We start from the raw sequence: 288,358 nt of genomic DNA, 5'->3' as shown, positions 1-288,358 counted from the left end.
TAGACATGAATGGAGGGGGCATGGCGTAATGTCACTAGGGGGAGTGGCCGTGATGTAACATCCCCGTCTCGGAGGCAGCACCCTGCACAGAATGCCGGTGGCTGCACCGAGATTGCGGGCGTCCCCAGCAGCGGGACCCCTTTGGATAGGGGATCAGATGTATACAGCTGGAATACCCCTTTAAATTCCAATAGGTTAGATAACAGCTTTCCTACAGCCCGTGTAATGGCTGAATCATATATTTGCATGAAGACTTCATTGTTTTAGGAGGCAGGAAGCTTTAGAAAAAGAGATCAAGCAGATCTCGAAACGCGTCTAGCCCCCTCTCATCTTATACAGCAATCTATAACAGCTTCAAACTGAAGCAAAGATACAGCTACAATCAACTTTATCCACTCCTGGTGCGCACAGCGCACAAAGCAATTTACCGACACGCCGGCCAGCAGACCTCTCCCTCCCCTGGCTCCCCTGACTCGCTAAACCCAGGAAGCGACAAGGTGTCTGTTACGCCGAGCGCTCCGGGTCCCCGCTCCTCCCCGGAGCGCTCACGGCGTCTCTCTCCCTGCAGCGCCCCGGTCAGTCCCGCTGACCGGGAGCGCTGCACTGACATGGCCGTCGGGGATGCGATTCGCACAGCGGGACGCGCCCGCTCGCGAGTCGCATCCCAAGTCACTTACCCGTCCCGGTCCCCTGCTGTCATGTGCTGGCGCGCGCGGCTCCGCTCTCTAGGGCGCGCGCGCGCCAGCTCTCTGAGACTTAAAGCTTAATTGGCTTCCACCTGCTCCCTGGCTATATCACATCACTTCCCCTGCACTCCCTCGCCGGATCTTGTTGCCTTGTGCCAGTGAAAGCGTTTAGTGTTGTCCAAAGCCTGTGTTACCTGAACTCCTGCTATCCATCTTGACTACGAACCTTGCCGCCTGCCCCGAACTTCTGCTACGTCTGACCTTGCCTCTGCCTAGTCCTTCTGTCCCACGCCTTCTCAGCAGTCAGCGAGGTTGAGCCGTTGCTAGTGGATACGACCTGGTTGCTACTGCCGCAGCAAGACCATCCCGCTTTGCGGCGGGCTCTGGTGAACACCAGTAGCCTCTTAGAACCGGTCCACCAGCACGGTCCACGCCAATCCCTCGCTGACACAGTGGATCCACAACCTGTAAGCCGAATCGTGACAGTGTCCAGGCTGGAAGCCACAGGTAAGTAGAGGGCTCCATGGGACCACGCCAGGACGGGTGAGACAATCTGTCCTAAACTATTACAACTAGTTATCTAGTGACTTCACAGACTACAAGTATTTCTATAGTTACATAGTAGCTACTACACGGACAATAAGCTCTCCACTGTTATATACCAACATAGACTTGTATGCTACGGACACTTTACATTGCTCATCGCATGCAATGTGTGCACATTGGCTGCACACTATCTCTCTATAGAGGCTGAACAATATAGATTGCATAATACGTACTTTTACATCAAGATTTTATTGCATTTTATCCTTTCATATCTATCAGCATTTCTGAAAGAGCCCTGCAGATAATGACATATATATTTATATTTTTATAATAAATAATACCTTTTTCTTATCTAAATAGCTTCTTAATATTTTTTTTTATCCGACTGTGAACATTCAATATCATAATACTGCTTATGTTCCTATAAGTGAGCTTATGAAAGACCAGATTTGAGGAAAGTGTCCCTCTCTTTTTATTGTATATTTTGCTCTACAGGTTGCATAGGGTACGCAACTTTATACACTAGTACTCATCTGGCATATTTATTTATATCATCAATATTTCTCTAAAAAAAAAAAAAACAATATTGCATGGTATACTTTTTTTTTTTTTTTTACAAGATCCAGCTCAATGGAAAAGCATAGAGGTCTGTGCTATTCCATCCAGCAGACCCCGACACATACATCCTGAGTGGTGGCCAAAATGACACATCTCAGGTAAACTATGGATTGGTTTACCGCATGATTCTGGGCCTGTCCTGGTATTTGTATTTAAGAGATTTGGTTGTATACTGTCTAACGCAGCATGAAAGCCTTACACTTTATATCTGCAATCATGCAGTTAGGTGCACCATGCAGGTTTCTGCTGTCTATAAAAGCTCTACAATGGCTTCCATTCATTCTGCTTGGGCTCTTAGTGTTGATTTAATGCCATTCCTGACTTCAGATATAACCTTTATTATTATCCTGTGTACTTATCTATGACCTCAGTGTAGAGCGTACCTTTAATGAAACACTTAAAAACCTCTTAGGATATGAACTTCAGTGTATAAATTCAAGTCTCTCATCTAGTATTAAAAAAATATATATTGTGTCCTTTTTATTAGTTTCTTTTGCTTATAGCATAATTTCTTTTCAATAAGGGCCAGACTTGAATTACTACAGGCCACTGCTTCTACTTTACTGATATAAGTACCTGTCACGATGCCGGCTGGCAGGTAGTGGATCCTCTGTGCCAGAGAGGGATTGGCGTGGACCGTGCTAGTGGATCGGTTCTAAGTCACTACTGGTTTTCACCAGAGCCCGCCGCAAAGCGGGATGGTCTTGCTGCGGCGGTAGTGACCAGGTCGTATCCACTAGCAACGGCTCAACCTCTCTGACTGCTGAAGATAGGCGCGGTACAAGGGAGTAGACAGAAGCAAGGTCGGACGTAGCAGAAGGTCGGGGCAGGTAGCAAGGATCGTAGTCGGGGGCAACGGCAGGAGGTCTGGAACACAGGCTAGGAACACACAAGGAAACGCTTTCACTGGCACAATGGCAACAAGATCCGGCGAGGGAGTGAAGGGGAGGTGAGGTATAAATAGGGAGTGCACAGGTGAACACACTAAATGGAACCACTGCGCCAATCAGCGGCGCAGTGGCCCTTTAAATCGCAGAGACCCGGCGCGCGCGCGCCCTAGGGAGCGGGGCCGCGCGCGCCGGGACAGGACAGACGGAGAGCGAGTCAGGTACGGGAGCCGGGATGCGCATCGCGAGCGGGCGCCACCCGCATCGCGAATCGCATCCCGGCTGGAGACGGTATCGCAGCGCACCGGGTCAGTGGAGCTGCCCGGAGCGCTGCGGTAGCGAGAGTGAAGCGAGCGCTCCGGGGAGGAGCGGGGACCCGGAGCGCTCGGCGTAACAGTACCCCCCCCCCCCTTGGGTCTCCCCCTCTTCTTAGAGCCTGAGAACCTGAGGAGCAGACTTTTGTCTAGGATGTTGTCCTCAGGTTCCCAGGATCTCTCTTCAGGTCCACAGCCCTCCCAATCCACCAAAAAGAACCTTTTTCCTCTGACCGTCTTGGAGGCCAGTATCTCTTTCACTGAGAAGACGTCAGAAGAACCGGAGACAGGAGTGGGAGAAACTAACTTGGGAGAGAAACGGTTGATGATGAGTGGTTTAAGAAGAGAGACATGAAAGGCATTAGGAATACGGAGAGAAGGAGGAAGAAGAAGTTTGTAAGAGACAGGATTAATTTGGCACAAGACTTTGAAAGGACCAAGATAGCGTGGACCCAGTTTGTAACTGGGGACACGAAAGCGGACATATTTAGCGGAGAGCCATACCTTGTCTCCGGGAGCAAAAATGGGGGGAGCTCTTCTTTTCTTATCGGCAAACTTTTTCATGCGAGATGAAGCCTGTAAAAGAGAATTTTGGGTCTCTTTCCATATGGTGGAAAGATCACGAGTCACTTCATCTACAGCGGGCAAACCAGAGGGCAAGGGAGTAGGGAGGGGGGGGAAGAGGGTGACGGCCGTACACCACGAAAAATGGGGATTTGGAGGAAGATTCAGAGACTCTAAAGTTATACGAGAATTCGGCCCATGGTAGAAGATCTGCCCAATCATCCTGGCGGGAGGAAACAAAATGTCGTAAATAATCACCCAAGACCTGGTTAATTCTTTCTACTTGTCCATTGGATTGAGGATGATATGCAGAAGAAAACTTTAATTTAATCTTGAGTTGTTTACAGAGAGCCCTCCAGAATTTTGACACGAATTGGACGCCTCTATCCGAGACTATCTGTGTGGGCAACCCGTGAAGACGAAAAATGTGTACAAAAAATTGTTTAGCCAACTGAGGCGCTGAAGGAAGACCAGGAAGAGGGATGAAATGTGCCATTTTGGAGAATCGATCAACGACCACCCAAACAACAGTGTTGCCACGGGATGGGGGTAGGTCTGTAATAAAATCCATACCAATCAGAGACCAAGGCTGTTCGGGGACAGGCAGAGGATGAAGAAAACCAGCGGGCTTCTGGCGAGGAGTCTTATCCCGGGCACAGACAGTGCAGGCTCGCACAAAGTCCACGACATCCGTCTCCAGAGTCGGCCACCAATAGAAGCGAGAGATGAGTTGCACAGATTTCTTGATGCCTGCATGACCTGCGAGATGGGAGGAGTGACCCCATTTGAGGATTCCGAGGCGTTGGCGTGGAGAGACGAAGGTCTTTCCTGGAGGAGTTTGCCTGATGGAGGCTGGAGAAGTGGAAATCAGGCAGTCAGGAGGAATGATGTGTTGCGGAGAGAGTTCAACTTCCGAGGCATCAGAGGAACGAGAGAGAGCATCGGCCCTAATGTTCTTATCGGCAGGCCGAAAGTGAATTTCAAAATTAAATCGGGCAAAGAACAGAGACCACCTGGCCTGGCGAGGATTCAGCCGTTGGGCAGACTGGAGATAGGAGAGGTTCTTGTGATCGGTGTAAATAATAACTGGAAATCTTGATCCCTCCAGCAGATGCCTCCATTCCTCAAGTGCTAATTTAATGGCTAGAAGCTCTCGATCCCCGATGGAGTAGTTCCTCTCCGCCGGAGAGAAGGTCCTAGAAAAAAAACCACAAGTAACAGCATGCCCGGAAGAATTTTTTTGTAGAAGGACCGCTCCAGCTCCTACAGAGGAGGCATCAACCTCCAATAGGAAGGGTTTAGATGGGTCAGGTCTGGAGAGCACGGGAGCCGAAGAAAAGGCAGACTTGAGCCGTTTAAAGGCGTCTTCCGCTTGAGGAGGCCAAGACTTGGGATTGGCATTTTTTTTGGTTAAAGCCACGATAGGAGCCACAACGGTAGAAAAATGTGGAATAAATTGCCTGTAATAATTGGCGAACCCCAAAAAACGTTGGATAGCACGGAGTCCGGAGGGGCGTGGCCAATCTAAGACGGCAGAGAGTTTGTCTGGATCCATTTGTAGTCCCTGGCCAGAGACCAAGTATCCTAGGAAAGGAAGAGATTGGCATTCAAACAGACATTTCTCTATCTTGGCATAAAGTTGATTGTCACGAAGTCTCTGAAGAACCATACGGACATGCTGGCGGTGTTCTTCTAGATTGGCAGAAAAAATCAGGATATTGTCCAGATATACAACAACACAGGAGTATAAGAGATCACGAAAAATTTCATTAACAAAGTCTTGGAAGACGGCAGGGGCGTTGCACAGGCCAAAGGGCATGACCAGATACTCAAAGTGTCCATCTCTAGTGTTAAATGCCGTTTTCCATTCATCCCCCTCTCTGATGCGGATGAGATTATAAGCACCTCTTAAGTCCAGTTTGGTAAAGATGTGGGCACCTTGGAGGCGATCAAAGAGTTCAGAGATGAGGGGTAGGGGGTAGCGGTTCTTTACCGTGATTTTATTAAGACCGCGGTAGTCAATGCAAGGACGTAGAGAGCCATCTTTTTTGGACACAAAGAAAAATCCGGCTCCGGCAGGAGAGGAGGATTTACGGATAAAGCCCTTTTTTAAATTTTCCTGGATGTACTCAGACATAGCAAGAGTCTCTAGGGCGGACAGAGGATAAATTCTGCCCCGGGGTGGAGTAGTGCCCGGGAGGAGGTCAATAGGACAATCATAAGGCCTGTGAGGAGGTAGAGTCTCAGCTTGTTTTTTGCAAAAAACATCCGCAAAGTCCATATAGGCCTTAGGGAGACCGGTTACAGGGGGAACCACAGAGTCACGGCAAGGGGTACTGGGAACCGGTTTTAGGCAGTCCTTGAAACAAGAGGGCCCCCAACTCTTGATCTCCCCAGTGGACCAATCCAGGGTTGGGGAATGGAGTTGAAGCCAGGGTAGTCCAAGGAGAATTTCGGAAGTGCAATTGGGGAGGACCAAAAATTCAATCTTCTCGTGATGAGGTCCGATGCACATTAGAAGGGGCTCCGTGCGGAAACGTATGGTACAGTCCAATCTTTCATTGTTTACACAATTGATGTAGAGGGGTCTGGCGAGACTGGTCACCGGGATGTTGAACCTGTTGACGAGAGAGGCCAAAATAAAATTTCCTGCAGATCCGGAATCCAAGAAGGCCATAGTAGAGAAGGAGAAGGCAGAGGCAGATATCCGCACAGGCACAGTAAGACGTGGAGAAGCAGAGTAGACATCAAGGACTGTCTCACCTTTGTGCGGAGTCAGCGTACGTCTTTCCAGGCGGGGAGGACGGATAGGACAATCCTTCAGGAAGTGTTCGGTACTGGCACAGTACAGGCAGAGATTCTCCATGCGGCGTCGTGTCCTCTCTTGAGGTGTCAGGCGAGACCGGTCGACCTGCATAGCCTCCACGGCGGGAGGCACAGGAACGGATTGCAGGGGACCAGAGGAGAGAGGAGCCGGGGAGAAAAAACGCCTTGTGCGAACAAAGTCCATATCCTGGCGGAGCTCCTGACGCCTTTCGGAAAAACGCATGTCAATGCGAGTGGCTAGATGAATGAGTTCATGTAGATTAGCAGGGATTTCTCGTGCGGCCAGAACATCTTTAATGTTGCTGGATAGGCCTTTTTTAAAGGTCGCGCAGAGGGCCTCATTATTCCAGGATAATTCTGAATCAAGAGTACGGAATTGTACGGCGTACTCGCCAACGGAAGAATTACCCTGGACCAGGTTCAACAGGGCAGTCTCAGCAGAAGAGGCTCGGGCAGGTTCCTCAAAGACACTTCGAATTTCCGAGAAGAAGGAGTGTATAGAGGCAGTGACGGGGTCATTGCGGTCCCAGAGCGGTGTGGCCCATGACAGAGCTTTTCCAGACAGAAGGCTGACTACGAAAGCCACCTTAGACCTTTCAGTAGGAAACTGGTCCGACATCATCTCCAAGTGCAGGGAACATTGGGAAAGAAAGCCACGGCAGAATTTAGAGTCCCCATCAAATTTATCCGGCAAGGATAGTCGTAGACCAGAAGCGGCCACTCGCTGCGGAGGAGGTGCAGGAGCTGGCGGAGGAGATGATTGCTGAAGCTGTGGTAGTAGCTGCTGTAGCATCACGGTCAGTTGAGACAGCTGTTGGCCTTGTTGCGCTATCTGTTGTGACTGCTGGGCGACCACCGTGGTGAGGTCGGCGACAACTGGCAGAGGAACTTCAGCGGGATCCATGGCCGGATCTACTGTCACGATGCCGGCTGGCAGGTAGTGGATCCTCTGTGCCAGAGAGGGATTGGCGTGGACCGTGCTAGTGGATCGGTTCTAAGTCACTACTGGTTTTCACCAGAGCCCGCCGCAAAGCGGGATGGTCTTGCTGCGGCGGTAGTGACCAGGTCGTATCCACTAGCAACGGCTCAACCTCTCTGACTGCTGAAGATAGGCGCGGTACAAGGGAGTAGACAGAAGCAAGGTCGGACGTAGCAGAAGGTCGGGGCAGGCAGCAAGGATCGTAGTCGGGGGCAACGGCAGGAGGTCTGGAACACAGGCTAGGAACACACAAGGAAACGCTTTCACTGGCACAATGGCAACAAGATCCGGCGAGGGAGTGAAGGGGAAGTGAGGTATAAATAGGGAGTGCACAGGTGAACACACTAAATGGAACCACTGCGCCAATCAGCGGCGCAGTGGCCCTTTAAATCGCAGAGACCCGGCGCGCGCGCGCCCTAGGGAGCGGGGCCGCGCGCGCCGGGACAGGACAGACGGAGAGCGAGTCAGGTACGGGAGCCGGGATGCGCATCGCGAGCGGGCGCCACCCGCATCGCGAATCGCATCCCGGCTGGAGACGGTATCGCAGCGCACCGGGTCAGTGGAGCTGCCCGGAGCGCTGCGGTAGCGAGAGTGAAGCGAGCGCTCCGGGGAGGAGCGGGGACCCGGAGCGCTCGGCGTAACAGTACCTGGAGTAGATAGATAGATAGATATGAGATAGATAGATAAATAGATAGATAGACAAATCGATAGCTAGATAGATAGATAGATAGACACAGATAAATAAATAGATAGAAAATGGAAAGGAGCAGCACTCAGTGGCGCTTTTTAATAAACTGAGGGTGCAAGAGGGCCAGACCCCAACTAAGGCTTCACTAGATACACATGTAGAAAAACACAGCACTCCAAGACTTTAGCCCCCTTAAAGGATTACTTCTTTAAGAAAACTTATCCTTAAAGGAGTCATCATTTTTGGCCAAAAGGATTATAGGCCACACTTCATGCCTGCAAAGGGTTTTAGCTGCCAGAGCCATACAGAACCCCTACAAGTGACCCCATTTTGGAAACTACATCACCTAAAGTATTCATTTAGACCAAAAGTGAGTAGTTTGAGTCCTTTTTGTGTGGCTGGAATGGTTACAAAGTCAGTGGAAAAAAAATGCCATTTGGATTTCAGAACATCATTATAAAAACTATAGGTCCCATTCCATGCCTGCAAAGGATTGAAGTTGGCATAACCATACAGAACCCCCCCCATTTTTAAAAACTAACCCTCCCCCCAATGTATTCACTTGGGTTAATAGGGTGTTCTTTTGGGCCTTTTTGTGTTGATGGTATTAGCATAAGCCAGTGTAAAATATTTAAATTTGTGGGATACATTTTTTAAAAATAGCTTCTGAAATTAATGAAATGCACCCTAAATTTGATTATGTTGCTTGATCTATGTTAGGGAGTAACCCCACGTAGGCCATATTTGGTTGCATGTCCACATGGTAGGATCCAAAAGGAGAGGAGTGCCATTTGGCTTTCAGGACATCATCATACAATTGTAGGCCGCACTTCATCTTGCAAAGCATTCTAGCTGTCAGAACAATACCGCACCCCCAGAAGTGATGCCATTTTCGAAATTACACCCCATAAAGTACTGTGGGGCAAAAAAGTAGTTAGTCAGTCACCAATTGTGCAAGTTCTCCCACTTAAAAAGATAAGAGAGGCCTGTAATTTTCATCATAGGTATACCTCAACTATGAGAGACATAATGAGAAAAAAAATCCATAAAATCACATTGTCTGATTTTTAAATAATTTATTTGTAAATTATGGTGGAAAATAAGTATTTGGTCAATAACAAAAGTTAATCTCAATACTTTGTTATATAACCTTTGTTGGCAATGACAGAGGTCAAACGTTTTTTGTAAGTCTTCAGAAGGTTTCCACACACTGTTGCTGGTATTTTGGCCCATTTTTCCATGCAGATCTCCTCTAGAGCAGTGATATTTTGGGGCTGTCGCTGGGCAACACAGACTTTCAACTCCCTCCAAACGTTTTCTATGGGGTTGAGATCTGGAGACTGGCTAGGCCACTCCAGGACCTTGAAATGCTTCTTATGAAGCCACTCCTTCATTGCTCGGGTGGTGTGTTTGGGATCATTGTCATGCTGAAAGACCCAGTCACGTTACATCTTCAATGCCCTTGCTGATGGAAGTAGGTTTTCAATCAAAATGTCCCGGTACACGGCCCCATTCATTCTTTCCTTTACACGGATCATTCGTCCTGGTCCTTTAGCAGAAAAACAGCCCCAAAGCATGATGTTTCCACCCCATTGCTTCACAGTAGGTATGGTGTTCTTTGGATGCAACTCAGCATTCTTTCTCCTCCAAATACGACAAGTTGAGTTTTTACCAGAAAGTTCTACTTTGGTTTCACCTAACCATATGAAATTCTCCCAATACTCTCCTGGATCATCCAAATGCTCTCTAGCAAACTTCAGATGGGCTCGGACATGTACTGGCTTAAGCAGGGGGACACATCTGGCACTGCATGATTTGAGTCCTTGGCGGCGTAGTGTGTTACTGATGGTAATGTGCAAGTGTGGGAGCTCTACGTAAAATATTAGAGACCTAAACCAAGGATACTGATTTAAAAATGGAAAAATAGCAGTCCCACTAGGCTAGGAAGAAAATTTATAATAAGGCAGAATAAATTGAGATAAATAAGAAAGAAAGGAAGTGTCTGATAATAAGATATAAAATATAATTACTAGGGAAGCACCGATATATCAGCGGCCGATACATATCGGCCGAAAATGGCTGTTTCGGGGAAATGCCGAAACAACAAAAAATGTGCCGATAATGACCCACCTCCCCTGCCTGCCCACAGCACAAGTTGCAAACACTGCCAGTGGCAGAGGCACTCGTGAGGGGTGCAGGGGGGGCCGGCCGCAACATCTGGGGGGGCGCTCTCTCCGGGATAGGAATTCTTCTTTTTATGTGCCCGGGCCGGCTCCCATGTGTGGCTACAGGCGGGGGCCGGCCAGCGCATATGAAACCTAATACTGTATACTAAAAACCAGGGGGCCTCCTGCTGTTGTGAAACTACAACTTCCAGCATGCCCGGACCGGCAAAGTCTGTCCGGGCCTAATATTGTGGGGGAACTGCCTACTATTGTGGGGGAAATGCTGACCTAATGTGGGGGAGCTGCCTACTATTGTGGGGGAGCTGCCTACTATTGTGGGGGAAATACTGACCTAATGTGGGGGAGCTGCCTACTATTGTGGGGGAGCTGCCTACTATTGTGGGGGAGCTGCCTATTAATGTGGGGGAACTCCTGACCTAATGTGGGGGAGCTGGCAATCTAATGTGGGGGAATCTGATGAGCGGAGCGCTGCATTTTACCAGAAGACGGGGAGAAGTCATTTTCGGTTTCGGTATCGGTTTCGGCCGGACATTTTTTTTTTATTTCGGTTTCGTTTCGGTTCTGAAATTTCCATTTCGGTGCACCTCTAAAATTACATTTATTGAATAATACTGTGAGGTCTGGGGCAGGGCCCTTGCCACAGACAGCTCACTAAAATAGAATGGTAAAAGTAGTTCTAAACATTTATAACATGACGTTAAAATAGTATTGCACTTAAAAGGTGGGACAATGGTGGGGGTTTATAGTCCAATGTATGTAATAGGATATGTCCAATAAACAGTTTTTGCAGCGCTGGAGGCTCGCAGTTACGAGCCCACTGAGTATATTTGTATGCGCAATAGTGCTAAAGATCTATCCTCTATACCCCGACGGCATGGGACAAAGTACAAGAGGGAAAATAGATCAAAATCAGGCACTTAGTTTCTCTTACCGGCTCTGGTGAAAGCAGTTATATGCGCATAGCAGCGCTTAACGATAATCCGAATTGATGCCTCTCAGCCCTGGCAGCACGGGGAAGGTGTGGGAGAGGAGAAGATGTCTGGTACAGATAGTTATTGCGTAGTCCACTGGAAAAGGTAATGTTGGTTTGTAGCGTATGGCAGCGCTGGAGGTCTTTGGTGTGGGATCCCTCTCTACCCCGATGGCGCGGGGAGAAGCTGAGAGGGCAGTAAAAGACCAATAGTGGTGGACAAATACTCCAAATAGTCCCCACTTCTTGTGCAAAGGCAGTATTGGACCAGACATGTTTCGGGAAGCAGCGTCCCCTTTTTCAATGGTGGATAGGCAAAGACTGTGGATATGCAAGACGATAACTATCTGATGGATATATCCGTCATGGTAAACTCTGACACATCTGATGTCATAATATGTTATATGTTACATTTCTTATGTTTATAAAATTCAATAAAAACATTGTGAAACATGATATAGGAATAAGCACCCGCTCATGGCGAATATATCCATCATTGGGTGTTAAAAAAATAAATAAATAATTGTGAAAAAACTGTGGTAGTCCCCATTCATACTGCATTTCTGCAGTATGTTAGAGGTGTCCGTTGGAGTGATGTCATTAAAGGCATGCCAATGTATGCTGTAGCAGTCTCATTCGGCATTGCTTTTTGATGTGATGCTGATGGATACCTCTAACATACTGCAGAAAAAAATATTTAATAAGGGTAGGGTCACATGGAGCGTACTTCACACTGCGGATGCCCTGCCGGCAGTCACAATAGCGAGCTCACGTACTGCAGATGGATAGCTCAGTGTGTCCGCTGATGACTTTGCTGCTATGAGTGGATACAGAGCTACCTAGCCACAGCAAGGAGCTCACTATTGTGACTGCCTGCGGGGCACCCGTAGCATTTAATATGCTGCGGATGCACTCCGTGTGAACCTTAACATTATGGGGGAGATTTATCAAAACCTGTCCTAAGGAAAAGTTGCCCAGTTGCCCATAGCAACCAATCAGATCGCTTCTTTCATTTTGCAGAGGCCTTGATAAGAATGAAAGAAGTGATCTGATTGGTTGCTATGGGTAACTTTTCCTCCAGACAGATGTTGATAAATCTCCCCCTATGTATTTTTATTTTTACATTTTTTTTTACACTTTTTTATTTTACACTCATTTTTTTTTTCAACAATGTTTTTTATTTTTATTTTTTACACTTTTGTTTAATGCTTTGGAATACTTAGTATTCCAAAGCATTGCAGTAATATGTCAGTTTTAAACTGGCAGGCAGATATCAGGACTTGCCTAAGAGGCAGTTACCAAGGCAGACCTGGGGGTCTTTGTCAGTGCGGCAGGGTCCCAGTTGTGTGTTACAGCTGAGTCCCTGCTGCAACCTCATGGGTACACTGGGCAGTACCCATGAGATCCATGGATGTGTACACATGTCCTTGTGCGGGAACATGCATTCCGCCTGGATGTGTATACACGTCCATGGTCCTTAACGCGTTAAAGGGGTACTACCGTGCTGACAACTTATCCCCTATCTAAAGGATAGGGGATAAGTTGCCTGATCGCGCGGGTTCCTGCCGCTGGGGACCCCCGCGAATTTGCACGCAGCACCCCGCTCTCATCAGGCCCCAGAGCGAACATCCGCTCCGGGTCTGATGACGGGGCCGGTGATCGTGAGGTCACAGCTGCACCCCGTGTGATGTCACGCTCCGCCCCTCAATGCAAGTCTATGGCAGGGGGCGAGAACATCCGCTCCGGGTCTGATGACTGCCGATCATGGGGCCAGAGTATCGTGACATCACGGCTCCGCCCCCAGGTGAAGTCACACTCGCCCCCTGCTGCCTCGCCCCCTGCCATAGACTTGCATTGAGGGGCGGAGCGTGACATCACACGGGGCGGAGCTGTGACCTCACGGTCACCGGCCCCGTCATCAGACCCGGAGCGGATGTTCGCTCTGGGGCCTGATGAGAGCGGGGTGCTGTGTGTGAGATTGCGGGGGTCCCCAGCGGCGGGACCCCACGCAATCAGGCAACTTATCCCCTATGCTTTAGATAGGGGATAAGTTGTCAGCACGGTAGTACCCCTTTAAACAAATGGTGTGTTTATTTCCCCATGTGAGAATAACATTTCACTACTGAGTCTTTTTTAAGCAGGGCAGATAAGTATGGTTCCTTTTTCATTTTATAAGCACCTGGAGCCCACTCTAAGACCTTTTGTATCACCAGAATATCTTTTTAACCCCTTAAAGGGGTACTCCAGTGCTTAAACATCTTATCCCCTATCCAAAGGATAGGGGATAAGATGCCTGATCGCGGGAGTCCCGCAGCTGGGGACCCCCGGAATCATGCACGGGGCACCCCGTTTGTAATCAGACCCAGAGCGTGTTTGCTCCGGGTCTGATTATGGTCGACCGAAGGGCGGGCAGCGTGTAACGTCATGCCTCCGCCCCGTGTGAAGTCACGCTTCGCCCCTCAATGCACGCCCCCTCCCGTAGGCTTGCATTGAGGGGCGGAGGCGTGACGTCACACGCCGCCGGCCCTGCGGTCGCCGGTAATCAGTCCCGGTGCGAACACGCTCTGGGCACTGATTACAAACGGGGTGCCGCGTGCATGATCCCCGGGGGTCCCCAGCGGCAGGACTCCCACTATCAGGCATCATCCAAAGGATAGGGGATAAGATGTTTAAGCACCGGAGTACCCCTTTAAGGACTGAGTGTTTTTCGTTTTTTGCATTTTCATTTTTTTCCTCCTCACCTTTTAAAAATCATAACCCTTTCAATTTTGCACCTAAAAATCCATATGATGGCTTCTTTTTTGCGCCACCAATTCTACTTTGCAGTGACATCAGTAATTTTACCCAAAAATCTACAGCGAAAAAAAAATCATTGTGCAACGAAATTGAAGAAAAAACGCCATTTTGTAAATTTTGGGGGCTTTCGTTTCTACGCAGTACATTTTTCAGTAAAAATGACACCTTATCTTTTTTCTGTTGGTCCATACGATTAAAATGATACCCTACTTAAATAGGTTTGATTTAGTCATACTTCTAGAAAAAATCATAACTACATGCACGGAAATTTATATGTTTAAAATTGTCATCTTTTGACCCATATAACTTTTTTATTTTTCTGCGTATGGGGTGGTATTAGGGCTCATTTTTTGTGCCGTGATCTGAGGTTTTTAGTGGTACTATTTTTGTATTGATCGGACTTTTTGATCGCTTTTTATTCATTTTTTCATGATATAAAAAGTGACCAAAAATAAATAATTTTTGAATTTTTTTGCGGGTACGCCATTGACCGTGGGGTTTAATTAATAATATATTTTTATAGTTTGGACATTTATGCACACGGCGATACCACATACGTTTATATAAATTTTTATTTACATGGTGTTTTTTTATATGGGAAAAGGGGGGTGATTTGAACTTTTATTAAGGAAAGGGTTAAATCACATTTATTAACTTCTTTTTTACACTTTTTTTTTGCAGTATTATAGCTCCCATAGGGACCTATAACACTGCACACACTGATTGCATGCACTGTTCACTTCAAAACCATAGCTTTGCAGTGATCAGTGTTATCGGCGGTTGATTGCTCAAGCCTGCATCTCAGGCTTGGAGTAATCAATCGCCGAAGGGACACGCCGGAGGCAGGTAAGACGACCTCCACTCGTGTCCCAGCTGATCAGGACACCGCATTTTCACTGCGGTGGTCCCGATCAGCCCCACTGAGCAACCGGGCAGCTTTCACTTTCATTTTAGACGCTGCGTTCAACTTTGAACGCCGCGTCTAAAGGGTTAATAGTGCGCGGCACCGCGATCGCTGCTGCACGCTATTAGCCCCGGGTCCCGGCTTAAGATACATGCCGGGACCGACCCGATATGACGTGGGGTCACCGCGTGACCCCGCGTTATATCGTGGGAGCCGGCCAAGGACGTAAATATTTGTCCTTGGTCGTTAAGGGGTTAAAGTAGATGTAAGTACAGTGACTTAGTGGTTAGTATTGTTGCCTTGCTACACTGGGTTAGCGTTAGACTATGGACAACATTCACATGCAGTTTATGTTTTCCCCATGTTTCTGTTGATTTTCTCTGTGTATTCTGATTTTCTCCTACATGTCAAATTGGCAACTACCTACAACTGAAATTTTAATCATTTTAAGTCCAACATTGTATGCTGATAATTTCATAATATGCCATTATATCTATAGCGCTATAATATTCTGATACAGAGTGAAACGTGCTGCAGTGAACTTCACTGTGTTATAACTGAGCCCCGTGCCACCTAAACATTTGACATATCTGGATGACATGTCAAAAGTTTGTCCATATGACAGGAACACTTTAAAATATATGAATTTGCAAAATGTAACAAAAATCCACCTAGATTTCAGACTTAGGTTCTGCATGTTACCAAAGGCTTGATTTTCAGCCTCTTTATTTGCGGTCTAAGTCGATGCACTATGAAGATATATTACAAAATTGGCTTGCACAGAACTATGGAACTATTTAGAGTCCAAGGGTGGATAGCCACTTTAAAGCTATTTTTCTACTACACATTACATTGACATGATTCATTCTATTCTTGTCTATTGCAAAGTAAAAGCGCTGGCATTAATATGCATTGGTTTCCATAAATCCCTTGTCCTTTTTACAATGACTCCACTCAATGACATAACGCACAATTTGTGGCTTTCTCGTCTTCTTTCCCAACCATAAGCTACTTTGGACTTTGATGGTATATTCTTGAATCAACACTTTCAAAGTGATCTAGTTGAAGGACTTCACAGGAATACATTTTGATCAAGGCAAGCCAGTCGTTTGTTGACCTTTCTTTCTCTTTATACATTATCTTGAAAGAGACTTCAATATGTTTTAGAGGAAAAATGAATGTAAAGAGGCAGTATTTTAAAGAAATGTGATATTGTCAAGCTGAGTAATATCCAGCTTTTCAGACGCCTTTTGATTAACATTAAAATGTCTTATTTTAATGCTAGTCTTTTTGTATTATATAATGTCCTTTAATAGACTTAAATACTTACCTGACTAAATTCTTAACCCAGTCTCACAGTTCTGTCCTTACAGTGGGGCTTATATAGTCTTGTAGTTTACTTGGTTGTTGGACCTGCATGTGCAAAACTGATATGTGACAACTTCCTGCATGTTAGTATGTAAAAAAAAACTATTACCTAATATTACATAAAATAATTATTTATTTGGAAGAAGTAGAGGCTCTAACTTGCAATATTTGTATAGCTTTGCATAATGTTTTTGGGATTTTGAGAAAGACATTAGGTACAGCTTACATACTTAATGGGTAAAGTAAATTCAGTAGATTTCGAAAATATAGTGCCTAACTGAGGTGAAATTTGACCCAAGGAACCATATTCAGCAAGTTGTGTTTCCTGGTTGTAAGAGGTGTACCCCACGGTTCAATGTTGGGAACACTTGTGCTGCTTACTTGTCAATAATATAGAAAATGGCATAATAGTGTTAGTTCTAATTTTGCCTATGATATCAACCTATATATTAGAATCAATCTATGGAGAATAATCATAAACAAAAAAATATAAAAGTGCCTACACAACACTATATAACCCTCAACTAACGCTAATAAAACTTAGGTTTTATTGAATGACAATTAAAAGGTGATGTGTATCATTAAAATTACTTAAATTGTCACAGTGTAAAGTATGAGTACAAATGGGAACCAGCGCTTATCATGGAGAGTAACAGTGTAGTCCTCCACCCCACTGAGACGGGTCACAATGGGTAGAGCACCCAAACAGGGATGGTATGATTGCCACAGGCTGCCATCTTGAGTTTTACATAATTAACAATTTACACTATATGGCAACAAAGAATTTTAAAAGACAGTCACAGCCCGCCTGATATGTTTTGTTCTCAACAAGCTTCCTCTGGGTCAACACTGACAGTGTTGCTCAGCCAATCATCTGCCACAGCAGTGTCCAGCCCGCCCCCCCCCCCCCCCCCCACGATCTCTGTCCCAGCGCCCTGGTGTCCTGAAGCTTTGTTTTCAGAACACTGGCTCTTCTCTCGCTTGGAGAGGCCATGGTTGACATGCCCCCCTCCAAGTATTTCTATGTGAGAACCAGAGATACAGCGCTCATGTATCTCTGACTCTTCCATAGAATTAGTTGGAGGTCGCTGTGTTCTATACATGAAGAGAGCCAGGGCGCCGGGCAGGAGATAGCCTGGGGTCTCAGCGGTCTGACATCCTGCGATTAAACACTTACCCCCTATCCTGTGGATAGGGGATAAGATATAAGATTTCTATGTGCAACGCCAGGGCAGTCGCTTATGCGCCACATTTATTAAGATGTTTGTGCTCATAGATCCAGCTAATCTAATGGCAGCAAGATTTTACTCAAGACTGGTCTAAGAAAGTTATTTTCTAATAACATTTCACAAAATGCTTCAATGAAGGACAGAAACTAATAAACTAAGGAAATTAAGTATTTCTGAAAAAACAGTATTTATTGAATATTTCAAACCTATAACATTGCAGAGCTAGGGGCTATACATTAATAGAAAATAACACAAATGTAAGAACACTGGTCTTCTCTCCCAAAATAATAATCAAAATTCTTCTGAAAAAAGTTTTAAAAAAAAGATTTTCATCATCATATGTACTAATTTTTTACAAATAGAAAATGAAATTACAAATTGCAAGTTTCATGGCAGAATGCTGATGTATATATTCTGCACAAAATATTTTTATACTTTTTTAATGTTGCCATAATTCACATAAACATTTCATGCACAGCATAAATGTTTTCCATCATGAAAAATGACCTGTTTCCTATTGGATATGCCCCCAAGTGTTTATGGTTGTGACCATTATTTTACATTTTAGTCTTATCTTATATTGTATTGGCAACTCTACCATGCAGCTCATTTTTGTTCTAGTGTCTCCTTATTGTGCTTGTTGAAACAGCCACTCGACTTTGTTTCACAGAAACAGATTTTCATATACAGTATAAATAATTTCTTTGTCTACTTGACCATGGCTTGGTATTATCAAAACCCATAACTTTTTACTTTTTGGTGTTTTCAAATCTCTGGATATATTTTTATATCTTGTATATCCTTTTTCTTATTTATAAAATTAAACTGCACCTATGTAAAGAAGAAAAATTGATAACCATAAAACTTCACTTTTATTTAGATCCAAGTAAAAAGAACAGTGAAAAAAAGGATAGAATGTCCAGCGCAGACTCTTATGCAAAGGAACTTCTTTATTAGTTATAATTCATGGTTGCCATGGTATACAACAAAGGATTCTTGCAGTGTGACGCGTTTCAGCCCGCAGGGCCTTAGTCATACACATACAACATTTTATGTGAGTCTGCTTATATATGCAAGGTGGAAGTGACGACACATCAGGTGACGCCTCTACTAAACCTGCATGCATAATTAACATCACAATCTAGTGTTAGATACACACACTAAAAATGAAGCATAATATATTCATAATACATTTAGCTCTACATGACCACCCAGGATTTAGCAAATATAGACAAAGTAAAGAAACATTTCATTGTCCAATGATAAGTGGTCACAAATAGAGGAGAATCAGAAACATGATAAAAGCAGACATTATAATATCGATAAAATTGATGGGAGAACCTGGAAGATGTAATAATAGATCGACTTGAATAATCTCAATGACCATACACAAGATATAGAAAATGAATAAACATGAATGAGAAATATTATGAAAAGACGCGGGGGAGGAACATAGAGATGTTTACGGACTTCTGCATCATATAAATACATATATTAGTGGAGATAGAGCATATAAATAATATAGAAAAAATACAAAAGCACTTGATCCTACCACTAATAATGCAATATGGGGTCCAACCTTCTGTTCAGACCTTGCGGCATGCGTGTTTGGAGCGTAAAAATCCAAAAAAATCTCTCTATCAAGGACCTTTTGCCTAATATTACCTCCCCGTAGTGCTTTGTCCACTCTTTCTATTGCTTGCAACATGAAACTGGAGGTGTTCCCTTCATGCACATCTACACAATGCTTCATTACCATGGACACATGCCACGTTTGAAAATGGGCTACATCTGCTAGGTGTTTATGTATTGGTACCTTAAGGGGATTGATAGTACACCCAACATATTGCATATTGCAAACGCAGCATGTGAACAGGTAAACTACTCCGACAGTTTTACAGTTCATATATTGCTAGATATTGTATGTATGGTTATTGCTGGATGATGTAAACGATGTGGAGTTGTGCATGTATCTACAGCATATACATCTCTGGGACCCACATTTGTAGGATCCAGGGTGGTTGAGCCATGTTAGTTTTTTACGAGGAAGCTCCAAGTACAAGCTCGGTGACAGTTTTTGAACGAGAGTGGGGGCTTTCCGCGAGTCACACATATAGCCATCACGGAGAGCTTCCCTGAATTCTGGGTCAGTATAGACGATAGGCATATTCTTGTCAATGATATTTTTAATAGCTGTAAAATCAGTACTGTACTGTGTTGAAAAAACCACAGAAGGGGACTTTTTACTTGTAGACTTGTGTGAAAAAATAAGGTCCTTACGATCACGACCTTCGGCAGAACAGATATACAAAAAGTGGTCACAAAATAAGATAAGGCTTTACGCTTTTCAGGGAGTTGTCCCTTAATCATAAGCACTGGTGAATGCCATCCATGTTTCCCTTATTTAAAAAAAAAGAAAAAACTAAATGTCTAAAAGTTTTTATTTTTATTTTGTAACCACTTTTTGTAAGTCTGTGCTTTTTACTTAGATCTAAATAAAAGCAAAGTTTTATGCTTATCCATGAAATGCTGGACATATTTCTTCTTTATTTGGGCGTATTTATTTGTACCACTATGAGATGTCCAGGCGTTCCTGAGAATAGACGCACAGAGGGTAAACTGGCGTGTTTTTTGACCACTCTCTTTACTGATCCTTTTACAGTTTGGCTAGGTTTATACTGAGGAATTTCCAAGCGTAATTCCACTTAGAAATAACACTCAGAAATTTCTGTCAATGAGATTCCGCTGCACAGGGCTCACACTGAAATTTCAGCAGTGGAGCTTCTGTCTGAGCAATATTCCTTCCAATATTCCCTCAACCTACACCCAAATAAAAAATCCCAAAAGTCAACTTTTTTTTTTTTACTAACAAAAGGGCATGTATACTTTTGATCAGGGCGAGTTGTATAATTAAATGTTATCTAACCAGCTTCTATAAGGAGGTAGGTTCTTTAGATGCATTTGATATGCTGTTTCTGTTTTATACTGTTTCACATAACAGGTTGATAAATAAAATAATCATGCTTGGACCAGGAAAATGTAAGTAATTGGTCTAATAAAAACAGAGTCTAATATGATACCTGGTCAGCATTACAATGACAGGCATAGTATATTGTAATACAGAATTAATACATTATTTTGTTTACCTACTCACTGCTTTGCATTCTACAAAGCAGCCCCCTTAACAGCGGTGTTCCTTTAACATCTTATCCTCTATGATGGCGGGGCTCCCGCCGCTGGGGACCCCTGCGATCTCCCTGCTGGCATTCATTTAGAGCATTGGGTGCAGCTCCGGAGGCTCGTGATGTCACGGTCACGCCCGCTCATGAAGTCACGGTCACGCCCCTTCAATGCAAGTCTATGGAAGGGGGCGTAACGGCCTCCCATAGAATTGCATTGAGGGGACGTGGCCTTGATGTCACGAACGGGGTGTGACCGTGATGTTTTGAGCCTCCGCCCAGCATTGGGATTGGCACTGGATGTCTGGGGTGCCACAGCCAAGATCGCCGTTTGGGACCCCCACGATCAGACATCTTATCTTATGGGGGATAAGATGTCTAGGGGCGGAGTACCCCTTTAATCCTTTAGATTGTAATGTTCTCTAGCCGAACATGAGGTGCAGCTGTGAAGGAAGTTTTTACAGAAGTGGGGATTGAATGCAATGTCTTTACTGTGGCTGAAGCAATCTCTGGCTTAGTAACATAATTGACTCCTTTTTTTTTGCTTATTATAACATTCTAGAGACAGATGAAAGGTAAATTGAGCTATATTTCTTAATTTTGGCACTGACTTTAACCACAGATGTTGAGACTCTACTAAAAAAAAGTTTGAGTATGTCTCAAACATCACCGAATACATGCAAGTTTTTATACAACACAACATGTTTCTCCTATGACTGTATTGTAAACCCCCCCATAGTGTAAACCTGGCACATGTTTTCACTTCAGACACTGAAGAATTCGATTAGTGACTTTAGGCTGGAGCGGCACATAAATGTTCCTCATTTACTAACAAACTCTTCTAAAACCTACCAAGTACTGGTAAATCGGAGGACATCTCTGTCAAACAATGAAAACAACATTTGTCTTCATGGTTTAGGATTACGCTTAACACGGTTTTAATGTACACTTCTTGTTATAAACATGTAAAGAAGTTGCTTGTTCCCAAAACTTTAAACACTGTCCTTGTGTCTCCTCTTGTTTCCATTCATTTTCTGCCAAAGGAGCTTTGTTACATCTCACAGCAGTAACTTGTCAACCAAGACAGAGCCAGTAAATTGGAAAACACTTTCCTCCCTCTGTACAGTTGTTTTTGAAAGGAAGCTGGTATGCAGACTTTTACTGGCGCATGGTGTACATGTCTGACTCCTGTGGTATGTGCATACAAAGAAGACTGTCAACAGACAGCTTGGAGGCTTTGTATCTTCGTTCGGTGAGAACCTACCACTGTATGAGTAACAAATACTTTCCCCTCTCACTTGCACCTTAATACAGGGCTTTTCACGAAATTATCAGGCTGCAAATCTGTTGAATACTACAACTCAATAACGCCATACAAGAGCAGTTATATAGTCTCCATATGAGTGTGTCCACTGGGAAACCACATTACTACACCTACAAAGAGGTAACTCATGAGAATAAATGCAGAAGGAGCCTATGTCACTGTACAACAAAAACTGACATAATGCTGCATGTATAAAAGCTTCATTTACACAGTTGTAGTACAGATTCAAAGCCTAAATTTGCGTCTGAGTACACTTCACGATACACATTTTATGGGCTGCACTTCCTTTTTTCTGACACAGCAAATCTCCTGCTTTATTTTATACAGTCATTTTAAGTTAAATTCTACAATTTTGGTTCCCTACAGCCACTGCTAGAGGGGAATTACTACATAGAGGCTTACTTATAATTCCCAATGAGTTAAATGAAATTTATACAAATCCATATGCAGTAAGCCCCCCTAGTGGTGGTTGTGAGTATTGTGTTGCATTCACATATAACTATGCCGTCCAAATCATTTTAATTAGACATGACTGATATAAATCAAAGAAAAAATAATAGTTTAATATGAATATAAAAATGCATGTTTATTATTTACATTTTTATGTTATCTATGTATCATAGGCACACACACACACATATATATATATATATATATATATATATATATTCAATGGAGGAAAAGCTAGTTTAGTTAATACGCATTTAACCAAAATAAAAGTTAGTGTCCTCCTTTTGTATTGATTTTCAGTGATTTTTATGTCTTTCCAATATTTATACAGGAGAAACTCGAAAAATTAGAATATCGTGCAAAGTTCATTTATTTCAGTAATGCAACTTAAAAGGTGAAACTGAAACAAATATATGAGAGAAACTGATTACATGCAAAGCAAGATAGTTCAAGCTGTGATTTGTCATAATTGTCATGATTATGGCTTACAGCTCCTGAAAACCACAAAGCCCCCTCCCCCTGCAATTACTATGATTTGGGGAGCCATGTCATCTGCTGGTGTTGGTCCACTGCGCTTCATTAAAGAGGTACTCCACTGGAAATCAATTGGTGCCAGAAAGTTAAACAGATTTGTAAATTACTTCTATTAAAAAAATCGTAATCCGTCCAGTACTTATCAGCTGCTGTATGATCCACAGGAAGTTCTTTATTTTTGAATTTCCTTTCTGCCTGACCACAGTGCTCTCTGCTGACACCTCTGTCCATTTTAGGAACTGACCAGAGTAGGAGCAAATCCCTATAGCAAATCTATCCTGCTCTGGACAGTTCCTGACATGGACAGAGGTGTCAGCAGAGAGCACTGTGGTCAGGCAGAAAGGAAATTCAAAAAGAAAAGAACCTCCTGTGGATCATAACACTTCATGCTTCCTTGCCTTTTAAGTTGCATTAATGAAATACAATGAACTTTTGCACAATATACTAATTGTTCGAGTTTCCCCTGTATACATATACATTACTTTCTAATGATTTAATATTTTTAATTTTTATAAAATAAAGAAACTGACATCATCAATGTTAATAACAGATCTTCTGACATCTAAGATATAAGTAGGTATTGCAGTACCCACAAGAAGGTATTATTAGCACTTATTAAAGTGGAAACTCTTAACTCCAATAAACTCTCAACAGTTTAAGGAAGAGAGAGAGAGTGAAAGAGAAATAAATAAAAGGGGAGACTCAGGAGGTAAAGCAAATAGCCTTTAAGAGTGACCAGCCACTTGACCTTCCACAAAAGACAATTCCATAGATTCTAGAAGGTGTAGAACTACTAAAAAGTACCCCACAGATTGGATATATTGTAGCACGCCGTGGGGGAGATTTATTAAAAGTGGAGCAGTTGCTCATAGCAATCAATCAGATCACTCCTTTAATTTTTATATGGGCTTTAAAAAAAATTAAGAAATCTGATTAGTTGCTATGGGCAACTGCTCCACTTCTCTTCTGCACAAGTTTTAATACCCCTGTGTGTTGGAATGGTCGGGCCACATCTTCAATTTGTGTCTTGAAGTAAGGAGCAATCAGGAAAGTTTTCCATTTCATAAAAAATTATTTGCGTTCCTCTCCATGTGGCCCTCTGTATCCAATCCGCTGGGACCCCCTGTGATCTCCGGTCCAGCACCACACCGTTCTGAACACAGAAGCCCCCCACTCAGGAAAGTATGGTATCGACCAACATTTCTGAAGCAGTCAAGAACCATCCTGAACCAGTCCCATGAAGAATAGTGGTGTTTTCCCTGACTGAGTAAGGTTCTCTATCCGATCTAGAATTGTGAGGACCTTGCATATGTTTACAACAGCAGACCGGTTCTGCGTGAAGCCTGTTATGTCAGGCAATGATACTTAAAGCCTTGAGGTTGTCCACAGCTTCCATCCGTGCCTTCTTGACGATCTGCCCTAAGCAACCAATCCCCAACTAGACGTTAGTCCCTATACTGGATAAGTGCAGGGTGTAGCAATGTGAAAATAATAAAGTAAAAAAAAACAGTACAGCAGTCAGGTTACAGGTCAGGACACAAAGGGTTAACCAATGAACAGACCAAAGAAACCTAGAATGTGTTGGTATACTATAGATACTATAGATAGTCCCTGACTCTACCTTATGTTCACTGTATTTGCAGCTACCACTTCTACAGGAAGGCTATTTCATGTATTTACTACTCTCTTAGGCTGCATTCACACCTCGTTTTCACGCTACGGGTGCTGGATCCGGCTGGGGGAGGGGAAAGCCAGGTGCTCCCGTACCCCAGCCAGACCAGCGCTGAAATCCATTTACTTTTATGAGCCGACCGGAGTCAGACGGCATCGGATCCTGCACCCGTAGTGTGAAAACGAGGTGTGAATGCAGCCTTAGTAAAGTAATTCCTTCTGATATTACTTTTAAACCTTTGCCCAGGAAACACAAAACAAGTATACAGCAAATTGACAGACAGATAAAGCAGAGTCAGCCAGGCCAGAGTCAAAACCAGAATGAAGCAAAGGAACAAACACATAGGGCAAAGGCAATATTAGAAAACAGTCAATAGGTCTAATGGAACCTATACAGCGGTATAGTACAAAATCCCGAGACAGAAGAATGATCAAAGTACAGGAAAAGGGTCAGAAAGGTACAAAGGTAATCAAAATGAAAGCAAAAGTCAGACCAGACGAACAACAAGGTAAAGAAGGGAAGAGAGGAGAGTAGTCAGGAAGCAGGCCAAAAGGTCAGAACACAGTCCTTATGACAGAAGAAGGGGGACTAAACCCCCGAAATGTGTTATTGTTTTATTATTATACTCAATAAACGTATGTCATAGGCATTGGAATACCTTCAACGGATTCAACTTTCTTATTGGAGCAAAGCAGCGCCTGATATAGAGGCTTTTTACTTTCATCTCATTTAAATGGGAAGGATAGCCCTCATCTCCTGTAAGCTCATGGGCTGAGCAGCTTTCTCTTCTTCAACCTGCAACCCCACTAGTTGGGGCAATAGAATCTTTCTTGGGTCAGTGTGAGAGGCCATCTTGACTACCTAAGCTCCATCTGTGACCCTCAAACAGGGTCAGTAACATTGAGGGTAAAACACGAGGTGATTCCCTTTTGTCTTTTTTTTTTTCTTCTTCTTTATAGAACACAGACAAAGCAGCAAAGGTAACAGGAGTACAAGAGCTGGTAACACAAAAAGACTGCAAAAAACGAGGAGCGCTGGGACACAGTGCAGGGATTAAAATATTGTGCCCACGGCTGCTGATTGCAATGCTTACCACTGTCTGAAGCAACCCGTCAGAGGATGATCAGCAATCCTGACTCAAAGGACCAATGCCACAGCTACCTGAGGTGCCGCCCAGCATCAGCTGAGGCAGAAGAGACAACGCCGAAGCTCAAACAGGTGAGCTTCTTGCAAAAGTCGACTTGGAAGGGCCAATATGAGAAGGCAATAGCCTACCATGAGTTTAGAAGTGATCTTGATATCCTAATTTATCAGGGATATTGGTCTATATGTTCCAGGCAACAGGAGATCTTTATCAGGTTTAATGGTCCCCTTGTTAGAATAAGAAGGAAAGGAAACCACATGGAGATTATTTAAGGAGAGCGTTAAAGGAGTAGTGTAGAGAAAAGTATCCTCAGTCCATTGTGCCCAGGTTGAAAAAAAAAAAAGAAAAGAAACTTTAACTCACCTTCCCCCGTAGCGTTTTGGTCCAGTCTTCTTCCGTGTGCATGGATCGATACACTGTGCTTAGCCTATCACTGGCCGAGGTGGGACATCGCTGCGGCCGGTGATAGGCTGAGCACCATGTGATGATCTGTGCACACGGAAGAAGACTGGACCAGAGGACCGAACAGCTGTAGCAGCATTACGGGGGAATGCAGGAAGGTGAGTTAAACTTTCTTATTTTTTTTTCAGCCCGTGCACAACGGACTGGGAATTTTTTTCTCTACACTACTCCTTTAAAGGAGTAGAGACTTTTCCCCCAAGTGCTTTATAAAATTCTACAAGAAAAAATTGGGGCTCAGGGTAAATGATTTATGGACACAACTGGCTAAATAGGTTAAATGATGATGTTTATTATTTATAATTTATAGTAATCAAATTATTAGTAAGACGTGGTAAGTACCGTGACTTACAGGGTCCTTGTAGAGCCACGGCACTCCCACTTAGGGAGTGCCGTGGCTCTACAAGGGCCCTGTAAGTCACGGTACTTACCACGTCTTACTGATAATTTGATTACTATAAATTATAAATAATAAACATCATCATTTAACCTATTTAGCCAGTTGTGTCCATACATCATTTACCCTGAGCCCCAATTTTTTCTTGTAAAATATTACCATTTTCATTCACCTTGGGTATAGGTGATTCTTTTGGGTAGCCCGGGTTGCTGTTGGTTACGGTGAGGACAAAGAGCCACTCCAAATCCCCCTTTTTAAGCTTTATAAAATTCACCTAAAAACTTATGGTGCTTTGGTATTATGAAGGTGTTCGATGGTGTTTCTCACCTTCACTTTAGAAAAATCAGAGTTTAGAGCTTCCTGTTGCTTCTCTGCAGGTCCCACTTGCTGCATCTTTGATGGGCGATAAGTTTTGTTTTTCTCTCCTACCCTTAGCCAGGTGAGCAAGAAGACAACAAGAAGTGGGTTCAGCCCAAAGATCAAATGTGATATTTCCCATTTTCCACACCTGGCAAGCAGCAGGTAAAGGATTAAATAAATATGCAGTGTAGGTGTCTCACAACTTCTAATTAGCTTACTTAAAGAGTACCTATCATCAAACCATATTTTCTAAACTAACACAGCTTATGTTCACTAACTACTCCTAACACCCCTCCTGCCCTAAACACAATTTCTGAGGTTTTATAATCTGTGTATCAAACCTTTCCTCTTGCTCACATTGTGTGAGCTCCCGGCAGGAGTAAGTGGGCGTTTCCCAGCAGGCACCATGTCACTGAAGCCAGCAAGAGTTGTGACTTGCCATGTCCAGCATGCACTTCCTGAATTTGGACTTCTGCAAGTCCGGGTGGAGACCAAATAAACTGGAACAGAACAGAGCCACCTATTGGCTGTTTTTTTCAATCACATTAAAAACTTAAATTTAAAGGTTGAGAATTTTAACAGTAAAAGTAAATAGCAAAGTGTCTTATAATTACATAGGGGAACAAGTAGCCTTGGAGGACGGACTTTGCTGTTTCCCAATATTGCAGGGCATATGAATTGTGCTCTTGGCTCTGCCAGGAACATTCTTTCTACGTTCAGGGCCTCTACAAAATTGTCATATTTCACCATGTACGCTGGGAAGCACCACTGGAATTCCCTACCTCTAGTATAAACATCTGATATTGTAAAGGACATCGGAGAGTGGTCCACAATGACCATTTCAATGGATATCAGAGTCTGTGGCATGACACAGACACTTGTCCAGCTCACCAAAACCCCTCTGTGGCATGACGTAGTATTTCTGTAGAAACAAAAACAATACAGGATCAAGACAAGGGGTAAAAGGAGAAAAAGCCCCACAAAAATTGTAACACATTTGCTCCTGAGTACGCAAATACCCCATATGTGGCCCTAAACTGTTTCCTTGAAATACGACAGGGCTCCAAAGTGAGAGAGCGCCATGCCCATTTGAGGACTAAATTAGGGATTGCATAGGGGTGGACATAGGGGTATTCTACACCAGTGACTCCCTAAAAGGATGCCTCCAGCTGTTGCTAAACTCCCAGCACGCCTGGACAGTCAGTGGCTGTCCAGGCTGTCAGTGGCTGCTGGGAGTTGTTGTTTTGCAACAGCTGGAGGCTCCGTTATGTAACACTGCCGTACAATACGTTTTTCATTTTTATTGGGGGGGAGGACAGTGTAAGGGGGTGTATATGTAGTGTTTTACCCTTTATTTTGTGTTAGTGTAGCGTAGTATTTTTAGGGTACATTAGGGTACCGAAATACCCCATATGTGGGCATAAAAGGCTCAGGAGTGAGAGCACACTATGTACAATTGGTGATTTGCACAGGGGTGAATGAATTTACAGCGGTTCTTAAACGCAAAAAAAAAAAAAAAAATACCAACATGTGACCCCACTTTGGAAACTACACCCCTCACGGAACGTAACAAGGGGCATAGTGGGGCATAGTGAGCCTTAACAAATTTTCATTAAAGTTGGATGGGAAAGTGAAAAAAAAAATGTTTTAAAGGGGTATTCTAGGCCAAAACTTTTTTTTATATATCAACTGGCTCCGGAAAGATAAACAGATTTGTAAATGACTTCTATTAAAAAATCTTAATCCTTCCAATAGTTATTAGCTTCTGAAGTTGAGTTGTTGTTTTCTGTCTAACTGCTCTCTGATGACTCACGTCACGGGAGCTGTGCAGTTCCTATGGGGATATTCTCTCATCATGCACAGCTCCCGGGACGTGACATCATCATTGAGCAGTTAGACAGAAAACGTCAGAAGCTAATAACTATTGGAAGGATTAAGATTTTTTAATAGAAGTAATTTGCAAATCTGTTTAACTTTCCAGAGCCAGTTCATATATATAAAAAAAGGTTTTGCCTGGAATACCTCTTTAACTAAAATGCTGGGGTTACCCTAAATTTTTCATTTTCACAAGGGAAAATAGGAAAAAAAAGCCCCCAAGAATTTGTAACCCCATTTCTTCTGAGTAAGAAAATACACCATATGTAGATGTGAAGTGCTCTGCTGGCGCACTACAATGCTCAGAAGAGAAGGAGTGCCATTGGGCTTTTGGAGAGAAAATTTGTCCAGAATTGAAGGCCATGTGTGTTTACTAAGCCCGCATAGTGCCAGAACAATGGACTCCCCCCACATGTGACCCCATTTTGGAAACTACACCCCTCACGTAATGTCATAAGGGGTGCAGTGAGCATTTACACCCCACAGGTGTATGATGACAGATTTTTGAACAGTGGAACAGTGGTCCGTGAAAATGAAAAATGTAATTGTTCATTTGCACATCCCACTGTTCTAAAGATCTGTCAAACGCCAGTGGGGTGTAAATACTCACAGAATTTAATAAGGGGTGCAGTTTCCAAAATGGGGTCACATGTGGGGGGGGTCCACAGTTCTGGCACCACAGGGGGCTTTGTAAACGCATATGGCCCCCAACTTCTATTCCAACCAAATTCTCTCTCCAAAAGCTCAATGGCGCTTCTCCTCTTCTGAAAATTGTAGTGCACCAGCAGAGCACTTGGCATCCACACATGGGGTATTTCCATACTCAGAAGAGATGGGGTTACAAATTTTGGGGGGACATTTTCTCCTATTACCCCTTGTAAAAATTTAACATTTGGGGAAAAACCAGCATGTTAGTGAAAAAAAAAAACTATTTAATTTACACCCCCCCCCCCCAAAAAAAAAACATTTCAGAAAAACTCACTCTCCAAAATCCCATTGTCGCTCCTTCCCTTCTGAGCCCACTAGTGCACCCACAGAGCACTTGACATACACATATGAGATATTTCCTTACTCGAGAGAAATTGGGTTAAACATTTTAGGGGGATTTCTCTCCTTTTTCCCCCTTGTAAAAATTCAAAAACTGGGTCTAAAAGAACATGCGAGTGTAAAAATTTGAAGACTTTGAATTTTCTCCTTCACTTTGCTGCTATTCCTGTGAAATACCTAAAGGGTTAACACACTTACTGAATGTCAGTTTGAATACTTTGAGGGGTGCAGTTTTTATAATGGGGTAATTAATGGGGTATTTCTAATATGAAGGCCCCTCAAATCCACTTCAAAACTGAACAGGTCTCTGAAAAATTCCTATTTTTAAAATTTAGTGAAAAATTGGAAAATTGCTTCTGAACTTTGAAGCCCTCTGATGTCTTCCAAAAGTAAAAACATGTCAACTTTATGATGGAAACATAAATTAGACATATTGTATATGTGAATCAATATATAATTTATTTGGGATGTCCATTTTCCTTATAAGCAGAGTTTCAAACTGGCATTTTTGATTTAAAAAAAATAAAAAAGTTTTCCACCTGAGTACCCCTTTAATGCTTATATGGGTACTCTGGTGGAAATTATATATATATTTTTTTTAATCAACTGGTGCCAGAAAGTTAAACAGAATTGTAAATTACTTCAATTAAAAAATCTTAATTCTTCCAGTACTTATTAGCTGCTGAATACTAGAGGAAAATATTTCCTTTTTGGAACACAGAGCTCTCTGCTGACATCTCTGTCCATTTTAGGAACTGGTCAGAGCAGCATATGTTTGCTATGGGGATTTTCTCTTACTCTGCACAGTTCTTAAAATGGACAGAGATGTCAGCAGAGAACACTGTACTCATGATTTCAGCAGAGAGCACTGTGGGAACAGACGCTGTGCCTATAAAGTCCTTGAATATAAGATATAGGGGACTTTCTATTACATAACTTAAAAGGGTACTCTGCCCCTAGACATATTATCCCCTATCCAAAGGATAGGGGATAAGATATCTGATCGCGGGGCCCTGCCACTGGGAACCACTGCAATATCTCCTGCAGCACCGTGTCATTGGCTGCACGGTGCAAACTTCGCTCCATGCCTGATGTGCGAGCCCGAAACCCTGGATTTCACTATAGAAAAAGATTTTGTATTTTTACTATTTTAATAAAGGTGAGAATTGCACTGCAATATCATCTGCAGAGTAAGGATCGTGACCTACTCTACGAGCCCTTTTAACCCTGCAGTAATAGTTGAGGCAAAAGACTTTGGGTGACTCAGCCTTACAGAGCTGATGGAGATTATTCCTCATATTGTTCTGTCTGATGCAATTCTCCAAGTTGTCCTATCCCAAGTGAGTGTTTTCCTTCCGTAGATCGGTAATAGTTGTATCAGTCTGCTCCTGCTACACAGTTAATGTTACGTTATGCACTCCGGCCGCACACGCTGGCCATGAGCGCATGGTCCTGTTACCGGCTGCTGCCGGCGGGGCTGTGACTCGCATCGCGGGACGCACCCGCATGCGAGCCCCAGTCCGTCACTCACCTGGTGCTTCTCCTGCCCCAGCCTCTGCCTCTCTGCTCTGGCGTGAGTAACCCCGTCCCCTAGGGCGCACGCATGCCGGAGCTTTAATATTTAAAGGGCCAGTGCGCTCATTAGTGTAATTCACCTGTGGCTCATTGATAAATTGCTCCACCCTCCTCACTTCCCTGCTGGATCTTTGTTGCCTTGTGCCTAAGAGAAAGCATTCCTGAGAGTTGCCTTACCATGTATCAGATCCTTTGCTCTGTGACTTGACCTTGCTCCTCTGCCGCCTGCCTACTGACCTCCTGCTACATTCTGACTACACTGTGGTGCCACCTGCCTTGACCTTCTGCTATCCTGACTATGAGCTGCCTTATCCCTCCTGTGCCTCACATCTCCCCAGCTGCCTGTGTGGTCGAGCCGTGTCAGGGCTAGCGACCTGGGTGCTGCCTGCCGCAGCAAGTCCATCCCGCTCTGCGGCGCGCTCTGGTGAAAACCAGTGGCACCTTAGACTCTGCTCCCTGGTACGGTCCGAGTCATCTGCCACACAGGTTTAGCGGATCCACATCCACCGGAGTTCCTGTCTTCTGAAACGTGTTACAGTTGATATAGTGTTGCGAATGTTCTTCTGCCGCTGTGAGGGAAAGGTTAGTGCCTAGTTTGGCAAAGGAGGTCTTTAGCATGGCTTCAAGGGTCTGCTGGAGCGATCCTGACTGTGATCTCTGCCACCAGGCTTCTCTAGTCTATTCCTGAACTGATCCATACTGGGAGGGTGTCCAGACCTCAGACATTTCAGTTCAGCAGGTACTGGTGAGCAGGTTAGGAGGCGGGTATGTGCGGGAGCCGACTTAGCAGCATAAGAACAGGAAGTCTTGACATATCAATTTATTTACTGAATAGCTAGTGTGGTCTATACATGTTCAATAAACACTAGGATGATATTCTCTTGCATTGATCATGAATGGTTGTTTTTAATTAGAAACATTATTATTATTTTTTATAAAAAACATGAGATCCATATTGCAGATCTATACATAGCAGATGTTAGTTTGTATTGGCAAAGCACAGATAATTTGGGATATTTGTCATCAGGGTGCAATATTTTGCAAACAGAAAAAAAGATCAATTAGTCTGAGTTAACGTCAGATGTCATTTTGCTCAGTCAGACATGACTGCACATATTCTTGCTGACATGTTACTGCACAATTCCAGCTTGTATGGATTCCTTTCATGTATTGAAAATCCACAGACAGAATAGTAGAATATAAAAAGCATATCCGGTTACCTAATGATGTTCTCAGCTGTAGATCTCCCTTTTTTAAGATATTATTGACTTGGAGAGCCATTGAAATAATGACCTTAGATGCATATGCCTAAAGGGACAAGCACTGCACTGTAGATAGTAACTCTATAAGGTAAATTGAACATCCTAAAAAATGTATATATGAAAACTGGAAACCGCATTGTTTACTTTGAGATATAATGGGAAATAGGTCAGTGACTGGGTAGCTATGGTTACTATTGTTGAAAAAGTGAAACTGACACCTTTGCTTATTTATGTGTTTAGTGCTTACCCCCTGTATGCCATAAGAGGGGGGGGGGGGGGGGGATACACCAGTCTATAAAACCACAAATACTGACATATTATACACTTAGAACAATGGCTTATTTTTACAGGAAATGAATAATTAATTTTTATTTGGTTAATAATGTGGCCAAACATAAATTTAAGTTGGCCATGTACATTTGGTCCAGGCTCATACATTATATTTCTTACAAATTTGGTAATTTAAATCTGGAAAAGACAACATTGTATTACATTTCAATGGGGTTCTTAAAGGGGTACTCTGCTGCTCAGCGTTTGGAACAAACTGTTCCGAATGCAGGAGTCGGCGACGGGAGCTCGTGGCATCATAGTTCCGCCCCCTCATGATGTCACGCCTCGCCCCCTCAATGCAAGTCTATGGGAGGGGGCATGACATCCGTCACGCCCCCTCCCATAGACTTGCATTGACGGAGCGGGGCATGACATCATGAGGGAGCGGGGCTATGACGCCACGAGTTCCCGGCGCTGACTCCAGCGTTCGGAACAGTATGTGCCAAACGCTGAGCTGTGGAATACCCCTTTAAAACTCAAAGTCCACAGCATGTCTAATGTCACATGGAACATTTTCATGATTGCTGAAGTTACGGTTAGGCTTTGTTCACACACAGTATTTTGGACCTTTGCTTGAGCTGTAAAACAGCAGTTTAATGGCTCTTTCAACATCTTGAAAAATTGCCTTTTTCAGGCTTTCATTTCTTCAGTTCTTATAAATTCAAGGGAACAAGGGAAAATGGCTGGTAATTCACATTCAGTAAAAATTTTTACGGCCATAATTTAAAAAAAATTTTACCCTGCTTACGCCTCAAAAAACATCAGCTTTTGGGGCCAATTTTTCATGTTTTTTGGCCTGTTTTCATTCAATAATTGGCTGTTTGCGAACTGCATAATTATTTGCTGAAGCAAAAATGAGGAAAATCCGGCTCCCAGGACTGGATAAAAATAGTAGCTTTAATGAATCATATTAAAATCCAAAGTAGAAAAAAAAGAATGGGGTAAAAGCACAAACGAAACGCACCAATGCGTTTCGACTTGTTAACAAGTCTTAATCAAGTCTCGACCATGATTAAGACTTGTTAACAAGTCGAAACGCGTTGGTGCGTTTCGTTTGTGCTTTTACCCCATTCTTTTTTTTCTACTTTGGATTTTAATATGATTCATTAAAGCTACTATTTTTATCCAGTCCTGGGAGCCGGATTTTCCTCATTTTTGCTTCATCCTTTGTACCTGGGAACACGGCCCTTGCTCATTCCGTGGCTTCCGCTGGAAGGTGTGCTGAGTTCATTGTGATCTGGGTCTGCATGCTGCTTATGGTGAGCTGAACCTTTACCTATACTTTTTTGGATAATTATTTGCTGCAGTTAAAATAAATGTAAAAAATTACAAAAAAAAAAAAAATTTTTTTAAATTACCAACTGCACACTTCACCTCACCATGCATTTTTTTTTTGCTGCAATTTTAAAGAAAAATACACAGGGAATCTGCAGGTATCAATCGATAGGTGTGGATTTTGCTGAATATGTACTAGAAGTGCGGAGTATGCCACGTTATAACAAGCTTTTATTTTACACCAGTTAATATACTTTTCATAATAGTATGAAGCAAAAGTGATAATGTAACTGTGACATTCTCATCATTATGGTAGGGAGAATGGATACAATATGGTCTTTCAGCTACTTACACTCCAGCTGGATGAATCATAAAAACTGGGGGGGGGGGGAACATGCAAAAGCTCTTGAACATATGGTCACTTATTACCTACCAGCATAATTAACAGAAGCATGTGGATCGGCATTTTCCTGCTATATTCTTATTGTTGCCCTTCAGCCTTTCTGGGTGATATTTGCTGATCTACAACAGGCGCATCAAGTACTGGACTGAAGCTCTGTATGTAGACATGATAAATAGCGCTAATCACATCAGGCCCCGCTACATAGCACTGTACTTCCCTGTTTGTTAGATTGTATCTACTATATTGCCATGGTGCTTAGTTAAATTACATTGATGTAACAATAATAAAGGAGCACAGAATGCTCCATGTACTGGGGTCATTGCTTTCCTAATTAGCTAAACAAAATGAAGATTACTGCAGTGTTCTGATAAATAATATCTACCGATCCAGCATTATGAATGACTATCCGTAATGAACATTTATTAAAAATAGCAGCAGTAATAATAATATCACACACAGAGGCAGTAATCAGATTATTAGCCATGACATTACCATCAACCATCCATGAATACATAAACACATACACAGATTCCACGTCTAGGCCAGCTTTACATAGTGCCATTTTTAATGCTATTGATATACCCACAACCAGGACTGGATCCTACAGGCATTAAATGTATGGAGAAAAAACTTATAATTCTAATCCACTTTTGACATTGCACAAAAAAAAATGAAATAAAATACTGTGTTGAAAATACATGTTACAGTATTCTTTAAAGGTAAGTATAATCACAGATCCCATATTACTACGTTGATTGCAAGTGATTGTGCATGACATTGTGTTAACACTACCAAAAATAACCGATAAACTGAAATGAATGTAGGTTTGTATAAATTAATTTTATGACCGAACAATGAACATCAAAACAATTCTTACCTTTTGCATACATTAGCATATTGAATTATGTATAGTGGAAAAGTATGTCTATGGAGCAATCATTATAGACTCAAATATATTCTACACCAGGGGTAGGCAACCTTTTGGTAGTGCTGTGCCCAAAATTTTTTGAAGTCACTTGATGTGTCGGAAATATATGTGTGGCTTTATTATGGGTGTGGCTTACTGTGGGTGGGGTTTGTGGGGTGATACAATGAGAGGGGAATGCTCACAACAGCCAATACAGTATTTGTTTAGCATGGATAAGCATTTTAATTCAGACCCCAGAATCAGACCCCACCATAATACAGACCCCAAAATCAGACCCAGTATCACGGCTGTGCATAATACAGACCCCAGAATCAGACTCCAGTATCATCACCCTGCATAATACAGACCCCAGAATCAGACTCCAGTATCATCACCCTGCATAATACAGACCCCACCATAATACAGACACCAGAATCAGGCCCCACCATAATACAGACCCCACAAACACCACCCACCATAATACAGACCCCAGACTCAGACCCCACCATAATACAGACACCAGAATCAGATCCCACCATAATACAGACCCCAGAATCACCACCCCCATAAAACAGAACCCAGAAACACTACCCACCATAATACAGCCACCAGACTCAGACCCCACCATAATACAGACCCCAGAACCACCAACCACCATAATACAGACCTCAGAATCACCCCCCCCCCCATAACACAGACCTCAGAATCACCCCCCCCATAACACAGACCTCAGAATCCCCCCCCGCCCATAATACAGAACCCAGAATCACCACCCCCCATAATACAGACCCCAGAATCACCAACGAATCACCACCCCAATAATAAAGATCCCAGAAACACCACCCCCATAATAAAGAGCCCAGAATCATCACCCACCATAATACAGACCCCAGAATCATCACCCACCATAATACAGACCCCAGAATCATCACCCACCATAATACAGACCCCAGAATCAGACCCTACCATAATACAGGCTCCAGAATCACCACCCACATAATACAGACCCCAAAATCATCAATCACCATAATACAGACCCCAGAATCAGATCCCACCATAATACAGACACCAGAATCAGATCCCACCATAATACAGACCCCAGAATCACCACCCCCCATAAAACAGAACCCAGAAACACCACCCACCATAATACAGACACCAGACTCAGACCCCACCATAATACAGACCCCAGAACCCCCAACCACCATAATACAGACCTCAGAATCACCCCCCCATAATACAGACCTCAGAATCCCCCCCCCCCCGCCCATAATACAGAACCCAGAATCACCACCCCCCATAATACAGACCCCAGAATCACCAACGAATCACCACCCCCATAATAAAGATCCCAGAAACACCACCCCCATAATAAAGATCCCAGAATCATCACCCACCATAATACAGACCCCAGAATCATCACCCACCATAATACAGACCCCAGAATCATCACCCACCATAATACAGACCCCAGAATCAGACCCTACCATAATACAGACCCCAGAATCACCACCCACATAATACAGACCCCAAAATCATCAATCACCATAATACAGACCCCAGAATCAGTCTCCACCATAATACAGACCCCAGAATCAGACCCCACCATAATACAGACCCCAGAATCAGACCCAGTATCACGGCTCTGCATAATACAGACCCCAGTATCACCGCCCTGCATAATACAGACCCCAGTATCACCACCCTGCAAATTACAGACCAGAGAATCAGACCCCAGTATCACCGCCCTGCATAATACAGACCCCAGAATCAGACCCCTCCATAATACAGACCCCAGAATCAAACCCCTCCATAATACAGACCCCAGAATCAAACCCCACCACAATACAGACCCCAGAATCAGTACCCACCATAATACACACCCCAGAATCACCACCCACCATAATACAGACCACAGAATCACCACCCACCATAATACAGACCCCAGAATCCCATCATAATATAGACCCCAGAATCAGTCCCCATCATAATACAGAGCCCAGTCAGACCCCACCATAATACAGACCCCAGAATCAGACCCCACCATAATACAGACCCCAGAATCAGACCTCACCATAATACAGACCCCACCATAATACAGACCCCAGAATCAAACCCCGCCATAATACAGACCCCAGAATCACCACCCACCATAACACATACCCCAGAATCAGTCTCTACTATAACACAGACCCCAGAATCAGTCCCCACCATAATACAGACCCCAGAATCAGACGCCACCATAAAACAGACCCCAGAATCAGACCTCATCATAATAGAGACCCCAGAATCACTCCCCACCATAATACAGACCCCAGAATCAGACTCCACCATAATACAGACCCCAGAATCAGACCTCACCATAATACAGACCCCACCATAATACAGACCCCAGAATCAAACCCCGCCATAATACAGACCCCAGAATCACCACCCACCATAACACATACCCCAGAATCAGTCTCTACTATAACACAGACCCCAGAATCAGTCCCCACCATAATACAGACCCCAGAATCAGACGCCACCATAATACAGACCCCAGAATCAGACCTCATCATAATAAAGACCCCAGAATCACTCCCCACTATAATACAGACCCCCCTTCATAATACAGACCCCAGAATTAGACCATCCATAATACAGACCCCAGAATCAGACCCCTCCATAATACAGACCCCAGAATCAGACTTCACCATAATACAGACCCCAGAATCAGACCTCACCATAATACAGACCCCAGAATCAGACCTCACCATAATACAGACCCCAGAATTACCACCCACCATAATACAGACCCCAGAATCAGACCGCTCCATAATACAGAACCCAGAATCAGACCCCACCATAATACAGACCCCAGAATCAGACCCCACCATAATACAGACCCCAGAATTACCACCCACCATAATACAGACCCCAGAATCAGACCGCTCCATAATACAGAACCCAGAATCAGACCCCACCATAATACAGACCCCAGAATCAGACCCCTCCATAATACAGACCCCATAATCACTCCCCACCATAATACAGACCCCAGAATCCCCACCCACCATAATACAGACCCCAGAATCACTCCCCACCATAATACAGACCCAGAATCAGACCCCACCATAATACCCCAGAATTAGACCTCACCATAATACAGACCCCATAATCACTCCCCACCATAATATAGACCCCAGAATCAGCCTCCACCATAATACAGACCCCAGAATCAGACCCCTCCATAATACAGACCCAAGAATCAGACCTCACCATAATACAGACCTCAGAATCAGACCCCACCATAATACAGATCCCAGAATCAGTCCCCACTATAATATAGACCTCCCTTCATAATACAGACCCCAAAATTAGACCCTCCATAATCCAGACCCCAGAATCAGACCCCTCCATAATACAGACCCCAGAATCAGTCCCCATTTTAATACAGACCCCAGAATCAGACATCCATATATAATACAGACCCCAGAATCAGTCCCCACCATAATACAGACCCCAGAATCAGTCCCCACCATAATACAGACCTCCAGAATCAGTCCCCACCATAATACAGACCCCAGAATCAGTCCCCACCATATAACAGACCCCGGAATCAGTCCCCATCATAATACAGACCCCAGAATCAGACCCCTCCATAATACAGACCCCAGAATCAGACCTCACCATAATACAGACCCCCACCCTTTATAATACAGATCCCAGAATCAGACCCCTCCATAATACAGACACCAGAATCAGACCTCACCACAATACAGACCCCAGAATCAGACCCCACCATAATACAGACCCCAGAATCAGAGCTCACCATAATACAGACCCCCACCCTTTATAATACAGATCCCAGAATCAGACCCTTCCATAATACAGACCCCAGAATCAGATGTCCATACATAATACAGACCCCAGAATCAGATGTCCATGCATAATACAGACCCCAGAATCAGATGTCCATGCATAATACAGACCCCAGAATAAGACACCACCATAATACAGACCCCAGAATCAGCCTCCACCATAATACAGACCCCAGAATCAGACCCCTCCATAATACAGACCCAAGAATCAGACCTCACCATAATACAGACCTCAGAATCAGACCCCTCCATAATACAGATCCCAGAATCAGTCCCCACTATAATATAGACCTCCCTTCATAATACAGACCCCAAAATTAGACCCTCCATAATCCAGACCCCAGAATCAGACCCCTCCATAATACAGACCCCAGAATCAGTCCCCATTTTAATACAGACCCCAGAATCAGACATCCATATATAATACAGACCCCCGAATCAGTCCCCACCATAATACAGACCTCCAGAATCAGTCCCCACCATAATACAGACCCCAGAATCAGACATCCATATATAATACAGACCCCCGAATCAGTCCCCACCATAATACAGACCTCCAGAATCAGTCCCCACCATAATACAGACCCCAGAATCAGACATCCATATATAATACAGACCCCAGAATCAGTCCCCACCATAATACAGACCCCAGAACCAGACCCCACCATATAACAGACCCCGGAATCAGTCCCCATCATAATACAGACCCCAGAATCAGACCCCTCCATAATACAGACCCCAGAATCAGACCCCAGAATCAGACCTCACCATAATACAGACCCCCACCCTTTATAATACAGATCCCAGAATCAGACCCCTCCATAATACAGACACCAGAATCAGACCTCACCATAATACAGACCCCAGAATCAGACCCCGCCATAATACAGACCCCAGAATCAGAGCTCACCATAATACATACCCCCACCCTTTATAATACAGACCCCAGAATCAGATGTCCATACATAATACAGACCCCAGAATCAGATGTCCATGCATAATACAGACCCCAGAATCAGATGTCCATGCATAATACAGACCCCAGAATCAGATGTCCATGCATAATACAGACCCCAGAATAAGACACCACCATAATACAGATCCCAGAATCAGTCCCCACCATAATACAGACCCCAGAATAAGACACCACCATAATACAGACTCCAGAATCACCACCCACCATAATACAGACCCCAGAATCAGACCCCACTTATGGGGGATTTGTAGATTACACACTTTTGGGGGAACTGTGAATGACACACTTATGGGGGATCTGTGAATTACACACTTATGGGAGATCTGTGAATGACACACTTATGGGGGATCTGAAAATGACACCCTTATGGGGGAGCTGTAAATTACACACTTATGGGGGATCTGTGAATTACACACTTATGAGGGATCTGTGAATGACATACTTATGGGGGATCTGTAAATGACACCCTTATGGGGAGCTTCAAATGACACACTTATGGGGGAACTGTGAATGACACAATTATGGGGGCTCTGTAAATGACATACTTATGGGGGATCTGTGAATGACACACTTATGTGGAGCTGTGAATGACACACTTATGGGGGAACTGTGAATGACACGCTTATGGGGGAGCTGTAGATAACACAGTTATTGGGATCTATAGATTGACAGAGACCATCTCTGGGGCAGGAAAGCTGCTGTCAGAGCCAGAAGCCACAGTTTGTATATATGGTGTATATTAAAAGATGTGTTATGCCTTTAACCCCTTAAGGACTGAGCGATTTCACGTTTTTGCATTTTCATTTTTTCCTCCTTGCCTTTAAAAAATCATAACCCTTTAAATTTTGCACCTAAAAATCTGTATTATGGCTTATTTTTTGCGCCACCAATTCTACTTTACAGTGACATTAGTCATTTTACCGAAAAATCCACGGCTAAACGGAAAAAAAATTCATTGTGCAACAAACTTGAAGAAAAAATGCCATTTTGTGACTTTTGGGGGCTTGAATTTCTACGTAGTACATTTTTCGGTAAAAATCACACCTTATCTTTATTCTGTAGGTCCATACGGTTAAAAAGATACCCTACTTGTATAGGTTTGATTTTGTATTACTTCAGAAAAAAATCATAAATACATGCAGGAAAATTTATATGTTTAAAATTGTCATTTTCTGAGCCCTTTAACTTTTTTATTTTTCTGTGTTTATTTTTGTTCTGATCAGACTTTTTGATCACTTTTTTGTGGTATAAAAAGTGATCAAAAATGCGCTATTTTGGACTTTTGAATTTTTTTGCGCGTACGCCATTGAACGTGCGGTTTTAAAAGCGGTATATTTTTATAATTCGGACATTTCCGCACGCGGTGATACCACATATGTTTATTTTTATTTACACTGTTTTATTTTGTTACTAGGAAATGCCGGGTGATTTAACCCCTTAAGGACCAAGGACGTACCGGTACGTCCTTGGTCCTGCTCTTCTGATATAACGCGGGGTTACACAGTAACCCCGCGTCATATCATGGCGGGCCCGGCGTCATAGTGAAGCCGGGACCCGCCTCTAATAGCGCGCAGCGCCGATCGCGGCGCTGCGCGCTATTAACCCTTTAGCCGCGCGCTCAAAGCTGAGCCGCGCGGCTAAAAGTGAAAGTGAAAGTTCCCGGCTAGCTCAGTCGGGCTGTTCGGGATAGCCGCGGCTAATCGCGGCATCCCGAACAGCTGACAGGACAGCGGGAGGGCCCCTTCCTGCCTCCTCGCTGTCCGATCGCCGAATGACTGCTCAGTGCCTGAGATCCAGGCATGAGCAGTCATCCGGCAGAATCGTTGATCACTGGTTTCTTATGAGAAACCAGTGATCAGCATAGAAGATCAGTGTGTGCAGTGTTATAGGTCCCTGTGGGACCTATAACACTGCACAAAAAAAGTGAAAAAAAAAAGTGAATAAAGATCATTTAACTCCTCCCCTATTAAAAGTTTGAATCACCCCCCTTTTCCAATAAAAAAAAAAACACAGTGTAAATAAAAATTAAAATAAACATATGTGGTATCACCGCGTGCGGAAATGTCCGAATTATAAAAATATATCATTAATTAAACCGCTCGATCAATGGCGTGCGCGCAAAAAAATTCCAAAGTCCAAAATAGTGCATTTTTGGTCACTTTTTATATCATTTAAAAATGAATAAAAAGTGATCAATAAGTCCTATCAATGCAAAAATGGTACCGTTAAAAACTTCAGATCACGGCGCAAAAAATGAGCCCTCATACCGCCCCATACACGGAAAAATAAAAAAGTTATAGGGGTCAGAAGATGACAATTTTAAACGTATTAATTTTCCTGCATGTAGTTATGATTTTTTCCAGAAGTCCGACAAAATCAAACCTATATAAGTAGGGTATCATTTTAATCGTATGGACCTACAGAATACATATCAGGTGTCATTTTTACCAAAAAATGTACTACGTAGAAACGGAAGCCCCCAAAAGGTACAAAACAGCGTTTTTTTTTTCAATTTTGTCGCACAATGATTTTTGGACATAGATTTTTGGGCAAAATGACTGACGTCATTACAAAGTAGAATTGGTGGCGCAAAAAATAAGCCATCATATGGATTTTTAGGTGTAAATTTGAAAGAGTTATGATTTTTTAAAGGCAAGGAGCAAAAAACGAAAATGCAAAAACGGAAAAACCTCCGGTCCTTAAGGGGTTAAAATTTTTATTCAGAAGGGAATACCTGAAAGGGTTAACTTTTTTTTACACTTTTTTTTGCGAGCTCATAGCTCCTATAGGGACCTATGAGCTTGCAATGGCTGATTGCATACACAGATTGTTGCCTTGCCATTGCATGGCAACAAGCTGTGTAATCGGTGGTTGATTGCTCCAGCCTGTAACTCTGGCATGGAGCAATCAATCAGAGCCGGGACGCCGACGGAAGAAGGTAGGGACCTTCTTCTCTCCGGGTAGCTGATCAGGGCATCGCGATTTTATCGCGATGACCCCAATTAGCCCGACTGAGTCGGGAAGAATTTACTTTCACTTTCGATGCGGCGCTCAGCTTTGAGCGCTGCATTGGAAGGGTTAATAGCACGTGGCCGAACAATCGCAGCTGCGTGCTGCGTGAATAGGCGCCGGGACCCCGCGTTATAGACAGGGACCGGACTTAGGACGTACTCATACGTCCTAAGTCCTTAAGGGGTTAATAAAATGTACCATGTGATTGTTACCCAGGAGGTACCAGTGACCAACTGACCCCAAAGGTGACCTATGTTCTCCCTGCTAGTCTCCCCCATATAAGCCCTGGGTGGAGCTAGCTTCTCTGTTTGAGCTCTGCTCTTGCTTCCTGCTGAGGTCCAGTAAAGTCGTGCCTAGTGTGTGTGTCCGGAGTAGGGGAGGCCTCAAGTCAAATCCTGCAGCCACAAGTCAAGTGCAAGTAAGCTAAAGTCACCGTCCTGTCAGTCACAAGTCAGTGAAGTCAAGTCATCTGTCTACCCAGCGTGGCCTGCACTAAATTCTACCGTTTAACTACAAGTTCCATCAAACCTGCGAGGTCTCTGAGTCACTGGTCACCTCCTTGGACCCTGGCTGTACTGCATAGACTGTTCCAACTGTCTACCCTCAGTAAAGCTACCATTATCCATAACTTGGCGTCGGTGTCTTCATTGCCCCTGTGACTAGCCCAGGATTCAGTGGTATACCTTCGAGTGGTTAAGGCTAAACCACGCCCTGGCATCATGAACACAAGGGGTTAATACCATCTGGCCCTAGCGTAACAACATCTGCCCTGCACCACACACCCCGCCATACCACATTTAGCCCTCTTAGGCTACGTTGACATGACAGAATGTCCACCCAGAAAATTTCCGGTCAGATATTACGCAGACAGCGGGCCCTGGCAGGACATTCCAACGCTTTGACTGCTCGCAAATGTGCTGTCTCTATAGACGGTGGTGCATTTCCTAGTGGTATCGGCATAAGAATTGACATGTCTTCGGGTATGTTCACGCAGCAGAATGTTTGTGCAGAATTCCGCATGAATATTCCGCATCGACATTTTGCAGCAGCAGAGTTCAATTGATTTCAATGGGATTCTGCTGCTCTTTTCCCATGGCAGATGCTGCTGCCGCGTAAATCCTGATTCCAGCATCCGCAAAAAAATGTAACCTGTTCAATGTTTTTGCGGATTTTGCTCGGAAATTCATTGCTATCTTTAAGACTGGGCATTTCCGAGTGGTCCTCCGTTGCTTATGGAATGTTCGCACGGAAATTTTCTGTGTGGACATACCACCGTGTGAACATGGCCTAAGACTTCAATAATGGCAAAAAGAGAAACTGACTGAATTCATAACATATGGCTACAGATAGTATTCCCTTAAAGGGGTACTCCGGTGGAAAACATTTTTTAAGTCAATTGGCTCCAGAAAATTAAACAGATTTGTAAATGACTTCTATACATTTTTTTTATCCATTCAGTACTTATTAGCAGCTGTATACTACAGAGGAAATTATTTTCTTTTTGGATTTCTTTTCTGCTTGTCCACAGTGCTCTCTGCTGAAACCTCTGTCCATGTCAGGAACTGTCGAGAGCAGGAGAAAAATCCCCATAGCAAACCTATCCTTCTCTGGAAAGTCCCTGACACGGACAGAGGTGTCAACAGAGAGCACTGTGGACTGACAGAAAAGGAATTAAAAAAGAAAAGAATTTCCTCTGTAGTATACAGCTGGTAATAAGTACTGGAAGGATTAAAATGTTTTAATAGAAGTAATTTACAAATCTGTTTAACTTTCTGGCACCAATTCCGATAAAAAATAAAATAAAAAATCTACCGGAGTACCCCTTTAAGCGCACTCCGGTTTAGGCATTTTAATTTTTTCCTCCTCGGCATCTAACAACTGTCAATTTCACTCCTACAGACCAATATAATTTCTTTTTCTGTGTCACCAATTGTACTTTGTAATTACATTTTTTACCACAAAATCTACAGTGAAACAATGAAAAAATAATTTGTGGGGTGAAATTGAAAAAACTTGCTGCAATTTGGAAACTTTGGGGAAGGGCGGGGGGTGTTGTTTCCATGCAGTGAACTTTTTGGTAAAAACATTATCATTATTCTCTAGGTAAAGACAATTAAAACAAAGTACCATATTTTTCGCCCTATAGGACGCTCCAGCATATAAGACGCACCCAATTTTAAATGAGGAAAATCTAGAATACAATGTAAAGTATAGGTCACAGTGATCTTCAACCAGCGGACCTCCAGATGTTGCAAAACTACAATTCCCAGCATGCCCGGACAGCCGCTGGCTGGAGGTCCGCAAGTTGAAGACCACTGGTATAGGAGGTAATACTCACGTGTCCCCGCCGCTCCGGACCCGTCGCCGCTGCCCTGGATGTCGCCCTCCATCGCTGTCGCCGCGTCCCCCGGGTGTCCCCGTCGCTCCGGAATGTCTCTGCTGCCAGGTATACTCGCTCTCTGTCGCTGCCATCACGTCGCTACGCACGGCGCTCCTATTGGATGACGGGGCGGCGTGGGTGATGACGACGAAGGAGAGCGCCGGCCATGCAGGGGATCCCGGCACGGAGCAGACACCGAGGAGTCAGGTAAGGTCCCTCCCGGAGCAGCCGGGTTAGTGTCACTTTCCCTTCAGACGTGGCGGTCAGCTTTGATCGCCGCGTATGAAGGGTTAATACTGGGCATCACCTTGATCGGTGATGTCCTGTATTAGACGTGGGTCCCGGCCGTTGATGGCCGCAGGGACCGCCGTGATAGGTGTGTTTTCACCATATAAGACGCACCAACTCCCCCCCCCCCCCAGTTTGGAAGAAAAAGTGCGTCTTATACGGTGAAATATACGGTAATACCTATGTAATATATGTTTTGTTTTATTTTACAACTGTTAAAAAATGTATAACTTTTTGTAAGAAAATAAGTATGCTTAAAATCCTCCGTTTCTGCTGCCTATAACACTTTTATTTTTCTGGTATATGAAGTTGACCAGTAATCAGCAATTATGGACTTTTTTTTGTGTGTGTTTACTGTGTGGTTTCATTAACATTATATTTTATTATACCGATACCAAATATGCAAATATGTTTTTTTTGTTTACATTATTTTATTAGATAAATGGAAAATGGTGGGAGATTTAAACTTTTATTAGAGGAGGGACTTATTCACATTTATTAACACTCTTTAAAAAAAAAAATTTTTTTTAGATTGACTATTACATTGAATCTTTAGTTTTCAAAGAGGTTCTGTTGCACTGTGCACATGGCGGAATTTCCGGGCAGATGTCTCTTGACATCCATTATTCCATTTTGCCCTAAATTTAGGTAGTTTACACTGGCATTTACAGTATGGATTGGTGCAAAGAGCTGCACTATTCCATAAAGCAATGTACAATAAAAAAACAAAACATGACAATGTGTGGTGAGAGCCATTGAGTGGCATCCCTTATGGTTACACATCGGGCAAAAGGGCCTGTTGTATACCTCAGGTTAGTTAATATGAGATGTTTTCTTTTATCTAGAGGGGAACTTTTTTTTATATTATAATATAATATTGTATATTAGAAATATTGCTCATTAATGTATTTTTAGACATAAAAATCCACACGTACCTAAATAGTCTCATTAAAGGGGTACTCCAGTGAAAAACTTTTTTTTTTAAATCAACTGGTGCCAGAAAGTTAAACAGATTTGTAAATTACTTCTATAAAAAAAATCTTAATCCTTCCTGTACTTATTAGCTGCTGAATACTACAGCAGAAATTATTTTCTTTTTGAAACACAGAGCTATCTGCTGACATCATGCGCACAGTGCTCTCTGCTGACATCTCTGTTCCTTTTAGGAACTGTCCAGAACAGCATATGTTTGCTATGGGGATTTCCTTTTACTCTGGACAGTTCCTAAAATGGACAGAGATGTCAGCAGAGAGCACTGTGCTCATGATGTCAGCAGAGAGCTCTGTGTTTCAAACGGAAAAGAATTTCCACTGTTGTATTCAGCAGCTAATAAGTACAGGAAGGATTAGGATTTTTTAATAGAAGTAATTTACAAATCTGTTTAACTTTCGGGCAACAGTTGATTTAAAAAAAAAAGTTTTTCACCGGAGTACCCCTTTAATTTATATTTTATATGCTGAAAATTCTTAGTACAGTACTCTACCAGTATTTCTTTCACATGCAGCAGAAAAAGATCTGTACTAAATCTACCACATGACAATTTATGTTGCTGATCTTCTGTGGATTCCACTGCAATAACTCTATAGTGAGAAAATGCAACAAAATCCAAACAGAACATATCTTTTCTTCTCTTACATTTAATTAATATGTATTTATTTCCATGTGGCAAATGTGCATGTTTTGGATCGGATTTTCATGTAAAAAGGCCAAGATCCCATAGGCATATCAAAATCAATAAACTATGCATAGTGTCCTTTTTTTTTTCCGCTTACAAAAAGTTGAACATGCGCCTAATCACTTTTTTATGCTACATTTGTGGGTAGGTATAAAGTTGCAATAGCTTTACCTAAGCAACTTTCAGTTTTTACTTTGCAGTGGTTGCAAATTTATGATGTGCGAATGTCGCACGAAGGCAAAAAAAAATAAAAATGTTGCAAAGTCTCAAGCCAACTCCAGGTCTGACCTGGCTTACAAAACTGCCTGTGATAAGTACTAAAAAGTGGCAAAAAAGTATCAACTGAGAATTTGGCGTTTTGCTTATGTGCTCCAAATTTATAAACCCCCTTGTGTTAGTATGATAAATATGCAGCACATAAGAAAAACTAAAGCAAAGAAAAAAGCCTTCAGTACTCGCTTACCAAAGACAGAAAAGATAAATGTCCCCAACAATCATTCTGTTTGGATTGAGTGTAATGTGGTGGTCACCTAGCTAGGGGGAGCATAACTTTGGATATAGGCACATACAATACAATACAGATCTCTCTCCACATGTGTAGAGAAAAAGGCTGCAGTCTTCCTTTCACACAGATAAATGAAAATGAAGGCAGAAAGAAAAAACATGCCTGCTGGGCACAGAGATTGAAAGAGGAATATTTCAGAAAATAATTGATTTTTACTATAAATAAGAACAGGGATTGCATATCAACATAACTGTTTACTGGCACAATTCTGGGGGGATGGAATTTTTCCTTTAATATATTACAACTCTTTTTGCAAGATGAATATCAAGTAATGCTCCTAATATTGGGGAGAATATGAAGAAGAAAATAAAGCTTTTGCAAGGAAGAATCTGTGTATTATGGTGACCTCTTGTGGGTTTTCTATCAATTAAAAACTTCAATGAAACAATGAGCTTTCCAGATATATATCTCTTCACCCAGCAATCTAGAGAAAATTCTTGGCAAATCCGCTTCCGATGTGTCCGCATAATATGTACCATTAATGTCTTACTTTTGACAAACAGGATGTAAATCGTCTTTATGTCTCCTCAGGGTGACATATAATAAAAATGTCATGGTAGGAGATGTATTTATTAAAAATGGCACACTATTTAGGCAATATATTAATGGAAAAAAAGTTAAATAACGTTATGATGTTCATTAAATTATTATTAAGTCAAGAGTTTGATTTGCTGATATTCTATATGCCGCTACTACTACAGCGTTATACAAGCTCGAATGAAATTGATGTGGAGCCCATCGGAATAGTCTGCAAAATTGCGATATGCATTTCATATAGGAAGATCAAATTGAATAAGTAATCACTTTCTATGTTGGCAATTCTAATATAGACTCTTTAAGGAACCACACACGGACTCCTGGATTCCATACACATTTTCCACCTTCAAACATTATACAATTCATTTACAATAGTTATGATCAACGAGGGCCGGACAGTTCAGATCTCCACCGACCAGGAGAACAAGCTGGGAGAAGATTGTGCTCAGTAACTACTCTACCAACTCAGTGATCGAGATGGTCTCATAATGGAAGTCTATCACGTGCAGCTGATCCAGCAAGAAAATAAGCTCTCATACCTGAATGTTGTATATCCGACTCTCCTATAGAGATACATGCTTCATGCGGTGTCGACATGCTCCTTTGCTGTGGAGAGCCAGGTGCTGTGCAGGAGATCGTGAAGGTCCCAACAGACAGACCCCCCACGATCAGACACGTATACCCTATCCTTTGGATAGGGGCTAAGTGTTTCAGCACAGTAGTATTGCGGTGTGTCTGTATTTACCTTTTAAGGACGCAGGGTGTAACTGTACGCCCTGCGCATGGTATATAACGCAGAGTCACACCATGACTCTGCGTCATAGCGGGTCGGTCCCAGTGGATAATGAAAGCCGGGACCCTGGGCTAATAGCGTGCGGCACCTATTGTTGTGCTGCGTGGTGATAACCCTTTAGACACGGCGATCAAAGTTGATAGCCACGTCTAAAGTTGAAAAAATTGCATGCCGGCAACTCAGTCAGGCTTATCGGGACCATATCGGTGAGATCATGATGTCCCGATCAGCTTGGACAGGAGCGGAGGGTCAGTAACCTGCATCCGGCGATTGACTTCCCCATGCCTGACATTTAGGCAGGAGAAGTCAAGCTCCGATAAAACTGATCATCCGCACAGTTCTATGTTGATGATCAGTGTTAGGAATCAATGTAATGCATATGATAGCCACTAGAGGGGGCTATAACATAGTAAAAAAAAAAAAAGTAGAAAAAAAAATTACTAATGAGGAATTAACCCCTTCCCTAATAAAAGTAAGAATCACCCCCCTTTTCCCATTTTCAAAAATAAACTGTGTAAATAAAAAGAAACATATGTGGTATCGCCACGTGCGAAAATCTCTGCACTATAAAAATATAACATTAATTAAACTGCACGGTCAATAGCGTACACGCAAAAAAAAAAAAAAAAAAAGAAGACAAAATAGCGTATATTTGGTCACTTTTTATAGCACCAAAAAATATATGAAAAGCGATCAAAAAGTCCAATCAAAACAAAAATGGTACTGATAAAAACTTCAGATCACAGCGCAAAAAATGAGTCCTCAAACCGCCCCGTACGCAGAAAAATAAAAAAGTTATAGGGGTCAGAAGAGGACATTTTTAAACATATATATTTTCCTGCAGGTAGTTATGATTTTTTCCAGAAGTACGACACAATCAAACCTATATAAGTAGGATATAATTTTAACCGTATGGATCTACAGAATAAATCTAAAGTGTAATTTTTACCGAAAAATGCACTGCGTAGAAATGAAAGCCCACAAAAGTTACAAAATGGCGTTTTTTCTTACATTTTGTGACACTGATTTTTTTTTCTGTTTCGCTGTGGATTTTTGGGTACAATGACTAATGTCACTGCAAAGTAGAATTGATGGTGCAACAAATAAGCCATAATATGGATTTTTAGGTGGAAAATTTTAAGGGTTATGATTTTTAAAAGGTAAGGAGGAAAAAAACGAAAATGCAAAAACTGAAAAATGCTGAATCCTGAAGAGGTTAAGGGGTGAAAAATTATTCTAATGAAGTTAAATAAATCCATGTTTTGCATTGGTATTTTTGAGTGCTGTGCTGTTTTGAGTGTAGACATTCTTTACTAGTGGCTAAGTAGAGCTGCATATTTACTTTGGTTTTATTATATTTATATATATATATATATATATATATATATATATATATAAATATTGTAAGGATTTCACTCTAGGGATAGCTCTGGGATCTTCCTTGACACAGCCAAAGGACACGTTTCTACTTCATTCACCAGGCAAACCACAGTTCTTTATGTAGTCTGGCTCCTCGCCAGCTTTATTAAATAGATTGCATAAAAACATAACACAGGAACAAACAAAAACCCTAGACCATCCAGTCACTGACTACACAACCCAGCATGCCCTGACTGATAACTGGTGGACTTTTCCCTGACAGTTAAACTTATTCCTCCTGCTACTCACTGTTAACACACAGCATTTGCAACCTCTGCTGTGTGTCTTGTCCACACTTCACTGTTGGGGCCACTCACAGCTTGGGCTGTGTGTTCCTCACCAGGACCACTGCCTCCCCCCACAGCCACCTTACTGTCTTCTGGGGAGAGCCCCAACTATATACTGTATATAATATATATACTGATAAAAACTTCAGATCATGGTGCAAAAAATTAGCCCTCATACCGGCCCGTACGCAGAAAAAAAAACGCAGAAAAAAAAAAAAGTTATAGGGGTCAGAAGATGACAATTTTAAACGTATACATTTTCCTGCATGTATTTATGATTTTTTTCAGAAGTAATACAAAATCAAACCTATATAAGTAGGGTATCATTTTAACCATTAGTACCTACAGAATAAAGATAAGGTGTCATTTTTACCGAAAAATTTACTGCATAGAAACGGAAGCCCCCAAAATTTACAAAATGGCATTTTTTCTTCAATTTTGTCGCACAATGTATTTTTTTTCTATTTCGCCGTGGATTTTTGGGTTAAAATGACTAATGTCCCTGCAAGGTATTGGTTGCGCAAAATATATGCCATGATATGGAATTTTAGGTGCAAAATTGAAAGCTTTAGGATTTTTAGAAGGTGATGAGGAAAAAATGAAAATGCCAAAACAGAAAAACGCTGCATCCTTAAGGGGTTAAAACTTGTAAAATAAATAAATTAATGTTTTGCTTTTTAAATATATAGAAAACCAATGACAGCATGCTAGGGTGTAAAATAATAAAATACACTATATTCACCTTGCTTAGTCAATTGCCTCAGCTTTAGTCCACACTGGGGCCTTTGTGTACTTGATAACACGCAGAACCCACTGCAGCCTCAGCAGACATAACTTTTCTCAGCAACAAACGATGGTTCACTTTAAAATGAAGGTAGTATTGGTTAAGATAACCCTTTCATTAGAAATAATGGCCCAGATTTATAATTTCTTGTCTTGTGGATTGCGGTGCGTGTTTTTGATGCAGTTTTTTTTTATGAGTGGCTGCGCTAAATGTATTAAAGGGGTATTCCAGGCAAAACCTTTTTTTTATATATCAACTGGCTCCGGAAAGTTAAACAGATTTGTAAATGACTTCTATTAAAAAATCTTAATCCTTCCAATAGTTATTAGCTTCTGAACTTTTCTGTCTAACTGCTCAATGATGATGTCACGTCAAGGGAGCTGTGCATGATGGGAGAATATCCCTTGCATGATGGGAGAATATCCCCATAGGAGCTGGACAGCTCCCGGAAGGTGAGTCATCAGAAAGCAGTTAGCCAGAAAACAGCAACTCAACTTCAGAAGCTAATAACTATTGGAAGGATTAAGATTTTTTAATAGAAGTAATTTAGAAATCTGTTTAACTTTCCGGAGCCAGTTGATATATAAAAAAAAGTTTTTGCCTGGAATACCCCTTTAACCCCTTAACGACGCATGACGTATATTTACGTCCTGCGCCAGCTCCCGCGATATGAAGGGGGATCGCTACGCGATCCCACATCATATCGCGTCGGTCCCGGCACTCATCAACGGCCAGGACCCGCGGCTAATACCACACATCGCCCATCGCGGCGATGTGCGGTATTAACCCTTTAGAAGCGTCTGTCAAAGCTGACTGCTGCTTCCAAAATGAAAGTGAAAGTGATCCGGCTGCTCAGTCTGGCTGTTCGGGACCGCCGCGGTGAAATCGCGGCATCCCGAACAGCTTACAGGACAGCGGGAGGGCCCTTACCTGCCTCCTCGGTGTCTGATCGGCGAATGACTGCTCCGTGCCTGAGATCCAGGCAGGAGCAGTCAAGCGCCGATAACACTGATCACAGGCGTGTTAATACACGCCAGGGATCTTTGCAAGAGATCAGTGTGTGCAGTGTTATAGGTCCCTATGGGACCTATAACACTGCAAAAAAAAAGTAAAATAAAGTGTTAATAAAGGTTATTTAACCCCTTCCCTAATAAAAGTTTGAATCACCCCCCTTTTCCCATAAAAAATAAATAAAACAGTGTCAAAAAAAAAATAAACATATGTCGTATCGCCGCGTCCGTAAATGTCTGAACTATAAAAATATATCCTTAATTAAACCGCACGGTCAATGGCGTACGCGCAAAAAAATTCCAAAGCCAAAAAAAGCAAATTTTTGGTCACTTTTTATACCATTAAAAAATGAATAAAAAGTAATAAAAAAGTCCGATCAAAACAAAAATCCTACCGATAAAAACTTCAGATCACGGTGCAAAAAATGAGTCCTCATACCATCCTTTACGTGGAAAAATAAAAAAAGTTATAGGGGTCAGAAGATGACATTTTTAAACGTATAAATTTTCCTGCATGTAGTTATGATTTTTTCCAGAAGTGCGACAAAATCAAACCTAAATAAGTAGTGTATCATTTTAACCGTATGGACCTACAGAATAATGATAAGGTGTAATTTTTACCGAAATATGCACTGCGTAGAAACGGAACCCCCCAAAAGTTACAAAATGGTGTTTTTTCTTCGATTTTGTCGCACAATGATTTTTTTTTCCATTTCGCCGTGAATTTTTGGGTAAAATGACTAATGTCATTGCAAAGTAGAATTGGTGATGCAAAAAATAAGCCATAATATGGATTTTTAGGTGGAAAATTGAAAGGGTTATGATTTTTAAAAAGTAAGGAGGAAAAAACGAAAGTGCAAAAACGGAAAAACCCTGAGTCCTTAAGGGGTTAAATATGTCCATGTGATAAATTAGGTGCAAGGTAAAAAATGCACCAAGTACAGCAGTGATCTTTCCCCACAGGTCACTTAGAGAAAGAAAAGGGTGCACCTGGTGAAACTAAGGCATTTAACTACATATAAATATATTGGTAAATTTGACCAATAAATAATAAATGGTTGAAAACTGTTAAAAAAAAAATTACATTACATTTGTAAAAACTAACCACATTTTTTGTTAAAAAAAAAAAACACAAAGAACATGCAAACAAACATATAGACTGTGTTTAACCCCTTGGGGACCATTTTGATCCTAAGGACCAGAGCATTTTTTTAAATTTGATTCCGAGATAGTTTTTTCGTGACATATTCTACATTATGTTAGTGGTAAATTTTCATCGATACTTGCATAATTTCTTGATGAAAAATTCCAAAATTTTATGAAAAATTTGAAAACTTAGCATTGTTATAACTTTGAAGTTCTCTGCTTGTAAAGAAAATGGATATACCAAATACATTATATATTGATTCACATATACAATATGTCTACTTTATGTTTGCATCATAAAGTTGATATGTTTTTACTTTTTGAAGGCATCAAAGTTCTGCAACAATTTTCAAATTTTTCAAGTAAATTTCAAAATCTGAATTTTTCAGGGACCAGTTTAGTTTTTAAGTGAATTTGAGGGTCTTTATGTTAGAAATACCCCAAAATGGACCCCATTATGAAAACTGCACCCCTAAACGTATTCAAAATGAAAAGACATTCAGAAAGTTTTTTTTATCTCTTTAGGTGTTTCACAGGAATAGCGGCAAAGTGGAGGCGAAAATTCAAAATCTTAATTTTTTACACTAACGTTCTTGTGGACCCATATTTTTTTATTTTTACAACGGGTAAAAGGAGAAAAAGCCCCCCAAAATATGTAACCTCATTTCTTTCAAGTAAGGAAATACCTCATATGTGGATGTAAAGTGCTTTGTGGGTGCACTAGAGGGCTCAGAAAGGAAGGAGTGACAATGGGATTTTGGAGAGCAAATTTTGCTGAAATGGTTTTTGGGGGGCATGACGCATTTAGGAAGCCCCTATGGTGCCAGAACAGCAAAAAACACCCCACATGGTATACTATTTGGGAAACTACACCCCTCAAGGAACATAACAAGTGGTACAGCGAGCCTTTACACCCCACAGGTGTTTGACAATTTTCAATAAAGTTGGACGTGAAAATGAAAAAAGAAATGTTTTCACTAAAATGCTGAGGTTACCTCAAAGGGGTAATAGGTGAAAATGTCCCCCAAAATTTGAAACCCCATTTCTCTCAAGTAAGAAAATACCTCATATGTGGATGTAAAGTGATCTGCCGGTGCACTAGAGGGCTCAGAAGGGAAGGAGCGACATTGAGCTTTTGGAAAGCGAATTCTGCTAAAATGGTTTTTGGGGGGCATGTCTCATTTAGGAAGCCCCTATGGTGTGAGAACAGCAAAAAAAAAAAAACACATGGCATACTATTTGGGAAACTACACCCCTCAAGGAATGTAACAAGGGGTTTAGTGAGCATTTACACCTGTCACGATTCGGCTGGCAGGTGGTGGATCCTCTGTGCCAGAGAGGGATTGGCGTGGACCGTGCTGGTGGACCGGTTCTAAGTTGCTACTGGTATTCACCAGAGCCCGCCGCAAAGCGGGATGGTCTTGCAGCGGCGGTAGCAACCAGGTCGTATCCACCAGCAACGGCTCAACCTCTCTGACTGCTGAAGATAGGCGCGGTACAAGGGAGTAGACAAGAGCAAGGTCGGACGTAGCAGAAGGTCGGGGCAGGCAGCAAGGATCGTAGTCAGGGGCAACGGCAGGAGGTCTGGAACACAGGCTAGGAACACACAAGGAAACGCTTTCACTGGCACGATGGCAACAAGATCCGGCGAGGGAGTGCAGGGGAAGTGAGGTATAAATAGGGAGTGCACAGGTGAACACACTAATTAGGCTAACTGCGCCAATCAGTGGCGCAGTGGCCCTTTAAATTGCAGAGACCCGGCGCGCGCGCGCCCTAGGGAGCGGGGCCGCGCGCGCCGGGACAAGACCGACGGAGAGCGAGTCAGGTACGGGAGCCGGGATGCGCATCGCGAGCGGGCGCCTCCCGCATCGCGAATCGCATCCCGGCTGGGAGAGGTATCGCAGCGCACCCGGTCAGCGGGTCTGACCGGGGCGCTGCAATTGCGAGGATGTAGCGAGCGCTCCGGGGAGGAGCGGGGACCCGGAGCGCTCGGCGTAACAGTACCCCCCCCTTGGGTCTCCCCCTCTTCTTGGAGCCTGAGAACCTGAGGACAAGACTTTTGTCTAGGATGTTGTCCTCAGGTTCCCAGGATCTCTCTTCTGGACCACAGCCTTCCCAATCCACCAAGAAGAATTTTTTCCCTCTGACCGTTTTGGAGGCCAGAATCTCCTTCACGGAGAAGACGTCAGAAGAGCCGGAAACAGGAGTGGGAGAAACAAGTTTGGGAGAGAAGCGGTTAATGATGAGTGGTTTAAGGAGAGAGACATGGAAGGCATTGGGAATACGGAGAGAAGGAGGAAGAAGGAGTTTGTAAGAGACAGGATTAATCTGGCACAAGACTTTGAAAGGACCAAGATAGCGTGGTCCCAGTTTGTAACTGGGGACACGAAAGCGGACATATTTAGCGGAGAGCCATACCTTGTCTCAGGGCGCAAAAATGGGGGGAGTTCTTCTTTTCTTATCGGCAAACCTTTTCATGCGGGATGAAGCCTGTAAAAGAGAATTTTGGGTCTCTTTCCATATGGTGGAAAGATCACGAGTCACTTCATCCACAGTGGGCAAACCAGAGGGCAAGGGAGTAGGGAGGGGGGGAAGAGGGTGACGGCCGTACACCACGAAAAATGGGGACTTAGCAGAAGATTCTGAGACTCTGAAGTTGTATGAGAATTCGGCCCATGGTAGAAGATCTGCCCAGTCATCCTGGCGGGAGGAAACAAAATGCCGTAAATAGTCACCCAGGACCTGGTTAATTCTTTCTACTTGCCCATTGGATTGGGGATGATAAGAAGAAGAGAAGTTTAATTTAATCTTGAGCTGTTTACAGAGGGCCCTCCAGAATTTAGACACGAATTGGACGCCTCTATCCGAGACGATCTGCGTGGGCAAACCGTGAAGACGAAAAATGTGTACAAAAAATTGTTTTGCCAACTGAGGCGCTGAAGGAAGACCAGGAAGAGGAATAAAATGTGCCATCTTGGAAAATCGATCAACGACCACCCAAACAACAGTGTTGCCACGGGATGGGGGTAAGTCTGTAATAAAGTCCATACCAATCAGTGACCAAGGCTGTTCGGGGACAGGCAGAGGATGAAGGAGACCAGCAGGTTTCTGGCGAGGAGTCTTATCCCGGGCACAGACAGTACAGGCCCGCACAAAATCAACAACATCCGTCTCCAGAGTCGGCCACCAATAGAAACGAGAGATGAGTTGCAAGGATTTTTTGATGCCCGCATGGCCTGCGAGGTGGGAGGAGTGTCCCCATTTGAGAATCCCGAGACGTTGGCGTGGAGAAACGAAGGTCTTCCCTGGAGGAGTTTGCCTGATGGAGGCTGGAGAAGTGGAGATCAGACAGTCAGGAGGAATGATGTGTTGCGGAGAGACCTCTACTTCCGAGGCATCCGAGGAACGAGAGAGGGCATCGGCCCTAATGTTCTTGTCGGCAGGGCGAAAGTGAATTTCAAAGTTAAAACGGGCAAAGAACAACGACCACCTGGCCTGGCGAGGGTTCAGCCGTTGGGCAGACTGGAGATAGGAGAGATTTTTGTGATCGGTGTATATGATAACAGGAAATTTTGATCCCTCCAGCAGATGCCTCCATTCCTCAAGCGCCAATTTAATGGCCAGTAATTCTCGATCCCCGATGGAGTAGTTCCTCTCCGCCGGAGAGAAGGTCCTAGAAAAAAAACCACAAGTAACAGCATGCCCGGAAGGATTTTTTTGTAGAAGGACAGCTCCAGCTCCCACTGAGGAGGCATCTACCTCCAATAGGAAGGGTTTAGATGGGTCAGGTCTGGAGAGCACGGGAGCAGAAGAAAAGGCAGACTTGAGTAGTTTAAATGCGTCTTCCGCTTGGGGAGACCAGGACTTGGGATTGGCATTTTTCTTGGTTAAAGCCACGATAGGAGCCACAATAGTGGAAAAGTGTGGAATAAATTGTCTGTAATAATTGGCGAACCCCAAAAAACGTTGGATAGCACGGAGTCCGGAGGGGCGTGGCCAATCTAAGACGGCAGAGAGTTTATCTGGGTCCATTTGTAATCCCTGGCCAGAGACCAAGTATCCTAGGAAAGGAAGAGATTGGCATTCAAACAGACATTTCTCCATCTTGGCATAAAGTTGATTGTCTCGAAGTCTCTGTAGAACCATGCGGACATGTTGGCGGTGTTCTTCTAAGTTGGCAGAAAAAATCAGAATATCGTCCAGATAAACCATATGGTGGAAAGATCACGAGTCACTTCATCCACAGTGGGCAAACCAGAGGGCAAGCGAGTAGGGAGGGGGGGAAGAGGGTGACGGCCGTACACCACGAAAAATGGGGACTTAGCAGAAGATTCTGAGACTCTGAAGTTGTATGAGAATTCGGCCCATGGTAGAAGATCTGCCCAGTCATCCTGGCGGGAGGAAACAAAATGCCGTAAATAGTCACCCAGGACCTGGTTAATTCTTTCTACTTGCCCATTGGATTGGGGATGATAAGAAGAAGAGAAGTTTAATTTAATCTTGAGCTGTTTACAGAGGGCCCTCCAGAATTTAGACACGAATTGGACGCCTCTATCCGAGACGATCTGCGTGGGCAAACCGTGAAGACGAAAAATGTGTACAAAAAATTGTTTTGCCAACTGAGGCGCTGAAGGAAGACCAGGAAGAGGAATAAAATGTGCCATCTTGGAAAATCGATCAACGACCACCCAAACAACAGTGTTGCCACGGGATGGGGGTAAGTCTGTAATAAAGTCCATACCAATCAGTGACCAAGGCTGTTCGGGGACAGGCAGAGGATGAAGGAGACCAGCAGGTTTCTGGCGAGGAGTCTTATCCCGGGCACAGACAGTACAGGCCCGCACAAAATCAACAACATCCGTCTCCAGAGTCGGCCACCAATAGAAACGAGAGATGAGTTGCAAGGATTTTTTGATGCCCGCATGGCCTGCGAGGTGGGAGGAGTGTCCCCATTTGAGAATCCCGAGACGTTGGCGTGGAGAAACGAAGGTCTTCCCTGGAGGAGTTTGCCTGATGGAGGCTGGAGAAGTGGAGATCAGACAGTCAGGAGGAATGATGTGTTGCGGAGAGACCTCTACTTCCGAGGCATCCGAGGAACGAGAGAGGGCATCGGCCCTAATGTTCTTGTCGGCAGGGCGAAAGTGAATTTCAAAGTTAAAACGGGCAAAGAACAACGACCACCTGGCCTGGCGAGGGTTCAGCCGTTGGGCAGACTGGAGATAGGAGAGATTCTTGTGATCGGTGTATATGATAACAGGAAATTTTGATCCCTCCAGCAGATGCCTCCATTCCTCAAGCGCCAATTTAATGGCCAGTAATTCTCGATCCCCGATGGAATAGTTCCTCTCCGCCGGAGAGAAGGTCCTAGAAAAAAAACCACAAGTAACAGCATGCCCGGAAGGATTTTTTTGTAGAAGGACAGCTCCAGCTCCCACTGAGGAGGCATCTACCTCCAATAGGAAGGGTTTAGATGGGTCAGGTCTGGAGAGCACGGGAGCAGAAGAAAAGGCAGACTTGAGTAGTTTAAATGCGTCTTCCGCTTGGGGAGACCAGGACTTGGGATTGGCATTTTTCTTGGTTAAAGCCACGATAGGAGCCACAATAGTGGAAAAGTGTGGAATAAATTGTCTGTAATAATTGGCGAACCCCAAAAAACGTTGGATAGCACGGAGTCCGGAGGGGCGTGGCCAATCTAAGACGGCAGAGAGTTTATCTGGGTCCATTTGTAATCCCTGGCCAGAGACCAAGTATCCTAGGAAAGGAAGAGATTGGCATTCAAACAGACATTTCTCCATTTTGGCATAAAGTTGATTGTCTCGAAGTCTCTGTAGAACCATGCGGACATGTTGGCGGTGTTCTTCTAAGTTGGCAGAAAAAATCAGAATATCGTCCAGATAAACCACAACACAGGAATATAAGAGATCACGAAAAATTTCATTAACAAAGTCTTGGAAGACGGCAGGGGCGTTGCACAGGCCAAAGGGCATGACCAGATACTCAAAGTGTCCATCTCTGGTGTTAAATGCAGTCTTCCATTCGTTCCCCTCCCTGATGCGGATGAGATTATAAGCACCTCTTAAGTCCAGTTTGGTAAAGATGTGGGCACCTTGAAGGCGATCAAAGAGTTCTGAGATAAGAGGTAGGGGGTAGCGGTTCTTTACCGTGATTTTATTAAGTCCGCGGTAATCAATGCAAGGACGTAGGGAGCCATCTTTTTTGGACACAAAGAAAAATCCAGCTCCGGCAGGAGAGGAGGATTTGCGGATAAACCCCCTTTTTAAATTTTCCTGGATGTATTCAGACATAGCAAGAGTCTCTGGAGCAGACAGAGGATAAATTCTGCCCCGGGGTGGAGTAGTACCCGGGAGGAGGTCAATAGGACAGTCATAAGGCCTGTGAGGAGGTAAAGTCTCAGCTTGCTTTTTGCAAAACACGTCAGCATAGTCCATATAAGCCTTAGGAAGACCGGTTACAGGGGGAACCACAGGGTCACGGCAGGGAGTACAGGGAACCGGTTTAAGACAGTCCTTGAAACAAGAGGTACCCCAGCTCTTGATTTCTCCTGTGGACCAATCAAGGGTTGGGGAATGGCGTTGAAGCCACGGTAATCCAAGAAGAATTTCGGAAGTGCAGTTGGAGAGGACCAAAAACTCAATTTTTTTCGTGATGAGGTCCGATGCACATTAGGAGAGGTTCAGTACAGTCCAATCTTACAGTCCAATCTTTCATTGTTAACACAATTGATGTAGAGGGGTCTGGCGAGACTGGTCACTGGGATGTTGAACCTGTTGATGAGAGAGGCCAAAATAAAATTTCCTGCAGATCCGGAATCCAAGAAGGCCATAGCAGAGAAGGAGAAGGTAGAGGAAGATATTCGCACAGGCACAGTAAGGCGTGGAGAAGCAGAGTTGACATCAAGAACTGCCTCACCTTTGTGCGGAGTCAGCGTACGTCTTTCCAGGCGGGGAGGACGGATAGGACAATCCTTCAGGAAGTGTTCGGTACCGGCACAGTACAGGCACAGATTCTCCATGTGGCGTCGTGTCCTCTCTTGAGGTGTCAAGCGAGACCGGTCAACTTGCATAGCCTCCACGGCGGGAGGCACAGGAACGGATTGCAGAGGACCAGAGGAGAGAGGAGCCGGGGAGAAAAAACGCCTTGAGCGAACAAAGTCCATATCCTGGCGGAGCTCCTGACGCCTTTCGGAAAAACGCATGTCAATGCGGGTGGCCAGATGAATAAGTTCATGTAGGTTAGCAGGAATTTCTCGTGTGGCCAGAACATCTTTAATGTTGCTGGATAGGCCTTTTTTAAAGGTCGCGCAGAGGGCCTCATTATTCCAGGATAATTCGGAGGCAAGAGTACGGAATTGGATGGCGTACTCGCCAACAGAAGAATTACCCTGGACCAGGTTCAGCAGGGCAGTCTCAGCAGAAGAGGCTCGGGCAGGTTCCTCAAAGACACTTCGAATCTCCGTGAAGAAGGAGTGTACAGAGGCAGTGACGGGGTCATTGCGGTCCCAGAGCGGTGTGGCCCATGACAGAGCTTTCCCAGACAGAAGGCTGACTACGAAAGCCACCTTAGACCTTTCAGTAGGAAACTGGTCCGACATCATCTCCAAGTGCAGGGAACATTGCGAAAGAAAGCCACGGCAAAACTTAGAGTCCCCATCAAATTTATCCGGCAAGGATAATCGTAGGCCGGAAGTGGCCACTCGCTGCGGAGGAGGTGCAGGAGCTGGCGGAGGAGATGATTGCTGAAGCTGTGGTAGTAGCTGCTGTAGCATCACGGTCAGTTGAGACAGCTGGTGGCCTTGTTGCGCTATCTGTTGCGACTGCTGGGCGACCACCGTGGTGAGGTCGGCGACAACTTGCAGTGGGACTTCAGCGGGATCCATGGCCGGATCTACTGTCACGATTCGGCTGGCAGGTGGTGAATCCTCTGTGCCAGAGAGGGATTGGCGTGGACCGTGCTGGTGGACCGGTTCTAAGTTGCTACTGGTATTCACCAGAGCCCGCCGCAAAGCGGGATGGTCTTGCAGCGGCGGTAGCAACCAGGTCGTATCCACCAGCAACGGCTCAACCTCTCTGACTGCTGAAGATAGGCGCGGTACAAGGGAGTAGACAAGAGCAAGGTCGGACGTAGCAGAAGGTCAGGGCAGGCAGCAAGGATCGTAGTCAGGGGCAACGGCAGGAGGTCTGGAACACAGGCTAGGAACACACAAGGAAACGCTTTCACTGGCACGATGGCAACAAGATCCGGCGAGGGAGTGCAGGGGAAGTGAGGTATAAATAGGGAGTGCACAGGTGAACACACTAATTAGGCTAACTGCGCCAATCAGTGGCGCAGTGGCCCTTTAAATTGCAGAGACCCGGCGCGCGCGCGCCCTAGGGAGCGGGGCCGCGCGCGCCGGGACAAGACCGACGGAGAGCGAGTCAGGTACGGGAGCCGGGATGCGCATCGCGAGCGGGCGTCTCCCGCATCGCGAATCGCATCCCGGCTGGGAGAAGTATCGCAGCGCACCCGGTCAGCGGGTGTGACCGGGGCGCTGCAATTGCGAGGTTGTAGCGAGCGCTCCGGGGAGGAGCGGGGACCCGGAGCGCTCGGCGTAACAACACCCCACTGGAGTTTGACAGATCTTTGTAACAGTGGGCTGTGCAAATGAAAAATTACATATTTCATTTTCACGGACCACTGTTTCAAAAATCTGTCAGTCACCTGTGGGGTGTTAAGGCTCTCTATACCACTATACCTCTCTATATACATAGTGCACTCTCACTCCTGAGCCTTGGTGAGCGCCTGCAGAGCATTTTACATCCACATATGGGGTATTTCCATACTTGGGAGAAATTGTGTTACAAATGTGGTCTTTATTTCCTTTTATCTCTTATGAAAATAAAGCATGTTAGTGTAAAAAATTTTAAAAAAGTTACACTAACATGCTGGTGTAGACCCCCAACTTTACCTTTTCATAAGGGGTAAAAGGAGAAAAAGTCCCCCAAAATTTGTAGCGCAATTTCTCTCGAGTACGGATATACCCCATATGTGGCCCTAAACTGTTGCCTTGAAATACGACAGGGCTCCGAAGTGAGAGAGCGCCATGTGCATTTGAGGCCTAAGTTAGGGATTTTCATAGGGGTGTACCCGAATGCAAGTGTTACACTTGCCTCCTCCACTAAATATACTGTACATCAGTTTCCCCAAACTGTTTCCCCAAACAGCCTCCAGCTGTTGGAAAACTCCCAACATGCCTGGATAGTCAATGGCTGTGCTGTCCAGCAATACTGGGAGTTATTTAGCTTTTTTTTTTGTTACATTTTTATGGGGGGGGGGGGGGGCGACAGTGTAAGGGTGTAGTGTATATTTTGTGTTTTACTCTTTATTTAGGGTTAGTGTAGCGTAGTGTTTTTAGGGTACATTCACACGGGCGGGGGTTTACAGTCAGTTTCCTGCTTCAACAGAAAATTTGCCGCATCTCAAGTAGGAAACTTGCTGTAAATCCCCACCCATGTGAATGTACTCTGTACATTCACGTGGGGGGGTGGGGGGAAAACTGCAACGCCCAGCATGGACTGACAGACCATGCATGCTGGGAGTTGTAGTTATGCAACAGCTAGAGGCACACTGGTTGGGATTGGGAAACAGTGAGTTAGGTAACAGACTACTGCAGTGTTTCTGCACCCATGTCTGTTTCCTAACTCAGTGTTTCCCAACCCATGTGCCTTCAGTTGTTGCAATACTACAACTCCCAGCATGCCCAGACAGCCGAAGGGCATGTTGGGAGTTGTAGTTATGCAACAACTGGAGGAGAACAGTTTGGACACCACTGTGTAGTGGTCTCAAAACTGTAGCCCTCCAGATGTTGCAAGGCTTCAGCTCCAAGCATGCCCAGACTGCCCAGGCATGCTGGGAGTTGTAGCTCGGCAACATCTGATAGGCCAGATGTTGCCGAACTACAACTCTCAGTATGCCTGGACAGTCTCAGCATGCTTTGAATTGACATCTGGAGCGCCACAGTTTGGAGACCACTGTCCTTCCAGATGTTGCAAAACTACAACTCCCAGCATGCTGAGATTGTCCAGGCATGCTGGAGGTTGTAGTTCGGCAACATCTGAAGGGCCAGATGTTACAGAACTGCAACTCCTAGCATGCCTGGACTGTCTTGGCATGCTGAGAGTTGTAGTTTTGCAACATCTGGAAGGACAGTGGTCTCCAAACTGTGGCCCTTCAGATGTTGCAAAACTACAACTCCCAGCATGCCCAGACAGTCAAAGGCTGTCTGGGCATGCTGAGAGTTGTAGTTTTGAAACTCCTAGAAGCAGCAGTGGAGATCACTTTATGGCAATCTTAACTGCTGCATCTGGGACACCGCCACCTCCAGTCAGCCGCTGGTCCCCGCGTGAACCCAAGTAACTGCCGCCGGTGGTCCCCGCCACATCCACGGCCCCCTCACATCAATGCCATCTTCCCCCGCTCTGCCCCGACATTCAGTCTTGATCGGCCAATCTCAGGGGATAGGAGGAGGTGGCACCCTGCCACCTCACTCCTATCCTTCAGGATGGTCGGAGCTGTCTCTGATCAGCCCGGAATCGCGACTAATCGCCGATCTGAATTGATCGTCGATTTGTGGCGATCACAGACATGGGGGGGTCTCAGGCATTTGCAAGGGATGCCTGCTGAATGATTTCAGCAGGCATCTCGTTCCGATCCCCTTCTGCCTAGCGGTGGAGATTGAAATTCCCACGGGCGTACAGGTACGCCCTTGATCCTAAAGTACCAGGGCGCAAGGGTGTACCCATAGGGCTGTGGACCACAACAGGTTAAACCTGTATATTAGGGTTTTAAAGGAGATATGTATTGGTAATTTTTTAGACTCCCCTGTGCCCAGGCTGCAAAAAGTAGAAACAAACTTTAACTCACCTTCCAATGTTCCCCTGTTGGGCTGATATAGGGTGCCGATCTTCTTCGTGCTTCCTGTGGACGATGAGTCATACTGAGCTTAGCTTATCGCTGGCCGCAGCAATGTACGCCTCAGCCGGTGATACACTAAGCTACCCAGGCTCGTTAGATGAAACTGAGCTGTGCCTATCACCGGTTGAGGCGGACGTCGCTGTAGATGGCGATACACTGAGCGCAGTATGACTCACCATCCCCAGGAAGAAGACCAGTAGCGGAGGATCGGGACACCGATAACGGCGCAAAGGAACATTGGAAGGTGAGTCCAAGTTTGTTTTGTTACTTTTTGCAGCACGGGCACAGGTTATTCTGAAAAATTACCACTATATATCTCCTTTAACCAAGTCTGGAAGTGATCATAAGGTATATGTTCGGAGATTGTTAATGTAAATAAATATTTTGCATCCAAAAAATTATGATTAAAGGGGTACTCCCGTGGAAAACTTTTTTTTTTTTTTTTTTTAATCAACTGGTGCCAGAAAGTTAAACAGATTTGTAAATCACTTCTATTAAAAATCTTAATCCTTCCAGTAATTTTTAGGGGCTGTATACTAAAGAGAAATCCAAAAAAGAAATGCATTTCCTCTGATGTCATGACCACAGTGCTCTCTGCTGACCTCTGCTGTCCATTTTAGGAACTGTCCAGAGCAGCATATGTTTGCAATGGGGATTTTCTCCAACTCTGGACAGTTCCTAAAATGGACAGCAGAGAGCACTGTGGTCATGACATCAGAGGAAATGCATTTATTTTTTTGATTTCTCTTTAGTATACAGCCCCTAAAAAGTACTGGAAGGATTAAGATTTTTTAATAGAAGTGATTTACAAATCTGTTTAACTTTCTGGCACCAGTTGATTTTAGAGCTGGGCGGTATGACCAAAAATGTGTATCACGGTATTTTTTAAAATTATCGCGGTATCACGGTATTTAACGGTATATTGGGGGGGGGGCTTGTTAAAGTGTCAGAACATCAGGGTTTCATATTATGCTATTATGTGCCACGGCCACTTTAGAACAGTGAGCAGCAGCGGCGCAGTTCACTTGCGTTGTGTGAGGGGGCCCGCCGCTCCGGGAAACATTAGAGCCAGGGGATGCAGTTTCTGCGCTTTTCCCTGGCTCTGATTGCAGAGAGGAGCCATCCTGAACCTGCAGGGGGAGCGGGGATGAGGAGTCTCATCCTGCTCTCCCCTGACAGAGCGGAGCCGTGGGCTCTGTAATTCATTCATGAGCGGGGGGAGGGGTATAACGGTATGGGGCAAAATTCATACCGTCGGAGAAAAAATAAACGGTATCCCGTATGAACCGGTATATTGCCCAGCCCTAGTTGATTTAAAAAAAAAAAAAAAAAAGGTTTCCATGGGAGTACCCATTTAAGACTATTTATTATAAAAACATATACACACTGTGTACACTGCAGTACACCTAATCATATTGGTTAAGGTCAGTTGTCAATATATTTCCCTTGCTTGAGTAAAAGTGGTGTGAGATGTTAATTTTTGTAAGCATGGTCCATTGGTGGTGTAGGTTAGAAGTGTTTTTTTTAGGTGCCACGTGCATATTTTTCAACTTTTATGAATGGTTACACAGAATAAATTCATAACCACTTTATACCTACATGTAAAACATGTTCATAACGGACTTTTTTTCCCCCATAGTGGCAGAAATAAAAAGGTACATAGAAATGGGAAAAAACTAAAAAACTAAGTTGAATTTGGTATATATGAAGAAATTTAATTAGGCTTAAAGGAGATCTGCAGCCATAGACAATTATCCCTTATCTGCAGGTGGCTGGGGAGACCACAGTAGTGCTTGTACTACTACCCCCATCATGGAACAGAGTCTGTTTCATGTTGGAGGTAGCAGTACAGGGGCTAAGGGATTGATCGCTATTAACCAGGGAAGCAGGCATCATGCTCCACTCCCCTGCAATTTATATTTGTCCCACACTTTAATTTTTAAATCCCCCACCAGAGCCCTGAATGGCCGGCACAGAGTGGCCATTCACGGCTCTTGGCTGGATCTTTAAGCTTATACTGGGAGCAGTAGTAGGAGGGATTGCTCCTGCCGGGAAAGCGGGTGGCATTGCACTGCGTTCCCCAGCCGGCCAGCTCTCTGAATCAAGATCCACACAGTAAGAGTTTAGAAACCCTGCCGAGAACCATAAATAGCCACTCGGTGCCAGCCATTCAGGGCTCTGGTGGGGGATTTGAAAATGAAAGTACAAAACACACTATATACATTGCAGGAGAGTGGAGCATCCCCTGGTTAATGTAGCTATGGTATGTTGATGGGAGAAATGGATCAGATGGTTGGCTGGGTGGGGGCTCAAGATAGAGGAATTGTCGGAAATTGTTTATGACAATTTCAAAGGAAGGGGGGTGGCAGAATGGGGGTGTTTTTTTCTTCTCTCCTACTACTTGAGTGAGTGTATTGATATGGAATGTGAGGGGGTTGGCGGATAGGGTGAGGCGGACGGCCGTCTATAAAGTTATAGATAAACATTTACCAGATATTATTTGTCCATTGGAGACACATTTAACAAAGGACAAAACCCAGATTTTACAGAGAAAATGGATTGCAAAGCAATTTCACTCAACACACACTTGTTACTCTAGAGGGGTGTATTAATACATCAAGGGATCAAGGCAGAAGTGTTAAATTCAAAAGTAGATAAAGAAGGAAGATATATGTTTCTGGTATTGAATTAGGAGGGAAGAAGACTGCTGCTCGCGTTCGTCTATGTGCCACCCCCCTTCTCATCTGGAGTATTTAAGGAATTAGGTGGGTATGCCAACGATAAAAGAGGTATTCCAATCATGGTAATGGGTGACATTAATGCAGTAATGAATGAAGGAAAAGATAGGCTATGGTTAGGGAGACAGAGTCTGAAAGGTGGAATAACAGGATTTAAAAAAAATTGTTGTGGAATTAGGATGGGTGGATTACTGGAGAGAGCGAAATCCAGACTCGAGAGCATATTCATGTTATAACAAATCCAAGAAAACACTATCCCGCATAGATATGATTGTTGGGGATAAGGAGATCATGCCATGGATAGAAGATATAAAATATGAACCCTGGAGTACAACTGTTAATGCTTCAAATGGCAACTAAAAAGATCCGGCAGATAAACACGAGAATAGATCCATTCTGGATAGTAGTATAGGGAGAAGATAGGTGATAAAATACAAGCATATTTCGAGATTAACGATGGAACAGCCTCAGAGGGGATTGTCTGGGATGACTTTGATGGGGTGTTGCGAGGCATCTGCAAGGGAAAAAATTTCGAGGATGAAGAAAAAAAGCAAAGCTAGAAGAAGAAGAGGTTATAAGGGAAGCAGAGGAAGCAGAACAGCATTTTATAGAAACTGGATTAGAAAAATATAGAAGAGAGTGGGAGGAGGCAATAGGGAGGTATAAAGAGCTACTAGCATCAAAGGCTAAAAAAGTAATAAATAATCCAGTCTGAGCAGAAGAGATATCTAGAGGGTGGAAAGCCGGGAAGATGGTTGGCCAAGTTTATAAAAGAAGAAAAAGACAAAACGGTGATAGCAGCTGTTGAAGATAAAGGGGGACAGATAGTAAGAGAACAGGAAGAAATTACTAAGGTTTTCTTAGATTTCTATAAGGAGTTATATATACCTCACAACTGACAGTAGAACAAGATGATATACAAAGATATGTTGATGAATGTGAATTATCAAAATTAGCAAAGGAAGATGTTGAGATATTGAAGGGTGAAATTCTAGAAAGTGAGGTGAGGAAGGTGGTAAAAGAATCACCTAGATCAAGAGCCCCAGGCCCAGATGGGTTACGATACGAATTGTATAAAAAATATGGTAGTATCCTTGTCCCCAGATTAGTGAAACTATTTAGAGGGATATTTAGGAGTGGAATTCTACCCCCTCAATGAAAGAGGCAGTGAAAACGCTCATTTTGAAGCCTGGGAAACATGAACATGAACCTGATGCGTATAGGCCAATATCGCTGCTAAATACTGATATGAAGATATTGCCAAAGACCTTAGCAGTGAGATTGGCAAAGGTAATGCCTTCTCTAATATCGAATGATCAATGTGGATTTATGACCGATAGAACAACGGCGGACAATGTGACAAGATTGTTCGGAAATCTGCAGATGGAAGGGAAGGAGGGGGACCGCTCCATCCTGTCATTGGACACAGTTAAGGCCTTTGACAGGGTGGAGTGGTCCTTCTTTTGGACTGTAATGAGGGGATATGGGTTCAGAGAAGGGTTTATGAAGTGGATGGGAATTTTGTATGGCTCCCCAAGGGCAGTAGTTTTGGAAAATGGGACTCAGCCAGAAGGATTTCAGTTAATTGGGGAGCTAGACAGGGCTGCCCCCTGTCCCCCCACATCCTTGCCCTTTATATTGAACCATTAGCAACAAGAAATACGGAAACGGTGGAGGAGTTTGGATGTCGTGGGACAGAATATCACTCTTTGCAGATTACATCTTGTTATACATTCGGAATAAGCAGGTGTTAGAGGGTATTATAGAGAAAATAGAGGAGTTTGGGGAAAAATTGGGCTTCAGCATAAATTGGAATAAAACTGATACCATTGGATAAACAATTATCTCATAAGAGACGGAAGATAATAGGAAAAGGAAGAAACATTTAAGTATTTGGGGATAACTGTCGGAAGGGATGTAAAAAATATCCGGAACTAAATGTCTGGCCTATTGTAAGAAAGATAAAAACTAAAATAAAAATTTGGTTAGGTTTGCCACTTAGTATGGCAGATAGGACATTAAAGATGATTCTGTTTGTGCTGTCTAATAGTCCGGTATGGTTTGGAGAACAAATTTTTTAAGAAATTGAAGCCTTGGAAAGAGAATTGGTCTGGAAAGGTAAACAAACAAGAATTAAACTAGGTTATTTATGTAAGGAACTGAAGAAAGGAGGACTGGCTGTTCCAGATTTTAAATTGTATTACCGTATTTATCGGGGTATACCACGCACCGGCCTATAACACGCACCCTCATTTTACCAAGGATATTTGGGTAAAAAAAGTTTTTTACCCAAATATCCATGGTAAAATGAGGGTGCGTGTGTGCGCGTGTATACCCCGATACACCCCCAGGAAAGGCAGGGGGAGAGAGGCCGTCGCTGCCCGCTTCTCTCCCACTGCCTTTCCTGGGGTCTAGAGCCCTGCTGCTGGCCCTTCTCTCCCCCTGGTTATCGGCGCCGCTGCCCGTTCTGTCCCCCTGACTATCGGTGCCGGCGCCCCATTGCGCCGACAGCCAGGGGGAGAGAAGGGGCAGTGGCACCCATTGCTGGCACCGCTGCCCCGTTGCCTCCCCCCATCCCCGGTGGCATAATTACCTGTTGCCGGGGTCGGGCCCGCGCTGCTGCAGGCCTCTGGCGTGCGTCCCCTTCGTCGTTGCTATGCACGGGCGGCGCATGACATCATGCGCCACGCCGTGCAGCGCATAGCAACGACGCAGGGGACGCACGCCGGAGGCCTGCAGCAGCGCGGACCCGACCCCGGAAACAGGTAATTATGCCACCGGGGATGGGGGGAGGCAACGGGGCAGCGGCGCTGGCACCCCCTGGCTGTCGGCGCCGCTTCTCTCCCCCTTGCTATCGGCGCCGGCAATGGGGCGCCGGCACCGATAGTCAGGGGGACAGAACGGGCAGCGGCGCCGATAGCCAGGGGGAGAGAAGGGCCGCCAGCAGGGCTCTAAACCCCAGGAAAGGCAGGGGGAGAGAAGCGGGCAGCGACGGCCTCTCTCCCCCTGCCTTTCCTGGGGGGTGTATCGGCATATAACACGCACATAGACTTTAGGCTAAAAATTTTAGCCTAAAAAGTGCATGTTATACGCCGATAAATACGGTATATAGCAGCACAATTGAGGTATGTAAAGAAATGGAAGGAAATGGATTCCTTTGTGAATATGGTAAAGGGAAAAAAGGGAGGTGTGTGAGGATATGGGAGAATTTCTAGAATCCAGGTTGAGTGGCAAGGAGTCTATAGCAGAGATGGAGGGTAGAGTGCGGACACAAATGAAAAAAGTTATAAAGGTGTAGAGCTGGGCGGTATGACCAAAAATGTGTATCGCAGTATTTTTGTAAATTATGGCGGTGCCACGCTATTTAACGGTATTTCCCCCCCCATCATGTGACCCATGGGCGCTGCTTCTCTCCCTTCCCCCCATCATGTGACCTGTGGGCGCTGCTTCTCCCCGCCCATCATGTGACTTGTGGGCGCTGCTTCTACCCTCCCCCCCGGTTTAACAGCACAGCGCTGCACTGTCCCCCACATCGGGGAACTAAATATATGTGACCCGCGAGCGCTGATTCTCCCCCCCCCCCCCCAAAAAAAAATTTTTATTATCAGCCGCTGCGCTGTACTGTACTATCCTGTGCCCGGGCTGCAAAAATAAACTAAATAAACTTTAACTCACCTTCCTAAGTTCCCCCGTTGCTCCGGTACCGGCCTCAGGGTCCAGCGATGCAAGCCTCATGCTGCTTCCTGGGGATGGGAACATCACAGAGCCGTCAGCGTATGACCGCCCGCAGAAATGTCCCGCCTCGGCCGGTGATAGGCTGAGCGCACTGTCATGTAAGGAGCCGGCCGGATAGTACAGTACATCGCAGCAGCTGACAATTACTCTTGGGGGGCAGGGGGTAGAGAAGCAGCGCTCGCGGTTCACATATGATTAGTTCCCCAATGTGGGGGACAGTGCAGCGCTGGGCTGATAAACTGGAGGGGGGTGGGGGGAGCAGTGCTGGACTGATAATTCATTGGGGGGGGGGGGGGGGAGAGAAGCAGAAAAGCGCCCGCGGATCACATACGATTAGTTCCCCGATGTGGGGGACAGCGCGCTGCGGCTGATAATTCATTCAATCAAGTGGGGGGGGGGGGGCACCCAACCATTGTTGCGGTATGGGAAAAATTCATATCGTGCAGGAAAGAAATTTCGGCATTTGGTATGAACCGGCACTATGAAGGTGGATTAGATTGCACTAGATTATTTAACAATATGAAATTTAAAGAAATTAAGCAGGCATCCCGGCACATCGCCGAGGGGGTCCTGAGACCCCCCATGTTGGCGATTGCAGAAAATTGCATGTCAATTCAGACATGCGATTTTCCGCAATTCCGGGCTGATCGGGTCTCTAGTGACCCGATCATCCGGAAGATAGGGATGATCGGAGCTGTCAGGTGAGGGCTAGGAGTGAGGTGGCAGTGCTGCGATCTCCTCCTATCCCCTGCCATTGGTCAGAACTGATTCTGACCAATGGCAGGGCAGGACAGTGGGTTGCCATGGCAACCCCCATTCTGCCCCCCCCCCCCTGGATGTCGAGGGGAAGATGGAGAGAAGATGGAGGGCATTACCTGGAGGAGAAGATGCCTGGGGAGCCACGATCGTCGCTGGAGACTGCTGGATTCTGGCTCAGGTAGGGAAACTACGATGGTGGTGGTGGGGGGGTAATGAAAGTGAAAGTAATGTGATCTTTACTGTGGCAACCACTATGAATGCCAAACTGCAACTCCCCGCATGCCCAGACAGCCAAAGGCTATCTGGGCATGCTGGAAGTTGTAGTCTTGCAACATCTGGAGGGTCACAGTTTGGAGACCACTTTTACAGTAGTGCCCAAACGGTAGCCCTCCAGATGTTGCCAAACTACAACTCTCAGCATGCCTAGACTGCCCAGGCATGCTGGGAGTTGTAGTCCTGTAACATCTGTCCCTTCAGATTTTGCAATTTTCATGAAATTTTAGAAAATTGCTGCTCTACTTTGAAGCCCTCTAATTTTTTCAAAAAGCAAAAATAGGATGCAAGTAACGCCGAAAATTTACCACCAAAATAAAGTAGAATATGTCACGAAAAAACAATCAGAATATTCAGTAAAAGCGTTTTGGAGTTATTAATTCGTAAAGTGACGGTGGTCAGAATTGCGAAAAAGGGCTCAGTCCTTAAGGTGAAAAAGGGCTGTGTCCTTAAATGGTACCTCTCATCAAATAAACTTTTGATATATTTTAGATTAATGAATGTTGAATAACTTTCCAATAGCATGTTAATGAAAAATATGCTCCTTTCTATTGTATTTTTCCCGATCAGTCCTGTCAGCAAGCATTTCTGACTCATGCTGGAGTCCTAAACACTCAGAGCTGCCAGCCTGCTTTGTTCACAGCCAAACAGGCTGTGAACAAAGCAGGCTGGCAGCTCTGAGTGTTCTCCTTTGTGAACAAAGCAGACTGGCAGCTCATAGTGTTTAGGACTCCAGCATGAGTCTGAAATGCTTGCTGCCAGGACTGGTAGGGAGACCCCTAGTGGTCATTTCTTCAAAGTGGAAAATTAAATAGAAAGAAGCATATTTTTTAATAACATGCAATTGAAAAGTTATTCTGCATACATTAATCTATAATATAACAAAAGTTTTTTTGATGAGAGGTACGCTTTAAGGGGTTAAGCATAAAGGAAAGGGAAAAGGATACAGGAAAAGTAAAAGAGAAGGAATGGAGGGAAATTTTGGAAGAGAGTTCGAACACTATTAAAAATGGTTCACACAGGATTACACAATTTTTTTTATAACACATAGGTTTATCAAAATCTGTCGAGAGGAAAAGTTGCTGAGTTGCCCATAGCAACCAATCAGATTGCTTCTTTCATTTCTCAAAGGCCTTTTCAAAAATGAAAGAAGCTAACTGATTGGTTGCTATGGGCAACTCAGCAACTTTTTGTCAGGATAGGTTTTGATAAATCTCCCCCATAGGTTATAATATACGCCGCAATTTATGGCAAAAATAGGCAAATCAAAAACATATAAGTGTCCAAAATGTGACAATGAAGGAATGGGGTTCTTCCATATGTATTTTGAGTGTCCAATGCTCAAGGAATTCTGGTTGAAGGTGATAAGGATGATGGAGGGAAGGTAAGAGTTAGAGGAGGGAGAGAAATTAATAATCTGGCTAATAGGTGGAGGAAGAACGGAAGGAAGAAGGATGGATAAGGTTTTAAGAGGAAAAGTGCAATTTGTATCCAGACTTTTAGTGGGGAGAAAATGGATATCTAAAGAAGTCCCAAATATTGACAAATTCAATGCTACAGTACGTAAGATGATACATTTTGAGTTTGGATGGGCAGTTAAGGCCGGGTGCTTGTCAAAATTCCATGCAATCTGGGATAATTGGATTAAAGGTATGACGGAGAGAGATTATGTTTAGTAGAGAATCTTAGATAAGTTGTGATATTAAAATGTTTTCTTTTATAGGGTGGGTGGTGGTTTGGGGAAGGGTGGGTAGGTGAGTATTGTTTTGTAATGGGAGGTGCTCTGTCCAACCAAAGATAAACCATAGAATATAGTGGAATGTAGAAACTGTAAGATTCCCCTCCCCCCTTTCTTTCCGATGTCCATCATGACCCGCAGATTTCAGCTGCTGATAGCAGTGAACATCTCCCGGTCATAACGCGGACCCGACCCATGATGTACATGTATGTCATAGGTCGGGAAGGGGTTAATAGTTTGGACATGTGGCGATACCAAATGTTTATTTTTGTTTGCATTATTGTATTTCAAAAATGGGAAAAGGGGGGGGGGGGGGTTCAAACTTTTTTTTTTTTTTTACATTTTATTAACTATTTTATGTCCCCATAAGTAACTATTACATGCAAACAGATATACATGCTGAAAGACGTTTTTTTTTTATTGATTTAATGTATTTAGATATTATACACACTTTGATACATTTTCAGTGTTGTTCCATTAACTTTGGCAGGAGTGCCAGGAGTAAACATGGCCGCCGTGTATTAGAAGCCGCGCTATGATATCTGTAACTAGAGGGACTACAATTCCCAGAAATCCCTACCAGCCGGGTTTATGTAACATTTCGAGCCTGTCCTACTTTCAGTATCCTCCCTGTGTCGGGTGAGAAATTACCTGCCGCCAGGAATACCGGGTTCTCACCCCACACAGCGGCCCGTACGTGACGTCACGCCCAAAATCCCGCCCCACTCCGCTTCCTCCGCCGCGGACGCGTCTTCTTCCTTCTCCTCCCTTCTGTGTATACTGCTGCTTCCGCCGCCGTTGTGAAAAAAGAGGAAGAAGCGACATTAACCTGAAAGGAAAAATAATCCGAGACAAATGCCGCGGGGCCGACCCCCAAAATCACGGGCCGGGGATGGATCAGGCTCAGGTAAAAAAATACTTTGTGCAGGAACATGGAGAACGGCGGCAGCTGGGAGGAGGAGAGGTTGGCCGTAGCGCTTGTTACTTGTGTGTATAGGAGCGGATATAGTCCCCGGATATGGAGGAGAGGCCGCCCTGTGAGTGTGAGACGTCTTCGCCCGGAGACAGGGCGGAATGATACGGGAGGGGACTCAGCACCCGGACTACAGGCTGCGGCAGATGAAAGAGGAGCAGCGTGCGGCTGGTGGGAAGGTGTGAGGTTCCCGCTGTGTGCTGCTGCGTGACGTCACCAACTGCCGCACATAGGGTTAATAATAAAGAGCCTCTGAATATAATGAGGAATAGGCTGGAACTACAGGGGGCGCTGAACACACTGACTGCAGGGGAGAGATTGGCAAATAGTTATATGGGCACATAACATCATTGGATCCTGTCATTGCCTGTCTGTAGAATACTCCATAACCATGTGATGCCCTTATGGGTGCTCTGTAGTGTTGGCTCTGAAACCCCGTAGTTACAGGTGTTGGCCCCCAGACAAAGCGTCTATGGCCTTCATGATCATATATCATAAATGGACCAGATTTGTGTGGTGGATTTTCCGTGCCCTATAAGATGTGCATAGTGACCGTTTTCACCAGTCACTTGTCCTTACATATTATGACGGTCCCAAGCCCAGGTTTACATCACAGTTGTGCTATCCGAGTCACATATACGTCAGCTGACTGCCAAAATGGGCACAGACAGGCTGTTGTTAAAGGGCTTTTCTGGGCATTAAAGGAGCTCTCCGGTGAAAAATAACTCAACCCATATCCATAGGATAGGGGATAAGTAGCTGGGAGGGGGGAGGGGGGGGGGGTCCGACCACTGTGACCTCCTGCAATCACGGGACGGGACCCCAGTTCTCTCAGTTAGGAGCGCGAGTCATCTACTGGTAGACTGCACGCGCTCCATTCCTTCCTGTGGGAGCGCCGAAAGACCCGAGTACAGCTCTCGGGCATCATTGGTGCTCCCATAGAAGTAAATGGAACGCGTGCAGTCTACCAGTAGATGACTTGTGCTCCTAACTGAGTGCTCTGGGGTCCCGTCCTGGTGATTGCAGGGGGCCTAAGTGGTCGGACCCCCCACAATTTTTTTTTTTATCGCCGCATTAGTCCTTTAAACATTTTTAATAAATAGCTCAGTGTGGCATAAAAATAAAAGAAGCTACAACCAGTGCCTACATTTGGGTAATTTCCTGCATGTATACATGTTTTGACTTGGACTCAGTCCACTCAGTCCACCTGACCCAAATGTAGGAACCAGCTGACTACATTTAAAGGGATATTCTACTGGCCAGCGTGGAACTAAATGTTCCAAATGCTGTTTTTGCGCTGTGGTGGTCGACCATGCCCCCCTGTGATGTCATGGCCATGCCCCCTCCCATAAACTTGCATTGAGGCGAGCATGGCAGTGATGTCATGAGGGAGCGTGGCCAACCCCCACAGCGCAAAAACAGTGTTCGGAACATTTAGTTCCACGCTGGCCAGTGGAGTACCACTTTAAGTCATGAAAGGGGTTATCCAGGATAGAACTTTTCTTTAAAATCCTGCCCAGGCTGCCAGCATTTAAAATAGAATCCTGGACTTACCTCCTGCCACTCCCTTGGTGCCTCCAGTATCCTTCTCCTATCATCCCGTCCTCTTCTTGGCTGCATAGTGTTGACGCACCCTACTGCAGCACAGCTAATCTCCCACTGCAGGGATGTCCCTCCTCAAACTGTGATTGGCTAAGCAGCAATCTGATGTATTACATCCCGGGGCTTCGAACATCACACTGCTGCTCATCCAATCACTGGCCAGGGCAGGACACCTCTCTATCATGTACACCATGCAAGTATGGGACTGGATCCTATTTAGGATTCTGAACTTCCTTTATTCTTCGTGGAATAAAAAGTGTTCCTCAGAGTTTTTGGTCCACATGGACATAATGGTCTCACACAGTTGCTTGAGATTTGTCGGCTGCAAATCTATGATGTGAATCTCCCGTTCCACCACATCCCAGAGTGCTCTATTGGGTTGGGATCTTATGACTGTGGAGACCATTGGAGTAAAATAATTCAGTTTGAGATGATGTGAGCTATGTGGCATGGTTCTTTATAGTGCTGGGCGGGATACTGGTTCATACCGATTACCGATTTTTTTTTTCCCTGCACGATATGAATTTTTCCCATACCGCAATACCGGTTAGACCCCTCCCCCCTCGAATGAATGAATTATCATCTGCAGCGTGCTGTCCTCTAACCATATGTGACCCACGAGCGCTCCTTCTCTACCCCCCCATCATATGTGACCCGTGAGCGCTCCTTCTCAACTCTTCCCCCCCCCCCAATCATATGTGACCCGTGAGCGCTTCTTCTCCCCCAATGAATTATCTGCGCTGTACTGTACTCTGTATTCCTGTGCCCGGGCTGCAAATATTTAAAAACAAACTTTCACTCACCTTCACCTACGTTCCCCCGTTGCTTCGGTAACGGCCTCACGCTCTTCCTGGGGATGGGAACGGCCGGCCGGCTTCTTTCATGACAGTGCGCTCAGCCTATCACCGGCCGAGGCCAGACATCGCTGCGGCCGGTGATAGGCTGACGGCTCTGAGACGTTCCCATCCCCAGAAAGCAGCAAGAGGATCGCAGCGGAGGACCGTGAGGCCGCTACCGAAGCAACGGGGGAACATAGGAAGAAGGTGAGTTAAAGTTTGTTTTTTAATATTTGCAGCCCGGGCACAGGAATACAGAGTACAGTACAGTACAGTGCAGCGGCTAATAATTCATTGGGGGAGGGGGAGCGCTCGCGGATCACATATGATTGGGGGGGGGGGTAGAGGAGAGCTCGCGGGTCACATATGATTTTGAGGGGGGATACAGTTAAATACCGTGGAACCGCCATAACTTACAAAAATACCGTAATTCACATTTTCGTTCATACCGCCCAGCACTAGTTCTTTATCCTGCTGGAAGTAGCCATCAGAAGATGGGGGCACTGTGGTCATAAAGGGATAGACAAGGTCAGCAACAACTCTCGGGTAGACTCACATTTAAACAATGCTCAGTTGGTACTAAGGAGTCCAAAGTGTGGCAAGAAAATTTCCCCCACATCCTTACACCACCAGCCGGAATCTTTAATACAAGGCAGGATAGATGATTTTGTGTTGTTTACGCCAAATTTTACCCTGGTATCTAAATGTCACAGCAGAAATCATGACTCCTCTAACCAGGCAACGTTCTTTCAGTCTTCCATTGTCCATTTTTGATGAGCCTGTGCGAATTGTACCCTGAGTTTCCTGTTCTTAGCTGACAGCAGTGGCACCTGGTGTAGTCTTCTGCTGCTGCAGCCCATCTGCTGCAAGGTTCAACATGTTGTGCATTGAGAGATTATGCACCTTTTACCTTGATTGTAGCAAACTGTTATTTGAACTACGGTTACCTTTCTGCCATCTCAAACCATTCACAGCATTGTTCAGTGTATGCAAACAAAACATTGAATGGAAAAGTCCCCTATGGGGGCTAAAAAATTGTGAATAAAATGTTACAAAAAGTGTTAAGCCCTTTCCCTAATAAAAGTTTGAATCCCCCCCCCCCTTTTACATTAATTACAAAATAAAATAATTTGAATAAAAATAAACATGTGATATTGCCACGTGCGGAAATGTCCAAACTATTAAAATATCATGTTAAAGGGGTACTGAAACCGCATGGTCAATGGCATACATGTAAAAAAATAAATAAATATATATATATATATATATATATATATATATATATATATATATATATATATATATATATATATATATATATATGAAGGTGGTGGACAGCACCAGGGTTCGACCTCTGTGCCCGTGGTTGCCCAGACAGCCAGCCCAGGATATTTGTACAAGCAGTCCAAAATCACAGCACCAGACAGGTCAAGGATCTTCAAAAAAACTGGCTAGTCTTTATTAACCCCACATCAAGAGCAACGTTTTGGCAGTAGTAGCCTTTGATAAAGGCTACTACTGCCGAAACATTGCCCTTGATGTGGGGTTAATAAAGACTACCCAGTTTTTTTTGAAGATCCTTGACCTGTCTGGTGCTGTGATTTTGGACTGCTTGTGTGTGTATGTACATATATATACAGGACGGATACAACGCAGCACTCCAAAGTAGTGATCAATTAGTGTCTTTATTAATCACAAAGTGTATATTACGTTTTAGCCATCTCACATGGCCTTCATCAAGCCTTGGCCATATACTTTGTGATTAATAAAGCCACTAATTGATCACTACTTTGGAGTGCTGCGTTGTATCCGTCCTGTATCTACCAGCTGGAACCCCGGGCCAGGGTTCAACCTCCGCTTGCACCATACTACTATTTTCCAAGGTGCTTCTCTATCTGCTGTGATATATACAAAAGTCCGCAATTGCTGACTTTTGGTCCAGTAAAAAAAAAAAATAAGTTAAAGGGGTTTTCCAGGAAAAAACTTTTTTATATATATCAACTGGCTCCAGAAAGTTAAACAGATTTGTAAATTACTTCTATTAAAAAATCTTAATCCTTTCAGTACTTATGAGCTTCTGAAGTTAAGGTTGTTCTTTTCTGTCTAAGTAATCTCTGATGACACGTGTCTCGAGAACCTCCCGGTTTAGAAGCAAATCCCCATAGCAAACCTCTTCTAAACTGGGCGGTTCCCGAGACACGTGTCATCAGAGATTACTTAGACAGAAAAGAACAACCTAAACTTCAATAGCTCATAAGTACTGAAAGGATTAAGATTTTTTAATAGAAGTAATTTACAAATCTGTTTAACTCTCTGGAGCCAGTTGATATATGAAAAAAAAGTTTTTTCCTGGATAACCCCTTTAACATAAAGTCCCAGCAAAACAAAAATGGTACTGATAAAAACAGAACACTGTTCAAAAATTGGGCCCTCATACATTCCATTATACAGAAAAGTGCACTGCATAGATACGAAAGCCCCAAAAGTTGCAAAATTTATTTTTCTTTTCAATTTCATCCCACAAATTATTTTAGTATTTTTTGTTTCACCGTAGAATTTGTGATAAAATGAATGATGCATTTGCAATAGGTGGCACAAAAAAGCCCTCATATAGGTCTGTAGGTGGGAACATTGAAAGTGCTGTGACTATTAGAAAGTCAGAAGGAAAAGTGATGAAAGTTGGTAGTAAAGTTGGAAAGTGATGGGAAACAACGCCATCGATTTCAAGGAAATCTGTCATCAGTGTTACCTGCACTAACCTGTCGGTACGGACTGGTAGTGCAGGTGACACTGATGACAATGGTACTTACCTTGTCCCGTTCTGTGGTGGGGATCTCCGGTAATCTTGTCCGTTAGCTCCAGGTCCGGGGAACCCGGCTTGGGGCAAGGGCGGAGCTTACTGATGTCACCACTGCTGCGAGACACAGCAGAGAGCCTGCCGGGTCCCTCTGCTAGAGAATGGTGACGCTGCTAGCAGCGGTGACGTCACTAAGCTCCGCCCGTGTCCCAAGCAGGGCCGGAGCTGAAGCTTAAAGGACGAGATCCCTGCCACGGAACGGGACAAGGTGAGTACCGTTGTCTTCAGTGTCACGTGCACTATCTGTCAGTACCGAAAGGTTAGTGCAGGTGACACTAGTGACAGATTTCCTTTAAATAGGGACTAGTTTTTTAGGCTTTGCAGTCTTTTTCTTCTTCTTAAAGGATTGTTCCAGTCATAGACATATGGGAACGTCATCCTTTGATGCCCTTACCTATCTCCAAGGTGCTTGATCTGTGATATAGAGCACAGGTGCACCAAAGCAAGGACTGACATGCTTACTTGGGGTTTAGCTGCATTCAAGTCCTAAAAAAAGCTAAAGCACTGCCACATTGAAGTGTTCAAGGCCTAATTACTATGTGGGGGTTTAGAGGGGATCTTAGTGCTATATGGTGGCCAACTGTGAGGCCTATCTGCTATATGGGCGCCCAGTGTGAGACCTTATTACTATGTGGGGGTTCAGAGGGGAACTTACTGCTATATTGTGGCCCAGTGTAAGGCTTAGCTACTATATGGGGCCCAGTGTGAGACCTTATTACTATGTGGGGGTTCAGAGGAGACCTAACTGATATATTCTTGCTGCAACTATTAGATATGTTGTGACTTTAGGAATGCCCTAAGGGAAAAGTTTGGGAACCACTGGTATATTGCATCTTATTCAGTAACAATATAGCTATATTAGTCTGTGCTAATGATAGAGGTCATGGTGTGACAGTATTATTTGTCCCTTATTGGTAACAGACAATACTAACAGTGTGCACGCAGTTAATTTTGTCTGCAGGTGCTGAGCATTTTTATTTTGGTATTATTGGTCCAAGTATATAAGGATTTGGTCTGTAATTTGTCTTAGCGTTGTTAAGATGAAATGTTAAGTTGCAAGCCTGTAAAATTCTTGTGCATCGAACCGGCCCTATCTGCAGGCAGTTAGTATGAGGAGAAGCCTGGCATTTTATTGGCCAGGCTTCCATTAGGAATCTATGCCCAGAATGTGGCCAGGCTTCAATTGTGTGTGCTGCAGTTGCTTTTTGTCCTCGGTGCAGTCTGCACATGGTTCTTCTAAGGAAGCCTAACAAATCACATGCACCACGACTCAATACTGTGGTGCTGGTAGGCAATTATTTCCGGGGCTGTTTTTTATCCCCAGTCCAGCCATGTATGTCAGGTAATCACCCCAATGTATGCCTTCAACATACATTGCACAATACAGTGTGAAAAGAGCCTTAAAGGGGTACTCCGCCCATAGATATCTTATCCCCTATCCAAAGGATAGTGGATAAGATGCCTGATCTCGTGGGGTCCAGCTGTTGGGACCCCCCCCCCCCCCCCCCCCGCGATCTACGAGACGGCATCCCGCCGTTCTGAAAAATTATGTTCAGAACACAGGCCTCAGGCGGCCATGTTCGTGATGTCATGCCACACCCCTTCTATTCATGTCTATGGGAGGGGGCGTGACTGCTGTGGAGCAGAAGTACACAACTGTCACACCCCCTCCCATAGACATGAATGGAGGGGGCATGGTGTGATAGGGGATAAGATGTCTAGGGGCGTAGTACCCCTTTCAAGGGGTTTTCCCACACGTGATGGCATATCACTGGTTGATCGTGGGGATGTGACCCCAAGCAATCCTCAACATAAGGGCCCCTTCAAAGTTTCTACCCTACAGGGCAGCAAATCTGCTCTTCTGATATGCAGTGATAGGGAGCGCAGGTCTAGGTTTGCTGCAGGCGCCTATACACTGGTTAGCTGGGAACCTCACATTGCAGGTAAATTAAACCAAGGCAATGCTCTATTAACACCATGTTTGGGACATTTAATTTTTTTATTTCTTATTAACAAACCTATGTCAAAATATGGCTGCCAGTGACTAACAGTGTTTGTATTTTATAGCGTAGTACTGTACAGGATGCTTTTCAATGCTATCAAGAAACAATATCTAGGTAGTAAACTCTCACGTTTGCCATAAACGTTCTTTTGATATGTTTAGCTATTTACAGTATACATTTGGTTACCGTACTTTTTTGTGTGTAACCAATCAAACGCATCCTTCAGATGTGAATGAATGTGTGGTGTGAATAGAGCCTTATTAGGTCATATTGATGCTTGCAGCCTTTTAGCTCTGTTTAAACTTTTCATTGTACCTAACTTTGACATGTTGACTGCCAATAATAGGACACTGTAATAATCTGACTCTCTGTATTCTTCTATACTTTATATGAAACATTTTGCAGACGGCGTCTTGCCAGCAAATGCAGAGAATACCAACTACCCTTACCATGGGCAATCCCATAAGTGTGGCATCTGTATGCTGACTTTCAATAAGGAAACACAATATCAGAAACACATGCGAGATCATGAGCGGAATGATAAGGTAAGGAAACAGCTACCTGTGCTGCAGATACTTTTTAACGTATGTTTCTTTTTCTGGTTTGACAACACGTTTTTTCAAACTGTTGAAATGTCCTGTTTTTTCATCCATGAGCACTGTCGGATACAAAAACTTTTTTTCACGTTGTACATCTTGGCAAAACATTACCCTTTCTAATAATATTCAGATGTTCCTCAAGTTACAATATTAATTGGCTCCAGGACGTCCATTGTATGTTGAGACCATAACTCTATGAAAACCTGGAATTTGTTTCTGAAGCCACCAAAATGTCATCCAAAAATAGGAAAAAGTTAGGATTGAGCAAAAAAAAAAAAAAGTAGAGAACTAATATAGATAAAGAAAGTCCTTACATATTAAAGTGAGAAAGAGCTGCTGTGAGCTTTAAATCACTGTCTATGTAGAAGACAGGATTTTGTAGAAAATTTGGACGAGACACGGCGCCTTCTTGTAGTAGATGGGTGGAAATAAAAGATAAAAGCTAGCCCAGGTAATACCAAAAAGGCTATTTTTATTCAGGGTGCAACTTAAAAGTTTCGAACCCGGACCGGGTTCTTCGTCAGGCAAGTGGATTACAAACAGAGTTGGCGGCAAATTAAAATATCCAGTCCAGCCGACTGCTACCGGGTCACGGTCAGCTGGAGGTTACATAGTTACATAGTTAGTACGGTCGAAAAAAGACATATGTCCATCAAGTTCAACCAGGGAATTAAGGGGTAGGGGTGTGGCGCGATATTGGGGAAGGGATGGGATTTTATAATTCTTCATAAGCATTAATGTTATTTTGTTCCAGGAATGTATCTAATCCTGTTTTAAAGCTATTAATTGTTCCTGCTGTGACCAGTTCCTGAGGTAGACAGTTCCATAAATTCACAGTCCTCACGGTAAAGAAGGCGTGTCGCCCCTTGAGACTAAACTTTTTCTTTTCCAGACGGAGGGAGTGCCCCCTCGTCCTTTTGGGGGGTTTAACCTGGAACAGTTTTTCTCCATATTTTTTGTATGTGCCATTAATATACTTATATACGTTTATCATATCCCCCCTTAAACGTCTCTTCTCAAGACTAAACAATTGTAACTCCTTTAATCGCTCCTCATAGCTAAGATGATCCATGCCCCATATTAGTTTAGTCGCACGTCTCTGCACCCTTTCCAACTCCGCAGTGTCCCTTTTATGGACAGGTGCCCAAAACTGAACAGCATATTCCAGGTGAGGCCGTACCAATGCTTTATGAAGGGGGAGTATTATGTCCCTGTGCCTTGAGTCCATGCCTCTTTTGATACATGACAATATCCTGCAACTTAAACTTACAACTTAAAATTAGCATACAACAATAAAATTACAATGAACATGGTGTAAAAGAGGTCTAAACATTAAAACAGCTCGAAATATTAAGTATTGAGTGCTTTGAGTGCAGTGTTAATCTCAGGTTCACTGTTTGATGCTGTTGAGTCAGGTGGACATCGCAAGCAGTTCCAGGTGTGTATATTTGGAACTAACCTTGTAGGTTAATTGGTTTAATTGAGGGATGCAGTTTTGTTACCTAGTACATATGTAGCTTGCGGGAGTCGTATGATTGCACATTGGGAGATGTAGAACACATGGTTATACAGTTATGCGCACTTCTGATTGTATATATTAGGATTTTTCTTATGGTTGAAAAGTAATTTGCCACACGGTTATACAATTCTGCATACTTATGCTTGTATATTTTTTCTTTATTGGTTAAGTTTTTGTTTGTTCAAAAGTAATTTGTAGTTCATGGGTGGCTTGATAATTTATTGGCAGCGCTGGAGACACATGAGTTTGGTCCCACTCTGGTCCGCAACCATCCACAGCGCAGGTAATCCGTAGCACCGGGTGGCCTGTTAATTTTCGGCAGCGCTGGAGACACATAGATTCTGTCCCACTGTAGTTCGCAGCCATCCACAGCAACGGTAACCCGGTTGGCACTAAGGGCAGATAGTTTTCCTAATTATTGGTTTTCGTAGAGTGCTTGAGCGTATCGTGGTTGATGGAGACTTCTTTCCTTCATACGGGGATGCCAGTGTATGCCATTTATAAACGGATTTGAGAAGGTTTGTATAATCTTCTGTGTCAATCTTTGCTTAATCCTTGTAGGTGTCTTGAAACCGGTGGACACTTACATTATCATACAGGGATGTCAGTTTATGTTATTATATGAGATAGTCCCTCTGTGGTATCTTGTGTCCGGTGGAGACCTTTTTTGTGGAGATACCGGTTCTGCAATTCTCTACAAGTTCTGTCCACCATTTTCTGAACCGGTATCTCCACAAAAAAGGTCTCCACCGGACACAAGATACCACAGAGGGACTATCTCATATAATAACATAAACTGACATCCCTGTATGATAATGTAAGTGTCCACCGGTTTCAAGACGCCTACAAGGATTAAGCAAAGATTGACACAGAAGATTATACAAACCTTCTCAAATCCGTTTATAAATGGCATACACTGGCATCCCCGTATGAAGGAAAGAAGTCTCCATCAACCACGATACGCTCAAGCACTTTACGGAAACCAATAATTAGGAATACTATCTGCTCTTACTGCCAACCGGGTTACTGTTGCTGTGGATGGCTGCGAACCACAGTGGGACAGAATCTATGTGTCTCCAGCGCTGCCGAAAATTAACAGGCCACCCTGTGCTACGGATTACCTGCGCTGTGGATGGTTGCGGACCAGAGTGGGACCAAACTCATGTGTCTCCAGCGCTGCCAATAAATTATCAAGCCACCCATGAACTACAAATTACTTTTGAACAAACAAAAACTTAACCAATAAAGAAAAAATATACAAGCATAAGTATGCAGAATTGTATAACCGTGTGGCAAATTACTTTTCAACCATAAGAAAAAGCCTAATATATACAATCAGAAGTGCGCATAACTGTATAACCATGTGATCTACATCTCCCAATGTGCAATCATACGACTCCCGCAAGCTACATATGTACTAGGTAACAAAACTGCATCCCTCAATTAAACCAATTAACCTACAAGGTTAGTTCCAAATATACACACCTGGAACTGCTTGCGATGTCCACCTGACTCAACAGCATCAAACAGAGAACCTGAGATTAACACTGCACTCAAAGCACTCAATACTTAATATTTCGAGCTGTTTTAATGTTTAGATCTCTTTTACACTACGATCATTGTAATTTTATGCCAATTTTATTGTTGGATGCTAATTTTAAGTTGTAACTTCCAGCTGACCGTGACCCCGTGACCTGGTAGCAGTCGGCTGGACTGGATATTTTAATTTGCCGCCACTTCTGTCTGTAATCCACTTGCCTGACGAAGAACCCGGTCCGGATTCGAAACTTTTAAGTTGCACCCTGAATAAAAATAGCCTTTTTGGTATTACCTGGGCTAGTTTTTATCTTTTATTTCCACCCATCTACTGCAAGAAGGCGCCGTGTCTCGTCCAAATTTTCTACAAAATCCAGTTACGTTTTACCGGACCTGCCAGTCACGGTTAAGGACGCAGAGGCAGCCACTTACCAGCACCGGTGATACCGCTCCGAGATTGGCTTCGTGCAAGCCTGCATGCACATCGAGGTGTTGTGCCCTCAGCGCAACAGGACACGGTAAGGTGCATTAACTTGCACTTGCTCATCATAATTACCAACAGTATTACACTAGGAGCGCGCCTCTTTCTTTCCTTTCTTTACAGTATGTAGAAGACAGGAGCTTCTTCAGGGCCCTGTACAGTACACATTATCTTAAAAAAGTAAAATGAAGCCGCTTTTACTTTGTGTCCAAAGGAGCAGCTAACTGTGGCACAGGTAAAGAGTAGTACAGAAAATGTAATACCTCCCTGTACCTGTAGGGGGCAGCCAGACAGACAGTCAGTCAGTGCATGCACTTCAGTAATACAGGGGTTTTACCAGTGAAATGCCCATTTTAATTAGTCAGTTCTTCCAGCCATTGACATGTTTTGCAGATCTGGACTGTCCGTAGTATTGTATGTTGAGTCTGGTTTCAAGTTACAATGGTCCAGAAAAGACCACTGTATGTTGAAACTATTGTATGTTGAGGTCATTGTAAGTTGAGGGTTTACTGTACTTTATAAGAAAATGTTATGACCTTTTTATAACATAATGGCTTTCCAAGCTGAAGCACAGGCATGGACAAAGTCCAGTAAGTGAGGGTGGGCTAGCACTCCTCTGTGCTCTCTCTCCTGTCTGATAGCACTCATCTGTGCTCTCTCTCCTGTCTGATAGCAGTCCTCTGTGCTCTCTCTCCTGTCTGATAGCACTCCTCTGTGCTCTCTCTCCTGTCTGATAGCACTCCTCTGTGCCCTCTCCTGTCTGATAGGACTCCTCTGTGCTCTCTCCTGTCTGATAGGACTCCTCAGTGCTCTCTCCTGTCTAATAGGACTCCTCTGTGCCCTCTCCTGTCTGATGGTATTCCTCTGTGCTCTCTCCTGTCTGATAGGACTCCTCTGTGCTCCCTCCTGTCTGATAGTACTCCTCTGTGCTTTCTCCTGTATGATAGTACTCCCCTGTGTTCTCTCCTCTCTGATAATACTCCTCTGTGCTCTCTCCTGTCTGATAGTACTACTCTGTGCTCTCTCCTGTCTTTTAGTACTCCTCTGTGCTTTCTCCTGTTCTGTTCTCTCCTGTCTGATAGGACTCCTCTGTGCTCTTTCCTGTCTGATGGTACTCCTCTGTGCTCTCTCCTGTCTGATGGAACTCCTCTGTGCTCTCTCCTGTCTGATGGTACTCCTCTGTGCTCTCTCCTGTCTGAGTTTTGCAACAGCTGGAGGTTTGCCCCTCTCCCCCCCCCATGTGAATGTACAGGGTACAATCACACGGGCAGCTTTACAGTGAGTTTCCTGCTTCAAGTTTGAGCTACGGCTCCACCAGAAGTTACGGGCGTTATATAGTGACGGGACATCGTGGCGGAAAAATTACTGCATGCAATAATTTTTCCGCCACGATGTCCCGTCACTATATAACGCCCGTAATGAATTACGGGCATATGCGGGTGCAAACGGGCAGTTACAAAACCCCATAGGCTGCACTGAAATTTAGTCACGGCCGTCAGGGGTTTTGTAATGGCCGGGTTTTGCGGATATAGTGACGGAACTTCTGGCGGAAGTTCCTAAACAGAACTATTTCACAGTGTGAAAGCAACCTCAGATGCAATGTCTTACATGTCTGTGTATTTTAATATGTTGTTTATTCGTGTTTTTTTTTTTTTTTTTTTTGGTGCAGCCTCATCGATGTGATCAGTGCCCTTTATCCTTTAATATTGAGTTTAATCTTACACTTCATAAGTCCACACATAATGGGGATGATCCCATGTGTCCAGCATGCAACAAGAAGTTCTCCCGTGTGGCCAGTCTCAAAGCCCACATCATGCTCCATGAGAAAGAAGAGGTGACTACAACTTTTATTTCCTTTTTTTTCCTGAAATATAATTTTATTATTTTTTTACATAAATATTAGTAAATACTACCTGTGGTAGCCGGTTCACAAAAAACACACACTGGCCCGGATTTATTGATCTGCCTTTAACCAAAACTGTTTGGTTTTGCCCACAGCCACCGCTCACATCTCAGTATTGATATCTTAAGAACTTTTGGTAAAATAGCTGAGCTGTTATTGGTTTTTATGGTCAAAAACAGAAAGAGTGATAAATCAGGGCCACTCTCTCCAGAAGCTTAAAAGTGACTAGTGGCGGCCATATTAGTTAGTATATAGTTAGTTAGTGAACTTTTTTACTTTACCTTTTATTTTTATACTTTTACTTTATGAAAAATACACTTAAAGTGTATCTGTCGCTTTAAAAAACTTTTCATATGTCCTAGATACAGATTGATCAGGATCCGACCTGGACCAATTGTTAAAATGAGCAGGGAGAAAAGTGCAGCTGGCCATGACAATCCTATAGATTCACATTGTAAGTTTGTTTCGCTTAGCACGCTCTTCTCCCAGCTAGTTCTGTTTAAAGTGACAGTGCCCATTTAAGAGTATGTATAGATAATAACAAATAATGTTTATTGGAAATAATTAGTAGTCTGGAAAAAAAGAAATAACATTTTGTTTAAAGGGAACCTATCATGAACTAAACTGTCCCTAATCCCCCCCCCCATCTGTCCCTGACTCTTACTGACACTAACCCTGCGCTTTAAAAAAAAAAAAAAAAAATAAAGAATTTTAAACACCTTCTAAGTACCTTATCTTATGTCTGCTCTCCGTGTGTGAGGGAATAAGGGGGCGTGGCCTGGCAGGCGCAATGTATTTCTGAAGCCTGCCTGGGCTCACTTCCGCCCTTCTTCCTCTATGCTGCGATCCCTCTCAGGAGCACCGCATGGAGGCTCAGCACACAGCACGGCCGGCAGCTGCTGAGTCTCCTCCTGCACGTGCCATACAGAGAGGAGAAACTGGCCATCCATGTCAGGAGTGCCATGCTGCGATTGACAGGCAGGAGCTGCGCTGTGCTTGTCAGTGTCCCGGCTGCACTATGAGAAATCGGACTCATGCCAGGCCAGCATGAATCCGAACTCTATAAGAGACTTTCGGGCAGGGCATGTAAGGAGACCCGTAGTGGTAATTTTTTTCAAACTGAAAATAAACATAGAAATACATTTTTTTTTTTTTTTTTTGTAATACATGCAATTAGAAAGTTCTTTGGAATACATTAATACACAACATCTCAAAAGTTTTTTTGATGACAGGTACTCTTTAAATGGTGCCTGTCATTTAGAAAAAAAAAATATATGTTGTAGCTCCATATCTAGTAAGTTCCTAATACACTTCTGAATAAAATTTCTTATATTTATATTATATAAACAAGCTTAGATTTCTGGCCACTAGGGGTCCTCCTTCATGTCCTGCCTGCATTCCTGTCCTCTGGCCAAGCAGGATTGTCTCTTTCAGCAGCCTGGCAGAGACAAGATTCAGGTCCTCAGCTCAGTGCTGCACTTTCTGCCTGTTCTGTGTACGCTCCTGAGTCAGAGTGCAACATAGATGAGGAAGGGTGAAAAATTTCTCTGACAGGGCTTTGGATGAGGTTGTGCCTCCTGGGAAACAACCCTCCCTTGACTGCAGAGCTCACTAAGAGTGAGCAGTGATAGACATAAAACTAGGTAAATAAAGCACCAATAATGAAAATAAAGGCAGAGGGATTGTAATCATGGGGAGTCACCAAGAAAGATGAATAAAATGTTATGACTAAATAACAGGTACTCTTTAACTCTTTCACACCTGTGTTGTCATCTTTGTTTATCTGTTCGGTTAGAGTGCAGGATCTGTTGCATGATGGACAGACCATTTTGACCTTTGGGGTCCATCAGGTTCTGTTGGCATGTCCATCATTTTGACATGAAGGATAGCGTTGCATGCTATTTTTCCTGTCAAATGTCTCTTGTATATGATCTTATTTTGTCATTCCTAAATTCACAAGGTAAACAAATGAATTATTGGGCTCCTACTACTTAACCCTACGCATATGTCACTCACTCTCTCGCCTCTGTTGCTGTCATATCTTTTTGTCTCTGCTCAAGTGCTATTATTCCTTCTTCCTGTGATGTCCTGCTCCCCTCCTGTGCTCTGTAATTGGGAGTGGAAAGCGGAAGATATTACAGCTACATCACTGTGGGAGTTGGTGAAGTAAGTATGTAGGCTTTTGTTCTTTTAAAGCACAGAGTTGAGAAGTGGGTTTTACATTTTTGGGCATATATCGGGCTATATGATGGCATCCTCTCACATTGATGCCCATGTATAGCCCGGCAGGCCCATTTGCTTTAATGGGTTGCACCTAATCTAATAGTGATGCATTAGATTTGTTTCTCCCAAGTTGATAAAGTATAGCCCAATGTAAGCCTCAACACTTGAAGTAAAAGGGCCTACATTTTTTTTGGGAGAAAATGAAATGCTTTTTTTTTTTTTTTTTTTTTTTTTTTTTTTTAATCTCCAAAATGAAGTTTTCTTTCTTTCTTATGTCATAGATCCTCATCTGTTCTGAATGTGGTGATGAGTTTACACTTCAAAGCCATCTGTCACTGCACATGGAGGAACACCGTCAAGAGCTGGCTGGCAACAAGACCTACAGCTGCAAGTCATGCAAGAAGACCTTTGAGTCTGCTCCACAGCTTAAAGATCACATGAAAACACATTTTAAAATAAGGTATGTAAACTGTGAATGTTCGCCATCAATAATGATATTATGGCATTGCTATGTTTGAACATAGATAAATTAGATCTGCAGATAGCCTTCCAACGTCAGATCTTAAAGGCATTGTCTGACTGTGTAATCAATGCAAATACCTGCAGGAAACGGTATTAAATAACAAATTCACAATTTTTTACTTGTTAGATTAAATACCACACTAGTGTTAATTCTTCAGCAGTCCCCTGCAGTCTTTGTTTAGTAACAATATTATATGAAAATTAGGGCTGCACGATATATCGCAAAAGCAATAGAATCGCGATTTTTGCGATATAGCGATATGACCCCCCGGGAAAACATGCGATTATCTGCTCGGGTTGGCTCCCGTGACGGGGGCCGGCCAGAGCACGTAAAAACAAATATTTAAATACTAAAAGTCAGTGTTTCCCAACCATGGGGCCTCCAGTTGTTGCAAAACTACAATTCTTAGTATGCCCGGACCGGCAAAGGCTGTCCGGGCATGCTGGGAATAGTAGTTTCACAACAACTGGAGGCACCCTGTTAGAAAAACACAGAGCTAAGGGCGCAGGGAGAAAAATAAAAAAACTTTCTGCTCACCTAGTCTCGGTCCCTGCAGATTCGTCTCTGTGCGCTCCGGAGTTTCCTCTCTTCTTAGTACAGGCAGTAGGACCTTTCCCTTTTCAGCCAATCACTGGCCGCAGTGGTGTCACATGTCAAGCCAGTGATTGGCTGATGGGGAAAGGTCTTGTACTGCAGCAATACACTAGGTTTCCCGGGTCCCACGGAAGATTTGAAATCCGCCCGGGAAACCCAGTGTGTTGATGTAGTACAAGAATGTGACAGAGGGGGGGGGGATGTGACAGAGGGGGGGATGTGACAGAAGGGGGGGGATGTGACAGGGTGGGGGAAAGTGACAGGGGTGTGTGACAAGGGGGAATGGGACAAGGGGGATGTGATGGGGGAGGAGAATGTGACGGGGGGAGGAGAATGTGACAAGGGGGAGATGTGAAATAGGCGGTGGGCATAAAATGGGTAGGTAGATGTGAAATGGAGGCGATTGGACATGAAATGGGGGGTTTTCACCATTTTTTTTTGTTATATCGCATCGCATATCGAAATTGCAATATTTAGGCCCAAAATCGCAATGGCACATTTTCCCCATATCGTGCAGCCCTAATAAAAATGAGACTGCAGCGGCAAGCTGTTGTCCTCAGTGAAGATGCCAGAATGTATATCATGCAAGCACTCATGAGATCAATGATTGGCTACAGTGGTCATGTGGATGTAAATTAGGTCATTGCTGTAGGACAAATAAACATAGACCAACGGGGACACCAGAGCAATAGATCACTAATGGTTGTTTTTTTTTTTATTTTATATAGTATTTCCTACAAATACTTTTATTTATTATGCTGTTGAATGACCCTTTGAAGAGAAACAAGGATCAGGTGGTTTATTAATACATAGAAAATATACAACATATAATGAGAGAACTGTTGAAAATTTCATTCAGGAGGCAGTGTCCTATAGCTTAACAGTAAAGTGTAAGATTTGTCCCACAAGTATATAAACAAACGTTTGGTTCCTTATAAAATAGTAGCAAAAGTATCAGACACTAAAGAGGGAACACATCCACATAAAGAAGTAATGAAATCATGGGCATAACAAACTTGCCTAGCATTCAAGTTAAGTCTACTGGTTAATGAATAAACAATCGGGGTGAGTAGATTTAATGACACAAAATGCTAAGCCTTTCGCTGCGCATGCGCAGCGAAACGCTTTGCATTTTGTGTCATTAAAGCTACTCACCTGAAAGTTTTGATGTCCTGCTCCTCTTGTTCCGATCAGCGCAGGGAGATCCTGCCATATTCGGAAGTTCTCTTAGCTAATTGAGGAGAGTTTATAGTTTCATATATATCTGGAACTCCTCTATGCAAATAAATCAGTTTCTTGTATGGTAGGGACACTGAAACATGCAGCCCATTAGGCCAGTAATGGGATGACATTGATCATCAGCTAGTTTGGAGACACTAACGTCCTATCTTGAAACATCATTTTTCTTTGTAGCAAAGTATGCTGGGTAGGGCAGTATGAATCAGACTCCAGAATACAAAGTAAACATACATGTGGAGGCAGGTAGGCAGATGATGAGACGGATATGTACCTGTGCAATTAGATTATTTTCCTTGGATATAATAGCGCCTCAACAATCCACAGAGATAACATGGTTTGGCCTAGTGATATTTTATATTAAAGCATCACTGTCATTTAGACATGTTGACCAGACATTTCAGAAGTTTACATCACACCAGGTCTGACTCATGAGAGTTGTTGAGATCGTGAGTTATAACCCTGTAAAGTGCCCGGCAGCGCTCTTCACTCCTCTGCTGGCCACTTTGACAGGGAGTGAGGCTGCTGCGTGCTTCACCCTGGGTCTGAGAAGTGAGACGCAGTGCAATGTAAACTTTTGACATGTCTGGACAACATGTCGAAAGTTTATTCAAGTGACAACAATGCTTTAATGGGGGTATTGAGCCTGACCAGAATGTCTGTGACTAGCATAAAGGGGTTTCCAATTTTTAATATTCATAGTATTCATACTCCCTTTAGCAGAACATAAAAATGCAGAGGGGCTGCAGTGCCTTAGTGGGGTTCTTTGTAAGTCTATGAACAGGAACTTTTACGATTCACATAAGATATGTAGTTTTCACCTCATGTACCACTTCTGTATTTTATTTACATAAAACTTTTCTACAGAGTAGGAATGATAAGAATTTTAAAAGTGGCTACTTTATAGATTATACTATGTAAGGAACTCTGGTCGTTCAGAACAGCATGAATACTTAGGAAAAAAATGGGGCTGGGTCACTTAGATCACATTTCTTCTCCATTAGGCTATAAACAGACACAATTTTTCAAGTAGAAGAAACAGACATGGCGCACATCTACATATTGTATTTTGATCTAATTGCTTCTCAGCATAAATTCAAAAACTAACATGTTGTTAGTATACATTTTGATCAAAAGGTACAAGCCCACTCGCCACGTCAAGGCCACCTAATTACAAAATTTTTGTTTGGTATTCTTTGGCCTGGAAAAACAAAAAGCAAAAAATAAATTACCCCATATCTTTTTTTTTTTTTTTTTCCCTGCATGATGCAGTTTTTGTGTCGCTTTTTAAAAAACAGCGTGTATTAGTATAGGTTGTATTTTATTTGGTTTTGTGTTTCTTTCATCATTTGACTCAAGGATTTCTATTGACGAATTTGGGGTGTGCAAACATACATGGTGTTATGCTGGCATTTGTCCCATCTATTAACCCCTTAAGGACTCAGCCCATTTTGGCCTTAAGGACTCAGACAATTTAATTTTTACGTTTTCATTTTTTCCTCCTCGCCTTCTAAAAATCATAACTCTTTTATATTTTCATCCACAGACTAGTATGAGGGCTTGTTTTTTGCGCGACCAGTTGTCCTTTGTAATGACATCACTCATTATATCATAAAATGTATGGCGCAACCAAAAAACACTATTTTTGTGGGGAAATTAAAACGAAAAACGCAATTTTGCTAATTTTGGAAGGTTTTGTTTTCACGCCGTACAATTTACAGTAAAAATGACATGTGCTCTTTATTCTGAGGGTCAATACGATTAAAATGATACCCATTATTATATACTTTTATATTATTGTTGCGCTTAAAAAAAAATCACAAACTTTTTAACCAAATTAGTACGTTTATAATCCCTTTATTTTGATGACCTCTAACTTTTTTATTTTTCCGTATAAGTGGCGGTATGGGGGCTAATTTTTTGCGCCATGATCTGTACTTTTTTTTGATACCACATTTGCATATAAAAAACTTTTAATACATTTTTTATAATTTTTTTTTTATTAAAATGTATTAAAAAAGTAGGAATTTTGGACTTTTTTTAATTTTTTTTCGTTCACGCCGTTCACCGTACGGGATCATTAACATTTTATTTTAATAGTTCGGACATTTACGGCGATACCAAATATGTCTATAAAAAATGTTTTTTACGCTTTTTGGGGGTAAAATAGGAAAAAACGGACGTTTTACTTTTTTATTGGGGGAGGGGATTTTTCACTTTTTTTTTACTTTTACTTTTACATTTTTTTACATTTTTTTTTACACTTGAATAGTCCCCATAGGGGACTATTCATAGCAATACCATGATTGCTAATACTGATCTGTTCTATGTATAGGACATAGAACAGATCAGTATTATCGGTCATCTCCTGCTCTGGTCTGCTCGATCACAGACCAGAGCAGGAGACGCCGGGAGCCGCACGGAGGAAGGTGAGGGGACCTCCGTGCGGCGTTATGAATGATCGGATCCCCGCAGCAGCGCTGCGGGCGATCCGATCGTTCATTTAAATCGCGAACTGCCGCAGATGCCGGGATCTGTATTGATCCCGGCACCTGAGGGGTTAATGGCGGACGCCCGCGAGATCGCGGGCGTCGGCCATTGCCGGCGGGTCCCTGGCTGCGATCAGCAGCCGGGATCAGCCGCGCATGACACGGGCATCGCTCCGATGCCCGCGGTTATGCTTAGGACGTAAATGTACGTCCTGGTGCGTTAAGTACCACCTCACCAGGACGTACATTTACGTCCTGCGTCCTTAAGGGGTTAAAGTCTGTGGGGAAAAACACCGTACCAGAGTTTGCTGCAGATTTGTAAAACTGACAGAGCCTAAAACTGCCACTAGATAGTAATAAAAAAAGGCAAAAAAAGCCACCTGGGTATGAAGGTTCATATTCACTTCCAGCTAACATCTGGCTGCAGTGTTCTTGGACCCCTCTCCCCCTTCCCCATCAAATCCATCTGATATTGATGAACATTGCCAATGCTGCATGGTTTTGTGCATTTACCTCTGACCTGGACAATAATGCAATAATATCAATGTACCCGACAAAGGGACCACTAAATGTTTAAAGTGTCCAGAAATGCATGGTTTTCCACTTTGTATAACAGCACACCATTAAATATTTAGATTTCTGGGTAGGGGACCATCCTCCTATTTATTGCAGTGCCGACTGATTCAAGGATATAATAGAATTAAAAAACAAAAAACAAATTGGAAATCTAATTTTTAACCATGAAGGTAAGTCTTTCTAGAAGTCATTTGCTCAACAAAGTCTGGCTATTACTCATCAGCATTGCCATTCAGGGCTGTATCGGTTTCTTCATCAATAATGTATTCAGAACATCACTTTGAGAAACAAAACACTGCTCTTGCAGAATTCCTGGAGTACTGGAATATCAGAAGTCCTTGGTTTCTTTACTGTGTATTTATGTCATTTCTGGCATCTTTTACTGTACTATTCATGTTTTTTCCATTTTTGGTTTCCAGGGTCGCAAGTTCTAGATCTTATAATAGAAACATAGATAGAAGTGGATTCTCGTACTCCTGTCCACACTGCGGTAAAACATTTCAGAAGCCAAGTCAGTTAACTCGCCATATTAGAATACACACAGGTAAGCAAATTGAGTTTATGTGCTGTCATCTGACAGCAGGTCAATAGATGTTCTAGGATTTTCTGTGCTGTCCCAATTAATGGAGAAGAAAATACAAGCTTGCAATTAGCATTGTCCACTGTATTTACAAATAAAAAATAAAATACATATTAATTCGGATGTGAATCGTAAGGGTATGTTAACATGGCGGAATTTCCATAATTCCGCAGAAATTCCATTCAGCAAAGCTTGCTTAAAGGGGTACTCCGCCCCTGGCATCTTAACCCCTATCCAAAGGATAGGGGATAAGATGATAGATCACCGCGGTCCCGCTGTTGGGGACCCCGGGCATCGCCGCTGCGGCACCCCGCCATCATTACTGCGCAGGGCGAGTTCGCTCTGTGCTTAATGACGGGCGATACAGGGGCCGGAGCAGCGTGATGTCATGGCTCCGCCCCTCATGACATCACGGCCCGTCCCCTTAATGCAAGTCTATGGCAGGGGGCGTGACGACCGCCACGCCCCCTCCCATAGACTTGTATAGATGGGGGCGGGCCGTGACGTCACGAGGGGCGGAGCCGTCACGTAACGATGCTCCGGCCCCTGTATTGCCCGTCATTACATGCAGAGCGATCTCGCCCTGCGCAGTAATGATAGCGAGGTGCTGCAGCAGCGATCCCTGGGGTCCCCAGCAGCGGGACCCCGGCGATCTGACATCTTATCCCCTATCCTTTGGATAGGGGATAAGATGTCTAGGGGCGGAGTACCCTTTTAACGGAATTGCCACATTGCGGCAGAATTCCTTTGGAATTGCAGCAGAATTTCTGCGGAATTTCTGTGTTCTCAGAACACAAAATTTTGCTGAAATCCAAGCCCCATTGACTTCGATGGGATTCCGATGTGCATTTTTTGCGCATGAGGGCAAGAAGTCGCAGAGAAGGAATCCTTCAGATAAGAGTCCAGTAAGGAGATTAGTAAAGGGTGAAAAAAGAATTGCTATAAAGGTTTAACACACATACATAAACCCCTTCCATAGAAAAAGTTTAAATCGCTCCCTTTTCCCATTTTCTTTGTAAAAAAAAAAAAAAAAATGTACACATAATACAATAAATATTTTGGTATCGCTGCGTGCGGAATTGTCCGATCTATTAAAGTATAAAATTATTTATCCTGTACGGTAAATGGTATAAACAAAAATACCAAACATTACATCATATCCCAGAAAAAAATGGTGTAAAAAGCTATCAAAATGTCTGATACCATAATAGTACCGATAAAATGAAAAAAACAGATCACGGTGCAAAAAATGAGCCATCATACAGTCTCATATACGGAAAATAAAAAGTTATAGGGAATCGGAAAATCGCTATTTGAATAAAAAGTTTTTAGTTTTTTATTGGAGAAAGTTTAGCATTTTTTATAAGTGGTAAAACATGACTGAAGCTATATAAATTGGCTTTTGTTGTAATGACGCTGACCTAAAGAATCAAGATAACCTGTCAGTTTGACTGCACAGTTATCGGCGTAAATAAACTTTTTATGCAGCTCTATTAAAAAGATGAAAAAATATTTTTAGTTTAATGCCTAAAGTGGTTTTCTTATTGCTACCAAAGCATTTCATGCATTTGGTTACATTGCTTTACTTACTGTTCTGAGGGAAAAGTTAGTTACAATTTCAGCCACTAGAGGTCACCCTTTACCCATAAAAAAAAATCATGTTTGCCTTTTTTGATCCCTTTTTGGTTCCTCTGTGATCATAATTATGTGAGCCTTTTGTACATCGCACATCTATATCTCCTCGGTTTATGGCTGTTGCAGGGCATTCACTATTGAGATCTCCAGGAGCATATAGTTCCTGTATATTGCTATTAATTCAGCCTGACCTTTTATGTTGGAAATGTCACTTTGGATAACTGGTGCTAATATAAAGTTTTCTATAATTGGCAATAAAGGAATTTCTGGTTCCTAGAAATTTCTAAGTACTGATATAAAAGAATGTCCACATATATCATTTTGTGCTTATATTGTATGACTTTTAGTTACATGGAAGTTTTTTTGCATTGCCATTTGAACAAATGACATACATAGCTCATAAATGGAATATAACAATTTATGCTTTTTTCTAGTGTTTTTACCCTCCTCCCTCCTGCTAAATTGTCTCTGAAAATCAGCATCTACATAGAAAAGACACCTAGAGGGCATTAAAACTGATCTTTTTGTTAAAAGAAAAACAACTTTTATGATGGGAAAAAATGTATAAAGTATGAAAAGGCCTACAGCTTCAAAATATTAAAATCGTCACCATATATTTGGTGATATGCACTGAGGACAATCAGGGCTCTGTGCAGTGAGGACAAGCGGGGCTCTGTGCAGTGAGGACAAGCGGGGCTCTGTGCAGTGAGGACAAGCGGGGCACTGTGCATTGAGGACAAGCAGGGCTCTGTGCAGTGAGGACAAGCAGGGCTCTGTGCAGTGAGGACAAGCAGGGCTCTGTGCAGTGAGGACAAGCAGGGCTCTGTGCAGTGAGGACAAGCAGGGCTCTGTGCAGTGAGGACAAGCAGGGCTCTGTGCAGTGAGGACAAGCAGGGCTCTGTATACTGAGGACAAGCAGGGCTCTGTGCTGAGGCTCTGTGACATGCCCCTGGCTCACACATCGGGCTGATTGACAAGCCAGGAGCCTGCACAGAGTCCTGTATGCCCTGTCCTCATTTCCTGTATTTGGACTCCTCACAGAGACACACAGGCATTAGTTGCGGGGACAGCATTTTTTCATTCAAAAATATACAAATTTTATTAACCAATGTATATCACAAATCTACATATAATATTATCCACATTATGAAAAAGTTTTTGCTTATGGTACACTTTAAAGCGGGTATTTCAGGATTTGATCCCATGTTGCCAAGTTATAATACTGTATACTATTCTTCTATTACCTCTGGGTACCACTTTGTCCTGTTTTCATGCACAGGACCCATATCTGAAAGTGCTGTAATGCAAGTCTTTTTATTTTACTATGAACTCCTCTGGTCACCGCTTCAGCGATCAGACAACGCCCTCCTTTGATATAAGACGCTCTGTGTATTCACCCCCTTTCCCACATTGTGCAGTGTGCATTTTATGTTCCATGGTGACCACCATCATCTAATGACTGAATAAGAGGTTGTTATTGCTGTGTAATACACCATATAGCTATTGATAGTCCACTGAGGAGGACACTGTCACAGTTGACAAGGCCCTTTATACAAAAAGCCCTCTGGCAATATGTTATTTTAATAAAAATAGGGTGTGCAATATGACCCTTTTAGGATGGAATAAAAGTTGTGCGTGGAATAAATGTTTCTGAGTTGAAGTCTGTAACCGGGTATTATTGATCCCTTTCCCATGTATATTGTGGTGTTGTAATGACATATTGGCCACATGGAATGCTGGGAATGGACAACAGTAAAATATAGACTTGAGCTCCAGCACTTCTGGGTATGGGTCTCTGCATAAGAACGGAACAAAGTGGCGCATGAAGATAATAGAAACATCTTACACAGTATTATAACTTGGCATAATTGGCTCAAATGCTGAAAAAAGAAGTCCTGGAATACCCCTAAGGCTGTATTTACATGTACAGTATATTGCGCATATTTGATTCTCAGGATTTGAAGCTGCAGATTTGAAGGTGTGTTCCGTGATTTCGTTTTTCAATGTGTTCACATCAGCGTTGTTCAAATGCATTATTAAATGTCCATTATTGACACTGATGTTAGCAGCAGTAAAATGGTAAAAGATTTTGTAAAACCTTCTTATAAAATAAGGGTCCATTAACCCGTTTTAACGTTATTTGTTAAAACATCTGTTAATGTTAGTTATTTTTAACCATTTCTATTTTTTTTCTTCTGAGCTAGCCAGTAGCAATAATGGTTGAAATAATGGATAAAAATAATGCAGTATAACTGAGTTACTTGCGTCACCATAGACGTCAATGTAAAATTACAACAAATGTAAAATTACTACAAAAACAATTATAAAATCCTGCTTGCATGTCTCTTCTCTGCTCAAAAATAAAAGCAAATTCAACGCAACAGACGGACAATAACAGAGTATAGCTAATTTACATGAATGGGATCAGTTACTTTTTTTCATCTCCGTTGCTCATTTCCATAAGGGAGATGCAAAAAGCTGATGTGAACCCAGCATAAGCCTGACAACTGTGATAAATCATCCCCTGAGCCTGACTCATGACCACTCAGTCTTATATATTCACACCTCGCATTCATGAACCTTTATGAAATAAAATTTAAGCCCACTTGAATATTTAGGGAGAAGTGCAGATAATCAACCAGATGGTAAAATTGAAAGTGTCAGGCTTGATTTAACAAAAAAAAATCCCAAAACAAACAAAAGAAAATTCTCGTCGTGCTGATCGAAATCAACTTATGGTGCTGTCTCAAGGAAATGACTTCTAAGCCTTTTAATTATTATTATTTTAATTATTTGGGGTTAACTTTTTTTTTTTTTTTATTACCGAGCCTCACTTGTGTATTTTTATTTATTTCAGGTGAAAGACCCTTCAAATGTAACCTGTGTGGAAAAGCTTTCAACCAAAAGGGGGCGCTGGCTACACACATGGTCAAACACACGGGGGAGAAGCCTCATGCCTGTGCTTTTTGTCCTGCTGCTTTTTCTCAGAAAGGCAATCTCCAGTCTCACATCCAGCGAGTTCATTCAGAGGTAAATACGAGGCTATCTAGTTACTGTCTATTTTCAGAATGTGAGCTGACAAAAGTGGCAGCAGGAAATGATAGGAATAATGGCTTATTCTGCAGCCTTTTTCTCTCCTGTACACCTCGGCAGCATTGTCATTGATATATACTTGAATCCTGGTACAGGGATGTTTGAAACACATTTTTCAATTTTGAATTGTAGACATGGCAGATGTTAGGATTCCAGTAAATTAAAGTCTAGTAGATGGCGATCATAAAGCTGAAAAAACGATATACGTTGAGTTCCATATTCCATATCTGCATGGTGTATTCACTGGGAAATGTGTACAGTGGGTACAGCACAGCAGTGATCAGATTAGGATTAGTATTTATTTTTTTCCCGTTGCATTAAATGAACAAGTGTCCAAATCCCACTTTACCCACTTTGTCAACCAACCCGATAAGAAATCTTTATAGAATATCCACCCCCCCTTCCTCTGGGGTGATGGTAGTTTATTGAAACACACTACAAACAATACTTTTTAATGTTTTTCTAGGTGAAGGGCAGTTTTTTTATAACGCAACGTTTTGTAGGTGTGGCTTTTTTTTTCAGGCAGTTTAATGGAAAATCCACATTAAAGGGGTACTCCGTTGTTAGACATCTTATCCCCTATCCAAAGGATAGGGAATAAGATGTCTGATCATGGGGGGCCCGTCACTGCGACCCCCCGCGATCTCCATGCAGACAGCTGGCGTTCTGAACGTTATGTTCAGAACGCTGGATTCTGGAGGCCATGGTCATGACGTCACACCACGCCCCTCCATTCATGTCTATGTGAGGGGGCATCCCAAAACCATCTCAAGTTATAGTCTTAATTTTGTTGTTGAAGAGAAACCCTTCACTCAATAAATGTAATGATTTGTAATGGTAGGTAATCAACAGTGCACAACCAAAAACTCATGTAATTACAGTAAAACACTTATTTATAAATAAAAAATAAAATAAAACACACCACAAAAACAAATGAAAGGAGAAATGCAGCCTAATATAACTTATCCCCACCCCACGGCAGTGCCGTTCCCCGTACGGGAGATCGCTCTGTGGGGGGGAGGGGGTTGTTTCCAGCGGTCAGTTGTAGAACTGGTGGTAGATTTCCTTTTTAAAAGCACATAAAGCTCAAAATACAAAAGCTGGTGTGTGTTACATTTTTCTTAAGGTAAAGAAAACCTGAAATGTGTGTGAAAGAGTCCTTAGATAATCAGAAGAATTGTAGCCTTGATGTCTATAAAAAGATATAATGTAATAAAACATTCAATGGCGGTAGAAGTTTTTTATTTATTTTACTACATTCATGCAACATTTTGGGGTTCCCAAAAACTAGTACAGGATTTGAAACATGTATAGTATATTTCATTATATGCAAGTACACACATTGACATGATCTTCATTTTAAACTGTTTATATTTTAGGTGAAAAATGGAGTTACTTATCACTGCACAGACTGTAGCTGTGTATTCAAGAGCCTGGGTAGTCTCAATACTCATATTAGTAAAATGCATGTGTTGGGATCCCAGGCTGCACCTTCTACCACTGGAGCAACTTCACATGTGACTATGGTAAATTGAGATTTTTACATCAATATGTTTAGTTGTTCTTCATGGGTACTGACTTTTGCATAGTTGTATGTATAAATAATGTTATAACTCATCCAAGTCCTTTGTAGGGTTCCTACAAGGTAAGAAAGCCATAGCAACTTGGGATTTAATGTGGTTATCTATAGCATCATCAAAACTTTAGTAGAGAAAACAGGATAATCAGAGACTTCAGTGGGAGCTACTGATTGATGAACAAATGGAAACTTGACCTGAAGATGAAATAATTAAGATAATATATAGAACACTATAAGGTTGACTGGACTAGGATAATGAGGTTGTGGGACAATAAAGGAAAGCATAGTTAACTGAAGATTTAAAAGCCATCAGGGAGACTTTTATGACCGGTCACCTACCGGTAGGTTCTCAGTTTATAGAATGGGGCATGCTCTCACTTAGACCATTCCATAAATCCTAGTAATGTAAATGCTATTAATGTGCATTTTTTTAAATAATTCTTTTTTTATCAAATTTTAAGTATAAACATACTACAAAACCATCCCTACGTAGAGGGAGGTAAATGAAACAGAAACTGGGAACAAGTCATAGTGAAAGCTGGTAGGGAGTACCAAACTAATAATGTGCATTAAAAAACAAAAAAAACTGTCACCATGCAAATGCTTTATAATCTACCAGCAACATGTTGTAGAGCAGAAGAGCTGAGCAGAATGATACCTACTTTGTGTAAATAGATTCATTAAATCATATCATTTATTGATTACAATCTCTGCTTTATCTAGGTTTAGGAGTCCAATGGGCAGTCTTCCCTGTATAACTTTGCATGTCCAAATAGTTGTCAATCACTGATTGACCGCCCACTGGGCTCTTAAGCCCAGAATATACTGAGATTTTAATTAATAAATGAAAATCTGCTACCAGAAAAAGAGAAGAAATGAAAAGCTTGAGGGTGGTGCCACATGTGATACCACCTGTGACCAGTAGATACAGACAGGTCCCCTTTGGGGACTGGATTCTCATCTTTGGTTGGTGATTATAGCGCCTGTCACCTACAAAATCTAGGTACTGGTGGAGTGGACATGGCTACCTAGCAATGGTGCCAATTGGTGATGACGGAACTTGGGCCTGTCACACTATAAGCGAGAAAAAGGCACATTGCCGTCAAAAAGATTTCCTGAAAATTTGAATGTTCAGTGTTTAGGCAGGTGGTAAGAAGAAAAACCTTCCTCGTGCCTTAGTCAGATTTGCTCTGCCGCACTTCCTGGGGTTGGCGTCAGCATAAGAAATTGCAGTGGCCATAGCGGTAGTCCAACACAGCCACAAATTGTCTGAACAGGCAATTCTTCATGCCCACCCCAACCCCTAAAAGGGGGGTTCTATTAGACCAAAGTGGTTTACAAAGATTTCAATAGTTTGGCTTTATTCCGTGTTCTCAGTGCCAGATGTTTGTGGATTACATTTGGATTCATATTAATTAGTAAATATCTCTTTCAAGGATACATCACAGCCACCTGCAATATCTGACACAAATCTTATGCAGCCGTCTTCTGATGAAAAATGGAAAAATGTAAGTACCATAAATTCAAAAGAAATGCATATTACACTTGTCCTTCATTTGCCTAGTTGCTGCTTTATGCATTGTCGACTGCTTGCATCAAATGGCTGTTTTATAAATCTGTGGATTTACATTTTACAAGGTCTGAGGGGAAACTGTTTCTGTACTGATTGAAGTTTTACCGCTATTACAATCAATCACTTGCCTCTTCTATTCTTTCTGGGAGCTTTTATATCCACTTGCAATCATGCAAACAAGTGAAATTAAATAGTTCTTTATCAAGTATTTTTGTAGTCTTATTTCATGGTAAAGAAAGGGTTACTAGACAGTGTATAACTTATGTAAAAAAAAAAATAAGCATAAGAGTACATTTGTTTCTCGGGTCCGGGCACCTGCCCCTGCTCAACTCACCTTTAGCCAGGATGATGCAGTGGGGCCATAAGCTGGCTAAAGTCTTTAGGGTGAGTATGTCATCATAGGTGAGTATGTACTCCTCTACGCCCACCCCTCCTCCCTTTTGGGTCACCTGTCTTTTTCTGGTGTCTTATCTCATGGGGAGGTATTCATTTTTTTATGGGATGGGGTAACCCCGGCTGTGCATGTGTGCATGCTAGGGGAACTGACCTCCCACTTAGCGCAGTCCCGGCAGGGTTTCTGAGGGCTTGGGCTGCATGTGCGCATGCACACTGTGCCTGGCACTCCTCTCCCTCCAGCCAACCCAAGAATACTTTATGCGCGCTGGCCGCACAGTCCAGTGGCTTAGCACAGCGCGTAACTCTGCTTCTCTCCTTCTTCCCTGGTCAGTGCGTGAAGCAGGAGGTCAGATAGTTCCTCCCCTTATGCTCATGTGTGCTTGCAGGGGTCATTCTCCCCCTATAAGGTCTCAGCAGGGACAGAATTTCCCCCTCCTGCCCTATCAGAGCATGGTCCAGCTCCTTCCCCTCCCCTGTCCCTGTGTGCGACGAGCGTCCGTCATCTTCTCTCAGGACTTGGGCTGTACGTGTCTCCCTAGCAGTGCTCCAGCATTCCTGCTCCTGGCTCCAGCATTCCTGCTCCTTGCTCGGGCATTCCTGCTCCTTGCTCGGGCATTCCTGCTCCTTGCCCGGGCCTTCCTGCTCCTTGCCCGGGCATTCCTGCTCCTTGCCCGGGCATTCCTGCTCCTTGCCCGGGCATTCCTGCTCCTTGCCCGGGCATTCCTGCTCCTTGCCCGGGCATTCCTGCTCCTGGCTCGGGCATTCCTGCTCCTGGCTCGGGCATTCCTGCTCCTGGCTCGGGCATTCCTGCTCCTGGCACGGGCATTCCTGCTCCTGGCACGGGCATTCCTGCTCCTGGCTCGGGCATTCCTGCTCCTGGCTCGGGCATTCCTGCTCCTGGCTCCGGTATTCTTGCTCCTGTGCTCCTATCTGCCGCCGCATTCCTAGCTCCAGTGTTCCTGACACCAGCGGTGTTCCAGCTTCAGCGTTCCTGATTCCAGCTTCCACTGTCAGCATTCCTGATCCTGGGCATCAGATCTGGATGAGCTCTTGCCGTGTTGTCTGACACTCTGGTGTTCATGTCCAACCCACGGTCTGACGTTCTTCTCCTCCGCCTCCCCCGGCCCTGGTCACTTATTACTCTTGTGCTACTTGCAGGACTAAAATGTCTGGCGGCTCTACTGAGCCATCCTGTGCTTCCTGCACCACCTTGATCCAGCCCAGCTCTGCCTACTGCCCTGGAGATCCCTATGTCTGTTCCGCCTGCTGATTCTGCCCTGGATTGGGTCTCTTCCCTTTCTCAGTCTTTTGCCGATCCTGTACAGATCTCCCGGGCAATGGTGTCTGCTCTGGAGCGCTCTACCTTGCCACATCCCCCCCGGAGGAGTCAGAGAACTCCCCTCTATGGGTTAGTCGCTGTTCCTCCCTCAAACGGCCTAAGGTACTCTCCTCTGGATCTTCCTCAGTGTCTCCAGTGTGAGAATCCATCTTGTCTGGTCACCACTGGGCACGGTTCATCTGCCCCATCCCCAAGGACTTCTTCCGGTACTCTGGGCTTTCGGTCGCACTCCCAGTCCGTTAGTTCCTATTCCAATGTGCCCTCCTCCAGGTCATCCTCGCACCGTTCGTGCTCATCAGGTGAACTTCCTGACTCTGTCTCTGACCACGACCGCGGATGCAAAAGAACCCTCTAAGACATGGTGAACAGCCTCAGTGTGGCAATTAAGGACACCTTTAACCTGCAGTATCCAGTAGCCTCGAACTCTGTTCATGAGGTCTCCTTGTGCCGCTCTCATCAGCCCCCAAAGGCATTCAGCTACCATTCTGAGTTTGACAAGCTTCTGGAATGCGGCCTGATAGCACCCGGAGAAGCGTTTTCATACCTCTTTTTACATTTGTGCAGGATTGGTTCTCTAAATGGACCACACCTCCTTCTGAGTATCCTCCGGTGTCCCGCCTGTCCAAGTCCACTACCCTACCTCTGGCAAATGCAGCCTCCCTCAAGGATCTGTCCGAAAGGCGTATTGAGGGCCTCTCCAAGTCCACCTTTGAGGCAGCGGGTTTGCCCTTTTTCCAATTTTTCCTCGACTTGGGTCACTTGGCGCTCTCTGCCTGGGCTTCTCAGCTCGGTCAAGGGATTATAACTGACGCATCTCCGGACTCTCTGGCTGATCTGGTGCATCAGATTGCATCTGCTGGGGACTTTCTCTGCACTGCCTCCCTGTCTGCAGCCAAGTGCCCGTCCACTTTTAGTTTAGTCGCCATTTCATTTAGCCGCCTTTCGGCATACCAGACCTTAAGCCCTGGTATGTGGACCCTGCTTCCAAACGGTCCCTCATTGACCTTCCATTCCTGGGGGACCGACTTTTTGGTAAACACTTGGACAAGATAATCTCGGAAGCCACTGGGGGCAAGAGCTCTCTTCTACCTCAGAATCGGGCTTGGCATTCGGACCCTCATCGTAAGTCCTTCCCATCTCGTTCTTTTCGGCCGTCTAGTCGCTCGGACAAGGCTCAGGCGTCTCAGAGCAAGAAGGCTCCATCGTTCAAGTCCCGCCCTTTCATGAAGTCTGGCCCTAAAGCCGGCTAAGCAATCGTCAGTATGAAGGGACACCTCCTCCCGAGTCTCCTTCTCGGGTGGGTGGTCGTCTTCTCCTTTTTCGTGACTCTCCTTTTTTGTGGCTCTCCCACGTGGGTGATGCTTGAGTTCGGGAGGGGGTCTCACGGGGCTAGTTCTCTTCTATGCCCCGAGACCGTTAATTTCGGTCCTGCCCCCCTCGTTCTCCTGACCTGGCTGAGGGTTTTCTGACCACCCTGTGCTCCCTTCTGCGGCAGGGTGTTGTTTTTCCAGTTCCTACTTAGGAACGTCTCTCTGGGTTTTATTTCAACCCCTTTGTCATTCCCAAAAAGGACGGGTTGTCCCTTTCTCGACCTCAAACTGCTTAACCGCCACCTGCACTTTAGGCATTTTTGGATGGAATCCCTGAGGTCAGTTATTGCCTCTATGGACCGGGGTGGCAGTTGTGGCCATCCTCCATTCCAAGGGTGTGTCCGTCCTCCCGTATTTGGATGGTCTTCTGGTCACCCATGACACTTTCGCTCGCTTTGGCTGGGTCGTCAACTCACCCTGGTTCCGTCGCAGTCCCTGGAATTTCTCGGCCACAGGGACAAGTGTCCGGCTCTGAGGGCAGGGGTCAGGATTCTCTGCGGCCACCAGTTGGTCTTTCTCCAGTTTTTCATGCAGGTGCTGGGAAGGATGGTGGCAGCCATCTAGGCGGTCCCCTTTGCACAGTTTCACTGCCACCCCCTTCAGTTGGCCATTCTGTCACTTTGGGATTGATCGCCTGTAACCCTTCACCGCAGGGTCTTTCTCTCTCTCGACTCTCTCCTCTGGTGGCTCCAGTCTTCCTTCATTCTCCTCGGACGTTCCTTCCTGCCAGTCCACTGGCAGGTCCTGATGACCGACGCGAGCCTGCTCAACTGAGCAGGGATATTTTGGGACAGGACAGTCGAGGACGGTTGGTCCCCTCTGGAGGCCCGTCTCCCAATCAGTGTGCTGGAGCGCCGAGCCAACTTCCTTTGCCTGCTCCATTGGCAGCCTCTCCTTCACAGTCTTCCAGTCTGGATCCAGATGGACAATGCCACAGCTGTGGCATACATCAATCACCAGGGTGGAACCCTGGGTGTCTTGGATTCTCTCCTGGGCCGAGCGCTGCTTTCCCGTTCTGTCGGCGGTCCACATTCTGGTCATGGACAATTGGAAAGCAGAATTTTTGCCACACCTCCACAGACCCCAAGGAGTGGGCGCTTCACCCTGAGGTGTTTGCTGACATTTGCTGACATTGGGGGACCTCGGATGTGGACCTCTTGGCCTCCCTGTTGAACCACCAGGTACCAAGGTTCATGGCCAGATCCAGAGATCCTCTTGCCGTGGCCATGGATGCAATAGTGGTTCCGTGGGGGAGCTCCTCTCTTCCCTACCTGTTCCCCGCTCTTCCACTTTTCCCCCACATCTTGCGCAAGATCAGGTCAAAGGGCATACCGGTCATTCTGGTGGCTTCAGACTACCCCAGGCGCGCATGGTATGGGGAGGTGGTGAATCTGGTCGCAGACACTCCCATGTGACTTCTGGACCAGCTGGACCTCTTTTCCCAAGGCCCTCTTTGCCACTTGGAGTCTAGTCCTCTTAATTTGATGGCGTGGTTCTTGAGTCCGCGGTTTTGAGGGCTTGAATGTTCTTGGATCAGGTAATTCCTACTATGTTCCACGCCTGCAAACCATCCTCTTCTCGCATTTATTATCGCATCTGGCTGTTTTTTTTCGCTGGTGCGAGGTTTGTGGGGTTTCTCCCATGAGTTGCTCTCTTCTGTCTCTCCTGGCCTTCCTTCAGCCCGGCTTGGAGTCTGAGTTTTTTCAAGGGCCACGTGTCTGCCCCGTATCTTCTTTTTCTTCTGTTTTTTCCTCTCGCTTCTAACTCCCACGTTCAAACTCTCCTGCAGGGGGTTGCTTACGTGGCGCCTCCCTACCATTCCCACACCCCAGCCTGGGATCTTAACCTGGTCTTGGGGGCATTGCAGGGTTCTCCCTTTGAACCCCTTGGGGTGTTTCCCTCACCCTTCTCTCTGGAAAGGTGGCCTTCTTGGTCGCCATCACCTCCATATGTGGTGTTTTTGAGTTTGCACCCTTTCTGGTTCTCCATCAGGATAGGGTCGTTCTTTGTCTGGTTCAGTCCTTCCTGACGATTGTCCTGTCTCCCTTCCACCTTGACGAGGAAATCGTTCTTCCTTCCTTTTGTCCAGCCCCCTTCTCGCTCACAGGAGCATTCCCTTCACTACTTGGATGTTGTCCGAGCTGTTCGCATTTACCTCTCCATTACCTCTTCATTCCGGGAGTCTGATTCTCTCTTCATTGGGGACACAGCTTTCTCCCATTTGTTGGTTGTTTTGCCAGGTTGGTTTTTGGTTGCCTGTTGGCAGGGTTCCCTCGGCTGTTTTTTTTTCTCCGGGCATTCTTTTGTTGGTTCCTCCTATTGCTTTGTAACTAAACTGATTAGCTCATTATCAATGGGCGGGTATAGCCTGCCAAGGAGGAGCCAACTTCTTTGTTCCTTAGTGTCAACCTCCTAGTGGCAAGAGCGTATACCCATGGTCTGTGTCCCCCAATGAAGGCGACGAGAAAGGGATTTTACGGTAAGTATTTCAAAATCCACTTATTTCTGTCTTACTTAACATTGATCATCTTGCCTTATTTATTCTTAAGGCTAAGTTTCCACTTGGTTTTTCTTTCTGTCAGTTTTTTGAAAACTGCCACTGCAAGTCAGAAGTGGATCCATAAGGGAGGAGAAGTGTAAGTCCTTCCTTTATATTTCCCATTCCTTTTGAATACACTCCTGGCTTTGGCTCAAAAACTGCAGTGGCAGTTTTCCAAAAACTGCCAGAAGAAAACCAAGTGGAAACCTAGCCTTAAAGTGAATCTGTCACCAGTTTTGCAGTAGCCCTAAATAGCCATCAGGAAGGGAAGAGCACACATATACCTTTGTACTCAGTTATGCACTTTGCATAACTGAGAAAACTGCATTTTAATGCTCTGACCAAAGCTGCTGATCAGTCGGAGAGGAAGGGTCTTCTCTTTGGCTCCCTGAGGATTGACAGCTCTGACTGGATGCTAAAGCAGTCAATCATTGGTGAGAAACAGGGCTGGAGACACTTCCATTACAGAGAGCTTAGGAAAGAAGCCCGAGCTCTCCAACTGTTCAGCAGCTGTGGCTTGGACATTCAAAAGCAGTTTTGTCATTCATGCAAAGTGCATGAATGAGAACAAAGGTATGTGTGCTCTGCCCTTTCCGATGGCTATTTAGGGCTGGCACAACATTTGCTCTAAAAATATACGCCGATCAGGGGAACCTGTGTAGGTTCCCCTTATTCTGCCAGAACAGCTCTTATCCATTAAGGTAAGGACTTCATAAGAACTCTGAAAGTGTTCTGTGATTATGGTAGTTTTTTTATTCATTCCTATTACGCTGCTGTGCACATTAGAGGCAGGGAGTTGGCTTGCCCAGCTCCCCTGCCTCTTCAATATTCACTGCTTGGCCTTCCCCCATGATGAATATGTGAATGTCTTCAGCCTCCCTGTGGTGAACAGTTTACTCTTTGTGCAGAGCGCAGGTGCCGCTGCCACGCTACACCCAGAGTACAGAGAGCAGAGGGCTTACTCCTGGCAGACTGATGACGTTCACATATTCATTACGGGGATGAGTTGGGCATTGAATATTGAGGAGGCAGTGAAGCGACCCACTGCTGAGGCAGCCGGAGGGCTTACCTCTCCTTCTGTGACATCCGTGGCTCTGTGATAGATAGATCCTAACTGGACCAGGCTGGACCTGTGCGCAGAGCAACACAGATCAATGCTGTTTTATGGAACTACATTAATCTGTATGAGGAATTTAACGATTTCTCCTAAAAGATAAAGATAAAGATTTACGGTAACCCACATACATTAACCCCTTCCATGTTAAAAGTTTAAATCACCCCTTTTCCCCAAATTCCATATGAAAAAAGATGTAAACATAATAATAAAAATAAACATATTTGGTATCGCCGCATGCATAATTGTCCAAACTATTAAAATATAATATTATTTATCCCGTATGGTAAATGGTACCCAGAAATAAAAAATGAAAAGTGATCAAAAACATCTGATCAGTACCACAATGGTACTGATATAAACTACAGATCATGGCAAAAAAAAATAAGCTCTATTACTGCCCGGTAAGCAAAAAAGAAAAAACTTCTAGGTGTCAGAAAATGTAGAATTTTTTAAAATTAGTAAAACATGATGCAAACTATACAAATTTGGTATTGTTTAAAACATGCCGACCTAAAGTATCAAGATTACTTGTTAGTTTGACCACATACTAAATGGCGTTAAAAGGAAAAAACCCAAATTTGGTAAATTGCTTTATTTATTTTTTCACAAATATAATTTTTTTCCATTTTGGAGCATATGCAATGGAAAAATGAACGAAGACATTACTAAGTGCAATTGGTCCTGCATAAAATAAGCCCTTATATGGGTGTGTAGATGAAAAAATAAGAGTTATGACTATTAAAGTGCGAGGTGGAAAAAAACGAAAGTGCAACAACAAAAATTGGCCTGGTCCTTATGGGGTTAGACACCGAATATAGTTGAGCCCTTCTGCAGAACCTGGCTATTGTAGCTTGTGGTCTCTACCATTCCTGTCATGCTTTAGGTAGACTTCTAATGCATACAGACTACTAAACTTAGAGCTGTTTGCACTCTGCTTCCCAAAATGTATTTATTTCATTTTATCTTAACTGTAACATAATGCCAGGTTATCAAATATGTTCAAGGAATATTGTATATTCAAGGAACACAGGCCTATAGTCATAGTAACATAGTTCATAAGGTTGAAAAAAGACCAGAGTCCATCAAGTTAAACCTATAACCCTAATGAGTCCCTACTCAGTTGATCCAGAGGAAGGCAAAAAACCCTCGTACTAGAGGTAAAAATTCCTTCCCGACTCCAAATATGGCAGTCAGAATAAATACCTGGATCAACGTTCTGCCCCTATTAATCTAGAATCCATAACCAGCAATGTTATTATTCTCCAAAAATGCATCCAGACCCTTTTTAAATTCTTATACAGTGTTCACCATGACCACCTCCTCGGGCAGAGAATTCCACAGTCTCGCTGCTCTTACAGTAAAGAACCCCCCTCTGTGCTGGTGTAGAAACCTTCTTTCCTCTAAATGTAGAGGAAGCCCCCTTGTTATAGATACAGTCCTGGGTATAAATAGATCATGGGAGAGATCTCTGTAAGGTCCCCTGATATATTTATACATAGTTATTAGGTCGCCCTTAAGCCTTCTTATTTCTAAACTAAATAACCCTAATTCTGATAATCTTTCTGGGTACTGTAGTCCTCCCATTCCCCGTATTACTCTGGTTGCCCGTCTTTGAACCCTCTCCAGCTCCACTATATCTTTCTTGTACACTGGTGCCCAGTACTGTACACAGTATTCTATGTGTGGTCTGACTAGTGATTTATACAGCGGTAGAATTATTTCCTTGTCGTGGGCATCTATGCCCCTATTGATTCACCCCATGGTTTTATTTGCCTTGGTAGCAGCTGCCCGACACTGGTCACTACCGCTAAATTTACTGGTAACTAAGATTTCCAAGCCCTTTTCCAGGTCAGTCGTCCCAAGTGTTCTCCCATTTAAAGAGAAGCTCCCACCATCATGTTTTTTTTTTTTTTTTTTTCTGTCCCTGCCTATTGCCCTTCTATCCCTAACACCCTCCCTGCCTTTATTTTATTTTTTTACTATTTTAAAAATGGCATTTAGTCTGCCTGGTAGTGTGCTCACTACCAGGCAGACTTCCCCAGCAGGCACCACGTCACTGATGCCTGCTGGGGGGGCCAACTTCCGCCCTTAGTTCTCCTAACAGGGTGCCTCCAGCTGTTTCACCACTACAACTCCCAGCATGCCCTGACATCTATTGGCTGTCTGGGCATGCTGGGAGTTGTAGTGGTAAAACAACTGGAGGCACCCAGGACAGGAGCTTCATGGGGGAAGGAGTGAGCCGGGAGCCGATGCGGGAGGGACGGGTGCGAGGGAGCCTCTTCCTGCCGCTCGGTGAGTAACAGCAGCGCCCCCGCACCTTGCAGCAGCGCCCCCCGTGCCTTGCAGCAGCGCCCCACATCCACCCCCGCACCTTGCAGCAGCGTCCCCCGTACCTTGCAGAAGCCCCCCCCCCGCGTCCCCCGTACCTTGCAGGAGCAGCCAACCCCCCCGTACCTTGCAGGAGCAGCCCCCTGCGCCCCCCGCACCTTGCAGCAGGGCCGTCGGCAAGTGCGGGAAGCTGATGCGCAGCCCTGGCTGTTACTGCGCCTGCGCAAAATTTCGACTGTTGCCTTGCCGGAATCAGTCAGAATTTTGCAGTGACGTCACTCCGCACTGCATTCGGCAACTAGGAGGGCACCCCCTAGTGGCCGAATTTCAAATTGCTTTTAAAATGTTTTAAAAGCATTTTTTAAATAAAAGTATATTAGAGATATGTTGTAGTACTTAAGTACTACAACATATCAAAAATAATTTTTCATGACCGTGCCCATTTATCCATTTAACACATAATCTCAGCCCAGTCTTTAAACCAATGTTCCTTGTATGCTCAGTAATTGGTGAAAACCCTTATGAATCAGAATGGGGCCATGCTGTGGTTGGATGTAAAGTTTTCTGATCTGTAGCTACATTAAATTGCATGTTGCTGAGCTGTGATCTTAAATCACTATGTCCAAGGCAGATTGCTTATTAGCATAAAAACAGAATTCAGGAGTAAGGTAATGGGAGATGTTTGGCAGTGTAAATAACACTTCAGAAGACTCTTATAATTAGACGATAAATTGCCTTCCCTTGTTTCATTTCAAGTCTTGTAAACATCTGAAGATTCTAATATTCATGTTAGAAATGAATTACAGGAATGCATGTCACAGAGAATAAGATGGCATGGGAAGAAAAAAATCTTATCGGCTGTCATTTATAGTATGTTATGCCTTTTCGTGTTCAGGCTATACATCTAACAGGCTGTTATGCCTTGTAGGATAATAGCTACATTGAGCCAATAAAGTAACAGCAAATAGCAGTCAGAGACAGTGACACAGAAGCTAAGTTTAACCCCTTAACGACGCAGGACGTAAATGTACGTCCTGGTGAGCTGGTACTTAACACACCAGGACGTACATTTACGTCCTAAGCATAACCGCGAGCATCGGGGCGATGCCCGAATCATGTGCGGCAGGTCCCGGTTGCTGATTGCAGCCAGGGACCCGCCGGTAATGGCGGATGTCCACCATTAACCCCTCAGATGCCGTGATCAATACAGATCACGGCATCTGCAGCATCGCGGTCACTAAAATGGATGATCGGATCGCCCGCGGCGATCCGATCATCCAGCATGGCAGGTGGAGGTCCCCTCACCTGCCTACGTTGCCCTTCCGGCATCTTCTGCTCTGATCTGCCTTCCCGCAGACCAGAGCAGAAGATGACCGATAACACTGATCAGTGCTATGTCCTATACATAGCACTGAACAGTAATAGCAATCAAATGATTGCTATAAATAGTCCCCTATGGGGACTATTAAAGTGTAAAAATTTTAAAAAATATATAGTAAAAAAAATAAGTGAAAAACCCCCTCCCCCAATAAAAATGTAAATTGTCCCATTTTCCCTATTTCACCCCCAAAAAGTGTTAAAAAAATATTTTATATACATATGTGGTATCGTCGCGTGCGTAAATATCTGAACTATTAAAAATAAAATGTTAATGATACCGTACGGTGAACGTAAAAAAAAAGTCCAAAATAGCTGCTTTTTTTTATAACATTTTAATCCAAATTTTTTTTTATAAAAAATGGATTAAAAGTTTTATATAAGCAAATATGGTATCAATAAAAAGTACAGATCATGTCGCAAAAAATTAGCCCTCATACTGCCGCTTATACGGAAAGTTAAAAAAGTTATAGGTCTTCAAAATAGGTGGATTTTAAACATACTAATTTGGTTAAAAAGTTTGCGATTTTTTTTCTAAGCGCAACAGTAATAGAAAAGTATGTTATCATGGGTATCATTTTAATCGTATTGACCCAAAGAATAAAGGAAACATGTAATTTTTACCATAAATTTTACAGCATGAAAACGAAACCTTCCAAAATTAGCAAAATTGCGGTTTCTTTTTAATTTCTCCAAACAAATAATATTTTTTTGGTTGCGCCATACATTTTATAGTAAAGTGAGGGATGGCATTACAACGGACAACTGGTGGCGCAAAAAACAAGCCCTCATACTAGTCTGTGGATGAATATATAAAAGAGTAATGATTTTTTGAAGGCTAGGAGGAAAAAACGAAAACGTAAAAATAAAATTGTTTGAGTCCTTAAGGGGTTAAACACGGCTTATCCTGTAAAAATTTTCAGCATAATAAAAAACAAAGAGGGACATTTATCAAGGTATTTAGACCCTTTTTTGGGGGGCTTACAAAAGTGCTTAGGCACATGTGCGACTTTTTTTGTGTGTAACTTTTGTGGGTAAGCAAAAAGTTACAAACAGCCTTACCTAAGCAAATTTCAGTTTTCACTTTGCAGTGGCCAGGTATTTATGGTGTGCGAAAGTCGCACGTAGGCAAAAAAAAAAAGTCGCAAACCCCCTTCAAAAAGTCTCACAAGTCTTCTCCAGGCCTGACCTGGAGTACCAAACCTGTACGTGAGCAAATTAAAAAAGTCGACACCGGTCTGATGTGGAGTAGTGGAAGCTGTCTGATAGAGAGAGTCCTTTACTAAGCCTGGCAAAAACAGTTAACGTTAACCCCCAATAATTACCTTGGTACCCACCGCCACATGGGTGCCAGGAAGAGTACCAACAGGTCAGGAGCATCAAAAATGGCGCTCCTGGGCCTAGGCGGTAACAGGCTGGCGTTATTTAGGCTTGGAAGGGCCAGTAACAATGGTCCTCGCCCACCCTGGTAATGTCAGGCTGTTGCTGCTTGGTTGGTATTTTCTTGAGAATAAAAATAGGTGGAACCCTATGAGTTTTTTTTTTTTTTTTTTTTTTAGTTTTTTTTAAATAATTTATGCATTACACTTTACAGCCCTGTAGCATAGTCAAATAAAAAAAAATCCTGGAATAACACTCTTAAAGGGACAAATCATCAGATTGTACCCTATATAACACTTGGCAAAACGTTATATAGGGTAAAATCTTTATCCTCCCCATCCCCGGGGGACACTCCTGCCGGCGGGGATGGTGAGGATATGAACTTATAAACTAGTCCTCGCCGTGCCGTAAGTAGTCCCCTGGGCAGGGAGCTCCTCTTACCTAGTCCTGTGTCTTCGGTCGGCAGCGACGCCCCCCTTGGCTTGATTGATGGGCCACGTCATCGCTCTGCTCACTGAACAGACAGACCAGAGCAATGACGTGGCCTGTCAATCAAATGGAGGGGGGGCTCGCTGCCGGCCGAAGACTCGGGACTAGGTGAGAGGAGCTTCCTGCCCAGGGGACTACTTACAGGGCCGGCGGGGACTAGTTTATAAGTTCATATCCTCACCATCCCTGGGGGCAGGAGTGTTCCCCAGGGATGGTGAGGATAAAGATTTTACCTTATATAGCGCTTTGCCAAGTGTAATATAGGGTACAATCTGATGATTGGTTCCCTTTAACTTCCTCACAGCCTCAGCCTGCAGGCTGAATTACAGCTTGTTTTAAAACCCAATAACAAGCTGTCTTCAGCACCTGTGCTTATTTGGGCCACACTGAAAACCTTGACTGGCCTAGAAGGAAATGATAGGCTCCACTACCAACATGCCTGTTATTCCATAAAAATCAAGGCCCAGAAACAGACTTTACCAAAAAGTCCCTTAGAAGCTATAAGCTAATAACAATCCCTGGCTGCCATTCATGTCACACAGCCTGCACAGCCTGTAAAAAGGTAAACTGCTTGGTATATGTTTTTGTTGCATCTCATTCTATTAAAAACAGAGTTAAAAATGCTTTTAAATTGAAGTTAAAGCAATATGCAAAATGCATAATAAAAGATACTATGTAGGAAAACGTCCAGGCCAGATGTATATGCCCCGTAGAGGGAGAGTGAAATTTGTTGTCACTTCTACTAATTTTTCAACCATTAATTTACAATTAAATATTCTTAGACATTGAACATTTACTTTTGTAATGATTTTAAGTTTAACTTAAATGGTTACCGATCAAGGAGGAAACAAATCCTGCACTCACCGCACAGTACGGGTATCGCGGCCTCGGATTCCGGACCTCCTCGGATGGCGTGGGAGTAGCAGCCGCCGCTGACAGCGCTCAGAAATGGGCAACAGCCGGCGGTTTCGCTTTACAATCAAAGCTTCTTCGGGCCGGAAGAAGCGTTGATTGTAACGCGAAACCACCGGCTGTTGCCCATTTCTGAGCGCTGTCAGCGGCGGCTGCTACTCCCACGCCATCCGAGGAGGTCCGGAATCCAAGGCCGCGATACCCGTACTGTGCGGTGAGTGCAGGATTTGTTTCTTCCTTGATCGTACTATTTACTGATACTTACCTTCCGTCCTAGCACCGCCGCGGGTTGTTGAACTCAGACTCCCATAAGCTACCCTTGGTCCATAGGTGGATTCAGATATAAGTTGCTGGTGCCGCTTGTCTTTTGTTCTCTGGAGTAGTCTTTCTTAAATGGTTACCAACAACTAATCGCCTTATTTTTTTACTAACCCTATATTATTAATTTGCATTTAATAAGTTAAGTTTTCATTTGACACATGATATGATAACGATCACAGGGTATAAGGGGGATCCAAGCAACGCAAATGATAAGTATATTAACCCCTTAAGGTCCAAGCCCAGTTTGACCTTAAGGACCAGGCCAATTTTATTTTTGCGAGGGCTTGTTTTTTGTGCGACCAGTTGTCCTTTGTAATGACATCACTCATTTTACCATAAAATGTACGGCACAACCAAAAAAATACTATTTGTGTGGGGAAATTGAAAAGAAAACCGCAATTTTGCTAATTTTGGAAGGTTTTGTTTTCACGCCGTACAATTTATGGTAAAAATTACATGTTTTCTTTATTTTGTGGGTCAATACGATTAAAATGATACCCATTATTACATACATTTCTATTATTGAACCGCTTAAAAAAAAATCGCAAACTTTTTAACCAAATTAGTACGTTTAGAATCCCTCTATTTTGACGACCTATAATTTTTCGGCGGTGTTATGAGGGCTTATTTTTTGCACCATGATCTGATGGCACATTTGTGTATATAAAACTTAAAAAAAAACTTATTAATAATTGTTTGTAATAAAAAGTGACAAAAAAGCAGCAATTATTATTTTTAAAAAAAAATGTTAAAATTTTTTTTTATGTTCACGCCGTTCACCGTACGGGTTCATTAACATTATATTTTAATAGTTCGGATATTTACGCATGCGACGTTAGAAAATATGTTTATACATTATTTTTTCACACTTTTTGGGGGTAAAATGGGAAAAAGGGACAATTTTAATTTTTATTGGGGGAGGGGATTTTCTAATTTTTTACCTTTTTTTTTTTTTTACACTTTTTCTGTCCCTATAGGGGACTATTTATAGCAATGACTTGGTTGCTAATACTGTTGAGTGCTATGCATAGGGCATAGCACTGATCAGTATTATCTGCAATCTTCTGGAGGAGTCAGAGGAGGGGACCTCCGTCTGCCATGCTAGCTGGTCTGATCCCCGTGGCCGTGTCGCGGGCGATTAGATCAGCCAAAACTGTAGCCGCACTGCCGCAGATGCCGTGATCTGTATTGATCGCACCATCTGAGGGGTTAATGGTGGACATCCGCGTAATCGCAGATGTCGACCATTACCGGCGGGTCCCTGGCTGCTATCAGCAGCTGGGACCTGCCGTGCATGACCCGAGCATCCCTCCGATGCTCGTGGTCATGTATAGGACGTAAATGTACTAAAGTGCAGTGCACACCTATCAATAACAACAATATTCTGTATAAAATATGAATCTTTATTAGCAAATAATATACAAAAATACATGGATGCAAAAAACAGTACAGTTTAAAACTATTAAATTTGCTCTAACCAGAGCAACCCCCTACAAAAGCATCAGGGATGGATACAACCACCCTCAAGAGGGCACATGTATATAAATAGTGGGCAGATAATACTGCTCAGTCCGTCTAGGACCCCAACCACATGTATAAACTATATATGTGGCAGAAAAAACAATACCTAGTGTATAGAATCAAATGACACAGTGTAACATCAAAGTAATGTTGCCCTATACTTTATATGCAGGCTAAATTGGCTATCCTACAGAACATAAGTATAACATTGAATATAAACATGCAAACCAGTGCAGGATACCAGACGGGGTATGAACAGATCACAACATGTACCCCTGCCGAGCCCCACACATTCCGTCGCTGTTATGCAACTTCCTCTTGTATTTAAGTATTTTCGGAATTGCTGTTTAAAGTGCAACTGTCACCTAGATAAGCGTGTAAAGCTGCACACACAATGCACTAGGGGGGAGATTTATCAAAACCTGTGCAAAGGAAAAGTTGCCCAGTTGCCCATAGCAACCAATCGGATTGCTTCTTTCATTTTGCAGAGGCCTTGTTAAAAATGAAAGAAGCGATCTGATTGGTTGCTATGGGCAACTGGGCAACTTTTCCTCTGCACAGGTTTTAATAAATCTCCCCCAATGTCCTTACTAGCCTACTCTAGGCATACCTTTGCTGGACTGCAGAAGAACTACACATGGCTGTCCCGGGCAGGCGAGCCCTGTGTGCCTTTTAACTCAGTGGCCTAGCCAGACATATATATATATATATATATATATATATATATATATATATATATATATACAGCAGCTTGTGTAGCCCTAGTGCTCTGTGTGCAGCTTCACATGTCTGGTCTAGGTGACGAATGAGTAGACAAATAGCTCTAGCGTCAGGGTTGATGACTGGAGATACAGCCACTAGGGCTCTACCAATCACTGCTCCTAGAGGTTTCTGCAACTACCAGTCATTTCACTAAAGAATATCCAGACATAATCATTCGCTTTCATTGATGGGCATCATTTCTTCTCAGAAAGGAGTATCAGCAGCTGGACTCTTACATTTCAATTACAAATGTCATGAAAGTCTGATTGGTAAAGTGGTTTTTGGGACAACCCCATGAAGGATGGATGATGTACTACATCTGCTGTGCTACTTGGTTCTTCTTTGGTAATGACATCTTCTGGTAGGATGAGAGAAATTGGAAGTAAATTACTCTTTTCTAGCACAGTTGGTGCAACAGGAAACAGCTCCCTTTCAGGCTAACAAAAAGGTTTAAAAGTACAGTGATCCCTCAACTTACAATGGCCTCAACATACAATAGTTTCAACATACAATGGTCTTTTCTGGACCATTGTAAGTTGAAACCAGACTCAACATACAATGTACAGACAGTCCAGATCTGTGAAACGTGTCAATGGCTGGAAGAACCGACCAATCAGAATGGGCATTTTACTGGTAAAACCCCTGTATTACTTAAGCGTATGCACTGACTGGTGTCTGGTAGCACCCCCTACAGTACAGGGTGGTACTACATGTTCTGTACTCTTTACCTGTACCAGGGTTAGCTGCTCCTTTGGACACCAGGTAAGGGCGACTCCATGTTACTTTTTTAGGACATTGAGTGTACTGTACAGGACCCCGAAGAAGATCCTGTCCTCAACATAGACCAGTGTTTCCCAAGCAGGGTGCCCCCAGCTGTTGCAAAACTACAACTCCCAGCATGCCCGGACAGCCTTTGGCTGTCCGGGCATGCTGGGAGTTGTAGTTTTGCAACAGCTGGAGGCTCCCTGCTTGGGAAACACTGACATAGACCGTGATTTACAGCTCCCAGCAGATCTTTCTTACTTTTATATGTAAGGATTTGCTTTATCTATATTAGTTATCTACTTATTTTTCTTTAAATTTCACTTTTTCCTATTTTTGGATGACATTTTGGTGCCTTTAGAACCAATTACGAGGTTTCCATAGAGTTCTTTTCTCAACATACAATGGTTTCAACATACAATGGTCGTCCTGGAACCAATTAATATTGTAACTTGAGGGACCACTGTAATTTGAAAGACAAAAAGTCACACAGAGAGGCACATGACACTAAAATAGGAAGGAAATGGGCATAGTGGGCTAACCAAGGGGACTTATACATTTGCCAGACTTTGCCTGCTCCTGAATGTTTTTACTTTGGCCACATTTCTATCCCGTTTGTCTTTATTTACAGAACAAGGTTAGTTTACAGTTGTAGCCTCTTATGTACAGTATGTCTGCTATAGGAATCTCTTTTTCTAATTGAACAGGACTTAGCTTTAATTAGTAATATTTTTTTTTCCAGCAGGCAGTAGTTTTTCGCCCTGTGCCAGCACAGAATGACACAGAAAACATGTCAGCTACTGGGCAACAAGGACAGCAGCCGGTTGTGACAGATGTTATTGAGCAGATTTTAGAGCTGGCGGAGCCTGTGTCTATAGAAAATCATCAGAATCAACAATTGGGACAACCATTGAACATTTCAGTTGGGATTAATCGAGACATTTTACAGGTGAGTAGAAAAAGGCATAAGTGATATTATTATTGGGAATTATGATGGATCATTGGTTAGCACAGCTTTCAGGGCTGGGATATGGTTGCAAATCCAATCTGAAACATCTGTATGTTCTCTCTTTCTCTATATGGGTTTCTTCCTGCATTCTAAAAATATACGGAAAATTGTGATTGTGCTTCTTTTTTTTTTTTGTGTAAACACTAAACACTAGTGTAAAAAATGTTGATAAAAAAATAAATAAAAACGACACGCACTCCTGACTGAGCAGGATAGGGTCCCATTCAGGAGATCACGGGGGGCCACAGAGGTCAGACCTTCCGCGATCAGCTACTGATCCCCTCTCCTGTCTGCATTACCCCTTTAATATTACGTTAGTATCAACATAGGCATATACTGAGAAACAGTCCACAGCATTCTGAGTACATGTTCGTGACATTTACAGTTTTCTGGAGACTGTTGGGGAGACTTATCAAAATCTTTGTAGAGTAAGAGTGGTGCATATGCTCATAGCAACCAATCTGATTGCTTCTTTTTAGAGGCCTGTTTAAAAAGGAACTAAGGAATCTGATTAGTTGTTATGAGCAACTGCATCACTCTTCATTTCCTCCCCAGATTTTAAGAAATCTTTATTAAGATTTATAGTTAATATGCGGTTAAGGAAGCTAAGTAAATACATAATAATGGATCAGTAAATTTTCTTTTACATTTTACTAACTATATTTAAAATAATCCTGAAAACTTGCAGTTTCCATTCTGGCCACTAGGCCTTAAAACTAAGCTTTAGACTTCATTCTCTGTACAGATCACTTCCCAGCATTGCCCCCCTTATTAATACAGACAGAATTACAATGAAAGTGACACAAGTAGATAGATAACAGAGGTACCCACAATAGCTGTTGCTCACAGATCAGCCTCCCCTTCCATGTAGAATGGGTCACAGAGAACTCACTGACTTATTTTCCATTCATGTGAATAGGACAGCCTAAGTCTATGTCCATGAGGCCTGCTGTAAAGAAAATCTCTAAATACTAAAAAATAGATCAGATTTCAAATTTGAAAACATTTCATGTTTCAGTATCTGGTTCTGACAGTAAAAATAAGTAAAACACTTGCATGATAGACTAATCTTGCTTGCACAAAATACATTTTTTAAGATTTGAATAATGATTTTCACTTAAGAGTATTGCTAGTTATCATATACTTTTATTAAAGGAGAGAATTGAGTAATGACAGAACTTTCTTTTTTCAAAACTGTCCTGTTAGCAAGCTTTAGAAAACAGCGGACTCTCATCAATTCCAGTTGCTCCACTTCCTAGTGATCCAAGTCAAGGCAAGACAACCATTCAGGAAATTGAATGTATATCCAGTCAGCAGATGGACTGCAATGACCAAGAATCTGCAATAGAGTCAGAAGATCCAGATAAAATTGAGAAGCCTGAAAAAAGGATCTTTAAGAAGAAATCTGCTTTTTCACAAGGTAAATCATTGCTTGTCCTTATTTTTGGTATTTTAGTGCTTCAGCTTTTCACATTTGCTAGTGCTTAAGTACAGTTGTGTTTTTTTTGTTTTTTTTTAGCATAGTGTCGTCTGCCTTAGACGTGGACAATTAGTTCCTTTCATTTTTTTTATTGTGAGTCCAAGGTTTGTGAGTCCAATGGCCCCTGACATATCGAGGGGAAAGAAATCAAAATGTGTGTATGCCGAAATTTTGGTTTTGTTTGCTATGTTGTTAGACAGATTTGTCCACTGGAAAACATTTTTTGTTTTTAAATCAACTGGTGCCAGAAAGTTATTTAAAAATCTTTATCCTTTCAGTACTTATCAGCTGCTGTATTCTCCACAGAAATTTCTTATTTTGTTTGAATTTCTTTTCTTTACTGAGCAGGAGCAAATTCCCATAGCAAACATATCCGGCTCTGGACAGTTCCTGACATGGACAGAGGTGTCAGCAGAGAGCACTGTGGTTAGACAGAAAGGAAATTTAAAAAGAAAAGAACGTCCTCTGTAGTATACAGCAGCTGATAAGTACTGGAAGGATTAAGATTTTTTAACTTTCTGGCATCAGGTAATCTAAAAATAAATGTTTTCCTGCGGAATACCCCTTTAAATCATATCAGAGGATAGTCCATTCCTGTCAAGCTGACAGTGGCTAAAGTATGGTATACAGTTTAGAAAAGATTAAATGTGTTAGAGGAGGTCAGGAGAGCAAGTAGACAAGGATTGAGGAAGATATCTTGTGCAGCTTCAACCCAGAGTTTAATCCTCAATTAGTTACAAAGGTCAAGGAGTCTGGAATAGGCTGCTGCTAGGTAGTTTGGCTGATAGTATTGTCAGGTAAGCTAGTCGCACCCACACTTTTAGGTCTGGCTTAAACATATGCATGCTCTGGGTTGACCAAACTGCCACACGAATGTTGATAAGCTGGATGTGAGGCCAGAAAAAGATGGAATAGGGTTGTGATTCGCCTGTAGGAGGCAGAGGAATCTAGGCAGCAGAGTCTGTTTTATAATATTAATAAAAAAAAGCAGAAGTAAAATATTATTGAGAAAAGTTGTGAAAGGTCACTTTATATTCTACTGTTAAGATATTGTATGTAATACCTCTAGCAGGCCAAGCAAAGTGAAAAGTAGATTGGAAACTAGAAACTGAGACTGAGGTCAGGGATACATTAAAGGGAATCTGTCATTAGCTTTCTACTACCCAAACTGTGGGCAGCATAAAACTGGCGCAGGCAGCGTGATGCCGAAACACTATGAGTTACTTTGATATTCTGAGGCTTATATAGAGTGTACCTGGACATCGTGGCTTGCATTAGGTACATAGACATCTTTAGGAAAAACCTTTGTTTAATTTCTTGTTTCACTTATAAACAACTTCGCAGAGTAAACAGCATGAATTTCAACATAAGATGTCTGGTCTTACCCAGGTCAGATGGAATCCGACCTGTGCTCCATCCTGCCACGCGCTACGTTTCAGAGTAAACCTCCTTAGTCATGCGCACAGGTAGAACAGGTCAGGTGGTAGATATAGGGCATCATTCTTTCATACTTAACCCTTATGGCGCAAGGAATACAATTAACCCTTCACTTGATGCACCATTATATCCAATCACCTAAACATTACTTCAGAGAAACACTTTGTAGCTACATCTCTCATTTAAACCTTTCGGTTCCAATGATTCCAACTCTGTGATCCAAAATGTCTTGCGGCACAACAAATTTCTTTTATTGTCTTCTTTATTTGCTCTACATTGTAAAGTTTTCAATAACCTGCCAACGGAGATCTGATACGGCATGACCGCAACACTAGTTTCCCCATATTGCATTTCCACATCTGCCACCCGCACCGCTCTTCAGATACCTGCGAATTACAGATTTATGTTCACCGACACAGATTTTTATATGACTTGCCATTTGCCGCACATACACTTTGCCACACGGGCATTTCAACAGGTAAATGACATTGGCGCTGAGACAGGTATGGAAGCCTTTAATTTGAATCTTGTGTCCTTTGTGGGTTGATAAATGCTATCACCTTTCACAATGCTGCTGCAATTTAAACATGACAAACATGGAAAGGTGTCTTTTTTATTAATTGCCAAAAATTTATTTTTTGCAAATTTTCTTGCGAGCTAAATTGCTCCTAATTAATCTCTCACCCAAAGATTTGCCTTTTTATAAAAACAAACATAGGGGGCTGTAATAGCTTATCGTAACGTCTGAGTAGTGGATCCGCTGACCTGTGCGAACAATGGCTGAACCATACCAGGGAGAGGAGTCTAAGGTGCCGCTGGTTTTCACCAGAGCCGGCCACAAAGCAGGATGGACTTGCAGCGGGTCAGCATTTGGCTTAGACCACATAAAAACATGAATCCATCCATCAGCATTTTAGGCTGATGGTGGTGGTGTAATGATGTGGGGGACATTTTCTTGCACACTTTGGGCCCCTTACTAACAAGTGAGCATAGTTTAAACGTAACAGCCTACCCAAATATTGTTGCTGACCATGTCCCTTTCTTTACAACCACAGTGTACAATGCACCATGTCACAAAGCTCACATAATCACAAACTGGTTTCTTGAACGTAACTGTGAGTTCACTGTACTCCAATGGTCTCCATAGTCACCAGATCTCAATACAATAGAGAACCCATAGGATGTGGTGGAATGAGAGATTGGCATCATGGATGTGCAGCCGACAAATCTGCAGCAACAACTTGATGACCTCATGTCTATATGGACCAAAATCTCTGAAGAATAATTCCAGTAGTTTGTAGAAAGTATGCCACGAATAATGAAAGCGGTTCTGAAGAGGGTCCAACCCAGTACTAGCAAGGTGTACCTAATAAAGTTGGCCAGTAATTGTACATGCCTTATATGCCACACACATGTCATTTTGCTGCAATGTTTAGGTGAAGAGTAAACTAGAGTAAAAGGTGAGTGTATTTTAACATAAACACCTAAAGCAAAAACACAACAAAAATAATCAATACCTTTTAGTACTCTAGGCATTTGTAGTGAGACCTGCCATGACTACATTTATAGTAACTATGTGTGAGTCCCATATTCTCCTGATTGTCTATAGACTTCTCTGGCCTTTTTATTATTCACTTTTTCTTTTTTAACAATATTAAGTTTCAGGTTCAGTTCGAGAGGAGAGCGGAGTTCGATGGCATGTTTGTACATACTGTGAAAAAGAGTTTAAGAAGCCCAGTGACTTGGTACGACACATACGAATACACACGCATGAGAAGCCATTTAAGTGTGTGCAGTGCTTTAGGGCATTTGCTGTGAAGAGCACCCTCACTGCTCATGTAAAGACGCACACGGGCATTAAGGCATTTAAGTGTGAATTCTGCATGAAGTGCTTTTCTACCTCTGGAAGTTTGAAGGTTCACATCCGCCTGCACACAGGTAAGGAACCAAACTAATTTTTGCTTGAAGGAAAACTAAATACAAAGAATGCACAAGCAGCATATTGCAAATCACACACATTGCAATATCCTGAGTAAAATGTTTTTGAGAAAGCTTTTGATACCTTTCAACATATAGTGCAAGCTGCAGTCTCTTCCACAGTAAAGTTCTGTCAGAGAAGTAGCCTGACTGGTCCTTTTTCCAGCTATGGTCCCTTTTCTTTTAGAGAAGAAGCCTGACTGGTCCTTTTTCCAGCTATGGTCCTATTTCTTTTACAGAAGAAGCCCGACTAGTCATTTTTCCAGAGATTCTAGTTGCTGCTATATTTCTTAGGGTGTACTTGTGGGAACAGATTATCCTGGAACCTGGTCAGTTATCCTTAGAAGATTACAGAAGCTAGAGCGGTTATTTTTACAGCAGGGATAGCCACCTCAGCCTACTCATAGATCTCTGCTATTGGTACAGGCAAATAGTAATATAAAATTATACCATGCTTTACCCTCCTCTACATTAAAGCTTCTTTGATGTAGGAAAGGGTGTAAGGGCTCTCTAGGAGTGTACATAGGTTCCCAGGTTCCCCTAAACTAATGAGGTTGGAAATATCTGATAAACTTTATATGTAATCTGTGTTGAAAGTAAAAAGATGAAGAATCTGAGAGATACCTAATGCTAGGTTGTATGTAGCCAATGCTATAGGGTAAGTCACACATGCACGGCATACCACTTGGAGGCACATGTATCCTGAAATGCCATTCTGTGTTGCTTACTGCAAGAAGGAAAGTTATAGTACACTATACACTTGTCCCAAATTACCTTTTAATGCCAAGTTCATTGACATGATGACCACCTTATCAGACTTTGCTATACTTCCTGTGGTCCACTGCTAATTTAGGTGACCAATGGGCAGAGGTCAGGCCCTTAGTAAACTCGAATGAATATACTTCAGACCGGTTAACTGGCTAACTATCCAGCTCAGATCAGCAAATGCTGCAACACCAATACAAGCAAGAAATAAGAGGTGTCACCGCAGGAAATCAGCTAGATTGTTTTCATTTGTTCCAGATACAAAAAGCACAATACATACTGCTGAGAAAGGTAGACAAAGACCAACACTGACGTCTATGGCCTTAAACAGTCTCTAGCAGGCTCTGGCTATCTGCCAAACACTCAGCGCTGTAGCAAAGCAATAAATTGGCTGGAACCAAACGAGGTGCTCAATCCTCCAGATCATACATTGCAACATCCGTAAATAAGAAATAGAGAATGAGGAGGCACTCACGGTTTCATGGTGCAGCAGTTTTCTTAATTTAAGTGCAGGGTTGGAGAAGTACAGCATCCGCAGGACGCCATTGCAGGAGCACAGGGGCATTGAAAATTGTCACTGCACCTGTGCTCCTGCAATGGCGTACTGCGGATGCTGTACTGCTCCAACCCTGCACTGAAAATAAAGAAAACTGCTGCACTGTGAAACCGTGAGTGCCTCCTCATTCTCTATCTCTTATTTACAGACAATACATACTGCATCTTGAATGTATCAGGTGGATGTAATGCACTACCTTTGTGAAGACAGGATGTGTTGATGCTATGTGATATTTTATTTATTACATATTACTGTCTAAATCTTGCTCATGCCTCCTTTATAGACCCAATTGAAAGTGGAAGACATTTAAATGACCTCTATATGCACTGTTTGTGTAATACGTTCCATTAAAATGATTAGTATCATCAAGTACAGTACTGTGTCCCTCAGTCCAAGAAAGATTGTGTCCTGATATAAATTGTGGGATCTGCAGCAAACAGCTGCTATTAGCTAAAGAATTTGACTTGTTTGTTTTCTTGAGGGGCATAGGAGACCCGGTGTATAGGCTGCTGCTACTAGAGGCAGCAGTAAAAGAAAAAGTGACTCCTTCTTAGCAGTATATACCCGCCCAATAGCATTGAGCTAATGAGTTTTTAGCTTCGTGTCTGTACGAAGAAGACACAGGTCTGTACTTCTCCTGACCTGGTCATAATTTTTTTGTTCACTTTTGTGTTCTTAGTAAGCTTTTTTTTATTTTCCTCCCTACAAGCTCCTAGGGCGAGACGAGAATGACAAGGTCTCCCCACTTTCCCACAAGGGATGTGGGGTACAGTGCATGATCTAGCGTACTGTTGTCCCTGAGAGGCCAACAGGCAACCTCGAAGGAATCCTTGGTCCTGGTTCTTTGCCTGGCCCTGCTCGCCTTGCCCCAAGGGCCTGGCGCTATGGAGTGTAGCTTAGGCCAGCAGAAGATGCAGAGATGAGTATTCTACTATGTCACCCCCTCCCTATCTGGCCTCTCCCTTCTTCCCCCCTGGTTAGCATCTCTCCTGGAGCAGCTCTCCTATCCACTGCCTGTGTTGGCAGCACTTTATAGTTTATAGCTGCTAGTGCTCCTGAAGGGCCCTTATCTCCCTGAATTTTAATTAGTTTTCAAGCCCCTGTCTGTCTAGCCTGTGTTTGAGCCTTTTCTCCTCTTTTATTTAATGGCTTGACTGCCCCTAACCTAGACTTTAACTTAGTCTAGGGGCCTAATGTTTTTTTGTTCTCCTCTCCTATACCTGTATGCCTCAGCCTCTCTGTGTTCCTCTGGGTGGTTTCCAACTTCTGGGCATATCTAACATACTTGGGAATTACTACAATGCCCCTCATGCAGGTCTCTGCCCTGTATAGTAAGTCACTTCACACCTTAGCAGCCTCATTGCCCCCCTCCCACAAAGGGAGCATATGTGCTTTACTGGCTCCCTCCTCATCTAGGCCATTATCTGTTCAATGTGGAGCCAGTCAAATTACCTGTTCCAAGGCACATATGGGCATGAAACAGAATAAGTCACATTCTTAAACACTGTATATGGTATCCTCAGTACATGGGTTTCTGCTACGTTGTGTACCTCACATGATACAGTATGGTCACATTACCTGTTTCCTCACAGTGTAATTGCGTTATTTGGACCCTGATCCTCTGCTGCATGGTGTAACTGACTTAGTTCAGAACCAGTCTCATTACCTGTTCCCAGATGGTGTATGTTACGCCTAGCGCTCCGGGTCCCCGCTCCTCCCCGGAGCGCTCACGGCGTCTTTCTCCCTGCAGCGCCCCGGTCAGTCCCGCTGACCGGGAGCGCTGCACTGTCATGGCCGTCGGGGATGCGATTCGCACAGCGGGACGCGCCCGCTCGCGAATCGCATCCCAGGTCACTTACCCGTCCCGGTCCCCTGCTGTCTTGTGCTGGCGCGCGCGGCTCCGCTCTCTAGGGCGCGCGCGCGCCAGCTCTCTGAGACTTAAAGGGCCAGTGCACCAATGATTGGTGCCTGGCCCAATTAGCTTAATTGGCTTCCATCTGCTCCCTGGCTATATCTGATCTCCTCCCTTGCACTCCCTGGCCGGATCCTGTTGCCATTGTGCCAGTGAAAGCGTTTCCTTGTGTGTTCCTAGCCTGTGTTCCAGACCTCCTGCTGTTGCCCCTGACTACGATCCTTGCTGCCTGCCCCGACCTTCTGCTACGTCCGACCTTGCTTCTGTCTTCTCCCTTGTACCGCGCCTATCTTCAGCAGTCAGAGAGGTTGAGCCGTTGCTAGTGGATACGACCTGGTCACTACCGCCGCAGCAAGACCATCCCGCTTTGCGGCGGGCTCTGGTGAAAACCAGTAGTGACTTAGAACCGGTCCACTAGCACGGTCCACGCCAATCCCTCTCTGGCACAGAGGATCCACCTCCTGCCAGCCGGCATCGTGACAGTAGATCCGGCCATGGATCCCGCTGAGGTGCCGCTGCCAAGTCTCGCTGACCTTACCACGGTGGTCGCTCAGCAGTCGCAGCAAATTGCCCAACAAGGACAGCAGCTGTCGCAGTTGACCGCCACGTTACAGCAACTTCTGCCTCTGCTACAGCAGCAACCATCTCCTCCGCCAGCTCCTGCACCTCCTCCGCAGCGAGTGGCCGCTCCTAGCCTCCGCTTGTCCCTGCCGGACAAATTTGATGGGGACTCTAAACTCTGCCGTGGATTTTTGTCTCAGTGTTCCCTGCATATGGAGATGTTGTCGGACTTGTTTCCTTCAGAACGGTCTAAGGTGGCGTTCGTAGTAAGCCTTCTTTCAGGAAAGGCCTTGTCTTGGGCCACACCGCTCTGGGACCGCAATGATCCTGCCACAGCCACAGTCCAGGCCTTCTTCGCTGAACTCCGGAGTGTCTTCGAGGAGCCAGCCCGAGCTTCTTCTGCCGAGACTGCCCTGTTGAACCTGGTCCAGGGTAATTCTTCAGTGGGCGAGTACGCCATCCAATTTCGTACTCTTGCTTCCGAGTTATCATGGAATAACGAGGCTCTCTGCGCGACCTTTAAAAAAGGCCTATCCAGTCGCATCAAGGATGTGCTGGCCGCACGAGAGATTCCTGCCAACCTGCAAGAACTCATCCATTTAGCTACCCGCATTGACATGCGTTTTTCTGAGCGACACCAAGAGCTCCGCCAGGAAAAAGACTTAGATCTCTGGGCACCTCTCCCACAGTATCCGTTGCAATCTACGCCTGGGCCTCCCGCCGAGGAGGCCATGCAAGTGGATAGGTCTCGCCTGACCCAGGAAGAGAGGAATCGCCGTAGGGAAGAAAATCTCTGTCTTTACTGTGCCAGTACCGAGCATTTCTTGGTGGATTGCCCTATCCGTCCTCCACGTCTGGGAAACGCACGCACGCACCCAGCTCACGTCGGTGTGGCGTCTCTTGGTTCAAAGTCTGCTCCTCCACGTCTCACGGTGCCCGTGCGGATTTCTCCTTCAGCCAACTCCTCCCTCTCAGCCGTGGCCTGCTTGGACTCCGGTGCCTCTGGAAATTTTATTTTGGAGTCGTTTGTTAATAAATTCCGCATCCCGGTGACCCGTCTTGTCAAGCCGCTCTACATTTCCGCGGTCAATGGAGTCAGACTGGATTGCACCGTGCGTTACCGCACAGAACCCCTCCTGATGTGTATTGGACCCCACCACGAAAGGATTGAGCTCTTCGTTCTCCCCAACTGTACCTCTGAGGTCCTCCTCGGTCTGCCGTGGCTCCGGCTTCATTCTCCCACCCTTGATTGGACCACCGGGGAGATCAAGAACTGGGACTCTGCCTGCCTTAGGAAGTGCCTCTCCCCCCCTCCCAGTCCCGTCAGGCAAACCTCAGTGCCTCCTCATGGCCCCCGTCCTGGTGTCACACTGCCCCGTGCCAGGCTTCGCCCTCTGCCCTCCCTCCCCATTCCCACTCCTGCTGTACTGCCTGCCGTTGAGGAAACCCTCCATTCTTTCCCGGTGTCCTCATCCCAGGGGAGGCAGTTACCGGTCAAAGAAAAGGGGAGACCTAAGGGGGGGGGTACTGTTACGCCTAGCGCTCCGGGTCCCCGCTCCTCCCCGGAGCGCTCACGGCGTCTTTCTCCCTGCAGCGCCCCGGTCAGTCCCGCTGACCGGGAGCGCTGCACTGTCATGGCCGTCGGGGATGCGATTCGCACAGCGGGACGCGCCCGCTCGCGAATCGCATCCCAGGTCACTTACCCGTCCCGGTCCCCTGCTGTCTTGTGCTGGCGCGCGCGGCTCCGCTCTCTAGGGCGCGCGCGCGCCAGCTCTCTGAGACTTAAAGGGCCAGTGCACCAATGATTGGTGCCTGGCCCAATTAGCTTAATTGGCTTCCATCTGCTCCCTGGCTATATCTGATCTCCTCCCTTGCACTCCCTGGCCGGATCCTGTTGCCATTGTGCCAGTGAAAGCGTTTCCTTGTGTGTTCCTAGCCTGTGTTCCAGACCTCCTGCTGTTGCCCCTGACTACGATCCTTGCTGCCTGCCCCGACCTTCTGCTACGTCCGACCTTGCTTCTGTCTACTCCCTTGTACCGCGCCTATCTTCAGCAGTCAGAGAGGTTGAGCCGTTGCTAGTGGATACGACCTGGTCACTACCGCCGCAGCAAGACCATCCCGCTTTGCGGCGGGCTCTGGTGAAAACCAGTAGTGACTTAGAACCGGTCCACTAGCACGGTCCACGCCAATCCCTCTCTGGCACAGAGGATCCACCTCCTGCCAGCCGACATCGTGACAGTGTAATTGTGTTACTTAGTGCCGGGTCCTCTGCTACAGCATATATTGTTCTAAAAGCAGGAGAGAAGGCGCTCCATAGGGTAACGCCACCGGAGAAGGGGGGAGGGATAAGGTCTAATTTTAACTGCTCACCCTGGATGGTTGTGTAACAGCATACACAACAATGGTGAACGCCTGGATACAGTGGTCCGTCTGCAGCCCTCCTGGTGTGGATCCCACAACATATGCATAAAAGAGATGGCTTCAAGAGAAGGTACAGGGGTATATCGGCACTGAACGGACCCAAGACACAGCAAGATAAGAAGATAAAATCCAATTTATTCTATGCAACGCGTTTCCCTGCGCAAGCGCAGATTCTGCGCTTGCGCAGGGAAACGCTTTGCATAGAATAAATTGGATTTTATCTTCTTATCTTGCTGTGTCCTGGGTCCGTTTAGCGCTGATGCACCCCTGTACCTTCTCTTGAAGCCAGCTCTTTTATGCACAGCATATATTGGGCATGCTGGGTAATGAGTCACATTACACATCTCCACGCAGTGTAATTGTGTTCCTTGGACCAGAGTATTTGGTTCTTTGTGTTTGATTTAATATTTCCCCTTCCTAGGTGGTCTAATGGTGTTACTCTGATTCTACTACTCAGTTCCATGATACATCTGGGTGGAGTACTTGTGTGATACTGATCCTACTCCTTTGCTCAGTGCATACCTACCTTATACAAAGCTAGTCACCTTTTTGTATGTTCACTTTGTGTTTTCATGGGTTTCCTCTCATACTCCCAAGAACATACTGATTGGTTCATTTTGAATTTAGATTGTGAGCCCCATTGGAGGGTTTTGGATAGTCTCCTCGAACAATGCAACTGCTCTTTTTACATCCCTCTTCTTGACAGCTTTTGTGGTCCTGTCTGCTGTGTTATCAACCTCCTCTCTTCTCCTATGGAGAGCTTTAGATTCCGGTCATCTGCACTGTTTCATTGGGGCATGCTCTCTGCAGTGGACAAGAGGGCCTCAGCTTCCCTTTAGACTTGCGGCCAGGTGCAACCAAAGCACACCTGGTTCCTAGAATAGGGTCTACCATATTGTGGGCACCCCGTCATTTCCATCTCTGCAAGACCTACCTTCTGGGTTCCTCTCTTTAGTGACTAGGCATCTTTAGCTGAGCAAATAATAGGTTCTGTCCCCTTTTCCATTTGGGTCTGCCAGATTGCTCTTCTTGCTAGGCAGCCAGTCTTCTGGGCCTTCCCATCTGCATGGAAACCTCATTTTTCCATGCAAGGACATTGTTTCCATCTTTCAATGAAGTCTTATAGGCATTAATTCTTTCTCATTGCTCTTTTGTCTAGCATTACTTTAATTCCCATCCCAGGTGCTGCTTTTGAACATCTGATGATCTCCTATGTCCCCCAATAAAACAAATGAGAAAATAGGATTTATTATACTCATCATAAAATCTCTTTCTCTTTAGTCTTTATTGGGGGAGATATGATTCACACATTTCTTAGACTTTTCCTACGGCTCTGGTACAAACTAACAAGTTCCATGCCAGTGGGGTGGTGTAACCTGCTCAGGAGGAGTCACTTACTTTTTTCACTTTGCGTCAGCGCCTCTTAGTGGTCGCAGCCCATACCCCTGGTCTCCTGTATCCCCAAATGAAGACTATGAGCAGAAGAGTACAAAAAAATCCTCCTATTTCTCTCAATAACAGGTTTGTATAAGCATGACTTTCACAGTCCACACACTCCATAAAAAAGATGGATGTATATATATGATATAGTGATGAAGAGGAAAATGACTACTACAAATTCTCATGAAGCTCTCAAAACTCTGCTCTTGGCCATAGAAACTAGGATTGATGGAATTATAATGTCAATGGCTATAGAGAAAAATACATAATTAAATTTTCCTTAAAAGTATGCCAGAGAGCACGGTATGATGGCAAAATTGCACAGATCTTTCAACATACCCCTTTATTAAGGTGTCATATAAAATCATGCTGAGTCTGTGTAAAATAAATCGTTTCACAAACCATATTTATCAAATTCTGGTTTCTATAAACCCTCACTTTTAGATCTCCATTGCTTAATTCCCTTTACACCCACATTCAGAGTCCTTTTACTAGTCTTTATCAAAGTGTCTGAAGCGTTAAAGAAAAAACAAAAAACACAGAAACAAATCCATAGGCGTTACTTTATGTGCAGGCATTTAGTACAGAACTAAATCCTTTTCAGGATTTAACAAGAAACCTAAAAAAATTGCAGCAGAAGGAAGAGTTACATATGTCAGATATGCAAACCACAAATGTAAAATATCTAAGTCCCTATCATGAGGTGCTCCATCCATAGAGTTTTATGTATAATCTAGTGTAACAGGGGGATCGTGCAGCTCAACTAGGTAGAAAATTAGAAAACCGAGGTTACTGTTTAGCAAAAACATGAAGTGTGAAAATAAGGTAAGTCCTCAAGTGATCTAGTGAGAGGGGGAGGGGCAAAGAGGAGGAGGGAGAGGAGAGGGGAAATAGGAAGAGGTAGGGATCAGATAATAGAGGTGAACAAAAAAGAGAGTTTAGACCATAAAGTGAAAAATATTGAATATATGAATTTAATGAAAAAAATTAGATAAAATACAAAAAGGGTAGATGTGAGCTGGAGGGGGTAACGGAGGGCCCTTGCGATTCCCCTCCAAAAATGAAAAATAAGATATAATAAATAGGATAAATTCTATATAAATAAATAAAACGTGCAAAAAATATGCAAAAATAAAAATAAAACGTCAATTCTGAATCCCCAGATGGTGCATATAATGTCCTATAGATCAAAGTTCATGGATATGCATAGACATTCAGGTGCAAAAACTGTCAACACAGATATACAGTGTAATATGAGGCACAGTAATATGTGGCTGCACTGGTCCTGTAAAAAATACCGTTCCAATACGTTACATGTACGATAAATAAGTGAAGAAGGTATGTATCCTGTAAAAGAAGGGCACAGCAATATGGTGTATCGATATGTACAGTCCAGTAGGTAAAAAGATATTCTGCTGGTTCTTGTTATGCAGTTATGTCCATAGGGTCCTATGAAGAAATAGCGGTGGGACTATGTCCCTCTCACCCTGCCCAGCTGGGCAACAGCCTGGTGCAATGTCTTCTTTGCTCGCACTGCTGCCGGCACTTCCAGCTTTGCGGGGTGGCTGCTTTTATGTATAATCTACCATGAGTATGGAACTCAATATCTATCTTGGGCAAGTCTATAATGTTGTAGGGAATGGATCCATACACATCAAGGAAAGGCACTGCAGCTGGTGGTGTATAACCACAACATGTGTTTTGCACCCTAAAAGTCAGAATAGTATTTAGTAGTTAAAAATGTGTCCTCCCGACTATTAGTTTCATAGTTACATGGTTTGTATTGCTGAAAGAGGAAGTATGTTCATCCAGTTCAGCCTATTACCCAATGATGTTAATCCAGAGTAAGGCAAAAAAAAAAAAAACATGAAGTAGAAGCCAATTTTTCTGCATTGCCGTCCTCCTAGACGGGAATTAAATTTTGAGTGCGTCCACCAAAAGATCCGCTCAGAAATGCATTGCTGTCTCTGGGGGTGGCAATGCAGCCTGTGGGGTCCTAGCTCCGCCTGTAGAAATTCCGTCTGGAGATTCGGCAGTGTGAACCTGGCCTAACAGGTTTACTCCCACATCATCCGCTTTCCATTAAGTTATACTGTGACAGATGTTCTTAAAGCTCCTCGACCATGTGTTGACAGTACTTCAGGTTGGCTAATTTATGCTGAATAATTTGTTAAAATATTTGTTGACTTGATAATACACTGAAACCTCAAATCATATTGACAAGTGGTTTTTATTGGGGTCAGCTTTACACCAAAAAAAGGCCAATATGCATAATGTATGGTGGACTGATACTCTATCACAAATAAATCTGATCTAAATAAGGGGATGATCTTCTCAAAAAGGTTAAAAAGTTTCACTGTATAGTATGCAGCCTACATTTCTCTAACCTGAGCATCTGTGGCATATACCGTTTTTTACATTACTTTGCTTTAATTTCCTTTTCTCTTAAACTTCAGGTGTCCGACCTTTTGCCTGTCCTCATTGTGATAAGAAGTTTCGCACGTCAGGCCACAGGAAAACACATATTGCTTCGCATTTTAAACAATGCGAGTTAAGGAAATTACGGCAACAGCGCAAGCCTGGCAAAACACGTGCTGGGAAGGCCAACATCCCTGTGACAGAAATCCCATTGCAGGAACCAATTCTCATCACCGATCTTGGTAAAGTGTTATTTATTTGTATCAGAAATGGTTTAATGTTCACAGCTTTTATTCGTAATGATGTTACTATTTATGGGTAGTGGGGTGCAGACAAAAAAGTGTTCTAATGTTTGCACTTGGTCAATGAGCATTGTGCTGTGTTTGTCTTAGTATACATTGGGGGCAATTTGGCTTTGTTCTTCATGTTGGTGTATATTTTTGGCATATTTTTTCGCCTGTGCCGTCTTGTGCAGTTAGCAAATTTTTAACATCTAGTACGAATGATTAATCCCGCAGTGCCCCCCCCCCCCTCCCCTGATTGCACTTACCAAGGCAGGTTTTGCACTTTCTGATCTCTGACAGTTTGCAGATTATCCTCCTTTACATGTATGTGTTCATGCTACTTTTTAGACTTTTGGTTGGCTGAATCACACATAGAATCCTTAAATAGTTTGTTTATAGCTCCTTCTGTTGTATATGAGAAATGGCAAGGTAAGAAGTTGAATAAACCACCTTTGAAGGAGAGGAGGATAAAAAAAGCTAGCGTCTCTTAGAGTGTTGCTAAGAAACAAACACAAGAAAGATGGCACATAAAAACAAAGTACGTCAATGAAAAAAACTTAAATATGGAATAATAGGAATCATTAGAGAGGATTAAATCTAACAACCAACACAGAGCATGTGACTCCAGGTTTTATATCCACCATAATGAACCAAACATAGAATAAATGCCCTAGGATAAAAGCATTCTATTCTTTTTGTAAGCAAAAGGAAAAAAAATGATGCATTAAATGTAATGCGTGAAAAAAAATCAACTATACTTTATGGCTAGAGAAGGGACCCCCACGATCTCTGTGCAGCCCCCGGCATTCTGTGCCAGGCACTGCCTCTTAGACAAGGACGTCACAACCATGACCCCTAGGGACGTCATGCCATGCTACCTCCATGTCCATGGGAGGAGGCGTGATGGCCGTCAGGCCCCCTCCCATAGACATGAATGGGGGACGTGGCATGATGTCACATCCTCGTCTCGGAGGCAGCGCCCCCGACAGAATGCCGGGGGCTGCACAGAGATCGCAGTGGGTCCCCAGCAGCGGGACCCCTGCGATCATACATCTTATCCGCTATCCTTTGGATAGGGGATAAGATGTGTAAAGCCAGAATACCCCTTTAAAGTAACACTCCATGCACAGCTGATACGCTGTGTTATCCCTACTACTGGGTCTGGGATGGTGGAGCGTGACTAATCCTTTTGCTTTTCTTTGAATCCCTTAATCAGACACTGCACTAGGTATAAAAGATGTGTATCCGCTTTGCCTGAAGTGCTCATTTTATGCTACATCTGTCCTACATTATAGAGAACTAGAATAATAATCTTGTAATTATGTTCATCTTAACCTGATGTCTAAGCTGTATTCTCTACTGTTGTTTATCTGTGGTTTTATGTATTTTTTTCACACAGTAAAATATTTTATGCAAAAAAATGTATGTGTGAATACAGTCATACCTTTTCATGGTCCCATATTTTCGATAGAACACAATAATGTTTATATTGGGATATGCACACCTGCTGCTATATTAACCTGATGATGAACCTGAAGATGAAACGCCTCATCATGCATTATTAAATAAAAGTTAGGGCGCTACTGATATATTGCCATATTATAAATGACATCTAAGCTATTATATGTGAAAGCGGAGAGACCTTTAAAAATACATGTTTGTTATTAAATATGGATTGAAACAGATGTGGCTGTAAACTGTACCATTATCTGCGTTATGTCCCAAATTACATTTTATCTTGAATGTTGAAGAAAGAACTACTGGATCTTCTTGAAATGAAATGCTAAGAAATAGTAAAGTAGGACGGAAACTAACAATCATTGTCATAATTGATTAGTTAGCCAATTATTTATTTGATTAATTGATCAGACTTAAAGGGGCTATCCGGCCGGAGGTTTTTTGTTTTTGTTTTGCTTTTTGTTTTTAAAAAGGGCACACTCTACAGTATAAAAAAAAACAACTCTACTCACCTCCAGTACTCATGCGGTGCTCCTGGTATCCTGCTCCGTTCCCCTGCTGCAGTCCTTTTCTTTACCTGCAGTGTTTCATTGGTGCCCAGTGTCATACTTCTGCCCAGTTAATCACTGGCAGAGTCGGACATTAATGCGGCCAGCTGAGCAGCAGTATGACACTCTTGACCCAGACGTCCCTCCGGGCCCAAGCATCACGCTGAAGCTCAGGAAGAAGATTGCAGCCAGGGAACAGAGAAACAACAGAGGCACAGCAGAAATGCTGGAGGTGAGTAGAGGTTTATAGAGGGTTGCTAGGGAAGCCCAAGGCCTTACTTTGTCCTCGGCATCTTCCCTGGCTCTGTGATTGCTTAGGGCTTCCTTGGGCAGCCCTTAGCAATCGAGCACAGATTTCATAGATCAATGTAATGCAATAGCATGGCTTATGGCTTATGATAGGCCCCTAGGGGGGGGCAAAAAGTGTGTATAAAAGAAGTAAAAAAAAAAGTTTTTAAAAATATTTTTTTTTTAAATCCTCCCCTAATAAAAATTCAATTCCCATTTTTTTTTTTTTTTTTTATAAAACACTGTACAAAAAAAATACACTGTCCAAACTATTTTATTACATTTTATTATGTTTCTAATCCGGCACGATGAATGGCGTAAATGCAAAAAAATTCCAAACGCCAAAATTGCTGATTTTTGGTTACATCCCAAAAAAGATGTAATAAAAAAGTTATCAAAAAGCTAGAACGACACAAAAGGGGTAATGTTAAAAACTACAGTTCATGGTGCAAAAAACTAACCCTAGCACACATCCGTAGGTGGGAAAATAAAAAAGTTATAGGGGTGAAAACATGGTAATGAACAAAGTTTTTATTACATGTTTCAAGTTTTCACATTTTTTTGACCATAATATGGAACGAAAATCATTCAAGTTTGGTATCATTGGAATCGTACTGACCCATAGAATACAGATGGCATGTCAGATTTATCGTATTTTAAACTCTGAAAAAAATTATTGCCCTACAAAATTGTGCAATTCCATATTTATTTAAATTTTGCACTACATATAATTTTTTTCTGGCTTTGTAAAACATTGTATGATTAAAAAAAAGTGTGTCAGTGGAGAGTGCAACTCGCCACGCAGAAAATAAGCTCTAAAACAACTTTGTCAGTAAAAGAATAAAAATGTTAAGGGTGTTATAAGGTAAGGAGCAAGAAAAAAAATTTGCTGGGTCATGAAGGGGTTAATGGGATAATAGGAGGAAGTAGGAACCGCATTGTGAAGAGTTAACTGGGTGGAAAAAGAGAGGGGAAAGGGCCCTAAATAGAAGCTCAATAATAAATCAAACCAGCAAGGGAGACACTTTAAGAAAGAAATGTAGTAGAAGTAAGAAACTCATACCAAGGATGCCAACAAACATATATTCTGCCATACTCCTAAATATGAAGAATCTCCTTAAGCCAGTCAGTAACAGTCGGGGTGGGGGGTGGAGACCACCTCCTAAGTATCATCACACTGCCACTAGAAGAAGACTAAGCCCTTCTTCAGGTCCCTCAGCCTTCCTAGTCACATAGAAAGAAGTAATGTAGAGGGGGAGTTTGGAGTTGGACACCAGTTATTATTTTATAAGGTCGAGGAGGACCTTTGTCCAAAAGTTTTGCAGAGATGGACATTACAGCCATATATAGACCATGGTACTCCGAGCTGCCCCACAGAGGGGATACAACGATGGGATTATGGGGTCGCTAGTTTAAAGTTTGTTTTCTGCAGTTTAAGGAGTACCTGTCATCTGTGTTTTGCTGCCAAAGCCACGAACCGCATAAAACTGGTGCATGCATTGTGTCTCTCTCTATACAGTATTAGGGACTTATAGGGATGTGTATTTTGCATTTTTGTTGCTGGTCCAACAATGACCATGTGAATAATAAAAGCATGGACTAAATCAGAAGTAAAATAATTTTTATATATTGTCAAGCACATTGATGGCAGCTAAACAAAATTCCCTTTTTTTAGGTGAAAACCAATCAAAGTGATCTATTGATACATCTTGTGAAGATCACATATATAGCATCAGTCACAGATTTCCAATATTAAATGCATCTATAAATTGTCACTTTTTTTCGGAAGCACCAGAAATTGAGACTACTGTAAAACTTTCTTTTTGAAAGCGTTTAAGATGATACGTGTGGAACCTGTGTGTTCAGCACTCACATTTTCATGAAGTTTAATTGAACTATACACCTAGTAATGAAAGACATTTCTTCTAAAAAAAAAAAAAAAAAAAACAGCACCACACCTGTCCTCAGGTTGGGTGTGGTATTGCGGCTCAGTTCCATTGAAGTGAATAGAGCCAGATATTGTGCTGTTTTTGGAAGAAATAAGCTATGTGTTCCGATTCCTGGATAAACTATTAATAACATATATGCACACTGTTAACACTATTTTCTTCTCACACATCTAGGCCTCATCCAGCCCATTCCACGGAACAGTCAGTTTTTCCAGAGTTACTTTATTAATAGCTATACACATGAAGCTGATCGACCCTACAAGTGTTACTACTGCCATCGAGCTTATAAGAAGTCCTGTCACCTCAAACAGCATATCAGGTAATAAGAGATGGCGGTAACAGAAAAAAATGACATCATACAGTTATATTGTTAATGAGAACGCCTTGATGTTGACACTACACTATACAATACTGTAAATGTAAGAGGCAATTTGTGTATATACAGGAAGGGACTCATAGGGATGTGTGTTTTAGCATTTTTGCTAAACTGTTCCTTTGCATACAGTTTGATAAATCTTTCCCTAATGTGTTATCAGAAAAATACTTCTTGTTTAACAAAAGGTATAAACTTGATTTAAATATATATTTTGAACTTGCTGTTTACACTTTGACCACTGAGCCTCCAAATAAAATGACATTTGGACTCTTCCAGTTATGTGCAGATACCTTTTTAATAGTCATGTAATTGTTATTACGGACAGGAATATAACACCTCTAATCTAAAGCGAGAAGCAGATAGCCAGGCATCCACCATTTACAGTAGGCAGTGGACACAGCTCACTTCCTCTTCTTCGCAGTGAACTCTGCACAGGTCACAGAGCAGATCTAGAAAACGCCCCTAAAAAACTCAATTTATTTTTCCAGCATTGTTTCCTATGGTCCATGCATATTTCTCATCACTATTAAAAACCGCTCAAGCAAGATGGCTACCCACATAATAACATACAGAAAATATGAAAAATTTACAGTTAAGAATAGAAAATATCAGTATCTTAATTAAAGGAAATCTGTCATCAGTGTCACCTGCAGACACTTTACAGACAGGTAGTGCAGGTGACCCTGATGACAACGGTTCTTACCTGATCCCATTCCATGCTCTGGTTCTCCCACAATCTTCCTCCATATCTTCCGCTCTGGGCCGACTTGGAGCATGGGTGGAGTTTACTGATGTCACTGCTGCTGCATCCCTACTGGGTCCTGCTGCTATGCTTCAAGTAAGCCCAGATATGGAGGAGGATAGCAGGAGAACTGGAGCACAGAACGGGACAAGGTCTATAAGATAAGATAGTGGCCACCGCAGTTGGAATGCTTGGCGCACCACGGCATCCTCTGGCAAAATTAGCGGATTGCTTCTGTGGCTCCAAACTGAATGGGGTTGTATCTAGTAAAATGACCCCTTCAAGCATTTCATTCCAAGAATGTCCCCAATCTCAAGTTATTCTGGCCAAAGTAGCTTAGAGACAAGGGCAGAGACTGGATAATAGTATTTCAGAATTGTTCCTGTAAATCACAGCCTTTAGATACACAAAAAAACTAAAGAAAACATAAGAATTAATTTATGATTCAAATATTATTAAAATGTACCTGCAGACAAAAATAAGAACAGTCTGTAATCCAGAATTTTATGTGCCAGATCATTGTTTACCCTGAGTCACATTTTTATTATTCTGTGCTTGAATAAATGTTGGGTGTAAATAACAGATTAGTGTTTTGCTTTTTAGATCTCATACCGGTGAAAAGCCCTTTAAGTGTTCTCAGTGTGGAAGAGGCTTTGCATCATCTGGAGTTTTAAAAGCTCATATTAGGACTCACACAGGATTACGATCCCACAAGTGTCCTATATGCAATGGAGCTTTTACTACTGGGGGCAGCCTCCGACGTCATATGGGTATTCATAATGACTTACGACCATATATGTGCCCTTATTGTCAGAAAACCTTTAAAACCTCTTTAAACTGTAAAAAGCACATGAAAACTCACAGGTAAATATCCTCCATGTTAACGTGTTTTAGTTTAACATTTTGTGTACAATGTATTGTTTTTTGAGTTTTGAAGAGTTTATTGATGTACATTCCACAATTAAATGCTTAAAGGGGTACTCCGGCCCTAGACATCTTATACGATGTCAGATCGCCGCGGTCCCGCTGCTGGGGATCCCCGGGATTCCCGCTGTGGCACCGCGCTATCGTTACTGCACAGAGCGAGTTCGCTCTGCACGTAATGACGGGCAATACAGGGGCCGGAGCATCGTTACATCATGGCTCTGCCCCTCAAGACGTCACGGCACGCCTCCCTCAATACAGGTCTATGGGAGGGGGCGTGGCGGTTGTCACGTCCCCTGCCATAGACTTGCATTAAGGGGTCGGGCCGTGATGTCACGAGGGGCGGAGCCATGACGTCACGCTGCTCCGTCCCCTATATCACCCGTCATTACGCACAGAGCGAACTCGCTCTGTGCATTAATGATAGCGGGGTGCCGCAGCGGGGATCCCGGGGCTCCCCAGCAGCGGGACCGCAGCGATCTGACATCTTATCCCCTATCCTTTGGATAGGGGATAAGATGTCTGGGTGCGGAGTACCTCTTTAAAGGGGTTATCCAGAATTTATTTTATTATTGATTTCTGCACGAGCTGCCGCCATAAAAATCAGACTGCACTCAACCGGCTGCAGCGATTTCTGGCCTTAAAGGGGTACTCCGCTGCTCAGCATTTGGAACAAACTGTTCCGAATGCTGGAGTTCACTCCAGGAGCTTGTGATGTCATATCCCCGCTCCCTCATGACGTCACGCTCCACCCCTCAATGTAAGTCTATGGTAGAGGCCGTGACAACTGTCATGCCCCCTCCCATAGACTTGCATTGAGGGGGTGGGGTGTGAGGTCATGAGGGGGCGGGGCTATGATATCACGAGCTCCCGGCTCCAGCGTTCGGAACAGTTTGTTCCAAATGCTGAGCAGCGGAGTACCCCTTTAACCGTTGATAGGTTTAGCGGCAAAGTAGTGTAAACAGTCCTGATCTGGCCGCCTTCCTGGTGCCCGGGCCTGTTACATGACACTGCTGCTCAGCTTATTACCGTAAGAGGCAGAACTGTGGCCGGTGAATAGCTGAGTGCAGTGTGACATGTTGGGCCCCGAAAACCCGGACAAGAAAACAGAAAACTGGCTTCAGGGAAGGAAGGCAAGTTAAAGTTTATTATTTATATTGCGGCAAAAAATTAAAAATAAAGTCGTTAAACACTTTATATGTTGAGGTTTGCAATCCTCCAGCTTTGCTGCTGCTTTGTTTTATAAACAATACTTCTAGTGCAGGCATATCAGCACTCATTAAGGGGTAACCCCCCCCCCCCCCCCTATTGTTTGTATGATACTTTGAATCCCTTCCAAATCACCCTAAACCTATTGGTGGGTTCAACTTTGGCTGGCTGATGTCAGTGGATTGCGAAATGAGGAAGTCAGGGAGGGTTTTTGTTTACATCCAGTCCAAAATTAAACAAAAATTTAAAATACCCAACATACCATTTTGTTTATATAGCTTCTATGCAGTCCTTATTGTATTCTTGGTTACTGATAATAAACCAGAACCTTAACAACCTCAGTCAAACTTCACAACCTCACTTATTAAGCCATTTTGTTCCTGTTCTTTCCAAAAAGAGAAATGTAGTCCTCTGAGCTTTTCAGAGACCTGCACAGAATTCAACCTGACAACTTCCTTTAGGTGACACATCGGTCTTGAAAGGCAGCATTTTTTCATTGTTTTATTGTTAAATAGTTTTTTTTAGGCTAAGTGCTAGAAGACAAACCCTGTACATCAATCATGCAGGGAGGGGTGGAGGAGGGAGAAGGCATGCATACTGCAGGTCAGCACAGCCTCTACGACTATTTAGCCTAAAAGGAAAACTTGATCTTCAAGAGACAGTTGTCCATGCTAAAAGACAGGGGGCCATGTCCATTTTACCTGCCCATGTCTTCAGTTCTGATCATTATGGGGGAGATTTATCAAAACCAGTGCAAAGGAAAAGTTGCCCATAGCAACCAATCAGATTGCTTCTTTCATTTTGCAGAGGCCTTGTTGAAAATGAAAGGAGCTAGCTGATTGGTTGCTATGGGCAACTGGGCAAATTTTCCTCTGGATAGGTTTTGATAAATCTCCCCCTATATAACTGACAGAGTCCTTTAAAACCCTCAATCATAGGGTTAAGTTACATGGTTTCTTGCAGGGACATTTCTTTAAACTTGGTGATCTTGGTGGGATTAATAAAATTTGTATTGAATTAAAATGTAATTAAGGGAATGGGTGGATTACAGCACCCAGAAAGATTAGCAAAATTAAGACTGTTTAGTTTGGAGACAAGTCGGCTTAAGGGGTGACCTAAATACTGTGTACAAATATATCAATGGTCAGGACAGAGATCTGTCTACTTCTATATAAAGGCTGTTACTATAGCAAGGGGGCATTGGATACATTCAGAATCGATTCCTTTACTGTTAAAACATTATTAGGTAATCAAAATTTTGGGTTGGATGTTTTTTTTAGCAATCATATTAGGGGGTATCTGTATTTGGCTTAGCTCTGACATCTCCAATATGAATCATCGGGGTTGGTTTACCTTTGGATACTGCAGAAGAATAGCAGCATGGATATATTGCCTTTATATTTACCTATATGACTAACCTTAGTGCCACTATTAAATCAAAATGGTAAACTTGTATCCCCTAGAGCAGTGTTTTCCAACCAGTGCACCTGCAGCTGTTGAGAATTTACTGTTTGGCCACTATTAAATTGAAACTGTAAACTTGTATCCCCTAGAGCAGTGTTTCCCAGCCAGTGCGCCTCCAGCTGTTGCAAAACTACTGTTTGGATACTGTTTGGCCACTATTAAATTGAAACTGTAAACTTGTATCGCCTAGAGCAGTGTTTCCCAACCAGTGCGCCTCCAGCTGTTGCAAAACTACTGTTTGGATACTGTTTGGCCACTATTAAATCGAAACGCTAAACTTGTATCCCCTAGAGCAGTGTTTCCCAACCAGTGCACCTCCAGCTGTTGAGAATTTACTGTTTGGCCACTATTAAATTGAAACTGTAAACTTGTATCCCCTAGAGCAGTGTTTCCCAGCCAGTGCGCCTCCGGCTGTTGCAAAACTACTATTTGGATACTGTTTGGCCACTATTAAATCGAAACGCTAAACTTGTATCCCCTAGAGCAGTGTATCCCGACCAGTGCACCTCCAGCTGTTGAGAATTTACTGTTTGGCCACTATTAAATCGAAACTGTAAACTTGTATTCCCTAGAGCAGTGTTTCCCAACCAGTGAACCTCCAGCTGTTGCAAAACTACTGTTTGGATACTGTTTGGCCACTATTAAATCGAAACGGTAAACTTGTATCCCCTAGAGCAATGTTTCCCGACCAGTGCACCTCCAGCTGTTGAGAATTTACTGTTTGGCCACTATTAAATTGAAACTGTAAACTTGTATCCCCTAGAGCAGTGTTTCCCAACCAGTGTGCCTCCAGCTGTTGCAAAACTACTGTTTGGATACTGTTTGGCCACTATTAAATCGAAACTGTAAACTTGTATCCCCTAGAGCAGTGTTTCCCGACCAGTGCACCTCCAGCTGTTGAGAATTTACTGTTTGGCCACTATTAAATTGAAACTGTAAACTTGTATCCCCTAGAGCAGTGTTTCCCAACCAGTGTGCCTCCAGCTGTTGCAAAACTACTGTTTGGATACTGTTTAGCCACTATGAAATCGAAACGGTAAACTTGTATCCCCTAGAGCAGTGTTTCTCAACCACTGCACCTCCAGCTGTTGCAAAACTACAACTCACAGCATGCCCGGACAGCCGTTGGCTGTCCGGGCATGCTGTGAGTTGTAGTTTTGCAACATCTGGAGGCACACTGATTGGAAAACACTGCCCTAAAGCATAACTAGAATCTAAAATCAATTGCCACACGGATACACAGATTAAAGAACATGTAAAGGTTTTTTCCTGTCTCCATAAAAGCATCATCTCTCTCCACTATTTCCGTCCAGCTTAATTGCAGTGGATGTAATTACCAGACCAGGCCAATGCCGCTATTGTACGCGGCGTACATTTGCTCAGCGTCGAGTGTAGGAAGGTTATTAAGATATTTGTCTGTTTTGTCATAGTCAGGATTTCGGTGACAGCTTGGAACAATATATTGCTTTTATTCCCAAGCACATCTTTTAGAATAATTACTTTCATATGTTGATGAGTACATCCAGCTTGACAGAAAGAGCAAGGCTTCAGTAATGTAAACCACTAAGCTTACAGCAGTGTAAATAACCAAAAATATCTCTTAAAAATGGGAAATGGTTCTTGGGTATGAAATGTTGACATGGGAAGCAGGAACAAGTGCTACTCTCATATAATCTGAACCATTTAGATCACTAACAACTCGGCCTCTTACTTTAGGGCCTAAGTGTTTCCATTAGGATGTCATGTCACTTTGGCAGAGAATTCAAGCAATTTTTCTTCTTCATTTTCTCCTTTATTCAAATTGAGGGTCAGAAAAGATTTTGGAATGATTGCTGATTAGAAAATTGAAGTTTAAGTCTGATGTAGTTCTTCCCTAACAGGGGTATTAAATATAAAATACAGTATAGTTGTTTCATGTCAGGGTCTTTAAGTCGTTTATTGACAGAAGGGTGAAATATAAATAATCTAGCAGCTCTGGTTCTTTTGCTTATGATCCCCTGCCGTTATCCATACATCCTGTTTCCGAGATGAGCGGAGCGGGACCTCCCAGCTCAGCCAATCACTGGCCAGGATGGGACATGCAGAAGAAACAGAGCTGCAGCAGGGAATCATAGCTAGGTAAGTATAGTTTTTTTATGGACCCAGCACTATATAGATTTTTCTTTAAAGGGGTACTTGACTAAAAAAAAAAAAAAACGATCATATCCAAAGCATAGGAGATAAAATGTCTGATCGCAGGGGTCCCCAGTCATCCATGCTTGGAGCGAACTCTGCTCTTTGCCGAATGACTAGTGACTACAACCGTCACGCCCCCTCCATGCATGTCTATAGGAGGAGATGTGGCAACTACGTACTAGCCGTCACGCCCCCTCCCATAGACATGAATGGACATGGTGTGACGTCAGGAACACGGAAGCTCCAAGCTTCTGTGTTCCAGGTGCCAAAGCTGCCAGCCCCGGAGATGGTGGGGGTCCCCAAAGGTGGGACCCCCGCGATCAGACCTCTTATCCTTTTGGATAGGGGATAAGATGTTTTTTGGTGGAGTACCCCTTTAAGGAATATTCCTGTTAAAATAATAGATGGGTAGGCTCCAAATAGGAACTGTTACAACACCTCTATTACAGAAATCACAGAAACACAGCTTCACTTAATTTTAACCAATACAAGGTATGGCTATGAGGCAGGTTTGAGGGCAATGAAAGGGTGTTTTCCCTAGTCCTTTATCCTAGGTGAGCTAGCAGAAATGCTCATCAAGTGCCTAATTAATGAGTTAATCAGAACTGTGGGAAGTCTGCATACAGTCATGGCACCCCTGAATTTTTTCTATAAAATGAAGTATATCTCACGGAAAAGTATTGCAGTAACACATGTTTTGTGTTTATTCCCTTTGTGTATATTTAAACTAAACCAAAAAAAGAGAAAAAAAGCAAATTGGACATAATGTCACACCAATCTCCAAAAATGGGCTGGACAAAATTATTGACACCCATAACTTAATATTTGGTTGCACACCCTTTGGAAAAAAAACCTGAAATCAGTTGCTTCCTATAACCATCAATAAGCTTCTTATACCTCTCAGCCGGAATGTTGGATCACTCTTCCTTTGTAAACTGCTCCAGGTCTCCTATTGGAAGGACGCCTTTTCCCAACAACAGTTTTAAGATCTCTCCACAGGTGTTCAATGGGATTTAGATCAGGGCTCATTGCTGGCCATTTCAAAACTCTCCAGCGCTTTTTTGACATACGGTATGTTTGTAATTTTCCTGCTGGAAAACCCAAGATCTCGGATGCAAACCCAGCTTTCTGAAACTGGGCTGTACAGTGTGACCCAAAATCCATTGGTAATCCTCAGATTTTCATGATGGCACCCGATGCCAGAGGCAGCAAGACAACCCCAAAACATCATTGAACCTCCACCATATTTCACTGTAGGTACTGTGTTCTTTTCTTTGTAGGCCTCGTTCTGTTTTGGTAAACAGTAGAATGATGTGCTTTACCAAAAAGCTCTATCTTGGTCTCATCTGTCCACAAGCTGTTTTCCCAGAAGGATTTTGGCTTACTCAAGTACATTTTGGCAAAATTTAGTCTTGCGTTTTTATGTCTCTGTGTCAGCAGTGGGGTCCTCCTGGGTCTCCTGCCATAGTGTTTCATTACATTTAAATGTCGACGGATAGTTTGCGCTGACACTGATGCTCCCTGAGCCTGCAGGACAGCTTAAATATCTTTGGAACTTGTTTGGGGCTGCTTATCCACCATCCAGACTATCCTGTGTTGACACCTTTCATCAGTTTTTCTCTTCCGTCCACGCCCAGGGAGATTAGCTACAGTGCCATGGGTTGCAAACTTCTTGATAATGTTGCGCACTGTGGACAAAGGCAAATCTAGATCTCTGGAGATGGACTTGTAACCTTGAGATTGTTGATATTTTTCCACAATTTTGGTTCTCAAGTCCTCAGACAGTTATGTTCTCCTCTTTCTGTTGTCCATGCTTAGTGTGGCACACACAGACACACAATGCAAAGACTAAGTGGACTTCTCTCCTTTTTATCTGCTTTCAGGTGTGATTTTTATTTTGCCCTCACCTGTTACTTGCCCCAGGTGAGTTTAAAGAAGCATCACATGCTTAAAACAATCTTATTTTTCCACAATTTTGAAAGGGTGCCAATAATTTTGTCTAGCCCATTCTTGGAGTTTGGTGTGACATTATGTCCAATTTGCTTTTTTTCCTCCCTTTTTTGGTTTAGTTCCAATACACACAAAGGGAATAAACATGTCTATAGCAAAACATGTGTTACTGCAATCCTTTTCTGTGAGAAATACTTAATTTCTAGAAAAATTTCAGGGGTGCCAACTTTTCTGGCTATGACTGTATAAGGAAAGGAAACATAATAGTTTGGGCTCTCCCCAGAAGACAGCAAGGTGGCTGTAATAGGGGGGGAGGCAGGGGTCCTTGTGAGGAGCACACAGCCAGGAGCTGTGAGTGACCCAACAGTGAATTGGACAGACAAGGAGTCTTAGTACACACAGCAAGAGGCTGCAAACGCAGTGTGTGAACAGTGAGTAAAAGGTTGCAGGAAACGTGTTTTAAGCTGGTGGAGACTAGCTTACCAGTTTATAGTCAGGGCATGCTGGGTTATGTAGTCAGTGTCTGGACGGTCTAAGATTTTGTTCGTTCCTGTGTTATGTTTTTTATTTATCCTGCAACCTGTCTAATAAAGCTGGTGTGAAGCCAGACTGCATAAAGAACTGTTGTTTGCCTGCTGAATAAAGTAGAAACGTGTCCTTTGGCCGTGTCTAGGAGCATCCTAGAGTGAAATCCTTACAAAGGCCACACAGACAGGTTCCCTGCATATAAAGGCAGTTTGCAGAAGCTTAGATGTGAGATGATGTTATAGAAACATTTACTTAGATTGGGATTTTGTGAATAAGTAGTTTCTGGTGTTTTGTATTAAAGTGTTACTGTCATTTATATAGACTTTTGACATGTCGCAGAGACATGTCAAAAGTGTAGATTGATCAAGGCCTCAGTCCTAAGGCCTTGTCATTTTTGTAGATATGGGTGAGTAATGCACACTACTTTGCCCTCACTCCCTAGCTTGCTGCTGGATCTGACTGATTACAGGAGACAGCTCTATTGTAAGGCTATCGAGGCATACCCACAAGCTTCACCCTTTCCCCTATTCAAAGGATAGGGGATAAGATGTTAGATTGCGAGGGTCCCGCCGCTGTGACCCCCGCCATCTCTGGCACCCATGTCCATTCGGGTCATGGAGCAAACTCCACTCCATGCCCGATGACTGGCCATGCAGGTCCCCACGCCCTCTTATACTAACCATCACACCCCCTCCCATATACATGAATAGTGGGGTGTGGTGTGATGTCATGACTGCGGAAGCTACAAGCTTCCATGTTCCGGATGCCACAGCTGCCGGCCTGGAGATCGCGGGGGTCCCCAATGGCGAGACCCCAACAATCTGACATCCCCTATCCTTTGGATAGGGGATAACATGTGTGCAGCGGAGTACCCCTTTAACCCCTTAAGGACTCAGGGTTTTTCCGTTTTTGCACTTTCGTTTTTTCCTCCTTACCTTTTAAAAATCATAACCCTTTCAATTTTCCACCTAAAATCCATATTATGGCTTATTTTTTGCGTCGCCAATTTTACTTTGCAGTGACATTAGTCATTTTACCAAAAAATGTACGGCGAAACGGAAAAAAAAATCATTGTGCGACAAAATCGAAAAAAAAACACCATTTTGTAACTTTTGGGGGCTTCCGTTTCTACGCAGTGCATATTTCGGTAAAAATTACACCTTATCATTATTCTGTAGGTCCATACGGTTAAAATGATACCCTACTTATATAGGTTTGATTTTGTCGCACTTCTGGAAAAAATCATAACTACATGCAGGAAAATTTATACGTTAAAAAATGTCATCTTCTGACCCCTATAACTTTTTTATTTTTCCACGTATGGGGCGGTATGAGGGCTCATTTTTTGCGCCGTGATCTGAAGTTTTTATCGGTATGATTTTTGTTTTGATCGGACTTTTTGATCACTTTTTATTCATTTTTTAATGTTATAAAAAATGACCAAAATACGCTTTTTTGGACTTTGGAATTTCTTTGCGCGTACGCCATTGACCGTACGGCTTAATTAATGATATATTTTTATAGTTCGGACATTTACGCACGCGGCGATACCACATATGTTTATTTATTTTTTTTTTTACACTGTTTTATTTTTTTTTATGGTAAAAGGGGGGTGATTCAAACTTTTATTAGGGAAGGGGTTAAATGACCTTTATTAACACTTTTTTTTAACTTTTTTTCTGCAGTGTTATAGGTCCCATAATGACCTATAACACTGCACACACTGATCTCCTATGCTGATCACTGGCGTGTATTAACACGCCTGTGATCAGCATTATCGGCGCTTGACTTCTCCTGCCTGGATCTCAGGCACGGAGCAGTCATTCGTCGATCGGACACAGAGGAGGCAGGTAAGAGCCCTCCCGGTGTCCGATCAGCTGTTCGGGACGCCGCGATTTCACCGCGGCGGTCCCGAACAGCCCGACTGAGCAGCCGGGATACTTTCAGTTTCACTTTAGAAGCGGCGGTCAGCTTTGACCGCCGCTTCTAAAGGGTTAATACCGCACATCGCCGCGATCGGCGATGTGTGGTATTAGCCGCGGGTCCCGGCCGTTGATTAGCGCCGGGACCCACGCGATATGATGCGGGATCGCGGCGCGATCCCGCTTCATATCGCGGGAGCCGGCGCAGGACGTAAATATACGTCCTGCGTCGTTAAGGGGTTAAAGGGGATATTTGGTTGTCCTGAATTGTCTGTTTAGTAAATACTTGCAATTCCCTTGTATTAACTATTCTTAATACAAAATTGTTGTGCTATTCCTCAGGTATTACTCCCGGAATTCTGTAAATAGATTGACAACTGGAAGATACCATTCTACTGCCTCTAAAGCAGTGTTTCCCAATCAGGGTGCCTACAGCTGTTGCAAAACTACAACTCCCAGCATGCCCGGACAATCAGTTGTCAATTAATTCAAATGCTTGCAGGAGTAATAATAGAGGCATAGCACAATGCATAGATCAAAGAAAATATTCTCCGCTATAGTTTATTTATTCTTTTAATAATGGAAATAATGAGATGATTTTTATTTACATTTTTTTTCTACCTAACCCCCCCCCTCCCCCCCAAAAAAAAAAAAAAAAAAAAACAACTCCTGGTTGCTAGGGGACATATGAAGATGACACTTCTGCATTATACATTCTCCCTTCTACCTCAGCCATTACGAGGACTTTGTTAAAAATCCTCAAGAAATTGCAGTTTAACATATTATGGAATTTTACAAAACCGCATTTTTTACACAGCAGGACAAAAATGTACAGGTTCGAGGGCTGCGCATTAACCTAAAGTTCATATCCAAACTCTGCATTGATGTTGGCCACAGGACAGACTTTACTAAGCAATATACATTATTTATCAACATCTGTTTGTTTTCTCCGCTGACTTGTGCCAGTATAACTTTTATCAAAACTAAACAGATGTCTATATATCAATATTCATGCCCATTTTATAAGCACACCTTATATGCGTTAACCCCTTAACGACATAGGACATAGAATGTACGTCCTGGTGCACTGGTACTTAACGCACCAGGACGTACATTTACGTCCTGTATATGACTGTGAGCACTGGAGTGGTGCTGGTGTCATGTGCCGCATGTCCCGGCTGCTATCCGCAGCCAGGGATCCGGCGGAAATTGTGCACATCAGCGATCACTCCTCAGATGCCAGGATCAATACAGATAACGGCAGTGCGGTCACTAAAATGGATAATCGAATCGCCCGCAGCGCCTGCACCTGCCTCCGTCCGTCTCCTGGGGTCTTCTGCTCTGGTCTGAGATTGAGCAGACCAGAGCAGAAGATGACCGATAACACTGATCACTGCTAAGCCCTATGCATAGCACTGAACAGTATTAGCAATCAAGTGGTTGCGATAAATAGTCCCCTATGGGGACTATTAAAGTGTAAAAATATATATATATATGTATATATTTAATTCCCCCCCCAAGAAAAATAATTTCACAAACATATTTATTGCCACATGCGTAAATATCCAAACTATCAATATATAATTAATATAATTAATTAATTATCCCGTGCGGTGAACGGTGTAAACATAAGAGCGGGATATTTTTTTTAAAGCGGTACAATAATAAAGTATGCAATCATGGGTATCATTTTAATCTTATTGACCCACAGAATAAAGAAAACATGTATTTTTTACCGTAAATTGTACAGCGTGAAAATGAAACCTTGCAAAATTTGCTAAATTGCGGTTTTCTTTTCAATTTCCCCACACAAATAGTATTTTTTTTATTTTGCCATACATTTTTATGGTAAAGTGAGGGATGTCATTACAAAGGACAACTGATCGCACGAAAAAACAAGCCCTCATACTAGTCTGTGGATGAAAATATAAGAGTTATGATTTTTAGAAGGTGAGGGGGGAAAAAAACGAAAATGGTAAAATAAAATTGGCTGCATCCTTATGGCCAAGATGGGCTGTGTCTTTAAGGGGTTAATAAATAAGTCTGCTTATTATTACCAAATCCGAAGTCTTTTTTTCTTTTTCTCTTAGGTATGAAGTTGCACATCAGCTCCAGCAACATCAACCAGCACCTCCAGAGGAAACTCCGGTAGACCAAATCCATGTATCTAATCAAATCCAAGTAGAAATAGAAGGGGCTGGTCTTCACCAGCCAAACAGTGTTGCCGCTCAACAGGAAACCATTCTACAGCTAAGCCCACAGCCAGATATGGGCACAGTTTCCCCTGCATTGGAGCAGACACTTGCTGATCAGCCCTTAGAAACTGATGAAGGTAACCCAGCAGGAGAAGCATATATTTTTCGATTTATAATTGAATAAAGTGTACATTGAAGTTAAATGGTTATTCACGGAATTGTGTATTAATGGCCTATCCTTTAGGTAGGCTATCAATATAAGATTTGGGGTGTCTGACCCCCAGCACCCAAGCAGTCTGCTGACAAAGGGGCCACATTGCTTTGATACATCATTTATACTTGCCAGGCACAGTCACTACAAAATGTACAGCGCTGTGTGGTAAACAATGAAGAGGGCACGTTGTATTGTTAGCTTACATCACTTTGTGTCTATCAGCTAACCCGATGTAACTACACTGGAAAAACATATTTATTTAATTATTTATTAACGCACCATGTTTGCGATACAGATAACTTGTTCTGTGGACTTTGGCACATAATACTGTAGAGCAGTGGTCTCCAACCTGCGGACCTCCAGATGTTGCAAAACTACAACTCCCAGCATGCCCGGACAGCCGTTGGCTGTCCGGGCATGCTGGGAGTTGTAGTTTTGCAACATCTGGAGGTCCGCAGGTTGGAGACCACTGCTGTAGAGATAGACATTGGGGCACATGGTCAATAGTTATCTATCTCAATGGGCATCTTAGGAGATTCAATTCTCATGACATCTCTGTATCAGTGTATACGTGCATTACCCATTAAAGAACACTGCTAGAGAATGTCTCTTCTCACTCACACTTGCAGACAGCCGCAACATGTATGAACTCAAGGATTGGGGAGACATTTTAGTGTTATTGGTCAGTAAAAAATAAATAAATAATAATAAAAAAAAAAACCTCAGTTGGTAATTTAAAAGGGTGCAGAGGATGATGTGTAAAAATTCCCCTCAGATGGCATCTTGTAGTTGTCACAAAATATGAAAAGTATCAGCCGGAAATTTGAAGTGTAATGTTTAACTCAACAACTGTTATATGTTTTTCAGATAGATTTGTTACTTCTCAGCATGCTCTGCAAGAGAACATTGGCCAGTATGATCCCCCTGTTTTGCAACCACAGCCTTTTGACCAGCAAGGACTTTCTCAAGGTGCAGAAAAGTTAAATGGGCACTGTCACCAAACTTTTTTTTTGATATGTTGTAGTACTTAAGTACTACAACATATCTCTAATATACATCCATAAATTTTTTTTCCATTAAAATAGTTTATTTTAATTAAAAAAAAATGGCCACTATGGGTCTCCCTCCTAGTGGCCGGCTGCAGGCTGGCGTGACGTCAGGTATGAATTCGGGCAATCGGTCCAAATTCATTCAGCCTGCGCATCGGCTCCCTGGCCTCTTCTACACTATTATGTCTGCTGCATGCCGGGTACACTCTGCACTTGGTATGTCTTGGGGAGAGCGGAGCGGGGTTCGTGGTTTTCAACAGGGGGGGGGGGCAGAGCGGAGGAGGTAGCGCCGCGCCATGGCCCTAACTTATTGTTTTCCATACAGGGTGCCTCCAGCTGATTCACCACTACAACTCCCAGCATGCCCTGACAGCCAATAGATGTCTTTGCAAGCTGGGAGTTGTAGTGGTGAAACAGCTGGAGGCACCCTGTGTAGATGAACTATGGGCGGAAGTCGGCCACCCCAGCAGGCATCAGTGACGTTGCGCCTGCTGGGGAAATCTGCGTGGTAAGTGACCACACTACCAGGCAGACAAAAAGCCATTTTTAATATAGTAAAAAAAAATAAAAAAATAGATGGGCAATAGGCAGGGACAGACAAAAAAAAAGGATGGTGGGAGCTACCCTTTAAGATACTTTTTTTTAAAATCTTGACTGTATTTTTTTTATATTTTTTTAAATACAATGTAATTTTCCTAGGTTATACTGTGACTGATGGATTTAGTCAGCCAACAGCATTCTCAACTGTCCAACAGCTGCAAGATTCTAGTACCCTTGAGTCTCAGGCTCTCTCAACAAGTTACCAACAGCCAACACTTATGGAGGTGCCTACTACAGATGCTATTAACATGGTGAGTCTAATAACTACCATATGTTATATGTGGTTGTTTGCGCACATTTTTTGTTGATGATCTACTAACTGTATTTTTCAATTTAAATTTGACAACTTGGAATGAAAGAGTTAGGGCATAAGTGTATGATCACAGGGGGTACGACTACTGGGACCCCCACAATTCATTGTCTATGGAAGTTGCCAGTGATAGCAGAGCACTGTACTCTGCTATCTCCAGCATCTGCCGTAGACAATAAATGAATTACCGTAATCTGCATGTACACTTTATTCCAACAGGAACCTTAAGCCAATGGCTATCCAGGCAAGCTGGGAGCTGTAGGTTTGCAACATATGGAAGTTTAAAGATTGGAGGCAGCTGCCCTATGATGTAGATAGAGACTAAGTTTTAATGGTAGGAAAACCTCGCTTGCCCTCACCTCTTAGCCCCTACTTGATGTATAGGGCTCTGTATGTCTGCTAAGGAGGGGCTTGGCGGTGAGGGCAAATGAGAAGGTATGCCAGGCTGTGGCACGTTAGCTTGGCTTTGCCTTCTTGTCAAAGAGAAATAAAGGTGGAGAAATAAAGGGGTTGTCTGCCTTATTAAAAAAAAAAAAGCTTGCAGTACACACCTCACCATACCTTATTCCTTCTGTTTCTATGGTGCCTGGGTCCTCACTAATCTATGCTCCATGTTTTCTCAATTCTGGTTCAACAGTTTATTAGGAGTTTTTAAGTGCAATGCAATAAACATAAAACAAACAAAATAAAATGCACATAAGATATATCATATGTACTCGACAAAGTCGCGAAGCATCGTATAGTACATTGAGCATTAATGAGTCTGTTTTTTCGATTCACTAGTCGCAGAAGTGACCCACTTCAGTTAGTGATAGGCTGAGCAAATATCTGCACAACTTTTTGAATTTTTATTATTAATTCAAACACTCTCTTTAAAATGAATGGCCTTTTTTTTACTGTGGGCCCTTAGTATTAAATTGTGGGGGTACAATTCCCTGTAATCCCCCTGATTTAATATTGATAGCCTTATTAGGATAGGGCATAGAAACATAGAATGTGTGGGCAGATGAGAACCATTTGGCCCATCTAGTCTGCCCAATAATCTGAATACTATGAATAGTCCCTGGCCCTATCTTATATGAAGGATAGCATTATGCTTATCCCATGCATGTTTAAACTCCTTCTGCAGGAAGGCTATTCCATGCATCCACTACTCTCTCAGTAAAGTAATACTTCCTGATATTACTTTTAAACCTTTGCCCCTCTAATTTAAAACTATGTCCTCTTGTGGTAGTTTTTCTTCTTTTAAATATGCTCTCCTCCTTTACCGTGTTGATTCCCTTTATGTATTTAAAAGTCTCTATCATATCCCCTCTGTCTCTTCTTTCTTCCAAGCTATACATGTTAAGGTCCTTTAACCTTTCCTGGTACGTTTTATCCTGCAATCCATGTACTAGTTTAGTAGCTCTTCTTTGAACTCTCTCTAGAGTATCTATATCCTTCTGGAGATACGGCCTCCAGTACTGCGCACAATACTCCAAGTGAGGTCTCACCAGTGTTCTGTACAGCGGCATGAGCACTTCTCTTTCTACTGCTTATACCTCTCCCTATACATCCAAGTATTCTGCTAGCGTTTCCTGCTTCTCTATTACATTGTCTTCCTACCTTTAAGTCTTCTGAAATAATTACTCCTAAATCCCTCCCCTCAGATACGGAGGTCAGGACTGGGTCAAATATTCTATATTCTGCCTGAGGGTTTTTACGCCCCAGGTGCATTATCTTGCACTTATCCACATTATATTTCAGTTGCCAGAGTTCTGACCATTCTTCTAGTTTGCCTAAATCCTTTTCCATTTGGCGGATCCCTCCAGGAACATCAACCCTGTTACATATCTTTGTGTCATCAGAAAAAAGACATACCTTACCATCGAGACCTTCTGTAATATCGCTAATGAAGATATTAAACAATATTGGTCCCAGTACAGTTCCCTGAGGTACCTCGCTGGTAACAAGACCTTGCTCTGAATTTTCTCCATTGACTACAACCCTCTGTTGTCTGTCACTTAGCCACTGCCTAATCCACTCAACAATATGGGAGTCCAAGCTCAATATCTGTAGTTTAATGATAAGTCTTCTATGTGGGACAGTGTCAAAAGCCTTATTAAAATCTAGATATGTGATGTCTTCTGCCCCACCGCCATCTATTATTTTAGTCACCGAGTCAAAAAAATCAATAAGATTTGTTCGACATGATCTCCCTGAAGTAAACCCATGTTGTTTTTCATCTTGCAATCAATGGGATTTAAATGTTCCACAATCCTATACTTTAGTAGGGTTTCCATTCATTTCCCCACTATTGATGTCAGACTTACTGGCCTATAGTTGCTTGATTCCTCCTTACTACCTTTCTGGTGAATGGGCACAACATTTGCTAATTTCCAATCTTCCGGGACGGCTTTTGTTACCATTGATTGGTTAAATAAATCTGCTAACGGTTTTGCTAGCTCATCACTAAGCTCTCTTAATAATTTTGGGTGTATCCCATCAGGCCCCTGTGATTTATTTGTCTTCACTTTAGAAAGCAAACGTAGAACCTCTTCCTCTGTAAAGACACATGCATCAAACGATTGGGTCTAAAAGAACTCACAGAACCTCTTTAGGGTACGTTCACACATACTATATATACGTTGCAAATTTTATGTTCAACTGTTATTTTAGTTAACATAAAATATGCAACATACAGAGAACATGTGAAGATAATAAAATAGTTTCAGGAACAATCTATGCAGATTTTTACATTTATTCTGCTTCTAATTCAGTGCTAATTCATCCTGAATCTGAGTCCCATTGATTTCAAAAGGATTTTTGTGACCGTGTTTACACTATTTTCCATGCATTAATTTCACATGCTTATCTGAATTTTGCCGGAAGAATGACATGTTAATTCTTTATGAGGAATCCATAAGGAAACATCCTATTAAAGTCAACTGGACTTTGTATTATTACATTTCATGCCATATTCCACACTAATTTCACATCCTTCTGCCTCATTTCCGCCTCATTTCTGCATCAAGCAAAAATTGGATTTCTAACGTATACGCTGCAGATTTTCCACAGCGGATTTTACTACCCATTGAAGTCAATCTGTAGCAAAATCAGCTGCATCAAAATATGCACGTGTGACTGTGCTCTTAATCAATGTCAATAAGTAGCTGAACAGAGCAGCCTTGAATCTTCAGCATATACAGTGCGTATAAACTTTAGGGTATGACGACATGTACCGTATATTCTGTGGATTTTATGTTGTGTAAATTAACCCCTTAAGGACGCAGCCCTTTTTCACCTTAAGGACTGAGCCCTTTTTCGCAATTCTGACCACCGTCACTTTACGAATTAATAACGCGAAAACACTTTTACCGAATATTCTGATTCTGAGATTGTTTTTTCGTGACATATTCTACTTTATTTTGGTGGTAAATTTTCGGCGTTAATTGCATCCTTTTTTGGGGAAAAATCCCCAAATTTCATGAAAATTTAGAAAATTTTGCATTTTTCTAACTTTGAAGCTCTCTAATTGTAAGGAAAATGGATATTCCAAATACATTTTATTTTTCTTCACAAATACAATATGCCTACTTTATGTTGGCATCATAAAATGGACATACTTTTGCTTTTTGAAAAAATTAGAGGGCTTCAAAGTAGAGCAGCAATTTCCAAAAATGTCATGAAAATAGCTAAATCTGAAGGGACAGATGTTACAGAACTACAACTCCCAGCATGCCTGGGCAGACAAGGCATGCTGAGAGTTGTAGTTTGGCAACATCTGGAGGGCTACTGTTTGGGCACCACTGTAACAGTGGTCTCCAAACTGTGACCCTCCAGATGTTGCAAAACTTTGGCTCTCTGGGCATGCTGGAAGTTGCAGTTTGGCCCCCCTAGTGGTTGCCACAGTAAAGATCGATTTACTTTCACTTTCAATCCCCCCCCCCCCCACTGTCTATTCCCTACCTGATCAGGATCCTGCAGGCTCCAGCGAAGATCCCAGGTCCCCAGGCATCTTCTCCTGCAGGTACGGCCTCCATCTTCTTCCCAGAGCCCCTCGACATCCAGGGGCGGGCAGAACGGGGGGTTGCCATAGCAACCCCCTGTCCTGCGCTGCCATTGGTCAGAACTCCGTTCTGAGTAATGGCAGGGGATAGGAGTAGATCGCAGCTTTGCGACCTCACTCCTATCCTTTAGGCTGATCGGGGGTGTTGCTGACAACTCCGATCAGCCCTATTTTCCGGGTGATCGGGTCACCAGAGACCCGATCAGCCCGGAATTGGAGAAAATCGCATGTCTGAATTGACATGCAATTTTCTCCGATCGCCGACATGGGGGGGGTCTCAGGACCCCCCTGGGCGATATGCCGGGATGCCTGCTGAATGATTTCAGCAGGCATCCGGCTCCAGTCCCCAACCGGCTAGCGGTGGGGACCGGAATTCCCACGGGTGTATGGATACGCCCTGCGTCCTTAAGGACTCAGAATGCAGGGCGTATCCATACGCCCTGCGTCCTTAAGAGGTTAATATAAATAGTTGAACACAACATAAAATCTGCAGCATATACATGACATGTGAACATACTTTTTAGAGTGCATTGATTTTTCTCCGTGTTGTGTTGTTTCTCCCTGTTGCTGACGTTTTGAGTTTCCAGCATGCCTTTACTGCACTACATAATACTTGAAGGAGCATTTATTCTTCTCTCCCAATACTTGTGTTAAATGGAAATTCACTTTGCAGTCATTTCCACAGTATTTATATTCAGGCAATAGCAATACTATTTTTCACATGGAGGCATTCAGTTTCCAGGCTTTTCATTTTCTCTCTGACTTGAATACAATGTACTCATTGACACTCACCCCTATGTTGTAGCTTTATATAAAGGTCATGCTTGAAAGCCATTTGCCAAGTACCTGTACCTACTCTTTGTTTTCTTTGTTTTTAGGCTGCCCGCTTAATTCAGGAGGATACACAGGAAGAAATAGAACTTCAAACTCAACAAACTCAGTTTCTTGAATCTACAGAAGATCAGAGCAGGCGTGCCTACAGGCCAGTTACTAACATGTATACATATATCTATCTTGAGTGAACGAAAGATGCACAACATGTATGCATGCTCAGCAGGGATTGTATAAAATAGGGATCGACCGATATCGTTTTTTTTAGGGCCGATACCGATAATCGGTGGAGGTTAGGGCCGATAGCCGATAACTTATACCAATATTCCGGTATAAGTTATCGACTATTTATCCCCCCTCGACACCGCTGCAGGTCATTGATTTAAAGCGGGCGCTTTAAATCAATGCACTGCAGTGGCTTTTGCGGTGCCATAGGCCGCCGCCGCCACCACCACCCGCTTCTCTCCCCCTACCTGTCAGGGTGGTCCGGGCCATCCATCCTTTTTTTTTTATTATTGACTCGGAGGGTGGGGGAGGGGCCCGACCGGTATAGCGGTAACGGCAAAAATCCATACCGGTATACCGCCCAGCACTACGGTGGGGGGTGCGACGCGGTGGGTTGGGGGGGCGGTCGCGGTGCGGCGGGTCGGGGGGGGGGGGGGGGGGGGGGCGGTCGCGGGGCGGGTCATTATCGGCTTATCGGCAAGGTAATTGCCGATACCGATAATGCCCAAAATCGTGATTATCGGCCGATACCTAGTATAAAAGATGCCCACAACAAGGAAATAATTCTACCGCTGTACAAATCACTAGTCAGACCACACATGGAATACTGTGTACAGTACTGAGCACCAGTGTACAAGAAAGATATAGTGGAGCTGCAGAGGGTTCAAATATGGGCAACCAGAGTAATATGGGGAATGGGAGGACTACAGTACCCAGAAAGATTATCAGAATTGGGGTTATTTAGTTTAGAAAAAAGAAGGCTTAGGGGCGACCTAATAACTATGTATAAATATATCAGGGGACCGTACAGAGATCTCTCCCATGAGCTATTTATACCCAGGACTGTATCTATAACAAGGGGGCATCCTCTACGTCTAGAGGAAAGAAGGTTTCTACACCAGCACAGACGGGGGTTCTTTACTGTAAGAGCAGTGAGACTATGGAACTCTGCCAGAGGAAGTGGTATTTATGAACTCAATAAAAAAGTTCAGAAGAGGCCTGGATGCATTTCTGGAGAGTTATAATATTACAGGTTATAGTTACTAGATTCTGGAGGTGGGATGTTCAATCAGGGATTTTTTCTGACTACCAGATTTGGAGAATTTTACTTTATGGGTGACTTGCCTTCCACTGAATCAATGCTATAGGGTGGGTAATAGGCTGAACCGAAAGTATGTCTTTTATCAGCCTTGCAAGCTATGTAACTACACTCTTGTAACAACAGATGTGAGTACTGCAATAAAGGATTCAAGAAGTCCAGTCACTTGAAGCAACATGTTCGCTCACATACTGGAGAAAGACCATATAAGTGCTCTATATGCGGCCGTAGTTTTGTTTCGTCTGGAGTACTTAAATCACATGAAAAGACTCATACAGGTAATGGTCCTACTGGATATGCACTAATGTTTCCAATGTTTACCTTCTGCATCCACCAAGGGTCTGTAAATATGTGGGATTATGTGCTAATGTAGGCTTCTCCATCTCATAGCGCCATCTAGTGTCAGTTTGACTCTTACATAAGTGGCTTGCATGCATGCATTGTATAGAAAGTTCCATTCTGTTGCAAAATATATGTTCACGCAGAAATGAGTTTCTTTGTGTAGAAGAGCTAACTTGGGCTGCATGCACTGATATTACACGTTTTTTGACAATAGTGCTTTGTAGAAGTGCAGGTAAACATATGGCATTCATGGAACTATAATAATGTAGAAACATTTAACCCTTTATATTTATAAAAATTCATGCTAAGCCCAACACCTAAACATTTTTTGAAAATAGACACCTGGCAAATAAAAACAATATTTTAATATAATTTATATAATATTGATATCTATTTTTTAAAGTGACCTCAGACAGAAAATTAGATCCTCATCACCTTCCGAAAATAAGTTTAAAATTTGTAAAGATCATAAATACTCCTTATGCCTATGTTTATATGTCTTATGTCTTTATAAAATCACGTGAACTGAACATATCAAAATGCAGTTTTTCTTGAAAAATAAAATAGCACCTTTAGGCTAAGTTTCCACTTGTTTTTTTTCTGGCAGTTTTTGGAATATTGCCACTGCAGTTTTTGAGCCAAAGTCAGAAGTGGATCCATAAGGGAGGAGAAGTACAAGTCCTTCCTTTTATATGTCCTATTCCTTTTGAATACACTTCTGGCTTTGGCTCAAAAAAACAAACAAAAAAACAAGTGGAATCTTAGCCTTATAGCAAACCGGGATTACACTCCTTGTAAAGTAAGATTACATCCAAACAATATGACATTCTTGCCAGCAGACAACCTGTACTTGCAGTTGTCTTGATGCTTTTTAAAAACTACGTCCATTATAAAACTTTCAGAAAAGCATACATTTGCACCTGAAACTTATATACAAGCTAAGGTTTATATACAAGCTAATCACAAGTCACCCGCAAGCGCTGTTCTGCCCCCCAATTAATTATCAGCCCAGCGCTGTTCCCATCGGGGTAAATACTGATATGTCACCCGCATGCGCTGCCCTCCTCATCCTCATGTTTGTTGCAGCCGCCGGCGCTGACACTCTATACCAGTGGTCTTCAACCTGCCGACCTCCAGATGTTGCAACACTACATCTCTCAGCATGCCCCGACAGCCGTTGGCTGTCCGGGCATGCTGGGAGTTGTAGTTTTGCAACATCTGGAGGTGGGCAGGTTGAAGACCACTGCTCTATACTGTGTGGTATCCCTATGCCCGGGCTGCAAAAAATAAACAAAATAAACTTTAACTCACCTCCCGTTGGTCCGGTACCGGCCTCATCTGCTTCCTAGTAAATGGAACGTCGGACAGCCGTCAGCCTATCACCGGCCGCAGCGATGTTCCGCCTCGGCCGCTGAGAGGCCGAGCCCACTATCATGTAAGAAGCCGCCCAGTGCTTCTTACATGACAGTGGGCTCAGTCTATCAGCGGCCGAGGCGGAACATCGCTGCGGCCGGTGATAGGCTGACGGCTGTCCGACGTTCCCGTCCCTAGCGTAAGGCCGACGTCGGAACATGCGTTGGTTTATTTTGTTTACGTTGTGTCTGCGCCGGCGGCGGCAACAAACAGCATGAGGAGGGCAGCGGGTGACATGTGAGTATTTACCCAGATGGGGGCAGCGATTTGCTGATAATTAATTTGGGGGGGAGGAAATACCGTTATATACCGTGAAACCGCCGAAAGTTACAAAAATACCGTGATACGCAGATTTGGTCATACCGCCCAGCCCTACTTATGAATACTTACAAAGTATTATATTATTTCAAAATAGATATGGTAAGACTAAATACATTATTTGTATAGCACCTAATGTGTAGATTTCTTTATTTCTTTGCTCCAGGGGTTAAAGCGTACAGCTGTACCATCTGTAATGCTGCCTTTACCACAAATGGTAGTCTGACCAGGCACATGTCCACACACATAAGCATGAAGCCTTACAAGTGCCCTTTCTGTGATGAGATGTTCAGAACAACAGTGCACTGTAAAAAGCACATGAAAAAACATCAGAATATTCCCCCAGACCTTGTGCCAGAGAATGATGGGACCACAAGAGAGGAAGGTAAAGTATACAGTTTACTGACACAGTCACTACCCGTAAGCTCTGACAATTAAATCCTGTTGTAAACACTTCTTCTCGCATAGATAAACCAGATTCATGGCTCTCACAGACCTTATAGGTCCGATGTGCTTGGTTTAAGAGTACTGGCCAATGTTATGAATTCTTTTCTCCAGGGATACCGAGGTTAATCAAATATCTTGGTGTGCTGTAAGCTTTGGACCTGTTTGTTAATCTTCATAAAACATTGCTTTGAATAGGAGATGAATGTCTGGAAGAAGATGATGAAAATGGTGAAAGAACTTCATCACGGAAGTCTCGCCACGGAGTCATTACTTTCACTGAAGAGGAAACTGCTGAGCTTGCAAAGATTCGGCCAAGAGAAGGAGCCACGATCTCAGAGAAGGTGCTGGTCCAGTCAGCAGCAGAGAAAGATCGTATAAGTGAGATTAAAGATAAACAGGCCGAAATGGAAACCGAGCCCAAGTTTGCCAACTGCTGCACATATTGTCCCAAAAGCTTTAAAAAGCCCAGCGACTTAATCAGGTAGAACATCTACTTTTCATGCTTCAATCTATTAACTAATGCGCTGACTTTTCTTGTGTATGAAGAGACATTTATCACCTGAGCTACTATTCACGCTGAAACTTTAAAGGGGTACTCTACTGCGCCACGTTTGGAACTAACTGTTCTGAACGCTGGAGCCGGCGCCGGGAGCTTGTGATGTCATAGTACTGCCCCCCTCATGACGTCACGCCTCACCCCTCAAATCTATGGGAGGGGTGGGGTCTTGAGTTGAGGGTGTGATGTCATGAGGGGGCGGGGCTATGACATCACGAGTTTTCGGTGCTGGCTCCAGCGTTCGGTACAGTTTGTTCCAAACGCTGAGCAGCGGAGTACCACTTTTAAGGGTCTATTCAAACGCACAGTATCCTGCGCATATTTACATAGTTTGTAAGGTTGAAGAAATAGAGTCCACCGATTCACAGGATTTTAATCTGTAGATTTGACGCTGTGTTCAGTCATTTAGTTGACACTGAAATTTCCAGCTTTAAATCCTCTGCAAATATGCGCAGAATACTGTACGTGTGTATACACCCTTAAATGGAACCCATCACCTTGAAAATGCAGTCTAATCTATCAGCATCAGATTGATATGTAGTTTTGTGGAAAAGTTCCATGGTAATTTGTCATTTATTCATGTAAATCTCAGTGATTGCAATCTCTCTATGTGCACACTTACACAGAAAGCTGTCAATCACGGAGTAGGACCACCCACTTGACTGCTTAGCCCAGAATGAGCAGAGATTTCCAGGTTATTCTGACACTTTTCCCACAGTACCATATGTCAATCTGCTCAGCTCCTCCTGCTCTAGAACATCTTCCTTGCAGACTGGATTGCATTTTCATTGTGTCAGGTTCCCTTTAAGACTCCAACTGGGTGGTTGGGCAGGTTTTGGTACCATTTTTATTTTAATGCCATGCTTTTGGCAGCTTGTTACCAGGAAGATATCCCCATTTTAAACCAAATATTGTCAGGCAAGGCAAGTCCTGTTGAATGTAATTTACCTTTTTCTTTTGGCATACTAGCCTGTGGAGATTAAAGGGGTACTCCACTGCCCAGCATTTGAAAGTAAATATTCTGAATGCTTTTTCGCACTGCGGCGGTTGGTCACGCCCCTTGTAACATCACGGCCATGCCCCCTCAATGCAAGTCTATGGGAGGGGGCGTGATGGCCATCAAACCCTCTCTCATAGACTTGCATTGGGGGGGCATGGCCGTGATGTCATGGCCGACCCCCGTAGCGCAAAAATTGTGTATGGAAGATTTACTTCCGAACGCTGGCCAGTGGAGTACACCTTTAAGGATGCATCACATTTTGCCTGATAAGCGTTAAATTGGTTGCTTTTTCACTATTGAATGTGCACTTTGCGTTGCAGCGATACATGTGTATTATGTGATATTTATGATTTTCTAAGCCCTTCCACAAGTAGTCATCGCTGATTGTATCTCTGTCTGATCTGATCACCACCACTCTGCAAATAAATATGTTGCCTGTTACCGCTGATGATGTTCATGATAAAAATGGATGTAGAATTTTGTTGTTGGAAATGCACAGTTGCTTGGAGAATGTTTTGAATAGATTAGTTTGTGTTCTCATTTCTAATAACGTTATGGTAATGATATAAGTATGCTGCCAGCAGAAAGTTTTCACTTGGAATGAATATGAAAACATTTTGGTTAATAGGTATTTTTATTGAGCTAAATGTTTTTGGATCTAGCTAAAATGCTTGCAGCTGTCTTGCCTTTTTTGTCCTCAGAAGCTCCTAGGGACAAAAAAAAATTGCTGTATGTTGTTGCCATAGCCTTCTCTGTACCATTTTAACCCAGGCATGTTTATCCGGCACTACTATATGATCTCAGAAGGGCGGACTATCCAAAAACAGATAGTCCAAACACTTTCAGACATCTAGTGTTAAAGGGATTCTCCAAGATTATAAACATTGCTTCTTCTTTTTTTTTCTGAAACACCACTCAAGTTCAACCATGGTTGTGTCTTATATTGCAGTAGGTCATAAGTGTAAAACTATTCAATGGTCCCTCAGGTTACAATATTTTCAACATACAATGTTCTTTTCTGGACTATTGTAACTTGAAACCAGACTCAACATACAATGCTACAGACAGTCCAGATCTCTGAAACCTATCAGTGGCTAAAAGAGCTGACCAATCAGAATGGGCATTTTGCTAGTAAATCACCTGTATTTCTGAAGCGCATTCACTGACTGGCTGTCTGGTAGCGCCCCCTACAGTACAGGGTGGTACTACATGTTCTGCACTACTCTTTACCTGTGCCATGGTTAGCTGCTCTTTTGGACACCAGGTGAGGGCGGCTCCATTTTAATCTTTTGGGACACTTTGGCCCTCATTTACTATTGCAAACCCGACATGTTTTGTTGGGTTGTGCGCCAGATTCTGCCGCATTGCGCCAGAAATTCTGTCTGATTTTGCGCCAGAATTGAAAAAACCCTGACTAACTCTCCATTTTGCTAAGAAAACCCGGGGGGAGGGGCGTGACCACCATAAAAGGGGGTGGGGTCTCCGAAAAGTGGCGTGTTCCCGACGTTTTCACAAAAACACAACATATTTACTACGGTTTCCACAGAAAGTGTGGTGGATTTCAGCTGAGGAAAACTCCACAGAAAAAAAAAAAAAACTAAATGTAGGGAAACCTTAGTAAATACTGTGGAAAATAAATAGTAAGGAATTAAAACCCACAAAGAAACCTACACTCCACTCTTAGTAAATAATGGCCTTTGTGTACTGTACAGGAACCTGAAGATGCTCCGGTCCTCTACATAGATAGTGATTACAACTTTCAGCGGATCAAGGACTTTCTTTATCTGTATAAGTTATCTATGGAAAACCAATTACCAGGTTTTCCATAGAGTTATGGTCTTTAACATACAATGGTCATCCTGGAACCAATTAATATTTTATTTGAGGGACCCCTGTATAGTTTTCTCCTTCAACAGTAATAAAGGGGGGGGGGGGCTAATGTGAAATGAGGCAAATCGCCATGAGACAAGGTGAATTAAGTTTTTACTATGAGGTGTCATTAAAGGATAAAATACATTATAATACAAAAAATGCTAACTAAATCTTCTTCTTCCTTTCAGGCACATACGTATTCATACTGGAGAAAAACCTTTTAAATGTAATGAATGCGGAAAGAGTTTTACAGTAAAATCCACACTGGATTCCCATGTGAAAACCCATGCAGGTTAGTAGACATACATTTTATTTTCTGTATGTTCTGTACGTGATCCACAGCAGGACATCTTCCCATGAGAAACCTTTTATTTTGTCAAGCTGTGACACTTTGTTTTCTCTTGATTCTTGTAATGTGTAAAACATAGGTGACAAAACAGGTTCTTCCACTATGTGGGTCCCTGAAGGGATGGAGAGAGGCAATTTCAGTCTAGAGAAGTGATTATGGAAGGAGTGTAGTAGTATAATACAATAACTTGTGCAGCTTTGAAAGAGTATCACTAAAATTAGCAAAAAATATGGAAGGTTTGTAAGTGTTACAAATTTCTTAAGAAGCCTGTTCTCGCTAAGCAAGTGGATCCACTAAGCTGCAGTTGGTTTGGCACTTTAGGCCCCATTCTTTACCCATGAAGGGGTTGCCTGGGGGTGAACATTTTATATATTGTGATGACCCGCTCTTGCAAATAGGTGTGGTTGCAGTATAGAGGAAAGGAAACAATACTTTCGAAGTTCGAATCGAAGTTCAATGTTTTATTCACACTTGGCACACAGCAAACAGTCTTTAAATGCTGAACCAAGGAAAATGTAACAAAAGTCCACCTGTGTTCCTTAGGTGTTTGTTCACACCTGAGTTTGTGCCGTGCGGCACCAAACAAGTCTTTTCCAGGCCTCCTGGTAAGCTGCTCATCGGCTTCCAAGCTTGGAGCAAACACAGGGAAGAACTCTACATTCAGCTCTCTCTGACAGTGTGAGCTGCAACTAGCAAATCCTTCTTAGCTGGTGAAACAGGTTGCTTTTAAGGCCAACAAAAGGCGGCCTGGATTGTGGGGAATGACCCCCACCCTGCACTTGGTCATTCCCAGTAAAAGCCATCCTGGATTGGCCTTCCAGCCATACTACGGCCATAGTGTCAGTCTGCATCGCAGCACAGACACTGAATGAATACCGGCTCTTACTTCACCAAGGCTCCTGGCCCATCCACCACGATACCTTTCACCTTATCACAATATTCATATATATATATATATATATATATATTCACTTATCCTGCTCCTTCGCTGCTGCCGTTCAAACAACACTTAGTTACTGGTACTTGCTGTGCAACATACAGGAACTGACCGCTGAGTTAATCACTGGCCACAGCAGTCACCCACCTCAGACAGTGGTGCAGAGTTAGGATAACATGAAAGAAAAATGAAGTGGAGAGTTCCTCTTTAGTCCCTGGTCAGATTCCACATCAGAGTCCCCAGAATACCGATTGGCACTGAATGCGCTGTAGCAAGGAACTTGTATTGAAGGGGAGAATGTAGCCAGGGGTGGTGACAGTCCAGGGGTGGGGACAGTACTTTAGTCAGGAGACAAGTTGGAGTCGACACCAAGAGTGGAACCAAAGGGAGAATAAAAGTAGCATTTTTAAGCAATATGACCCAGGTCAATATTAGAGGTGTGAACATTGTTAACAAAATAACAGGGACCATAGCCAAGCAAAGCATTCCATTCATCTTCATTGAGGAATAAAGACTGGAGTCCCCATTAAATGTCATGATGTGTTGGTGTACACAGGCTACATTGTGAAATTTGTGTTGCTGCATACATTCTTCTGTCTCATATAACTTATATTGCAGAAGACATTTAGATTTTATCTGTATTTACTTTGGATACTGATAGTTACCATCCCTCAGTATCAAATAATGCCTATAATTGCCCAATATAAGCTGGTCTGCAAACCTCTGACTATACTTCTCTGAAAAGCAGCAATATACAAAGAAGCAAACACTTGTGCAATCTAGGGGAGCCTACTGTTGGTTTAGTCAAGAGCATCACAGTTCAAAGACAGCTTAAATCTTTGTCTAGAACAAACTTTCATATTCCCATGGAGATAGTAGTATATGTTCTTAACACCTATTTGTCTTAACAGATAATTTGATAAGTGAGAAACAAAAATTAACCTTTGCGATACAAACCATAAGACTAGGGATTGATGATCAGTGTTTAGATGGTGGGGTCCCAATAAAACACTGTTCAGAACAAACCATTAGCTGTAATCTGTAATTACAAATAATGTCAGCTCCTGCTCATTGGCTTGTTTGCCATACTAACTTTATAATAATAACTATACTAATGGAACAAAATATATCATCATGTTATTTCACACTGTAAACAGTATTCCTGATCAATAATTTTCTCAACTTGTTTGGCAATTCAGGCAGTAAAATATTGCTTAAAGGGGTACTCTGCTACTAGACATCTTATCCCCTATCCACAGGATAGGGGATAAGATGTCTGATTGCGGGGGTCCCACTGCTGGGGCCCCCCACGATCTTCCGCAGCACCCGGCGTTCTAAACAAAGCCGGGTTCCTGCAGCAGTGGTCGTGATGTTGTGGTCACGCCCCCTCCATTCATGTCTATGGGAGGGGGCGTGAATAGACATGAATGGATGTGACGTGGTGTGATATCACGAGGGGGCGTGGCTGGAACATCCCAACCACTACTGCTGGAACCCGATGTCTGTTTGCGGCAGGAAAACTGGAGCACCGGACACCCCTTTTAAATCTATTGTCTTTTTTTGTTTTTTGTTAAACAATTTTTCGGAAAACAAGAAACAATAATATAATGAAATGTTCACAATGAAGGGATGAGAAGATAAGACCACAAGATCTTCAAAATAATAGTAGGATCTCTATCAGGGATAAACAGTCCCCCCCCCCCCCCCCCCCCCCCAGGCAATCCGAGGTAAGTATCAGGGTCCTACGGTAAGCGGGAGCCGCAACACTACTATACTTCCCCGATACATGCAGTACCACAGTTCCTTTGACTCCCAGGGGATCCAAACAAGAGCAAAAGTATTAATAGAGAGTGGCCTTGGAATCAGGTAAACGTAACGCTCCTAGAGAGCCTCTCAGATTCTCTATACCATACCAGGTTGTGTATCTAAAAGGCTGGACAATTTTGGCTATCCCCTGAGAGTCAAAGTGAGTAACAATGAAAGATTTCCATTTCTGGAAAAATTCTTAGTGCCCATGTCAGAATGCCATTCAGCATCTAACCGGTCTACATCTAGAAATGTCTTCAATTGGGCTATCAGCATAGGCAAATCTGGAGTAGTGGAGCCCAAACATATGTCGAAAAGACACCTAAGTGCCACTAAGAGAACTACATGAAAAAAACGTGGAAACCTATCGACCCCCCCCCCTCCTCCTCCGTGGACATAGCTGGTGTAAACGTTATCCACACCCTCCAATGGTCCCATATATATGACTTTATTAGACGCCAGTAATCTACTGAGTGGGAACACTCCCACATCCCATGGTACATGTTAGTGAGCGTAATTTTGCTCTTAGGACAGTGCGTGATCTTATCCGGGAAAGAAGGAGAGGGTAAAATATTAAAGCCGTACAATGCTGCATTAGCAACCTTGAAAAAAGTCTCCCTCTCATTTATAACATTTTTCCTCACTGCCTCCCAGCCTTGCAGTATAATGTCAGCAATGTCAGGGTCCCCAGTCCACCTTTCCCATGTACGGAATACACCTTTGGAGTCATATTTGAGAAAGCACCCTCGGAAGGCTACATAAAACTCTGAGATTGACAGTCTCCAGGATTCGCTGTTTATAACCTCATCCAGGGTGTGCAATGGGGCTTCCTTCGATAGGTCCCGTAATCTAGAGAAACCGAGGGCGTGAACTTGATTGGCATAGAGAGCGTGGGAAGGGGGAAGGTCAAACATATGTATCATCTCCTCCTGTGTGAGCCATCTATGATCCTCACTGTGCATAAGTTGCCCCACCGTCCGAACCCCTTTTGAAATACACAATCTCATCCATGGGGAGGATCTACCCTGCGGGAATTCTGGATGGTCAAGCAAGGGCGTCTGTTTGGATAAAAGGAAGGGAAGTCCAAATACCTTCCACACCTCCTTCCAGCTCACTATAGTGTCACGCAGTAGCACTGAGCCGTTGATCCTGGTCGGAAGCTTGGCATAAGAGGTATGAAGTAGCGCTGGCAGCAACCAAGGGGCAGCCAGAGCCTCTTCCACCGCTAAATTAGAGAAATAAGTGGAGCCATTCAGCCAATCAAGCGTATGTCGAAAAGGCATGCTAAATTATAACCCCTGATATTTGGAAAATGTATTCCCCTTCCCTCCGCTTTACAAAGCATTAGTTTCTGTAGGGCTATACACGGGCGCTTGCCTTGCCACAGGAAGCGTTGGAAGGCAGAGTTAAGTCGTGTAATATCGACATGCCAAATCAGAAGTGGGAGCGTTTGCAGAGGATATACAAGTCGAGGGAAACTAATCATTTTAACTAGTTGACACCTCCACAGGAAAGACAATGGCAAGTTCTCCAGCACATCAGTTCAGCCAAAATGCGCTGGAAGAGTGGGGTATAGTTTAGGGAGTAGAGCGTGTCAGGAGTCTTCCCAATGTGAATGCCCAGATAGGTAATGAAAGAGAGGGCTAAGCCTATGTTTAATACCATTAGCTGAATGATACGTAGGAGTACTGTCTGATGGTTTTCATTCTGAAGACATTTATTTGAAAACCTCTTTTCATATCGGTCTTTTAATATGTTTTTTTGAATCCATGGCTAGATTTATAAAAGCAGTACATAATATTGTGGTTTTAGAGTAAATAAATAAATAAATAAAAAGATGACTCTGAAAAAGCATTATAATAAAAAGCAGTATTGACTTTCATTTCATTACCCAGCTAAGAGCTTTTGTGCAAGACAAATTTGTTGTCACTGGGGGATGAAATGAACAGAATTTTTAATGAAGTAGAAGCCAAAAATGTTTTTTGTAATATCACTTTTGAGAATTTCTAGAGCAAACTCTGCTTAATTTTGCTGCAAACATTGGAATTGGGGTCAAAGAAGTAGAACAATAATTGAGGATCATATCGGGTGGATTCTGCAGTGTAAATCATTCTGATAGACGTTCTGGAAACAATACAGTGTTACTGAGAGGCGTTGCATTTAAAGGGAAGAGATTTTAGACATTAATAGAGCCAAATTGATGTTGATAGTTTTCAGGTTCGGGTACATTTAATTAAACAATTATATTGCTGTATTTACTGTTCAGCTTCTGGTTAGAATATGGGCTAATTCTCTGTTAGAAATGGCAACAGCGCATTACATCCAATTCTTCTGGTTTCAAAGTTAGAAAAGATAATTTTCATATGAAGGTTTCTGTTTAAATAATCGTATGTTCTGACTTGTCATTTAGATGGATCAGTAAATGTCTGTGACCTAAAACACCCACCATCGCTGGCTGTAGTGAGCACTGTTGTACCTCATTGCCATAACTTGGCACAGTGTGACAATGCTCCTGTCGCAACTGATTGAATTTAATGTAAAAAGGTGAACTTGCAGTTTTTCTTCTTAAGAAAATGGCACCAACCCAAAATAGTCTTCTACAGAACTATTAAGATCAAACCCATGTCCAATATGGCTCCTTATATCAGAGGACCGCAGCTGTTCATTAAAAGATTAAAACCTGTGCAAAAGAAAGTAGTTGCCCATAGCAACTATTCAGATTCCTATTTTCATCTTTCAAAGGTCTTTTTCAAAAAATTAAAGAAGCAATTTGGTTGCTATGGGCAACTGCACTACTTTTTCCTCTACACAGGTTTTGATAGTTTTCTCCCCTTGAGTTATTTTCTTCGAACATTTCTTTTATTACAGTTACAGTATACCTGTTATTGTAGGTGACAACCAATACGGCTGCCATTGCTTCTCTCACAGGGATGTTCATTTAGCCCTTTTAAGACCCCTTTACTGCAAATCTCTCAGATGAAACTTGGTGTACTGCTTCATATCAAGTAGGGATCGACCGATATGTTTTTTTTAGGGCCGATACCGATAATCTGTGGCCTTTCAGGCCGTCAGCCGATAACTTTAAATCAATGAACTGCAGCGGCTTTTGCGGGGGCTAGAGACCGCCGCCACCGCCCGCTTCTCTCCCCATGATGGTCCTTAGTCCAACCACCGCCGCTGCCCCCATTGCCTCCCCCATCCCCAGTTTTATAATTACCTCTTCCCGGGGTCTGCGCTCCAGCGGCGTCCTGAGCTGTCACTGTGCTCACTGATGGTGACGTCACGTTGAGGACGTCACTCGTAATTGCGCAGCGCACAGCGTAACGCAGGATGCTACAGAAGCCAGAAGTAGTGCGGACCCCGGGAACAGGTAATTATAAAACTGGGGATGGGGGAGGCAATGGGGCAGCGGCGGTCTCTGGCCGGAGCGGTGCGTTGGGGGGGTGCGGTGCATTGGGGGGGTGCGGGGCGGGGGATTATCGGCAAGGTAAATGCCGATAACGTCCAAAATCATGAATATCGGCAGATAATATTGGCCAAACCGATAATCGGTCGATCCCTAATATCAAGTCATGAGTGGTGTAACCATATTCTTGCCATTAGGTAAATATGTTTATTTTCAACAATTGTTTTTGCCAAATTGTTTTTCTCTTACTTTGTGTTGCTATAACAAATTAAGTTGTTAGTCATCCTTAATTATAAAGTACATTCATAATGAAAGCATTAGCCCTGCGGAAATAATCGCCAATTCTGGATAATATCTTCTCCATGCAGAGTTAATTCAGTGAGGAAATTCCCTTGGGGCTCATCCAGGCTGACACTCTGAGCTGCAGATGCCAACAGAATATGGCTGGGTTCACACCACGTTTTGCCATACTGTTTTCAATAAGTTTTTCTAAAGAAAACCGTATGGCAAAAGAAACGGATGGAACCGTATGGGAAAAAGTAAACCGTATGCGCTTTTAAACCGTATACTGTTTTTAAAAGTGCATACGGTTCCGTCTGTTTTTAATAAAAAATAAAAAAACATACGTTTTTGAAAATTTTATTTCAAATAATTTAATTTAAAAAAATTTTTAACTTTAGGATGCAAATGCGCATGTGCAAAGTAAAAACCGCATACGGTTTCCCGTATGGAACCATCTACATGTGTGTTTCCCATTGACGACCATGCGGTTGCAATTCGGTTTGTAACCCGGTTTTGAGTACGGGAAAAGACGTATTGTAAGCAAACCGTACACAATTGGGTGCATACGGTTTTCAATTGTTTGTCTATGTTTACGGTTTTCAATACGGTTCCATATGTTTTCTATAATGAAAATGTATACGGGAAATGTACTTGAAAAACCTGGGGTGAACCCCACCCTAAGCTGGAGCTAGGACTGCTCGGAAATGTGCCGTCTCCGTAGACAACATTGCATTTTGGTGTGCATTCTGCCAAAACAATGAACATGTTCATTCGATTGACAGTCTGCGGTCTTTAATTTTCTGCTGCGGTTATTCTTTAGTGTAAAAGGTGCAGTAGAATCCTATTGGAAACAATGGGAGATTTCTGGAATGGATTTTCTAGAGCGGAATACTGCTTGGGAAATGTGTAGTGTAAATGGGCCTATACATGTAAATATATGTGCTCCTCATTAAATATGAATTATCTTAGATACTTGCTATTTATTATCTTTGCCTTTTCATGTCTTTGCAGGCCAGAAGCTGTTTAGCTGTCACGTCTGCACAAATTCATTTTCTACCAAAGGTAGCCTTAAAGTGCACATGAGACTGCACACTGGAGCAAAGCCATTTAAGTGCCCTCACTGTGATATGCGTTTCCGTACATCCGGGCGTAGAAAGACGCACATACAATGTCATTATAAATCTGATTCTAAAAAGATCAGAAAGCCTGTTGTGCGGAGGCATCTCACCCAAAATGCAGTTCCAGCACCTAGTACAACTTCCAGCACGGTGGATTCACTCCAACCAATAAACCTTCTTAACTCATCAACAACAGATCCAAGTGTCTTCATTACTAATAGTTCTGTGCTTTCTGGTCAGTTTGACCAAAGTTTGCTCCAACAAGGTCTTGTCGGACAGGCAATCCTTCCTGCTTCAGTATCAGGTGAGTACATACTCCGACAGCTCAGACAAATGTGTTATACAGTTATAGCAAAGTTTGCTAATAGAAAAAGTTATTGTAGTTGCACATGCCGAGCTTGATGCATTTCCTATATTGCAGTTCGCCCTTGTTCATATGATGCATTTCTTGTGTGGACTTTGCATGCATTTTTGTAAAGGGGTACTCTTAGTCTATAACATTAAAAGGGTACTCCGCCGCCCCAGCATTCAGAACATTTTGTTCCAAATGCTTGGAGACGGCGGTGGGGGGTGTGGTGTCACGGCCACGCCCCTCGTGACATCATGCCCCTTCAATGCAAGTATATGGGAGGCTGCCGCCACGCCCCCTTCCATAGTGGCCATGCAGTCACAACCCCCGCATCCAGCATTGTGGGGGTCCCAGCTGCAGGACCCCTGCGATCAGACATCTTATCCCCTATCCTATGGATAGGAGATAAGATGTCTAGGGGTGGAGTAGCCCTTTAAACTAAAGCCAGTAGTAGTTGATCTTATACAGAGAAACAAAAAAGGATAGAAATATTTTTTTTTCTAAAATGAATGTAACAAATACTGTACATCACTGTATGAGCAAAGCCTACGTGGTGTAATGTCAAGTATATTAGTTCACTACTATGCTACTTTAATATTTATTAAGATGTAGACAGAATCGTTTGTTTTGTTCTATATTGATGTGTTGTTATATTATTTGTGCAGCCGGTGGGGATTTAACCGTATCGCTGTCAGACTGTAGCTTGGCCACTCTGGAGGGAATCCAGTTACAGCTCGCTGCCAACTTGGTTGGACAAAATGTGCAGATTTCTGGATTAGATGCCTCAGGAATTAACAACATAACACTACAGGTAACAAATTGCTGTGTAACTCTCTACATGGTAGGAGTGAAGCTTTTGTCTCATTGTCACTACATGTGCTCTTCGTTTTTTCTTGTTAGATTGACCCCAGTATTTTACAACAAACACTCCAACATAGCAGCATTATACCTCAACCACTTACCGGGGACCCCAATGCAGTGCAAGCCAGCAATAGTTTACAGACCAGTGAGAATGCAGTACCTGCCAATGTTGTCCTTCAGCCTATAGCAAGCTTGTCTCTTCAACCAACTGCAACGTCATCGTCCAACCTGACTATTGCCCCCATCACTGAGCAAGAGTCCGTGCTGTCTTCAAGCTCTGCAAGTAAGCTTTGGAATTGTCATAATCATCTTTGCATTATTTTGTTCTATCATTATAACGTAATAAAATGGACCAGGGATTAACTTCAGGTCATTAATGTATTAAAATCTAAACAATAGGTACATGTTCTCTCAGTAGACTTGTGCTGTCTGAACAGGTGCTACTTTAGGAGAGGCGCTATTACCTGTTAGCACTATATATTGCATTATTCGGGGACAGTACAGTGGTCCCTCAAGTTACAATATTAATTGGTTCTGGGACGACCATTGTATGTTGAAACCATCATATGTTGAGACCATAACTCTATGGAAACCTGGTAATTGGTTCTGAAGCCACCAAAATGTCATCCAAAAATAGGAAAAAGTGAGGATTAAAGATAAATAAGTAGATAACTAATGTAGATAAAGCAAATCCTTACAAATAAAAGTAAGAAAGAGCTGCTGGGAGCTGTAAATCACTGTCTATGTCAGTGTTTCCCAACCAGGGCACCTCCAGCTGTTGCAAAACTACAACTCCCAGCATGCCCGGACAGCCTTCGACAACAGCTGGAGGCACCCTCTTTGGGAAACACTGGTCTATGTAGAGAACAGAAGCTTCTTCAGGGTCCTGTACAATACACAATGTCCTAAAAAAAGGAAAATGGAGCCGCCGTCACCTGGTGTCCAAAGGAGCAGCTAATCCTGGCACAGGTAAAGAGTACAGAACATGTAATACTTCCTTGTAACTGTAGGGGGCGCTACCAGACACCAGTCAGTGCATGCACTTTAGGAATACAGGGGTTTTAGAAGTGAAATGTCCATTCTGATTGGTCGGTTCTTCCAGCTAGAGATGAGCAAACTTACAGTAAATTCGATTCATGACTTACCCTGCATAAATTAGTTCAGCCTTCAGGTGCTCCAGTGGGCTGGAAAAGGTGGATACAGTCCTAGGAAAGAGTCTCCTAGGACTATATCCTCCTTTTCCAGTATTTCCAGTCCACGGGAGCACCTGAAAGCTGAACTAATTTATGCAGGAAAAGTCATCAACTGCCGAGAAGTTCGTGACGAATCGAATTTACTGTAACTTCGCTCATCTCTACTACCAGCCATTGATACGTTTCGCAGATTCCATAGCATTGTATGTTGAGTCTGGTTTCAAGTTACAATGGTCCAGAAAAGACCATTGTATGTTGAAACTAATGTATGTTGAGGCCATTGTAAGTTGAGGGATCACTGTACTATGACTTACACCGTAATGAGCACCACTGTGTGGCACAAATCTAGACTAGAATGTAGAGTGGCAGGACATATGTCTGTGACATTCCAAATTCCATATTTACTTTTTTCCTTCTACACCTCTGAATGATGTGGCCGTGACCTTAGAAGTCCAATAACAATATGTGCTTCCCTGCTGTGGACTACCATGGTGTGTTGTAGACTGCATCGTTTTTTTCACAATCTTATTCAGTAGGATGGTTTTTCCATTGGGGTAATTGTTTTGGACATGTTCAAAATTTTTTCCACATTATTATTTTTTGTTCATAATATAACAATTTCAATTTCCTGAACAATATGATATTTATTTTTACAATTTTTACCACTTTTTATTTTGTTTTGTTTTTTCCTATCCTAGAAATAAGGATGATGACTTTTAGATATCTAATTACACATCATATTTATGTATATAAATAACAGTAATTACAGTAGTTAGGAACCTACATCAGAGATAGAGAAATCTAACTTTGTTTTACTCTAATACATCCTTTTCCTTTTTAATTGTGTAGTTCAAGGCAGAAGACTGAACTTTCCTTAGTCCTACTCTCATTCATCTGCACATCCAGTAGATCTTAGGGCGGATTAAAATTTATACTACAACCGTACGCTAGGAGATACATTGAAATTGTACCTAAACGTATGCTATGGTATACCCATAGGCTTCCATTATGTCAGTGTAGTCAAAAGTATGTCTTTTTGGCTCTGTTATTTTCCCTGTACGAAAAGCTATGACTTTTTTTGTGGTAGAGGAAAGTTATACACACACACCACTTTTCTGTGTCACAAAAAATTGTATTCAAACATAAACAATTTTCGCCCCCTTAGAAGTGTATTAGTGACATAGGGTGGGGTATAGGTCTTCATGTGTATTCGTTTAAAACACCTTCACTTTATTTTTATTTATTTTTTACTGGTTTTAGATAGTTTTAAATATTAACAGAAAAATATGTTCAAAACATATGCCATCATATATCCAATCAAATATCTACCACAAAAGGAATGTATAACAAAGTATTGTTTGCCAAACTGAGCCAAATTAGTGTTGTTCTGGTACATATGTTTGTGTTCTACCAATACTAATATGTGTATATATATATATATATATATATATATATATATATATATATATATAATGTGTTATAGACGTGAACTTACCTGGTGAATTACTTACATCTTTCTTTATTAGTAATTAATAGTTTACCTGAACTCAAATTAATTCACTTTCTTAAAACTTTCGTATGGTCTCTTATGAAGCGACACATTAAAGGACATGTCCGATGCTCACTTTTCTTATTGTATCCGTTCCGGGCTGCAAAAAAAAGAAAATAAGCTTTCTCTTACCTGCCTACGCTCCCCCGGAGCTCCGGTACAGGTGTTCGGTCCCAGGGCTGTATTCTTCTTACTTCTTGTTAGCCCGGCACGTCACACGGAGCTTCAGCCTATCACCGGCCGCAGCGATGTCCCGCCTCGGCCGGTGATAGGCTGAAGCTCAGTGTCACGTGCTGGGCTAACAGGAAGTAAGAAGAATACAGCCCGGGGACCGAACACCTGTACCGGAGCACCCGGGGAACATAGACAGGTAAGAGAAAGCTTTATTTTTATTTTTTTTATTTTTTTTGCAGCCCAGAACGGATACAGTAAGAAAAGTGAGCACCGGACATGTCCTTTAATATATATTTTATGGATTTATCACATTAGCTAAATTATTATGAACCTTTTTAAATTCCTTTGTTTTTGTTACAATTCCCTGTTTTTCCCGCAGTTCAGATTGCTCATCTGTTTTGTCATGACCTCTTTCTAAACCCCAAGGTGTCATGGTCTTTCTGATGATATAATAGTCGATCATACTTTAGAAATAGAACACAACTGAATACCCCTGTCACTGATCTGCCGTTCAGTCAGCCATGTCTTTCTAAACCTGCAGCATGATACTGTCTAGAAATACATTTTTCTATTTTGCAGTCAGGAAGTCTTGAAAAGTTAATCAAAATGTGTAATTGTCCTGAAAATCTATGCAATCCCCTGTGGAGTCATTTCTGTGCGGCGTTGATATTGACTATGTTTTTGCGTGCAGATGTGATATTGACATAGCTAAATCTGAACTACAAGTTATGCATCCTATAAATGTTCTAGTACTTTAGGAATATGTTTTACAGAATACTTTCTTCCTCTGCAGCTGGACAAGACCTTTCCCAGGTCATGACGTCTCAAGGCCTGGTGTCTTCTTCCAATGGACAACATGAAATAACGCTAACCATTAATAATTCCAGTTTAAGTCAGGTCTTGGCGCACGCAACCGGCACCACTCCTACTACATCCACGGTTTCACCGCAGGAGATCACGCTCACTATATCTGGTTAGTTCTTGTCTTTCATTTTTTGTTTTGCTTCTTTGTGTCTTACTACCGCTTGCTATTGTCCTGAACTTATGGTAGCAGTCCTAGTTGGTGCATTTTCAGTCATTTGGTATAGTAGACTGTTAGTACAAGATTTTCTTAAAACACTTGAAAATCATCCTAATAGCAGACCGCTCTAATGGGAGTTCTAAAGGGCAAATTACTTTATGAAACACTAATGGTGTTCAAGACGGGGGAGGCGCGGGGGTTTCTTACCACTAAGACCCCCGCGATATCCCAGGCTCAGGTCCGGCAAAGAGTGCGTTTCGTACCCAGCACACCCCCTCCATTCATCTCTATGGAACAGGCAGAGACACAGGAATGCTGTGTCTCTCTGCCTCTCCCATAGAGATGAATGGAGAGGGCATGTTTGTACCAGCTGACCTACTGGGTGCGAAACATCACACACAGCAGCTCAGCCGGGGCCAAATCTGGGCCCTGTACAGGAAATCCTGCGGATAGGGGGATACATTTCTTAGCAGTGGACATCTTCTTTAAATGGGTACTCCGCTGCTCAGCATTTGGAACAAACTGTTTAGAACGCCTGTGACGTTATAGCCCTGCCCCCTCATTACGTCACGTCCCGCCCCCTCAATGCAAGTCTATTGGAGGGGGCGTGACGACTATGACGTCACAAACTCCCGGCTCCAGTATTCAAAACAGTTTGTTCCAAACACTGAGCAGCGGAGTACCCATTTTCCATCTGCAAGAGCCCTAGCACCTTTCATCTCCTTTCAGTGATGCCAAGGGGCTCTCTCCTTACAAATCTGGATAACTTTCTGTCTGGCACCAGTTGATTTGAAAACATTGTTTTCCACCGGAGTACCCTTTTAATGCTTATACAAAACTTTTATATAGAAGTCCTTCAAATTCACATTACAGCCAAAGTAGACATACATCACCGCTTCATATGTGCATAGTGCAAGTCTATTTGCCTTCCAGCATTTACAGTTCAAGTCGGCGTGTTCTTGCCGGGTACATGGAGGTGCCATCACTCAATCTGCCAGAGTAGACTGTTTTTATCATTTTACTGTTCTGTACATCTTGTTCTTTTGATGCTTTGCATGTGTATTCTGTATTAATGTACATTTTTCAATAAACGTAGTAAAAAAAAAAAAATATTACAATTGAAAACAGGGATATTTCCCTGTGAAATTGTATAATTGTATGCCACCTGCATGCATGGGTACAGCCTTAAAGAAGACCTGTCCTCACCTTTATGTTGCCCAAACCATGAGTCATCGAGGCGGTCCCTTGCTGCTTCTCCCTGCCCCACCAGCCTCGATTGATAGATCTCTCTGGGTGTAGGGAGATATAGTAGATATGATACAGCACACCAAAGCGTTTTTATGCAAAAGGTGATTTATTCCATGATGTACACAGAGACCACGTTTCGGCGGCCGAAACGCCGCCGAAACAATCATATCTACTATATGTTCAAGAGAACCAGAGGACCGCGGTTCTTAAAGGGATATTGCAGGATTTTTTTTTATTTGACTATGCTACAGAGGCTGTAAAGTTAGTGTAGTCCATAATATGGTGTCTGTACCTGTGTGTTACAAATTTCTCACAATTCTTCTGTGATTTTTCACCCCACTATTTATTTTTAACAGTCTACAAAATGACTGTTGTCTCGGATTTTTCCCAGGTTGCAATGCGACCGAGACCTGACTCACTAGTCAGCTGATGACAGGGAGCCTGTCTGCTTCAATGGGTGGAGTGATCGATCTGCTACTAATGCAACAGCTGTAGGCACCCTGATTGAAAACCACACTGATTTGAATGGATGCAGCTCTTTTATATTTCAATGGGTGGGGTGGCTGATGTGTGGGAGGGAGGAAAATGGAATTGTTGGATTTGTAGTAAAAAAAAGAAAAGTCAAACAGGAAATACCAGTTCACAAAAAGCTAGCCACAGTGTTATGGTAATCTCACAACATAGCCATTTAGCCCCAAGACAAGTGCAGATCCTTCCTAAGCATGTCCATAACTGTCTGCCAGGTACGTACTAAAATCATCTTATGGTGAATAACCCCTTTAAAGCTGGTTGCACCCACTATTTTCAAATACTTTGACCTGGATGTGCTGCAGGGAGAGATATATCAATCAAGTGTGGTGGGGCAGGCAGAAGCCACAGGGGTCCGCCCTGATGGCCTGTGATTTGGGCAGCACGAGAGATGACAGGATCCCTTTAAGCTTACCTTAAATAGCTGTTAGTCCAGTGCAATCTGTATATCTTCTCCAATATGTGTAAGGGTGCATTCACACCACGTTTCGGAGAACTGGCTGCCAGATCCGGCTGGGAACTTTAAAAACTGGCCGCAGCTGTATCCCAGCCAGACTGGTGCCGAATCTCAGTCAATTAAATGCGCCGAACAGAGTCAGATAGTGACTCCAGTAGGCTCATTTTTGCCCCGTATCCGGTTTTGTGGCCGGACTGAAAACCACGGTTATGGTTATAGGTATAGTCAGAGATCACACAAAGCCTGTGATACAACTAGAAGAACTTTATAGACTGCTTTTACTTTTATTTTAAATAAATATGCAAATATATATTTCTATCTATCTATATATATATATATATATATATATATATATATATATATATAAAACTCAATGTGTGTGTATGTATGTATGTGTGTATGTATGTTCCACAAAAACGTCCAAACGGCTAAAGATATTAACATGAAACTTGGCACACATGTTACTTATATGTCAACAACAAACATAGGATAGGTGATTTAACCCTTACTCACCCCCATTTGCCAGGGGCGGGGTTTATGTTTAAAGTCCCATACAACTCTATGGGAAATATATGTTACTGCATAACTTCCAAACGGCTGGAGATATTTCGATAATACTTGGTCACATGTTACTTATATGTCAACTTAAAATATAGGATAGTTAATTTAACCCTTAACCACCCCCATTTGTGAGGGTCAGGGTTTTTGTTTAAAGTCCCATGAAAATCAATGGGAAATGTATGTTCTCACATAACTTCTGTACGGCTGGAGATATTTCAATACCTGGTGCACATATTATGGGTCAGGATAGGAGGTCGGGATATGAGGACGGGATTTGAGGTCGAGATAGGAGGTCGGGGTAGGAGGTCGGGGTAGGAGGTCGGGGTAGGAGGTCGGGGTAGGAAGTCGAGATAGGAGGTCGAGTTAGGAGGTCGGGATACGAGAACGGGATATGAGGATGGGATAGGAGGTTGAGACAGGAGGACAGAATAGGAGGTCGGGATTGGAGGTCGGGATATGAGGACAGGATAGGAGGTCAAGATAGGAGGACAGGATAGGAGGTCGAGTTAGGAGGTTGGGATATGAGGACGGGATAGGAGGTTGAGATAGGAGGTGGAGGTCGGGATATGAGGACGGGATAGGAGGTGGAGAACGGGATAGGAGGTCGAGATAGGAGGATGGGATAGGAGGTCGAGATAGGAGGAGGGGATAGGAGGGTGGGATAGGAGGTAGAGTTAGGAGGTCAGGATATGAGGTGGAGATAGGAGGATGGGATAGGAGGTCGAGATAGGAGGATGGGATAGGAGGTCGGGGTATGAGGACGGGATATGGGATTGGGATATGACAACAATATATGGGGACAGGATATGAAGTCAAAAGCTTGCTCCTCTGTTGATTTTCCTCCCCAACAAGGATGAGGAAGGAAAAACCGGGCAACGCCGGGTACTCAGCTAGTACATGATATAAAATCTAGTCTTAGTTATTTGATTCCTTTTCTGCCTCCCACAATCTGAGTTTGAAAATAAAAGTTCCCGTAATCTCCTCTTCCCCTTTATTCCTGTTCTGTCTTCTTTTGCAGTCAACACTAAGAAATATATAGTTTTTATTAATGTATAGGGAGGAGAACCCCACACACTGCTATTCTCCAGGAGAACATCAGAGAAGCTAATCCCCAGTTATCACTCAGCTCGAAAAAACAAATGTTGTGCTGTTGTTTGGAAGAAATGTTTTTTCCAACCCTGAATAACACCTTTATGGTTGTTTTTCCACATACGGTACCCTGTGCATAATTGATGCTGCAGATTTCAGTGAAAACTAAATGACTAAACACCACTTCACGTCTGCAGCTGACCCTCCTCTAAAGGGGTATTTCATGATTTTTTTTTTTTTTTTTTTTACTTCAGCCTTTGATACCAAGTTATAATATAGTGTCATTTACTTCTATTAACTCTGTGCACCACTTTGACTTGTTTTTACGCACAGGGCCCACACCTAGAAGTTCTGTAGTGCAAGCCTATTTATTTTTCTGTTGCCTCCTAAGTCACATGGTCTCCAGGGGTGTGACTATGCCAGTGTTTCCCAACCAGGGTGCCTCCAGATGTTGCAAAACAACAACTCCCAGCATGCCTGGACAGCCTTTGGCAGCCTTTTGCTGTCCAGGCATGCTGGGAGTTGTAGTTTTGCAACACCTGGAGGCACCCGGGTTGGGAAACACTGGATTATGCTGTAGTGGGTGAGTGGATAGCAGGGTGGAAGGAATTTACTGAAGTAATGCTATCCACCCACCTACTGCAACATAGCCAAGCCCCCTGGAGACCATGTGACATAGGACATATTGGCCCAGATTTATCACACACTATGAGAGAAAAAATAGAGAGATTTTCCCACATGAACCAATCACAGCTCAGCTTTCACTTTACCTCAGCTAGTTAGCTGAGCTGTGATTGGTTGCTGGGAGAAAATCTCTCTATTTTTCCTCTCACACAGTTTGATAAATCTGGGCCCACGTCTCTGGCTGCATGGAAGGCTTCATCAATAATAAAACGATTTTACTACCTCACTTCCGAATGTGGGTCCCATGCATGAAAATTACACTTTATCTTAACTTGGCATCATGGGCTCTGGAATAGCCCTGTAAGGTCTGTGTTTAGGGTTCATTTAAAGGGTTACTCCGTTACTAGACATTTTATCCCCTATCCTTTGAATAGGGGATAAGATGTCTATCAACGGAGTAACCCTTTAAGCACTGTTTATATGATGCTGGCAGTTTGGGAGATCCACCGGATCACACTATCTTTATATCCTTTTGATATTTTACCTCTATTTTCAGAAACTTCTGTTTATCTTCAACCTAATTTTATTTGCCAATTGACTGTGTATTTTATTTTTTATAGGACAAGAAATCATGCAGCTGGGATCTTCAGGATGCAATGAACTGAATGGAAACATGAGACTAAATACACCTGTGATTACCAGCCAAGCTCCAGAAACTTCACTATCATTAAGCAATGATCACATTTTATCACAGGCCACTACACTAACTACCACGTCAGGTACTGCTATATCAAAACCGTCCATGTCACTCAAAACTGCAACTAGAATCAACATATTTTTACAGTGCTTAAGTATTCAGCCAGTAATGGGGCTCCATGTCATTGGGGTGGTCCCACCGCCCCACCGGTCTCGAGTGACCTATGTCTCCCTATCTGGGGAGAGTTCTTTGATTTAAGGCTGATGGTAAGGAGACTTCCCTGATGTCTTGGAGCTTTATTCCCAACCAAAGTTATACTGACAATTCCACTGAAACTGCAGAACTATTCAGTGTTAATTATACGGCATTGTGATAGCTATGCCTGTCCTGTTTGGTGCTACTTGTTGTTTGGGCAGCATGAAACTAGTGACAGGTGACAGTGCATTCACATTTTATAGTAATTCTATACTTTTAAAGGAGTAATCCAGTATAAAAAACGTATTCCCTGTCTGCAGGATAGGGGATAAGTGTTAGATCTCCCGCCTGGTGCCCCAGCTTTTTGCATGAATGTAGTGTGTCGAACACGGCAGGCCATCTCCGGGTCTTCCATAGAGATGCATGTAGAGGACGTGTTGGTCACAGCATTGTGTCATGGTCAACACACTTCATTCATGCAAAGAGCTGGAGTGCAGGCTGGGAGATTTCAGGGGGTCCTTGCGGAATCCTGCAGAAAGGGGATATGCTTTTTTTTTTTTATACCGGATAACTTCTTTAGGGTCTATTCACATGTACAGTATTCTGCACAGATTTGATGCGCAGGATTTTCTGCTAGAGATTTCAGTGTAAACTGAATGACTGAACACAGCTTGAAATCCTGCACGTCAAATCTGCGCAGAATACGGTACGTGTGAATAGACCCTTAGTGTGGAAATTATCTACAAACATTTTTTATAATTATTATATTCTATCTTATACAGAAGTGTATGAATAATTCTGTTTATCTATACTGACACAAGCAGCCTAGCTAAGCTCATACAATGCAATGCTGTCTGCCACATTGCAGTCTGGGAATTTGTTGTCAGTAACTGTGCACTTTTTGTTTCAGGGTAGGGTCACACGTGCTGTATTTTGCTGCATATTTGCTGCTGCGTATTTTGCTACCCATTGACTCCAATGGGTAGGAAAATACGCAGCAACAAAATACAATAGCCCTCATTTACTATTGCAAACCCAACATGTTTTGTCGGGTTTTGCGCCAAAATTTGCGCCTAAATTGAAAAAACCCAGACTAACTCTCCATTTAGCTTAGAAAACCCAAAAAGGGGCGTGGCAGTCGGGAAAATGGTCACAAAAAGGGGCATGTTCCTGACATTTTCACAAAAACCCAACATATTTACTAAGGTTTTCACAGAAAATGTGGGGGATTTCAGCTGAGCAAAACCCGACAGATGAGATCATGTGTAAAAAAAAAAAGTTGGGAAAATGTAGGGAAACCTTAGTAAATACCGTGGAAAATAAATTGTAGGGAATTAAAACCCACAAAGAAACCTACACTCCACTCTTAGTAAATGAGGGCCAATATATGTGACCGTACCCTTATACTACACTTCCCAGAATGCAGATAAGCAAAAAAAGACCCTGAATCAGTAGATGTTGCTGGCAGATATGAATAACTGCTCATACAGTAAAAGAAAGCCTATAAGCTATTCATTTGTGTCATTACATATCTATAACACATCTAAAGGATGTATAACAGTTTTACTTAAAGGGGAACTCCCGTGGAAAAAGCTTTTTTTTTTTTTTTTTTTAAATGAACTGGTGCCAGAAAGTTAAACAGATTTGCAAATTACTTCTATAAGAAAATATTTACCCTTTCAGTACTTCTTAGCAGCATAGGAAATTCTTTTCTTTTTGAATTTCTTTTTTGTCTTGTCCACAGTGCTCTCTGCTGACACCTGATGCCCATATCAGGAGAAAACCCCCATTGCAAACCTATGCTACTCTGGACAGTTCCTGACACGGACAGAGGTGTCAGTAGAGAGCAATGTGGACAAGACAAAAAAGAAAATAATTTCCTCTGTAGTAAACAGCTGCTAATAAGTACTGAAAGGATTAACATTTTCAATTAGAAGTTATTTACACATCTGTTTAACTTTCTGGCACCAGTTCATTTAAAAAAAGAAAAAGGTTTCCAGCAGAGTACCCCTTTAACTGGTGTTTTATCTTATTAGAATTGACAACATCAACTGGTAGTCTACCCTGCACGACATCAATCACTCAAACCCCTGTATCCACGCAAAATCTAGTGATGTCATCTGGAGTGGCAGGAGATGGGAGCGTTACCCTGACATTGACCGATACAGAGAGCATGCTGACTGGCGGACTTGATGCTGTGACGCTAAACATCACTTCTCAGGTATTGGTTTTATAATAATATTAATTATACATTACTAGTACAGTTATATCTTTGCTTATTACATTACACTGTAATGCCGATGTGCTTTAAAGTGCCATTGTGATAAACTTTGTATTCTGGTCAACTCCTTCTGTTTTATTGCTGATGGGATGATTTAACACATCAGTAAGAGGAGGACAGGAACATGAGAAATGACTACATGGGGATAGAAATTGTCAGTTGTCAACTCATGAAATTGTATTGCCTTTATTTTATAATGGATAGAAAGAATAAAAACATTAGTAAGAGGAGGACAGAAAGATAAACAATATGACAGAATAATGACGGACAACTGGTTGGTTAACTCATCACACTTTATGGTGTATGCCATGAACAAGCACCACACTAAGGGGAGGACACGTTATAAACTGGAGAATATTGATTGTATTCCACGGAGTGCAATAGAGGTTTGGATTTAATGGAAAGGGAGGATAAACTGGTATATAACAAAGGAATGTAAGCAATTGGATATAAAAGCTTTGAGATCAAACAAACCACCTACATTTTTACTGAAATAATTTCACTTACAGTGCCTTTGTAGGATTATGTAATGCCATGTATATAAATGTTTTCCAGTGTTTCCCAACCAGGCTGCCTCCAGCTGTTGCAAAACTACAACTCCTAGCATACCCGGACAGCCAAAGGCTGTCCGGGCATGCTGGGAGTTGTAGTTTTGCAACAGCTGGAGGCACCCTGGCTGTGAAACACTGATGTACACAAACAGGTTTTACAGGTGTATAGTGTAAATAAAAGGGATAAACCTGTATGAGACTACCACCCAAAATTGCTTTGAAAGTGGTTGTGTAAGGGTCTGGTCTTGTTAGCATGTAATATATGGTAGAACTTGAAATCCAACGTTGAAGCCTTTTCTGGATAAGGGTCGTTAATCTTATAAAAAGGTGTTGTTTTTTATTTTTTTTATTTGGAGAGGTTTAACTTAATATTCCCACAAGTGCCACCTTGGGTAGAATGTTATAGTAAATCGGCACTTGCTGTGTAGATTGTGAATTTGGAGTTGCAAGTTAAAGGTAGATTGCTTGTTATGGCTTATAGACCCATTGAAGATCCCTGTAATGCCCCACAAGTGTGGACCCAGTGGGCCGCAAGTGGCAGACGGCCAGACAGGCTGAATGAACGGACACTAAAGATATTGTCAGATGCAGCAGAGCTGATTTAGGTGTTTATTGACAAAGCAGGTACAGACAACAGCTAGCCAAGATGGCTACAGATGTGGACTGGTCGGAACATGCAAAAGTGCAAGCAGACAGGAATCGTGGTAGACAGTCCAAGTTCATTAACAGGAGAGAGAGAGGTCCGGGGGAGAGACAGAGGCAAAGTCCAGTAGACAGGCAGGATCAGGAACACAGGATCAGCAGACAGAGCTGTTAGCAGTACTCAATATACAACTTTGCTGAGGCTAGGAACAGCAGGTGTGGAAGACTCATACATATGCAGTGCCTGGCTGGGATTGGAGCGGGATCCATTAGGGAGTGCATGCTGTCTCTATAAAACTCAGTCAGTGCTTACGCGAGGCTCCTAGTGGACAGAGTGGAAACTGCAACAAGAGACATACACACCAGAGCAGGAAAACCAGGAAATACAGCAGACACATGGTACAGAGAATATGGTCCGACGCTGGTTAAATCCAGGACACCTGGTGCGCTGGTGGTTACCAACCAGCAGCATTACAATACCTTAGTTGGCATTACCTTGTTAGCAGTGTCACTTAAGAAGACGGTTGCACTGACAGGAAAGGTAATTAAAGGGTAACTATAATTTCAGAACTGCACGTGGTTCTAAGCAGTATACGGAACTGCCAAAGTACATTAGACTTGCAAGTCTAGAAGACTCCATCAGTACCGTATACAACGCTCTTTAGTTGAGCAGACCTGTAAGGACATAGCACTTAGAGACGCGTGTCATTTTGATACAATAGTTACCCTATTCAACATTAATTTTGTAGACCGCTTTAAGGGTACGTTCACATGTACGCAGATTTGATGTGCAGGATTTGACACAGGGTTTTCTGCTGCAGATTTCAATGTAAACTAAATGACTGAGCATAGTTCTAATCGGCAGTTACAAATCCTGTGCATCAAATCTGCGCAGGATCCTGTATGTGTGAATGAACCCTTAAAGGGGTACTCCAGGGTACTGTTCCGAATGCTGGAGCTGGGAGCTCTTGACGTCATAGCCCCTCCCCCCATATGACGTCACACTCCATCCCCTCAATGCAAGTCTATGGGAGGGGGTGTTATGGCTGTCATGCCCCCTCCCATAGACTTGCATTGAGGGGGGCGGAGCATGATGTCTTAAGGGCAGGGCTATGAAGTCACGAGCCCGCGACTCCAGTAGGAACAGTTTGTTCCAAATGCTGAGCAGCAGAGTACCTCTTTAAGCAGCCAAGCTTTGACTGCCAAAAGGATCATTGATATGTCTATCTTAAAGGGGTTGTGCGCTGCCCTGCAGTTCGGAGCTCCGCTCACAGCGTCCGGAAGATCATTACTCCGAACGCTGTGTGCGGGCTTCCGTGATCGCAGCCGCCGGGCGTGATGTCACGCCCGGCCCCTTCTTGACGTCTCGCCCCCTCGTGACGTCTCGCCCGCCCCCTCAACGAAAGTCTATGGGAAGGAGGCGCAACCGCTGTCATGCCCCCTTCCCATAGACTTTGGTAGAGGGGGCGGGCGAGACATCACGAAGGGGGCGGGCGTCCTCGAACACGGAAGCCCGCACACAGCGTTTGGAGTAATGAACTTCCGGACGCTGTGAGCGGAGCTCCGAACTGCAGGGCAGTGCACAACCCCTTTAAAGGGATACTCCGGTGGAAAACTTTTTTTTTTTTAAATCAACTGCCAGAAAGTTAAACACATTCTATTACAAAATCTTAATCCTTCCAGTACTTATTAGCTTCTGAATACTACAGAGGAAATTCTTTTCTTTTTGGAACACAGCGCTCTCTGCTGACATCACGGTCACAGTGCTCTCTGCATTTTAAGAACTGTCCAGAGTAGGAGAAAATCCCCATAGCAAACATATGCTGCTCTGGACAGTTCCTAAAATGGACAGAGATGTCAGCAGAGAGCACTGTGCTTGTGATGTCAGCAGAGAGCTCTATGTTCCAAAAAGAAAAGAATTTCCTCTGTAGTATTCAGCAGCTAATAAGTACTGGAAGGATTCAGATTTTTTTAATAGAAGTAATTTACAAATATGCTTAACTTTCTGGCACCAGTTGCTAAAAAAATAAAAATAAAAAGTTTTCCACCGGAGTACCCTTTAAGTTCTTGTTGAAGAATTCAGCATGAAAGCAGCACACATGAATGCATTTTTCCCAAGTTGTTTTTGCAGGTTTGTTTTGATTATAGAACAGTCACGTAGTGGATTAAGAGGAAATGTATGCGCATATATACATATAATGTGTGTAAACAGCATGTGTTTGTGCCAGTAGCAGTGAAGAGTGGTTGGTGCTTTAGTTAACTCCATCTTCAACATTTACAGTAAAGAGCCCATAATATTTAATGAAAACGCTACATAAAATAGAAACGCGTGGCTCATAAAAATCTAATTAATATACCCTCCGCTGTGTCTCATTTACCACGCAGCGTTTTGCCAAGCCTGCTTTGTAGCTGAATATTATTGGTGTAAAAATAAAGTAATGAGAGATATTATAGTAAAACATTGACTGAACATAAATTAATTGCTCAATATGTCCCTGAGTATAACAATGGAGAGGAGATGTTAATTGGCTCAGCTTGCAAGGATTCATTTCTAGTAAGTCGTCTTAAGTGGAAACCAAGTCTCTGAGCTACTGAAGACATTAGGCCTAATTTAAAGAGGCTTCTGGGTAAGGACACTTAATCAAGTTGTCATTTTGTCTCGTGTGTCGGAAATGCAATTTGAGGTTTGAGAAAATACTATTGGGCGGATGACTTAGACAAACAGCACCTGGTGCTCACAGCCTAAGTAAACAACTAACCTCATCAACCGGATTTTCTAAAAAAATAAAAATAACAGGGAGAACGATGGCTTGGAATGACATAGATCTTGTAGTGCTATATTGTTAAAGATTTCTTTTTTTTATCAGGACAAGTGGTATATGGAAGATAAACCATGAGCAATGTACTTTCACATTTGTTCTTAATAAAAGTTTTTGAACTGAGAGGCACAATATAATGCTCTATAAAAACCCATCTGTCTTTCAGCCTGATATAGCCAATCGATCAAACTGGCAGGGAGCGCTTGGCTTAACCTGGGGCAGTAAACCTGATTATGTGGGAGCCATATGACATTCTCAGCAAGCTTAGAAAAGCTAATGTACAAGTGTAATAGTATTGTGCTACAGTGGCTTGAACACCATGACAAAGCCAGCTATTAAGTGAAGTTAAATAATTGGGACATGAAATGCCCCAAAGATTTTACACTGGATGCTATAACTGCACAGAGTTTAATAGTTACTGTAATATGTCTGAGAATGTGAAGGTGAATTAGTAGTATCAAAAGTGGAAAATCTATAGCAATATGCCGGTTGAAATTGGGCAATGTCCACAGTTCAAGCACTTTTTTCGAAGACTTCTGAACACACTTGTGTTCAGCTATAAAGGGAGGCGCAACAATGAAAGCCATTTTTAGAGTGTATTTAAACCTGTGTCTGGTTTTGAAGCTGCAGATTTGAAGCTGGATTAAGTCAATTAGTTTACATTGAAATCTACAGCATTAAATCTGCAGCTTCAAATATTGTATATGTGAATACACACTAAGGGTAGGTTTACACATAGCGTATACGCTCAGCAGTAAATGCCTAGTATATTCACCAGTGGCAACCCTGTTTGTGCACACAAGGCTGCTACCGGGTAGCTGTGTAAAGGTACGCAGTGAATTTCGGCAGCATCAAATTTGCTGCATATTTACGGTGTGTGACTGTACCCTAAAAGGGAAATCTGTAGTCAGGAGATGACATTGAGAGATGGAGTGCCGTTCCGGGGATCCACAGGATAAGGGGTAAGTAGCTGATCTCTGGGGGCTGACCACAGAGCTCCCTGCAATCAGCTACTTATCTCCTATCCTGTGGAAAGAGGATAAAATATTTTTTACATGGACCACCCCTTTAAATGGAGTAATGGGAACATACCTCAAGATAGCAGGTGTGTTGTCTAGGGATATATGTGGTACAACACACTGAATTTGAAATATCAGGTTTACAGTGATGCTTAAAAGTTTGTGAACCATTCAGAATTTTTTTTACATTTTTAGTTGAGAAAGAGAACCAAATAAAACATATGAGTCAAAAATATTAGACTTGGATTATTTCCCTCAACAAATAAATGATCTAACATATCTATGAGTGGTAAGAGTATGGGGGGGGGGGGGGGACCTTTAGGACTAGCAGATAATATGAAGGTAAAGATAGTTAGGTGTTTTCAATCAAGTGTGAGAGGTCAACCTGTGGTATTTAACAGGGATCTATCATAGTGTAAACTTTATAACACCTTTGTGGAAGTGTATCCTCAGAAGACTTGCTGATGCCCATCAGGCTGGGAAAAGTTACAAAACCATCCACCAATCCACAGTAACTCATCTGCAGTGTATTTTACGCTGTGGATCCGCCAAAGACCCGACCCATTTTGTGCACAAGAACATTTTTAAGGGTTCCCAAATTTTCAAGTGCCACTGTAGGTAAATTAGTAAAAAGATTTTTTTTATTTTATTTAAATTCTAAAATATGTCTAAGGCTGGGTTCACACTACGGTTTGTATTTACGGTTCCCGTATACGGCTGAGTGCGGGCGCCGCGATTAAGCCCCGCCCCCCTCCTCCAAGCCGTATACGGGAACCGTAAATACAAACCGTAGTGTGAACCCAGCCTAAGTCTGCACCCTGTTTTACTCCTAACATAAAATAAATCCTTCTTAAAAAATCTCTATGCAAATTGATGCCTCTACTGTCTCAAAGTAGATGGAAATGTTCACTCGCATAATTGCCAGTGGATTATTGCTGCAAAAGGAATAACCCTAATTATGTTTACTTGCTTCTGTGTAGTAATACTTGTCTTAATGTATTCCACGGGACTGCTTTGCATGCATATTATCTTTGTTGTTTGTCTGTGGCAGAAAATAACACCCACTACTGTAATAGTTTTCTAATGTTGCGAAACACTTAGGGCTAAAATATGCATAAATGTAAAACAAAAATAGAGAAACACAGCCGCACATTCACCAGTAGTATTTTGATCTACTTGTTTCTCAGCAGAATTTCAAAAACTAACAGGTTGTTAGTATACATTTAGATCAAAAAGTACAAGTCCACTCGCCACGTCAAGGCCACCTAGTCAGAGTGGGTCCCTAACCTGACATTGGCGTAGCACCGAGCGGCGACCACCGCCTCCGAAACACCAAGCCCATCGGGGGAATGACCTTATGACTTAACAGCGATTTTACATTTTCAGTACTCGCATCTACAGTACTTTTCATTGTAACACTCAAGCACAGTAACTACGTATGGACAAGCAATGCTGTTTTTGGCAGAAAGCATTTATATTTAAAGGAATACTCCATCCCTTTAGTGTTTTACAGCTCATTGCCCAAGGACCAATTCATGTGTGTAATTTTTGTGTATATATTCATATGTAGCTAGTTTATTTATAAAGCCAATTTTATCACATTTTTACACGCACGTACAGTATATCCTCCAAGTTTTAGAAAACATGACTCTTCACTTGTCCTGTTATTCTCTTCATCCACCAAGGAGGAGGAACCCCAAAAAAGGTACCCAGGACAAAACTGAGTCTCAGATCCCGGAGTTCATGGGCAGCTCAGGGATCAGGTTTGACATGAAAGGGCATCATGACATAGAAATTTTTAAGTTCTACTTTACGAAATATATTATTGAACTACATGTTTCCCAGACAAACTCGTATGCCTTGCAGTTTTATACCTAAAAACTCACTTGCATTTATGTCCAGCCCTGCAGGTGAACCCTTAATAGATGCAGTGGAGTTAGTTACATGTATTAAATATCAGGCTAGTGGAGAAGCCAAGCTTTATGGCCTACTGGAGCAAAGACCTCTTGTATCACTTGGTCATGTCTGCAGAAAATACTTAAAGGGGTACTCCGGAGGAAAACTATTTATTTTTTTTTTTTTAAATCAACTGGTGCCAGAATGTTAAACAGATTTGTAAATTACTTCTAACTGAAAATCTTAATCCTTTCAGTACTTATTAGCTGCTGAATACTACAGAGGAAATTATTTTCTTTTTGGAACACAGAGCTCTCTGCTGACATCACAAGCACAGTGCTCTCTGCTGACATCTCTGTCCATTTTAGGAACTGTCCAGAGCAGCATATGTTTACTATGGGGATTTTCTCCTACTCTTCGCAGTTCTTAAAATGGACAGAGATGTCAGCAGAGAGCACTTTGCTCGTGATTCAGCAGAGAGCTCTGTGTTCCAAAAAGAAAATAATTTCCTCTGTAGTATTTAGCAGCTAATAAGTACTGGAAGGATTAAGATGTTTTAATAGAAGTATCTTACAAATATGTTTAATTTTCTGGCACCAGTTGATTTAATAAAAAAAAAAAAAAAAGGTTTTCACTGTAGGACCAGAGCGTTTTTTGCCCACTTTAATCTGCCCACTTTAAGAATTAATATTTCTTAAACGCTTTTACCGAATACTCTGATTCTGAGATAGTTTTTTCGTGACATATTCTACTTTATTTTGGTGGTAAATTTTCGTTGTTACTTGCATCCTTTTTTGGTGAAAACGCCCAAAACTTAATGAAAATTTTGAAAATTTTGAATTTTTCTAACTTTGAAGCGCTCTGCTTGAAAGGAAAATGGATATTCCAAATATATTTTATTTTTATTCACAAATACAATATGTCTTTTTTATGTTGGCATCATAAAATGGACATATTTTTACTTTTTGAAAAATAAGAGGGCTTCAAAGTAGAGCAGCATTTTCAAAAATTTCATGAAAATTGCAAAATCTGAAGGGACAGATGTTACAGAACTACAACTCCCAGCATGCCTGGGCAGTGTAGGCATGCTGAGAGTTGTAGTTTGGCAGCATCTGGAGGGCTACAGTTTGGGCACCACTGTAACAATGGTCCCCAAACTGTGACCCTCCAGATGTTGCAAAACTACAACTCCCAGCATGCCCAGACAGCCTTTGGCTGTCTGGGCATGCTGGGAGTTGCAGTTTGGCCTTCCTAGTGGTTGCCACAGTAAAGATCACTTTACTTTCCCACTTTTACTGTACAATCCACTGTCCTGCTCTGCCATTGGTCAGAATCAGTTCTGACCAATGGCAGGGGATAGGAGGAGATTGCATCACTGCGACCTCACTCCTACCCTGCAAGATGATCTGGGCTGTCACTGACAGGTCAGATCATCACTATTTTCCGGGTGATCGGGTCACCAGAGACCCGATCAGCCCGGAATAGCAGAAAATCGCATGGCTGAATTGACATGTGATTTTCTGCCATCGCCGACATGGGGGGGTCTCAGGACCCCCCTCTGCGTTTGCCTCGGACGCCTGCTGAACAATTTCAGAAGGCGTCCGGTTTCGCAACCCGCCCGGTGCGCGGCCTGGTCCTTAAGACCCAGGGCGCAGGGACGTACTCATACGTGCCTGGTCCTTAAGGGGTTAAGTTCCAGTATTATAATGATAATACACAGTGCCCACCCTGGAAAGACCCCGGTTTTGACTGCTTAGGTCCCTTATAAACCATTTCATTGCCGTGGTGGCATTGAAGCAAGGAAGAGCCTTTTATAGAACTGCATTTAATTGGGATAATGCAATTCGAAACCACGGAGTGTGTATGTCCCCCAGTCATAGGATCTGGAGGACCAAAGACATCACTGAAACACTGGAGTCCATATCAAAGGATATGCTGGCACATGACTACCTCCTAGACATCTGCTGTGTTATCATTTCAAGTTAATAAGTTTGTGTTGTTTTTTTGGTTATAAATACCAAGACTATAATATTGCACCATTGAAAAAAAGAAATTAGGAGTCCTAAAATGGAGATTTTTTCCTGACGATAACCGTTTTGGCTGCCTGTCATCTTTATATAAACAGAGTTGTAATATGTGGTAGACAACATGTGATTTATGAACACCAGACTTCCTGCTCTCTGAGTTTATGGATAGCAAAAAATCTGTCCTGTAAAATTGAATAGGCAGTTGGTAAAAGTCCATAAAATATCGCCATATGGTAGTCCTAGGGTTATTACTACACTTTGCTCACATTTGATATATTTTAGATTTGACTTTCATTACATTTACTAAATCATCATAGTTAATTTCAATTGCTATAGAAAATGAGAACATATTTCACTGGTACATGTTAAGTGGTTTGCACATACTGATAATAAAAGGCTTTTATTATATAGCAAAATCCAAGTGGGGATTTTAAGTTAGTGTATTTTCAAAGCACATTTGCAAAAATCAGGATCACAAGTATGTGAATGTATTTCACAATGAGCTGGCATCAGTACTGCCTTAAAGGGGTACTCTGCCCCTAGACATCTTATCCCCAATCCAAAGGATAGGGGATAAGATGTCTGATCGCGGGGGTCCCGCAGCTGGGGGCTACTGCCATCTCCCTGCTGCACACAGCATTCGTTTAGAGTGTCGGGTGCAGCTCCGGAGACTTGTGACGTCATGGCCACACCCCGTCACGCCCTCTCCCATAGACTTACATTGAGGGGTCGTGACTGTGACGTCACAAGCCTCTGCCCCGCGTCGCCAGTCATCCGGCACGGATGTCGGGGGTGCCGCAGCCAAGTTCGCGGGGGGTCACCAGTGGCGGGACTCCCATCATCAGACACCTTATCCCCTATCCAAGATGTCTAGGGACAGAATACCGCTTTAATGGAGGTAGAGCAGGGGCAAGAATACAATCATCGGGTAATTGGCATAATTATTTAAAAAAAAAAAAAACGTATAGTTATGAAAATCTGTCAAGTTACAAACTTCGAGTCTAGAGAGAGGGCATAAAACCATTCTATCAATGTTGCCAGCAAGCCAAGAAATGTGAATCAGAAAGGCTAAAACTAGGTATGATTTTACAAGGAAATAACATACCTGATAATGATGTAATGTAACTATAATATGTCGTTGCTGAGGATGTCACCTTAATTTGTGTTTTTTAGTGCTTACAGTGGTTGTGTTCCAATGTTACGCTCTTTACACGTTTTACACTCTGCAACTACAATGTTCCCATAAATGTCACCCTATTAAACGTGCCTCATAAGACACTTACCAAGTGGGAGCTCTGGAAAAATACTATGTTATACTATATCTGTGTCTTATAGTTAGAAGTTTGACAATTTTGTTTTAGTTTATATTTGTAAAGATTTATGTCATAGATAAGTATTACCATGTCCTGGTTTATTGTATCATGGTGCATTGTATTGCACGTTCTCAGTACTGCCTTAAAAGGGTTCTCCAGAGGGGAAAAAATGGTGCCAGATTTGTAAATTACTTCTATTTCAAATTCTTTTACTTCCAGTACTTATCAGCTGCTGTATGCTCCAGAGGAAGTTGTTCATCACTTCTTAGCATTAATGTAAGCTACAAATAAACACACATTTTTGTGCAAATTAACCCCGCCGTGAGCATACTTACTTACTAGCTAATACATCCATAAATTTAAAACTACATACATTAAACAGACTGAACACATTAGGCAATCATTTCCAAATTAAATTTATTATGCATCATGTGCCACTTTGCAAAATGAGTTGTACATACACAAGCCATAGAAGGTTCCTATCTGGTAAAAGAACAGCAGAATAACTCATGGATAATAAATTCTTTCTTTTATGTCTATGTTTTAAGTGTACCAAGTTCACACTCCTTGTTCTGAAGACTTTTCAGCATTCTCATCATTATCATCACACACACACATATATATATATATATATATATATATATATATATATATATATATATATATATATAATATAGAACAAAGAAGAAGGAAGAAGCACCGTGATGCAGGATTCCAGATCCGTCTGGGTGCTCAGCTTCAGGGGCAGACCGACCCCCAATGTAATGTCCACAAAAAAGCAGAAGCGGCACTCCAAAGTCACATCAAATAGTAGTTTATTCACTCATCTGTGAAGGCGACGTTTCGGCTTATCAATAAAGCCTTTCTCAAGCTTGAGAAAGGCTTTATTGATAAGCCGAAACATCGCCTTCACAGATGAGTGAATAAACCACTATTTGATGTGACTTTGGAGTGCCGCTTCTGCTTTTTTGTGGATATATATATATATTTTTTTGTAATGGTATGTATTAGTAGTCTAGTTCTTATAGTTATGTGTCACCTACAAATGATCATCTAATATATTTCTGTAAAGTTGATATTTTCCAGCGTTTCTATTTTTATTAGTAGAAGTCTGATCGCTTTGTTTTTATTTTCCACCAGAGTCAGCAGTTCCCCGGTATTTTGTCTGATAATAGCTTATCTGGACAAAGTGGAAGTAATGCTCAGCAGGTGATACTGGTCAGCCATGCAGCCCAGCCCTCCAACAATAACAATGACCTAAATTACCAGGTATTGTCATAATGCTATGTAACATATTTAATTGTGTTTACATATGGAAAGGAGTCATCTCACTAGAAATTATGTAAGAAGATAAAAACAGAATGAGGATTACCATATATACTCGAGTATAAGTCGAGTTTTTCAGCACGATTTTTTGTGCTGAAAACGCCCCCCTCGGCTTATACTCGAGTGAACTCTCCACCTGTCAATCCCTTCACCAGTGGTCTTCAACCTGCAGACCTCCAGATGTTGCAAAACTACATCTCCCAGCCATCGGCTGTCCAGGCATGCGGGTAGTTGTAGTTTTGAAACATCTGGAGGTCTGCTGGTTGAAGACCACTGCGCGTGCATTTGTCATCATCCAGAACCCCCCCGTTTAGTTTTCTACTTACCTCCCCTCGGTGTAGGGCCTCCCGGTGAAAATGTACTGCCTGGAACGACTAACCCTCCCCACCGGACGGTCCCTGCAGCATAGATGGCCCGTATCAGCTCACCCTTCCTTCCCACCGAGGGGGGGGGGGGGGGGGAGGGGCAGGGTAGAAAACTAAAGGGGGGGGGGAGGGAGGTCTGGATGATGACGAAGGCCAGCACAGTGGTCTTCAATCTGCGGACCTCCAGATGTTTCAAAACTACAGGGCATGCTGGGAGTTGTAGTGTTACAACATCTGGAGGTCTGCAGGTTGAAGACCACTGGGGGGATTGACAGGCGGTGATGATGAAGTGGGGGGATGATGACAGGGTGATGATGACGGGGTGAAGATGAAGGGGGGGTGATGATGACTGGGTGAAGATGAAGGGGGGGGATGATGACAGGGGGATGATGACAGGGGGATGATGACAGGGTGATGATGACAGGGGGATGATGACAGGATGATGACGGGGGTGTTAATGACGGGGTCTGGAAGATGACAGGGGGGGATGATGACGACATGGGGGGGGGATGATGTATTTCCCACCCTAGGCTTATAGTTGAGTCAATAACTTTTCCTGTTTTTTTGGGGGTGAAATTAGGGGCCTCGGCTTATATTCGGGTCGGCTTATACTTGAGTATATGCAGTATGTAGGTATGCCATAAAAATGCAGAAATTAAATTTGTGTGCTTCTGTCTGCAAGTATAGCATATGGGAAATGTACATTTTTTTTAGCTTAATATCTAGGCTGTTGCATATGGGATGATGATGCATACTCCCAGTCAAAGCAGAAAAAACTTAAAAACTAGAGCCGTGTCAAAAGTTTTTATTTTTTTTCTCCTTTGGTCGAGGTCTTCTTTGTGTGAGAAAGATGTTCCCATAGGTTTATTATAAGACTGTCTTGAGAGAGAACATAAGTGCACACTTCTCCCAGCTCTTTATATTAATCAGTTGGGGGTCTGTTTTTAATGACAGTGCCCATATAAATATTCTTAATTTTGAAAATGTGTAACGTGCTGTAGTAGTCAGGCACGGCCAGTACCCAATAAATGAAGTGAAGGCATACAGCTCCCTTCACATTTTGCAGCAGAGGATAGTGGTTCTGCCAAACTGCGGATCATCCGGGGTACTCTAGTCTGAGAATAGGCATCAATTAAAAAGTCCTGAATAACCCCTTTAATGGCTTGAAACATTTAACATCAAATTCTTGGGCCAGCAAATTAAAAGTTTTATAATTGTAATTATAACTATAGGGAAAGAAAACCTTGAACTGCCTGATTTAAGGGAATCTTCTAAAAAAAAAAAAAAAAAAAAATCTTTATTTTTTTTTCTTTTTTCTTTTTTCTTTAAAGATATCTGATTCAGGAGCTTTTTTACATTTTAATTTATAATAGTCACTGAGAACTTTTCTCATAGGTTACAGATGACACTGATATAGAAAAGAATAATGATTCAGAAAAGCAGGAAAGAATACATCAATGTTTTGAATGCAACCATTACTTTCCATCGGCTGTCATGCTGGCAGAACACAACAAAGACGTACATGGGAAAGAACGGATTCATGTGTGCCACCTATGCAATAAAGCCTTCAAGAGGGCATCCCATTTAAAAGTGAGTCTTCATTTTTGGACGTCAAACTAATTTTAAAGGGGTGTTCTGGCTTTAGACATTTTATCCCCTATGCTTTTGGATAAGATGTCTGATTGTGGGGGGGACCCACCACGATCTCCCTGCAGCACCTGCATTATGTGCGGAGCTTCGTCTCCAGGCTCGGTAACCGGAAGTTTTCGGGACTGGTGACTTAACGCCACGCCCCCATTGTGGCGTCAGGTCACGTCCCCTCCCTTCATGTCTATGGGAGGGGGAGTAACGGCTGTTACACCCCCTCCCATAGACATGAATGAAGGGGGTATGATGTAATGTCACGATGGGAGTGTGGCATTATGGCACGTCTCCAGTCACGTAAACTTCCGGTTACCGAGCCTGGAGACGAAGCTCCGCTCATAATGCACATAAAATGTCTAAAGCCAGAAAATACCCCTTTTAATGTATATTTTAACTGAGGAGATATTTATGTCTAGTTGTGTTTTAATATTCTGATTAACCTTAATTATTTTTTTACACCAAACTAAAAGTTCAGGTCCAATTATAAATACCGTATTTATCAGCGTATAACACGCACTTTTAAAACTTAAATTTTAGGCAAAAAGCCTGCATGCTTGTTATACACCGATAAATCTTCTGGTCACTGATTTAAAGAGGCCGAAGTAGCGGCTGCTTGTTAAGTATTAGCAGCCCGACCGCGGCCACTTTAAATCAGTGACCAGCGGCGTCTCCTTCCCGCTCTGCTATAAAGGAAAACGGTCACTTGTTTTCTCCCGCACTATCCACAGGTACTGGTGGACATTGGACATTGCGGGAGATGCTGATTAAAATGAGCCCTACCTTGTCCGGATCTGCCCTACCTTTTAACCAGCGTCTCCCGCACTATCCACCAGTTCCTGTGGATAGTGCGGGAGAAAACAAGTGACAGTTTTACTTTTCATTTTTCTTACCTCCCCCCTCCCTCTTCATTCCCCCTTTTCCCTGCTTTTCATAGTTTTGTTTATTTTCCTTACCTTGCTGCGCTTTGGCAGGTCAGGTCAGGCGGGGGGTCTTGCGGGTTGCAGTCAGTGAAGCAGATGAGTGATGTCCTTTGCCAGCTTTTCTGCGCGGCATCAGTGACGTCACTTTTCATTTACTGAATCCCTGACATCCCTGATGCCACGCTGAGAGGCGGGGGGGGGGGGGATGATGAGACAGGGGGAAATGATGAGGGGGGGATGATGAGACAGGGGGAAATGATGAGGGGGAGGAGATGATGGGGGGATGATAGGGGGGGAATGATGGGGGGATGATGAGACGGGTGGGGTGATGATGAGGGGGGACATGGTGAGAGAGGGTGGGGGGATGATGAGACGGGGGAATGATGGGGGGACATGATGAGACAGGGTGGAGGGATGATGAGACAGAGGGAAATGATGATGAGACAGGGGGAAATGATGGTGGGGGAGGCACTAAAGGCTTAATGTTTGTATGGCTAGTGGTGGTCTATGACAGGGGGAAATGATGAGACATGGGGGGATAAGGAGACATGGGGGTGGCGATGAGAGGGGTAAATGTGGCACAGGGACTGATAAAAGGGAAGGAATGATGTGGCACTGGAGGGGACGGAACCAAACTGAGGTGCAGAAGAAAAGGAAGTTGGGGGGATGATGTGGCATTTAGTCAGTCATTTATTTTACATTAAATTTTTTTTACTTAAATTTCCCTGTTAAAATGGGGGTGCATGTTATACGCCGATAAATACGGTAATAAATATTTTAGAGAATTTTCAGGGAAACTGTAAGCAGGGTCACCCATACTAACCTGCCCGTTTTGACTCTAATCACATATTTATTTTTTACCTACTTTGCACCGTTTAGGAGATATGGATGAAAATTGTAATATGTAAATTAGTATACTAGGGGTGTTCCCTAGCCCCTATGTGCACTGCTTCACAGACCTGGTAAGAACACCCCTTATAATATGCATAAACTTCCTCAGCTGGAAGCACAGGATCTCACAGCACATAGTAGCTACCTCATTGCTGAAGAATCCATGCACATACAGTGGTCCCTCAAGTTACATTATTAGTTGGTTCCAGGACGACCATTGTATGGTGATAATATTGTATTCTGAGGCTACTGTGAGTTGAGTTACCACTGTATTTATTAGAGAGCCTTCTTACTGGACTTTGTAGGCAGGTGCAGGAGTGCATTTAGGGGCTAGAGAACGCCCCAGTGCACCAAGCACACTTATTTGCATCTTACTTTTTTTTTTTTCAATATCTCATAAATGGTTCAACGTAGGTGAAAAATAAAAACAATGTTATGAACAGTCAACCGCATCACCCAGTACCAACAGGTTAGTATGGACAACTCTGCTGTCTGTCAGTTTCCCTTTAACCACATAGCGTCATGGGGCATACATGTACTAAGCCTGCTGCATACTCAGTAGGTGCTAGCTGCTAACAGTAGCCGACATCCACTGTCACCAACCAGCATTTTATCAAGCTTCAATTCCAGTCATTTAACCACCTCGGGTCCATGGTAACTGTTGCAACTAGGTGATTAAAAGCCATGTGCTGTTCACTTCTGGCCTAAAATAGAAACCCCTGAACCAATCGTGAGGTCTTTGTAGGTTGTCTCAACAGTTGGGACCTTCTAAAGGCCTCCAAGGCTGCATTGATTCTACTGCTGTTACACATTGTGGGCAGGGTGTACTAGAGATTCGTATAGGAAGAGATGGCACACTATGATTTCAGTGGTGGTTAAAAACATGCTAAAACATTTATTAATCTGGGTCACAAACAGCAGCTGTGTGTGTGTGTTATTTCTGTAGAAACATTTCGGGGCAAGGCCATTTATCAAGCTATAGAAATACAAATGAACAGAAAAACATTCATCAGCACATATTCAAATATTGGATCAAACCTGTAGAGTGGAAATGTGCACAACAAATATACGTACTGTCAGAAAGCAAAAAATTATCAGGTATAGGGTAGGGTCGAACGGATTTGCAGCGTATCTTTCACTGTGGATCCACTGATGACGGACCATACAGTGTGCCTCCAGCTGTGCTTGCCTGCTTGTAGCTGCAATCCAACACTACGAGCAGACACACAGTGTTCTGCAAGTCGCCAGGCGCATGCGCAGTGTAAGCTCGGCCGAGAGCAGCCGCGATGTGTATGAGTACACTGCGCATGTGTGTAGCAACTCACAGAATACTGTGTGTCTGCTTGTAGTGGTGGATTGTTGCTATGTGCAGGCACAGCTGGAGGCACACTGTAGGGTCCACCATCGGCGGATCCGCAGTGTAATTTACCTTTACGTGTGACCCTACCCATAAGCTATATACTGCAAAGTGGCTCAGACAGTTGTTAGTACTAGTGTAGGCTAGTGAGTAAACTGCCATCCTGACATAAACCAGAACTTGTAAACTAGTTATATGCATAGGAAGCTGTCAATAACAGCATTTTATAAACACAAACCTAGGGGCACTATAGATCTGTAGGGTTTGTAGGTCTTTTAAGACCCTATTTACATTCCCCTTGGGATGTGAAGCCTGACTGACATATAAAAGGATAGCTGTCTTATGTGAACGTTTATGAAACCCTAATGCATAAAAAACATCTTAGCATAATGGTTCTTCATATACACTCCTATATGTTATGTGATAGCATGTATGGTGGCTGTCTAGATAGTGATCATATAACCTTGACATGTATACAAGCAAATGTACGAATATCCCAATGTGCCTGAGACCAGCACCTTACAAACTCCTGCTACTAGATGAATAGGAAAGTGTGATGATCAGCTGATCAGGAGTAAATGCAGTGTTGTAGTGTCATGGCCAATCACATGAGTATAGAGCCATAATGTCATAAGGGGCTGTGGATAAGGGCGAGGCTGTACAAGGGCTAGAGAGGACTAATAGCGGAGTTACTAGATGGGGAAATATAATTGTTTTCTTCCTAGTATATTAACAATTGTCTGAGCTGCTCTGTAGAATATGATGTGTAATTGTTTTTTTGCCCTAATTTCATGCATCCTGCAGGATACGTTTATTTGTTGTGCACATTTCCACTCTAAAAGTTTGATCTCAATATTTGAATATGTGCTGATTAATGTTTTTTCTGTTCTTTTGTATTTCTATAGCTTGATAAAGGCCCTTGATCCAAAACATACAGAAATAATCTATGTGACACAGCACAGCTGTTTTTTTGTGTGAGCTTCATTAATAAATGTTTAAGCCTGACATGTTGGTTTATTAACCTTATATGCTGAGATAGAGTAGCTTCTGTTGTCATACATATGTATAGGCCTAATCTCTCCAAAAAATAATGCAAAAAGTGTGTCACAATAATATATCCACACAATAACCCAAGGCACGAAGGCCCAGGGCACAAAATCCCCTTATTGGTACTACCCAAAAATATAACTTTCATTTTTCTCAGTTAAAAAGGTAAGCAGAAATAGAGTCTTCAGTACAGTCCATTGGTGGACAAGACTTAATACACTTTATATTGCCCCCTCTACATGTTTCAATGCTTTAGCACTGTCATCAGGAGGTACGTGTAGGTCCTTTTAACTGAGCATATTAAAAGTTACGTTTTCGGGGAGTACCAATAAGGGGATTTTGTGCCCTGGGTATTGTATTTTGTTTAACAATAATATGTTTAATATATCTTTAACTATAAATAGGAGCACATGCAGACCCATCAACCTGGACCCTCACGAAGTTCACAGATGCCAAAATTATTTAAGTGTGATACTTGTGATAAGGCATTTGCTAAACCAAGTCAGCTTGAAAGACACAGCCGCATTCATACAGGTATGGCATAATAAGAATTATTTTATTTATTATTTTTTTTTTTTTAACTGTTGAACTCACCATTACAAATTATCACTACATTGAGTTTAGATGTATCAGTCACACCCATTGCAAACGGGTGCATAAAATCAAGCAGACTGCCATGCAATCTCTATGGAGAAACATTGGTGGAAGTATGTGCCATACTTGAGGGGTTCAGTGATTTTAAACATGGCATTATCACAGGATACGACAATTTTTCCTTTTTCTAAATGTGCTCTCATTAAAGAGTACCGTTCACCAAATTAAAGTTTTCATATGTTATTTTATGTAATTTTAAGACAGCTTGTAAATCAGTCTCATACATTTTTTTTTAAATTTTTATATGTTTTTATTCATTAGAAAAAAAATGGCCACTAGGTGGCTCTATTCTCTCATTAGGCACTATTAATACAGTGAGTTTGGTCGCCTCCCGGCCTGGCAGGAGACCAAACTCAGGAAATGCTTTGGCAAAGAGCGAGGCACAGCTCTTGCTCACTGCCTGTCAATCAAACAGGCGGGAGTGAGCGCTGTGTCTGCCCCGCGGCACTCTCCCTGACATGGCCCATCATCAGGCTCTGATCCCTCTGAAGGAGATCTGGACTGCAGATCTTTGCTCCTATACTTCTCCTCCCTGTAAAGCACGTGCAGTGCTAAACAAGAAGGAGGAGACCCCAGAGAAGCCTGCCGGTCATAGGCTAAGCATCTCTGCGCGCTCCTGAAACTGAGCGCAGCAGAGATGATGTAAGGGCGGAAGCGGTCCCTCAGCAGACTTCAGTGACATCACATCTGCTGGGGCTCGCCTACATCCTCCCTCCAGCAGCTCACACTATGTGAGCAAGAGCACTCTAAAAAAAAAAAAAAAATAATATATATATATATATATATATATAGATAGATAGATAGATAGATATAGATATATAGGGGGGGGGGCTTGGTGTTAGGTGTAGTTAGGGTACATAGTGTGAGTTAGTTTAGGAAAGTTAGTTTGGTGACAGGTACTATTTAACTGTGCTTTTACTGTGACGTAGATACATCTAGGAATGCAGATTAGCAGCAAAGCAGTAGACGGTGCTTATAATCACATATAGTAGTTATGCAAAGTGCATTATGTAATGCATCATTGCCTCTTAAAATGACATCCACATAAGAACTGTGCTTTGGTGTGGTGAAACTAGAGGGGCCTGCACAGAGCCCTGACCTTAACCCCACCAAAACACCTTTTGGGATCATTTGCAATGTGGATTGAAAGACAAACTTTGCCTTCCAACATTACTTCCCAAAATCCTCTTTTGGCTAGATTGGCCCAATTACATGTAGAAAAATTTTTTTTTGTAGGACCTACAAGTGTGGAGGCTGCAAATGGCCATGGACTTAGATCTAGGATGTGTTATCTTTGTGTTCCCCTTATTTTTTTGAGCAGTGTATTTGAGCAGTGTATTTAACCCCTTAAAGGGGTATTCCGGGCAAAAAAATCGTATACCCTATCGATAGGATAGGGGATAAGATGTCTGATCGCGGGAGGCCCGCCGCTGGGACCCCCCGCGATGTGCCTGCAGCAGCCTGCATTCTATGCGTAGCTGCGTCTAAAGTTTCGGAAACCTCCGTGCTCCCGAGACGGGGATGTGACGTCACACCACGCCCCCTCCATTCAGGTCTATGGGAGGGGGCGTTGCGGCCGTTGAGCCCCCTCCCATAGAAATTAATGGACGGGGCGTGGAGTGACGTCACGTCCCCGTCTCGGAAGCCCGGAGGTTTCCGAAACTTCAGACACAGCTACGCATAGAATGCGGGCTACTGCAGCGATATCACGGGGGGTCCCAGCGGCGGGCCCCCCGCGATCAGACATCTTATCCCCTATCCTATCGATAGGGGATATGATATTTTTTGCCCGGAATACCACTTTAAGGACCAAGGCCCATTTTTCAAATCTGACCTTTCCCACTTTATGTTCTGATAACTTCGGGACTCTTCAATTTAGTTTAGTGATTCTGAGATTTTTTTTTTTTTTCGTGACATATTGTACTTAATGTTGGTGGTAAAATTTGGTCAATGCATTCTGCATTTTTGTGTGAAAAACTCAAAAATTCCAGGAAAAATTCTAAAATTTAGCATTTTTCTGAATTCAAGATTCTCTACTTAAGAAAAATAGTCATGTCGTATAAATTGGTTATTAATTCATATTTACAATATGTCTACTATATGTTGGCATGATTTGTTAAATGTTCTCTTACCTTTTTAGGACCTTGCGGGGCTTTGAAGTTTGGCAGCAGTTTTCAAAATTATAGAAAAAATTTCAAAATCAGATCTTTTTAGCAACCAGTTTAGTTTTGAAGTAGATTTGAGGGGTCTGTATGTAAGAACCCCTATAAATCACCCCATTGTAAAAACTGCACCCCTCAATGTAATCAAAATGGCATTTGGGAAGTTTATTAAACCTTTAGGTGTTTAACAGAAGTGGAATAAAAAAATGTAAAAACAAGTTTTTAGCAAATATGCCATTTTGCTCCATTTTTTTCTGTAACACAGTTGGTTCTGACTGAGAAATGCAACTCAATCTTTATTCCCCTAATATTGACATATTTAGAAATATGTCATATGTGACTCTTGTGCGATTCATAACTCACACACAGGCCTCAGACATGACGTAGCACCTTGTGGATTTTGGGTCTTCCTTTTATTTAGGATATTTTGTAAATATCTTATCAAGGTGCAGAGGCCTTTTGTGTTCCAAAATATTTTTGCAAGACAAATTCATGTTTTCATTGTTACCATTTTGTTACATGTGACACTCCGATAGTTTTTTTATTCTTTATGAGGTGGTGCAAATAGAAAAAATCGGTTCTGCCATTGTTTTTCATAAACATTTTTTACTGTCATTCTTCATACAGTATAAATTACACATTATTTTTGGACTGCTGTTTATCCCATTAACATCACAAACATTATTATTTTTCTTTTTTACGGTGTTCACGATGCAGTATCAATGGCATGGTAATTTTATTTTGCAGGTCCGTACGATTATGGCGATACCTCAGTTATGTACTTTATTTGATGGTTTATTACTATTACACTATAACAACTATTGTTTGTTCATCACCATTTTCTTAGAGCTGCAAGAGAGGGAGATTGTGAATGTTTATTTTTCTCTTTCTTTCTTTCTTTATTTTTTTATTTTGTTGATTTACTGTATGTATTTTTTTTACTTTACTGTCCCACTTGGGGACTTGACACACAATACATTCTGTACTGTAATGTATTATGCCTGTCAGTGTTACACTGACACCTGTCAGTGTTTCACTGACAAGCATAGCAGATCAGACTCTGCCTCGGGCAGAGCCTGGTCGGCTTCCATAACCAGGTAATCAGAGGCCGTTCTGAGGTCTCTGGTTGCCGTGGTTACCAATGAGACCCCACAATTGCATCACGGGGTCTCAGTGGAGAACAGAGGGAGCTCCCGCCCTCTGTCACCACGATCAGTGCTGTGGTAACACTGACCGCAGCACTGAAGGGGTAAACTGAAAAGTTCAGAGCTCCACTCTGCTCCTGACAGTTGCAGTGGTTGCCCGGCGATATGCGATCACCGCCCACACACTCTGGGCACCGTGATCGTGAATGAACGTATATATACGTCCATTTGTGGGAAGGTGTTAAAGGTACATTGCCATGTCCCCTCTGAGGGAAACCTCTTATTTCTCTATCGGCTCCATGAGTGTGGGTGTATGCTGCTGTCTCTAGGAGGTATGACACCATGGCAACAAAGAAGTCGGCTCCTCCCAGCAGGATATACCCGCCTCCAGACCCTGAGGTAATCAGTTTTAAGCTTCGTGTCTAAGGAGGGAGACATGGTCTGAAGTTCTCTCCAGACCAGGTCTTATGTTTTATTATTTTCCTAGATTTAGGGATGTGTTAGATTTTTTATTCCATTTTCTTTCCTGTTTTCAGGTGGGGACTCAGGAACTGCCGCTTACTGTTTCCCCATTGCGAGTAAGGGGGCACAGACATTGCGTATATGCGCTGTTCACCCCCTCTCGCCAACGGTCAGCGCCTGGGTTTGTACCTCATGGGTCCAGGTCACCCTATCTCCCTGCTCGCCTCGCTTGCACATGGTAGCCCGGCATGATGCAGGTGATAAAAGCTGGCTTAAGACTTCATAGGAAGACTTCATGAGGTAAGTTCTTCTGACTGAGGTGAGTATATTTCCCTTTCTCCTTAGGTGCAGTTTTGCAACATCTGGAGACCCTCAGTTTTTGGCCCACCTTCTCATGGGTCTAATGGGGCTGGCCTGGACAGGGGGTCCTTTATTAAAAACTGGGGTGAGCAGTGGCAGTTTGAATGGGCAACTTTCTACACTTTATTCATATATATATGTGTGTGTGTGTGTGTGTGTGTGTGGAACGACTGTGTGTGTGTTTTTACATTGAAGCGGCTGACAGCCGCATCGTTCTCTATGCGGGCGCTCTGAGCGCGGGCTTACTTTCACTTTCGGCAGCGGCTGCTGCCGGCTGCGTCTAGTCCGCTCAGTTCCCCGCGAGCGCACATGCATTCACATGTGCACTCGGGGCAAGGAGCGGGCGCCATTTCGGGACTTCTTGTTAATACTTCAGCCCGCTGCGCTTTAGCTCCGCCCACCCAGGGCAGCCGAAGCTTCTCTGAGCGCGAACTGTGCACCAATCAGCGCTGTGCGTGCGATTGGTGGGAGGGGCGAATCTGTGGTGCCCCCTGCTCCTAACACGCCCCCCCTTGCTATTGGCCGGCATTTCTCCTCTCTGACAGCTGGAGACCCGTGGGTTCGAGTCCCGGGGTGGGACAGAGTGTTACAGTGTTGTGGTTTAATTTTTAAAATAGGATAGGGATCTCAAGGCATGTTATACAGTAAAATATGCAGACTGTATCAGCAACACAGTGAAATGGAACACAGTCTTGGGTGAGAGAGGCCCAGAACGGCCTCCCTCTAAACAGTTAACTGGAGTGTTAGCCACTCCTTTACATTGTTAATAATGTAACTCTAAACTGTCTGGTTCTGCTGAACCACTTGTTTTGCCTGCTCCACTGCTCCCCCAGAACTCCCTGCTACTCTACCCCGGTTGTTCCTCCAGACCCGGTGGGTTTGGCCGCCCCTCCAGCCTGGGTTCCCTCCCTCTCTGTCTATATCCGACTTTGCTCACGTCTCCGTTATGTGGGACTGCCTTGGAGAGGCCCTTCCTACACCGGCCCTCCGGAGGGTCCCACTCTCCCCCTATTCTGACGCTCTTGCAGCATCATAGGGGTGTGTCATCTGACTCATCCCCCGAGTCTTCTGGCAGGCACGTGCGCTCCCCTCGCAGGCATCGCCCCGTTACTCCGACCTGTAGCAAGCGTCGCTCCTCTAGAGAATGCTCCCAGGATCGCCACTCTGGCTCTCCAGACCCGCGTACCAGGTCCGTCTCTCTCTCTTCCAAGGCCACCTCACACGTTCCCATTCACCTGGAGAACCTGTGGAAGAAGTTCTGATTCAGCCTCCGACTCAGAGGACCACACGGATCTGCCTAATGTGGTGTACTCGGTGGTTGCGGCCATAAGAGACACTTTCCAGCTAAAGGACCCAGGAACTTTGGACATGGCTCCAGAAGTCTCCTTCTTTGTGCCCGACCGGCACTCAAGACTTTCAGCTGTCACGCCGAATTTTACGCCCTGCGGATATCCGCCGGAAGTCACCCTGACAAGAAGTTTCAGGAAACGAAGAAGGTTCAAGCGCAGTATTCCTTCACCAAGGACCTCATTGCTTGGTGGACCTCCTCTCCAACTGTGGATCCGCCGGTCTCCCGCCTCTCTAAGGCGCCTTCCAGCGGACATGAAGGTGGATATTTTGGCAATCTCTGCCCTTGAGGCTGCAAGTTCTTCCTGCTTTTGCTTCTGCCTGGGTGTCAAAGGCCCTTTTAGTATGGTCTTCCAACTCTGCTAGAGTAGTCTTCAATATCCCTCTGGAGGATGTATTTAATCTAGCTCTTCGATGCTCTGCAGCCGGAGTTTTTTCTGTGTTCTGCTTCCATGTGCAGCCACTGTGCTGCCTTTACCACAAGCTACCTGGTAGCCACCGTCCCTTCATGTGGCTTTAAGCCTGGAATGCGGATGCCACCTTCAGGAAGTGAGGCGACGGGCGGAAAAAGAGTTCTATGTTACCTCTGGTGAGGCTCACAAAACCGCTTTCCGTCGTAAGTTCTCCTTCCGGTTCTGCAGACCTTTGGTGCCAACAAAGGGTACGAGCACAGGGTCCAGCCAGGCGCCTTCATGGGAAGAGGGCTCCTCTTTCCGATCCTATTCCTCCAGGAGGTCGGCTATCCGTTCCGGCCATTTGGCGGCCCCATCAGGCACCCGTAGGCCTTCCTCGGCCTGAAGGGTCGCCCCCACCCGCCGACCTCTCTCGGGTGGTTGGTCGCCTCTCACCCTCCAGGATGCCTGGATATGCAGCTTCAGGGGAAAGTTTTTTGAGGTTTATTCCAACCTCTCTGTGGTCTCCAAGGAAGGCATTTCTGTTCGCCCAGTCTTGGTTCTCGAGTATCTCAGCCAGCATCTTGCGCTCCCATCCCGAATGGAGTATCTCCGTTCAGTGCTGGCGTCCATGGTTCAAGGGGAGTTTTTGTTCCTCAGTGGACATCAAGGATGCCTGCCTCCACTTCTCATTGTTTCCCGGTCATCAGCAGTACCTCCGCTCTGCAGTTCCGGACTGTCATTTCTATTGTGGCTATCCATTTCGGTCTGGCCACTTCTCCGCGGACCTTTACCAAAGTCCTGGCACCTGTGATAGCCTTTTTACGGACAACAGTTGTTTCCGTGATTCCTTATTTGGACTACCTCCTGATCTGAGCTCCAGCCAGGACCCAGATCCTGGAGAGTCTTAGTCTCAACCTCCAGAACTTGTCTCACTTCGGTTGGATGGTCATTTGGGACAAGCCCAACCGCTCTCCTAGGGCTCCAGTTCAACGCGGCCTCTGCCTGTTTTAGACACAGCCGACTCTTTTCAAGAGCCTGATGCCCTCGGCTCCCTGTTCCAGTTTCCATTCGCTTTTGCATGGATGTCCTGGGTCGATTGGCGGCGGCCGTGGAGGTCGTGCCATTTGCCCAGTTTCATCACTGACCTGTTCAACTGGTGATTTTCTTCTGGTGTGACAGGTCTCCATTGTCTCTCGGCCGCAAGATCGTTCTCTCTCGTCAGTCTTGTTGGTCCCTTCTATGTTGGCTTTGTTTTCCCCCTAATTTTTTTCGGGGGTGTTCCTTCCTGTCCATCCCTGCCAGTCTGTCAGGCTGTGGAAGTGTTTTCAGGGATCGCCCGGTCTGTGGTCTTGGCCCCCCGAGAAGCTTTTTCCCCTTCAACATTTTGGGGCCTAGGGCAATTCTTTCTTTGCTTGCTTCTTGGGAATTTTCCTCCTGGGCGGAACTCAGGTTTCCGGCCATCTCAGTTATATTCAGTCTGGCCGTCTGGGATGCGATCTTCTTGGCCGGTCCTCAGTCGTCCAAGGCCACGGGTTCCTACATCCAGGGGGGTTTGCTGTGATCTGCAACCCCTGGGGCGCTCCAGGCGTGGACCTCTGCTTGTCCCGCCACAACCGAAGCATTCCTCTCTCTTGGTCGAGCCTTGCCCTACCTTGTCTATTTGGTGGACGGGCTTTGCCCTACCTTATCTGTTTCCTCCCTTTCTTCTCTTTTCGGGGTCTTGAGGAAGCTCTCAGTGGGACGTTTCCGCCATTCTAGTGGCCCAGTCTGGGCCCCTGCGGGAGTGGTACGTCGTCATGTTCAGGCTCCTGAACGGCTTAACGTTGCGCCTTCCCTATCGTCCAGACCTCCTATCTCAGGTCTCCTGTGCCACCCCTGTTACCGTCTCTGCTTGACGGCGTGGCGGTCGAGACCGCAGTTTTGAGAGCCGCGGTTTCTCTTCCCAAGTCATTCGCACCATGCTCAAGGCTCGTAAGTCCTCTTCGTCAAAAATTTTCCACCGTACCTGGCGGCTTATTTTACTTGGTGTGAAGCTCAGGTCTTGTGTCCTGTTACCTTTTCGGTTTCCCGTCTTTTCTCTTTCTTGCAGTCGGGATTGGAACTGGGGTTGTCTCTCAGTTCCCTTAAGGGTCAGGTTTCAGCCCTTTCTATTGTTTTCCAGCGTCCTCTGGCTTCTAATTCTCATGTCCGGACCTTCCTTCAAGGAGTGGCGCATGCTGCCCCTCCTTATCAGTCACCTTCTCCCCTTGGGATTTGAATCTGGTTCTGGGGGTACACCAAGGTGAACATTTTGAACCCCTTGGGGAGGTGTCCCTGCGCCTCCTTTCTTGGAAAGTGGTGTTTTCTTGTTGTTATTTCCTCCATTCGGTGAGTGTCTGAATTGGCAGCTCTTTCCTGCCGTTCACCGTTTCTGGTGCTTCACCAGGACAAGGTTGTCTTCCGGCCAGATCCTTCCTTTTTGCCTAAGGTTGTTTCGGCCTTTCATCTCAATGAGGACATTATTCTTCCATCCTTTTGTCCCACTCCTTCTCATTCTAGGAAGCATTTACTCCACAAACTGGATGTGGTTTGGGCTGATAGGTATTACTTCTCTTTCTCTTCTTCGTTTCGTTAGTGCGATTCCTTTTTCGTCCTTTCAGAAGGTCGTCGTAAGGGACAACCTGTTTCCAAGGCTACCACTTCTCGGTGGATCCGATCTGCCATTTTGGAAGCCTATCGCTGTAGGGGGAAGATTCCTCCCTTCAGGGTTGTGGCTCATTCTACCCGTTTCTGTTGGGGCATCCTGGGCTCTCCAGAACAAAGCCTCGGCCTCTCAGATTTGCAAGGCGGCTACTTGGTCGTCTTTGCACACTTTCTCGAGGGTCTACCGGGATCATACCTTCGCATTGGCTGATGCTAGTCTGGGCCGTAAACTGCTGCTGGCGGCACAGCCGTCTGCCTGACTGTCTGCCCACTCAAGGGACGGCTTTGGTACGTCCCACAGTCTGTGTCCCCCAAAGGAGCCAATAGAGAACAGGAGATTTTACTTACCGTAAAATCTCTTTCTCGAAGGATCCATTGGGGGACACAGCTCCCGCTCTTTTGGGTTTGTCTATGGTTCTCTGTGCGAGGGTGTATTCAGTTACATCTTTTCTTCTGGTTCTCGGACAGTTCGTGTTTTTTCCTTGACCTGTCGGTTCTCTCCTATTGTTCTGGTACTAAAACTGATTACCTCAGGGCCTGGAGGCGGGTATATCCTGCTGGGAGGAGCCGACTTCTTTGTTGCCATAGTGTCATACCTCCTAGAGACAGCAGCATACACCCACGGTCTGTGTCCCCCAATGGATCCTTCGAGAAAGAGATTTTACGGTAAGTGTTAAGCAATCTCCTTTTTTCTGGTAAAGACAGTTGTTTCAGGAAATGGTGGAAAACAAATTTTTCAATCTCCTCCATCAAGCTTTGTGTATGGCTATCATTTAACAGTACTAAAACTGATGTTCTCATGCTAAACAGCCAGAGTAGATAGCTAGATTATCTGTTTATCATGGTTGCTTTCATTTCTGAAACCTCTAATCACTCATTCTGCTGGGGTACCGGGAGGTTTACAGAAAAGGTTGCTGGCCCACTAAATACCTATCAAATTGAGGCTACTTTCACACTATGAGTATTCATCACTTCTGAGACCCGATGCGATTAAACAGGGGAGCGGACGGCATGCTGCACTTACCTGCGATGTACGGTGTATTTAACTTTAATTTTTAAACTTCAGTGTTCCTTACTATGTAATCACATTCCCCCTTATATTCATTTTATTCCCACCATGTGTATATGTATGATTCCCCCCTGCCTGCTGCCCGGTCATCTTCTCATCTTCTAGCACTGTCACAGCACACATTCCCTGCTGTTCATCTCCTTATATGACAGAGTAGCAGCGGAGAATGGAGGAACATGTCCCCCCATGCGCTGTTATAGCGCTCCATTCCCCACTGCCGGTACCTGACCTGTCCCTCCTGTGCACTGTGATAGTGCTCCATTCCCCACCGCTTGTACCTGACATGTACCCCCTATGCGCTGCCTCATTTATATATTCCGCACCGCCGCCCGACATGTCCCCGCTGCTGCCCTGCTCCAAGCGCAATCAGAGTGCACAGCGGGGACATGTCAGTCTATTCCCCACTGCTCATTTCCATTGGGGACATGTTGGGCGGCGGTGGGGAATATATGAATGAGGCAGTGCATAGGGGTACATGTCAGGTACCGGCGTTGGGGAATGGAGTGCTATAACAGCGCACAGGGTGGAAGGTCCCTCCATTCTCTTGAAAAGGAGGGCATAAAAGCAGAGGCCTCCAGCTACTCCAAGAGTAAATGGTGAACAATAACATTGTTATTGTTCACCATTTACTCTTGGAGCAGCTGGAGGCCCCTGCTTTTTTGCCCTCCTTTTCAAGTTGTTTTCCGGGACTTGGCCCGCTGCTTGCCTGGCCTGCTCTCCTACCCACAACGGAGCTCCAGTTTTTTACATCCTACAGTGGTGAGCTGAATTATATTTTTTCCTTCCCTCCATTTTCTGCTGCTCCTCTGTCAGATACGGAGATGAGCAGCAGGGAATGGAATGGCATGTCCCTGCTGTGCGCTGTGACAGCGCTATGAGATGAGAAAATCACCAGGCAGCAGGCACAGGGGGAATCATACATATACACATGGGGGGAATAAAATGAATATATGGGGGGAAATGAATATAGGGGGAATACATGGGGGAATGTGATTATACAGTAAGGAACACTGAATATTGAAAACCCTGCCGGGAGCCCTGAATGGCTCATCCGTACTGTCCATTCAGGGCTCCCAGCGGGGAATTTGAAAATGAAAGTAAAATACATCTTACATCGCAGGGGAGTGGAGCATGCCGCCCGCCCCCCTGTTTAATAACTTCTGATCGCATTGGGTCTCAGAAGTGTGAGACCCAATGCAATCAATCCCTCAGCCCCTGTACTACAACCCCCAGAGTCTGTTCCATGATTGGGGTAGTAGTACAAACACTAATGTAGCCTCCCCTGCAGCCGGGGAAATACTACTCCCATCATGGAAACAAGTCTGTTTGATGATGGGAGTAGTAGTAGTCCCTCAGAACTGCTGGAGTCTTCTGATGTCACCTCTTCTGAGCATGCTCAGAAGTAGTAACGGATATTATAAACCAGGTGCAAACGGATGACATAAAGGCTCCTCCGTTTGCCATAGACTTCAATGTTAAAAATAACGGCCATTAATTTACCCGTTTCTTGTGACGGAAGAAAAGTTAGTGCATGTGCCATTTTTTTCTTCCGTCACAAACAACGTCCGTTATTCATGACTGACTATAACGGGTCATAACGGATAATCAAAAAATCCCATAGGCTTAAATGGGATTTTGTAACGAACGTTTAACATCCGTTTTTAAGGCCTTTCTTACGGAAGTTTATAACGGATCTTTTAATTTTTTAGAGTGTGAAAGGGGCCTGAATTATATTTAATTTAAAAATGCTTTTCATATTAATGCAGATAAAAACAGTCACTATACAGTCAGGTGATGAGTATTAGACATACATGCCCCTCAATATTCATCATTCACCCCCCTGGAATGTATAATCCCACCTATCACTCCCATTATTAAAATCTGGTTCACACCCATCTGACCTATTTCCTTAATTGTTAGACAAACTATAAATATTCCCGGGAACGGAAGCTATTTAATGACTGTAATATTTTGGGGGTTGGCCAATGTCCTTTATAAAGTGGCATGTGAGCTTGGGGATAGTTTATTATTTGTGTACAATGCTGCAATATTTTAGCTTTTACTCAAAAATGTTTCCTAAAGATTCACAGGGCTCTTGTGTGCAGGCAGAACCTTGTCATCGCTATCCTCTTGTGTGATCAACCACCACTACTACACAGTTCTCTAATAAATTCTTCAGCTCTGAGTGCGGTCATCACTATTAAAGGGGTATTCCCGGCAAAATCTTTTTTATATATATCAACTGGCTCCGGAAGTTAAACAGATTTGTAAATTTCTTCTATTAAAAAATCTTAATCCTTCCAATAGTTATTAACTTCTGAACTTTTCTGTCTAACTGCTCAATGATGATGTCACGTCCTGGGGGTTGTGCATGATGGGAGAATATCCCCATAGGAACTGCACAGCTCCTGGGACGTGAGTCATCAGAGAGCAGTTAGACAGAAAACAACAACTCCACTTCAGAAGCTGATAACTATTGGAAGGATTAAGCCTTTTTAATAGAAGTAATTTACAAATCGGTTTTACTTTCCGGAGCCAGTTGATATATAAAAAAAGTTTTTGCCTGAAATACCCCTTTAAATGTTAGGCTAAAGAAGGCCACAACTCAGAGCCTGTTTTCTCCACATGTACTGTATGTGTTGTGTTTTGCTTTAGTTGTTTGTAACTTTGGGTATGCTTTTTTGTGTAACCTAGAGTGTGCAGACCATTAGTGCTGTGATGCCTCCTCTGCCTAACGGCTAATACCAGAATAACCCCAGTGTTCATCTTCAGAGCAATTAGAAGAAATTATTATTTTTGTCTACATTAAAGGACATTCCAAAATGAGGTTTTTTTTATGTTGTTGCATTCAACTTCTCCTGAAGAACTTCTAAAAAGCCCTGAGTATCATTTCATTGTCTGAATGAATGCGCAAGCTTCATATCCTGACAATTCCCCTGAGCTTTCATCTTCTTAATAAATGTCATTAAGTAGAAAAAAAAAACGTTTGCAGTATTCTCAGAAGGAGAGTTTATTCATAATGCATGTTGTAAGATGCAACATATTCTCCCATAATTGCTTCCATTTTCCCAGTCTTTGTCTGTTTTACTTTGTGCATGCATACATTTAAACATTCAGACAATAACTTTAAATGGGGTTGAAATTGAGAAGGCAAAGGGGAAAAGTACTGTGTTACATGATAATGGTCATGTACTTTAAGGTAAGTAGTTGTAGGAGCCAATTAAAATGCAGCACTGTAATACTGTAGAAGCAACTTTCAGCTGAATATTTGTGCTATGAAGACTAAGATTGTGACAATTCCTGGAAGCTTTAACCTGATCATCCCAGTTTTAATTGTGTTCTATGAATGTCACCTATTGGAATTCATTATCCATCTTCTCAACAGACAGAGTATTGCCTGTAGGTGTAAGAGGAACATACGCGTTTTTCTTATTTCTATCCCCCTCTTAGTTTTAGCTGTTTTGCACATTCATTGAGAGTGGCAGATTAAGTTCTTTAGAAGATATATTACTGACTAGTGTTCCCTATAACTTCTTATTTACACTTGGGTGAACTTGAATATTCAGCTGCAAAGTTACAAGAAATGAGATCTATCCTCCAATTCAGGGTTCTCAGTGGTAGCATTACAGCATTGACTGTTAGCACTTTCCGAATTCCTAGGTGATCTCATTACTGATGCTTTTTTTGTCTGTTGCCTGACCTGGCTTTTGCAGTTAACTTTGAATATTTTGCATGGTTCTTCAGCTAGCTTGGCTGACTGTGGCTCTTCATAAGATTTATATTTTCCTATCTTTACCAACTAATTAAAAGTTAGTTGTGCATTAGTTTTCAAACTTCCATGACTCCCGGACCCCTCTAAAAAAAATGTGTGACAAAAATATAACATCAGTGAGCAATACCCAGTACAAATTAAGCTTTGATGGAAATCTTCAACAGCGTGCTAAAGCCCTTTTATTTGGGGAATTGGGGAACTCCGAGAACAACATGCATGCTTTTTAAACATTTTACATGGACTTTTTCTGTATAAACCTTTACTTAAAGGGGTACTCCGGTGGAATTTTTATATATATATATTTTTTTTAATCAACTGGTGCCAGAGAGTTAAACAGATTTGTAAATTACTTCTATTTAAAAATATTAATCCTTCCAGTACTTATTACCTGCTGAATACTACAGAGGAAATTATTTTCTTTTTGGAACACAGCACTCTCTGCTGACATCACGAGCACAGTACTCTCTGCTGACATCTCTGTCCATTTTAGGAACTGTCCAGAGCAGCATATGTTTGCGATGGGGATTTTCTCCTACTCTGGACAGTTCTTAAAATGGACAGATATGTCAGCAGGGAGCCCTGTGCTTGTGACGTCAGCAGAGAGTTCTGTGATCCAAAAAGAAAAGAATTTGCTCTGAAGTATACAGCAGCTATTAAGTACTAGAACGATTAAGATTTTTTAATAGAAGTTATTTACAAATTTGTTTAACTTTCTGGCGCCAGTTGATTTAAAAAAAAAAAAAAAAAGGTTTGCATCGGAGTACCCCTTTAACCGCTTAAGGACCGGGGGTTTTTCCGTTTTTGCATTTTCGTTTTTTGCTCCTTGCCTTTAAAAAATCATAACTCTTTAAATTTTGCACCTAAAAATCCATATGAGTGCTTATTTTTTGCGCCACCAATTCTACTTTGTAATTATGTCACTCATTTTGCCCAAAAATCTACGGTGAAACGGAAAAAAAATCATTGTGCGACAAAATTGAAAAAAATCCGCCGTTTTGTAATTTTTGGGGGCTTCCGTTTCTACATAGTATATTTTTCGGTAAAAATGACACCTTATCTTTATTCTGTAGGTCCATACGATTAAAATGATACCCTACTTATATAGGTTTGATTTTGTCGTACTTCTGGAAAAAATCATAACTACATGCAGGAAAATTAATACGTTTAAAATTGTCATCTTCTGACCCATATAACTTTTTTATTTTTCCGTGTTTGGAGCGGTATGAGGGCTCATTTTTTGCGCTGTGATCTGAAGTTTTTAATGGTACCATTTTTGCATTGATAGGACTTATTGATCGCTTTTTATTCATTTTTAAATGATATAAAAAGTGACCAAAAATACACTATTTTGAACTTTGGAATTTTTTTGCGCGCACACTATTGACCGAGCGGTTTAATTAATGATATATTTTTATAATTCGGACATTTCCGCACGCGGTGATACCATATATGTTTATTTTTATTTACACTGTGTTTTTTTTTTTTTTTATGGGAAAAGGGGGGTGATTCAAACTTTTAATAGGGCAGGAGTTAAATTATATTCATTCACGTTTTTTTTTTTTTCACTTTTTTTTTGCAGTGTTATAGGTCCCATAGGCACCTATAACACTGCACACACTGATCTTTATCATTGATCACTGGTTTCTCATAGGAAACCAGTGATCGATGATTCTGCCGCATGACTGTTCATGTCTGGATCTCAGGCACTGAGCAATCATTCGGCGATCGGACAGCAAGGAGGCAGGTAGGGGCCCTCCCACTGTCCTGTAAGCTGTTCGGGATGCCGCGATTATGCCGCAGCTATCCCAAACAGCCCACTGATTTAACCGTCATGGTTTCACTTTCGCTCTGAGCGCGCGGCTAAAGGGTTAATAGCGCACGGCGCCGCGATCGGTGCTGCGCGCTATTAGTGGCGGGTCCCGGCTTCACTATGACGCCGGGCCCGCCGTGATATGATGCGGGGTTACCGTGTAACCCCGCGTTATATCACGGGAGCAGGACCAAGGACGTACCTGTACGTCCTTGGTCCTTAAGGGGTTAAGGACGCAGTGTTTTTCCTTTTTTGCATTTTCATTTTTTCCTCATCACCTTCTAAAAATCATAACGCTTTCAATTTTGCACATAAGATTCCATATGATGGCTTATTTTTTGTGCCACCAATTCTACTTTGCAGTGACATTAGTCATTTTACCCAAAAATCCACGGCGAAACAAAAAAAAAATGCATTGTGCGACAAAATTGAATAAAAAATTTCATTTTGTAAATTTTGGGGGCTTCCGTTTCTACGCAGTGCATTTTTCAGTAAAAATTACACCTTATCTTTATTCTGTAGGTCCATACGGTTAAAATTATACCCTACTTATATAGCTTGGATATGGTCGTACTTTGGAAAAAAATCATAACTACATGCTGGAAAATTTATATGTTAAAAATTCTCATCTTCTAACCCCTATAACTTTTTTAATTTTCCGTGTACGGGCTGGTATGAAGACTCATTTTTTGCGCCGTGTTCTGAAGTTTTTATCGGTACCATTTTTGTATTGATCAGGCTTTTTGATCGCTTTTTATTCATTTTTTCATGATATAAAAAGTGACCAAAAATACACTATTTTGGACTTTGGAATTTTTCTGCGTGACCGTGCGATTTAATTAACGATATATTTTTATAGTTCGGAGATTTTCGCACGTGGCGATACCACATATGTTTATTTTTATTTACACACTTTTTTTTTTTTTTTTTTTAATGGGAAAGGAGTGATTCAAACTTTTATTAGGGAAGGGGTTAAATGACCTTTTGTTAACTTTTTTTTTTTTTCACTTTTTTTGCAGTGCTATAGCTCCCATAGGGACCTATAACACTGCACACACTGATCTCCTATGCTGATCCCTGCAAAGCCATAGCTTTGCACAGATCAGTCAGATAGGGGCTTGATTGCTCAAGCCTATAGCTCAGGCTTGGAGCAATCAATCGATGATCGGACGCCGTGGAGTCAGGTAAGGAGACCTCCGCCTGCGTCCCAGCTGATTAGAACATTGCGATTTTATCACGATGTCCCGATCAGCCCGACTGAGCTGCCTGGAAACGTTTACTTTCGTTTTCAGATGCGGCGGTGATCGTCGCGTCTAAAGGTTAACAGCGCGCGGCACAAAGATCGATGCCGCGCGCTGTTATCCCAGGGTCCCGGCTATGATTAGCAGCCGGGACCAACCCGGTGTGATGCGGGGTCACGGCGGGACCCCGTTTTAAACACCGGGACTGGGTGTAGGGCCTATAGGTACGCCCTACGTTCTTAAGGAGTTAACCTCTTAAGGACTCAGCCCATTTTCACCTTAAGGACCCGAGCATTTTTTGCACATCTGACCACTGTCACTTTAAGCATTAATAACTCTGGGATGCCTTTACTTTTAATTCGGATAATTTCTTGGTGAAAAATTCCAAAATTTGATGAAAAATTTGAAAATGTAGCATTTTTTTTTACTTTGAAACTCTCTGCTTATAAGGAAAATGGACATCCCAAATATATTATATATTGATTCACATATACAATATGTCTACTTTATGTTTGCATCATAAAGTTGACATGGGCTTGAAAGTTCAGCAACAATTTTCCAATTTTTCACAAAATTTTCAAAATCGGAATTTTTCACGGACCAGTTCAGTTTTGAAGTGGATTTGAGGGAGCTTCATATTAGAAATACCCCATAAATGATCCCATTATAAAAACTGCACCCCTCAATGTATTCAAAATGACATTCAGTAAGTGTGTTAACCCTTTAGGTGTTTCACAGGAATAGCAGCAAAGTGAAGGAGAAAATTCAAAATCTTCATTTTTTACACTTGCATGTTCTTGTAGACCCAGTTTTGGAGAGAAATCACCCTAAAATTTGTAACCCGATTTCTCTCGAGTTAGGAAATATCTCATATGTGTATGTTAAGTGCTCTGTGGGTGCACTAGAGGGATCAGAAGCGAAGGAGCGACAATGGGATTTTGGAGAGTGAGTTTTTCTGAAATGGTTTTTTGGGGGCATGTCACATTTAGGAAGCCCCTATGGTGCCAGAACAGCAAAAAAAAAAAAAAACACATGGCATAGTATTTTGGAAATTACACTCCTCAAGAAACATAACAAGGGGTCCAGTGAGCCTTAACACACCACAGGTGTTTGACGACTTTTCGTTAAAGTTGGATGTGTAAATTAATTATTATTTTTTTCACTAAAATGCTGGTTTTTCCCCAAATTTTTAATTGTTACAAGGGGTAATAGGAGAAAATGCCCTCCAAAATTTGTAACCCCGTTTCTTCTGAGTATGGAAATACCCCATGTGTGGACATCAAGTGCTCTGCTGGCGCGCTACAATGCTCAGAAGAGAAGAAGCGCCATTGAGCTTTTGAAAAGAGAATTTGGTTGGAATAGAAGTCAGGGGCCTTGTGCGTTTACAAAGCGTGGTGCCAGAACTGTGGACCCCCCTACATGTGACACTATTTTGGAAACTACTCCTCTCAAATTATTTAATAACGGGTGCAGTGAGCATTTACACCCCACTGGCGTTTGACAGATCTTTGGAACAGTGGTCTGTGCAAATGAAAAATTACATTTTTCATTTTCACGGACCACTGTTCCAAAAATCTGTCAGACACATGTGGGGCATAAATGCTCACTGTACCTCTTATTACATTACGTTAGGGGGTTAGTTTCCAAAATGGGTTCACGTGGGGGGGGGGGGGTCCATTGTTCTAGCACTATGGGGGCTTTGTAAACGCCTTCAATTCCGGACAAATTTTCTCTCCAAAAGCCCAATGGCGCTCCTTCTCTTCTGAGCATTGTAGTTCCCCACAGAGCCCTTTACATCCACATATGGGGAATTTTTTTACTAAGAAGAAATTGGGTTACAAAATTTGGGGGGCTTTTTTTTTCTTATTTCCCTTTGTGAAAATTAAATTTAGGGTAACACCAGCAATTTTAGTTCAAGCATTTTTTTTTTTTTTGCATTTTCCCATCCAACTTTAATGAAAATGTAATACTAGAAAGGTAAAAGAAATGGAGGGAGCACTCACTGTTCAGGAGAAATGATGAGTGGAAGCTTTATTCAGTGTTCGCTGCAAAGGCAGGCTTCAATCAGCGGGACGCCGAGGAACCGAGGACAACAGGTGAACAGCTGCTTTTGCACTGCTCAAGCAGTGCTTCGTCAGACCAACTCCTTCCGGTACCTGGATCCAGGTAAGTAGACCTCCCAGAGCCACGTCACAGAAGGGGGTGTTACAAAACAGATAGTGAACAAAAAAATAATTGAAATTGTGATTTACAAACAAATTTGAAAACAATTATAACACATGATTTCTTCACAGCTAGAATAAACAGAAACTAAATGAATACGTTCATTTCTAATCTATCATTGAGTCCTGGATTACCCAGTGCGTTTGTCTTGAGAATCCAAGTTCCTTCCCTTTTCAAGAGGTTCCCTTTTCAGGAGATTAGAAATGAACGTATTCATTTAGTTTCTGTTTATTCTAGCCGTGAAGAAACCATGTGTTATAATTGTTTTCAAATTTGTTTGTAAATCACAATTTCAAATCTTTTTTTTTGTTCACTATCTGTTTTGTAACATCCCCTTCCGTGACGTGGCTCTGGGAGGTCTACTTACCTGGATCCAGGTACCGGAAGGGGTTGGTCTGACGAAGCACTGCTTTAGCAGTGCAAAAGCAGCTGTTCACCTGTTGTCCGAGGTTCCTCGGCGTCCCGATGATTGAAGCCTGCCTTTGCACTGAACACTCAATAAAGCTTCCACTCATCATTTCTCCTGAACAGTGAGTGCTCCCTCCATTTCTTTTACCTTTCTAGTATTGAATTGTTGCAGCATCTTGTTGGAGTGAAGCATGGGAGATTTGTGTTTGCCGAGAGTGGGACCGTTACTTAAGGGAGTGCTGCAGTTGTTAAAGCGGTAACGCTGAGAACATCTGTGCTGAATTACGGTAGTTTGCTCCTTGTTAATGAAAATTTATCAAACACCTGTGGGGTGTTAAAGATCACTATACACCCCTCACGGAACGTAACAAAGGGTAGTTTCCAAAATGGGGTCACGTGGGTATTTATTTTTTTGCGTTTGTCAGAACTGCTGTAAAATCGGTCACTCCTGTGCAAATCACCAATTTAGGCCTCAAATGTACATAGTGCGCTCACACTCCTGAGCTTTGTTGTGCGCCCGCAGAGCATTTTACGCCCACATATGGGGTATTTCCGTACTCAGGAGAAATTGTGTTAAAAATTTGGTGGGTCTTTTTTTTCTTTTAACTCTTGTGAAAATAAAAAGTAGGGGGCAACACCAGCATGTTAGTATAACATTTTTATTTTTTTACACTAACAGGCTGGTGTAGACCACAACTTTTCCTTTTCATAAGGGGTAAAAAGTGAAAAAGCCCCCCAAAATTTGTAACAAAATTGCTCCTGAGTACGGAAATACCCCATATGTGGCCCTTAACTGTTTCCTTGAAATACGACAGGGCTCCGAAGTGAGAGAGCGCCATGAGCATTTGAGGACTATATTAGGGATTGCATAGGGGGTGAGCACAGGGGTATTCTATGCCAGTGATTGCCAAACAGGGTGCCTCCAGCTGTTGCTAAACTCCCAGCATGCCTGGGCAGTTAGTGGCTGTCCGGAAATGCTGGAAGCTCTTGTTTTGCAACAGCTGGAGGCTTCCTTTTGGAAACACTGCCGTACGATACGTTTTCAATTTTTATTGGGGGGGACAGTGTAAGGGGGTGTATATGTAGTGTTTTACCATTTATTATGTGTTAGTGTAGTGTTTTTTTAGGGTACAATCACGCGGCGGGGGATTACGGTGAGTTTCCTGCTAGGAGTTTGCCGCAGCTCAAACTTCCAGCTGTTGCAAAACTACAACTCCCAACATGCACTGACAGACTGTGCATGCTGGGAGTTGTACTTTTGCAACAGCTGGAGGCACGCTGGTTGGAAAACCTTTAGTTAGGTTCTGTTATCTAACCAGTGTGCCTCCAGCTGTTGCAAAACTACAACTCCAAGCATGTACTGATCGCCGAAGGGCATGCTGGGAGATGTAGTTATACAACAGCTGGAGGTACGCAACTACAACTCCAAGCATGGCGAGACAGCAGTTTGCTGTTCGTGTATGCTAGGAGTTGTAGTTTTGCAAGATCTAGAGGGCCACAGTTTAGAGACCACTGCACAATGATCTTCAAACTGTAGCTCTCCAGCTGTTGCAAAACTACAAATTCCAGAATGCCCAAACAGCTGTCTGGGCATGCTGGGAGTTTGTTTTGCAACATCTGGAGCTCTAGAGTTTAGTGACCACTGTATAGTGTTGCTAGGAAACAACTCACTGGCTTCTGTAGTCACAGGATCGCCACACCAGGGAGAGGATCGCCCCCCTGTTCTGCCTTCACAACAGTTGGTGGGCAGAGCGGAGGAACCAAACTTTAACCCCCCTCCCCCACCACCTCACTCCTATCCCTTCAGGGGGATCGGGGGTGTCTTGGACAACCCCGATCCCCCTTATTTTCCGGGTCACCACAGACCCGTATGACCCGTAATCGCCGCAGATCGCCTGTCTGAATTGACCAGTGATTTGCGGCGATTGCCGACATGAGGGGTTTACACAGGGTGCCTGCTGATAGATATCAGCAGTCATCGCGGTCCGGTCCACGCATGGCGGGGACCGAAATTCTCACGGGCGTTCAGGTATGCCCTTTGTCCTTACCAGGGCGTCGAGGCGTAACTGTACGCCCTGGGTCCCTAAGTGGTTAAAAGCTACACATCAGCTGCCAACAAAAGTATTTTTGAGTACATATTAAAGGAAAAAAAGGCGATGGTACTAAATTTAACCTGTTTGTAGCTGTGACTATTGTTTTATTTTTTTATAATTTTTTATTATATGACTGCTGTATTAAATATGATGGTAATTTGAGGTTCTTTGCCCACATTGGGGATATAAAACGAACAATCGAAGCTCAGCTGTGATTTTAAGTTGTGGGCAATAAAGATAGTTTATATTTGACAGTTTAAGAGCAAAATACAAAATTAAACTTTTGTTTCTGTTTGATTCTCTTTTCCAGTAAGTGCAAAAAAATCTCAAATTCATAAGCATGGTCAATGAATAAACAAATGCAGTTTGGGCACTAAAAACCTCATATTTATAAGCAGTCAATGTATCACAAAAAATATGACATGGCATACATGCTTGATAGTGCCTGAAGGGCATTTTTGCATCTTTGTTTCTTTTGCTGTGTAGTCACAGTAAATTTGCACCTACGGTACCTATTTAGTTAGAACGTGCTAACTAAGGCTATATTCCTATCTTGTTTTGGCCTTACACCCACAGTTTACGTCGACAACCTGTTGGTATAGCGCAGCATGGACAAAGTCAATTAGTGACTACGTTCGGTCATTCAGGTTCAGGTGTTCAGATTGTGTATTATTGGTGCTATAGTTCAAAGTCTTTTCTAGCTTACACATACCAAGCTGCACATTAAACCCTACGATCATCCTTTGTACCAGCTAGGAGCATGATTTTATTACATGGTCATTAACTTAGGTAAATTTTATACTTTGTAGTCAAACCTCCAGCATACTGTACATGGATGGTATAAAAGGTGATAGAAATTATCTGAGCCCTGTTATCAATACATTAAAAGACGCTATGGAGAAAATGTTCATTGATTGTAATACTGATAACCGAGGACATCAGACAGGCTTTAAGCTTCTGTGGCACGTCTTCAAAAAGTGCGTCTGTATTTCATGTCTCCTAGATTAATTACATGCTGACCTCAATTTAAAAATAGTAAGAAATACATTAGTCAGAAAGCATGTTGTGCAAAACATTTATCTAAAAAAACTCTTTTATATAAAAAAAAATTAGCTATTGGTGTAGATCTTTTTGTTAAGATGTAAACGCTGAGCTGTGATTGGTTGTTATGGGCAAAACCAGACAGTGTTTGTCCTCTAACAGATTGCAAAATCTGGGCCATAATGCTCATTCCTGGGTATATATTTATAAGGTTGGATTCACAAATGCCGTTTTATTGCTCGTTTTATGCAATTTTTAACCCCTTAAGGACCAGGCCAATTTACATTTTTTGCACTTTCGCTTTTTCCTCCTACCTTTCTAAAAATAATCACACTTTCAATTTTGCACCTACAGAAGCATATAAGGGCTTGTTTTTTGCATCACCAATTGTTCTTTGTAATGACATCACTTATTTTATAGCAGAATCTGCAGAAAAAACAAACAAACATTATTTGTGGGGTGAAATAAAAAAAAAAATGCCATTTTATAAATTTTGGGGGCTTCCATTTCTACGCAGTGCACTTTCCGGTAAAAATGACACCTTTTATCTTTATTCTGTAGGTCCATACGGTTACAAAATTAGTACTCTTACAATTGGCCTCTTCTGGCCCCTATAACTTTTTTTTTTTCCTGCATACTTTGATTGCGGGGTCTAAAGGGTTAATGCCGGGCATCAGCCCGATTGGCGATGCCCAGCATTAACTGTGGGTCCTAGCATCTGATAGCAGTACGGACCCACTGGGTTTGAAGCGTGCTCAGCTCGTAAGCATGTTTCAAACACTGGTAATGAGACCAGGGCGTACAGGTAGGCCCTAGGTTCTTAAGCACCAAAGACCAAGGGCATACCGGTATGTCCTTTGGCCTTATGGTGTTAAAGCCAAAGCCCATAGGCAGTAAAAAAAAATCTGCTTTTTTTTCAAAACTGTTTAAACAGTTCTTAATTTTAATCTGTTTATTTATTTATATATATATATATATATATATATATATATATATATATACATATATATATATATATATATATATATTATTTTTTTACAAATTATTAATATTGATGCATAAACAAAAATACACGTTTATTTAGTATGTTTTATGATTAGAAAAAAGAGTAATACACGTGATTCACATGGTATATCTTATTGAGCCCCATTCTTTACATTGTGTGATTGCATGCACAGCGATTCCTTTTTGTATGCTGATTATCCACCTTTATATGGCACACTTTGTTACAAGAAACTGGATCGGATTTCATCATACCCTACTGTCGCTGGTTTATATTCTATGCATATGTGAAAAGATTTGAGTGATGTAGCTGCAGCCTTCACTAGTACCACTTCGGTTGGGGTCACTGCAACTGTCTCTGGTACCACTTTGGACACTGCCACTGTTAATGGTCCCGATTTGGCTGTCACTGGGGACTGCAGGTGTAACTGGTATGACTGGTGTGATTGTCACTGTGAGGTACTGCCACTTTCACTGGTACCACTGTGGAATCCATCTGGAGCACTCCAGTTATTATTGGTGCCTGAGCTAAGTTGGAAATTGTCTAAACCGATGCAGAGCTCTTCTATAGAATGCAACATGTGCCAAGTTTCTGTATGACCATGAAAGAGGAAGCAGAAACATGATGGGAGCATCGCCTCCTGAGCTCTTGATCCTGTGGTGGCTGAGAATACTTCTGGCCCACTAAAAGAAGTTACCTGCTGCTATGGAGATTTAAGGCTTGCACCTCAGCATCTGGATTAGCATTCAGCACAAATGTTGTAGACCATAAACATGGTCTGGTGAGGCTGAAGAGGGCATGAGGGTCTTAAAGCATACCTGTCAGATCCAACAAAAAAAACATTTTTTTTTAAATATATCACTCAGTACCTAATGCTGACCATGTACATCTTTTTGCATCTAGCACCTTTATTTTTTTATTACACTTTTAATTCAGCTCACTCGTCTGAATTCCTCTCAAAGGGAGGGGGCGTGCCCTACCACATGTGACTAGTCTTGTGGATATTTTTATGGCAATTTTTTTTTTTTTTTCACTCTTGATTGCTTAATCCAAATATTTAAAAGATGTATAAAAGTATATTGTAATTTGGAAGACAGAACTGATGTTTACTTGTCATTGATATTTTATTTGTCATTGTATATGTGCTTGCAGGAGAGCGTCCTTTTCAGTGCACGTTATGTGAGAAAGCTTTCAACCAGAAGAGTGCACTGCAGGTGCACATGAAGAAGCACACTGGAGAAAAACCTTACAAATGTGATTACTGCTCGATGACATTCTCCCAGAAATGCAATATGAAACTTCATATGAAACGGACCCATGCCTATCCAGGTACATGACCTTATTTTGGGGACTTTATTAATGGCTGTACAGTGAAAACTAGTATTATTGTTACAACTGGTGAGGAATTCTGACAGATCCTTTTTAAACGACAGCAAAAATAAGTCTGTTTCACTGAATACTTGTATTCTCTACAAAATAAGAATTCTGGAGAATCATTTCTTAAAGGTAACCTGTCACCACTTTCATATCTCATAAACAACGAGTCATTGAAATGGTTCTAAATGATTTCTGCCTAGCTCTTATTGATCTCTTCCTATACAAAACATTGAGAGATTTAAAGGGGTATTCCGGCTTTATACATCTTATCCACTATCCACTATCCAAAGGATAGGGGATAAGATGTATGATCGTAGGGCTCCCGACGCTGGGGACTGCCGAGATCTCTGTGCAGACCCCGGCATTCCATGTTTGGCGCTGCCTCTGAGACGAGGGCATGACGTCACAACCTGGAGGCAGTGCCTGGCAAATGCCAAAGGCTGCACAGAGATCGTGGGGGTCCCCGTACATCTTAACCCCTATCCATTGGATAGGGAATAAGATGTATAAAGCCGGAATACCCCTTTAACACTCAAGGCTGGTGGAGCTGGGAGAAGCTGCTGGGGACCACTCCAATGACTCATATAAAAGTGATGACAGATTCCCTTAAAACTCTGAGTTGTACTATTTCTCCTATAAATATATGAATAAATTGACCACTGTGTGTTGCTATTCCCTTTATCAATGCAGTCCTTACACACCCTTACACTGGCCAATCATTGCTGATAGGGTGTGAAGGCCTCATTGACAAGGTCATTGGTACCCAGTTTTCCATTTGTTCATGCATATCCAAAAGCTGTATCCAATGAATTGCAAGGTAAAGCGTTTTAAGAAATATGATCCAGTATTAATATATTTTTTTAATAATTTTTATTCAAGTTACTAAAAAGTACATGCTCAGAAGCTAAAAGGCTGAGCCATGTTTATGGGTTAATCAGGAGAAACAGCTATCTTAAAGGGGTTATCCAGGAAAAAAAAAAATTTTCATATATCAACTGGCTCCAGAAAGTTAAACAGATTTGTTAATTACTTCTATTAAAAAATCTTAATCCTTTCAGTACTTATGAGCTTCTGAAGTTAAGGTTGTTCTTTTCTGTCTCTCTGAGGACACGTGTCTCGGGAACCGCCCAGTTTAGAAGAGGTTTGCTATGAGGATTTGCTTCTAAACTGGGCGGTTCCCGAGACACGTGTCCTCAGAGAGACAGAAAAGAACAACCTTAACTTCAGAAGCTCATAAGTACTGAAAGGATTAAGATTTTTTAATAGAAGTAATTTACAAATCTGTTTAACTTTCTGGAGCCAGTTGATATATATAAAAAAAAAGTTTTTTCCTGGATAACCCCTTTAAGTGATAGCTGTAAGATAGATTTAGCGTATCTCTTCATTCTGGCTAACTGACCTTCCTTATTTACTGTCCTATTATGTTACAGATCTGATAGAGGATGTGTCTATGCATCAAGAAGAAGATGAAGGTGGGGAAGACATAACTCAAACACTTGACTTGGAAGAAGTTGTCCAGGAATCCTCAGGAGACTGGCAGTGCGGCATAACCAATGTTTTCTAATCTGCCACTGAATAGTGGCATCTGGACTATTATATAGTAAATATGACATTCCACTACTATAATTTTAATTTATTTTTGGCATTCCGGTGCTATATAGTTGAGTTGTGACCAGAGCTTCCATTGTATGTGCTGAACTCTCTACACTTCTCAGGTACGCATACAGTGTGTGAGATTAGTACAATGGACACATGGTGGCTTTGATCTGCCCATAGGAATTAAGCAGACTTGAGTCTTTAGTTTTAAGGCCATTGGAAAATAAAATCTGCACCTTCTTTATGGTTTATTAGTTGGATAAAGCTTTCCCTTTTGTTGCTGTTTATAGTTTGTTTATAGATTTCAATCACTCTCAAAACCCAAGTATCAGTCAGTGCATACTATACAGGGGTGTTATTTTATGTTGTGTAGTACAGATTATTGCACTTAAGTTACCCACTAAATATATGTATGTATTTGAGTTATTGTACATACCTGTATGTATATGTGTGTAAATATGCCAGTCTTTGTATATATGTATATAATTGTGTGTGTGTGTAATATAAATGTATACATACACAGACACAATTTCTTTAGATACAGTACAACTCTTCCGCCTAATGGTAGAAAGCACTGTAGCCTTTTCTTTTGTATTAAATGGTAAACTTGAGTTACCTACCTTTTTGGAAAGTGGCTGGTCCATTTCCTTCTTAGTTAGAAAACTGGTACTTGATAGAAACTATTTTAAATGTCTGTGACATCTCCTACTTCTATTATATTAATAAAATGTGTTCATTTAACATTTATACTGGTGATTTTTTACATGTATGTTTTTTTTCTGTTACATAGTTATATCTAGAAAATAACTGGCACACACACTTTACAATGTCAACAATGTTAGTTTTTCACCTAAATAAATATAACATATAAAGAAGCACAAGTTTCTTTGGGGGGAGGGGGTGTATAAGGCACACTCATTTCTGTAGTGTCATCTCTTTTCTCTCTGCTCTGATCCTGAGGGGACTTACTGCAACTAGATGTACATACAATTCTTGTACGCCACATCAGCTAAAACAGGTAGACACAAGGCATGCACAACTGCTTCTACTTAATACATTCTTAAAGGAGGGATGGGCATGACATCATGAGGGTGGGGGGCTATGACGTCACAAGCTCCCAACGCCGGCTTCAGATTGCGGAAGTTTGTTGCAAACGCTGAGCAGCGCAGTACCCCTTTAAAACCCTATAATGTGCTAAACAAAAAAACAGATCCCGGACTGCTTCTTTAAATGATTTAAAATTAGTTTTTGGAAATCACAGTATTAATGGCTACTATAGTGTACCACTTCAAACAACTAAATGTTTTTATAAAGAATTTTTTTTTTATAATAAGTGCCCTGATTTTATGTGGATTCTTTTCTTTTCTGTTGCCTTATGGTTGTAAAACAAACATTAATATCCAGAATAATATAACTTCAAAAGGTATAATGGCACTATTGTTATAAAGTAGTCATGGTCACTGGGCTGCGGTACCTCTATCACAGTGGGAGACTGCGGTCCTGAGTGTGCGGGTCTGGCGGTGCTGGGAACCAGAAAGAACCGCCGGCAGTCGCCTCTGAGCGCCCTGTATCAGGTCTGGAACTGGTGATGTCCGTGTGAGCCGACAGCCTCGCGGTGAGTCCGGGTAATCGTGTCTCTCTATGCTCTTTGTATTAATATCCTGAATGTTCACAATTTTTTGTACACATTTCCTGGTTTGAATGATAATTTAGAGCATGTATTTATACAAATAGAAATTTCCTTATATGTAGTGAATTGTTTGTATGTCCAAATCATGTCTACGCATCAGTTTTCTTTTTAAACATGGACTAAAAGTTATGGGGGAGATTTATCAAAATCTGGGCAGGGAAATAGTTGACCAGTTGCCCATAGTAACCAATCAGGTTTCTTCTTTTATTTAAAAATTAAAAAGCCTCTAAAAATGAATAAGTAATTTGATCTGTTGCTCTAGGCAACTGTTTTACTTTTCCTCTGCAAAGGTTTTCACAAATATCCCAGCACTGGATCTTTACTATGTATGCATATTCAAGTGTAGATCAACTTATGCGCGGGGGTGCCAGCAAACAAAGGTGCCAGTAGAAAATGGGAGGTATACAGTGTATATACCTGCATATATTGTTTTGTAAGCTTCCATACCCTGTGTATTGATGAAGATATGTACCGTAATTGGTATTCGTCTGTGTTTACACAGAGTTTAATTAGCGGTAACGCTGCTATTTTCTGATCTTATAGTGATTTTCATAGTCAATGCTTTATTCTAAAATACAGTCATGGCCGTAAATGTTGGCACCCCTGAAATTATTAAAGAGAATAAGGAGATTTTTGTTTACTTACCGTAAAATCTCTTTCTCGGAGGATCCATTGGGGGACACAGACCGTGGGGACACAGACCGTGGGTGTATGCTGCTGTCTCTAGGAGGTGTGACACTATGGTAATAAAAAAAGTCGGCTCCTCCCAGCAGGATATACCCGCCTTCAGGCCCTGAGCTAATCAGTTTTAGTTCCAGAGCAATAGGAGACCAACAGGTCAAGAAAAAACCCAAACTGTCCGAGAAGAAAAAAACATAACCGAACACACCCTCGGACAGAGAACCAAAGGAAACCCCAAAAAGGGCGGGAGCTGTGTCCCCCAATGGATCCTCCGAGAAAGAGATTTTACGGTAAGTAAACAAAAATCTCCTTTTCTCTATCTGCTCCATTGGGGGACACAGACCGTGGGATGTACCAAAGCCGTCCCTTGGGTGGACAGATAAGCAGTCAGGCAGACGGCCGATCCACTGCCATCTGCAACACTTTACGACCCAGACTAGCATCAGCCGATGTGAAGGTATGAACTCGGTAGAACCTCAAGAAAGTGTACAAAGACGACCAGATAGCCGCCTTGCAGATCTGCGAGGCCGAGGCCCTATTCTGGAGAGCCCAGGATGCCCCAACAGAATGGGTAGAATGAGCCACAACCCTGAAAGTAGGAATCTTCCCCTTACAGCGATAGGCTTCCGAAATGGTTAACCGAATCCACCGAGAAATGGTGGCCTTGGAAGCAGTTTGTCCCTTACGACGACCTTCCATAAGGACGAAAAAGGAATCGCACAGACGAAACGAAGAAGTGATGGAGAGATAAGACCGCACAGCCCGAACTACATCCAGCTTGTGTAGTAAGCGCTCCTTAGGATGAGAAGGAGCAGGACAAAAAGACGGGAGGACGATGTCCTCATTGAGATGAAAGGCCGAAATCACCTTAGGCAAAAAGGAAGGATCTGGCCGGAAAATAACCTTGTCCTGGTGCATCACCAGAAACGGAGAACGGCATGAGAGAGCTACCAATTCAGACACCCTCCGGATGGAGGTGATAGCGACAAGAAACGCCACTTTACAAGAAAGGAGGCGGAGAGACACCTCTCTAAGGGGCTCAAAGGGTTCACCCTGGAGGGCACTCAGAACCAAATTCAAGTCCCAAGGGGGAGAGGGTGACCGATAAGGAGGAACAGCATGCGCCACTCCTTGAAGGAAGGTCCGGACATGAGAATTAGAAGCCAAGGGCCGCTGGAAAAGAATAGCAAGGGCCGAAACCTGACCTTTAAGGGAACTGAGAGACAACCCCAGTTCCAACCCCGACTGCAAAAAGGAGAGAAGACTGGGAACCGAGAAGGTTACCGAGGATAAGTCCTGAGCTTCACACCAACGAAAATAAGACCGCCAAGTACGGTGGTAAATTCTTGCGAAGGAGGGCTTACGAGCCCTGAGCATGGTGTGAATGACTTGGGAAGAGAACCCGCGGGCCCTCAAAACCGCGGTCTCAACCGCCACGCCGTCAAATGCAACGACTGTAAATTGAGGTGGCAAAGAGGACCCTGAGAGAGCAGGTCCAGACGGAGCGGAAGGCGCAGTGGAGCGTTGTCCAGGAGCCTGACTACTTCGGCGTACCACGACCTTCAGGACCAATCTGGAGCTACCAGAATGGCGGGAACGTCCTCTGTTTTGAGCATCCTCAGCACCCTGGGAAGGAGCGGAAGGGGACGGAACAGATAGGGTAGGGCAAACCCCGCCCAAGGAATCACTAGGGCGTCCATGGCCAGAGCCTGAGGGTCCCGGGACTTGGACACAAAAGGAAGGATCTGTGAAGGATTGTGCCGGGACGCAAAGAGGTCCATGTCCGGAATGCCCCAGAGGTCACAGAGTTGCGCGAAGACCTCTGGATGTAGAGACCACTTGCCGGGGTCGGGTGAGGACCGACTGAGGAAGTCCGCTTCCCAGTTGAGCACTCCCGGAATGTGAATCGCCGAAATGGCCAGAACCTTGCTTTCCACCCAGGTGAGAATCTTGGTCACCTCGGCCATGGCTGCCGAGCTGCGAGTGCCACCTTGTCGATTTATGTACGCCACGGCCGTGGCGTTATCCGACTGGACGCGAACAATACGGGGCTGAAGACGGGACTCCCAATGAAGAAGACAAAGAAGAATTGCCCGTAATTCCAATATGTTTATCGGAAGAAGGGTCTCTCGGGGAGACCAGAGTCCCTGAACCGTCTAATCCCTGAACACGCCGCCCCAGCCCGACAGGCTGGCATCCGTTGTAACTACCTGCCAGTGAAGGGGAAGAAATTACTGCCCTTGGAGAAGAAGGAGAGCCACCAGAGCAGAGACTGACGGACCCTGCGAGGAAGAACAATCTGACGATTGCCAGTTGAAGGGGGCGGTAATGAAACTGGGAAAAGGGTACGGCCTCCATAGTTGCCACCATCCGACCCAGGACTTCCATACAAGTGCGGATGGGGACTGAGACCTGGGTCCGAAGGGAGCGGACCCCCGTCAGAAGCGCCAGACGTTTGTCCGGCGGGAGGCAAATTCGGGCAGAGGCAGTGTCAAAGCGAAGTCCCAAGAAGGTTAGAGACTGGGTAGGACGGAGGACTGACTTGTCCCGGTTGACCATCCACCCGAAGCGATCCAGAGTGTGGAGAGTGACTTCCACATTCTCCAGAGTCTGGGCTCTGGTTGGAGCCTTGATGAGAAGGTCGTCCAGGTAGGGTATCACCGAGATTCCCCTCGACCGTAACAGGTCCATCACTGGCGCAAGGATCTTTGTAAAGACCCGAGGAGCCGTGGCCAGACCAAAGGGGAGGACTACGAATTGAAAATGCCCCTTCGGAACCGCAAAGTGGAGGTACCGATGATGGCCTGGAAATATTGGCACATGGAGGTAGGCATCCTTGATGTCCACCGATGAAAGGAACTCCCCTTGTTCCAGGGATGCCACCACCGAACGGAGAGATTCCATTCGGAAGTGGCGGATAAGAAGATGACGGTTGAGACGCTTGAGGTCTAGGATTGGTCGCACAGAACCGTCCTTCTTGGGAACCACAAAAAGATTGGAATAGAGACCCCAAAACCGTTCCCCTGGAGGAATGGGAACGATAACCCCCTGGAGAAGCAGAGACTGGAGAGCCTTTCGAAATTGCTTCACCAGAGAAGGAGACTGGGGGGCCCGGGATCGAAAAAAGCGATCCCTCGGAAGGGAGGCGAATTCGATTCGGTAACCGTTGGACACCACGTCCCTGACCCGAGAGTCCTGAATGTGTGAGGTCCAGATGTCTCGAAAAAGTAAGAGACGACCTCCCAGAAAAAAACGCGGGTGGGGGCCTCACTTCATGCAGAAGTGGGTTTGCGGTTGCCTGTTTTGGGTGCAAGACGGCCGGACCGGTTGGAGTCCGACTTCCAAGACGGGCGTGCCCGGAACGAGAGAGCCTTGTCCCGCAAAGGCGCCTGCCCGGATCCTTTGCTGGAGCCAGAGGTCCGAAAGGAAAAGGACTTCCTTTGGGAAGTAGGGCGAGCCTTATTTTGAGGCAACAAGGAACTTTTACCTCCCGTCGCCTCAGAGATAATCTCATCAAGGCGCTTGCCATAAAGACGGCCACCCGTAAAAGGAAGCTCAGTGAGAGACCTTTTGGAAGTGGCATCCGCATTCCAAGCTTTAAGCCACATAGAGCAGCGGAGAGCCGCTAGGTGACCCACAGCAAAGGCAGAACAACAGGCTGACTGCATGGAAGCTGCGCACAGGAAGTCCCCAGCTTTAGAGCATTGGAGAGCCAGAGCAGATTGATCTTCTGGGGGGGATCCCGCTAAGATACCCTGATGGAACTTTTGGCACCACTCCGACAGGGCCTTGGACACCCATGTCGAGGTGAAGATGGGAAGAGGAGAAGAGCCAGCTGCTTCAGAGGCAAACTTCGCTAAGGATTCTACCTTCTTGTCCGTGGGATCCTTGAAGGCAGCGGCATCTGCCAGAGGCAGTGTAGTCTCCTTAGAGATCCGGGAGATTGATGTATCCACTGAGGGAGGGGAAACCACCTTAGTGACAAAGTCCTTGTCAAATGGATAACGTTCTTGAATCGTTATCCCCGGGAACCTCTTGTCTGGATGTTTCCATGCAGATTCCAGAATGTCGTCAAAGTCAGTGTGAGAGCTGAACCTTTGAGGTGCTGGCTTAGCACGATGAAAGGATACTCCTGGAGTGACATCCGAAGATGCTGGGTCCTCTAAGTGAAAGGTGTCTCTTATGGCTGTCACCAATTAGTTCACCGTTTCAACTGAGTCCGAGCGGTCCTCTGAGTCAGATGCCGGATTGGAAGCCTCATCCGCCAGTTCACCAGGAGAATGTGAACGAGTAGAGGCATTCCTGGAGGGGGGCAACCCTGACCGGGTACGCGGCTCTGGCATGGCAGAGCGGCGACTCCGAGAACATCCTCTGGAGGAGCGACGTTTGTGCCCAGATGACAGGGGGGACGCTCACGTCTATCTGAAGACTCAATGGAAGAGTCAGACGAGGCACCCCTAGTACGCTTGTGAGAGCGTGATGTATGTGGAGACGAGGAGCTGGCCCTCTCAGTGGCCCTGCGCAGGGAAGACCCCTTCAAGGCGGACACCACTTCCCGGGAGGCCTCAGCCACCGAACGGGAGACTTGGGTCAAGTCAGCCATATACTGGGTCAGCGAAGAAACCCAGGCTGGTGGAGCGGCTGAATCCACTGAAACCGAAAGGGCATCAGGGGGTCTGGGGGAGCAGTGGAGCAGGCAGGGCAAGTGGGCTCGGTAGAGCCAGGCATCATGGTACTACAGTGCTTACAGACAAAATAAGTCACTGACGTTCCAGGTTTCTGTTTAGAGGGAGGAACAGCTCTGGGTACGGACATTATCAGAAAAAAAGACAGGAACTTTCTCACCCTAGTCTATGTCCCCTGGCAGCTGCAGTGAGGAGAACTCGGCTCCGTGCAGCTAGTGTGAGAACAGGCCAGCCAATAGTAGAGGGGGGCGTGCCTGAAGCAGAGGCAATAACTAATTGTCCCCTTCTAACTGAAAATCGTGCCCACGGCGCTGATTGGAGGCTACTTAGTGCCTCTGAAGAGCTATAGACAGGCCGAGAAGAAGCTGTAATGGCACCCGCTCCTTGTCCTGAGCGCACATGTCAGCCACATATGCGCTCGGGGGAATAGAGCGGGTGGCCAATATGCCGGCAGACACTGCCGGAGAAAGTGGAAGTAAGTCGGCGCAGAGAGCGCCCGGCCCGTACTAGCGCCGCGGCTGTCAGCCGCGTATAAGGCGCTGCCAGAGAAGTGAAAGTAAGCCGGCACGGTGAGCGCCCGGCCCGTACCAGCGCCGCAGCTGTCAGCCGCATATAAGGCGCTGCGGTCGTAGTCACAAGCAACCACACACAGTGAAGTACACAATGTAAAGCATAGAGTACATGCCCCATAAGATGCCACTGTTCCCCCAGAATAAAAGTCCAGCCCCTGTATAAGCCAGCCCCATAACCTGAAAATGTGGGCCAAAAACAAGGGGTCTCCAGAGGTTGCAAGTCCGCACCTAAGGAGAAAAAAAGGGGAAAGTATTTACCTCAGTCAGAAGAACTTACCTAATGGAGTCTTCAGTGAAGTCTTCAGTCAGCTTAAGTTACCTGCATCACGCCTGGCTGCTATGCGAGCAAGGAAATATGGGGACCCGGACCCATGGGGTACCAACCCAGGCGCTGACCGTTGGCGAGGGGGATGAACAGCGCATATACGCAATGTCTGTGCCCCCTTACTCACAATGGGGAAACAGGGAACCATAGTCCCTGAGTCCCCACCTGAAAACAGGAAAGAAAAAGGAATAAAAAAAACTAACACGTCCCTATACTAGGAAAACAAAAAATCTGAAGAGCTGGTCTGGAGAATTCCAGACCATGTCCACCTCCTTCAGACACTAAGCTTAAACTGATTAGCTCAGGGCCTGAAGGCGGGTATATCCTGCTGGGAGGAGCCGACTTTTTTTATTACCATAGTGTTACACCTCCTAGAGACAGCAGCATACACCCTCGGTCTGTGTCCCCACGGTCTGTGTCCCCCAATGGAGCCGATAGAGAAAACGTATTTATCACAGAAAAGGTTTGCAGTAACACATATTTTGCTATACACATGTTTATTCCCTTTGTGTATATTGGAACTAAACCAAAAAAGGGAAAAAAGCTAATTGGACATAAGGTCACACCAAACTCCAAAAATGGGGCTGGACAAAATTATTGACACCCTTTCAAAATTGTGGGAAAATAAGATTGTTTCAAGCATGTGATGCTCCTTTAAACTCACCAGGGGCAAATAACAGGTGTGGGCAATATAAAAATCACACCTGAAAGCAGATAAAAAGGAGAGAAGTTCACTTATTCTTTGCATTGTGTGTCTCTGTGTGTGCCACACTAAGCATGGACAACAGAAAGAGGAGAAGAGAACCAAAATTGTGGAAAAATATCAACAATCTCAAGGTTACAAGTCCACCTCCAGAGATGTAGATTTGCCTTTGTGCACAGTGAGAAACATTATCAAGAAGTTTGCCACCCATGGCACTGTAGCTAATCTCCCTGGGCGTGGACAAAGGGAAAAATTGATGAAAGGTGTCAAGGCAGGATAGTCTGGATGGTGGATAAGCAGCCCCAAACAAGTTCCAAAGATATTCGAGCTTTCCTGCAGGCTCAGGGAGCATCAGTGTCAGCACAAACTATGCGTCGACATTTAAATTAAATGAAATGCTATGACAGGAGGAACCCACTGCTGACACAGAGACATAAAAAAGCAAGACTACATTTTGCCAAAATCCTTCTGGAAAAACTTTTTGTGGACAGATGATACCAAGATAGAGCTTTTTGGTAAAGAACATCATTCTACTGTTTACCAAAAATGGAATGAGGCCTACAAAGAAAAGAACACAGTACCTACAGTGAAATATGGTGGAGCCCAGTGTCAGAAAGCTGGGTTTACATCCGAGATCTTGGGTCTTCAAGCAGGACAATGACCCCAAACATACGTCAAAAAGCAACCAAAAATGGATGGCAACAAAGCGCTGGAGAGTTCTGAAGTGGCTAACAATGAGTCCAGATCTAAATCCCTTTGAACACCTGTGGAGAGATCTTAAAATTGCTGTTGGGAAAGGCACCCTTACAATAAGAGAGACCTGGAGCAGTTTGCAAAGGAAGAGTGGTCGAATATTCCGGCAGAGATGTGTAAGAAGCTTATTGATAGTTATAGGAAGCAACTGATTTCAGTTAATTTTTTCCAAAGGGTGTGCAACCAAATATTAAGTTAAGGGTGCCAATAATTTTATCCAGCCCATTTTTGGAGTTTGGTGTGACATTATGTCCAATTTGCTTTTTTCCCTCCCTTTTTTGGTTTCGTTCCAATACACACAAAGGGAATAAACATGTCTATAGCAAAACATGTGTTACTGCAATCCTTTTCTGTGAGAAATACTTCATTTTCTTAAAAAATTCCAGGGGTGCCAACATTTACGGCCATGTCTGTAAACCAAAACGACTTTTTTAATTGATTTCTATTAAAATTATTGTTAAAAGGTCCCATGTCCCTTACTCTGCAACCATATTAATGTTCTGGTTCTGGAGTTGTTATAGCCATAAAGTTAAGTGTCTGACCCTTTTACGACTTTGTTAAATTATGGCCATATATTGGCTAATAATTTAACCCCTTAAGGACCAAGGATGTACCGGTACGTCCGGCGTGGCCCCACGTCATAGCAGGTTGGGCCCGGCCTCTAACAACGGCTGGGACATGTGGCGAATATCGTGCGGCATTGATCGCGGTGCCGTGCGCTATAAACCCTTTAGACGCAGCAATCAAAGTTGAACGTTGCGTCTAAAGTGAAAGTAAAACAATGCCGGTTAGCTCAGGGGGCAGTTCGGGATCGCCACGATGAAATTGCAGCATCCCTAACAGCTGTGACACAGCAGGAGGGTCCCTTACCTTGCCTCCTGGTGTCCGATCGCCGAATGACTGCTCAGTGCCTGAAATCCAGGCATGAGCAGTCAAGTGGCAGAATCATTGATCAATGGTTTCCTATGAGAAACCATTGATCAATGTAAAAGATCAGTGTGAGAGCTATAACATTGCAAAAAAAAGTGGAAAAAAAAGTTAATAAAGATCATTTAACCCCTTCCCTTATAAAAGTTTGAATCACCCTCCTTTTCCCATAAAAAAAAAAAAAACAGTGTAAATAAAAATAAACATGTGGTATCGCCACGTGCAGAAATGTCCGAATTATAAAAATATATAGTTAATTAACCCCTTGGGGATGTAGCCCATTATGACCCTAAGGACGGGAGCATTTTTTGCCAATCTGACCACTGTCACTTTGAGCATTAATAACTCTGGGATGCTTTTACTTATAAATTTGATTCCGAGTTAGTTTTTTCATGACATATTCTACTTTATGGTAGTGGTAAATTTTCGACGATACTTGCATCATCTCTTGGTCAAAAATTCAAAAACTTGATGAAAAATTAGAAAATTTTGCATTTTTCTAACTTTGAAGCTCTCTGCTTGTAAGGAAAATAGACATTCTAAATAAATTATATATTGATTCACAAATACTATATGTCTACATTATGTTTGCATCATAAAGTTGACATGTTTTTACTTTTGGAAGACATCAGGGGGCTTCAAAGTTCAGCAGCAATTTTCCAATTTTTCACAAAATTTTCAAAATCGGAATTTTTCAGGGACCAGTTCAGTTTTGAAGTGAATTTGAAGGGCCTTCAAATTAGAAATACCCCACAAATGACCCCATTATAAAAACTGCACCCCTCATTGTATCCAAAATTACATTCAGTAAGTGTGTTAACCCTTTAGGTGTTTCACAGGAATAGCAGCAAAGTGAAGGAGAAAATTCAAAATCGTAATTTTTTACACTCGCATGTTCTTGTACACCCAGTTTTTTTTATTTTTACAAGTGGTAATAGGAGAAAAAGCCTCATAAAATTTGTAACCCAATTTCTCTCGATTAAGGAAATACCTCATATGTGTATGTCAAGTGTTCGGCGGGCGCAGTAGAGGACTCAGAAGGGAAGGAGCAACAATGGGATTTTGGAGAGTGAATTTTGCAGAAATGGTTTTTGGGGGGCATGTCACATTTAGGAAGCCCCTGTGGTGCCAGAACAGCAGAAAACCCCCCACATGGCATACCATTTTGGAAACTACACCCTCAAGGCACGTAACAAGGGGTCCAGTGAGCCCTAACACCTCACAGGTGTTTGACGACTTTTCGCTAAAATTGGATGTGTAAATGAAAAAAAAAATCACTAAAGTGCAGTTTTTCCCCCAAATTTGCCATTTTTACAAAAGGTAATGGGAGAAAATGCCCCCCTAAATTTGTAACCCCATCTCTTCTGAGTATGGAAATACCCCATGTTAGGACGTAAAGTGCTCTGCTGGCGCACTACAGTGCTCAGAATAGAAGGAGCGCCATTGGGCTTTTGGAAAGCAAATTCGTTTGGAATGATAGTCAGGGGCCATGTGCGTTTACAAAGCCCCCCGTGGTGCCAGAACAGTGGACCCCCCACATGTGACTCCATTTTGGAAACTACACCCCTCACAGAATTTAATAAGGGGTGCAGTGAGTATTTACACCCCACTGGCGTTTGACAGATCTTTGGAACAGTGGGCTGTGCAAATGAAAAATTAAATTTTTCATTTTCACGGACCACTGTTCCAAAAATCTGTCAGACACCTGTGGGGTGTAAATGCTCACTGCACCCCTTAATACATTACATGAGGGGTGTAGTTTCCAAAATGGGGTCACGTGTGGGGGGGGGGGGGTCCATTGTTCTGGCACTATGGGGGCTTTGTAAACACACATGGCCTTCAATTCCGGACAAATTTTCTCTTCAAAATCCCATTGGCGCTCCTTCTCTTCTGAGCATTGTAGTGCTCCAGCAGAGCACTTTACATCCACATATGGGGAATTTTCTTATTCAGAAGAAATGGGGTTACAAATTTTTGGGGGCTTTTTTCCTATTTTCCCTTGTGAAAATGAAAAATTTAGGTTAACACCAGCATTTTAGTGAATTTTTTTTTTCATTTTCCCATCCAAATTTAATGAAAATTGTCACGTTCCGTGAGGGGTGTAGTTTCCAAAATGGGGTCACATGTGGGTATTTATGTTTTTGTGTTTGTCAGAACCACTGTAAAATCAGCCACCCCTGTGCAAATCACCAATTTAGGCCTCAAATGTACATGGTACGCTCTCACTCCTGAGCCTTGTTGTGCGCCCATATAGCATTTTACGCCCACATATGGCGTATTTCCGTACTCAGGAGAAATTGCATTTCAAATTTTGGTGGTCTTTTTTTTCCTTTTACTGCTTGTGAAAATAAAAAGAATGGGGCACCACCAGCAAGTTAGTGTAAAAATATTTTTTTTCTACACTAACAGGCTGGTGTAGCCCCCAACTTTTCCTTTTCATAAGGGGTAAAAGGAGAAAAATCCCCCCAAAATTTGCAGTGCAATTTCTCCCGACTGCGGAAATACCCCATATGTGGCCCTAAACTGTTTCCTTGAAATACGACAGGGCTCTGAAGTGAGAGAGCGCCATGCTCATTTGAGGACTAAATTAGGGATTGCATAGGGGTGGACATAGGGGTATTCTATGCCAGTGATTCCCAAACAGGGTGCCTCCAGCTGTTGCTAGATTCCCAGCATGCCTGGACAGTCAGTGGCTGTCCAGAAATGCTGGGAGTTGTTGTTTTGCAACAGCTGGAGGCTCCGTTTTGGAAACACTGCCGCACGATACATTTTTCATTTTTATTGGGGGGGGGGGGGGGACAGTGTAAGGGGGGGGGGGGGTATATGTAGTGTTTTACCCTTTATTATGTGTTATTTTAGTGTAGTGTAGTGTAGTGTTTTTAGGGTACATTCGCACTGGCGGGTTACGGTGAGTTTCCCGCTAGGAGTTTGAGCTGCGGCGAAAAATTTACCGCAGCCCAAACTTGAAGCAGGAAACTTACTGTAAACCTGCCTGTGTGAATGTACGTTCACATGGGGTGGGGGGGGGGGGGGAACCTCCAGCTGTTTCAAAACTACAACTCCCAGCATCTACTGACTGAGGAGTTGTACTTTTGCAACAGCTGGAGGCACACTGGTTGGAAAACCTTCAGTTAGCTTCTGTTACCTAACTCAGTATTTTCCAACCAATGTGCCTCCAGCTGTTGCAAAACTACAACTCCCAGCATGTACTGATCGCCTGAGGGCATGCTGGGAGATGTAGTTATGCAATAGCTGGAGGTAAGCAACTACAACTCCCAGCATGCCGAGACAGCTGTTTGCTGTTTGGGCATGCTGGGATTTGCAGTTTTGCGACATCTGGAGGGCTACAGTTTATAGACCACCGCCCAGTCATCGCCAAACTGTGACCCTCCAGATGTTGCAAAACTACAAATCCCAGCATGCCCAGACAGCAAAGAGCTGTTTGGGCATGCTAGGAGTTGTAGTTTTGCAAGATCTGGAGGGATACAGTTTAGAGACCACTGTATAGTGGTCTCAAACTGCAGTCCTCCAGCTGTTGCAAAACTACATATTCCAGCATGCCCAAACAGCTGTCTGGGCATGCTGGGAATTGTAGTTTTGCAACATCTGGAGGGCTTCAGGTTAGAGACCACTGTATAATGGTCTCAGACTGTAGCCCCACAGATGTTGCTAGGCAACTTACCGTCTTCCGTCGGATCCAGGGAGCCGTCCTCTTCTGCCGCACACCGCCCGCCGATCACCGTCCCTCTGCTGCCTCCGGACTGGTAAGTGATCTTCGGCGCCCGGTCCTCTTAGTTTTCCCCGTTCTGCCCCGCCTATCTGCTATTGGTGATCGCGTCTAGACCACCAATAGCAGGGATAGGAGGGGTGGCACCCCTGCCACCTCACTCCTATTATCCCTTCAGGGGGATCGTGGATGTCTTAGACAACCGCGATCCCCCTTATATTCCGGGTCACCATAGACCTGTAATTACCCGGAATTGGCGGAAATCGCAAGTGTGAATTCACTTGCGATTTGTGCCGAACGCCGACATGGGGGGGGGTCTGATGACCCCCCTAGGCATTTGCGCGGGGTGCCTGCTGATATCAGCAGTCACTCCGGACCGAAATTCCCACGGGCGTATGGATACGCCCTTCGTCCTTAAGTACCAGGACGCAAGGGCGTATACATACGCCCTTCGTCCTCAACAGGTTAAACCGCACAGTCAATGGCGTACCCACAAAAAAATTCCAACTTCCAAAATAGTGTATTTTTGGTCCCTTTTTATATCATGAAAAAATGAATAAAAAACGATCAAAAAATCCAATCAATACAAAAATGGCACCGCTAAAAACTTCAGATTACAGCGCAAAAAATGAGCCATCATAAAGCCCCATACGCGGTAAAATAAAAAAGTTATAGGGGTCAGAAGATGACAATTTTAGACGTCTAAATTTTCCTGCATGTAGTTATGATTTTTTCCATAAGTACGACAAAATTAAACCTATATAAGTAGGGTATCATTTTAATCGTATATACCTACAGAATAAAGCGAAGGTGTGATTTTTACCAAAAAATGTACTGCATAGAAACTGAAGGCCCCAAAATTACAGAATGGTGTTTTTTCTTCAACTTTGTCGCACAATGATTTTTTATTCCCGTTTCATCGTAGATTTTTTGGTAAAATTACAGATGTCATTACAAAGTAGAATTGGTGGCGCAAATAATAAACCATCATTTGAATTTTTAGGTGCAAAATTGAAAGAGTTATGATTTTTTAAGGGTAAGGAAGAAAAAATGAAAGTGCAAAAATGGAAAAAACCCTGGTCCTTAAGGGGTTAAATGGGTTGTGCGCTGCCCTACCTTTCGAAGCTCCGCACGCAGTGTCCTGAAGTTCATTACTCCGAACGCTTTGTGTAGGCTTCCGTGTTCGCGGCCGCCCCCTCGTGACGTCACGCCCGGCCTCTCACCGCTGTCACGCCACCTTCCCATAGACTTTGGTTGAGGGGGCGGGCATGACGTCACGAGGGGCCGGGCGTGACGTCACGAGGGGGCGGCCGAGAACACGGAAGCCCGCACACAGCATTCAGAGTAATGAACTTCAGGACGGAAAGGTAGGGCAGTGCACAACCCCTTTAAGAAGGATACATTCTAAATTAAATGATGTTTATTGGCCTATAGTGTTGTTTTTTTTTTTTTTTTTAACAGATGACAATACGTCACAAAAACTGTCAATCAAAATCTAACACTTGTTTCTCTCCCTGCTGTGTGTCTATGAGCCAGGACAGTCCCATAGACTTATTATCAGTCCATTCTGGTGACATGACACAGAGACGAGAGAGAACTCACTAAGCTCGCACTTGTCATCGTGATCGGACAGGGTCTTATGTTTGGACAAAAGAGCTTGGAAGGAAAGGAGCACCATTTGGCTTTTAGCGAGGATTTTCCTGGAATGGTATTTGGGGTCAATGTCATGTTTACAAAGCCCCAGTTAGGGCCGGTTTTAGGCTTGACCTGGGCAAAAATAAAAAGTGGGGCCCCAAAAGTCATAATAGTGCACTAACTAGATTTGCACATTTTTGGTAACTTCAAATACCATAAAAAAAATATCTAAAAAGCAATTGAAAAGTCCCATCAAAAACAAAAATGGTACCGATAAAAACTACAAATCAAAGAGCAAAAAATTACCCTCATACATCCTCATGTACAGAAAAATAAGAATTATAGGGATCAGAATAGTACGATTTTATATTTTTGTACAGTTCCCCCACATTAGGTTGGCAGCATAGTCCCCCCCCCCCATTAGGTTGGCAGCATAGTTCCCCCACATTAGGTTGGCAGTATAGTTCTCCCACATTAGGTTGTAATTCCCCCACATTAGGTTGGCAGTATAGTTCCCCCAAATTAGGTTGTCAGTATAGTTCTCCCACATTAGGCTGGCAGTATAGGTCCCCCCACATTAGGTTGGCAGTATAGTCCCCCCCCCCACATTAGGTTGGCAGTATAGTTCCCCCACATTAGGCTGGCAGTATAGTTCCCCCCCACATTAGGTTGGCAGTATAGTCCCCCCCCCCCCCCACATTATGTTGTAGTTACCCCACATTAGGCTGGCAGTATAGTTCCCCCACATTAGGTTGTAGTTCCCCCACATTAGGCTGGCAGTATATTTCCCCCACATTAGGTTGTAGTTCCCCACATTAGATTGGCAGCACAGTTCCCCCACATTAGGCTGGCAGTATAAGTCCCCCCACATTAGGTTGTAGTTCCCCCACTTCTGTTGGCAGTGTAATTCCCCCACATTAGGTTTTAGTTCTCCCACATTAGGTTGGCAGTATAGTTCCCCCACATTAGGTTGGCAGTATAGTTCCCCCACATTAGGTGCAGTATGGTTCCCCCACATTAGAGGCAGTATGGTTCCCCCACATTAGGTGCAGTATAGTTTCCCCACATTAGGTTCAGTATAGTTTCCCCACATTAGGTTGTAGTCCCCCTACATTAGTTTGTAGTCCCCCTACATTAGATTGTAGTCCCCCTACATTAGGTGCAGTATAGCTCCCCTGCAGAAAGGTAACAGGAACATCCTTGTGTCCCGAACAGGGATGTCCCGAATGTGATGGAGCCCCCTGCGGGCTGCTCAGTGGCGGATCCCCCCCCCCCTGGATCCATCACTGAGCAGCCCGCAGGGGGCCTCCTGCGGGATGGGGGCCCTGGGCAATTGCCTGGATTGCCCTGCCCTAACGCCTGCCCTGGCCCTAGTAGTACCATTACAGTAGAAACCACAAGTGACCTAATTTTTGAATCACTGGTGTCTTGCCACGATAACCGAGGCTGCAGGGTACCAAGGGAGGAGCCTGGGCATATTTTAAAAACAAACCCTTTTTGCTGTAATACCCCTTTTAACAAGGGGTGCTATGAGCACTTTGATGCCATTATTGGCCCAATTCATTACCCACTGGGCTAAACTTATGCCAACATGAAAAATCTGCCTTCCCCAAATGATGCTGTGTTGACAGGAGCCACCATCAAATTTACAAAGTCGTCATAGAAAAAAAAAATCTTAAACTCAAATTGGATTCCTAGGCAGCCCTAAAGCTCAGGAATCTGTGGCTCGTAATATTGGGGGACTGGTGTCCAGAAATGTATGGGGGGCTTCCTCCTTCTTGGGTACTTATCCCTGGATAATGAGGAGGAAGAAAAGAGAAATATGGAATCATTAATTTTATTCCTTCACTGGACATTTTTTATGGGGGTGTGTATGTCTAGTCTCTTATATGTGTTATTTTATTTCAAATGTGTGTAGTGTAGGTGTAGTGTTTTAAACTTAATTAAAAAATATAAAATAATCTAAAAAATAAAAAGAATTTAAATCTGGTCTCAAACTGGTGGCCCTCCAGATGTGGCAAAACTTCAACTCCGAGCATTCCCAGCAGCCATTAGCTGCAGCAAATGGCTGTCTAGCATAAATGTTTAAAAAATTTTGGTCATGTGATATGTATCACTGATCAGCTCTTGGGGGGGACAAAAAAAAAACACTACACTGCAACCTAAAGAAAAATTAAGATGCCGTATTATGGTGCAGTATTTGCACCCAGGGAAGCTGGAGCACATATGGAGGAAAAAGGGACGGTTAAAGAAGGCAACTAGGGAGGTGAGCATATGGGATTTTATACAAAAAAAAAAAACAGACGCAAAAAGTGCACACCAAAAAAGGCAAATCAATCATAGCACACCAGTCGGAGGCAGGTTGAATGCAGCAGATTTTCTGACTACCCAGTCCAAGATACTAGTCACACAAACATACATGTTCACCAGTTTGCCCTAAGGCCCACGCAGCAGAACCTTACAGCACTCATCACCAAGTGGTTAAAAAGAGGACATATTCTAAATCCTTAAATAAGGCTCAATAAACAAGTGCACGCAGCATCAGTGTTAGCATAAACATTCAAAGTTTGGACAGCACAAGCGCTTTAGTCATTCTTCGCAACAGTTGGACATGGCTATGCTTTGAGGCTTTTACATTTTGCTAGATTAGGATATTAATATGTAAAATAATTGGAGTTAAGTCCTACGCTTTGAAAACCAGGTCAGTAATTTCCAGCAAGGGAGCACATTTTATCTTTGATTCTCAGGATTTCTGAGTCTAAGGTCATATTAAAGTAACTCATTGTAAGAGATTAGCTGGAAAGCCCAAAAGTTCTCAAACACTCTTTTTAATTCCAGTAGATTATACTGTATAAAACAATTGCTAGGAATTGAATAATACAATATCCTAATATTCTGTACGAAATTGTTAATTATTCACATACTTATTAGCCTTATCGTGGCTTTATTGCTTTTGATCATCCAGACCCCGGTAGAATCAATAAAAAAACATTATTTCTCAGTCAGCCTGCTACACTTTGTTTTTATAATTCTTTTTGTACTCTTTGACCAGAGTGTTTGTGCCTTTATGAATTTATCCATTCTCTTTGTTTTCTGTTTTTATTTTGATTCCTTATTCTCTTCACTTAGTCTTGCATTATTCATTTCAGATTATTATTACATGTAGATTTATTGGTTCAGTGTTCGAGTCACAATAGGAGAGAAAAATCTTTTACCCTCAGACACTGAATCTCCATTTGTAAATCCTAAATCTACACTGTTACCCCCTCGGGTTGGTGTCTTAAAAAGCTGTTCAGAGGCTCCTGTGAATGCCTCTGTCAAATCCATCCTCTTTCCTGTAAATGCAGGAGGGATATTGTAATCAACATCAGGTAAGTTAAAGGCTCCCTGTAAAGTGCTGCTTAGCAAAAAATAAGCACAGAAAGTGAACACATAAAATAAATAAATCGATAGATATCCAAGTGCATAGGTTATGCAGTGGAGGAAATCTCAATGGGTAATTGATGGGAAGAAACCTTAAAGGGGTTATCCAGAAATAGAAAAACAGCTGACTTCTTTCAAAACCGCTCCCTGTCTGTCTCCAGTTTGGGGGTGGTTCTGCAGCTCAGTTTCATTGAAAAAAATGGACCCAAGTTGTAAAACCACACACAATCTGGGGACAGACATGGAGCTGTTTTTGAAAGAAATTAGCTCTGTTTTTCTATTCCTGGATAACCCTTTTAACCCAGATAGTTACAATGAGAAGACTCTGAGGACTTTTAGGGATGGATACTAGATCAGTCATATCTTGAAATACCAGAGTGGGAGAGACAATGTAGTGAGTACAGACCCTAAGGAAATTATTCAGTCAATTCTAATAGGACATTTATGAAAATATAGATTGGAGTAATCTGTAGCAGGATAGCAGGACAAGTTAAGTATTTTTTTTAGCCAGCCTAAGTGTTTCAGTACTCTAAAGGGGTACTCTGGTGTAATAAATATATATAATTTTTTTCTTCAAATCAACAGGTGCCAGAAAGTTAAACAGATCTGTAAATTATTTCTATTAAAAAATCTGTATCCTTCCACTACCTATCATCTGCCGTATACTACAGAGGAAGTGTAGTAGTTGTTTTCAGTCTGACACAGTGCTCTCTGCTGACACCTCTGTCCATGTCAGGAACTGTCCAGAGCAGGAGAGGTTTGCTATGGGGGTTTTCTCCTTCTCTGGACAGTTCCTAACACAGACATAGGTGTCAGCAGAGAGCACTGTGGTCAGAAAGAAAAGAACTGCACAACTTCCTCTGTTGTATACAGAAGCTGATAAGTACTGGAAGGACTAAGATTTTTGATAGAAGTAATCTAAAAATCTAGCTTAAAACAAGAGATTGTCCAGTGAAGGAATGGTGCCAAAAGAACTCTTCTTTATTATTAAAAGCCAGCAAAACAGGAACAAATGTTTTAATCGTACACATTAAAAGTGAGTAAGTTACACATAAATATACCTGTGAGGAAAACGTGGGGCCGCATCACACAGGTGTACTGAATGCGAGCCGATTCCACGTTTTAACCCCTTACACATAAAAACTTATAACAAATCCTTTATACATGCTGCGTTGCCCATAGCAACCATGCAGCAAAGTATGTGTGTAAGACAAAGTGGACTAGCGAATATGTATAGTACAAAGAAAAAACTACATTAATAACAATAATAAGTCTATATCAAAAAGAAAAAAAATACAAATACATAAGATTGTTAAATTTGGCAAAATATATAGGTCCCAAACATTGACAGAAAAAAGGGCTTAAAACAGGTATTAATGTATGGAGAAAGACATCCTATAAGTAAGAAAATGAAAACTGTATATAGGAAATAATACTCGAGAGCCAAACATTAGACAAAACACATGTTGGACAAGACCCAAAGTTGTGACGGACAATGAATGGATCACTAGTAATGAAGAGACACATCCTGGCGTCTGTTCAGACCCTGCGGTACACAAGTTGCCAATTTTACTATCCAGGAAACGTCTCTATTCAGTAAAGTTTTACTTCCATCTCCTCCACGATAGGGGACATTGCTTTTTTCAATACCAATAAGACGTACGGTGGCTGTATTTCCTGCGTGTTGTTGTGCACAATGTTGGGAGACTGACGAAATTTGTTTAGAATTAAAATGTTTGATATCTGAAAGGTGTTTTTTAGTTGGGGTCTTCAAAGTATTGGTTGTACTCCCCACATACTGCACTTTACATTCGGTACAGGAGATAAGGTAAATAACAAAAGATGTGTTACAATTTATATATTGTTAGATGTCAAAAGTTTCTCCTGTAACAAAAGAAGTAAAGTTAGCAGCTGGGGATAACACCGTACAACAGGCACATTTATTATAACCGCAAGAATAACAGCCTGTATACCTTAACCAGGTAGGTGTGGAGGGTGGTTGAGACCTAAAAGTGGAAGCAGATACTAGTTGCCCAATAGTGGGGGCACGCCTGGCAATGCATTTGACTTCCCTAGGTGCAGACTCACTGAATGGTGGATCTGTTGAAATTATTGGCCAATATTTTATTATAATTCTAGATATGTCATGGAAGTCAGAGCTAAAGGACATTGAGAAATAGGCAGATTTGTTGTTATACAGATTGATAGGATGTTTGTGTTTCTTTCTGGGTGTGATAAGATCTTGCCTATTTTTAGACAGGGCTATGGATCTCGCTCTATCAAGAGACCATTTGCTGTAACCAACGCATGTCAATCGATTAGATAGAGAATCAATTTCTTTTTCAAAATCCACTGTGTTACTGCAATTTCTCCTAATTCTAATTGCCTCCCCCACGGGAAAATTTTTAATCACGTGGGGAGGATGACAAGATGACGCGTGAAGGATAGCATTTACTGCTGTGTCTTTACGATATGGAGTTGCAATCACAGAGTGGGAACCTGGATTACCGGTTAAATTGAGATCCAGGAAAGAGACGACCTGCTGATGGTGTGTGAGAGTAAATTTTAGATTATAGATATTTTCATTCATATGTAGTTGTAAATATTCTATAGGACAACTCTCAGTGTTCCACACCATCAGCAGGTCGTCTATGTACCTGCCACACCACACAATGTTCTCACCATAGACATTAGAGGGAGAAAGGAAAAATTCCTTCTCCCAAAAGCCCATGTAAATATTTGCCAGATAAGGTGAAAAGCATGCGCCCATCGGGGCTCCGGTCGTCTGCAGGAAGTACATGTCATCAAAAATAAAAAAAAATATGTTTGAGTAGATATTCTGTAGTGATGACAATGAATTCCTGCAGACGATCGGAGTATGTAGAATAGGTATTAAAAGGGTATTCCAGGCAAAACCTTTTTTATATATATATATATATATTAACTGGCTCCGGAAAGTTAAACCTATTTGTAAATTACTTCTATTAAAAAATCTTAATCCTTCCAATAGTTATTAGCTTCTGAAGTTTTCTGTCTAACTGCTCAATGATGATGTCACGTCCCGGGAGCTGTGCATGATGTGAGAATATCCCCATAGGAACTGCACAGCTCCTGGGACGTGAGTCATCAGAGAGCAGTTAGACAGAAAACAACAACTCAACTTCAGAAGCTAATAACTATTGGAAGGATTAAGATTTTTTAATAGAAGTAATTTACAAATCTGTTTAACTTTCCGGAGCCAGTTGATATATAAAAAAAAAAAGTTTTGGCCTGGAATAACCCTTTAAGAAACCATTTAAGTGCTATAAGAGCAGAGGAATGAGGAATCATGGAATAGAGCAAGGTTATATCTGCAGACACCCAGGACATATGATCTGTCTATTCTAAATTGTCCATAGCCAGAAGTAGGTGTTTGGAATCCTGTATATATCCCAGTAAATGGGGGACTAATGGTTGTAATAAACTATCAACCCAGGCTGATACATTTTCATTTAGTGAACCTATACCGGCTACGATGGGTCTGAGCGGAGGGGGGAAGATGTTTTTGTGAAATTTTGGGAAATAGTGAAACAAAGCTGTAGTAGGAAATTTGGGCAAAATGTAATCAGCTTGCAGTTCAGAGAAAAAGCCCTCTTCTTTACCCAAATTCACAAGAGAAGCAAGTTCTTTACTAAAGGCACAAGTTGGATTGCTTGATAGGGGTCTGTACGTATTAGTGTCATTAAAGGGTAGCTCTCACCATCCTATTTTTTTTTTTTGCTAGCCCGTTCCCCCCCCCCCCCCCGCTACGGCACTAGCCCGTTACCTCCCCCCCCCCCCCCCGCCCCGCATACCCCGTTCCCTCATTACACTTGCAGTTACTGCAGAGTCTGGCAGCGGGCGTGCAGGGACAGCGGCGGCAGGGAGGCGGCGATGTGCGGGAGGAGTGGCCGGGGAGCCACTGCGCTCGCTCCCGCCTGTCTGATTGACAGGCAGGGAGCGAGTGCAGCCTAACTGAAAAAGGACTGATTGCCACTCCAAAATCTGTCCTTTTTCAGTGGCCGGTTTTTAAATGTAAATTAAACCTTTTTAATGAAAAAAAAAATAATAAAAGAATATTAGAGATATGTTGTAGTACATAAGTACTACAACATATCAAAAAATAAAGTTAGTGACAGTGCCCATTTAAGCATTTCAAGATTCAACTTCTTGTACAGACCCGCATCGAGCCGGACAACAGCGCCCCCCCTTTGTCCGCCTGTCGGACTACATAATCTGACATATTGGCAATTTCCCATAAAGCCAAATGTTCCTGTTTAGTGGTGTTATAAATTAGGCTCTTTTTCTTGTTATTAATGGATGACTGAGTCAGTTCCTTTTCAACAATGTCCTGAAAAAGATCTAAACTAGATGCACGAGACATTAAGGGGTAAAAATTTGGGTTACTTGTATGAAAATCAACTGACTCAGTTGCAACCCGGTCGGTATCATTAAACATGTGTTGCAAATCAGACATAAGGCACAATTCCTAAAAGGAACAACATATGCTATTTTCAGTGCTGTTAGATATATGTCTGGACGTAGGTACAGGAGACACAGCTTCACTTGACATACGTACAGATGAACAAACATTGGATTTATCTGAGCGATCCATTTTAGATATATCTGAAAAATGTCTCTTAACTGTAACGCCTCTAATAAATTTGTTAATGTCCAATAACGTGGTAAATAAATCAAACATTCTGGTGGGAGCAAAGATAAGCCTTTGGACAAAACAGATAAATGATGAGAATATAGTACCTTAGCTGATAAATTAAAGATGGGGATGGTTAAGTCCTCAGATTTCGTCTGTGTTGAGCGGTGCTTTCTACCCGCTCGTCGTTTTTTGAGGAGCCTCGTGTGGCTGCTCCTCGATTTGGTGTATTCACCATTGTAGTTTGGCCACGAGAGGAATCAGCTTTGATGGATGACGTGGTTCCTGCAGGCTGAATCAATTAATTAATTAATATGTACGATTAAGGGTGCATTTGGACACCTGAAACGCGTCACATTTGTTCCTGCTTTGCTGGCTTTTAATAATAAAGAAGAGTTCTTTTGGCACCATTCCTTCGCTGGACAATCTTTTGTTTTATGCTATATTGCTCAGTGTGCCTGCCACAGCACAGTCCGAGTGAGGGGCGACTACATGGTGAGCTGGACATTTTCTACTATTCCTGGTTTTCTTGTTGGTGTTTACCCATGCTCCTGTGGGACTATAAGTCCTTGTTGTGCTCTGCGATGGATATAACAACCGAAACCACGACTACAATTGCTCCTACCAGTATATGTCTGAAACGGTTGAGGATCGCAGGGCCCGTGCCAATAAGATCTCTCAATTTCTAAACACAGCCAGCCAAGACAATCAGGATTTGATGGACTTGCGAATCAATATGTCCCAACTAGAGACTGTGCTTATACAGGAATCTAAGTTCACTTAGAACATTTCCACGTTGCAAAAATATATCAATGAAAATATGGTTCCAAGAGGACTAAGAATACGCAAGTTTCCTTCCACAATATATTCATAAAAATTCAAACTTGATTGGGAGGACTTGCTAACTGACTTGTCTATACATTTTATCAAGATAATCATCGCTTTGAAGAAAAAGCATTATTGGAAACACAGAAACAAATTGCAAATCTACAAGAGTCTGTTTCCAAACATCAGAAACATAACATGTTCTCTGAATTGGACAAGAAAATTCAAGATAATCTGGACAAACTAGGGAATACATTAATGGAAACAAAACAAAATAAGTACATACGTGATGTCCAGGACTATAAAACCAACAACGTATATACATGGCCACATCTTGATAAACGTCTGTGTACTCCGAGATCTATACTGAAAAAACATAAACCCTGATAAATCAAAGTTGCAGCAAGGGTTAAATTCAGTTCAACGGATATCGACTCCTCTGATTCAGCCTGCAGATTCCTCTGATGTCATCCATCACAACTGATGCCTCTCGTGGCCAAACTACAATGGTGAATACACCAAATCGAGGAGCAGCCAAACAAGGGCTCCTCAAAAAAGACAAGAGGGTAGAAAGCACCGCTCAACACAGAAGAAATCCGAGACGCCATTACAAAAGGACTTAACCATCCCCATCTTTAATTTATCAGCTACAGTGCTATCTTCTCATCATTTATCTGTTTTGTCCAAAGGCTTATCTTTGCTCCCACCAGATCGTTTGATTTATTTACCATGTTATTGGACATTAACAAATTTATTTGAGGCGTTACAGTTAGGAGACATTTTTCAGATATATCTAAAATGGATCGCTCAGATAAATCCAATGTTTGTTCATCTGTACGTATGTCCAGTGAAGCTGTCTCTCCTGTACCTACGTCCAGACACAGTGGCGTAGCTATAGAGGTCGCAAGGGTCGCAATCGCGACCGGGCCCCCTGCCACTTCCCTATACTGTGCTGCAGCCAGGGCCGGGCTGGATATCAGGCACGCCAGGCCGTCCAGTGGGCTGTCTGCTTCAATGCAATGTTTAAAAACTTTTTTTTTTTAAGTTTGCGGCCGCTCTTACCCCTCCTCCTGCCGCAGTGGATTGGCTGCTGGAGGTAAACGTGCGCCGCGCAGGCACTAACATCTTCTTGCTCCTGGCGCCGAGGAAGACGTGGAGGCTGGCAAGCAGATGGGAGCCGGTGCTCCTTATCTGCCTCTGACCCCAACATCCGCGGCAACATATTCCTGGTGGCCGGCGGGGGTGGGGGGTTGCCTTCCGTCTATGTAGGGGCCCCCAGCAGTGCCCCCCCTCCGAACTAAGACCCATAAAAACCCAGAACCCCAACCCCAACCTCCCGCACCGCTGGCTAAACCTCCTGCACCCCTGGCCCAACCTCCCGCACCCCTGGGCCAAGCTGTAGCACGGGACTCTGCTTTGGCAAGGGCACTAAAGCTTCTGTGCGGCCTGCTGCCTCCGACGCTGGATTCCCGGGACCGTATCACCCTGAACTCACGGCGTATGCAGGTGAGGAGGCCGAGGACTGGGGGGGGGGGGGTTATGTGTGAGTACATGTATCATGTGTGTTTGTATTATTGCGCTTGTGTATGTATGTTGTGTGTATGTATATGTATGTAGAATGTGTGTATGTATTTAATGTATGTATGTAGGTGTAAGCACGATGTATATATGCATAGGGGGGGGGGTTGGGGTCTGGAGGCAGCCTGTGTTTGAATGATGTGTGTGTATGTATGATGTATGAATGATAGATGTTGTGTAAGCAAGATGTATGTATGATGTGTGTAAGCTAGAAAGATATATGTATGATGTGTGGACATTTATTATGTTGGGGGATCTGGAGGCAGCAGGTGTATGTATGATATGTGTTTATATATGATGTATGTGTATGTATGATGTGTATGTATTATACATGTGTGGGGGGCCCAGAGGTGGCGTGTGTATGAATGATGTGTGTGTGTGTGTGTACTGTATGTATGATGTGTGTGTAACCAAGATGCATATGTATGATGTGTGGAGATGTGTGTAAGCTAGAGGGATGTATGTATGCTGTGTGGAGATGAATTATGCAGAGGGATCTGGAGGCGGCGGGTGTATTTATGTATGATGTATGTGTATGAATGATCTGTGTGTATGTATGTATAATGCATGTGTTTGGGGGGTCCGGAGGTGGCGTGTGTATGAATGATGTGTGTGTATGTATGATGTATGTATGTATAATGCATGTGTTTGGGGGGTCCGGAGGTGGCGTGTGTATGTATGATGTATGTATGTATAATGATGTGTGTATGAATGATAGATGTGTGTAAGCAAGATGTATGTATGATGTGTGGGAGGGTACAGCGTATAGCATGGTTATTTTTGAGGGTTTATATTCAGGGGCACAGTGTGCGGCAGTATTAGGCTGCATTCACACCACGTTTTGTACATATGGGAGGGAGGGGCAAACCAGGCCCTCCCGTACCCCACCGGATCAGCCCATGATTCCATTTACTTTAATGAGCCCACCGGAGTCAAACGGTGACTCCGGTCGGGTCAGTTTTGACCTGTATGCGGTTTTGGACCGGACCTAAAAGCGTAGTATACTACGGTTTTAGGTCCGGTCACAAAACCGCATACGGGTCAAAACTGAGCCGACCGGAGTCACCATTTGATGTGAATGCAGCCTTATATTTAAGAGGTACAGTGTGTGGCAGTATAATATTCTAGGAGTACAGTGGATGGTAGTTTTATATTCAGGGGTTTAAGTAGGTGGCAGTATTATATTCAAGGAGTACAGTGGGTGGTAGTTTTATATTCAGGGTGTACAGTAGGTGTCAGTATTATATTCTGGGAGTACAGTGGGTGGCAGTATTATATGCAGGAGGTACAGTGGACGGTAGTTTTATATTGAGGGGGTGCAGTATTTAGCAGAATAATAATGATTATTGTCTTCATACAGAGGATGAGGATCTACTGACAAAGTGAGAACCTATGATGTCCGTTTGTCAGACTCTGTTGAGAAGATGGAGCTGGAAGACGTCTTGACGTCTGGACCAGATGAAGAAGAAAAAAAAAGACAACAGAGAAGACGTCACTCAGGTCACTGATATCATTGTGTTTTCTCCTGACTGTCCCATCAGAGCTGGAGTCACTTGTAAGTTCCGCAGTGATGATGGGTGATGTTGTACCCTAATCTGTGGCTCTCCAGCTATTGAAAAACTACAACTCCTATAATGCCTGAGGCTCTCCAGACATGATAGGAGTTATAGCTTTACAACAGCTGATTGGGTGATTGGTGGGGGTCCCAGCAGTTGGACCCCTTCCAGAAAAATGGGCTGCTTATTCTTAAATGCCTGTTTTGTCTGTCTGGCCCTGCCTGTTAGTCACTTATATTGTTGTGTATTCCCCTGACTGTAGTCACTGATATCTTTTGCAGCCAAGTAAGGGGTCGTCTGGGATTGGGGAAGAGGGTCGTTAGGTGGTAGGGGGCCCAGGGCAATTTTTCGCACCGGGGCCCCGTGATTTCTAACTACGCCCCTGTCCAGACATATATCTAACAGCACTGAAAATAGCATATGTTGTTCCTTTCAGGAATTGTGCTTTATGTCTGATTTGCAACACATGTTTAATGATACCGACCGGGTTGCAACTGAGTCAGTTGATTTTCATACAAGTAACCCAAATTTTTACCCCTTAATGTCTCATGCATCTAGTTTAGATCTTTTTCAGGACATTGTTGAAAAGGAACTGACTCAGTTATCCATTAATAACAAGAAAAAGAGCCTAGTTTATAACACCACTAAACAGGAACATTTGGCTTTACGGGAAATTGCCAATATGTCAGATTATATAGTCTGCCAGGCGAACAAGGGGGGCGCTGTTGTCCTGCTCGATGCAGGTTTGTACAAGAAGTTGAATCTTGAAATGCTTAATGACACTAATACGTACAGATCCCTATCTAGCAATCCAACTTGTGCCTTTAGTAAAGAACTTGCTTCTCTTGTGAATTTGGGTAAAGAAGAGGGCGTTTTCTCTGAACGGCAAGCTGATTACATTTTGCCCAGATTTCCTACTACAGCTTTGTTTCACTCTTTCCCAAAAATTCACAAAAACATCTTCCCCCTCCCCTCAGATCCATCATAGCCGGTATAGGTTCACTAAATGAAAATTTATCAGCCTGGGTTTATTACAACCATTAGTCCCCCATTTACCGGGATATATACAGGATTCCAAACACCTACTTCTGGCTATGGACAATTTAGAATGGACAGATCATATGTCCTGGGTGTCTGCAGACGTAACCTTGCTCTATTACATGATTCCTCATTCCTCTGCTCTTATAGCACTTAAATGGTTTCCTAATACCTATTCTACATACTCCGATCGTCTGCAGGAATTCATTGTCATCACTACAGAATATGTACTCAAACATAATTTTTTTTTATTTTTGATGACATGTACTTCCTGCAGACGACCGGAGCCCCAATGGGCGCACACTTTTCACCTTTTCTGGCAAATATTTACCAGGGCTTTTGGAATTTTTCCTTTCTCCCTCTAATGTCTATGGTGAGAACATTGTGTGGTGTGGCAGGTACATAGACGACCTGCTGATGGTGTGGAACACTGAGAGTTGTCCTATAGAATATTTACAACTACATATGAATGAAAATATCTATAATCTAAAATTTACTCTCACACACCATCAGCAGGTCGCCTCTTTCCTGGATCTCAATTTAACCGGTAATCCAGGTTCCCACTCTGTGATTGCAACTCCATATCGTAAAGACACAGCAGTAAATGCTATCCTTCACGCCAAATTGCAGTAACGCAGTGTATTTTGAAAAATAAATTGATTCTCTATCTAATCGATTGACATGCATTGGTTACAGCAAATGGTCTCTTGAGATAGCGAGATCCATAGCCCTGTCTAAAAATAGGCAAGATCTTATCACACCCAGAAAGAAACACAAAAATCCTATCGATCTGTATAACAACAAATCTGCCTATTTCTCAATGTCCTTTAGCTCTGACTTCCATGACATATCTAGAATTATAAAAAAAATATTTGCCAATAATTTCAACAGATCCACCATTCAGTGAGTCTGCACCTAGGGAAGTCAAATGCATTGCCAGGCGTGCCCCCACTATTGGGCAACTAGTATCTGCTTCCACTTTTAGGTCTCAACCACCCTCCACACCTACCTGGTTAAGGTATACAGGCTGTTATTCTTGCAGTTATAATAAATGTGCCTGTTGTACGGTGTTATCCCCAGCTGCTAACTTTACTTCTTTTGTTACAGGAGAAACTTTTGACATCTAACAATATATAAATTGTAACACATCTTTTGTTATTTACCTTATCTCCTGTACCGAATGTAAAGTGCAGTATGTGGGGAGTACAACCAATACTTTGAAGACCCCAACTAGAAAACACCTTTCAGATATCAAACATTTTAATTCTAAACATATTTCAGCAGTCTCCCAACATTGTGCACAACAACATGCAGGAAATACAGCCACCGTACGTCTTATTGGTATTGAAAAAATCAATGTCCCCTATCGTGGAGGAGATGGAAGTAAAACTTTACTGAATAGAGAAGTTTCCTGAATAGTAAAATTGGCAACTCGTGTACCGCAGGGTCTGAACAGACGCCAGGATGTGTCTCTTCATTACAAGTGATCCATTAATTGTCCGTCACAACTTTGGGTCTTGTCCAACATGTGTTTTGTCTAATGTTTGGCTCTCGAGTATTATTTCCTATATACAGTTTTAATTTTCTTACTTATAGAATGTCTTTCTCCATACATTAATACCTGTTTAAGCCCTTTTTTCTGTCAATGTTTGGGACCTATATATTTTGCCTAATTTAACAATCATATGTATATGTATTTTTTTGTCCAGCGAAGGAATGGTGCCAAAAGAACTCTTCTTTATTATTCCTTCGCTGGACAATCTCTTGTTTTATGCTATATTGCTTAGTGTGCCTGCCACAGCACAGTCCGATCGAGGGGCGACTACACGGTGAGCTGGACATTTTCTACTACTCCTGCTAATCTACAAATCTATTTAACTTTCTGGCACCAGTTGATTTAACCTTTTAAGGACGCCGTGCGTATGCATACGCCCTGCATCCCGAGTCCTTAAGGACGTGGGGCATTAGCATACGCCCGAGGGAATTCTGGTCCCCGCCGCTAGCCGGTTTGGGACCAGAATGCCTGCTGAAATCATTCAACAGGCATCCCGGCACATCACCGAGGGGAGGTCCTGAGACCCCCTCATGTCGGCGATCGCAGAAAATTGCATGTCAATTCAGACATGCGATTTTCTGCATATAGGGATGATCGGAGCTGTCAGTGACAGCCCTGATCATCCTGAGGGATAAGAGCGCGGTCGCCGTGCTGCGATCTCCTCCTATCCCCTACCATTGGTCAGAACTGATTCTGACCAATGGCAGGGCAGGACAGTGGGTTGCCATGGCAACTCCCGTTCTGCCCACCCCTGGATGTCGAGGGGAACGTGGAAAGAAGATGGAGGCCGGTACCTGGAGAAGAAGATGCCTGGATACCCCGGATCATCGCTGGAGACTGCTGGATCCTGGCTCAGGTAGGGAAACCACGTTGGGGGGAAATGAAAGTGAAAGTAAAGTGATCTTTACTGTGGAAACCACTAGGAAGGCCAAACTGGAGGGTCACAGTTTGGAGACCACTGTTACAGTGGTGCCCAAACGGCAGCCCTCCAGATGTTGCCAAACTACAACTCTCAGCATGCCTAGACTGCCCAGGCAGTTCTGTAACATATGTCCCTTCAGATTTTGCAATTTTCATGAAATTTGTGAAAATTGCTGCTCTAATTTGAAGCCCTCTAATTTTTTCAAAAAGCAAAAATGTGTCCATTTTATGATGCCAACATAAAGTGGAATATGGGTGCACTACTGTGGTAGATGTAAACAATACATTGGCTATCCCTCAACACTGATGTTAAAATTGAGACATTCGCCAGTGTATCCTTATATGAAGGACACACCAGAGCCCGCACACCAACGCCAAGGTTTCTCAAAATGGTGCGAGACCTAACGCTAATCCTACCTGTGCTTGATAAGCAAAACAGGGGCCAGTGGGCAATTACGGCAGCATTCGGTCGACTTACAACTTCCTCCCAGGTACCCTCCAGTGTGACTGAGCACACATGCAATGGGAGGGGGGAGGCAAGCTGCAAGCCCCACCTGAGTTGGCTAATATGGTTGCCTGGCCTCACAGGTGCTACCCTAATGCTGCCTTGTAGATATTCAAGGCGCATTAATTTTGGAGATTACACACCTCCAAGTATAAAATTTAAACAAACAACAAAAAACGTGGTCTCAAATGGCTGGAGGTGCTCAACCCCAAATGCAGTTGTGCATTTATACTGGGGGAGCAGATCCTGCCCTTGTAGTTCGTTGCTAAGGGCGATCCCCAGCATAAAAATGCATGCAATGGAGGATGCCTGCAGCGGACTACAAGTGCCACAATAGAATCCTACACCAGATAAACGGTGTGGATGTGTAACAATTAGAATACAATACAGGAATATGGGTGCACTACTGTGGTAGATGTAAACATAAAGTGGACAGATTGTATTTGTGAATAAAAATAAAATTTATTTGGAATATCCATTTTCCTTACAAGTAGAGAGCTTCAAAGTCAGAAAAGTAACGCCGAAAATTTACCACCAAAATAAAGTACAATATGTCACGAAAAAAAAATCTCACAATCAGAATATTCAGTAAAAGCATTTTCAAGTTATTAATTTGTAAAGCGACGGTGGTCAGAATTGCGGAAAAGGGTGAAAAAGGGCTGAGTCCTTAACCCCTTAAGGACCGGGGGGGGGGGGGTTCCGTTTTAGCATTTTCCTTTTTTCCTCCTTGCCTTTAAAAAATCATAACTCTTTCAATTTTGCACCTAAAAATCCATATGATGGCTTATTTTTTGCGCCACCAATTCTACTTTGTAATGACGTCAGTCATTTTGCCCAAAAATCTACGGCGAAATGAAAAAAAAACCATTGTGAGACCAAATTGAAAAAAAACACACCGTTTTGTAAATTTTGGGGGCTTCCGTTTCTACGTAGTACATTTTTCGGTAAAAATGACACATTATCTTTATTCTGTAGGTTCATACAATTAAAATGATACCCTACTTATATAGGTTTGATTTGGTCGTACTTCTTGAAAAAATCATAACCACATGCAGGAAAATTAATACATTTAAAATTGTCATCTTCTGACACCTATAACTTTTTTATTTTTCCGTGTATGGGACGGTATGTGGGCTCATTTTTTGCGCTGTGATCTGAAGTTTTTAGCAGTACCATTTTTGCATTGATAGGACTTATTGATAGTTTTTTATTCATTTTTTCATGATATAAAAAGTGACTAAAAATGCACTATTTTGGACTTTGGAATTTTTTTTGTGAGTACGCCATTGACCGTGCGGTTTAATTAATGATATATTTTTATAATTCGGACATTTCCGCACACGGCGATACCATATATGTTTATTTTTATTTACACTGTGTTTTTTTTTTTTTATGGGAAAAGGGGGGTTAAATTATCTTTATTCACTTTTTTTCCACTTTTTTTTGCAGTGTTATAGCTCCCATAGGGACCTATAACACTGCACACACTGATCTTTTACATTTATCACTGGTTTCGGGATGCCGCGATTTCGCCGAGAATGAGCTAACCGGCATGCTTTCGCTTTCACTTTAGACGCGGCGTTCAACTTTGAACGCTGTGTCTAAAGGGTTAATAGCGCGCAACACCGCGATCAATGCCGCGTGCCATTAGCCACGGGTCCCGGCCATTGTTAGAGGCCGGGCCTGACCCACTATGACACGGGGCCATGCCATGGTCCCGCGTTATAGATCGGGAGCGGACTCATGACGTAATGTTATGTTATTGGTCCTTAACAGGTTAAGGGGTTAAAAAAAAAAGTTTTCCACCAGAGTACCCCTTTATCTTTATTCTGTAGGTACATACGATTAAAATGATACCCTACTTATATAGGTTTGATTTTGTCGTACTTTTGGAAAAATAACTACATGCACGAAAATAAATACATTTAAAATTGTCCTCTTCTGACCCCTATAACTTTTTTAGTTTTCCGTGTACAGGTTAGTATGAGGGCTAATTTTTTGCGCCGTGATCTGAAGTTTTAATTGGTACCATTTTTGTTTTGATCGCTGTTTACTCTTTTTCTATGGTATAAAAAGTGACCAAAAATATGCTATTTTGGACATTGGAATTTTTATTGCGCGTACGCCATTAACCGTTCAGTTGAATTAACAATATATTTTTATTTGGCGATACCACATGTTTATTTTTATTATGTTTATATATTTTTTTATATGAAATTTGGGAAAAGGGGATGATTTAAACTTTTAATAAGGAAGGGGTTAATGTCTGTGTTTTTAAACTTTTTTTAAACTTTTGTTTTTAGATTTTTAGTCCATGATTTGATTCCTCATACAGATCAATGTGGTTGTATAAAACCACATTGACCTGTGTGCTCTGCGCTCGATTGATAAAGCCTGGTCCTGCCAAGCTTTATCATTCTGAGCGCTGGAGCCGACACAGGACATGAGGCCTCAGGTTACCTCAACAGTGGATCCCCCACCGCGATCCCGCTGCGCGGGGGGGGGGGCATCCACACCACTGGACCACCAGGGATGGAATAAATGCACCTTTAAACGCCACTGTCAGCTTTGACAGCGGCGATCTACAGGGTTAATAGCCGGCCGTGACGATCGCCGCATGTCGGCTATTAACACCAGCCCCCATACACGTCCATGGTCATTAAGGGGTTAAGTAAGTTATTGTAGCACATAATTACAATTAATATTATGATTAGGTATGTAATGCATTTTAGGGACTACATGTTAGACTGATTTCATGTTTGCAGTACACTTTTAACTAAGACATTTTTGGGGTTCTGTTTGGGAGCAGCTAACTACATTTGTTAGTCATATGGGGGGGGAGATTTATCAAATCCTGTCCAGAAGAAATGTTGCTGAGTTGCCAATAGCAACCAATCAGATCACTTCTTTCATTTTTGAAAAGGCCTGTGAGAAATGAAAGAAGCAAGCTGATTGGTTGCTATGGGCAACTGGTCAACATTTCCTCTGGACAGGTTTTGATAAATCTCCTCCATGGAGCGTTTTTTTCATGAAATCTGCATGTTTTTTGTAGCTTAACTCACAATGAATCCCCGATTTTCACCAAAGAACTTCCCAATATACCGATATACTGTGTCTAATAAACAGTGAAGTAAATTTGTATGTTCAGTTACAGTTCACATTGTGGAGTGTTATGTACAGTAGTTACTGTATGTAACCTGCTGTGTCCATTTGTACGCTATAGTACATTCAAAACATAGAGAGATGGATAATTATCATTCACTTGCATGTTATACTATAAAGGCAATATTATGAATACAGCAATTAATCCTGCCAGAATATTATATATACCACTCTATAGCTTTAAGCAACTACTAGCAGAGTACCCAGCGTTGCTCAGTTTTCCTACCTAAACCTTGTGAGAGAGGAAAAGCAACAATGACACTCTCATCCTCATATCCCTTCCCTAAATCCCGCAACCCGTACTAACTGTTTTCTGCACCTGCCTGCCAGACAGTTAGATCATACTTAACAACATGTTGGTTCAGCAGCTGGATGTTTAAAAATCCCGGGCAATCTCTGCAGCTAGAGGGAAAGCGGCCAGGAGATTTACTGGAAGTCCCATAGACGCTGCAGATCCGCTGCATGGTGGCTTTATATGTGCCTGCTTGGAGCAGCAATATGCCACTACGAGCAGACACACTGAAGCAATGTGCGAGTTGCCGCGCATGCGCTGTGTACTCGCACACATCGCTGACCCTCCCCCTGCTCCCTGATCTAGGCCGAGAGCTGCCGCAATGTGCGAGTATACTGCGCATGCAGGACTACAGAGAAAAAACATCACCCTTCCTGAGCAGGGTGTTTAGGGTTAATTCAACTCTACTATATTTTAGTTGACACATAAGTGACATGTTCACCAAGTGCCATTGAGATATCGATTTGAAAGGTATGCTGGAACATACATGCATACGTTGAGTTTTATATATGTAGATTGGACTAATAATTAGGAAGCTAATAATAAGGCTATTGCAGAACAACTCCATACTTCATTTCTGTATGTATTATAATTTTTATTTTAAATTGTCAGTAATATTGTTATGTTTAATTTGGTTTGTTACATTTTTTGTTTCTTTTACTAACCTATGAAATTCCTTACAATATCAGGTTAATTATTTGTGTTTTTACCAGATGCTGTGAATTGCTATCTCTCTTTGGTGAGTGTTCTTTGCGTGGGAATTATTAATATTCTGTGTCATCTCTTACATTCATTTGTCTACTTAGTCACAGTGCATTAATCTCTGGCATCAAGAGACACGTTTATCAGCTCTTCAGTTATAATGTTCAGTTTTGTGATTTGAAAAGACAAGGTAAATCATAAAAATCTCTCATGCTGGGAGCTTAAGGAGGTAAATGCATGGCTTAAAGGGGTACTCTCTTGGGAAAAAAAAATTTAATATAAACTGGTGCCAGAAAGTTAAACAGATTTGTAAATTACTTCTATTAAAAAATATTAAGCCTTTCAGTACTTATTAGCTGCTGAATACCACAGAGGAAATTCTTTTCTTTTTGAAACACAGAGCTCTCTGCTGACATCATGACCACAGTGCTCTCTGCTGACATCTCTGTCTATTTTAGGAACTGTCCAGAGCAGCATATGTTTGCTATGAGGATTTTTTTCAGCTCTGGACAGTTCCTAAAATGGACAGAGATGTCATCAGAGAGCACTGTGGTCATGATGTCAGCAGAGAGCTCTATGTTCCAAAAAGAAAACCATTTCCTCTGTAGTATTCAGGAGCTAATAAGTACTGGAAGGATTAAGATTTTTTAATAAAAGTAATTTACACATCTGTTTAACTTTCTGGCACCAGTTGATTTAAAAAAAAAAAGTTTTCCACGGGAGTACCCCTTTAAGTCTTAGTGTAAGGCTCGTTTCAGACTACAGAATTTCCACCTGCAATTCGGCTTTGAAATTGCAGGCAGAAATTCCGCTTACTGAAATGTATAGTATAGTGAATGGGTTTCTGTTCACAAATTCACACTTCGGAATTTGTGAACCAAAAATCCACTTTAAAATTTCCGCCTGAAGAATGGCGTTGCTCATTCTTCAGGCGGAAATACTTGTGGAACACATTGCAGTGTATTGGAGACTGCAGTGTCCGTGCACTCCTAGCACCGACTGATTCAGCCGGTCCTGGCCACACTCGGAATCTCCGGGTGGAAATTTTCTGCCCAGAGATTCCGCAGTGTGAACCTAGCCTAAGGGTCTATTCACAATGCAGAATTTCTGATTGCGGAATTCCGTGTCAAATTAAAACCCACAGACTTCTATGGAATTCTGCACCCTTATTCCCCATTCCCCATTCTGAATTTACACTTGCAGAATTCCGCAAGCAGAAATTCAGTAGTGTGAATGGGTGTGCGGAATCCCATAGAAGTCTATGGGTTTTAATTTGACACGGAATTCCGCAATCAGAAATTCTGCATTGTGAATAGACCCTTAGGGGGGAATATTTGGATTTTGAGAGCACTGAGCTGTCTTTTTGTTAGGGTACAAACCGTATTCTGCAGAAAATTTGCACCTGAATAGAAGGGGGTCCATTGTGGTAGGGCAAAGAATCCTAGAAGGGGTGGCAAAATTTTTAAACAAGGTAAGTAGAGGAAGGACAACGTAGAAAATCAAACAGACAGACGGGCAGATAGGTTAGAGAGGGGTCAGGACATAATGGTGGGTGGAGAAGAGACTTGTGGTTGAAGGTTACGAGTAGTGGATTAGGAGATTCAGTTATTACAAACCAACAAGGAAAACCAATGTACTCACGATAATTCAATAAATCACATTAATGATATTAACCCAATAACGACCATGGACATCTATACTCGTCCAATGGCCGTTACCGGGGTATGACGCGGGCTCCCGACTCGAGCCCGCGTCATACCGGCCAGCCCCCAGCTGATTCCCGTAGCTCGGGGCCGGCGTTAATAGCCGACATGCGGCGATCGCCGCGGCCGGCTATTAACCTTTTAGATCGCCGCTGTCAAAGTTGACAGCGGCATCTAAAGGTGCCTGTATACAGTCCCTGGTGGTCCAGTGGGGTGGATCGCTCCCCCGCAGCGCGATCGCGGGGGAGCGATCCACTACTGAGGTAGCCTGAGGGCTTACCTCTCCTCCTGTGTCGGCTCCGGCTCTCTGAATGATAAAGCCTGGCAGGACCAGGCTTTATCAATCGAGCGCAGAGCACACAGATGAATGGGATTGTATGCAATCCCATTCATCTGTATGAGGAATCAAATGATTCCTCCTAAAAGTCCCCTAAGGGGACTAAAAGTGTAAAAAAAAAAAGTTTAAAAAAAGTTTAAAAACACACACATTAACCCCTTCTTTATTAAAAGTTTAAATCACCCCCCTTTTCCCAAATTCCATATTAAAAATATGTAACCATAATAAAAATAAACATATGTAGTATCGTCGCGTGCGTAAATGTCTGAACTATAAAAATATATCATTAATTAAACCGCACGGTCAATGGCGTACACGCAAAAAAATTCCAAAGTCCAAAATAGCGTATTTTTGGTCACTTTTCATACCATAAAAAAAGGAATAAAAAGCGATCAAGAAGTCCAAACATAAAAATGGTACCGATTAAAACTTCAGATCACGGCGCAAAAAATGAGCTCTCAAACCGCCCTGTACGTGGAAAAATAAAAAAGTTATAGGGGTCAGAAAAGGACAATTTTAAATGTCTAAATTTTCCTGCATGTAGTTATGATTTTTTCCAGAAGTGCGACAAAATCAAACCTATATAAGTAGGGTATCATTTTAATCGTATGTACCTACAGAATAAAGATAAAGTGTAATTTTTACCGAAAAATGTACTGCCTAGAAACAGAAGCCCCCAAAATTTACAAAATGGTGTTTTTTCTTCAATTTTGTCGCACAATGATTTTTTTTTCCGTTTCGCCATAAATGTTTGTGTAAAATGACTCATGTCATTCCAAAGTAGAATTGGTGGCGCAAAAAATAAGCCCTCATATGGATTTTTAGGTGCAAAATTGAAAGGGTTATGATTTTTAAAAGGTGAGGAGGAAAAAACGAAAGTGTAAAAACAGAAAAATGCTTGGTCCTTAAGGGGTTAAAGGTGTAAAACTAGATGACAACTTAAAGTGTTTGTTCACAAATGCCAGAAATCTAGCAAGCAAATTTGGGAGCTTGAGGCCTTCAAACTGGAGGAACATATTAACCCCTTCCAGCAGAATGACTTATATAAACATCAGGATGCGCAAACTAGCTGCATAACCTGACGTTTATATAAGTCATTAACTTAACCCTTCTAGGAGTTTCAAAACTACAACTCCCAGCATGCCCAGACAGCCTTTGGATGTCTGGGCATGCTGGGAGTTATAGTTTTGCAACATCTGGAGGGCCACAGTTTGGAGACCACTGTGTAGTGGTCTTCAATCCGTGCTCTTCCAGATGTTGCACAACTACAACTCTCAGCATGCCCAGACAGTCGAGGCATGTTGTGAGTTGTAGTTCTGTAACATCTAGCCCTTCAGATGTTGCCGAACTACAACTCCCAACATGCCTGGACTGTCTGGGCATGCTTAGAGTTTAAGTTTTTCAACATCTGGAGGGCTACAGTTTTGACACCACTACCCAGTGGTCTCCAAACTGTTCCCCTCCAGTTCTTGCAAAACTATAACTATAACCCTTCGGCTATCTGGGCATGCTGGGAGTTGTAGTTTTGCAGCAACTGGAGGCACACTGGTTGGGAAACATTGTCTATTTCCTAACTTAGTTTTTCCCAACCCATGTGCCTCCAGTTGTAGCAAAAGTACAACTCCCAGCATGCACTGACAGACCATGCATGGTGGGAGTTGTAGTTTTGCAACAGCTGGAGGCACACAGGTTGGGAAACACTGAGTTAAGTAACAAACTCTCAGTGTTTTGCAACCAGTGTGCCTCCAGCTGTTCCATAACTACTACCCCCAGCATGCATGTAGTTATGCAACAGCTGGAGGCATACAACTACAAGTCCCAGTATGCCCTTCTGCTGTCACTGCATGAATACTTAGAGTTGCAGTTTGTCCAACAGCTGGCGGTTTGCCCCCCCCTGTGTGAATGTACAGGCTACATTCACACGGGCAGGGGTTTACAGCGATTTTGTCACTGCAAGTTTGAGATGCAGCAAATTTAAGCTCCCAGCAGGAAACTTGCTGTGTATACCTGCCTGTGTAAATATACCACTACACTACACCTCACAAAATAAAAGGTAAAACACTACGTATACACATACCCCTACACAGTCCCCCCCCCCCCAATAAAAATGAAAAACATCTGAAACTGCACTGTTACCAAAATGGAGCCTTAAGCTATTGCAAAACAACAACTGGAGGCACCCTGTTTGGGAATCACTGGCGTAGAATACCCCTATGTCCACCCCTATGCAAACCCCTAATTTAGGCCTCAAATGCGCATGGCGCTCTCTCACTTCAGAGCCCTGTCGTATTTCAAGTCAACAGTTTGGGGTATGGGGTATTTCCGTACTCGGGAGAAATTGCACTACAAATTTTGGGGAGCTTTTTATCTTTTACCCCTTATGAAAAGGTAAAGTTGGGGTCTACACCAGCCTGTTATTGTAAAAAAATTGAAGTTTTTACACTAACTTGCTGGTGTTGCCCCATACTTTTCATTTTCACAAGAGGTTAATTGAAAAAAAAAAAGACCCCCAAAATTTGTGACGCAATTTATCCTAAGTACGGAAATACCCCATATGTGGATGTAAAGTGGTCTGCTGGCACACTACAGGGCTCGGAAGAGAAGGAGCGCCATTGGGCTTTTGGAGAGAGAATTTGGCTGGAATTGAAGGCCATGTGCGTTTACAAATCCCCCATGGTGCCGGAACGGTGGAACCCCCCCCCACATGTGACCCCATTTTGGAAACTAAACCCCTCACAGAATGTAAAAAGGGGTGCAGTGAGCATTTACACCCCACAGGTGTCAGACAGATTTTTTGGAACAGTGGTCTGGGAAAATGAAAAATTTTATTTTTCATTTGCACCGCCCACTGTTCCAAAAGTTCCGACTTCCATTCCAAACAAATTCTTTCTCCAAAAGCTCAATGGCGCTCCTTCTCTTCTGAGCATTGTACTTCTCTTGCAGAGCATTTACATCCACACATGGGGTATTTCCATACTCAGAAGAAATGGGGTTACAAATTTTGGGGGCATTTTCTCCTATAACCTCTTGTAAAAATTGTAAATTTGGGGGAAAAAACTGCATTGTAGTGATTTTTTTTTCTTCATTTACACATCCGAATTTAACGAAAAGTCGTCAAACACCTGTGGGGTGTTAAGGCTCACTGTACCCCTTATTACATGCCTTGAGGGGTGTAGTTTCCAAAATAGTATGCCATGTGTTTTTTTTTTGTTTTGTTTTTGCTGTTCTGGCACCATAGGGGCTTCCTAAATGCAATATGCCCCCAAAAAACCATTTTGGCAAAATTTGCTTTCAAAAAGCCAAATGTGACTCCTTCTCTTCAGAGAATTGTAGTACGCCAGCAGAGCACTTGACATCCACATATGGGGTATTTCCATACTCAGAAGTGATGGGGTTACAAATTTTTGGGGGCATTTTCTCCTACAACCTCTTGTAAAAATGGTAAATTTGGGGAAAAACTGCAATTTAGTGAAAGAAAAAAAATTTGCGTACACATCTGACTTTAATGAAAAGGCTCACTGTACCCCTTGTTACATGCCTTGAGGGGTGTAGTTTCCAAAATAGTATGCCATGTGTTTTTTTTTTCTTCTGCTGTTATGGATCCATAGGGGCTTCCTAAATGTGACATGCCCCCCAAAAACCATTTCATCAAAATTCACTCTCCAAAATCCCATTGTCGCTCCTTCCCTTCTGAGCCTTCTAGTGCACCCGCCGAACACTTCACATACACATATGAGGTATTTCCTTACTCCACAGAAATTGGGTTACAAATTTTGGGGGGCATTTTCTCCTTTTACCCCTTGTAAAAATTCAAAAACTGGGTCTACAAGAACATGCGAGTGTTTCTCCTTCACTTTGCTGTTAACAAACATTTTATATGCAGTTTTTATAATGGGGTCATTTATGTGGTATTTCTAATATGAAGACCCTTCAAATCCACTTCAAAACTGAACTGGTCCCTGAAAAATTCTGAATTTGATTTTTTTGGGGGATAAATTCGAAAAATGCTGATGAACTTTGAAGCAAACATAAAGTTGACATATTGTATATGTGAATCAATATATAAGTTATTAGGTATGTCTATTTTCCTCACAAGCAGAGAGCTTTAATTTTTCATGACATTTTTGAGTTTTTCACCAAGAAATGATGCAAGTATCAATGAAAATTTACCACTATGATAAAGTAGAAAATGTCACGAAAAAACTATCTCGGAATCAAATTCATAAGTAAAAGCATCCCAGAGTTATTAATGCATAAATTGACTCTGGTCCATAAGGTCAAAATGGGCTGGGTCCTTCAGGGGTTAATGTAGTTGTTGTCACTGAGACATGGCTGGACTCCTCACATGACTAGGCTGTCAATCTGTAGGGGTTTACATTGTTTTGAAAGGAAAGGGTGAACAGGAAAGGTGGCAGAGTTTGTCTGTATATTAGAAGTGATATAAAAGTCAGTGGGGGAGATTTAATAAAATCAGTCCAGGGGTAAAGTGGTGCAGTTGCCCATAGTAACCAATCATATTGCTACTTTAATTTTTAAATGAAAACAACAAATAAATGGAAGTGTCCTGCAAACCATCATTTTGCCCTAGTCTTAAAGGGGATATCCGGGAAAAAACTTTTTATTTCTGGCTCCAGAAAGTTAAACAGATTTGTAAATTACTTCTATTAAAAAATCTTAATCCTTTCAGTACGTATGAGCTGCTGAAGTTGAGTTGTTCTTTTCTGTCTAAGTGCTCTCTGATGACACCTGTCTCGGGAACTGTCCAGAGTAGAAGCAAACCTCTTCTACTTTGTGCAGTTCCCGAGACAAGCAGAGATGTCAGCAGAGAGCACTGTTGCCAGACAGAAAAGAACAACTCAACTTCAGCAGCTGATAATTATTGGAAGGATTAAGATTTTGTTTAATAGAAGTCATTTACAAATCTGTTGAACTTTCTGGAGCCAGTTGATAAAAAAAAAAAAAGATTTTTCCTGGAATACCCCTTTAAACCACAGAATACCCCCTACACAGACAGGAAAAGAGGGGTCATTGTGGTGACAAATATGGTACTATTGATTACAGTTAAAGGGGTTATCCAGGGAAAATACTTTTTTTTATATATATCAACTGGCTCCAGAAAGTTAAACAGATTTGTAAATTACTTCTATTAAATAATCTTAATCCTTTCAGTACTTATGAGCTTCTGAAGTTAAGGTTGTTCTTTTCTGTCTAAGTGCTCTCTGATGACACGTGTCTCGGGAAACGCCCAGTTTAGAAGATGTTTGCTATGGGGGTTTGCTTCAAAACTGGGCGTTTCCTGAGACACGTGTCATCAGAGAGCACTTAGCCAGAAAAGAACAACCTTAACTTCAGAAGCTCATAAGTACTGAAAGGATTAAGATTTTTTTTAATAGAAGTAATTTACAAATCTGTTTAACTTTCTGGAGCCAGTTGATATATTAAAAAAAAGTTTTTTCCTGAAATACCCCTTTAACTTTTGTGGAGCCAGTTTGTGGAGGACCTAACAAGAAGTGATGCTCTATTGGATCTAGTAATTTCCAACAATGCAGAGCTAGTTGGGAATGTAGCTGTGTGTGGACACCAAATCATTCAGCAGGCATCCCGTGCAAATGCCTGGGGGGGGTGTTCAGATCAGCGATTTGCAGCGATTCCAGGCTGATAGGGTCTCTGATGACCCAATAGCCCGGAAAATAGGGATGATCTGAGCTGTCAGAGACATCCCGATCATTCTGAAGGATAGGAGTGAGGTGGCAGGGTCTGACCGGCAAATTGCAGGGCAGAGGCGGAGGTGAAAGTTCATTTCCCCTGCTCTGCCTGCCGCTGGATGTCGGGGAAGAGCTGTGGGAAGATGGCGGCGATGTGTGGGGGCCATGGATGCGGTGGGGACCGCCGGCGGCAGTTACCGGGGTTCACGCGAGGACCAGGGACCGGAGGCTAACAGGAGGCGGCAGGCAGGCGGCGGTGCCCCAGATGCAGCAATGAAGATTGCCGTAAAATGATCTTAACTGCTGCTTCTAGGAGTTACAAAACTACAACTCCCAGCATGCCCAGGCAGCCTTTGGCTGTCTGGGCATGCTGGGAATTGTAGTTTTGCAACATCTGGAAGGACAGTGGTCTCCAAACTGTATCACTCCAATTCAAAGCATGCTGAGACTGTCCAGGCATACTGGGAGTTGTAGTTCAGCAACATCTGGCCCTTCAGATGTTGCCAAACTACAACTCCCAGCATGCCTGGGCAGTCTGGGCATGCTTGGAGTTGAAGTCTTGCAACATCTGGAGGGCTACAGTTTGGAGACCACTACACAGTGGTCTCCAAACTGTTCTCCAGTTGTTGCATAACTAGAACTCCCAACATGTTCTTCGGCTTTCTGAGCATACTGGGAGTTGTAGTATTGCAGCAACTGGAGGCACACTGGTTGGGAAACATTGACTGTTTCCTAACTCAGTGTTTCCCAACCCATGTGACTCCTGCTGTTGCAAAACTCCCAGCATGCACTGACAGACCATGCATGCTGGGAGTTGTAGTTTTGCAACAGCTGGAGGCACATGGGTTGGGAAACACTGAGTTAGGACACAGACACTGGTGCGGAAACACTGCGGTAGTCTGTTACCTAAATCAGTATTTCCCAATCCCAACCAGTGTGCCTCTAGCTGTTGCATAACTTCAACTCCCAGCATGCACGGTCTGTCAGTGCATGCTGGGAGTTGTAGTTTTGAGCCTCCCTCCCCCCCCGTGAATGTACAGGGTACATTCACATGGGCGGGGTTTACAGCAAGTTTCCCCCTTCAAGTTTGAGATGCGGTAAAGTTTCTGCTGCAGTGGGAAACTCACTGTAAATCCCCGCCCATGTGAATGTACCCTAAAAACACTACACTAACCCTAAATAAAGAGTAAAACACTACATATACACTACACGCTTACACTGTCACCGCTCCCCTCCCCCCAATGAAAATTAAAACCGTCTTGTACGTCAGTTTTTCCAAAACAGAGCCTCCAGCTGTTGCAAAATAACAACTCCCAGTATTGCCAAACAGCCATTGACTGTCCAGGCATGTTGGGAGTTCTGCAACAGCTGGAGGCACCCTGTTTGGGGAAAACTGACATACAGTATTTTTGGTAGAGGAGACAAGTGTAACGCTTGCATCGAGTTACAACCCTATGAAAATCTCTAATTTAGGCCTCAAATGCACATGGTGCCCTCTCACTTCGGAGCCCTGTCTTATTTCAAGGCAACAGTTTAGGGCCACATATGGGGTATCTCCGTACTCAGGAGAAATTGCGCAACAAATTTTGGGGGGCTTTTTCTCATTTTACCCCTTATGAAAAGGTAAAGTTGGGGTCTACACCAGCATGTTAGTGTAAAAATTTTTATTTTTTACACTAACATGCTGGTGTTGCCCCATACTTTTAATTTTCATGAGAGGTAAGAGGAAATAAAGACACCAAAAATTTGTAACACAATTTCTCCCAAATACAGAAATACCCCATATGTGGTGGTAAAATGTTCTGCGGGCACACAACAAGGCTCAGGAGTGAGAGCGCACTATTTACATTTGAGGCCTAAACTGGTGATTTGCACAGGGGTGGCTGCTGATTTTACAGCGGTTCTGACATAAACGTGAAAAAAAAAATACCAACATGTGACCCCATTTTGGAAACTACACCCCTCACGGAACGTAATAAGGGGTATAGTGAGCCTTAATACCCCACAGATGTCTGACAGATTTCTGAAACAGTGGTCCGTGAAAATGAAATATTCTTGTTTTTAATTTGCACAGCTCACTGTTACAACGATCTGTCAAACACCAGTGGGGTGTTAAGGCTCACTGTACCACTTGTTATGTTCCTTGAGGGGTGTAGTTTCCCAAATAGTGTGCCATGTGGTTCTTTTTGCTGTTCTGGCACCATAGGGGCTTCTTACATGAGACATGCCCCCCCAAAAACCATTTCAGCAAAATTTGCTTTCCAAAAGCCCATTGTCGCTCCTTCTCTTCTGAGCCCTCTAGTGCACCCACAGATCACTTTACATCCACATATGAGGTATTTCCTTACTCAAGAGAAATGGGGTTTAAAATGTTAGGGGACATTTTCACTTATTAGCCCTTGTGAAAATGAAAAATTTGGGGTAACATCAGCATTTTAGTGAAAACATTTTTTTTTTCATTTTCCCGTCCAAATTTATTGAAAATTTGTCAAACACCTGTGGGGTGTTAAGGCTCACTGTACCACTTGTTACATTCCTTAAGGGGTGTAGTTTCCTAAATAATATATCATGTGGTTTTTTTTGCCGCTGTTCTGGCACCAAAGGGGTTTCCTAAATGCGACATGCCCCCCAAAAACCATTTCAGCAAAATTCGCTCTCCAAAATCCCATTGTTGTTTCTTCTTGAGGGGTGCAGTTTTATAATGGGGTCCATTATGGGATATTTCTAACATAAAGACCCTCAAATTCACTTTAAAACTAAACTGGTCCCTTATTCTGAAAAATTCAGATTAAGAAATTTACTTGAAAAATTGGAAAATTGCTGCTATACTTTGAAGCCCTCTGATGTCTTCCAGAAGTAAAAACATGTCAAGTTTATGATGCACACATAAAGTAGACATATTATATATGTGAATCAATATTTAATTTATTTGAGATGTCCATTTTCCTTACCAGCAGAGAACTTCAAATTATAAAAATGCTAAATATTAAAAATTTTCATGAAATTTTGGCATTTTTCACCAAGAAATGATGCAAGTATCGACGAAAATTAGCAATCTCTGAATCAAATTCATAAGTACAAGCATCCCAGAGTTATTACTGCTTAAAGTGACAGTGGTCAGATGTGCAAAAAATGCTCTGGTCCTTAGGGTCAAAATCGGCTCGGTCCCCAAGGGGTTAATAAATAAGGACCAATATAGTCACTTTTGGCTTAAAGTGCAGGAAATAAAGACATGTTGGGAGAGCAAAGACATATAATTTGAAAAAGTAAAATTTCCCTTGGCTAACTGCCTTCAGGGCATAAACTGGGAGGAGCTGTTGTCAAAAACTGATACAGATGATAAATGGGAGATTTTCAAAACAACACTAAATAACTCTACAGCTAAATTTATCCCTATGGGAAAGAGGTATGAACAATTAAAACTAAATCCTACATGGCTGACAATTGATATTACAAAAGCAATACACACCATAATATTTTTTAACAAAATAGAAATCAGATGAGTCAGCTTTTTAGCAATTATAAAGAGCTTAAAGGAAATCTATCACCAGTGTCACCTGCACTAACCTGTCGGTACCGTGCAGGTGACACTGATGACAACAGTACTCCCCTTGTCCCGTTCCATGGCGGGGATCTCCAGTAATCTTGGCCATTACCTCCAGCTTCAGGCACCTGACTTGGGGCATGGGTGGAGCTTAGTGACATCACCGCTGCTGCTCCCTGCTGGGTCCCGTTGCTAGAGAACAGCAGCGGTGATGTCACTAAGCTCAGCCCGTGCCCCAAGACGGGTGCCCAGAGCTGGAGCTAATGGCCAAGATTACTGGAGATCCCCACCACAGAACGGGACAAGGTAAGTACCGTTGTCATCAGTGTCACCTGTCGTATCTGTCGATACTGACAGGTTAGTTAAGGTGACACTGGTGACAGATTTCCTTTAATAAAATCTGTAAAAATGTAAAGAAAGCAGCAAAAATTTACAATGAAAGGCAGGCCGCCAGAGAAAGCAAAACAAATCCCAAAATATATATATATATAAAAAAAAAAAAGGACAGAGCATGTAGAACCCCATGTAGGGATCAAGAGAAGGCAGAAATACAGAATGAATTATTTAGCTTTGTATTTACAGAGAAAGAGAGAGGAGCTAATGCAGGCTGGGCCAGCGGTGGTAATACATCATGTAATGTACTGATCTGGTTTAATGTAGATATGTCTACAAGAAGAAAGAAAATACAATCTCCTCGAAAAATAACAGTATAACAGGGTGCATTTAGGTAAATGGGAACACTTACTGTACAGATTTATCCCTACTGCACATTTTAAGGGGGTACATTTTGTTCCAAACGCTGGGTGGAGGCTGTGAGGGTCGTAACATCACAACCATGCTCCTTGTGACGTCACACCAAGCCCCCTCAATGCAAGTCTGTGGGAGGAGGCGTGGCAGATGGATCCACAAACTTGTCCACAAAGTGTCCTGATCTGCATGGACAACAATTTAAAAACCAAGCTGGGTCTCAGCACTGTCAGCGCTAATAGATTTACTGTCCTTCCTAGCAGGCAGGGTCTCCAAAGGTTTTGGATGGAAAGAGGCTGATACAATGGTGGTATAATGGTGGTAGTGTAAGTCTGTAAACAATCCAGGAGCAGTTGTATGCCTGGAGCCACCTCCATGTTTTCAGCTTCATTAGTGGCAACTGGAGACCAGACCTTTCACTTTTGACATCTTCTTAGTAGAATGTTGCTGCTTAGCAAGAGGGGGTCCTTCTCACTCTACAAGATACTGGACAGTGTCCTGAGCAGTTGAGGAAGCTTTGGCTTTTAAGGTTTTTGCATATTTGTCACTTCTGTTTCTATTTTCTGCTTTGTACGGTAGTGGTTCTCCTTGTATTTGTTTGCCCTCAGCACTTGCTGTTCAATTCCCATTAAAACAGCTTCACAGCCATCACCCCACTCCTGGAAAGTGTTGACAATGCTACGTATGTCCTTCTTGCGAATGTCCTGTCCAATGCAAAAGTCAACTTCTATTACATGATTGCGTTGATCCAGTTTGCCCCGAATGATGTCTGTTTAAACTGCTTCTATGATTAAATCCTCCAACTCGCGGAGGTTCCTCATGTCTAAATCTTTCAGCAGCACAGAGTATGGAATGCACTTCATCCTGGATGCACAATTGTCAAGTGTTTCAGCTTGTTTTCCTGTACAGCCAAAAGTTCTGGCAAACCGTCCTTTAATGCAACGTAATCTGGATGTGTTCTATAAGCAAACAAATTTAGGAGCTGTAGGTAACCAGAATACGGCCCATCTGCAAGCTCATGTACTGTGGGCAAATCTAGAAGTTCTCCAAATATGTAAACTCCGGAGCTTCCAATACTTGGCTGATGAGGGCTGAAAGAGCTGAACCTTTAGTCCCTTTGGCTAGTAAGAGGAATTGCTCCAGAAAACTACTGGAAGGCTTCTGTTCTCCAGCCACCCTACTACTAGAGGTCTAAGAGCTTACGGCTTTGCTGCTTTGGTCAGGACAAACTCTAACCGTCTGTCTGGTTGTCAGACAGCCATTGGCCTTCCTCCAAACCACTCTGCTCTCCCCAAAACCCTCTGTTTCTCCTTCCAGACTCCTTTTCTCTCACGTAGATGCCTCTGTTTCCTCTTCCTGGCTTTTCCATCCTCCCCAAGACCCCCTCTGTGTTCCCCTCCAAGCTTTTCTGTACTCCCTCTCCCACAGCCCCTCTGTTCCTTTTTAAACTCATCTGGCAGGTAGCAGTTGCAATCCAAGATTAATGGTGCAAAGAAGCAATTTGAGAGTCACAGGCTGAGGGTCACAATACCAGGGCTACCAGTAGATAGAGCTGTGTGCCATACGCACATCACTCCCCTACTCAGATCATGCCCCCAGCCTTTATTTCTAGCCTATGAACTGCCCCTACCACCTGGCCATGTACTCCAGCCATGCCAGACCACGACAGTGGTGTTGTAAAGTAAGAATGCCGCTGTCATGTAGGCGCTCCCAGGACTGTCAATATGAGCTTCTGCTGTGATTTTAACAATTGGTTCCCACAATGTGTGTATGTATGGGGGGGGGGGGGGGAGGGTTGAGGGTTGGGTGGTGATGGGAAACCAGCTAAATATTAGAGACTTTGGGGTTCCAACATATTTTTGCAAGACAAAATTATGTTTTCATTAGTAAAATTTTGGGTTCACGTGGCATTCTGATAACTTTTTATGCCATCTTTTATGAGGCGGTACAAATAAAAAAATCAGTTTTGCCATTGTTTTTTTTATTTATTATCTTTATTTTGTTCTCTGAAAAGCTCAGTCTTGCATCTGGTACACAAGTGTATGAGTATACGCATATATAAAGTTGATTTAAATGATCACTCAGTGTAGCTGCTAATCTTGTGTGACATCTTCGAAATCTGGCAGACAGCCTGGTGGTACGTCAATTGTAACAGACACATTGGCCAGGCTGGCATTTGTAGTTTCACAGCCCTGTCATGAAGTTGTTAATGATATATGAGCATGACAGATCTCCTCAGATGCGCTAAATCTCTATGATAGGCGGTAGCAGGTCTGCTGCAATGAGCAAAACAACTGGAGAAGTTGTAGGGTGTAGAGTTGGAGGTAGGTGCAGAAGGTAGATGAAACCCACTTAACAACTATGACAATTCCTCCTTTACTTTTAACTTCTTGCAGTACAAAAATGCAGGTGTCTTCACAATGCAGTGCAAATTGTAGAATGGTAGTACACTTCACAGTCTGGAATATACAACAGATATTTTTGGCTTGAACATGGGTACTCCTAGTTAACTTGTAGGGTATTATGTGGTGTCTTTACTACCTAATTTCTTTAGGCTAGGTTTCCATACAGGCTTTTTTCTGGCATTTTTGGACAACTGCCACTGCAGTTTTTCAGTCAAGCCAGAATGGGATCCAGTAGGAAGAAGAAGTATAGGTGTGGTGACCAAGTACAGAATAACGTCTTCTTCTGTACTCCTGCCCATCCTGTGTGGCAGATGTTGTTTCAATATCCGTCTTGGGCCCACACTCCTCAGAACTCTCTGTAATGCACAGTTTAATGCAATGTTATATAAATGTTTATGTATGAGTATTTTCTAATAATTGAGTATTTTCTATAATTCTGCATAAGCATTAATGTTATTTTGTTCCAGGAATGTATCTAACCCTGTTTTAAAGCTGTTAATTGTTCCTGCTGTGACCAGTTCCTGAGGTAGACCGTTCCATAAATCCACAGTCCTCACGGTAAAGAAGGCGTGTCGCCCCTTTAGACTAAACCTTTTCTTCTCCAGACGGAGGGAGTGCCCCCTCGTCCTTTGGGGGGGTTTAACCTGGAACAGTTTTTCTCTATATTTATATACTTATATACGTTTATCATATCCCCCCTTAAACGTCTCTTCTCAAGACTAAACAATTGTAACTCCTTTAATCGCTCCTCATAGCTAAGATGTTCCATGCCCCATATTAGTTTAGTCGCGCGTCTCTGCACCCTTTCCAACTCCGCAGTGTCCCTTTTATGAACAGGCGACCAAAACTGAACAGCATATTCCAGGTGAGGCCGTACCAATGCTTTATAAAGGGGGAGTATTATGTCCCTGTCCCTCGAGTCCATGCCTCTTTTTATACATGACAATATCCTGCCGGCTTTGGAAGAAGCAGCCTGACATTGCATGCTATTCTGTAGTCTGTGATATACAAGTACACCCAGATCCTTCTCTACCAGTGACTCTGACAGTTTAATCCCCCCTAAGACATACGATGCATGCATGTTCTTAGTACCCAGATGCATAACTTTACATGTATCCACATTGAACCTCATTTGCCAAGTGGATGCCCAGACACTTAGTCTATCCAAGTCATCTTGTAACTTATGCACATGCTCTATAGACTGTACCGTGCTACAAAGCTTGGTGTCATCTGCAAAGATAGAAACTGAGCTGTTAATACCATCCTCTATATCATTGATAAATAAATTAAACAGCAGCGGGCCCAGTATTGAACCTTGGGGTACACCACCAGGGACCAATCAGAGTACGAATCATTGACCACCACTCTCTGGGTACGATCCATGAGCCAGTGTTCAATCCAGTTACAAACTAAAGTTTCCAAGCCCAAGGACCTTAACTTACCTGTCAGACGTCTGTGAGGGACAGTATCAAACGCTTTGGCAAAATCCAGAAACACTATATCACCAGCCATTCCTCTGTCAAGGCTTCTACTCACCTCTTCATAAAAGCAAATTAGATTGGTTTGACAACTTCTATCCTTAGTAAACCCATGCTGGACACCATGCCAAACCCGAGGTGGAACCTAAAGGGCCGGCCCCCTGTTGCCCAGGAGTCGGCTGAAGAGGGTGCACTGCTGATGTGTTTCTGGCCGGTGGCCATCTTGCCGGAGAGCAGTATAAAGTGCGGAGAGCAGCCGAACCTCTTCAGACCGCATGAAGTTAGTGAGTGGAGGCACGAGAGTCTACAAGTCCTGCGAGTCCTAAAATGGTGCCCAACGCCCGTGAAATTGCAGCGGCAGCTGCCCATGTGTTCCAGGAGCTGGCAGATTGGCTGCAGAAGCTCTTCCTGGAGGACCGATGCCTGCAAGTCCCCCTACTAGAGAGCGCCGACCAGTGGCCAGCTACACTGGATGGCAGAATGCCGACATCATCGAGAGAATTGTTGCCCGTGAGGCTGTCACCACATCACCGGACCTGGGGATCCTGGGCGGAAATCCACGCAGAGGAGTCCGATTTGAGTACCCCGGCGGAAGCCAGTTTTTCTACTCCCTCTACTTTGTCGAGCCCGGAGTCTGCACTCCAGGTCCCACAGTCTGCACCCCAGGTCCTGCAGCCCACGCCATGACCTCAGTCACTCCCCCCCCCTACCCCATTGGGTATTCGGTGATGAGCCAAAGATAATCCAATACATGCACCAGCACCTCCGGCCCCTGCCGGGAAAGGAGCACCCCCCAGTTGCAGCAGTCCTATCGGCAAGAGCCAAACAAGAGGCCCGAATGGTTGCTATAGTCAAGGAAATGAGGGAAAAGAGGAGGCATGATCCCAAAGAACTGCCTTATGAGGTGTGCCAAGCACAGCAGAGGGACACCAAACACCTGGAAAGTTTGTACATCAAAATGTTGGAGAATCCCAGGCCAGGAGAGTCACACCTAGAATGGCCACAGTGATGAAGTTTGACCGAGTCAGGGGGTTTGGCACGCTTATAGATTGCCACCATGGCGGCACCATCCTGGTTAACCAACGATCTGTA

The 288,358-nt window shown here is 43.1% G+C and overlaps 1 protein-coding gene and 1 pseudogene across 8 annotated transcripts; one reads left to right on the top strand and one right to left on the bottom strand.

Moving 5' to 3' along the window:
* The first annotated feature begins 74,404 nt into the window (after nucleotides 1-74,404).
* Nucleotides 74,405-236,155, top strand: ZNF236 (zinc finger protein 236). 8 transcript variants are annotated; one of them, XM_056521413.1, is made up of 34 exons: nucleotides 82,864-82,914; nucleotides 83,039-83,088; nucleotides 83,380-83,519; nucleotides 88,779-88,943; nucleotides 91,517-91,695; nucleotides 97,073-97,197; nucleotides 101,726-101,898; nucleotides 103,341-103,487; nucleotides 104,977-105,048; nucleotides 122,469-122,675; nucleotides 123,942-124,155; nucleotides 127,312-127,590; nucleotides 137,741-137,944; nucleotides 142,404-142,548; nucleotides 143,951-144,211; nucleotides 155,610-155,851; nucleotides 156,796-156,897; nucleotides 157,677-157,828; nucleotides 162,814-162,917; nucleotides 164,217-164,368; nucleotides 166,330-166,548; nucleotides 166,806-167,091; nucleotides 170,227-170,330; nucleotides 177,830-178,240; nucleotides 178,951-179,096; nucleotides 179,186-179,429; nucleotides 182,856-183,035; nucleotides 188,211-188,369; nucleotides 190,519-190,703; nucleotides 202,171-202,299; nucleotides 204,117-204,311; nucleotides 208,985-209,114; nucleotides 233,600-233,776; nucleotides 235,255-236,155. In XM_056521413.1, exons 2-34 carry the CDS (start codon nucleotides 83,055-83,057, stop codon nucleotides 235,386-235,388), a joined length of 5,796 nt encoding a protein of 1,931 aa, XP_056377388.1. In that variant the 5' UTR covers nucleotides 82,864-82,914; nucleotides 83,039-83,054; the 3' UTR covers nucleotides 235,389-236,155. The 8 variants fall into 8 exon arrangements, with proteins under 8 accessions (XP_056377386.1, XP_056377387.1, XP_056377389.1 ...); XM_056521411.1 differs by lacking the exons at nucleotides 82,864-82,914; nucleotides 83,039-83,088 and adding an exon at nucleotides 74,405-74,615; XM_056521412.1 differs by lacking the exons at nucleotides 82,864-82,914; nucleotides 83,039-83,088 and adding an exon at nucleotides 75,126-75,610.
* A 47,618-nt stretch (nucleotides 236,156-283,773) lies between these two features.
* Nucleotides 283,774-287,488, bottom strand: LOC130274560 (COP9 signalosome complex subunit 7b-like; annotated as a pseudogene).
* Between the last annotated feature and the right edge of the window lie 870 nt (nucleotides 287,489-288,358).

Source organism: Hyla sarda, chromosome 5, assembly GCF_029499605.1.
Source record: "Hyla sarda isolate aHylSar1 chromosome 5, aHylSar1.hap1, whole genome shotgun sequence".
Lineage (NCBI taxonomy): Eukaryota > Metazoa > Chordata > Amphibia > Anura > Hylidae > Hyla > Hyla sarda.
This window is presented reverse-complemented; position numbering and strand designations above follow the sequence as displayed.

Coding starts and splice junctions, on each gene's coding strand:
- ZNF236 (XM_056521409.1), top strand. CDS start 82,686: ATGTCTAGGGGCGTAGTACCCCTTTCAAGGGGTTTTCCCACACGTGAT. Junction 91,696..97,072: donor AAAACACATTTTAAAATAAG/GTATGTAAACTG, acceptor TTTGGTTTCCAG/GGTCGCAAGTTCTAGATCTT. Junction 122,676..123,941: donor TTAATCGAGACATTTTACAG/GTGAGTAGAAAA, acceptor CTGTCCTGTTAG/CAAGCTTTAGAAAACAGCGG.